Source organism: Culicoides brevitarsis, chromosome 3 (assembly GCF_036172545.1).
Source record: "Culicoides brevitarsis isolate CSIRO-B50_1 chromosome 3, AGI_CSIRO_Cbre_v1, whole genome shotgun sequence".
Lineage (NCBI taxonomy): Eukaryota > Metazoa > Arthropoda > Insecta > Diptera > Ceratopogonidae > Culicoides > Culicoides brevitarsis.
The window spans coordinates 6,217,461-6,503,153 of record NC_087087.1 but is presented as its reverse complement, the minus strand read 5'-3'; the positions used below and the strand labels follow the sequence as shown (position 1 = coordinate 6,503,153).

General features: G+C 24.4%; 24 protein-coding genes and 2 long non-coding RNA genes across 28 annotated transcripts; 15 read left to right on the top strand and 11 right to left on the bottom strand.

Annotated features, from left to right (window-relative positions):
- Positions 1–16,689: 16,689 nt before the first annotated feature.
- On the top strand, positions 16,690–35,618 carry LOC134833839 (kinesin-like protein KIF19). The gene is made up of 9 exons (XM_063848304.1): positions 16,690–16,780; positions 20,903–21,052; positions 21,110–21,364; positions 32,035–32,692; positions 33,519–33,815; positions 33,871–34,016; positions 34,078–34,291; positions 34,368–34,518; positions 35,399–35,618. The coding sequence occupies exons 1-9, from the start codon at positions 16,691–16,693 to the stop codon at positions 35,616–35,618; spliced, it is 2,181 nt and encodes a 726-aa protein (XP_063704374.1). The 5' UTR covers position 16,690.
- Positions 35,619–50,917: 15,299 nt separating this feature from the next.
- On the top strand, positions 50,918–54,056 carry LOC134833838 (glucose dehydrogenase [FAD, quinone]-like). The gene is made up of 2 exons (XM_063848303.1): positions 50,918–51,973; positions 53,226–54,056. Exons 1-2 carry the CDS (start codon positions 50,918–50,920, stop codon positions 54,054–54,056), a joined length of 1,887 nt encoding a protein of 628 aa, XP_063704373.1.
- Positions 54,057–77,478: 23,422 nt separating this feature from the next.
- LOC134833139 (organic cation transporter protein) lies at positions 77,479–81,120 on the top strand. The gene is made up of 2 exons (XM_063847365.1): positions 77,479–78,882; positions 80,198–81,120. The coding sequence occupies exons 1-2, from the start codon at positions 77,833–77,835 to the stop codon at positions 80,837–80,839; spliced, it is 1,692 nt and encodes a 563-aa protein (XP_063703435.1). The 5' UTR covers positions 77,479–77,832; the 3' UTR covers positions 80,840–81,120.
- Positions 81,121–81,950: 830 nt separating this feature from the next.
- Positions 81,951–86,667, bottom strand: LOC134834081 (RNA exonuclease 1 homolog). 2 transcript variants are annotated; one of them, XM_063848618.1, is made up of 8 exons: positions 86,522–86,667; positions 86,376–86,458; positions 84,760–86,317; positions 83,705–83,782; positions 83,045–83,641; positions 82,261–82,520; positions 82,078–82,194; positions 81,951–82,043 (listed from the first exon to the last, which is right to left on the bottom strand). In XM_063848618.1, exons 1-7 carry the CDS (start codon positions 86,536–86,538, stop codon positions 82,115–82,117), a joined length of 2,673 nt encoding a protein of 890 aa, XP_063704688.1. In that variant the 5' UTR covers positions 86,539–86,667; the 3' UTR covers positions 81,951–82,043; positions 82,078–82,114. The 2 variants fall into 2 exon arrangements, with proteins under 2 accessions (XP_063704688.1, XP_063704687.1); XM_063848617.1 differs by having other exon boundaries at positions 81,963–82,194.
- Positions 86,668–90,243: 3,576 nt separating this feature from the next.
- LOC134834694 (zinc finger protein 98-like) lies at positions 90,244–91,987 on the top strand. Its single transcript, XM_063849440.1, has one exon. It carries the CDS (start codon positions 90,312–90,314, stop codon positions 91,968–91,970), a length of 1,659 nt encoding a protein of 552 aa, XP_063705510.1. The 5' UTR covers positions 90,244–90,311; the 3' UTR covers positions 91,971–91,987.
- Positions 91,988–93,659: 1,672 nt separating this feature from the next.
- LOC134833832 (uncharacterized) lies at positions 93,660–101,076 on the bottom strand. Its single transcript, XM_063848290.1, has 6 exons — positions 100,544–101,076; positions 98,451–98,780; positions 94,246–94,321; positions 93,983–94,187; positions 93,885–93,929; positions 93,660–93,781 (listed from the first exon to the last, which is right to left on the bottom strand). Exons 1-6 carry the CDS (start codon positions 101,074–101,076, stop codon positions 93,660–93,662), a joined length of 1,311 nt encoding a protein of 436 aa, XP_063704360.1.
- A 2,759-nt stretch (positions 101,077–103,835) lies between these two features.
- On the bottom strand, positions 103,836–104,734 carry LOC134835118 (uncharacterized). The gene is made up of 2 exons (XM_063849983.1): positions 104,616–104,734; positions 103,836–104,233 (listed from the first exon to the last, which is right to left on the bottom strand). Exons 1-2 carry the CDS (start codon positions 104,712–104,714, stop codon positions 103,973–103,975), a joined length of 360 nt encoding a protein of 119 aa, XP_063706053.1. The 5' UTR covers positions 104,715–104,734; the 3' UTR covers positions 103,836–103,972.
- A 312-nt stretch (positions 104,735–105,046) lies between these two features.
- LOC134835740 (uncharacterized) lies at positions 105,047–106,106 on the top strand. The gene is made up of 3 exons (XR_010162222.1): positions 105,047–105,145; positions 105,212–105,355; positions 105,820–106,106. It is a non-coding gene; the product is annotated as an uncharacterized LOC134835740 (long non-coding RNA).
- A 924-nt stretch (positions 106,107–107,030) lies between these two features.
- Positions 107,031–129,844, bottom strand: LOC134834169 (mothers against decapentaplegic homolog 7). The gene is made up of 6 exons (XM_063848738.1): positions 128,537–129,844; positions 122,119–122,169; positions 121,079–121,126; positions 108,678–108,890; positions 107,871–108,030; positions 107,031–107,516 (listed from the first exon to the last, which is right to left on the bottom strand). Exons 1-6 carry the CDS (start codon positions 129,123–129,125, stop codon positions 107,327–107,329), a joined length of 1,251 nt encoding a protein of 416 aa, XP_063704808.1. The 5' UTR covers positions 129,126–129,844; the 3' UTR covers positions 107,031–107,326.
- A 2,208-nt stretch (positions 129,845–132,052) lies between these two features.
- Positions 132,053–133,943, bottom strand: LOC134833751 (vitellogenin-3-like). The gene is made up of 4 exons (XM_063848183.1): positions 133,605–133,943; positions 132,728–133,126; positions 132,438–132,672; positions 132,053–132,374 (listed from the first exon to the last, which is right to left on the bottom strand). The coding sequence occupies exons 1-4, from the start codon at positions 133,852–133,854 to the stop codon at positions 132,122–132,124; spliced, it is 1,137 nt and encodes a 378-aa protein (XP_063704253.1). The 5' UTR covers positions 133,855–133,943; the 3' UTR covers positions 132,053–132,121.
- Positions 133,944–140,010: 6,067 nt separating this feature from the next.
- On the top strand, positions 140,011–142,290 carry LOC134835695 (gustatory and odorant receptor 22). Its single transcript, XM_063850618.1, has 3 exons — positions 140,011–140,155; positions 140,225–141,102; positions 141,988–142,290. Exons 1-3 carry the CDS (start codon positions 140,026–140,028, stop codon positions 142,132–142,134), a joined length of 1,155 nt encoding a protein of 384 aa, XP_063706688.1. The 5' UTR covers positions 140,011–140,025; the 3' UTR covers positions 142,135–142,290.
- Positions 142,291–157,268: 14,978 nt separating this feature from the next.
- On the top strand, positions 157,269–158,162 carry LOC134833828 (collagenase-like). Its single transcript, XM_063848285.1, has 2 exons — positions 157,269–157,677; positions 157,735–158,162. The coding sequence occupies exons 1-2, from the start codon at positions 157,269–157,271 to the stop codon at positions 158,157–158,159; spliced, it is 834 nt and encodes a 277-aa protein (XP_063704355.1). The 3' UTR covers positions 158,160–158,162.
- Positions 158,163–163,001: 4,839 nt separating this feature from the next.
- Positions 163,002–168,668, bottom strand: LOC134834880 (protein PAT1 homolog 1). The gene is made up of 5 exons (XM_063849682.1): positions 168,571–168,668; positions 166,509–168,203; positions 164,569–165,003; positions 164,265–164,507; positions 163,002–163,624 (listed from the first exon to the last, which is right to left on the bottom strand). The coding sequence occupies exons 1-5, from the start codon at positions 168,607–168,609 to the stop codon at positions 163,334–163,336; spliced, it is 2,703 nt and encodes a 900-aa protein (XP_063705752.1). The 5' UTR covers positions 168,610–168,668; the 3' UTR covers positions 163,002–163,333.
- A 3,031-nt stretch (positions 168,669–171,699) lies between these two features.
- Positions 171,700–174,350, top strand: LOC134834267 (xylulose kinase). The gene is made up of 2 exons (XM_063848860.1): positions 171,700–172,093; positions 172,266–174,350. Exons 1-2 carry the CDS (start codon positions 172,040–172,042, stop codon positions 173,898–173,900), a joined length of 1,689 nt encoding a protein of 562 aa, XP_063704930.1. The 5' UTR covers positions 171,700–172,039; the 3' UTR covers positions 173,901–174,350.
- Positions 174,351–175,161: 811 nt separating this feature from the next.
- Positions 175,162–179,265, bottom strand: LOC134834946 (splicing factor 3A subunit 1). The gene is made up of 4 exons (XM_063849778.1): positions 178,714–179,265; positions 176,600–178,005; positions 175,729–175,922; positions 175,162–175,664 (listed from the first exon to the last, which is right to left on the bottom strand). Exons 1-4 carry the CDS (start codon positions 179,154–179,156, stop codon positions 175,383–175,385), a joined length of 2,325 nt encoding a protein of 774 aa, XP_063705848.1. The 5' UTR covers positions 179,157–179,265; the 3' UTR covers positions 175,162–175,382.
- Positions 179,266–180,166: 901 nt separating this feature from the next.
- Positions 180,167–188,168, top strand: LOC134833328 (adenylosuccinate synthetase). The gene is made up of 8 exons (XM_063847617.1): positions 180,167–180,415; positions 180,581–180,676; positions 184,955–185,057; positions 185,114–185,399; positions 186,053–186,127; positions 186,242–186,372; positions 186,442–186,596; positions 187,325–188,168. The coding sequence occupies exons 1-8, from the start codon at positions 180,353–180,355 to the stop codon at positions 187,748–187,750; spliced, it is 1,335 nt and encodes a 444-aa protein (XP_063703687.1). The 5' UTR covers positions 180,167–180,352; the 3' UTR covers positions 187,751–188,168.
- Positions 188,169–188,202: 34 nt separating this feature from the next.
- Positions 188,203–190,658, bottom strand: LOC134833329 (1,5-anhydro-D-fructose reductase). The gene is made up of 5 exons (XM_063847618.1): positions 190,116–190,658; positions 189,948–190,064; positions 189,764–189,894; positions 189,004–189,255; positions 188,203–188,401 (listed from the first exon to the last, which is right to left on the bottom strand). Exons 1-5 carry the CDS (start codon positions 190,542–190,544, stop codon positions 188,371–188,373), a joined length of 960 nt encoding a protein of 319 aa, XP_063703688.1. The 5' UTR covers positions 190,545–190,658; the 3' UTR covers positions 188,203–188,370.
- A 4,812-nt stretch (positions 190,659–195,470) lies between these two features.
- Positions 195,471–195,992, top strand: LOC134833825 (homeobox protein MSH-D). Its single transcript, XM_063848282.1, has one exon. The coding sequence runs from the start codon at positions 195,471–195,473 to the stop codon at positions 195,990–195,992; it is 522 nt and encodes a 173-aa protein (XP_063704352.1).
- Positions 195,993–196,096: 104 nt separating this feature from the next.
- LOC134835694 (transmembrane protein 245) lies at positions 196,097–201,386 on the bottom strand. Its single transcript, XM_063850617.1, has 5 exons — positions 201,200–201,386; positions 201,061–201,137; positions 197,913–199,843; positions 197,040–197,210; positions 196,097–196,328 (listed from the first exon to the last, which is right to left on the bottom strand). The coding sequence occupies exons 1-5, from the start codon at positions 201,330–201,332 to the stop codon at positions 196,271–196,273; spliced, it is 2,370 nt and encodes a 789-aa protein (XP_063706687.1). The 5' UTR covers positions 201,333–201,386; the 3' UTR covers positions 196,097–196,270.
- Positions 201,387–201,484: 98 nt separating this feature from the next.
- Positions 201,485–203,240, top strand: LOC134835019 (uncharacterized). The gene is made up of 4 exons (XM_063849864.1): positions 201,485–201,807; positions 201,866–201,993; positions 202,054–202,131; positions 202,882–203,240. The coding sequence occupies exons 1-4, from the start codon at positions 201,537–201,539 to the stop codon at positions 202,945–202,947; spliced, it is 543 nt and encodes a 180-aa protein (XP_063705934.1). The 5' UTR covers positions 201,485–201,536; the 3' UTR covers positions 202,948–203,240.
- A 305-nt stretch (positions 203,241–203,545) lies between these two features.
- On the top strand, positions 203,546–204,208 carry LOC134834093 (trafficking protein particle complex subunit 6b). Its single transcript, XM_063848636.1, has 2 exons — positions 203,546–203,682; positions 203,748–204,208. The coding sequence occupies exons 1-2, from the start codon at positions 203,617–203,619 to the stop codon at positions 204,135–204,137; spliced, it is 456 nt and encodes a 151-aa protein (XP_063704706.1). The 5' UTR covers positions 203,546–203,616; the 3' UTR covers positions 204,138–204,208.
- Positions 204,194–207,178, bottom strand: LOC134834092 (prostatic acid phosphatase). 2 transcript variants are annotated; one of them, XR_010162145.1, is made up of 4 exons: positions 206,781–207,178; positions 206,625–206,723; positions 205,330–206,498; positions 204,194–204,260 (listed from the first exon to the last, which is right to left on the bottom strand). XR_010162145.1 is itself a non-coding variant. In XM_063848635.1 (3 exons), the coding sequence occupies exons 1-3, from the start codon at positions 206,883–206,885 to the stop codon at positions 205,401–205,403; spliced, it is 1,302 nt and encodes a 433-aa protein (XP_063704705.1). In that variant the 5' UTR covers positions 206,886–207,178; the 3' UTR covers positions 205,177–205,400. The 2 variants fall into 2 exon arrangements, 1 of the variants encoding a protein (XP_063704705.1); XM_063848635.1 differs by lacking the exon at positions 204,194–204,260 and having other exon boundaries at positions 205,177–206,498.
- Positions 207,179–212,899: 5,721 nt separating this feature from the next.
- On the top strand, positions 212,900–214,918 carry LOC134834471 (uncharacterized). The gene is made up of 3 exons (XM_063849167.1): positions 212,900–213,060; positions 213,666–213,701; positions 214,037–214,918. The coding sequence occupies exons 1-3, from the start codon at positions 213,002–213,004 to the stop codon at positions 214,362–214,364; spliced, it is 423 nt and encodes a 140-aa protein (XP_063705237.1). The 5' UTR covers positions 212,900–213,001; the 3' UTR covers positions 214,365–214,918.
- A 4,064-nt stretch (positions 214,919–218,982) lies between these two features.
- On the top strand, positions 218,983–219,910 carry LOC134835029 (uncharacterized). The gene is made up of 3 exons (XM_063849880.1): positions 218,983–219,190; positions 219,253–219,329; positions 219,601–219,910. Exons 1-3 carry the CDS (start codon positions 219,055–219,057, stop codon positions 219,841–219,843), a joined length of 456 nt encoding a protein of 151 aa, XP_063705950.1. The 5' UTR covers positions 218,983–219,054; the 3' UTR covers positions 219,844–219,910.
- A 28,230-nt stretch (positions 219,911–248,140) lies between these two features.
- LOC134833819 (putative pre-mRNA-splicing factor ATP-dependent RNA helicase DHX16) lies at positions 248,141–281,539 on the top strand. The gene is made up of 4 exons (XM_063848275.1): positions 248,141–248,250; positions 274,320–274,354; positions 278,203–278,563; positions 280,407–281,539. The coding sequence occupies exons 1-4, from the start codon at positions 248,166–248,168 to the stop codon at positions 281,537–281,539; spliced, it is 1,614 nt and encodes a 537-aa protein (XP_063704345.1). The 5' UTR covers positions 248,141–248,165.
- LOC134835594 (uncharacterized) lies at positions 273,514–274,002 on the bottom strand. The gene is made up of 2 exons (XR_010162201.1): positions 273,752–274,002; positions 273,514–273,685 (listed from the first exon to the last, which is right to left on the bottom strand). It is a non-coding gene; the product is annotated as an uncharacterized LOC134835594 (long non-coding RNA).
- Positions 281,540–285,693: the final 4,154 nt, after the last annotated feature.

Sequence of the window (285,693 nt, the reverse complement as noted above, 5' to 3'; positions counted from 1 at the left end):
TCGAACATTGAAACTATTTCAAATTTGTGTCGTTTTATGGAGACGCCCGGTACTTCATTCAAAAGCAATAACTAACCTAATCCAAATAGTTCCTCATTTGTTTGTATGTGTTTCCAAAACCATGGTTTCCGTGCCCAAACAAACCAAAGGAATGTAAAAAAGTTTTCCTTTCATTACGTACCGACTCGGGGCACAGACCTACGAGACTTTTCTAAACAAAAGCCGGCAATAATGAGTCTCCTGCACTAATACCAACAAAAGTTCCTGATTACTTTGTGCCTAATATAAAACTGGTAGCAATCGTTTTGGATATTTAGTTGGTGTTGAGAACGACAAAGAGTTACAATTCCCAAGAACTACGAACCAATTTAAAAAAATTACCATAAACAATAAATTCAAGTGAAAAAAAGAGGAAAAAGGGTACAATGTACTCGAATAAAAATAAAATATAAGCAAATATCCTTCCGAGCTATTATTAAAAAAATTTTCCTTGGAAGTCATTCAAAGTGAATTTATATAAATAAGTATAATTATAAATAAAGAGAACAAATAATAATTACAAATAATGAACAAAGTTGCATCTGACAAATAAAATGTAAATAAACTTAATTTAATGAAGATAGAAAAATGTCTCGAGAGTTGTTGTGACATGATGAAAAGTTAATATTTTTTCATGGAAATTTATTCTTATAATTTTATCGAATTATGTTTGTATCAACTGGAGGACTTTTGAAATTTTCTTTACAATAAAAAAAAGTTGATAAAAACAGATTTAACAAGTTCCAAGAAGTGCACTTTGAGAAAATGTATTTGTCGTAAATTGAACAAGTGAGCTTTTAAGAAGTTGATGAGAATTTATGAACAGTATTTCGATTGGAGAAATATAAATACGATACATATTTGGGTCAAGGGGATCTCGCTGAAGACCTGTGTATATAAAAAATGTTTAGAAGAAAAAAATAAAAGAATTTTAAAGAAAAAAAAAAAAAATTAAAATTTAGTCAAAAATTGAATATTGTAATTTAATATTAAAAATTAATGAAAAATATTTCTTAGAAAATTAAATAAAAAAAAAAATAAATAAAAAAATTAAAAAAATTCAATAAAAACAATAAATAAAAAAATTAATAAAAATTTAATTCTTTTAAAAAAATTATTTAAAATTAATTTTTAAAATTAATCAAATTTAAAAATTATTCAAGAAGTTTTTCGAGGAATTTCTTTGATTGAAAAATTATTTAATTTTCTGAAAATTAAGGATCTAAACTAAAAAAAATCACATTAAAATTTTTAAATTATAATTAAATTAATAATTTTTGTTTTTATTTTAAATTATTATTTTTTTATTAATTATTTTAATAAAATAAAATAAAAAATAAAATAAAATTTATTTATTTAAACAAAATTTTATTAATTTTTTTTTTATTGAATATTTAATTAAAATTAAATTAAATTTTAATTAAAGGAATTCCTCGAAAAGCTTCTTGAATAATTTTTATTTTATGATTCTTAAAAAAAAATAATTCTTATAAAAAATTGCAATTTAAATTCAAATAAAATTTTTACAATTTTTGGATTTTTTTTTTAATTTTCTATGAAACTTAGATGACATTATAAATTTTTGTTTAAAAATAAAAAATATTTTTTTTTTTAAATTTTATTATAAAATTTTAGAAAATATTTTCACGTAAATTGATAAATACACTTCAAGAATAACAATTTCAAGCTCTACTTCCTTAATATGAAGATAATAAAATAACAAAAGAAAAATAAATAAATCGAAACGAACTCTATTGATCTATGAAATTTGATTCACTTCTTGGAATCTTTTGTATTCGTCAACTGTTGATTGTTGTTTACATCTTCCTTAAACCCTTCTACTTGTCAGATTTTTTTTTATTTTCATTTTTTCAATTGAAACGCACTTTCAAGTATAATAGGAAAAAAAGGAATTTAAGGAAGAAAAACATGTTTTTCTTCTTTTCTTTCCCTTTTTAAAAGCAGAATGAAAAATGATCCCCTTTTTTATTTTATTTTTTTTTTCAAGAAAAGTGAATTAACAAAAAATGGTGAAACTTTAAAATAACTGAAAAATTACTCAAAAAATAAATTTTGGATAAAAATCATCAACAAAAAAAAAAAAATGCATCGGTAAGTACCTTTTTTCCAATATTTCACTCAATTTGCACCAATTTTAAAGAGAAAGCTGTGTCATTTTATGAAATGCTAATCAATCAATGATACGCAAAAAAAAAAGTTGTATCGAATTTCTATCAAATAAACGTAACACAAATGCCCTTGACTCGATATTCAGGCAGGCACTTTTCCATCGATCATAAAATGAAAATATAACAGTAACAATAAATGTTTTCTCCTCCGCATTCGTACGAAATGTACTGAATTGCTGATTACTACCACTCACAATTGACATGACATGCAATTATAGTTGATCAAAGGAATTTTGTGTTTCGGGTGTAACGAGAGTGAGTGATTTTGCGTTAAAGTCTGCTGGCATGTTGATCCGGATGAGGTGTCAAATAACTAAAAAAGTAAAGGGATTTTCACTTTTTTGACGTTTCATTTCCGTTTTTTCTGCTGGAAAAAAAAATTCTGAAAAATTAAATGTCATTTTAAATAATTGAACTTGACCAATTTTATCATTAAAATTCCATTTATTTATTTATTTTTTTAAATTATTTATTTTTGAATAATAGTAAAAAAAATTATAAAATTTAATTTTGTCAAGGTAAAAAAATTATTTATTTTTATTTATTTATTTTTTACATTAATTAATTAATAAATTAAAAATTAAAAAATATTTAAAATATTTTTTTTTAAAAAAATAATTTTAAAATTTTAAATTTTTTAATTAAAAAATAAAAAAAAAAATTATTTAAAATATTTATTGAAAAAAATAATTTTTAAATAAATTAATTAATTAATTTTATTTATTATTTTTTTTTAAATAAAATAAAAAAATAAATAAAAATATTTTTTTTAATAAATAAATAAATAAATAAAATAAAATAAAAATTAAAAAATTTGCTAAAAAAAAATACCTTGATAAAATTCGAATTTTCAACAATTTTTTTTCTCTAAATAAAAAATTATCGAGTTGTTTACAAATATTGACATGACTCAACGCCTCGGTTGACAGCAATAAAATTTAATGGTGTTAGTGTTTATTGACTTTTGTTTGTGGCTCTCATTAAAGCTATACCGCGTGCATATATTATGAAGTAGCGAACGTGGTTGCATTAATTAAGACAGACAATCGGATTTATTGAACGAATTTTCCTCCAAAAATGTTCTTTTTCGGTTAACGAGACTCCAATATTCGGTTGATTTATGTCAAAAGATTGTTCATTAATTTGGAAAAAGTCATAAATTACGGTATTTAGAGGAAATGATATACTTAGACAGTATTGGCAAGGTCATGACACAAATGCTAACTATAAGTTAGAAGAAAGAAGCCTTGGAAAAGTCTCGAAGGAGTATTAGTTGCATTTAGGTATTCAATTATAGTTGATCATGAACTTTTCTGACCTGTTGTATATGAAAAAGAAAATTTAGGTCTTTTTGTGCATAAATATAGAAGTAAATTATTTGAGCAAGAATGAAAAAGATGAAAAATTACCTAAAATATTTTTAAATAAATTTTTTTTCCAAATCTTTTAAAATAATAAATTAAGATAAAAATTTGTGTCGAAAAAATAAAAATTTAATTTTTTTTTTATAATTTATAATATTAATGATCAGAAAGCAAAACAAAGCCACTAATTTTGTCGTTTTCTATGGTACAGTTTTTTTTATTTATTTTTATTAATTATTTATTATTTGCTTAAAAAAAAAATTAAATTGTTCATTAATTATTATTTTAAAAATTTATTAATAATTATTTTAATAATTAATTAGTTTCTGAAAGAAATTATTTAATTTTTTTGATTTTTATTGAAAAATAATTTTAATTTTCTAAATAAATAATAGTTTAAAATAATTTTTAAATAATTAATTTTTAATTTTACTGAACTTCATTTTTTAATAAAAAATTTAATTATTAATTTTTAATTAATTAAATTAATGAAATAAAAAATAAAAAAATTAAATGAGTAAATTTATAATTAATTAATTTTTTAATAAATTTTAAATTTTTAATTAATAATTAACTAATTAATTTTTTGAATTATTTTGTTTAAATTTTTGCTAAACAATTCTTGGAACAATTAATTCTGAGTAAAAATGTGAGTTTACCTTAAACTTCTTAAACAGATTTTAAAAATATTATAAAAATTAAATTAATTAATTAAAAAAGTAATTAAAATTATTAATATTAAAAATAATTTAATTAATTAAAAAAAAATAAATTAAATAAAAAAATAACCTTTGTGTAAAAAAATAAATAAATAAATCAAAAATTTAAATTAAAGCTAAATTAAAATTAATTTTTTTTTAAATTAAATTTTTGTAATTTTTTTTTATTTTAATATTTTTTTATTCACTTTACTATCACTGACCTTATTTATTTTTTTAATTTTTTTTTTATTTCACTAAAATAAATAGCTTTTATGTTGAGGCATTAAACAAACAAGGAAATTACGTGTAAAAATCCCAAAGGACTCATTTGTCATCCTTAAGGTCCTTGCACTACTTTTTATTATTCGAACTTGAACTGCATTTCATTGTCATAAAAACTGAACTTTTATAAAACTTTTATTTTTAATTAAATTCTCATCCAATATTCTCTTTATTTCCAACTAAATGCCCATGGAGACTAACAACAAAAAAATGCAAAAACCATGAAACTGCGTCACTTTCACATGTTTTATGCATTACATGAGCTTCCGTTTTTTCCCTTTGTTCAAATAGCAGAACATAGATTTGATTCAATTTATTAGTCGTCCCTTTATCACACGTACACTTCCGGCAACAATACATCTCAATTAAAACGCAAAAAACTTCCTTTCAACATCGAATGTTACAACATGCGTGCTACTAATTGTTTTACTGCCGACACATCTGAGCTGATTTCTGTCAGACGCACACTCGTTCGACAGAAAAAAAAACTTTTGAATGTCCCAGTTTCACATTCTCACTCTCGATATCGCTCGTTCGCCACTTTTTAGGTCACTTCCGCAAGTGATTTTGACACGAACACGTTAATAAATTGAGGGTTGAAGTTTTTTTTTTAACTCGACGTCGAATGCGTAGCCGGAAAAAATCGAAAATTATCCATATTCATATTTTTTTTCTAAGAAAATTTTTTGTTCGATATGGAAATGAACAAGTTCGCTGACCTGATTGAATTTCATTGAAAAAAAAGGAAAAAAAATATTTCAAACGAATGAATGAAATATCAATCAAGCTTATCTTGTAATCGATTTCTGATGCTTGTAGATTGTTTTGTTAAGCAATTTCCTCGTAAAGCTTGAAATGTAAAATGTTGTCCCGTTAGGGATTCGGGAAATGATGTTGTCACAATGGAAAAAAAAGGGTGAAAAAATATACGTAAAAAAGTCAGATCATCATTTTTTATCTTTTTTATGAATATTTCATGTGAATGAGTAACATGTTGTGTGCGTTATTTTTTTTTTTTTTTATTGATTTTCATATTTTTTTTATCGATGATTCTTCATTATTCAAAATAAATGGGCATGTGGGTTTTGGTAAATTGGTCTGAATGATTTTTTTCTGAATGAATAATTTGAGGAAATTTTGAAATAATTAATTATTTAATTATTAAATAAAAAAATAATTTATTTAAATAAATTTCATTAATTAATTAATTTAATTAAATTAAAATATAAATAATGTTGAAAAGTTTAAATTAATAAAAATAATTATTTTAAAATTATTTTATTTTTATTTATTTTTTTAATGCAAATTATTATTTAATTTTTTTTCTTAAATTTTCTTAAATTAATAAATTTTCTCAATTGAATTTTTAATAATAAAAATAATTTTTTATTTAAAAAAAAAATCATAATTAAAAATTAAATTTTATTATTTTTTTTAAAGAAAAATTTTTATTGTAAATATTTTTATTAAAAAATTTAATTTTAAATTAAATTAATTAAAAATTAATTTTAAAAAAATTGAAGCAACATATTATTTCAAAAATTTTTCTAAAATTGTTCAATTTTTCTAAAAAAAAGTTTTTTTTAAATTAAATAATTATCTTAAATTTTTAATTTATTTTTAAAATCATTAATTAATAAAAACGTGTCAATAATTCAATTTAAAAAAAATAATTATTTTTTAATTATTTAAAATTTTTAAATTATTTTTAGATAAAAAAAATTTAAAAAAAATATAATATTATTCAATTAAATTTTCAATTTATTATTTAACTTTATTTAATAATTTTAGTAACAGAAAAATGTATTTTTTTTAATTCTTAAAATTTTAAAAATTGATTTCAATTCAATTTTTTTTAATAATTAATTAAATTTAATTATTTCATAAAATTTTAAAAAAATAATTAAAAAAAAGAATTAATTAATTAATTAAATTTTTTTTAAACTAATCCATTAATTTTTTTTAAATAATTTTTTATTTATTTTTTTTAAAGAGTTTATTTAATTTTTAAGAATTTATTTAATTTTTTTTTAAAAAACGCTCAAGTTTTTCTTCTGAAACAAAAGTTCTTTTAAATTTTAAATTAATCTACAAAAAATAAATTAATGGACATCAATTTATCATGATTTAAAACTCTTTTACATTTTTGATCCTTTCCAACAAAAAAAAAAATTGATTGATTGAACATGACCCATTTTTACCTATATTTTTTTAAATCCTCTTGCAAATTGCATACTTTGGGACTAACTTTTAGCAAAAACAACATTTGATATGTTTTTACTCCTCTCAAATTAATCCTTTAAAAATATTTATCTTTTTAAAACTGGGTAACCTGACACTGAGAAAAATTTCCTCGAAAAACAAACAAATCGACTTTTTAATCGCAAAATGTTCGTTCAACTCACGTTTAAGAGCGAAGGCAGCGGAAAAAGGCGTCGTATAATAATAATATAATTATATTCAATCATATTTACTTATCGGCACTTAAAATTCTGTCGTCGTCTTTTCGTCTCGTCTGTTCCGCGAAAAACGAAAGGAACGTTAATGCGATTACAACTTTTCATTTATTTTCGTCAGGAAGCGACAAAATCAATGTTTGAAATGAGCAGCTCGAAATATTTTATAAATCTTAAATTTTTCACTTGATTGCTACTCATGTTTTGCCATATTTATTCATGAATTTGAAAAATGACTACAATAAATTCAGTGAGATGATGAATGTTTCGTTGGTAGAACAATAACAATAAATATCACGAGTAAATGAAGTTTGAAAGGGTTACGATGTCACATTGACTGAGCAAAAAGTGCTTATTTAACAAAGTGCGTCGTTTTAATTCCTTTCGAAGAAATTGTGATTTATGGGAATGAATAAGTGTCTTCTTAGAAAGCGAAAGAAAATTCTCATTGACCTTCATTCATAAATTGATGAGTGCTTACAACCCGTAAAATTGGTTAAATTTCAAAAGGTAAGACCGATAATAATAATTTTAAGGAGATTTAAAGTATGTCAAGCCAAAAGATGGGTACATAATTCTGATACTTTTTAACGTTTCATGGTCAAGAAAGTAATTTGACTAAAAATTGGAGATTATTCAAAGCGAAAAAACAAGAAATATTTTATTAATAGAAATAAAAATTTATCTTCCCGGAATCGAAGTTTACCTTTTTTTTTATAAAAAAAATATTTTTTTTAGATTAATTTTAATTATCATAATTAGATTATTATCTATCTAAATATTATGATTTTTAAAGAAACCTTCGCAGAAGACTCAGATATAATTGCAATTATTTTTTTTTTAATATTTAATTAATAATTTCGTATTAATTTTTTTACAATTTCTTATGTTATATTTTTTAATTAATTAATTTTTAATTAATTAATTTTTTAATTTAATTCAGGTTTTTTATAAATAATTTTTATAAAAATATATAAAATTAATTTTTAAATTATTAAAAAAATTAAATAAAATTTTAATTATTAAATTTTTTTGAGTAATATTAATTTTTTTTTTAATTTTTTTTCTCAAAAATACCTAAAAAAATATTACTGAAGATTTTAATTAAATTAGGTACATAAACTAAAAGATTGAAAAAAAATATTTTTTTTATCTATAGAAATTCGCCCTAAATTTAATTAAAATAATAAAAAAAATTTTATAAAAAATGTAAAATTTTAATCCAAGAAGATTATTTTTATTATTTTAAAAATATATTTAAAATTGCAAATTTTAAAAAAATTAATGATTTGGTAGAAAAATACCTATTTGTAGCTAAAATTTTGAAAATCTTATTATTTTTTTTTTGTTCGTCTTGTACGTTGTTTGTATTTTAGAATTTAGGCTGTTTTCGGTATTTTAATTAATTTTTATAATTTAACTTATTTTTTTTCCAAAATTCAAACAATAATTATAAAATTTATGTTAAATTAATTAATTTTTTTTTTAAAAATTGTTAAAAAAAATTCAACGAAAAATTTTTAAGTTTAAATTTATATTTTTAAAATTAATTTTCAAAAATTAAATAATTTTAAATAATTTTAAAAAATCAAAAAAATCTTTTAAAAAAAAATTACAAAATTAAAAAAAAAAAAATAATGAAAAAATATTTGAAAAAAAAAAATTAAAAGCATTATAATAATTTTTAATAAAATTTTAAAATGTTATTAAAATTAATTTAATTTAATTAATTAATTTTATTTTATTTTAATAAAATTTTTAATTAAATTAAAAAAAAAAATCTTAATAAATTCTTTTTAAAAACGAACTGCTTCAATTTAGTGATCAGAAAATGTTTTAAATTTCCAAAAAAAAAAATATTTTTTTTAAATTCATTTTACTTCTTTCTTCTGGTTATATATTTTTTTCTCATAATCTGGTTATTTTTTCCATTCTTCTTTGTTTGTTTTGAAAGCATAAACTAAATAAATGCATTAAATCTGCCGTGAAAATCACCATTTGAAAATACTTAACATCACAATGAGGTTTGGCTTGCCTCCAAAAGCGATATCAGTAACACTTTCACACCGTTTTCAAACAAAAATAAACATTTTCTCTCGCTCTTTTACCTTCTTTCCTGTTGCAATCTCTCACTTAGCAACAAAGTCCTTTGCCGTTTTTTTTCAACTTTGCTCCAATGATCCTTGAAGCACACTTCATTTCATTCTTTGTTCAGTTTAGCCAGCTCAACGTTGCATTTATTAGATGTCTCAACGAACAAGAGTGTGACACTGTAATCCGCCTGGCACGTTTCAGCTCAAAATGAAAGAAAAAGGAAAAAAAGCAATTACAAATCCTCCTTTTGCGACGTTGCGTTGTTACTCCGAGTGAATGGGGGGGATTAGAGCGTTACTTTGTTGCATAAATGTCCCTGTCTCGCTTCCATTGTATTTGCGGATCAGTTTTTTGAAAAGCAGGATGGAATCAATGTTTGCTTTTAGTTTAGCTTTCGCACACAAACAGGTCGCACAAAGGAAAAAGTAGGTCTAGTTTAGTCCACAGAAACCACGCCATAAAAATCAGAGCATTTTTTTCTGTGTTAATGGTCGTTGCTGGACAAATTAACGTCTCTTTCACTCCGTTCTCGACATTTATTCGTTGTTTGGTAAATACACGAAATTAAGTTGGTTGTTTTTGGTAGTTGTAGCAAAGGGAAAATTAACACGTTTAGTGTTGTTGCGTTGCTAGAATGAATGTCCTACTTCCATAAATTAAGTGGTACAACACTCTTGTAGTTGTAAACGGATTTTTCTTTCGACTTTTTTTTTACGTATTTGGAAAAATGAGGGGATTTTGAACGTGATTTCTTCTTTCTGTTTTCGAAAAAAATTATTTAAAAAAAAATGTTAAGGAAAATAATTTAATTATAATTTAATAATTTTAAAATGTTTTAATTATTAAATTTTAAATGAACTAAAAGTCTCAAATTAAATAAAATATTTTTTATATATTTTATTTAAATTTTAATTATTTTTTATCTTTAATTTTTTTTTTTAATTTTTTTACTTAAATAGTAAAATGTTCTTCAAAAATTAAAAAATTAATTTAAATAAATTAAATATCTTAAATTTTCTGAAAGTATTTTGAGTTAAAGTTAAATATTTTATTTAATAAAATAATTAATAAAAAATAAATATTACAAAAATAGTAAAAAATATATAAGTTTAAAAAAAAATAAATTTCAATTAAATAATAATTTTTTAATTTAATAAAAAAATATTAATAAATAATTTGAAAAAAATAATTAAAATATCTTATTTTAAAATTTTTTATTTAATTACCAAATTTATATTGTATTTTTTTAATATTTATTTTTTTAAATTTATAAATAATTTAAAAAAATATTTCAAAAACTTAAGCTTAAACTTAATTAAATAAATAAAAAAAATAAAATTATTAAAATTAAATTAAAAAAATAAATTAATTATTAATTAAAATTAATTAATAAAATTACAATTTATTAATTAATAAAAAAACTTTAAAATGATAAAAAAATATCTGAAATTAAATTATTTTTTAATAGAATTTTATTATTTTTTTTAATTCAGTTAAATTAATTATTCAAATAAAAGCATTAATTTTTAATAAGAATAAATAACATTAAAAGTTTTGAAAAAAAAATAATTTATTATTAATTGAAATTAAAAATTACCCAAAATGTGCTTTAGTTTCTCATTTAACGGAAATTTTTTGTTCATAAAACATTTTTTTCGTACTTTCGTAAGTCCACTGTTTAGGTCCTAACTCACTTACAAGAAACAACAAGTTTTATGGGATCTTAATTCCCCAAAAAACGTCGCATAAATTACACAGTAGATGAATATTTTTCATGTTTATGATTATGATGATTTATGCAAATTGATAAATAAATGTATATAGCCCTCTATTCCGTTGCTCAATCAAAATAAACAAAATAAAAAAAAAGTGGGACAAAAATGTTGTTGATGTGAATAATTATTGCCCGCTTTTCAGAGCGTATCCTATATAAAAGCGAGCTATTTTGGAAAATTACACCGAATTCAGCATGATCAAACGAGCATCCGGCTGTAAATGTTGCCAGTAATACAAACGTAGAAGGAAAAAGGCGTTGAATGATGAATAAATAATCACGATGTAACACGAGGCAGTTGGTAAGCCGAGTAGCTACGACGCGTTTTTTGATCCATTGTTTGTTGTTATGAGACGAAAACGTACAATTAAATTGTATTTGTCATTTATTCATCGTCTTTTCGATATTTTTGTGTGTGTGCTTATGATGGGTGTTGTTTGTTTAATGCAGGCAGTGATGGAGCTTGGTTGATAATTATTTTTTTTTTTGATAAAATTTCAAATTTAGGCTGTTTTCGGTATTTTTATTAATTTTTATTATTTTTTTTTAATTAAGAAAAAAAAATAATTCAAAAAAAAATATTTTAAATAAAAAAAAATAATTTAAAATTTAAAAAATAAATAAAATTATCAAAATAATTATTTATCAATTTTAATTAAATTAAAAAAATAAAATAATTAAAATTAATAATTATTTTAAAAGAATTTGAATTCATTTTTTTTAAATTAAAAATTAATTAAAATGAAAAAAAAATTATTAAAAAAATTCAAAGAAATAATTTTTATTTTTTTTTTGTTTGAAATTAATTTTTTAAGTCAATAATATTTAATAAAAAAAATTTTTAAAATAAAATCAAATATTATTTTTAAAAAATTAATTAAAATTTAAATAATAAAAAATATAAATAAAAATATAATAAATACAAAAATTATAAATTTTTTATTTAAATAAATATTTATTTTTATTATTATTAATTAATTAATTTTTTTTAAAATTATTTTTTTAATTTATTTTCCATTATTTTTTTTTTAATTATTTATTTTTTAATTATTTTCCATTACCTAAATTATTTTTTTTATTGAAAAAAAATATTTTCCAATTTTTTCAAATAATTTTATGTTCCGCCTCTGAATGTAATTTAGCTGACAAGAATAGTAATTGTCAATTAGAGACGGATACGTATTATGGAGTGAGGAAAAATAAAACAATTATTGCGATACTCCGTCAGGCTATAAAACGATATTTTCTGCGCGCGCCATAAACCACACACAACAGCGAAATTTAAGTGCTTTATTTGCTCAAAGTGCTTCAGAAGTACCGTGATTGGCATTTCTTTTGTTAAAAATTAACTTTTCCACGGAAAATCCATTGTTATCTTCTCCCTCACGACGACAAACGAAAATTTCCCCGAATGTTCTTTTATATTTTCAAACAAAACACGATCTGCATGACGGCACAAAATGCAAAATTGGAAACAAGACAAAACGGGAAACGCGATAGATGCTTGACTGCACATTCCTTGCAAAACCGGAAATTTTAATTAAACAACATTTGGAATGCATCGCGAATCCAATCGAAATTCAAACCTAGAAAGAGAAGTAAAATTAATTGCCACGACTCTAAAATATTATTTTTTCCATTTTAAATAATCACGTTTTTCGCATCCCACATGCGTTTATTTGCTCATCGGGCGAAGGCGAGTTTTGCACTTTGAAGCCACCGTGATGCGGTTCGTCGACTACAAATTGCAAAACTCACCCCGATGGGCAAAATGTACAACAAAATAACCGCTCTCGTGCCGAATAATGAAGTAACATGCGTTGATGTCGCACTCCGTGTCTGGGCTATTTAGATAAAATATGGGTTTTGTCGGAGAATTTATGTCACAGCGGAAATATTTCATGAAAATAAATTACATATCACAAGCGTTGGTCTTTGCATAAATTTAACCGCAACCTACGCCACGCGCGCAATTGTCGAGTGAGACAAGGACTGTAAGGAGAGTAAATGGAAATATGGAAATTGAGAGTGTTGGATAGTTTTTCAATGAATTTTCTCATTTGACAAGTTGAATTGAATAAATTGATGAATTTTCATGTTTTTATTGAAATGCGATTCAGTTCATTAAGAATTAATTATTTTTTTATTTTTAAATTTTTAATTTAATTTAATTTATTAAAAATTTAAATAAAATTTATTTTTTAATTTGAACTTTCGTTACTTTTGAAAATTTTAAATTTAAAAAAAAAATAAATTTTTTATTATTTTTATTTAATTTTTTAAAGTTTTAAAAAAAAATCAATATAATATTTTGAAGGATTTTAAAAAATTTTGTATTTTTCTTTAAAATTTTAAACTTTTTGAGATTTTGTTGAACTAACGTCCGAAGTTTTCAAAAAAGAGTCGACTAACTCCGTGCTAAACTCCAATTTTTTGGGAGTCTACTCCGAGTCGACTCTTTCAAAACTCCAAATTTAAAATATTTTTATAATTGAATTTATATGATTTTTAACACAAATGGGCAAAAATTATTTAGAATCCATAATTTTATGATGTTATCTTAAAGCTAGGCAAATTTTAAAGACATTTCATTGATAAAAATTTTCTAATACTTCTGTTTGTAACTTTGAAATAAAGAAACTCTATCAAATATATGCTTTCTTTGCAGCCCTGAAAAATTAAAAAACTTTTTTATGTATTTAAAATATTTTTTTCAATTTAAAATTAATTTTTAAATTTTTTTAAATTTGGAGTTCGACTCGAGCAGACTCGACTCTACTCTAATAATTATTAGAGTCGACTCGGAGCAAACTATCAAAACTCCGGACGTTATGTTGAACAGTTTTGAAATTTATTTTTTGAAGAAAAAAATTAGGTTTAAAAAAATTTCTTTTAGTTCAAAAAGTTAAATATCAAAACTGTTCAAAAAAACTAAAAGAAAAAATTATACAAAAATACGAAATTTTTGAAAATCCTTCAAAATAAATATTAATTTTTTTTTCGAAGAAAGTAAAAATTAAAAAATAAATTTTATTTAAATTTTTTATAAATGAAATATTAAATTTTTAAAATAAAAAAATAATTTTTAAAAATAAATTAAAAAAAATATAAAAAAAAATTTAAAAAAAATTTTAAAAAAACTTAACCTAAAAAAATTACTTAAAAAATTTAACAAAATTAGATGTCTAAAATATTTTAAAAAAATTAACATTTATTTATAAAATTTTTCAGGAATTTTAATTGTTAATAAAAATTGTCAAATTATTTAATTTAAAAATTTTTGAAAAAACAAAAAAATTATTTAAATTTAGAGAGATTTTTTTTATGATTTTTAAAACATTTTTTTTTAAATTATTTTTTTTTTAATTAAATAATTTAATTAAATTAAATTTTTTTCTCAGTTTATCAATATTTTTTTTTAATAATTTTTTATTTAATTATTTATTTTAAATGCTTAATTTAATTTATTTTATAATTATAATAATTATTTTTTTTATTAATTTAAAAAATTTATATATTTTTTTTTAATTTAAATTTTTTTTTTTGAATTTATTTTTTTTATTATTATATTAAAGAAGAATTTTCTTCATATTTTTCAATAAATTCTCTATAAAGATACATTTAATTAATTGAGGTTAAAAAACTTTCTTGAACTTAATTTCACAACCTTAAAGACGATTAAGTTGAAAGACCTAAAAATTAATTAATGTCTCTTCTGAGACTTTCTCAAGACTTTTCTCTTTATTTCACGATTAATTTCAATTGTTCAATACTCTCAAGAGCCCAAAATCTAATTTATTAAAATTATTCAGACTTAATTTCCTCGAAAATTATTAAACAAAAAAATTCTTTGTTTCAAAAAATTTTTCAGACGCCTAATTTTCGGGCACGTTTTTTTTTTCGTAACAAAGCAGACTAATTGATGACAATTTTTTCCATCGGTATCCTTTTCTAAAGCAGCAGGACAACACAAAAAAACTGCAAATAATGAAAGTTAATAAATACTTACCATCAATTATTGTCACGCAATCATTCTGTCGCTCTCTCTCCATGTTTTGTTTATTGAGTCATCAGCGATGAACTGAAATTGGATAGGACGTGAAAAAAAGTAACATGTGGCGAAGTCCATGCACTTCATTGCAAGGTCATGGAAATTTCCATAGCGGAAATACTTGTAATAATAATCATCATTAAATTTCTTTTTCAACCATTTCAGCTCGATTAAATATGGGTCAAATCGATTTTTTTTTTCCTTTTCGAAAATTAACAAGAACAAAATGATTGATTCGAAAATTCTAAAAGGGGAAGGAACTAATTCTAATTTTAGTTCATCGATCAAATTATCACACATTCATCATCTCAGTAGGAGTTGAATCGTCAAATCAATCAAATATTGTTCCTTTCATTAATTAACTAAAAGTACCTTTTGTATGCTTTCTTGTTCTTTAAATAGATTTCTAGATAATAATTAGGAGATGATGATGATGATGATGAGGTTTCTGATGGCGCGTGATTGTTTTTTGCCAAAATAATGAGCTTTAATTATTCAGACAGTGATTGGGGGAATTCACGAGAATCGATTCAATTAATTTTGTTTGTCTTGCGCCTTTTTTAATGGCTTCCTCGTTCTCTCTGGAGGAATTCTAAATTAATTTAGCTTAAGTTAATTAATTAATGTTGGAATGTCAATTAATTGATTTTTTTAACATTTCTTTTATTTGTTAATTAAATGTTTTAATTTAAAGAAAATTTTACAAAAATAAAAAATAAAAATTATTTTTTGATAATATAAATTAAATTTTTAAATTATTAATAATTAATTAAAAAATCAAATATTAAATTAATTATTAAAAAAAATTAAATTAAATTATTTTAATTTTTTTTAAATTTAATTAATTTTTTTTTTATTAATATTTAATTAATTCAGAAGAAATCAAATTAAAAAAATAATTATTTATTGATTTAATTTCATTAATTATTGATAAATTAAATAAAATTATTTTTTTTTTTATTTTTAATTTTATTTATTGAATTTTTTTAAATTAATTAAGATTTAAAAAAATTAATAAATTATTTTAATTAATTGAATTTATTTTTTTTAATTTAATTTTTTATTATTTTTTTAATTTATTTTAAATTAAATTATATTAAATTGAATTAAAATAATTTATTATTTTATTTTAATAAATTATTAAAAATTAAATTAAATAAAAAAAATTTTTTTAATTAATTTTAAAAAATTTAATTAATTTGATCTTTTTTATTTTTTTTATTTTTTTATTTTTTATTTAATTAAGATTAAATTATATTTAAAATAAAATTAATTAAATAATTCAAATAAAATAAATATCAAAAATTTTAAAAATATAATAATTTTAAGTTTAATTTAAATAAATAAATAAAAATTAAAAAGTTGACAAAAAAATTAAATATAAAAAAAAACTTGACTAAAATTTATTTTTTTGACACATTTCACTCCAAATCTGTGCAAAAAGTGTCAAGCCAAAAAAAAAATGCAAATTCAATTGAAAGCATAGAAAAACTAGAAAATTGAATTTGTGATGCATCATTCTGCAATATTCGCCATACCGACAACGTGGGCTTGTAACAATTTAATAGATTGCTATCAGTTTTCAATTTTGCACGTGACACACATTGTTAAATTCGTAATAAAATTTGATTTTGAACACATAAAAATTTCCATCAATTTTTTGTTTGTCTCTCTTACAGATCATAAGCCGGGCGAAAGTAACAACGAGACATCGGAGAAGCACCAACGGAAGCGATAAAGATGACGCAAAACGGCGTCAATACACCCGTGAGCAGTGGCAGCAGTGCGGGTAGCATTCCGATGCCGACATCCGGGGAGGTTAGATTAATGGTAAGAAAACGTGTCGAGTGTCAGTCATTCATGGATTGGCATTGTTACGATTATTATTACTGTTATTTTTCGCATTGTGTTTATGATGATGACGATGACGACGACGATGGCTTATCTGAGTCTTTCATCGGCAACAACAACATTGTAGCCTGACATCATGACACACATGGCAAAGGAAAATCGATTTTTTTTCCTGTGTGAATGCATCGTCGAAAAAAAAAATTGAATGTAAAATGGGACAATTTTGTTCCTTCTTTCATGCATTTGCATAACAATGGTCTTATTTTTCTGCAATTTTACGTGAAAATAGTGCAAGTTGGAAAGTTTTATGCGCTTCCGGTGATTATATTTACGACTCGAATGTCCTTAAACAATGTATGGAGGATCGGTTAAGGCTTGCGGATCAAAAATGAATTGATTTAACATTATTAGAGGTTAATTTAGGACCTCAAAAGTTTGATTTAAGACCTTAAGATTGAAATTAATCTCTTGAGGTCTTAAATTTATATTTTTAAGGTTCAAAGTAAAGTTCTTGGGGGTTCAAATGAATCCATTGGGGTCTCAAATGAACATCTTAAGGTCTCAAGTGAACATCTTGAGGTCTCAAATGAACATCTTGAGGTCTCAAATGAACATCTTGAAGTTTCAAATGAACATCTTGAGGTCTCAAATGAACATCTTGAAGTTTCAAATGAACATCTTGAGGTCTCAAGTGAACATCTTGAGGTCTCAAATGAACATCTTGAGGTCTCAAATGAACATCTTGAGGTCTCAAATGAACATCTTGAGGTCTCAAATGAACATCTTGAAGTTTCAAATGAACATGTTGAGGTCTCAAATGAACATCTTGAGGTCTCAAATGAACCCCTTGAGGTCTCAAATGAACCTTCTAAGGTCTCAAATGAACCTTCTAAGGTCTCAAATGAACCTTCTGAGGTTTCAAATTAACCTTCTGAGGTTTCAAATGAACATCTTGAGGTCTCAAATGAACATCTTGAGGTCTCAAATGAACATCTTGAAGTTTCAAATGAACATCTTGAGGTCTCAAGTGAACATCTTGAGGTCTCAAATGAACATCTTGAGGTCTCAAATGAACATCTTGAGGTCTCAAATGAACATCTTGAGGTCTCAAATGAACATCTTGAAGTTTCAAATGAACATGTTGAGGTCTCAAGTGAACATCTTGAGGTCTCAAATGAACATCTTGAGGTCTCAAATGAACATCTTGAGGTCTCAAATGAACATCTTGAGGTCTCAAATGAACATCTTGAAGTTTCAAATGAACATGTTGAGGTCTCAAATGAACATCTTGAGGTCTCAAATGAACCCCTTGAGGTCTCAAATGAACCTTCTAAGGTCTCAAATGAACCTTCTAAGGTCTCAAATGAACCTTCTGAGGTTTCAAATTAACCTTCTGAGGTTTCAAATGAACATCTTGAGGTCTCAAATGAACATCTTGAGGTCTCAAATGAACATCTTGAAGTTTCAAATGAACATCTTGAGGTCTCAAATGAACATCTTGAAGTTTCAAATGAACATGTTGAGGTCTCAAATGAACATATTGAGGTCTCAAATGAACCCCTTGAGGTCTCAAATGAACCTTCTAAGGTCTCAAATGAACCTTCTAAGGTCTCAAATGAACCTTCTGAGGTTTCAAATTAACCTTCTGAGGTTTCAAATGAACATCTTGAGGTCTCAAATGAACATCTTGAAGTTTCAAATGAACATCTTGAAGTTTCAAATGAACATCTTGAAGTTTCAAATGAACATCTTGAGCTCAAGTGAACATCTTGAAAATGAACATCTTGAGGTCTCAAATGAACATCTTGAGGTCTCAAATGAACATCTTGAGGTCTCAAATGAACATCTTGAGGTCTCAAATGAACCCCTTGAGGTCTCAAATGAACCTTCTAAGGTCTCAAAGAACCTTCTGAGGTTTCAAATTAACCTTCTGAGGTTTCAAATGAACATCTTGAGGTCTCAAATGAACATCTTGAGGTCTCAAATGAACATCTTGAAGTTTCAAATGAACATCTTGAGGTCTCAAATGAACATCTTGAAGTTTCAAATGAACATGTTGAGGTCTCAAATTCTTGAGGTCTCAAATGATTGAGGTCTCAAATGAACCTTCTAAGGTCTCAAATGAACCTTCTAAGGTCTCAAATGAACCTTCTGAGGTTTCAAAATCTGAGGTTTCAAATGGGAAGAACACTTGAAAATGACATGTATTGAGGATAATGACTCAAATTATGCAGCTTTGTGCCTCAATTTGTGTTGAATTCATGTCTTCCTTGTCGGCGTGCGTGTCGAAGAAGGACACAATCATTTCCCAATGACAAAAACAACAAATTTTAAGTGAACTTTATTGCTACGTTGTGAACATTTTACGATAATAATGTCATTGTCCGTTTAATAAGTCCTTAATTTTCCGCCTTTCAAGAGTCTTCGAGTAATCATAAATAAACACAAAATAACAAAAAGTCAATAATTTATTCAATGTATGTTACTCGCAAGTAATCCTTCGCATTCAAACTACATTTTGCCGTCAAACAAGGCGGTGAATGGAGAAAGGAAAATATTTGTTTGAATAAGCACTTGAAACCTTTCAAAAGGGCATTCTGTTACAACATTAGCTGAGCTTTATTGGGAAAAATGTGCGTTTGTGCGAAATGAAAGGAAGTTGTTGAATTCCTCGATGAAAGAATTGTGTTCTTTTATGAAATGTTTATTAAAATTCTTTGAGTACATAAATTTTCTTTGTTAACATTCTTCTTTTGTAGGCGGAAATGCTTGTGAATCACATGGAAATTGATTTTTCTTTGAATGAATTGGCACTTGAACGAAAACATTTGTGAGAAAAGTATCTCCTGTTCGACTATGAGTTTTAATAGGATGAAATTTGTTTGAATAAAAATTTCTTTTTTTTTAAATATTTATTTACTTTTTTAATAGAATTATTTTAAATATTATTCATCAAAAAATTTAAAAAAAAATTATTTTATGAATTAAAAAATAAAAAAAATTTTAAGTGAACTTTATTGCTAATTTAAAATTATTTTATTCCTTAATTTTCCGCCTTTCAAGAGTTTAAACTATTTAATTTTTATTAAAAAAATTTCGCATTTTTTTGCCGTCAAACAAGGCGGAGAAAGGAAAATATTTGTTTGAATAAGCACTTGAAACCTTTCAAAAGGGCATTTATTTATTTATTTGTGCGTTTTGCGAAATTTGTTGAATTCCTCGAAAAAAATCTTTTATAAAAAATAAAAAATCTTAAAATATATTTTTTTAATTTATAATAATTCTTAAAAATTTTATTTTTTTTATGAATAATTTTTCAAAAAATTAATTAATTATTTAAATTATTTTAAATTAAAAAAAAAAAAAAAATTTTTTTCAACAAAAAATAATAATAATTAATCTTCAAATTATTTTTAAAAAATAATTATTAAAAAATTATATAAAAAATAAAAAAATTTATAATTAATTCAAAAATTTTAATTAATTCAATTTGAAATTATTTTTTAAAAAAAATTATTAATTATTATTTTTAAAATTAAAAAAAATCTCGAAAATGCTTAATTAAAAAAAATATAAAAAAAATAAAAAAAAAATAAAAAATTTTTTTTAAAAGCAAATAAAATATTTTTATTTTATTTTATTTTTTTTTTAAATAAAAAAATAGAGAAAAAATTCAATTTTTTCATAAAATGACTTTCTAAAAATATTCATGAAAGAATATTTGGAGACAAAACATTTTATTAGCTTTGAGTAAAATTTTAATTTTAGTCAAGCTCTCCATAGAAAATAAAATTTTATGGCAATAAATAATTATTCAGATGGAAAAACATGCAAATATAAATATTTTTTGCTGATTTTGGTGTGGGATCCCATAAAAAGGCTTTCAATATAATTCATATATGGAGATAACCTTTTATTTGCATTTTTTCATGAAATTTCCTGTAATAAAAATATTTTCATAGACTTTCGTTAGAATTGCTCACAGAGAAACATGCGTCTTTTAACATTCTTCCTTTTTTCTTTTTGTTGTTCTTTAATGTTAAATAAGCAAAAAAAAATTTTTTATCTATTTCTCACAAAATTTTCATTATTTTTTTACAGGTTGCTGTTCGCATTCGTCCCTTAATCGACAAGAAAGACGACAAATGTATTCGAGTGCTGTCAAAACGAAGTCTCTTGTTTGACGAGGGAAACAAAACAAAGCCAAAAAAATACATTTACGATCATGTTTTTGATGAAACAACCACTCAGGTATGAAATGAAAGGTGAGAGACAATAAATCCAATGTGACATGTTTTGTTCTTTCAGGACGAAGTTTATCAAATCACAACAGCGAATTTAGTGAAGGATGTGTTGGAAGGTTACAATGCGGCAGTGTTTGCGTATGGAGCAACAGGTTCGGGAAAAACACACACAATGTTGGGACCTAATCCGAAAAAAGCAGCTACTCCTGTCGCGGAACAACCTCCGCATACAACTGCGGGCGGCGATGGATTGATGGTTAAAGCCATCGCTGACATTTATAAGCATATTGAAGAGGCGGAAAATCCTGAAGCGTACAAGGTAAGTCCATCAGAGACAATTACTTAATGAAAATTGAAATACTTTGGCGTTTACTGACCTACTTCTACGTGAAAAGACTTATCGCATGCCGCCTTAAAGTTGTGTGAACGTGATAATTTGTCTGTTAATGAAATTATCCCTCGTTCGTTATTTTCTCATTCTGAGATCCATTAACTGTCTTATAAGTACTGTTGGCTATAGATCGACGACGATATGAATGTCTTATTTATCGTTCGTTTGTCCTTTGAGTAGATATTACTTTTGTAGCAAAGTCACATTGAATTTGTCGTAAACGATTCTCGTAAAAGCCATTGAAAGGACTTGTATTGCGTGCCACTTTTAATTGACTGCGATTTTTCATTGCTCATTCATTCGTTTTGTTAAGGCGTTTCCATTTTATGAAATATGCTTCTGACTGACAAATGTTGTCTGTCTGTCAGTGTGACAAATTGGCTTAATTTTTAAAAAATATCTTTTGTTGATCCTTTTGTGTATCATCCTTCTCTTTTGCTTGCAATACAAAATAAAATAGAGAGAACTTAGTTTCCCATTTTTTGCTGACTCTTGGTTTTTATAACAATCGTAATCTATATGGCTCGAATTTTGCTTATTTGTATTTTTGTTTGTATATTCGTTCTAAATGTCGCATAAGTCTTCTTGCTTGTTTTTAGTTGATGAATTCTAGCTTGATAGCAAAGTTAAATTTATTACTTCAGGCTCCGGGAACCTTTTCGAATTAATGTAAGGAGTAGCAGTGATGAAGAGTAGTATTAAGGTAGAGACACAATAGTCTCATTGAGAAGTCAATGTGTCCTTTTGACGAATTCGCTAATAGTATAACAAGTTGTCGTTCTTGGATATGAGTTTAAGTACTTCGAAGGCAAACCTTTACAGACAATTCAATACAACTGGTTCATAATGACGTTAATTGTAATTTAAAGGAATTTGAATAATAATTCGCTTCCATTATTGATAGTTTTCAACAAGATCTACTTGATTTTGGTTCATTGAGTTTTCAATGCAGTTTTCTGTTCTATAAAAAAATTGTTAAAAAAATATAAAATTATAAAAATTTCATAAAATTTAAGATATACAAACCATACTGATAATTTGACCTGAAAACTTAAGTAATTTAAAAAAAATGCGCTCAAGTCTATTCAATTCAAAAATTAAAAAAAATTCTTACCAACATTTTTTAAAAGCATTCTATCGATGTACGTGCCAATTAACCATCATGACCATCCTTCATTCTTTTTTTATTTGCTCTTTTGTTAGCATTAATAGCAACATGTTTTTATTTATTCTGTGTTCCAAATACTTTAATACTCTCTGAAATGAAAAAATATGAAAACATATCAAATTAAAAAAGAAGTCCCAAAGAAGAATAAACTGACCCATGGCTTCCTCTTCTTTATGCTTCCTTCACATTTCGCTTTATCGGCAATAATTAATTGTATAAACTTCCTTCTACAAGGTCGCACATGTAATATTTGATAACAATGCTTTTCTATCGACCACGAAGCAATGACGTAAAATTTTAAAACCTTCTCGGAATTTCTTTTTGTTACTCGACTGACAAGCGAACAGGCGCCGTTTTAATTTACTTTTCAATCAAAAAGTGTAATTGTCTGTTGATAGGCTCCTATTTGAACTTTGACAAATGATAAGTGAAGCAACCTTGAACATGACCCATCCACACACACAGCGAAGTAACATGAGTCATAAAACGAATTTCGATTTTCTTCGTTTTGTCTCTTTTACTCAATTATTTCACGCGCGCGGCATCTTCTTTCATGTAATGCAATTAAATGAAAAACATCAATCAGAGTCACTGTACTGAAGATAAAATCTTATCGCTTGATAGAAAAGCGGAATAAAGTAGGGGAGAAAATAATCCGACAATGTAATAATAATTAATAGTTTCTTAACATTGGATTTACAACATTTTTCTTTCGACTTACATTGTGATTGTTATTATTCAGAAGGAACAGTTCATTTTTCAACAAAAGAAAGATTTTCGAATAATAATGAGCAAGAGATTTCTACGTGAAACCTTATTTCAAAACGTCATACAGTTGGAAATGAGAGACGGAGTAAAATGGAATTGTGTGATCAATCAAAAGTTTTCCGAAAACTATCGGCTTGATGGAGCTCACGTGTCGCAGTATAATGTAACTGTAGGTAATCCAATAATAAAGTTTGATCTCTGTAACAAACTTTTCTGCAATGAGAAATAATTTTATGATGAAAAGTTACACGCGCGGAAATAATGACAACTGGAAAAAACGCAATGAATCAACATTTTTCCAATTTGTGTAATAATTTCAATTAAATTTATGGATTTGGGATTTTGTGGTTATTTTTGGTGAACATTGATTCGCTGTTTAGAATTTTGTGGTTTGAATACTTAATTGATATTTATATGTTTAATTGCTATTTCATGTGGTGCAAATTATAATTTGTAAATGATACATTTGAAATTTTTGTTTTAAGTAAAGTACCTGACGTCTCCATTTTTAATAAATTTCAAAAATTGACATATTCTAAAATTTTTACATTCGATAAAAGGAATTTACAGTCTAATAAAATAAATAAATAGTAAATTAAATATAAAAAAAATAAAATAAAAAAATAACTAATTTAAATAATAAAATCAAATTTAAAAAAAAAAAAAAACAAAATAAAAAAAAAATTTAAAAATTTAATTAGATTAAAATTAAAAAAAAAAAATTAAATTAAAATTTTAAATAAAAAAATTAAATAAAAAAAATTAAATAAAAAAATTAAATTAAAAAATATTTTTAGATAAAAAAATTTTAAATAAAAAAATTTTAATAAAAAAAAAAATTAAATAAAATTTTTAAATAAAAAAATTAAATAAAAATTTTAAACCAAAAAATTAAATTAAATTTTAAATAAAAAAAAATTAAATAAAAATTTTAAATAAAAAAAATAAAATAAAATTTATTTTAAAAAAATAATTAAAAAATTTATCAAGAATATTTTTTTAAACTTTGAACTAAAAAATTATAAAAACTTAGAGCCAAAAAAAGAAAAATTTCAGTAAATTTAGAAATCAAACTCGTTAACCTAATTTTTTTAAACTAAAAGAATTCAAAAGAAATTCATAAAGAATTTATCGAAAACCAACAAAAGTGAAACTAACGAGCGACCTCCAAACAAAAAAAAAACTTGAAACTGCACTTGACTGTCATTGCATTTTTTATATCAAAAAACACGCTATATCACGTTCAACGATTTCCTCGAGGGACCCAACTCTACTTCATTAATTTTTAATTCGTTGATGGTTTTGTTGATCCATCGCGTCTAATTTTTAATCGAAATCCATTAAGCTCGGTTTCTCTCCTTCTATCGATTTTGCGAAATAAAAAAAAAGAAGCCCGAAAGCCCACACAAATTAACTAATCAATCAGTCGTTAATTCCGCCGTGATTGGAATCCGGGCGTACGTGACTTGAATCGCAGACTCGATGTTTTTCGCTTGTGTAAAAACGAAAGTTAAAGGTGTCAATTAATCAATAAAATAACGCAATGACTTTATCAGCAAATGTTTCGTGTTTATTGGAATTTGATGACGGAAAATAAAATAAAAAAAAAATAGAACACTTAGCACGTGAAAGAAGCAAAAAACCCATTTTTGAATTTTTGATTGTTGTTGCCATCAATTTTTCAACGTCGATAATGTCTTTGTCAATTATGAGGGAACCAGTTAGCAGTCTTCTTCTTAATATTTAATTGAAAGCCATTGTCGTTGGTTGTTGACCGAGTAAGGGGGAATGCTTTAATAGTTTTTCCATTAATTTTTTATGATTTTTTTTTTATTCCATTGTAACATCACATTTTACTTTATTTGATTAAAAAACTGACACGTTTCTTCAAAAATCATAATTTTCAGTGAAATTATGAACTTCTTAATTACTGCTATTAGTTCCACAATGAGAACAATTGAAGAAGTGTCGTCTGTCAAAGCGATAATTGATCACATAAATTTTACTTTGAACGACTTTTTCATCAAGTAATTATCTCTTCATAAAATTTTTCGCTGAAATTATAAAATCCCGAGAATCAATTAGTTTTCATTTTATCACTTGATGAGACTCGTTCTGACGTAAGGAATTTCTCACACTCGTGTAATTACGAAAAGTTTAAAATAATTTGTTTTATCAGTTAATTGCGAATGTCATGTTTGCGATACCTCTCAAGTGGTTGTCTAATAATGAGTTACGATACAATTGAGGCAAACGTGATAATAGAAAATAATGGAGAATAATTATGTAAATTTGTCATTACGACAAGCTGTGACAAACAGTGATAACATCATTACGTATTTACGTGGGTAGTTTTGTGGTGTTGTAATTGAAGAAAATGAGAAATTTGAGTTTAAAAGAGAAATTGAAATGATTGACAATTAAAATCAATGCGAAATCAGAAAAGCTATGAATGAATTTGAAGAAAATGAAGTCAAAAGGAATCCTTGGAAATTAATCAAAGGATCTCACGAAGGTAGGAAAGAAACATCTTTTGTGAATATATGAAAATGAAAAAAAAAATCAGGAATGTCCTTCAACTGAGTTGAAAACTTTTTAGGCGATAAGATTTTAATTCAGTTGAACTACGTTTCTGAGAAATTTCAGAAAAAAAAAATTAATTCATATATTCAAAAGATGCTCTTTAAATATCTTCGTAGAAATTTTTTGATTTATTTTTTTCATTTTTTCAAATTTCTTAAAAATTCATTTAATTTTGAAAAAATATTTTTTGAGGGATAAAATACATTTTTTCTTCTTAAATTATTTCAACCAATTTACTTTTATAAAAATTAAAAAAAATAAAAATTATTTAATAAATTATTAAATTAATTAATTTAATTAAATAATTTATTTTTTAATTAATTATTTTAAATAAATATTTTATTGAATAAAATAAAATTTAAAAATAATTTTTTAAATATTTTTTTTTAATATGAGAAAATTTGTAAGGAATTTTTAACAATTTGTTATTAAAAAAAAAAATAGAAGGAAAAAATATTTTTTTTTTATTTCAATAAAATTAATTCTCATGAAAATCATTATTTCAAAAATGTCAAAAATTTTCATGAGAAATAACTTTTCTGAAATAAATAAAAAATTAATATTTTCCTTTTATTTTTTTCAAATAATAAATTTCTCACATATTTTCTCATACTATTAATTAAATATACAGGGTGTCTATAATTAATTTTTAATATTTTAAAAAAAAATTTATAAAGTTAAATAATTAAAATTATTTAAGAAAAAAAAAATATTTTCCTTTCATTCTTCAAATTTTTTTCCTTCCTTTTCATTTTTTTCTTAATTTCCTCATCAAAAATTATTTTTTTCAAAAATTACTTTTTCCAACAATTTCTCTTTAAACTTAATTGTACAAAAATCAACTTTTCCTGAAGAACATAAAAAAATAATTTATTCTCTTTCCTATCAACTGGTCATATCGTAATAATGAACTTTGCCTCCTAAAATAGAAAAATGAAATACTTACCGTCTACGTGATGAAACAGTAAAGTCAATAAACTCCTTAATTCATGCCGCCAGTAATCTAAAACAGCAACCTTGAATGCTTTTAGTTCAATTCGAGTTCATGTTGCTTTTTGATGTTTAATTTTGTCACTAAAACACGTTTTCGAGCAGAAGTAATTTAGCTGTTTCAAGGAGTATCGAAAATTAATTTGACGTCAGCAAATTATTTTATCGCCTTCTTATTCTTTAAAAAAATATTTTTCCTTAGAATGAAATATTTTTTTTTCTGAAGAATGTTTAAATCTTTTAATACTTTTAAATGAAAAGATTACAAAGTAACAAATCTTTTGTCTTTTGTAATTCACTGTAAGAAGGTTTGTAAATTAAATTTTACTGCAGTTTTTTCGAATCAAATTAATTCTTGTAGAATTATTTTAAATGCCATCTTTCAATACTTTCTCTTAAATTAAATATTGAACAGAAATTGCTTCAAAAATTCCTCTTTTTAATTAATTTCACAATAAAGTTCATTTAATTTAACTTTACCTTGTTCATTTTTGCTGTCTTTTTTTGGGCAAACGATTTATTGCCTTAGTAACTTGTTATTTACGTTTTAGATTTGACCAAGTTCAAAAGTTCTTTAATAATTTGAACTACCTACAAATTTTGCTGGCAAAGTAAATAAATTCAATAAATGACTTTTGCTCTGTTTATTTATGACTACAGCAACAATTTCCTGCTTGGGTATGAATGACCTGTCCGGAAGAAGTAGAAGAAGAAGAAAGCCAGAGATATAGAAAGATAATTGAATCAAAACTGTTCCGTAAACAACTTTTACTCTTCTTTCTCTTGTCTTAGCTAATAAAGACATTTCCTTGTAAATTTCTGAGGGAGTGAATTATATCGAGACAATTTCCTGTGGTATTGGAGTATTTATATTTTTTTCTGTTTTGTCTCAGCTGGTTGTCTTTTGAAGCAAAGGAAAGCAATTTTTCATTCAGTAAATTTTCTTTTTATCCAATAATATTTATATGAAAATTTATTTGCTTTACCTTTTTTTTGCTTCCGCTTAATTATTATTAAAGTATCTCATATAGATAAAAAAAATTAGATAATTTAAACAGCGGAAGATTTTTTTCCAAGAAGCTCTTTTTTGAGATATTAAAATTATCGCCCACAAAAAATGTCAGAAAAAGTAATTTAGCTGAAGTGACAAATTTTGACCTTGATTTTTTTTTTTGCTTTTAAATATAGCTCGAAAATGTCAATTTAATAATTTGCCAAAATTTGATAAAAATTATTTTCCATCAAATTAATTTTTTTTTTATATTTTTTTACATCCTTGAATGCTTAAAAAGCTATTAATAAATTTTCATCCTTTTTTTGTACAAAATAAAAATTAATTTAAACATAAAAAAAATACTTGAAAAAAAATGTTTTCTAAATTGAGCAATTATTCCAACAATTATGTCGAGTTTATTGTCGATTTGTAACTTTTAATTGTTCAAAACAATTCTCAAAGTAAAAAAAAATGTTTCGTGTTTAGTTTTATTTCTTTATTGCTCATAATATGAACAAAGTGAAACACAAAAAAAAAATTCAATAAAACAAAAATTATTTTTTTTTACGATTCTACCCAGATTTGGGACATCATCAACCATCGAAGGATATCAAATATCAAATAAACATTTTGCTTTTGTATTTATTTATTGAATTTTGTAACGATATGCCATCACCAATGCTCGATGCACGAGACATAAACTTTTAATGTCGTCTGTATGTTTCGAACACTCTAGAAAATTCAATTAAGGCTAATCACTTTTTGTGGGTCGAACAGCAGTTAAAAAAGGGACATTCGATTTTTTTTTTTTGAATTTGTTCCGTTTTTCATTTGAGCGCTTTCTTTAACTAAATCACGACGTAATTTATGAATATCATGATGTCTAAAATATTATAAGCTTTTACTCTTCCCAAAGTTGGAAGACGGAAAATTACTTTCGAGGAAAACGTTAAAAAGTCTGATGAATGGCGATATGCTGAGAGAAAAATGTTGTAACTTTATATGGCATGAAATTCAGCTGAAAATGCCCATTAAGTATAATTCCGTGGAAAAAAAAATCACGAAATACCAGACTCAGCTTGTTTGGGGAAAAAACTTGACGATTTATGTCATTATGTAACTGTTGAGATTCGTAAAAGACTCGAAATTGGCAAATTATTTATATTAATGATGCTTGGTTGGTGACAAAGGACAAGCCTGGTTTTGACGTTATTTATTTATTTATGAAATTATTTTTTTTTATGAAAAGAAGCGAATAATATGGAGTTGAATGGTTGAATAAGAAGCTTAAGATGAAACAAAAATTTCTTAATCTAAAAATCTGGATTTTTTTTACATGTTTTTGTTCTTAAAAGAGTCAAGGTCATTTCAAGGTTAATGTAGAATATCTCTTAGTTGTTTTGAAAACAGAAGAGATAGAAGGATAAGACTCAATAAAAAAATTATTAGGCTTTCAAAAGTTCTAAAAGATCTTTTTCGAAATACTTTAGGTCTTTTAAAACTTTTGAAGGCATTCTTAAAAGCCTAATTATCTTTTTATTGAGTCTATTTCTATTCCTTCTATCTCTTCTGTTTTCAAATCAAAAGTTCTTTAAGACCTTTTTTTAAGAACTAATAAATAAAAAAATTTTAGGTAATTTTTAAATTTAAAATAAAAATTTTGAAGGCATTTTAATTTAATTTATTAAAAAAATTAAAGCCTTATATTATTTAATAAAATTTTTAATTTGCATTTTTGTTCAAAATTATTAATTAATATTTTTATTTTAATTTTTCAAAATTATTTTTTTTTTAATTAAAAATTTTTTTTTCTTTTAAAAATTGAATTAATGGATTAAATAAAAATTTTAGAAAAAAAATTATTCTTTAAATTAACCTTGAAATGACCTTTAAAATTAATTTTTTTAAATTAGCTAAAAATACTTTCTAAAATCCTTCAAAATTTTAAAATTAAGAAAATTTTGTTTCATCCTTAAAACTCAGAAAGACATTCAACCATTAAACTTCAAATTTTTCCTCTTGAACGTTCCCATTCAGAGACCAATGGCAACATTTTTATTTCACGACAAATACATTTTAATAGCATGCATCACCTTTTACGACAATTATTAAATCAATATAAATAAGTGAAAATGAATGTAGAGCCATCTCCATTTAACGACATTGTGCGTTGTAACATTTTGATTTTTATTTATTTTTTTTTTTCATTTTAAAACGTGACAAGAAAAAATGATGATGATGATGCCAATTTATTGTACATCTGGCATGTCATCGTCCATCAGCATCATCATCATCTGCCTTTTCATAAAAAATAAAAAATGAAACCACCGAACTATTTCAAGGTTACCGAAGAATTTTATTGGGCAAAGTTAAAATATAACCGCACTGTTTAACTATTTGCCAAGCAGTGGTTTTGCTTTATGAAGTCCGTATCTCTTTATTAACAAACAACAGAGACCAATTGGAGAAAAACAAAAACATTTTTCGTAACTTTGACAAACCATAAACCCTTGTCTTTCGGTTTCTAAACAAACATGTTTTTTTGCGTAGTAATAGTTCTGGGAGATTTCTCGTGGGAGATTTGTTACAAGTTTAAACGCAGGAGAATGACACAAACAAGATATTTGTGTAATAATAATATAATCAAAGTTAAACTTGTTATTAGTTTATTTTTTTGAAGGAAAAATTTTTGTTTACCTACTTTTGTTTTCGTAGGTACCGGTTTCATAGAAGGTACAAAGACAGATGATGCGGAAATTTTGTTTATTCAATTTGACACGAGTTTCCTTCGGTGCTGTTTTTTTTTTGAGGAAATAATGATAATGTTGATAGAAAAATATCCCGAGAGATTATTCCTTTGACGTATTTGTCAATTGTATCAAAAAAAAAAAAAGAATGCTTCTCAAGGTTGTTGTCAGTTAAATAAATAACAAAAAAATTAAATAAATAGCAACGTAAAATTTTCCATAATTTTTTTTTTGTTTTAAAATTTTATTTTAACTTTTAATTTTTATTTTAATTAATATTTTTATTTTAATAATTTTTAATTAATTAAAAAATATAAAAAAAAAAAATTATTTTAAATAAAAAAAATTTTTTGATTTAAATTAATTTTAAAAAAATAATTAATTCAAATTAATTTAAATTTTTATAAATTATTATTTTAATTATTAATTAATTATTTTTATTTTATTTAATAAAATTTTTTATTTTTTTTTTATTTTATGTCTCAATTACATAATTATTTATTAAAAATCCATTATTTAAATTAATTTTAAATATTATTGAATTTTTAAAAAAATTATTTATTTAATTAATTATTTACAATTATTTTTTTATTTTTAGTTGTAATTAAATTTTTTTTTTTATTTTTATTTTAATATAAAAAAGTTTAGATTTTCAAAAATTATTTTTATTTCAAATTAAAATTAATTATTTTTTGATTTTTATTATTTTTGAATAATAGGATTAAAAGAAAAAATTTAAATTAATTCAAATTATTTTTATTTAAAATTAATTTTTTTAAATTAAAAAAAAAAAAAATAAAAAAAAAAATAAAATAAAATGAATAAAAAAAATAAAAATAAATAATTTTTAAATATTTTTTTAATTAATTAAAAATTATTAAAATTTCGATTAAAATTAAAATTTTATTTAAATTAATAAAAAATATTATTTTAAATTAATTAATTAAATATCAAAATTAATTATTTTTATTTTTTAAATTATTTTTTTATTAAAAGAAATATTTTTATATCGAGTTATTAGGAAATTTCGAGTAATTTTTTCTGAATAAATTTCTATTCGTTGTTAATCTAAAACATCAAAATTGATAGAATTATGATAAAATAAACAACTCCGTGACTGTTTTTCCGCTTCGTTATTATTTATTCTCTATCTTTCTCATCATCTCCCACAGAATATATTGATTTTTCATTTGTTTGGTTTTTTTTTCGATACGCGCCATATTTCAATCAAACCAAAAAGACAAGAGAACGGGAATGTTTCGCACATTCTTGTACACTGATCACGACAAAAGAAAAGCAAAAAATAATCACAACACCTTTCCGGTATTCTTTTGATTTATTTATTCAGGTCTCGATTTCCTATCTGGAGATATACAATGAATTAATCAAGGATCTCCTTAATCCGGGCGCCCCATTGGAATTGCGTGAGGATAATCGTGGCAACCAACTTGTGAGCGGTTTATCGGAAATCACGACAGCCTCAAAATATGAAATGATTTCCCTCATTTTGCGTGGCAACAAGGCTCGTACAGTCGAGCCAACGGAAGCCAATCAAACATCGTCAAGGTCGCATGCTTTGCTGAGCATTACGATTCTGAACAAGACGCCGCTTGGCACGAAGCAAAGTCGTCTCTTTTTAACGGATTTGGCGGGATCTGAACGAGCAAAAAGAACCAAGAATAAAGGCAAGAGATTGCAAGAAGGAGCTGCTATTAATCGAAGTTTGCTGGCTTTGGGAAATTGTATAAATGCATTGGCAGCTGGAGCGAGATATGTCAACTATCGAGATTCAAAACTCACGAGATTGTTGAAAGAAGCTTTGAGTGGCAATTGTAAGACTGTGATGATATCGCATGTATCGCCGGAGATGAAATCTCATGATGAGACCAAAAATACGTTGGTTTATGCTGATCGAGCGAATCATATAACGACCAGATTACAAGCTCCTGAACTTTTGGAAGAAGCGAAAGAGTTTCCAATGTCACATTATCAGAATTTGGTTTCAGGTAAATATGCAAAAATTTGTTAAGTCATTTTCACTTAACCTTAAGTTGACTTTAGTTTGACTTAAGTCAAATTAAATAAATAAATTTAATTTTTTAATTAAAATTTTATTTTAAATTTTTTTAAATTTAATTTTATTTTTTAATTTTCGAAAAAACAATAATTTTAATAAAAAATTTTTTTTTAAAATTAAAATTTAATTTAATTTAAAATTAAAAGTAATTAAAATTAAATTGAAATTAATTTTAAATTAAATAATTAATTAATTAAAATTAAATTAAATTAAAAATAAATTTTAATTTAATTAAAATAAAACAAATTAAAATTTTATTTAATTTTGACTTATCCTTATTTACTTAATTTTTAGTTGAAATTAAGCCAAAAATTTTTTTAAAAATGAATTTAAAAAATTATTTTATTTGAAATTTTATTTATTTATTTTATTTGAAAAATTATTTTTAAATTTTTATTTTATTTAAAAAATTTAAAAAATAATTTTAATTAAAATAAAAATAAAATAATTTAAAATTTGATTTATTTTTATTTAATAAATTTTTGAATTAATTTTAAATTGAAAAATAATTCAAAAATTAATTAAAAATTAATTAATAAAAATTTAAAAATTAATTTTAAAAATTTTAAAATTTAAAAAAATTTTTAAATTTTAAATAAAATTAATTTAAAATTAAATTTTCATTAATTTAAAATTAAAAAAAATAAAATTAATTAAAATAAAATAAATTTAGCTAATTAATAAATTATTTTTTTTTACTCTTAATTAAAATAAAATTTAAAAAATTAAATTTTAAAATTTAAAAAATTTTTCAGAACTCAAATCTGAAGTTGATCGCTTGAAGGGAAAACTTCAAGGCGCTCCAAGACCACGAAGCGGAATCGCAGCTCAACAAAATGTCGACAATGCGAAACGCAAACAAGAACTTAAAAATATCCGGGAACAAATTGTCCAAACTTTCAAGCAACAAATGAAACTCCGAAGAAGACTTTTGGAAGCCGACAGTCACTTATTAGGCTTGGAGCTGGATGCCGAACGTCAAAACATGGTAATTTCCCATTGGCAGGGAAAATCAGGAAAACTCTACGACAAAAATTTAATGGATGACGATGGTAAATTTCCACATTTTCCTTTCGCTTCTGAGAATTGAATTTATTTTTTTGGTAGGAGATTCCATTGGTAACAACGCCCTGAAAACAGCTTTCAGCGAACTCCAAGGCATCGAAAAAGAAACGCGTCGCTACAAGGAAATACGTGAACAAACAGAACGAGAATTGGAAGAGACACGACAACGCGGCATTGCTTTAGAAGATGTAATTTTCCTTCGCATGAAAAATTAAACAAAAAAGATATTTTTAACTTTTTTTTTGACAGGAACTTCCGGAGCGCATCAGTAGCGACGAAGAACGCGAATTGCTTGGACTCTTGTGCCGTGTACATGAGTTAGAAGCAGACAAGGTATCGTTGCAAGCGGAGCGTTTGGCACGTCAAGCGGAGTTGCGTCGCAGAGACTTGCAGCTGCTACGTGCCGAGAGACAAAGACGCCTTTGCGAAGATATCATAAGTTCACAACGAAAGTTAATCGAAGGTTTGTAAAGCTCATCAATCAACTTAATCTTTAAATAATTGCGGGTTTTTCGTTTGTAATTTATTACATTATCTAGACAAGAAGGTTGACTTGCCCGAGGAACTGAGGGAATTGTATTCGATGTATCAGCAGGAAATACATGCGAGCATTTATAATCCTCGTTCGTCTTCGTCGTACCGCGAAGTGTATTTGAGCAAGTTGCCGCCTATTTATGCACGTGGCGGAGGGTAAGTTGTTTGAAATGGGTTCGCCCAATTTATGAACTGATAAGGTTACTTCTTCAAAATCAAATACTGAAATATTGAAAAGTTGAGAAGAATTTTTCATCCTATGGGCTCAAAAGAGGTTAAATTAACATCTCAAGGTATTAAATTAACCTCTTAAGGTTTTAAATTAATATCTCAAGGTATTAAATTAACATCTCAAGGTATTAAATTAACCTCTTAAGGTTTCAAATTAACATCTCAAGGTATTAAATTAACCTCTTAAGGAATTAAATTAACATCTCAAGGGATTAAATTAACCTCTCAAGGAATTAAATTAACCTCTCAAGGGATTAAATTAACATCTCAAGGAATTAAATTAACATCTCAAAGAATTAATTTAACATCTAAAGGTTTTAAATTAACATCTCAAGGAATTAATTTACCAAATTAACCTCTTGAGGTTTAAATTAACATCTCAAAGAATTAATTTAACATCTAAAGGTTTTAAATTAACCTATCAAGGAATTAATTTACCATCTCAATGGATTAAATTAACCTCTCAAGGAATTAATTTAACATCTCAATGAATTAAATTAACCTCTCAAGGAATTAAATTAACATCTCAAGGAATTAAATTAACATCTCAAGGAATTAAATTAACATCTCAAGGGATTAAATTAACCTCTTAAGGGATTAAATTAACCTCTTAAGGTTTTTAATTAACATCTCAAGGTATTAAATTAACCTCTCAAGGAATTAATTTAACATCTCAAGGTTTTAAATTAACCTCTCAAGGAATTAATTTAACATCTCAAGGTTTTAAATTAACCTCAAAAAACTTTAAAAAAACTTCTTAAAAGCAAAATCAGTTTTTAAGCAATTTCTTCTAATTTTTCTTCAGAACTGAAACTCCCGAAAGCTCTGGCTCCAGCTCCGATTGGTCTCCGCCATCTCCCCTTCCTCCCGTCGTTCCCGATACTCCAACTTCCACAATACCGGCATCCGATGTCATTCCCACTCCCGATCGTTTCATGGGTCCCGCAGTTGTTCCAGCAACGCGTTTGCCGCCCTTGAGACGCCTCGCGACGCAACAACAGCAACACCGTCTTAACAATAGGTAACAAGAGACATTAATTTAGTTGTAGAGTAGTGCAAATAGGATAGAGAGTGTGGAAGGAAGATCATCGAAAAACGAAAAAAAAAATTGCTAATGGACTCGTATTTTTTGTGTTTGTCTGTGTTCGTTTGTGTCATGTCTCTTTAACTGTTTCTCTCCTTCTACGCACCACGCTGATGATGATGTTGATGATAATGATGATGGAAGCAACAGTGAGTCAACAGAAACGGACGACTGAGTGAATTAAGTGAAAAAAATTTTCCATGTCATTATTTATTTACTTATAAAAAAAAGTAGTGAAACGGACCAACAAGTTGGAAGGCAGCTGATAAATTGTAACAGAAGAAATATGAGGGAAACGAGATAAGGATGTTTCTCTTTTTAAGTTTGTGCTACTTTATTAAAATATCTCTCTAGTTTGTTAAAAGTTAGGCGATATTTCATTTTATTTTCTAACGTTCAGAGACGGATCTTGAATTTTTTTCAAATTTTATAAAATTATTTTTTTTTCTTTAAAGTTAAAAATTTTTAAAAATTAAAAAGACCAAATTCCGTCTCTGATTTTTACATCATGGAAAAAAGGCACCTGTTTGTGAATTTCAGTATCATTTTCTTTTGGACATAGTTTTCTTTCATTGGAGACAAATGGCGAAAAGTTATAAAAGTTTCTCACAATCAAAAACATTGTTAGAGTAGGAAAAAAAATAAACATTAAAATGTAATTGTTTGCGCACAAAAACAATAGAAAGTAGATTTTATGACTTTTACTACATATAGAAGTTTTGAGAAAAATAAAAGAGAATAATTTAAAATAAAAAATAAAATGTTTTGTCATTGCATTTCTTGTGTTTTTAGAGGCTCTTAAAACTTGAAGGCATGAACTCTTTACGAGAGTGATTTCAATTAAATATTGAAGGCTTCATATTTTCTTGTTTTTACAACTTAAAAAAAATGAAAGATAATTTTAAAAAAATTACGGAGTAAAAAAATTATAATAAATAATGCAAAAAAAAAAAATAAAAATTTTATAAAAAATTCATTAATTAATTTAATTAATAAATAAAAATTAATTAAAATAACATTTTAATTTTTTTTTAATTTATAATAATTATTTTAAAAAAAATTAAATAAAACACAATAAATATTTATATATTTTCAAATTAATTATTCAGAAATTAATTTTAAATTAATAAATGGTAATTAAAAAATTAATGAAAATCTTTGTTAGGTATATTTAAATAAATTTCACTAAATTAATTAATTCTTAATTTATTTATTTTTAATAAATTTAATTATTTAATTAAAATAAAAATTATTAAAAATAATTAATTAAAAATAAAAATTATTTATAATAATTATTAAAAATAAAAATTAAAAAATCATAATTTATTTTTTATTTAATTTTTCAAAAAATTAAAAAAATATTTTCTATTTTATTTTTTTTTAATTAATTTTAAAATTTTTAATTTAAAAAAAAATTAAAATTCAAAATATTAAATATTTTTTTTTTTTTTACTTTTTTATAAATACATAAATATTTTCTATCTTTTTTAATTTTAATAGGTGAATTTTAAATATTTTTAATTTAAAAAAAAAATAATAAATTTCAATAAATTTTATTAAATTAATTACTATTTTTTTAAATTAATTTACTTTATTTTTTTTAATTTTTTTGATAAAATTTAAAAAAAAATTATAAGTTTTATGAATTAAAAAATTAAAATTTAAATTTTGTTTTTTAAATTTAATTTAATAATTTTATTTAAAAATTTTAATTAAACAATAAAAAATTACATTTCCAATTTTATCTCATTAAAAATTAATTTCTATTCTCTCAAACGAAATTTTCATTCACAAAATTTCATCAAGCAAAAACCTCTTGAGACATAATTCCCTTTCTATCTCAGCAACAAGTCACAAAGACATTTGCCAAGCTCTCATAAATTGAAAACCAAAACTATACAAAACGCTTCTTCGCGAAAATTAGAAACAAATATTTGAACGTTACGCAATCCAAGGAAACGAATACAGACAGAGCTATCATGAAATTTTCCTTTGAGATCTTTGATCACTTTGATGTAAAAATTTATCGTTTATAAAGCGTTCACACGTTCGCGGTATAAAAAATTTCGCATTCCTTAAAAGACAACAAGTAGAAGGAAGGTAGAGGAAAATGTAAATAAAAACAAAATGTGGCGCGTAACAAAACTGGAATTTCCATGAGAGAGAGAAAAAGAGAGTGAGAGAGACGAGAAGTGAGGGAGAAGAATTTCATTCATCGTTTTACCGGCAAGGAAGTCACTCATTTCGCGTTAAGGGGGAAAAATTGGACGAAAAATTGTACAAGTCGCTTTAAAAGGTCCTTGAACAAGTTTTTTGTACAAGAAAAATGGAAAATTTGTACAAGATTTCGACTTTTTGTCAAAATTGGAAGGAAAATCTTGAATTAGGCGATTTTCTTTGTTCATTTTGACTTCATTTTAGTTCATTAACGGACAAAAAATGAAAATTTTGGAAAGTTGATTTTTCCCCTTTTTTCATTGGAAAGCTTCGGCGCGAAAGGTGTTTGGAAAAAAATGTGAATTTATTAAAAAAATCAACAATTTTTGCATTTTTTTTTTGAATCGACATTGACATTGACTGAAACCGGTTTTACTTCTGTTGACAAGCGAAAATTTGTTAAAAAAGAAAATTGCTTTCAGTTTTTTCTCTTCTAAAATATCACTTCCTTTTAATATCCTTTTAATGGTTTGAAGTAGCAATATTTGAACTACAAAGTCGCCTTAAGGGAGTTTCTAGTTACATAAAATCTCGTTAAAAATTGTCATCAGCTCGTAATAAAATTCCTCTGTGAATTGTCCAGTTTTAAGCTTTAAATCTTTTTCTCGAATTGATGCATTTTTACAAAGAACTCAAAATGTAATTTTTGATGAATAAGCTTTTGATGAGGATTTTGGTAGATTTTAATTTAATTCATGGAATTCATTCTTTGAAAAATTCCTTTGTGGAAAGAGAGAAATTTCGCACAAAAGTATTCGGCAAATAAATTAAATGCATTTTTTGATTGTTCAATAAAATAGACCGAGGTTTGGTTTTAAATCCCACGTTGTTGAAATTCAGTTTAAACCACAAATTGCAAACATATCATTTGTTTGTAAATTGAAAAATATATAATTTGGTTGGCGAATCGAATTTTTTTTGTTTTTGGTACACCGATCAGTTCAAGAGTTACTGAATTTATTTAAAAAAAAAAATTAAAAATGAAAAAAATTCCAAAAGATGAATAAAAATTATTTAAATTAGAGAAAATGTCTAAAAAAATCTACTAAAAATATTTTTAAAAATTTTGTTTCGAAATTAAAAAAATAATTAAATTATTAATAAAAAATAAATATTTTTTTTTTAATTATAAAAAAAAATAAATAAAAAAATATTTGAAAAATTTTATTAGTATTTTTTTCGTAATAGAATTTAATAAAAATTGAATAAATTATTTTTTTTATTAATTAATTTTTACTATATTTTTATTTATTTTAATTATAATTAATTTTAATTATTTTTTTTATTAAATTTAATTATATTTTTTTTATTTTATTTTAATTTTATAATTTTTTCATAATTTTAATTATTTTTTTTATTAAAATTAATTATTTTTTTAAATAATTTTGATTAATTTTAATTTTTTTTTAAATCAATTCAATGAAAAAATTAAATTATCAAGAACTATTAACATTTTTACATTGCGCCTCTGATTCCCAAAAAATACCATTAATTCACTCATTTTTCCACGAAGGATGTTATTTAACAAAATCCACGCACCAAAACCTGAAACAGAGAAAAAAAATATTAAAACAAACATTTACTTTTATGAAATGATAAAACAAACATTTTCCATCCTCTCAAAAAAAAATATAATAACCAACCATTAAACACGGAATTAATAAATTAATGGATTACCGAGAAGGAACACTTTAACAACAAATTTATCTATTAAAAAATATTTCCTCCAAAAAAAAATAAAATAAAATTAATTAAATGTTCCTTTAAAATCACATAATCCCCGAAATTAATTGAAAAATATTTTCTTTCCGTGATATTTCCACAAATTATCGCATTATTTGCAGATACTTACGAGAGCAATAATTAAAGTCGTCTTTAATATATCTTTTACACTCAATAGAGAAAAATTAAATTCCAAGTCCAAGCCATGAATAAAGATGGGAAATAATAACATTATAAATTGCGGGGATAAATTGCAAGGAAAAAAATATTCGCATTACCGCAAGCGAAAAAATACGATATATCAGAAAAGAGTGAAAAACCATGTTCTGCGGTGAAAAATAAATAAATCTTCATAAGAGCGCATTTTTTTTTTAAAATATTATTTAAAAAAAAAACTTTTTCCTCAAAAATACAAAATAAAAAGGAAAAACCACAAAAACGTGCGAATTCACGTAGGTACATTAAAGCTTAAAATTTATGTTTAATTATCAGGAGAAAACTTGAAGGAATCTGTTGAACATGAAGAAAAAATAAATTCTAAATATATGTCTCACTAAAAGGAATGTTCTCTCATCATGAAAATTTTCAAGGTTAATTTACATTTTCTTTTTTTTTATGTATTTTATTATAATTTTCTAGAAAAAAAGAAATTTTTTAACAAAAAAACGTTTGGAATGGCGATGATAACAATAATTGAATGGAGAAAAAAAGCGACGACGGTCTGGAATTGTTTGAAGCGAAACCACATCAATGAATGGCACTAAAAAAGAAAGAAAAATAGCATTCGACGCGTTTTTATAAAGAAATTTTAAATTGCGTTTGACAAAATGGACAAATCCTTACAAAGCAAAATTACCAAGAAATTTAAGAAAATTTGTAAAGCTTTAATTTATTGCAATATTTTGACCTTTCATGTTCAAGAATATGCAAAAACATGCAAATATCTGCCAATGAAGTAAAATTGACCATCGTTCGAAAGACATTTTGGCAATAAATAACAAGGAAATGTAGTTCAAAGGATCAAATCTGGTCTTTTTGCTTCAAAATACAAAATTTTTTAATTAAAGGATGTTAATATTCATGTCATTGCCAATCGAAGTATATCAGTTGAATATTAATTTTAAATAACGGTCTCTTTATTTAAAATTGAAAAAATTCCATACAAAGTTTGAAATGCTTTAACTTGAATTTTTGTCTAATGAATTACTGAATGGTTCACATAAAATTATTCTCATGAGCTGTAAGAAGGTTTTTGTACAAAAAAATTTGGGAAAAAACATGTGAAAATTGATAAAAAATGCAAATTTGTTATGTAAGGTTCATTGCATACTTTTATAAGATGAAAAAAATTCATTGCATATTTTAAGGAGTAATTTTTTTTAACAAAAAAGAAAAAAATTAAAATAAAAAATATTAAAAAAAATTTAAATTAATTTAAAAAAAAAAAAAAATAAAAAAATAAAAAAAAATAAAAAAAAAAATTTAAATAAAAATTTAAAAAAAATTTAAAAAATTAAAAAACTACTAAATTTGAAAGAATTTTTTTGTATTTTTATCAAAAAAAAAAAATTCAATAAAAAAAAAATTTAAATAAAAATAAAAAAAAAATAATAATAAAAAAAATAAATAAATTTAAATTAAATTGATAAATTAATTAAAAAATATAAAAAAAAATTAAATAAAATTTTAATAAAAATATATAAAAAATTAAAAACTATTTAAAAAAACTAAAAAAAATAAATAAAAATTAAATAAAAAAATATTTTCAACTTAATATTCAAAATTTTACAGAATCGCTCCTTAAAGATCATCTACAAAAAAAAAATAATTTGAATATAAATTGAATTTCGTTAAGTAATCAACATCCACGACAACCAATTATTTGTTATCAAAACACGCCAAAAAATCTCTTTCCAATAAAATTTAAGTTGTTACGAAACAACTTTTGTCCTTTTTTTTCTCTTGAATTATTGAGCGACGAAATTTGTTTTGATTGTCCAAAATCTACGCGTGTCAAAAATATTTCCTTCAAAAAATTTTCCATAGACAACAAAAAAATATTTAAAAAATAAATAGGTCGAGAACAATAAAAAATAAACAAAAAAAAGTTACGCAAATTCTCAAGAGTTTTTTTTTATCACACAAATTTTTTTTTTACTATTAGGTTAAAATAAATGTTATAATAACAACACAATTTGTTCTTTTTTTTATCGTACCCTAATGCAAAAAAAAAATATTTTTCTTGTTTTTTGTTATCAAAAGAAACCAAAATTTTATTATTTTTCTTGGTTTGCATGGGGAAGCAAATTTAGCATGAAAAAGAAATTTCGTCTGGCGTTATTCAATAAAATAAAAAAAAATGGAAAAGCGATGAATTTTAAAAAGTGACATAATTTATTAGAATCGAGTCAGGTGGCATTTTCACACGAAAAATACCGAAGATTTATCTAGAAGAAGAAAAATTGTAAAAAAAAATTTTTTTCAATTTAATTTCAATTAAAATATTTTTTTTAACAAAAAGATATTTTTTTTTCTCAATAAAAATTACTTAATTAAAAATTTAATTGCAATTTAAGTGTGCAATAATCCGGTAAACTTATAACAAGTTGCATTCAATTTTTTATTGCAGTTACGCACGAGCGGAGATAAATATTTTTTAGTTGCGAAAAAATTTTTCCAACAGAAAATTCAACGAAACGTTGACAACGACAATTTATTTAGGTTTTATTATGGTGATCTTTGCTCTGCTTCTCTATTATTACCGGATGTAAACATTATTTTATTAAATTGTTGTTGGAAGAGGAACAACAAACAGACAAGTTTACAAAAAAAAAAGAGGAAAACATAAATAAATAAGTAACTTTATTATTTAAAGAAATGCCAATTTAAAACTTTGTATCTCAATTATATTTCTGCTTGCCTGCGATTTAGTTGAGTCAAACTTTGGTAATTTCTGAACATTTTAAGAAATTTTTTTTTGCAAAGAAATCGGCATGGAAACAATTTTACCCTGATCTACCCTTGAATGGGGTTTAGTAAATAATTATAAAAAATTTCTATCAGAAAAAAATTCCACGAAGGACAGTCTAGATTTTTATTGTCTTTTCACGAAGAAGATATTTTGAAAAGAATTTATGCCAAGAGTCAGTCACCCCATAACCTGTCAGCATGACAGAAAATAATTTAAAAGTTTATTTTTTCTTATCTTTCGTTCTCATATTTATGCCGTTATGCAATAATGTTAATAAAAATAAAATTGTTGTGACTGTTTTATTGTTTGTTGGAAAAATCATGTCAGGCAAAGCAAAAAAAAATACAGGAGATTATTTTAAAAATAAATACATATATGGAAATAAACGGAAACTGGTTTGTGGATTGTCGGAAAGTAAGATTTATGATGACAAAACACAAGCATTTTTTTGTTGTTTGGCTTATTAAAAAGTCGAAATGGTTGTGACGTTGAAAGAGAATTGCACGCAATTTTTGTGCGCGATATGTTTTTGTCATATTTTGTCTGAAAAATTTTTAAATGGATTTTTATTTTTTTTTAATATACATTTAATAATGGATTATTTATTAATTAATTAATTAAAAAATTAAAAATAAATTAATTTAAAAAATTTTAATAAAATTAATTTAATTAATTATTAATTTAATTGATTAAATTATTTAAATATTTTTCTTAAAATTTATTTAATTATTTGAATATTTAAAAAAAATAATTATTATAATTTAAAACTAATTAAATTATATTAATTAAATTTGAATTTTTTTTAATTAAATTTAATTTTTTTTTAACAATTTAAAAATTATTTTTTAATTAAAAATTTTTTAAATATTAATTATTAATTAATTAAATCAATTAAATTAATTAATAAATTAATTAATTTTTAAAATAAATAATTAAAAAAAAAATATTTCATAATTTTTTATTTTTAAAAAATTTATAAAAATTTAATTTTTAAATTAATTAATTTATATTCAATTTAAAAAAATTAAAATTAAAAAATTTTAAAAAACAAGTTAAAAATTTTAAACAAATATTTTTTTACTTATCATGTAAAATTAAACATATAAATAAATTATTAATTAAAAAAAATCGATTAAATAAATAATTTTTGATTTAAATAATTTTAATGTTAATAATTAAAAAAAATAAATAATTAAAAAACATATTATTAAAATTTAATTAATTTAATTTTAAAAAATTATTAAAATGACAAAAAAATTTAATATCAAAGAAAATTAAATGTCAAGAGTCATTCTAAAAAATTTTCTTCACGAAATTTCTTTAAAAAAAAATTTTTTGCTGTTGCTACAAAATAACTTGACTGCTGTGAGTGACTTCTGACTTATTTTCATTTGTGTAACAAAACAAAAAATAACATACTGTGAACTTAATAACATTCCACTTTTTTCGATGTTATTTAAATTAAGAAGTGCAAAAATTGAAACACTGCAAAAAGTCTCTACTTTGTAATTGAAATGAAAATTTCCTCCCTCGCATGACAACAAGAGGAACCACAAATACTGAAAAAAAGTACATTTTCAATTGTCTCGGTCTGTGTTTCATTTAATGAAAAGGCAAATTGTTTGGGTTTTATTGTTTGTGTTTTTTAAATGCCAACAACTTTATAACCTAAAAATAAAAAAAAAAATGTTCAGTGCAAGAAATTTTACAATATAAGCTGTTTGTAACTTACCTCTTTCACTCTTTTGACCGAACGAACAATATTTTTTCCGGTCTTACAATGTAAATAGTCGCTCGTTTTTGCAATGTGATGACTTTAACAAGCTGTACAAGAAGGGGAACTTGATTTCTTGTAATCTGATGCAATTTTCTTTTGTTTGCCACATGGCAATGTTCGAGTACTTGTTAAATGTTCGTCTTTTCATCTATAAATAAACAATACACGTGCTTTGTTCATTTTCTTGTTTTTTCAGGGAAAAAGACAAAATGAGATAAGCACATAAAAAGCTTTGAAAATAAATAAAGTTAAAATGGAGAGGATGGAGAAATATTAAATTTCTTTGAATTTTCGTTTTTTTGTTAAAGAAGAGGAGATTTTGTTACAGTATCTCCTTCAAATTTTATTTATTGCTTGATACTTGAGTTAAAAATTTGATATTTAATATAAAATGATTTTTAAAAATTGTTGAAAATTTACATTTATTGATTTTTCTGTGTGTTTAAACATTTAATATTTTTTTTTTAATTTTATTAATTTTTTTCTTGAAAATTGTCACACAAAATGTTAATTGATTGAGAAAAAAAGATTTATTTAAAAAAAAAAAATTAAAATAATTGTAAAATTTTATTAATTTAAATTAAATTTTTTTTAAAGTGAAAAAAATAAATTTTGAATAATAAATATTTAAATATTAAATTAAAGTCAATTTTATAAATTAATTAAATAATTTAAAATTTTGAAAAAATAAATAAATTAAATTAAAATATTAAAATGATAAATTTTGCTAAATTAAATTAATTTATTTAAATTATTTTTTTTTATTCATAAATTTTTTTTATTAATTAATTTTTTGAATTTTTATTTTTTATTAATTTTTTTTTTAATTATTTTAAGTTTTTTTAAATTAAAATTAAAAAATATTTCAATAAAAATAAAAAAAAATCAAATAAACACTCTTTTTAAAGATTTATTTAAAAAATTGAGCAATTCATGTATAAATTAATTCTACGAATTTTAAAATCAAACGATTTCTACAAACTCCTTTTTATCTATGAACTCCTAAATTCATCTTTACAAATAGTTTTTGATTTCAAGCATATCGAACACACAACCACTCAATCAACAAAAAAAGAAAAATCCAATAAAATTTGATCATGAACTCGATTCTTTTTTATTTTTTGGTCTTTTATGCACTTTTTTTTAAATCTCGTACATATTCCTGACTTTTTTTATTTTTACAAAAAAAACGAATTAATTAAATTTTTGCATAGCAAATTTCCAACAAATTTTTGTTTAGTTTGGCTACGTCCTTTTATCATCCCCTAACTTAATTACCATTCTATGCAGATTACATTCCTTGCAGCATACGAAAAATTTACACGCTGAATTGCTTTCGAATTTAAAAAGTTTTTGTGAACTCAGCAAAAATTCAATAGAAGTCCAATGAACTGATCGTGTTGCAGAAAAAAATCACTGTAATTATCTCAATACTGAGTTTACCGTTTGTAGGCAAATTTTCATTGGAGAAAAATAGTAGAAAGCAATGAAAGGAGTAAAGTGAGCTGTAGACATTAAGTTCAAAAATAAATAGAAATAAATAAATTTTAGAATGCAGTTGTGCAATTGAAGTTTGCTTAATGGCAAGAAAATAAAATACGATTTTTTTTATTTAAAATTAAGAAAATTACCAAATCGTATTTTTATAAAAATTTTATATTATAAAATTATATAATATAAAATATTATATTATAAACTTTTTATAATTATTTTATAAAAAAAAATTGTAAAAAATTAAAATTAATGAAAAAAATTTTAAAATTAAATTTAAATTAAATTAATTCAAATACCTAATTAAACAATTAATTAAATTAAAAATAAAATACATAAGAAATAACTTAAAAAAAAATTAATTTATAAAAAATAATATTATTTTTTATGTAAAACGAAAATATTGTTAAAAATATTATTTACAAAAAAAAAAATAATTAATTTAAATTAATATTTACTAAAAATTTTTTTTTTAAATTTAATTAAAATTTTGAGTTTAATTAAGTTTTTAATTTAAAATTTCAATTAAATTTAATTTATTAAAAAAAAATATTTTTTATTTAAAAGTAAAATAATTTTAGAAAATATAATTTTTTTATTATTTAAAATTAAATAAAATATTAAATTTTTAAAAATCATATTTAAAATCATTTTACTTTTTAATTTTATTTGTTTTAAAAATTAAAAATTTTATTTTTTAAATTTTTTTTTCCTTTTAAAAGTAAAGCTTATTGCATTTTTCAAATTACAATTTGAAAGAAAATGCGGAAAATAGCAGCAAATAGCGAAAGAAAGGTAGAAACAATAAATGAATCGGATTTAACAAATGTTTTCTGCGAGGAAAATATTTATTGTTTTCCCCAGCTTTTCATCTCTCTCCCTCTTCGTGAGTGCAACTTTTATATTTATTCAATTGCCATTCAATTGGCATCCCATAAATTTATATCTCAAGTAAGTTGTTTCCGCTTTAAATAATGTTTGTTTTTCTCCCGTTATCGGTATAAATTTTATTGTTTATGCACCTGTGCATAAATTTTCTTTGTCTAAAATCAAGGATTTCATGAACTTTTATGACTTTCATTTCGCAAATGGAGACGTCTGGTATTTAAAAAAACTTTTTGTCAGTTAAAAAAACTTTTTTAAAAAATAATTCACATGCCATTCACAGAAAATGCATAAATTCCAAAAAATATGAACAGAAAATTGGGAAAGTGAAAAGATGATAAGATCATCCCATGTTACATAATCCTACACGAACCGGCAAAAAAAATTGCTTAACATGCATTCCAAAAAGTACAGACACAAAAAAGTCGGCGTGGAATGTTGATAAAAATTTTGTTATTTATGAATACATAACGGGAAAAATTTTAGAGAGACAATAAAAAATATATAAACTGCCCGAGAAACTGCATTTTAATGACATTTTTGCACAAAAACTCGCTGTACGTGCTTGGAATGCGATACTGCTGATGAAGGAGTGGAAACAAAATTGAAGAAAAAGAAATAAAAAGGAAATGAGAGAGAGAGAGATTTTTCTTTATCTGTGATTATGAAATATTTTAAAATTTGCTCGAGTGCAAGTTGAGTGGATTTGAAAACAAAAAAAAAATTATTACATAAACAGTTCGAGAGCAATTTTTAATTTAAAAAGTTTTGATGCAAACAAAAAAAATGTGGTAGTTGGAATTATCAACGTGAATTTTTTGATGGAAAAAATTCATGCAGAAAGTTTAGTGTAACTCATCGTAATTTTTTGTGTTCTTTTTATGAGATGCGATTTTTATTTTTTTATTTATTTAATTTTTTCTCCTTAAAAAATATTTAAAAAAAAATAAATTAAATTAAATAATTTTTTAATGAAAATAAAAAATATTAAATTAATTTTTAATTTCAAAAAAATAAAAAAAATGTATAAAAAAATAATTTAGGTAAATAAAAAATTGTGAAATAAATAAATAATTTAAAAAAAATAAAAACAATTAAATGTTAAATTAATTTTAATTAATTATTTTAATAATTTAATCATTATTTTTTTTTATAATTTTTCAATTAAATTTAATTTTAATTAATATTTATTTATTTATTTTTAATTTATTAAATTCACATAAAAATTTTAAAAAAATAATTTTAAGATTTTTTTAAAATTAACTGAAGAAAATATTTTTAATATGAAATTAAAATTAATTAAAATATTAATATTTTTTTTAAATTTAAATAAATAAATTGAATTATATTTAATTATTAATTAAATTAAATTTAATTAATTTTAATTTAATTAATTTAATTTTTTTTTAATTAAAAAATTATTTAATTTAATTTTAAATAAAAAAACAAAAAAAAAATGTTTGCCTCTTAAAATGAAATTTTAAAGCACAATCTAATAATAAAAAGCACTCGACAACGTTCTGTTAAATAAATATCATTAAAAGCGCAAAACCAACTTAATAAGTTTCATTATAATAATTTTCATTGTAATTCTCCGTAATTTAGTATATTAGTTTATTCCCTTTTACTGTGCTTTCCTATTTTTACTTTACGGAAAACTTTAAGCAGTCATAAATTGACGAAACAGGGTGAAAACATCTTTTTCAGACATTTCAACTTGAAAAAAATCAAAACTTCTCAATCGAAGAAAAAAGGTTTAAAAGTCAAGGGAGGTCAATTTGTGACAAAAAATGTGTCTTTTAAAAAAAAACTTGAAGAGCAACCCTATCTCAAACTGTACAAAAGATTATTTAGAACAATAAGCTCGACAATGTGTTCCCAAAATCGGTTTGTTCGACATAAAATTGAATGTGGAAGAAGTTTAAATTACTTTCAAAAGTTACAATTACTTTGCTAAGCTTCTGGATGTGCTTTGTTAAGATTTCTAATAAATAGAACAATAATCACACACATAAGCATTACAATAATTTAGATACAGTTTAATAAAAAAATTTTACTAACCTTAAAGATTTCTTTAAAAAAAAAGAAAATTTTCCATAAAAAATATTTTTTTCTAATTCTCCGTTGAAAAAGTCGGTTGTTAACGAAAAACGAGCTGATGATGTTATGATCCCCGATTATGATAGATACTCAGTGAAATGTAATACGTTGTTAACATAAGCAGTATATAAATTTTTTATCGGCATAACGTGAGTTTTTTTCCTTTTTTGTAAATTTATTATTTTTTTCCCACGTGAAGGTTATCCGTCAATTGTTTTCGTGGGAGGAAAGGAGAAAGTTATCTGTTTTGTTTACATTTGCTTGGCAGACGAACCTTATCAATAGATTCAGTGTGCTTCACTTATTTTGTTGAATAACATGGAAAACGGGTTTTTAAGGTTTCATGTTATTTTTCGTTACGAAAATAAGGAGGAAAAAATTTTTTGTGCCAAATAATTTTTCTTGACGGAGAAAGGGTTTTATTTACTTAGAAATATTTTTTTATTTATAAAAAAAAATTAATAAACAAAATAAATTTAAATAAGAAAAAAATATAATTAAAAATTATTAAATAAAAATTAATTAATTTAATTTATTTAATTTAATTTAATATTATTAAATTATTTTTTTTATTGTTATTTTTAAAATTAAAATAAAAAATTATTAAAATTTAAATAATATTTTATTTTATTTTTCTTAAATAAAATTTTAAATAATTAATTTTTTTATAATTTATTTAATTTTAATTATTTAAAAATTTAGATAATTTTTTATTTTTTTTAATAATTTTTTATAATAAAAATTTTAAAATAAATAAAAATTTTTAAAAAATTATTTTTTTATGTAAAATTGTATCAATACTCGTTTCATCATAAAATCGCCTCAGTACGAAAATAATGGAAATAAAATTCTAAATAAAAAATTTTAATAGATTGAAAAATGGAACTGGTCTGAAATCTCTTCTAAGTGTTCTTCCGCGAATTTTATAACTATTGCGCCAACTTGAATCGAAGTTTGTTTGTTTTTTTGTTCATTTCACATTTTACAAAACAATATTGTTGGTATTTTTATTTTTTATACCAAGTTGCTTTTATTAAACACCGACACAATGATAACAATCAACAAAAGTGATAACAACAAAGTGTTTGTGAAAATAACAATTACTTCACAGCGAAAAATTGTCGGAAATGTCAGAAGATTAATTGTTTAGAATTTTATTTATTAAAAAAATAAAATAAAAAAAATATGAATGAAACAAGAAAATAAAAATAATTTAAATTTAAGGCAAAAAAAAAAATAATAATTAAATTTGAAAAAATAAACAAATAAAATAAAAATATTAATTAAAAAAATTAAATGAAGCTCAATAATAAAAATTTAATGAAATATAAAAATATTTTAAATAAAAAATGAAAATTGAAAATAAAAACAAATTAAATTAAATGAAATAATATTTAAATTTAAAAATTAATTTAAAAAAATATGAAAAAAATCATATAAACTAAAAAATTACCTCTTTGGAGGTTAAAGTTTTTTTTAATGAGAAATTTATTTTTAGTTAATTTAAATATATTTTTTTAAATTAAATTTAATTTTTAAAATATTTTTTATTATTTCTATTTTATTTTTTTTTTTATTTTCTATTTTTTTATTTATTTAATTAATTAATAAAGATTTATAAAATAATAATTAAATAAATAAAAAAATTATAAATTAATAAATTTAAAAAAAAAATTATAATGAATAATAAAAAATAATTTTTATAAAAAATTAAATTTATTTAAAAAAAAATATTAAATTAAATAAAAAAAATTCTCATTAAAAAAATACTTTTAACTTCAAAACATTGAGAAAAAATTTCCGAAAATTTTCTACTGAAAGTGCATTTCTTATGCATTTACTGTTATTTTTCCTGTTGTTACTGCAACTGTACATTTTTCGCCAGTAATAAGGTAGACTCGATTCGCAACACATTGCAGAATTACATAAGCTCATTCTGCACGGAAACACGTGCCGTTCGTTTTTTTTTTTGCACCTTCGCTCAATTCGCGCTTCGTGTTATTTTTTTTTCTCCCTTATGATGCCATAAAATTGAACAATCGATTGAACGTGCGACAAAAAAAAAATTATATGAAAAATGGTTACTTTGAGCGGAGTTTTCACCTCAATCCGTATCGCGTGTTCGTATGGCACGGGACTCGTGCTACTCATTCTGCTGGATTCTGCGATCTGGATGCAACGACCCGACATTGTCGATTGGAATAATCGGGTGCAAGATATGCCGTCGCATTTACTTTACGACATTTATGACTTTGTGATAGTTGGCGGGGGGAGTTCAGGCGCCGCATTGGCTGCGAGATTGTCTGAAGTCGAAAGTTGGAATGTTTTGTTGTTGGAAGCGGGTCCGGATGAGTCGTATTTGTCGGAAGTCCCGATGATTTTCGCGACTTTGCAACAATCGAAGTTTGATTGGAAATTTCGCACGGAAAAAAGTGAAAGATTTTGCTTGGCGATGAACGATGGGCAGTGCAATTGGCCACGAGGAAAAGTTTTGGGGGGAAGTTCAGTTTTGAACGCGATGCTTTATATTCGAGGCAACAAGAAAGATTACGATCAATGGGAAAAATTCGGAAATCCGGGATGGGGATGGAGACATGTCTTGCATTATTTCAAAAAACTCGAAAATATGCGAGATCCCGAATTTGTGAACGACGACATGCACGGCACCGAAGGTCCCCTCAGCGTCGAACGCTTCAAATTCAACAGTCCCTTGATGCAATTTTTCCTCGATGCAGCGGCGGAAATGCGTTATTTGAATCCCTTCAACGAACTCAATGGGAAGCAACAAACGGGCTTTGCTCGACCTCATGGCACGATTCGCGATGGTTTGCGTTGCAGCACAGCCAAAGCTTATCTTCGTCCGGCAGTTCATCGGAAAAATTTACATGTCGCCTTGAATTCGCAAGTTGAAAAAGTTTTAATTGATAAAGACACGAAACGAGCATTTGGAGTGGTTTTCAAAAAAGATTCCCAAAAATTTGTCGTTTTTGCGTCGCGCGAAGTTATTTTGTCGTCGGGAGCGATTCAGTCGCCGCAATTACTGAAATTATCGGGAGTTGGGCCGGAAGAAGAGCTGAAGGAACATGATATTGATGTCATTTTTAACAGTCCAGGCGTTGGCGAGAATTTACAGGTTAGTAAATGGAATTTATGAAGGTATTAAAGTGCTTGTTATGGGGAAAAAATGTAGGAAAAGGTGTAATGTTAAGTTATTTTGTCGTTTTTATGGAATTTATTGTCAAGTTAAAACGGAAAATGAGGTTGAACGTCGTAAATTTGAGTGTTGAAAGTTTTTATGGAATTAAGTAAATTAGGTTTTTAAATAATTATTTTGAAATTTTTAATTAATTTTATTTAAATTAAATTGAATTAATTTTTAAAAAAATTATAAAATAAGAAAAAAAAAACTAAAATGATTTTTTTGTCTATTTAATTTTTTTTTAATTAAATTTTTTTTTAAATCAAAACATTATAATTTAATTAATTAATTTATTTTTTAAATAATTTAATTAAATTTATTAATAAAAAAATTTTAAATAATATTTTTAAATTTAATTTTTTAAATTTAAATAATTTTTAAAATTTAAAAATTATATTGAGTTTAAATAAAAACATTAAATTTATTCTTTATTTAATAAAAATTTTTAAAAATTTTTTTAATCGATTTTAAATATATTTATTTTTTTAAAAATTATATTATTTCAAATTAAATGAATATTTAAAATTTCGTTTCATAATATTTTTATTTTTAATTTTTTTAATTTTAAAATTAAATTAATTATTTTAAAAAAATTAAAATTAATTAAAAAAAATTTTGCAATTAATTTTATTTTTTTAATTTTAATTTAATTTTTTATACTTATTATTTTTTTTTTTTTTTTAATTAAAAAAAAAATTTGAAAAATTTTAATTGTTTGTAGAATAAAAATTTAGATAAAATATTTTTAGAGGAGATTTAAGCTACTTAAAAAAAGGTGTAAAAATTTTATTTTTTTTGTTGTTTAATTTTTTAACTAAATTATATATTTTTTTTTTGTTAAAGATTTCGAAATTTGAGTATGTTTTTTTTTTAATTTTATTTTTCAAGTTCTCATATAAATAATTTTTTTTTAACAAGAAAAAATATATTTTTTTTGGATATTTATAAAAAAGAAAACAAATTAAAGTAAAATTTTTAAATAAAAAAAATCTATATGAGTAACCAAATTTAAAAAAATAAAATTATTAATTAAAAAATATATGATTTTAATCAAATTAATAATAATTTAAATTTAATTTAATATTTTTTTTTATTTTAATTTGTCGAAATTTCAAATTTTCAACTCCATGCTTGGTTCGGATTAATAAAAAAATAAAATTTTATTTTTTTTTTTATTTTTTTTCAGGATCACGTCGCAGCTGGAGGAAGTTTATATTTGGTACAAAACCCCTACAATTATTCGCTGAGTTTTATCGCACCCAAAGTCCTTCAAGTCGAATCTGTTCGTGAATTCGTGTTCAACAAAACGGGTCCCTTATATGCCTTGCCATTTTGCGAAGTAATGGCTTTCATTTCGACCAAATACATCGATTACCGCGAAGACTGGCCCGACATTCAGATCTTTTTCGCCTCTGTCAGTGACAACTCCGACGGCGGAATGTTCGGAAGACGCGCTGCTGGCATGTCAGTCGATTATTACAGCGAAACGTACGAACAAATTTTGTACAAAGACAGTTTCATGGCAATTCCCCTCCTGATGCGCCCGAAAAGTCGCGGTCGAATTTTGCTCAGCTCCAAAGATGCCGACGATCATCCGATAATTAAACCGAATTACTTCGAAGACAGACTCGATATCGCGACACTCGTCGAAGGCTCGAAATTCATTCACGAATTCACAAAAACGAAAGTCATGCAAAAGTTGAAGCCAGTTTTTAATCCGAACGTTCCGCCGAAATGTCGGCAATTTGAGATGCTGAGTGACGATTTCTTCGAATGCCTCGCCCGACATTACAGCCAAACGATTTATCATCCGGTTGGGACGTGCAAAATGGGACCGAAACACGATCCGATGGCAGTTGTCGATGCTCGACTTCGCGTTTATGGCATCTCGAATTTGAGAGTTGTGGATGCGAGTATTATGCCGACGATTGTTTCGGGCAATACTAATGTGCCGTGCATTATGATTGCGGAAAAGGCAGCTGATATGATAAAAGAGGACCATTCATTCGGTTTGTAGTAATAAAAGTTTTAACGAGCAAAAAATGGGATAGAGCATAAAAAATTAGGTTAATATGGAATAAAGTTTAATGTTTTGTACGAAATTAAATTTCCAGTTATTTAATTAATAATTTTTTTTTCTATGCTTTTATTATTTTTTTTTGCACAATGGGCGAATATTTTATTATTTAATTTTTTTTTATATTTTTTTACGTTTAAAAATTATCTAATTAATTAATTAATTTTTTGAATTTTAATTAAAATAATAATTTTTTATTTTTTTTTTTTAATAATAATTAATGCACGGTGTTTCAAAAATTCACAAAAAAAAAAATGATCAAAATAAAATAAAAATTATTTAAATGAAATTAATTATTTTTTTAATTTAATTTTTTTTTTTAAATGATGTAAAAATTTTTTATTATTTTTAATTATAATCGAATCAACTTTAATTTAAAAAATTTTAATATTTAATTTAATTTAATTTTTTTTTATTATTTTAAGTCAAAGCATTTAATTGTTTTTTAAATTAATTGTTAAACTTAATTAATTATTTTATGTAAAAAATTGTATAAAATATTTTAGAGAAAAAAACTTATTAAATGGCTTTAAAAAAAAAATTAAAAATTTTCTTTTAAAATTTTTTTTTAATTTCAAATCAATTTTTCTATTTTTTTTATATTAATTGAAGAAAAATTATTGAAAACAAAAATTAAAAAACATTTAAAAGAAAAATTTATTCAATTTAATTTAAATATAGATTTTCAATTTTTTTTTTTGTTTATTTTTTTTCATTTTTGCCTTTAATTTGCATTTTGCATTTTAATAATTAATTATTAATTTAATTATTTATTTAAAAAAAAAATATTAAAAAATTTAATTAAATTATTTTTTTTATTAAAAAATTAAATTATTAAAAAAATTAAAAGTTAAATTTTTATTAATTTTTTTTTATTTTTTTAAAAAATTTTTATTTATGAGAAAAAAAAATTAGAAAAATATTTTAAGCCCATTGTGCTTCAACTTTTCCAACCCATCAATCCCTTTAAAATAAACAAACCAGTTGTTAATACAGTAAAAATACCTCCGATTACCATGCAAGCCCAAAAATGCCTTAAATAACGAGCAAATAATAGCAATGAAGGTAATGTTCATTTATACCGCGCAATTTAATAACCATTGAATAAAATGTTCATAAAACACGAAATGTGAATTTAGTGCGAGTGTGAGTGTGTGTTCAATCGAGAGAGCAACAATTCGCGTCTAATTAATGGACAAATAAATTCCATTAAATGTTTAAAATGGGAAACACTTTAGCGGTCATTTGACCAAGAATTATGCGAAATAATGAGCATGTGGCCAATAAAAAGCAGCAGGAGATTCCCTCTTTTTATTATTAGAGGAATTTTAATTAATTGCATGGGCACGGAAAATGGGATTTTTGGAGAAATTTTTGCAATGGGTAAAAAGGGATGCATTCGATTTAATTTTTGTACAATTTTTTAAAGCTTAAAGTACGTTTTAAAGTTAAAATGAATTTGTTTGTATTGAAAGAGAATTTAATTTAAATTGTGAAAGGAGGCGCCTGGTTTTTTTTATTGAAAGCATCTGAATCGAAGTTGCGAAAATTTTAACTCGAATAAATTTTTTCCTAAAATTTTCAGGTTTTAGTTTTAATATTTTGTTTATAATAATTTTTAATTTTAAAATTTTTTAATTTAAAAAAAAATTATTTTTAAAATATTTTAAATAAAATAATTTAAAAATTAATTTTAAAACATTTTTAATTTGATTTTAATTTTTTATAAATTTTTTTAAATGTTCAATAATTTAAAAATTAATTTAAATAAATTTTATTAAAAAAAAATAAATTAAAAAAATATTAAAATTAAATTAAATTTTAAAAATTAATTAAATTTAAAAAAAATAAATCAAGAGAAAAATAATTTGATTTTAAATTTTTAAATTAAATTAAAATTATTAAAATAATAAATTAAATTAAATTATTGAATTTTATCGAAAAAAAATCATATAAAATAAATATATTCTGAAATATCTCTTAAATTTAATAATTCGTAATAAAATAAGTTCTGTGAGAAGATTTTAAATTTTTTTTTTATATTTTATTGTCTTTTATCAAATTCTTCATTCAACATCTCATTTGAGAAAATCATCTAAAAATTCTATTAAAAAAATTCAATTTGTAAAATAAACCAAATTGACTCAAAATAACTTCTTTACCTTACCATATGTCACATTTCCAATCACACTTTCATTTTTCTTATTATCCGAAAGTGTTACACAATTGAAATTCGAAACCCAAGAAAATTGCAAATACTCCGGAATTTTGCACTTCATCTAAAAAAATCATTCTCGTCTACAATTTCTATCTCGCGGCATTCAATTTCCTCATTTCGAGCGAAAATCATTGAACTTGATATTCAATCGCCAAGTATCAAAAATCATTAGTAATCTTGTAGGATGATATTTTATTGATTTCTTTCCAGTCATTACCACTTCCACGGTTCTTCGAGATGATGATCTTAGGCAAAAATAAAACGAAATAGACATTTATTAATATTTATTTCCCGGAAGCTATTTGTAAGAAGATACGGCGTTGAACAATGCTGCCCACACCTCATCATTTCCGCCGGAAAATATTTTTCCTCGTGATTCAAGGTTGAAGCACCCAAAAAAATACAATTACGATACGAATTTTAATTATGAAGAATTTTGTTGGGTATAATTGATGCTTCCTTGGAAGCCAATGAAAATTTAATTACAAACGTGATTCTCGATATTTTGATCTTTTTTTTTGGATTGCGAATGAAAATTGATATGTGAAATGATATGTTTGTGTAAAAATCAGAAGAAGTGATTGTTTCTCGTGTTTCATTACATGAGAGATTTATTTTTTGTTTTACTTTTGAAGACATTGTAGGTAGAATTATTTTTTTTAAAATTATTTTAAATTTATTTTTTAAATAAATATAGAAATATTTATTTTAAAAAATTATTTTAAATTAAATTTAATCATTTATTTTAATTATTTATTTTATTTATTTATTTATTTATTTATATTTATTTATTTTGCAATTTTTTAATTAAATTAAATAATAAATAAAATTTAATCTTTTATATTTTTTTCTTCATTAATTATTGGGTACTAATTTTTTTTATTATTTTTAAAAATTATTTTTGAAATTATGTTTTTTTATTTAAATATTTATTTTAAATCAAAGTTGTCAATTAATTTTTATATTAAAAAAAAATATTTATTTTTACAAAAATTTTAAATTAAAAAAATTATATTTAAATGTTGATAATTATTTATTTATTTTATTTTATTTTATTTTATTTTTTAATTTAATTTAATTTACTTATAAATTTTAATTTGTTTGATTTATTTACTTTTTAATTTAAAAATTCTGAATCTTGTTTGAAAAATTTATTTTAAATTTTTTTTTTTAATTAATTTTTAATAAAATTTAATTTAATTATTTATTTTTTAAAGATTTATTTATTTTTTAAATACTTTTAATTTTTTTAAATTTTATTTAAATATAATTTTAGTTCAAAGTTTTAAATTAACTTTAAAATTAAAAAATATTCATTTATTCTTATAAAAAATTTAAATTAAAAATAAAATAAAATATTAATAATTATTGATAAATTTTAATTTTTTCTAATTTTATTTTATTTAATATATTAATTTAAGTCCATTTATTTTTTAATTTTAAATAATATATTTTTTTCATTATTTTATTGTTTTTTATTAAATTTTTAATAAATTTAATGTACCTGTGGGTTTTAAATCGAACATTAACTTTTCAATTGTTTACCCAGACATTTTTCCAAAGAAAAAAAAATTAAAAACAATTTAAAGATTACAGAATTTCTGTTTCGTCATCGAATTTTCCTCATTGGAAGAAATTTTTTTATCAATTCCAATATTTTACTTACCCATCATTGACCGATTTTTTCAAGATGAATTCAATTTACAGTCCAAACACCCTCAGGGACGCTCGTAACTTGGTTAACTGACAATTTCTTGCGTCTTGCCATCCTTAAAAATTGACACACATATCGCGTCTTTCAATTTATTTTCCCTTTATTTTTCGCTCTTGACAGTTATCTAAGTGCCCTTTTTCTTTAAAAAAAATGTTTTCTCATGGGACTTCTTTTTAATTTTAAAGGCAATCACATTTTCTCCTTTTTATTTTCCTCATGACGTTCAACATATTTTATTTATAAAAAAAAAATATTACTCGATGTCTGTTGCACAATGCAGGAATTTCTTGAAAGTACCTAACTAGGATGGAAAATATTTCTCAATTGGCTCACTTCAAGGGTTAACAATTGATGAAATATGATCGCATGCCTTGTCAGTTTATTTTTTTTCTATACAACTTTAGATTATGAGAATATTATTGTTGTTATAGCGTTCGTAGAAGCGGAAAGTTTTTTTTTTTAAAGTTACATAAAATATTTTTTGCCACTTAAAACTTTTTTTTTTAAATGTTGAACTTATAATGTTGACACCTTTGAAAAAATTGCATTTTTTATACTTTTTATGATTTTTTTAAATTTAAATGTAGGAGTAGGATAATTAACCCAACCACTTAGAGAGTTTAGCTAAGGCTTGAATTGCATTTAAAACTTTCTCTCGGGACTTTTCTTTTATTTGAATTACGTTTTTTCGTTTGAATTTTAAACAATTTAATTTTTTTTTTCAAGGAAAAGGACAACTACTTCCTCCTACGATTTATATTGACATCAGGTAAGGAAATGGTTTGTAAGAGAAATCGCCAGAGAGTTTTATTTGCTCAGGTAAATTTTAATCTGTATTATTTTTAAACCTACGATAAATAAATTTAATTAAAAGTACCCTTTTGGAAGGAATTAATTTTTATGAATTTCTTGAAGGAAATAATTTTTTTTCTCAATAAGATCCATGAATTCTTGAATTTTTCTCAAAAGTCTTAATAGGTACAACCATCAAGTAATTTTTTTTCAAATAAAAAAAATAAAACTTAAAATAAATTTTTTTTCAATTGATTTTTTTTTTTCATAAATTTTTATTTAAAAATTAACTAATTTTCAACAATTTTTTTTAACAATTTTTTATATTTAAATTTTTGGCGTAGTTTTAGTTTTTAAATTTATTTTTTATAAATTAAATTATTAATAAAGATTTTAATAATTAAAAATTTTTATAATTTTTTTTTTAAATATTTTAATAGCTAAAAAATAATAAATAATTAAATAAATATTAAAATAAAAATATTAAATAATTAATAAAAATTTTAATAATTTTTTCCCATAAATTTTTTGGCTAAAAATCTGATTTTAAAATAATCTAGATGAAAAGTTAAATGGAAAAGTTAAAAGTTAAATATTTTTTTTATTTTATAAAAACTTTACACATTTTTATTTTTTTAAATCATTTGTTACAAAAATTTGTTTAAATAATTAATTATTTTTTAAATTTTTAACGGTCATTTTTTGAATTGACATTTACAATTTTTTACTTTTAAATATTTATTTTTGTCTCATTTGAATTTTGGGCTATCGTGAAAAAAATTAGTCAAGACCTGAACCTGTTTTCATTAATTTTAAATTAAAAAAAAAAAATTTACGATTTTTTCAAGTATTTAATAGAAACTAAAATTTCACTTTCAAATTCTTTCAATGTAGGCAAGAATATTTATTAATTATAACTTTATTGAATGAAAATCTAAAATTCAATAGAATCAAAGTTCAACATTCTTATCAATGTAAGGAATCAATTCCCAATTAAATGTAAATAAATTGAGTTTTAAGAACAAAATATCTCATTTAATTACGGGTTTGAATTAATTAAAGGTTCTCAAATTTATTCGAAATTTTCTGAATATTCATTAATTAATGTGACTTTTCATTAAATATTCGAATTTAAGTCTTTTTCAGTCTAAAAGAAAAAAGTGTTCTAAAAATAATCGCTAATCTTAATCATTATTTTTTCGTCGTAATGCTTTCTCCAACTTCCAAAGAAGGTCATTGAAACCACTTTTTTTGCCGCCTTTATTGCCATGCACAATCACGGTAATTGATTTGCGTCATCGCAACGCTTCCTTGCGGCAACAGAATTATTGCTTTTGCCTCCTCAACGTGTAGGTTCGATATCTAATTTAGCTGACAAGAAACAAATATTGACGTGATATGGACAAACAAGGAAAAATAGAGCAAGTCATGTAACACGATGAGACGTCAACACTTTCGAAATTATTTTATTGATTGTATAAATTACATGTGTGTGTCAATATTTGCATGTGTGAAAGTTTTAATGGAAAAAATTTTTAATTAAAATTGATGATTATTGTAATTACAAAAATAAGGCAGGTAAATCTAATTAAGATTTTTTCTGACAAAATTATTTTAAATTTTTATGTTGGTTGATTTAATGAGGAAAAATATTTTGTTTTTCAAGGGTTAATTTTTTTTTAATTTAATTTTTTTTATTAAAAATTTAAAAAAAAATTTGGAAAAAAAAATTTAATTAAATTTAAAAATAATTTAAAATATTTTATTAAAAATAATAAAATATAAAAAATAATATTTAATATTTTTTTAAAATAATTAATTTAAAATGAAATATTTAATTAAATTAATATTTTTAATCAATTTTAAAATAATAAAAAATTTAATTTAAAAAATTAAAATTAATTTAAAAATTTTTAGTTTAATTTAATTTTAAATTTAAAAAATTTTAAAAACATTTTAATTTAACATTTTTGTTTTTAAATAATTTTTTTAAATTTATTTTAATTTATATTAAATTAATTAAAGTAAAAAAAAATTAAAAATATATATTTTTTCCGAAATCTTTAAACCAATTCCTATAAATAAAATTATATAAATTTAATTTAATTCAAATTCTATTTATTCGCATCCAAATTCAAATTATCATCATTGAAAATTCCCTGAAACCAAACTAATATCTAATGTGAATATAAATTAAAATTAATCGCAAGTAAATTTCATGTGGCTTCAACCAAAATTGAAGCTCATGAAAATAAATCGCCAACATCTGAAATTACAAATACGACGAATAATTATTTTTAAAAATCCCACGAGAATCCTGAGGATACAATTACGGCCTACGATAAGTCTATCATAAATCCGTTTGTTAATTTTTTTTTATCAATTTCTGATGTTCAATACAAAATAATCAACAATTTTTTTTTAACTATGCAACAAGTCTATTTTTTCTACATATTTTTTGCTTGTTATTGAAGAAAAAATAAACAAATATTTTTTGCTACCTACTTTTATGGCAATTTGTCAGTTCGTACCACGCAAAAAAAAAAAATTATCCTGAAGATTTGTTTAATTTTTTGTTGAATTTGTTTACCTTTTTTTCTTTTTTATTTTTTGGGGAGGAGGATTTTTTCTACGTTTTATCATTTTTCTTGAACTTCAATATCTCATTCAAAATTCTTTTAATAAAATCATAATAAAAAATTTATGAATGGATGGATAAACATCGTAATTCTGGGAAGAATGGAAAAAGATGAGTTCATGCATGGACAATTTTCAACAACAGATTTTAGATTTGATGGCTTTTTGTGTAAGATTATAATGTTTATTTTTGTTCTACTATTAAAGAAATGAATAATTAAAAAGCTTGAGCGTATTTTTTATTAAAAAAAATAAATAAAAAATACAAAAAAATTAAAATTATTTTTTTTTTAATTTAAAAATCAAATTTATCATTAAATTAATATTTAATTTTTTTTTTAATAAAAAAAATTATTAAGAATTTAAAATAATTTGTTAAAAAAATTATTTAAAAATTTTTTTTAATAAATTTAATATTTTTTTGTATATAATTATTTAATTAATTTTTTAATAAATTTTTATTATTTTTTATTAATTAATTAAATATTTTGAAATAAATAAAAAATTAAATTAAAAATTAAGGATAATTCCTTTTATAAATTATTGGATAAAAAAAATTAAAATATTAATTATTAATAAATTTTACAATTTTTTTAAATAATTTTAATATTTTAAATTTAATAATAATTTTAATTAAATTTTTGTTTTTATTTATTTGAAATTTTTTAAAATAATAATTATTTAAATAAAAAAAATAAAATTTCGAATAATTTTTTTTTATTTTTATTTTTCTGAATAATTTCCAGACATAAAAACTACAATTCACTTCAACAAAGGCCGATTTGAATTTTATGCAAATGCAACCTTAATTTATACTAAAAATGTAATAAACAAATTTGTTACGAGACACGAGCCGAAGATGAGAATTTTCATTAAAATAACGACGCAAAGTGCGACAATGTGTCGTCTCAAGTCAGCAACATTCGATGTTTTAAGGGTTTCTTAATTGCCATAAAAAACTTGTGGAAGTAAGTAAATTCAAAGGGGAAAAATTTCTTTATGGTGAAAAACTTTTGCTCGGTAAGAATTTTTGATTGTTGGGTTTTGAAAACTTTGTTGTTTTTTTGATTTGAGATAACTTGCAAAACAATAAATACATACCTCATTCCGCAAAAGTTTATTTTTTGTGGGAAAAATACTTTACTTGCACGAAAATCAAGAATTATGATTGAAAAGTTTCTTTTGATGGTTTTTGGTTGAAAGAGAAAAAAAAATATAAAAATTCTTTCCCTAAAGTTTTAAATATTTAAAGTGAGTTTGGTTTGGTTCGTGGCTAAGAATTTTTACTTCAAAGTAAATGGAAAGAGATTTTATTTAAAAATTTATGAAAGGGACATTCATCCCATGATGGCGGTATGAAGAGTTTATCTAAGCTACTTTTATCAATGGAGATAAAATAAAAAGGAAAGCTTTCAAAGATTTTTTTTATCTTTTTTTATAAAAATAGAAAACCACAAAAGTAGGTCATTGTTCAATAAAGCGATTGGTATTTTAAGAGTTCGACCATAAAAAAAGATAAAAACTAAAAAATATCTGCATATCTTTTAAAGATAAATATTTTTCTTCTTCCTACTTCTGCATCAATTTTGTTAAGAAAGTGCAAAAAAAGAAAATATAATTTAAAATTTAAATTTTTTTTTTAATTTTATTAAAATCATTTCAAATTAATTCAGATTAATTAATTTTATTAATTTAATTTTAAGTTTTTATTAATTTAATTTAAATTTAATTAAAACTTAATTTAATTTTTATTTGATTTTTTATTTTATTTATTAATAATTTTTTTTTTATTTTTTGTGATATTAATTGCATACTTTTAGGGTTTCAAAATCTTTTTTGGGTAGAACGAAGTTCACGGGTCCATTAAAAATAATTCAAATTCATTTTTTTTTAGTTTTTCGAAACATAAAATTTTTACATAGTCAAGAAATTCGTAGACTTTGAACATTTTCACATCACTTATGACACCCGATTATTCACACATAATTGCCCATTTACGGTAAATAAATATGTCCTTCACTCACATTCCATCTTTTGTCTCTTTTCGAAGATCTTTGATTGAAATTATTGAAAATAAAAGGAACTGTCATTGACAAAATTTGAGACAAACAGGAATTTAAATTAAATATTTTGATAAAAAGTTGTAACCTTATCAAAAATTTCACAAAAAAAAATCAAATAATTTTTTCACTTTCATTAATATTGATTTGGAGATGAAAAATGAATGAAAATTCCAACATTAATTATGGGAGAAATTGTGCAAAATTTAATATGGGAAAATTTTGCATTTGATAACGATAAAGTTTGGTGTTTTGTTGTATATATCATAGTTAATTGACATCGTTTGTTATAGTTTATCGTTGTACTTTTCACGTGCAGCTGCAGAACGGAAGATAGGTTAATTATTGTCTATTGTGTATGAAATTTCAATTAAGCTCAATTTTGTTAATGAAAATTAAAGCTTTTCCTCTCGAGGAATATTTAAAGGTAACTTTAATCTACTGAATTCGAAAATTTTTAAGTTATCTTTGAATCTAAACTAAGCTATATGAATTAAATTTAAAAAAACCACGTGGTTAAAAATTTTAAATTGTGCATCGGGATAAAATTTTTAAATGTGAAATGGGTCAAAATTTAAATTATTTCCAATAGAAGAAAATTTAGAATGTTCATTGGAATAATTTAAAAAAAAAAATGATTGAAATTTCAAAATTTGCATTGGGTAAAGTCACGTGGTTTAAGTTAAATTTAATTTAAAATAAAATTTAAAAAATATATTAATTTAGCTAAAATTAAAATTAAATTAAAATTAAATTAAAATTAAATTAAAATTAATTTAAAATTAAATTAAAATTAAAATTAAATTAAAATTAAATTAAATTAAAATTAAATTAAAATTAAATTAAAATTAAATTAAAATTAAATTAAAATTAAATTAAAATTAAATTAAAATTAAATTAAAATTAAATTAAAATTAAATTAAAATTAAATTAAAATTAAATTGAAATTAAATTAAAATTAAATTGAAATTAAATTAAAATTAAATTAAAATTAAATTAAAGTTAAATTAAAATTCAATAAAAATTATATTAAAATTAAATCAAATATTATTTAAAATAAATTTTTAAAAAATTAATATAAGTTTTAAAGATAAAAAATTTGGTAATTTGATAATTAGAAAATGCCTTCAGTAATTAGTTCTACAAAACTCGAAAATTATTTTTTTCCTTGAAATAATTAATTAGAAAAAATTAAATATTCAAGCTGCGTTCAAAACATGCCTCGAGAGTTAGTCACAAAAGAAAAATCTTTGCAAATAAAAGAACGATAAAAATGATAAAAATTCACTTTTTGTCTTGATAATGAATACAAATTATTAAAATAATTTTTTTCACGGAATTCCAGCGCAAATATTTGTTTGTGACATTTTTGACGTGAATTCGTCACTTTTTTTTTATCGCATTGTCTCTAAACCAAAAATTTTTTGTTTGTTTTTTATTATTACTTTTTTACACACGAAATGACACGCCGCTGCGAATCACACACCTGGGGTTTGGCAAAAATTTATGATTTATTTTGTGGCTGTACTTATTCTTCCATTTTATTCCGTGCGACAAATCCGAGGAGATGAAAATTAAATTTGATGAGATTTTTATTGTTTTTCAGTTTTTACGACAGATTATTATTACGGTGCAACAGGTGGCTTGTTATTTAGGTGCAAGTCAGAAAATAAATAGAAAGTTTAGCAAAATGTCACAACAAGAAACTTTTTTTTTATTTACTTTGCGAAACATCAACTAATAAAATGTCTCGGAAAAATACAGGAAAAGGGCTGAACGTGTCATAAAGTCAAAAGTTGCTTCGTTTTTAATGGAGAATAACGAGAAACATTACATTTTGTTTCATCTATTTTCTTTTCTGAAAAACATTCTTCTAATCGGTTCACACTTACTTGGGAAACTATTCAAACTTTTCACAAAGTATACAAACACTTACAAAGTTTTCAATGCATTTCTAAGATTTTCATGGAAAAATGGGGTTCTATGAAGGATTTACGTCTAAAAATTATTTTGAGGAAATTTGTGAAAATTCAGGTAAGATTTATTAATTTTAAATTAAAATTTAACAATATTTTTTTCTTAAAAATTTTTAATAAATATTTTTAAAATTTTTTTTAAAATTAAAATTTTTTGCTTTTTTAATTTTTAAAATTTTTTTAACTAATTCAACGAAAAATAAAAATAAAAATAAAAATAAAAAAAAAATAAAATAAAAAATAAAATAAAAAATAAAATAAAAGAATTTCAATTGTTTCTTTTATTTTATTTTTTATTTTATTCTTTATAATTTAAATAAAAATGAATCAATTAAAATTAATTGTCAAAAATAAAAATTTATTATTAATTTTATTATTTAATTTAAATTTATTCATTAAAACTTAATAATTTAAAATTTTCTTTAAATTAAATTTAAAATTTAATAAAAATCTGAGAATAAAAAAAATGAATAAATAAAATATAATTATTTTTTTATTTAAAAAATTAAATTAAATTAAACTAAATAGTAAATAAATTAATTTTTAATTAAATATAAAATTTAATTTTAAACTAAATTTAAATTAAAAAATTCAAAATTTCATAAAAATCTAAAAATAAAAAAATACCCACAAATTAATAAAAATACAGTTAAGTAATAAATTTATTTTTAATTCAATTTACCTTCCTTACAAACTTTAGTCATGAAACTTAGATTACAAAAAAACTTTCAAAACCTCTTTAAAACATTCCAAAAGATATAAAATTGAAAACTTTCGTGACTTTTGCCTGTATTGGCTTCATTAGCTCTTGTTTTAAAACTTAAAGTGCCTGCCTCATGCAACATGCCATCAGAGCAAAAATCGCACTTCGGGAGAAAATTTTTTAATCAAACTAAAATTGAAAAAGTTTATCGGTAAAACGTGAAGCGAAAAACTTTCACCGGAAGGGGTTTCTCCGTGCAACAATTATCTTTATCGCATTAAATCTTATTTTGTTTACAAATTGCTCTTTTGCACGAAGGCAACCTGTCATCCAAGTTGCCAACATCACGAGGCATCGCTTACATCTTTATCCTTTATTGAGTGAATTTAGACGAAGAAAGAAAAAGATAATCTCCGAAGAAAAATGTTTTTGATGTGTAACTGTTATGCTTTTCATAACTTATCCGCATTATTTTTTTTTTTCATCCTTTTTTTCTTCAGATATAAATAATAATATTCCCATTCCTGCGTTTTTTCATCTTTTTATAGCTTATCTCACACCGCTTGACTTGCGATCGGAAAAATAAACAACATCGAGATTTTTTTTTTGCAACATGTTGCCTCGGATCAAAGCACGGTGAGTATTATTTTACACTTTTCTTTTGCGTTTTGCGAGCTGTCTCGTTACATTTTCCGTCTTATTGAGCAAAATTATTAAAATGAAACAAAAAATCATCAGCGACGACGTCAATTAGTACAAAACGGGGCATCTGTTTTGGTTACAGCTAAGTAAATATTTAATTTGTAAATATAATAAATGTATTTTTGTTTTTTTTACTCGTTTAAAAAAAATACGAAGGTAGCTGATTCAGTGCAAAAATAAAATTTGATTTTTTTTAAATTTAGTAGGAATTTAAAAGTTTTGCAGATATTTTTTTTTTTTTAATTAAAAGTTTTTGTAAATTTTTTTTTGTCATGGTCAATTAATGATCAAAAAACGAAAGGGGACTAATTGTGGTTGGTGAAAAGTTACATATTTTGTTAATTAATGAAAATGAAGCATAAATTCGGGGAATTTGTCAAAAGTTTTACGTTAAAGGATTAGAGTGAAACGTGCATCAAAGCGGATGAAGTACATTAAAACATTATGTAAGTGAATAAAAAAGTAAGTTTTTATTAAAGAAAAAGTTTGCTTCTGTTCAGATTGGGACACAAAGTAGCAACATAGGATAAACTTTTGAGACGGTAAGTAAATTTATTGAAGTTGGAGAAAAATCTTGAATAGGAAGTAGAAAATATTCATTCTAAAGATGATTTTTTAAATTCAAACGCTGATAAATTTAACAAGCCACTATTCGATCACTTTTAAGCCTAAAATTGAATAAATATTCATTCTACAGATGATTTCTGATCATTTTGGGTCGATATTTGACGAAACAAAAAAATCAGAGTTTGGAGGTTCAAACTCTGATTTTTTTGCAAGTCATTTTTTGATCACTTTTAAGCCTAAAATTGAATAAATATTCATTCTAAAGATGATTTCTGTTCATATTGGGTCGATATTTGATGAAACAAAAAAATCAGCGTTTGGAAGTAAAAACGCTGATTTTTTTACATGTCATTTTTTGATCACTTTTAAGCCTAAAATTGAATAAATATTCATTCTACAGATGATTTCTGATCATATTGGGTCGATATTTGATGAAACAAAAAAATCAGCGTTTGGAAGTAAAAACGCTGATTTTTTTACATGTCATTTTTTGATCACTTTTAAGCCTAAAATTGAATAAATATTCATTCTAAAGGTGATTTCTGTTCATATTGGGTCGATATTTGACGAAACAAAAAAATCAGCGTTTGGAAGTAAAAACGCTGATTTTTTTACATGTCATTTTTTGATCACTTTTAAGCCTAAAATTGAATAAATATTCATTCTACAGATGATTTCTGATCATATTGGGTCGATATTTGATGAAACAAAAAAATCAGCGTTTGGAAGTAAAAACGCTGATTTTTTTACATGTCATTTTTTGATCACTTTTAAGCCTAAAATTGAATAAATATTCATTCTACAGATGATTTCTGATCATATTGGGTCGATATTTGACGAAACAAAAAAATCAGAGTTTGGAGGTTCAAACTCTGATTTTTTTGCAAGTCATTTTTTGATCACTTTTAAGCCTAAAATTGAATAAATATTCATTCTAAAGTTGATTTCTGATCATATTGGGTCGATATTTGATGAAACAAAAAAATCAGCGTTTGGAAGTAAAAACGCTGATTTTTTTACATGTCAATTTTTTGATCACTTTTAAGCCTAAAATTGAATAAATATTCATTCTACAGATGATTTCTGATCATATTGGGTCGATATTTGATGAAACAAAAAAATCAGCGTTTGGAAGTAAAAACGCTGATTTTTTTACATGTCATTTTTTGATCACTTTTAAGCCTAAAATTGAATAAATATTCATTCTAAAGATGATTTCTGTGCATATTGGGTCGATATTTGACAAAACAAAAAAATCAGCGTTTGGAAGTAAAAACGCTGATTTTTTTACATGTCATTTTTTGATCACTTTTAAGCCTAAAATTGAATAAATATTCATTCTAAAGTTGATTTCTGATCATATTGGGTCGATATTTGATGAAACAAAAAAATCAGCGTTTGGAAGTAAAAACGCTGATTTTTTTACATGTCATTTTTTGATCACTTTTAAGCCTAAAATTGAATTCATTCTACAGATGATTTCTGATTATATTGGGTCGATATTTGATGAAACAAAAAAATCAGCGTTTGGAAGTAAAAACGCTGATTTTTTTACATGTCATTTTTTGATCACTTTTAAGCCTAAAATTGAATAAATATTCATTCTAAAGATGATTTCTGATCATATTGGGTCGATATTTGACGAAACAAAAAAATCAGAGTTTGGAGGTTCAAACACTGATTTTTTTTAACAAGTCAATTTTTGATAAGTTTTATGCCTTAAATTGAATAAATATTCATTCTAATGATTTCTGATCATATTTGATTTTTTTACATGTCATTTTTTGATCACTTTTAAGCCTAAAATTGAATAAATATTTATTCTACAGATGATTTCTGATCATATTGGGTCGATATTTGACGAAACAAAAAAATCAGAGTTTGGAGGATCAAACTCTGATTTTTTTGCAAGTCAATTTTTGATCACTTTTAAGCCTAAAATTGAATAAATATTCATTCTAAAGATGATTTCTGTTCATATTGGGTCGATATTTGATGAAACAAAAAAATCAGCGTTTGGAAGTAAAAACGCTGATTTTTTTACATGTCATTTTTTGATCACTTTTAAGCCTAAAATTGAATAAATATTCATTCTAAAGATGATTTCGGATCATATTGGGTCGATATTTGATGAAACAAAAAAATCAGCGTTTGGAAGTAAAAACGCTGATTTTTTTGCAAGTCAATTTTTGATCACTTTTAAGCCTAAAATTGAATAAATATTCATTCTAAAGATGATTTCTGATCATATTGGGTCGATATTTGATGAAACAAAAAAATCAGCGTTTGGAAGTAAAAACGCTGATTTTTTTACAAATCATTTTTTGATCGTTTTTAAGCCTAAAATTGAATAAATATTCATTCTAAAGATGATTTCTGATCATATTGGGTCGATATTTGATGAAACAAAAAAATCAGAGTTTGGAGTTTAAAACTCTGATTTTTTTGCAAGTCATTTTTTGATCACTTTTAAGCCTAAAATTGAATAAATATTCATTCTAAAGTTGATTTCTGTTCATATTGGGTCGATATTTGATGAAACAAAAAAATCAGCGTTTGGAAGTAAAAACGCTGATTTTTTTACATGTCATTTTTTGATCACTTTTAAGCCTAAAATTGAATAAATATTCATTCTACAGATGATTTCTGTTCATATTGGGTCGATATTTGATGAAACAAAAAAATCAGCGTTTGGAAGTAAAAACGCTGATTTTTTTACATGTCATTTTTTGATCACTTTTAAGCCTAAAATTGAATAAATATTCATCCTAAAGTTTATTTCTGTTCATATTGGGTCGATATTTGATGAAACAAAAAAATCAGCGTTTGGAAGTAAAAACGCTGATTTTTTTACATGTCATTTTTTGATCACTTTTAAGCCTAAAATTGAATAAATATTCATTCTACAGATGATTTCTGATCATATTGGGTCGATATTTGATGAAACAAAAAAATCAGCGTTTGGAAGTAAAAACGCTGATTTTTTTACATGTCATTTTTTGATCACTTTTAAGCCTAAAATTGAATAAATATTCATTCTACAGATGATTTCTGATCATATTGGGTCGATATTTGATGAAACAAAAAAATCAGCGTTTGGAAGTAAAAACGCTGATTTTTTTACATGTCATTTTTTGATCACTTTTAAGCCTAAAATTGAATAAATATTCATTCTACAGTTGATTTCTGTTCATATTGGGTCGATATTTGATGAAACAAAAAAATCAGCGTTTGGAAGTAAAAACGCTGATTTTTTTACATGTCATTTTTTGATCACTTTTAAGCCTAAAATTGAATAAATATTCATTCTAAAGTTGATTTCTGTTCATATTGGGTCGATATTTGATGAAACAAAAAAATCAGCGTTTGGAAGTAAAAACGCTGATTTTTTTACATGTCATTTTTTGATCACTTTTAAGCCTAAAATTGAATAAATATTCATTCTAAGATGATTTCTTCTGTTCATATTGGGTCGATATTTGATGAAACAAAAAAATCAGCGTTTGGAAGTAAAAACGCTGATTTTTTTACATGTCAATTTTTGATCACTTTTAAGCCTAAAATTGAATAAATATTCATTCTACAGATGATTTCTGATCATATTGGGTCGATATTTGACGAAACAAAAAAATCAGAGTTTGGAGGTTCAAACTCTGATTTTTTTGCAAGTCATTTTTTGATCACTTTTAAGCCTAAAATTGAATAAATATTCATTCTAAAGATGATTTCTGTTCATATTGGGTCGATATTTGATGAAACAAAAAAATCAGCGTTTGGAAGTAAAAACGCTGATTTTTTTACATGTCATTTTTTGATCACTTTTAAGCCTAAAATTGAATAAATATTCATTGTACAGATGATTTCTGATCATATTGGGTCGATATTTGATGAAACAAAAAAATCAGCGTTTGGAAGTAAAAACGCTGATTTTTTTACATGTCATTTTTTGATCACTTTTAAGCCTAAAATTGAATAAATATTCATTCTACAGATGATTTCTGATCATATTGGGTCGATATTTGATGAAACAAAAAAATCAGCGTTTGGAAGTAAAAACGCTGATTTTTTTACATGTCATTTTTTGATCACTTTTAAGCCTAAAATTGAATAAATATTCATTCTAAAGTTGATTTCTGTTCATATTGGGTCGATATTTGATGAAACAAAAAAATCAGCGTTTGGAAGTAAAAACGCTGATTTTTTTACATGTCATTTTTTGATCACTTTTAAGCCTAAAATTGAATAAATATTCATTCTACAGATGATTTCTGATCATATTGGGTCGATATTTGACGAAACAAAAAAATCAGAGTTTGGAGGTTCAAACTCTGATTTTTTTGCAAGTCATTTTTTGATCACTTTTAAGCCTAAAATTGAATAAATATTCATTCTACAGATGATTTCTGATCATATTGGGTCGATATTTGATGAAACAAAAAAATCAGCGTTTGGAAGTAAAAACGCTGATTTTTTTACATGTCATTTTTTGATCACTTTTAAGCCTAAAATTGAATAAATATTCATTCTACAGATGATTTCTGATCATATTGGGTCGATATTTGATGAAACAAAAAAATCAGAGTTTGGAGGTAAAAACTCTGATTTTTTTGCAAGTCAATTTTTGATCACTTTTAAGCCTAAAATTGAATAAATATTCATTCTAAAGATGATTTCTGATCATTTTGGGTCGATATTTGACGAAACAAAAAAATCAGAGTTTGGAGGATCAAACTCTGATTTTTTTGCAAATCAATTTTTGATCATTTTTAAGCCTAAAATTGAATAAATATTCATTCTAAAGTTGATTTCTGTTCATATTGGGTCGATATTTGATGAAACAAAAAAATCAGCGTTTGGAAGTAAAAACGCTGATTTTTTTACATGTCATTTTTTGATCACTTTTAAGCCTAAAATTGAATAAATATTCATTCTACAGATGATTTCTGATCATATTGGGTCGATATTTGATGAAACAAAAAAATCAGCGTTTGGAAGTAAAAACGCTGATTTTTTTGCAAGTCAATTTTTGATCACTTTTAAGCCTAAAATTGAATAAATATTCATTCTAAAGATGATTTCTGATCATATTGGGTCGATATTTGATGAAACAAAAAAAATCAGAGTTTGGAGGATCAAACTCTGATTTTTTTGCAAATCAATTTTTGATCATTTTTAAGCCTAAAATTGAATAAATATTCATTCTAAAGTTGATTTCTGTTCATATTGGGTCGATATTTGATGAAACAAAAAAATCAGCGTTTGGAAGTAAAAACGCTGATTTTTTTACATGTCATTTTTTGATCACTTTTAAGCCTAAAATTGAATAAATATTCATTCTAAAGATGATTTCTGTTCATATTGGGTCGATATTTGATGAAACAAAAAAATCAGCGTTTGGAAGTAAAAACGCTGATTTTTTTACATGTCATTTTTTGATCACTTTTAAACCTAAAATTGAATAAATATTCATTCTAAAGTTGATTTCTGATCATATTGGGTCGATATTTGATGAAACAAAAAAATCAGCGTTTGGAAGTAAAAACGCTGATTTTTTTACATGTCATTTTTTGATCACTTTTAAGCCTAAAATTGAATAAATATTCATTCTAAAGTTGATTTCTGTTCATATTGGGTCGATATTTGATGAAACAAAAAAATCAGCGTTTGGAAGTAAAAACGCTGATTTTTTTACATGTCATTTTTTGATCACTTTTAAGCCTAAAATTGAATAAATATTCATTCTAAAGTTGATTTCTGATCATATTGGGTCGATATTTGATGAAACAAAAAAATCAGCGTTTGGAAGTAAAAACGCTGATTTTTTTACATGTCATTTTTTGATCACTTTTAAGCCTAAAATTGAATAAATATTCATTCTAAAGTTGATTTCTGTTCATATTGGGTCGATATTTGATGAAACAAAAAAATCAGCGTTTGGAAGTAAAAACGCTGATTTTTTTACATGTCATTTTTTGATCACTTTTAAGCCTAAAATTGAATAAATATTCATTCTAAAGTTGATTTCTGTTCATATTGGGTCGATATTTGATGAAACAAAAAAATCAGCGTTTGGAAGTAAAAACGCTGATTTTTTTACATGTCATTTTTTGATCACTTTTAAGCCTAAAATTGAATAAATATTCATTCTAAATATGATTTCTGATCATATTGGGTCGATATTTGATGAAACAAAAAAAATCAGCGTTTGGAAGTAAAAACGCTGATTTTTTTACATGTCATTTTTTGATCACTTTTAAGCCTAAAATTGAATAAATATTCATTCTAAAGTTGATTTCTGTTCATATTGGGTCGATATTTGATGAAACAAAAAAATCAGCGTTTGGAAGTAAAAACGCTGATTTTTTTACATGTCATTTTTTGATCACTTTTAAGCCTAAAATTGAATAAATATTCATTCTAAAGTTGATTTCTGTTCATATTGGGTCGATATTTGATGAAACAAAAAAATCAGCGTTTGGAAGTAAAAACGCTGATTTTTTTACATGTCATTTTTTGATCACTTTTAAGCCTAAAATTGAATAAATATTCATTCTAAAGTTGATTTCTGTTCATATTGGGTCGATATTTGATGAAACAAAAAAATCAGCGTTTGGAAGTAAAAACGCTGATTTTTTTACATGTCATTTTTTGATCACTTTTAAGCCTAAAATTGAATAAATATTCATTCTACAGATGATTTCTGATCATATTGGGTCGATATTTGACGAAACAAAAAAATCAGCGTTTGGAAGTAAAAACGCTGATTTTTTTACATGTCATTTTTTGATCACTTTTAAGCCTAAAATTGAATAAATATTCATTCTACAGATGATTTCTGATCATATTGGGTCGATATTTGATGAAACAAAAAAATCAGCGTTTGGAAGTAAAAACGCTGATTTTTTTACATGTCATTTTTTGATCACTTTTAAGCCTAAAATTGAATAAATATTCATTCTACAGATGATTTCTGATCATATTGGGTCGATATTTGACGAAACAAAAAAATCAGAGTTTGGAAGTAAAAACGCTGATTTTTTTACATGTCAATTTTTGATCATTTTTAAGCCTAAAATTGAATAAATATTCATTCTAAAGTTGATTTCTGTTCATATTGGGTCGATATTTGATGAAACAAAAAAATCAGCGTTTGGAAGTAAAAACGCTGATTTTTTTACATGTCATTTTTTGATCACTTTTAAGCCTAAAATTGAAAAAATATTCATTCTAAAGTTGATTTCTGTTCATATTGGGTCGATATTTGATGAAACAAAAAAATCAGCGTTTGGAAGTAAAAACGCTGATTTTTTTACATGTCATTTTTTGATCACTTTTAAGCCTAAAATTGAAAAAATATTCATTCTAAAGTTGATTTCTGTTCATATTGGGTCGATATTTGATGAAACAGAAAAATCAGCGTTTGGAAGTAAAAACGCTGATTTTTTTACATGTCATTTTTTGATCACTTTTAAGCCTAAAATTGAATAAATATTCATTCTAAAGTTGATTTCTGTTCATATTGGGTCGATATTTGATGAAACAAAAAATCAGCGTTTGGAAGTAAAAACGCTGATTTTTTTACATGTCATTTTTTGATCACTTTTAAGCCTAAAATTAATAAATCAAGGCAAATGTAACCATTATAACCATAATAAACTTTAAAGGAATGAAAACCATCACACGAAATATCTTACGAAGTATCGCATTGTTTCAAGCTTTCATGGGAATAATACTTACTTTGAAGTTTTGAACAAGAACGATAAATATTTCGTTATCATCAGCAAATTTTGGAATTTCATAATAATCTCTAATGAAATGTTCCTTGAATATTAGAGAAATTCATCCTAATATGATAGCTTTTGATACTTGATTAAAGTTCAACATTTACTTGCAGAAAGTATCAAATTCTGTTTTCTCGTATTGATAACAAATATTTGAACAAAATTAATGAGGTTTAATTTTTATCTTTTTTTTTTTTGCTAAAAGATAATAAATTTTTCAACCATTTATTTTTGCCTAACTTATAATCTAAAAAAAATTTTTTAAATAAATTGTCAATCAATCTTACTGATTAGATTTTTCTCAAAATTTGACAAAAAATAAAAAAAAATTAAGACAAAATTATTTGAATTACAGACAGATTTGAATTGACTTAAAATATTAATTGAGTAAATTTAAAATATTTTAATAAAATTTCAAAAAAAATATTTTTATCAAAAAAATATCCGAAAATATAGGTATTGACTTAATTTACATTTTTTTTCTTTTTAAATTCTTACAAAAATATTTTTTTTTAAAGAATTTAAGTTGAAATTCAAAAAAAAAAATTTTTTTTTTCTCTTTTAACATACTTTATATTTTACTCAATTTTAATTTAATTTTAATTTATATGTTTTTTTTTACTTAAACTTAATAGTTAAGTTACGAAAGTTTTTGTAAGCTTGAGTTCAAGTCATAAGTTTATGCAGCCCTTTTTTTAGAACAAAAAAATTAGAAAAAGGGCAGGGCTGCAAAAACTAATGACTTGAATTTAAGCTTACAAAACTTATCTGACTTAAAATTTAACTTTTACTAAAGTTTAGGCGAAAAAGAAATTTAATCGACTTTTAACAAAGCTTAAGTTGAAGTAAAAGTTAAAAGTACCTTGAATTAGCAAAGCAAATTCGAATTGTAGTATATGTTTGTTATAAACCCGTTTGTGTACCGAGTCGATGTTAAATTCATGTGAAATTTAAAAAACAAAAATTTGGAAAAAAAAATTTAAAAAAAAAAATTTTTTCGAAAATTTATTTTTATTTTATTTTTTTAATTTTTTTAATTTTATTTAATTTATTTTTTGAAAAAAAAAATAAAAAAAAATATGAAACGTATACTACAAAAATATGTCAAAAGTTTAATATTATTTTTGAATTCCCAACCAAAGTTTGTAAAAGAAATATTTTTGTGAAAATTTTTTAAGAATTTTTTAATTCAACTAAAGTCAAAATTTTTGTGACTTTTATTTAAGCTTAAGTTACTTTAAGACATTAACTTAAAAATGTTTAATTTTTAATAAACAACAAAATATCTTCTCAGTAAACACACGTTTAAAACTTTTAACCGAACCATTTAAAAAATTACCAAAAATTTCAACAATTTTAACTTTTCATTACCCAAAAAAACCACAAATTCTTAACGTTCACCCATCAAAAAAATAATTCAATTAAATTTAACATGAAAATGAACCTTTCAACAAATCCTTGATGAAAACGAATCATGGAAAGTGCGAAAAGTGTTCGAAAAGTGCGCTGGAAACCAGGATAACCGGTAAAGAATCCTTCAAACCGATTCGTGGTAAATGTCTCTACTATCCGAAAAATTGTATAAAAATCCTTTTCTTATACAAAAAAAAAATGTTTCAATTTCAGTTTTCCCCATTTTCCATCATTTTAATTCAGTCAACGTAAAATCTTAAAAAATCTTTAAAATTCATTAAAAATTCAAAAAACTCGGTCTTTCACCTTTTTGTATTGTTGTCACAATCCTCTCATGCATAAAATTTAAAAAAAAATTATTTACTACAAAAATTTTTGTTTACAATTTTTTTCTTCAACATGCCTCTTCATGTCGGAACAGGAATCACGTTTCTTGATAATTTCTACGGAGAAACACATTTACACAAAATCCCGTTTGTTTGTCGTTCTTTATGGATTTCAGTGCAGTCAACTGAGCAAAAGAGAGGTTCTTCTTGCGTGAATGAGACAACCCGATAAACTTCTTTGAACATCTGCGCGTTCTCTCATTCAAAAATTACTAAAATATAAAAGTCACATCTCACTTCATATTGGAAGGAGATATGCCCTTTATAATTTTCGAACGTTCCATTGACAAAATCGCATGATATTTGTTGAGCATACGTGTTCGTGTCTGGATGGAAAGAGACGACAAACGAAGTAAATTTAAACTCTGCTTCAAGAAACGAAAAAAAAACAGCATGTTTCAGTAATGAAAATCAACTCGCAACGACAGTCTGATAAAAAATTAAAAAAAAAATAGTTAAATAATTAAATCTAATTTGAATGCAAGACTTGTTGCTTTGCCAATTTAGAATAAAAATAGCAAATCTGCAGTGAAACGTAACAGAGCAAAAAAAAATGATCGATTGCAACTTTGTTTGTTGAACCGAAACTAGGCCCGGTCTTATCTTTGCGTTGCAGTTGACATCAATCTCGGCATGTTAATGACCGAAAACATGGACTAATTGACCTTTGAACAGTGTAAATTGAAGAAACTTGAATCAATAGTGCTCAATTTGTGATAATTTACGAAAAAAATCAATAAAAAAATTTTAACAGCTCCGAAATTAGGATGGGTTACGACGCTGTTATTCCGTATCTCGGCGAATTCGGGCGTTATCAGAAGCGAATTTACTTCCTGTTATGCCTGCCGGCGATTTTGTGTGCCTTTCACAAGTTGGCGGGACCATTTTTGTTGGCCGTCCCCGAACACCGATGCCAACTTCCCTTCGAGCATTCCAATGCGACGTACAATATCAGCAAACATATCATGGATTTAGCCTATCCGATCAACGTTTTGAAGCAAAAACACGAAACTTGCGAATATTTCGACGCAACGTATGACGAAGAGTATCTCAATGGCAATGAAACTGCCGCGAAATCGATCACGTGCGATAAATGGGTTTACGACAAAAGCGTTTATCTGTCGAGTACGGTGACGGAATGGGATATGGTTTGTTCGAAAAATTGGCTCAAAGCGACTGCCGATGCGATTTTCATGGTTGGCGTGATGCTCGGAAGTATTATTTTCGGCGATTTGGCAGATCGCTTCGGGCGACTTCCCATTTTTTTCGCTTCTTTGGTCATTCAAGTGGTTTTTGGCATCGCCGTGGCAATTTCGCCCGAATATATCACTTATTCCATTTCGCGGTTGATTGTTGGCGCGACAACTTCTGGCGTTTTTTTGGTTGCTTATGTAATTGGGATGGAAATGGTTGGGCCGAGTTATAGGACTTTTGCGGGGATTTGTTGCATGATGTTTTTCTCCGTTGGGTACATGATGACAGCCGGGTTTGCGTATTTTTTCCGCGATTGGAGAACGTTGCAGATTGCCTTGACGCTGCCCGGATTGGCTTTTATGTGTTATTGGTGGTTCATTCCGGAGAGTGTAAGATGGTTGCTGTCGAGGAATCGGAAGCAGGAGGCAATTGAAATTATTCAGAAGGCGGCGAAGGAGAATAAGGTGACAGTGCCGCAAGATGTGCTGGATAACTTGATCGAGCCGCAGGAGAAAAAGCAGGAGGATGAAAGTAAACCTTCGTTGCTGGATTTGTTTAAATATCCCAATTTGAGGAAGAAGTCGCTGCTGATTTTTTTTAATTGGTTCGTCAATTCTGGAACGGTAAGAATTTTTTTAAATTATAATTTTGCCTTTAAAAAATTTTCAAATTAAAAAAAACTAAAATTTAATTTAAATTATTTTTTTTAATTTTTTTTTTATAATTTTGATAATTAAAAAATAAATCAAAAAAATTTTAAATCAATTTTTTAAAAATATTTATTTAATTAAAAAAAATCAATTTAAAATAATAATTTTGCATAAAAAAAATCAAATTATAAATTTTTTTTAAATTATTTTTTTTATAAAAAAAATAATTTAAAAAAAAATTTTAAATAAAAAAAAATAATTAAAAAAAAATTTAAATAAAAAAATTGATTTAAAAAAATTTTCAAATAAAAAAAATAATTTAAAAAAAATTATAAAATTAATTAAAAAAAATATCTAATGTAAAAAATATAATTTAAAAAAAAATTGAAAACATTACAAAATTCTAAAATTATTTTAATTAAACTCAAATTTTTACTTATTTTATTAAAAAATAAAAAAAATTAAAAAACCATCAAAAGTTGAAAAAAATGCAATGAAAGAATTAAAAAGAAATTTTTAAATAAATTTTAAATATTTTAGAAAATTGAATTAAAATTTAAAATAAATGAGTAACTAAATTATAATTTAATTTTGGTGAAAATATTCAAATAATGATATCAAATTTTAATTAATTTTATTTATTAAATATTAAAAAAATTAAATTATTTATAATTTATTTGTAATTTTTTTAATTTATTTCAATATCTAAATTATTTAAAAAATTTAAAAAAAATAATTTAATTTATTTTCAAATATTAATTTTATTTTAAAAAATTAAATTGAAAAAAAATCTTAAAATTCAATTTTTAATATTTAATTATAATTGTTTTAATATTCTCAAATGTCTTTAATTTTTTCTTAATTTTTTCATTGCATTTTTTTGAATTTTTTTTATTTTTTTTTTTTTTTTTTTTTTTTTTTTTTTTTTTTTCAATTTTTTTAAAAATTATTTTCAATTTTAATTTAATTTAATATTTGAAAAAAAAAAAATAAATCTAAAAATTTTTTAAAATTCATTATTTTTTTTTTTAATTTGAAAAAAATATTTAAAAATAATTTTATAATCAAGCAAAAATAATTAATTAAAATTAACAAATGAAATTAAATATTTTCTTGAATTTTTAATAGGTTTAAAATTTTAAATTATATTCAGATTTATTTTTAATTTTTAATTAAATTAAAAAATAATAAAAATTATTTAAATTTTATTTTTTTTTAATTAAAAAAAAATAATTAATTAATTTTGAAATTAAATTAAATTAAATAAATTTTTTAAAATTTCTTACAGTACTATGGTCTCTCTTGGAACACAGGCTCTCTCGGCGGGCATTATCTCATCTCCTTCGTCATTTCTGGATTTGTTGAAATTCCCGCCTACACTTTTATCATCCTCACTCTCGATCGATGGGGACGTCGCAATATTCTCTCAGGTTGCATGATAACAGCTGGCGTCGTGCTTTTACTCACCGGAGTCGTTCCCGAGTCTCACAATTGGCTTCTTATCGCACTAACGATGTTCGGCAAGCTCGCAATCACCTCCAGCTACGGTTGCATTTACGTTTTTAGTGCCGAGCAATTCCCAACTGTCGTCCGAAATGTTGGGCTTGGAGCAGCTTCGACCGCAGCTCGCATCGGAGGCATCATGGCGCCATATTTTATCCTTCTTTCAGACGTTTGGAAACCACTTCCGTTGATTATTTTTGGAGCTCTTGCATTTTTGGGGGGATTTTTGTCACTTTCGTTGCCGGAAACGCTCAACAAAAGACTTCCCGAGACAATTGCGGATGGCGAGCAGTTTGGCAAGAAGGGAAATGTTGACGTCGAAGCAACCACAAATGCTGAGGAGCTAAAAGTATTAAATGTTAAGAAAGAAACGGAAGCCAAAACGAACGGACTGTTAGCTGAAGAGAAGAAAAATGAAGAGGAATAATTTTAAATTTCCTCGAAAAATTATTTTTTTTAAATATTTATGGAAAAAAGCTTAGATAGGAAACTTTTTTACACGCATTTATAGTTAGGTTGCTTAGATATTTTTTTACGACACCGAAATATTTGAATGGAATGAACCAAAGTTAGTTCAATTATTACCCAAAATATTATTTTTCGATAAGATTTTATTTTTTTAAATCGTAATCGCTTAATCATTGTATCAGTGACACATGTGTAAGATTTTATATTTGAATGTATACCTTCAAAAATTTTTTTTGACAAAAGACAAAAAAAAAATGATTTGAAATAAAATTTATCTCTAATTTAAATATTTGTTTTTTTTTCATTAATTCTTCGAAGAAAGAATTTCAGGAAAAATTGAAAACTCTGTAAAATTTATTTTTTTTTTATCAAGGAAGAAAAAATAAAAAAGGCTTTTTTTAAATGGTAAATAAATAAAAAAAAAAATTTTGAATTTTTTTTTTACTAAAATCTTTGCGTTTAAATTTCCAAATTTTAAAAAAATAAAAAAATTATGAAAATTTTTAATTCATTTAAAGTTAAAATTTGAACCGAAAAAATTTTTTAAAAACATTTTTGACTAAAATTATAATTTTTTTAAAATACTTTTTCAATTTAAAATTTTTCAATTTTATTTATTTTAAATTTATTTAATTTAATTTATTAATTATAAATTTATTTAATTTAATTAAATTAATTATTTTTTTTATATTAAAAAAATAAACACAAGGAAAAAAAAAAGATTTTTTTAATTTGGATCAAAATTATTTTTTATAAAATTAAATATGTAGATTAAAAAATTGTTTGAAATTTAATTTAAAAAAAAATATTTTTTTTTGTCAAAATATTAAAATAATTTAATAAAAAAAATAAATAAATTAGAAAATATAATAATTAAATTAATTTGACAAATTAATGAAAATTAAAACTTAATTTTAACTAAAAATTAAATTAAAATTGAGCAATTTCTTAAAATTTGATAAAATTTAAAAAATTTAAAATAATTTAAAAAATTTAAAAAAAATTATTTTGGTCAAAAATTTTAAATCTTTAGTAAAGTTTGATAAAATTTTTCAATTAAAAACTTTTTTTTTCTGAAGTATTTTAACAAAAAAATTTATTATCTCCCTTTTTTCTTTGTCGAAAGTTCGAGCACCTATCAAATAATTTAGAATAATTTAAGATTTTAAATTTAATTTCAATTTAATTTTAATGAAAAAAAATGTGATCCTCTTAGAAACAAAACAAAATTGCTTCAAACAATTCGATTTCGAAGGTAATGTTTGATCAACTGGATACAGACGACAGCGTCTTCTGACGAGTCGTGTCCCGCATCTGAAAAAACACAAAAAATATAAATAAATATTTTCGCAAACAGACGAGACAATTTTGGAATTTTACCGTTTTCTTGAATAATTTTCTTCAAATTTTCGATGCAAAGAGTCTTTAATGCCCTGCGTTTGGGGAAACCCATTTTGTGTGGATAGAGTATTGAGGTGTCGACGACTTTGTCATGCAGTAGTTTGACGGCTTTCATGTCGCTATCGAGACTGTGTCCGATGAGAATTGTGTCGGCGTGGAACATGGAGAGCAAAACTGCTTGCACTTCGCGAATACTGGTTTTGACATTGGCTAATGTTTCTTCTGTGATGCCCGAATATCTGAAAAAAAAATTATTTTTTTTTAATTTTAATTTAAATTTTTTAAATTCACGAATTTTTTCAAAAAAAATAATTTTCACACAATTTGAAGTTAAAATTTTTAAGCATTTTCAAACCCTCAAAAAAAATTTGTTTAATCAAAAAGAACTAAAAATAATTAAATAAATAATATAATTAATTTTAATTTAATTTAAATTTTTGACAGCTGTCAGATTTTTAATTATATTTGAATTTTTCTGAAATTTTTTTTATTTTTTTTTTTAGTTTAATTGAAATTTTTTTTATATGAAAAATATGCTCAAAAAATTTAATTTTTATTAAAAAAGTGACAGCTGTCAAAAGTGTATCTGTCAATTTTTTTATTTTAAAAAAATTTTAAACGAAAAATTTTTTTTTATTTCAAAATTTTTTTTGCAAATTTGAAAATTTAAAATTTTTATATAAAATTTTGATATTTTTAATTTTTTGAACTGTTAAAAAATTTTTCAACTACTTTAAATGTCAAAATTGAAAAAAAAACTCACGTGGTATTATAGTCGACAATCTCACTATCTGGCTTCACAAACGAGTCATAAACGACTTTTTCATCGAAATTCACGACAGTTATCCGCGTCAACTCCAACCCGGTTCTCGTGTAACACATTTCACAATCAAATGCAAAAATATCCCGTTTCGTGGGCACATAACTTTCATCCTTCTTCATTGTCCGCACAAATCCCGTGAGATTGTCGTAGTCAACGTAGTCCGTAACGTGCGAATTGGCGTATTTACATCCGGGAGATCCCGCCGGTAACTGACAACAATAATGAAAATTATCCGCAGAACCGCGACGAAATCCCGCCGACTTTGGATGATAATTGCACTCGTCGATGCAAATTTCCTCAAACTTGTCGAGACTGAAAACTTTGGAGCAACGCGCGCAATAACGCTCGTTTTCGCGATTTGGCGGCAGAAGAGGCTTCGCTGTGTACATTTTAGCTTTGCCGGGCTTTGAGGAAGGACGAGGATAGCCATAGGTGCGAAGTTGCTCTTCTGTGGCAATGCAATCAAGCACAAGGTTGTAGGCTTTTTCGCCTGGCATGATGTCAAAGTTGCCGATTACTTGGCTGGAATCTTTTTTACTGAAAGAAATTTTGAAATTTTATTTTTTTTAAGGGGTTTAGAGTGAAAGAAAAGTTACTTACAGTTTTTTATTGACACACCAAGAGGTGTTTTGTCCATGTTTTCCTGCTAATATCACATCGTGAGATACTGTTTTGTTTCTGAAAATTAAAAAATACAAAATTAATTAATTTAAAAATTCTTTCAAAAAATTTATGAAAAATTCTAAGAAAATATTTTTTTCATATTTTAAATTTTTTTTTCAATTTTAAAATTAAATAAAATACAAAAAAAATTTAAAGAATATTAATAAAAATTAATAAAAAATTGAATTACTTTTATTTAATTAATTTTTTTTTTAATTTAAAAATTTAATTATTTTAAATAAAATAAAAAATAATTTTGTAAGAATTTTAATAAATAAAAAAAAAGTAAAATAAAATTAATTAAAAATTCCTTTAAAAATTAAACGAAAAAAAAATCTCAGAAAATATTTTTATTGTATAAAATTATTTTCAATAGTTTTCGATTTTTAAAATTAAAAAAAAAAAATTAAAAAAAAATAAAAAAAAACAATTTTTAAAGAAAATGAAAATAAATTATTAAAAAATTAATTAAAATAAAATATAATTTTGTAAGAAAAGTAAAAAAAAACAAAATTATTATAAATTTTTTAATTAAAAAAAATAAATAAAAATGATTAAAATTTCTTCTAAATATTAAAAAAATCTCAGAAAATTTTTTAAAATAATTTTTAAACATTAAGAATTTTTTTAAAATTTAAATTCAGTTAAATTTCAAGTCATTGAATTTTTTTTTTTTAATTTTATTGAATTAATTTAAAAGTTAATTAATTTAATTGATGCAAAACAAAAATATGAAAAATAAATAAAATAAAAAAAATTCTCAAAACATAAATCATGATAACTTCTTTAAAAACATTAAAAAAAAATTTTAAAATTATAAAAAAAATAATAAAATTCAAATTAAAAAAAAAATAAAAAAATTTTTTTGACCCAATGCACATTTTAAAATTTCATCCCAATGCAAATTCTAAAAATTTTCTAACAACATTTTAAAATTTTTTCTTCAAAAATCCAACAAAACTTTAAATTTCAAACATTTTCAAGCAACTTACTTATCGGTAGCATTTTCATTTCCTGCCGAAATCGCCTCCTTCCTCAACTTATTAACCGCCAACAACGCACTACTCTTATAAATATTCGGCGTATTGCATTTTTTCTGCACCGCAAGTTCCTCAGTTTGCGCCCTGGCCCACGCATCTTCGACACTCGGATAAATCACGAGGCAATGTTTCACCATCATGTTATAATACTGCATCCGGAGGTTATAAGAAATTTTCGTGGAAGTCGGTTCAAGCACTGGCGGCGCTGCTCTCGCTTCCGGATCAATTTTACTCACGTGAGCTTGTCTCCCGTAAAATTTACTCGCGGTTTGAGCAACAGTCGTCGTCGAGGTTGAAGTTGAAGGTTTTGCGATTTCCGGTACTTTTAGTTGTCGCATCGCCTCGATTTTCTCCTTGGCGTATTTGAAGGCGAGCATATTTGACACGGGCGTGATACTCGGACGAGCTTTAATTGGAGGCAGTGACGTTGGAGTTGCGGCTTTTTTCTCTTCGATCATTTTTCGGATCGTTTCCTGACGTTGGTAGATTTGTTGCATCGTGTTAAGTCCCTTATTGCGGGCAGGAACTTTCAAGAGAGGTGTAACTGCGCCTTCGTAAGCGACGCGTTTCTTCGCCAAAGAATCAATTTCAGGCTCGGAAGAAGGATTTTGAGCCATTGGAGCTTCATTTCCGCTGTCGCCATTGACTTCCGGTTGATAATTCTCGAAAATTGCTTTGCATTGTTCCATTACGGCATCTTCGTCGCTACTAACTTCAACGTCGGTCAATAGCGAAATATCAATTTCGGGCGATTTTTCCTTGTTTTCGACTTTTGCTTCGGATTTTCGATCGCGATTTTTGTCTTTGTGCTTCGATTTGCGCGAATTTGAGCTCGAACTTGAGTGAGATTTTGATTTTGAGGACGAAGATGATGAATGATGACGATCTTTGCTGCTGCTACTGGACTTGTGACGTGAAGATTTGCTCGAACTTGAGCTACTTTTGTGTTCTTTGTCTCGATTTTTGTCTTTTGACGAGCTTTTGTGACTACTACTGCTGCTTTTCTTCTCGGATCGGGAACTTTTGTGACTTGAACTCTTCTTGTGTTTGCTGCTGTGAGACGATTTCGAAGATTTTTCCTTTTCTAACTCGGTTTTTTCTTCAGTGACGCCATTTGAGAGCTTTTGATTGTCATCTTCAGTGCTTTCAACTTGTTGCGCGGGAAGATTTTCCACATTTTCTTTGTTTTGGGAGTCAGTTTCCTTCGGGATTTCACTTTTTTCTCCCTCTGAAGGCGGAATTTCTTGTGAAATTTCGGAAATTTCGTCATCCGGCTTTACAGGTTCATCTTCCTCAATCGGAGACATTGGCGGGTCTTCCCCTTCGTCACTTTCTTCCTCATTTTCTGCGACTTTTGGCTTGTATTCGGCCTGTGTTCGCAACGTTGGAAGCGGAATATACTCCAATTTTGGCTTTTTTGGTTTATTTTCTCCTTCATCGCTCGGTTGGTACGTCAACGGAGTCGGGCAATACGAAGGTTTTTGTTGAACTGCAACAGGCTCGATTTTATCTACAAAGAAAAAAATATTTTTAAAAAATTTTTTGTATGAAATTTTAACATTTTTTACCCTTTCTCGCATGTTTGAAGTGACAAAACGGACGAGGACATTGCTCATCTTGAAAGAAGGGACACAAAATCTCGCGAAATAATCTGAAAAAAAAATATTCGTGAGAATTTTTGAAATATAGAGAACAATAGGATGAAGTTACGAACCCCGTTGAAGGCAACATGAGTGATTTTTAGCTAAATTTTGGTAGTTTTAGTATTTGGCATGTAATGCGAACGACATTTTTTGCGGGTTTGACAATTTTCCGGCAGTAATTGGCTACTTTGATCGGTAATTCAGGGAAATAAATAAGAAACAAATGATTTTTTTTTGGTAAATATTCCGAATTTGATCCCAGTAGGTAGAAAATTTGACGTTGTTAGGGATGTCAAGTACGAATTTTTAATAAATGGTATTTCGTAAAATTTTGAAAATGAATTTAATTTATGAATTTTAACCTTTTAGATAAAATAAAATAAAAAAAAATTATAAAAATCAAATAAAAAGTATTTTTTTTTATTTTTTTTTCATTTGACATAGTTTTGTTTTGAAAACTAAATCAAGAACAAAAAAAAATTAAAACTAAAAAATCAAATGGATAAAAATTTATCAGAGGGCTCTAATTTATCATTTTTAATCATTTTATAACTCAAAACTGCCAAAAAATTGAAACTGAAAAAAATTTTTTCCTTTGACATAGTTTTGTTTTGAAAACTAAATCAAGAGCAAAAAAAACTGTGTCAAAAACTGTGTCAAAAACTATGTCAAAACATTTTTTGTCAAATTTTGCTCCAAATGGATAAAAATTTATCAGAGGGCTCTAATTTATCATTTTTAATCATTTTATAACTCAAAACTGCCAAAAAATTGAAACTGAAAAAAATTTTTTCCTTTGACATAGTTTTGTTTTGAAAACTAAATCAAGAGCAAAAAAAACTGTGTCAAAAACTGTGTCAAAGCAATTTTTGTCAAATCTTGCTCCAAATGGATAAAAATTTATCAGGGGGCTCAAATTTATCATTTTTAATCATTTTATAACTCAAAACTGTCAAAGCAAAAACTATGTCAAAAACTTTTTGTCAAATCTTGCTCCAAATGGATAAAAATTTGTCAGGGGCTCTAATTTATCATTTTTAATCATTTTATAACTCAAAACTGCCAAAAAATTGAAACTGAAAAAAAAAAACTGTGTCAAAGCAATTTTTTTCATTTTTAATCTTTGACATAGTTTTGTTTTGAAAACTAAATCAAGAGCAAAACTGTGTCAAAAACTATGTCAAAAACTGTGTCAAAGCAATTTTTGTCAAATCTTGCTCCAAATGGATAAAAATTTGTCAGGGGGCTCTAATTTATCATTTTTAATCATTTTATAACTCAAAACTGCAAAAAAATTGAAACTGAAAAAAATTTTTTTCTTTGACACAGTTTTGTTTTGAAAACTAAATCAAGAGCAAAACTGTGTCAAAAACTATGTCAAAAACTGTGTCAAAGCAATTTTTGTCAAATCTTGCTCCAAATGGATAAAAATTTGTCAGGGGGCTCTAATTTATCATTTTTAATCATTTTTTAACTCAAAACTGCCAAAAAATTGAAACTGAAAAAAAAAAAATTTCTTTGACACAGTTTTTATTTGAAAACTAAATCAAGAGCAAAACTGTGTCAAAAACTATGTCAAAAACTGTGTCAAAGCAATTTTTGTCAAATCTTGCTCCAAATGGATAAAAATTTGTCAGGGGGCTCTAATTTATCATTTTTAATCATTTTATAACTCAAAACTGCCAAAAAATTGAAACTGAAAAAAATTTTTTTCTTTGACACAGTTTTTATTTGAAAACTAAATCAAGAGCAAAACTGTGTCAAAAACTATGTCAAAAACTGTGTCAAAGCAATTTTTGTCAAATCTTGCTCCAAATGGATAAAAATTTGTCAGGGGGCTCTAATTTATCATTTTTAATCATTTTATAACTCAAAACTGCTAAAAAATTGAAACTGAAAAAATTTTTTTCTTTGACACAGTTTTGATTTGAAAACTAAATCAAGAGCAAAACTGTGTCAAAAACTATGTCAAAAACTGTGTCAAAGCAATTTTTGTCAAATCTTGCTCCAAATGGATAAAAATTTGTCAGAGGGCTCTAATTTATCATTTTTAATCATTTTATAACTCAAAACTGCCAAAAAATTGAAACTGAAAAAAAAAATTTTTTTGACTTTGACACAAGTTTTGTCATTTGCAATTTTTGTCAACTAAATCAAAAAATTTGTCAGCAAATCATTTTTAATCTGTTATAACTCAAAACTGCCAAAAAATTGAAACTGAAAAAAAAAATTTTCTTTGACACAGTTTTGATTTGTCAAAAACTGTGTCTATGTCAAAAACTGTGTCAAAGCAATTTTTGTCAAATCTTGCTCCAAATGGATAAAAATTTGTCAGAAGGCTCTAATTTATCATTTTTAATCATTTTATAACTCAAAACTGCCAAAAAATTGAAACTGAAAAAAAAAATTTTTCTTTGACACAGTTTTGATTTGAAAACTAAATCAAGAGCAAAACTGTGTCAAAAACTATGTCAAAAACTGTGTCAAAGCAATTTTTGTCAAATCTTGCTCCAAATGGATAAAAATTTGTCAGAGGGCTCTAATTTATCATTTTTAATCATTTTATAACTCAAAACTGCCAAAAAATTGAAACTGAAAAAAAATTTTTTCTTTGACACAGTTTTGATTTGAAAACTAAATCAAGAGCAAAACTGTGTCAAAAACTATGTCAAAAACTGTGTCAAAGCAATTTTTGTCAAATCTTGCTCCAAATGGATAAAAATTTATCAGAGGGCTCTAATTTATCATTTTTAATCATTTTATAACTCAAAACTGCCAAAAAATTGAAACTGAAAAAAAAAAATTTCTTTGACACAGTTTTGATTTGAAAACTAAATCAAGAGCAAAACTGTGTCAAAAACTATGTCAAAAACTGTGTCAAAGCAATTTTTGTCAAATCTTGCTCCAAATGGATAAAAATTTGTCAGGGGGCTCTAATTTATCATTTTTAATCATTTTATAACTCAAAACGGCCAAAAAATTGAAACTGAAAAAAAAACTGTGTCAAAGCAATTTTTGTCAAATCTTGCTCCAAATGGATAAAAATTTATCAGAGGGCTCTAATTTATCATTTTTAATCATTTTATAACTAAAACTGCAAAAAATTGAAACTGAAAACTGTGTCAAAAAAACTAAATCAAGAGCAAAACTGTGTCAAAAACTATGTCAAAAACTGTGTCAAAGCAATTTTTGTCAAATCTTGCTCCAAATGGATAAAAATTTGTCAGAAGGCTCTAATTTATCATTTTTAATCATTTTATAACTCAAAACTGCCAAAAAATTGAAACTGAAAAAAAATTTTTTTTTTGACACAGTTTTGATTTGAAAACTAAATCAAGAGCAAAACTGTGTCAAAAACTATGTCAAAAACTGTGTCAAAGCAATTTTTGTCAAATCTTGCTCCAAATGGATAAAAATTTGTCAGAGGGCTCTAATTTATCATTTTTAATCATTTTATAACTCAAAACTGCTAAAAAATTGAAACTGAAAAAAAATTTTTTTCTTTGACACAGTTTTGATTTGAAAACTAAATCTAGAGCAAAACTAAATAAAAAACTATGTCAAAAACTGTGTCAAAGCCATTTTTGTCAAATCTTGCTAATTATTTTTTTTTTATTTTTAAAATATTTCTAAAAAAATGAGAAATTAGTTCAAAATTTCTTTGAAAACAAATTTCGAATCGAATATTCAAAAATTTTTGACATCATTACTCTTTGACATTTTCAATAATTTTTCTCATTGGGCCAAATTCATATCAACACTACACAACATACATCACACACCTCATCGTACAGCAAAAAAGGTAAACATTCCAAATGAAAAAAGGCTCCAAATGAAGTAACTTTACCTTATCCCAAAAAAATGGATCTCTTATCCGCCCGTAACTGCCGCATCTGCCTCAGTCAATGCGAAACCCGTGACCTTGACATTTCGGAATTTGCCACAAAATACATCAACTGCACCGGATTCCAAATCACCGAAAAAGACATTCCAAAGAAAATTTGCAGCACTTGCACGAGCGAATTGATCCAAGCGTCGAATTTCCAAGCAAAATGCCAAGAAACCGAAAAAATTCTCGTAAATTTGGAGACAAAAAAATTCCAAAATCTTGTTTCATCAACTTCGGACTTTGAAAATCCCGAAACTTTGGATATCATCGAGGAGCTTATCAACAACGACACCGAAGAATACGAAAATCCGGTGAAACTTGAATGTGACTTTTGCGATTTTGAGGTCAACTGTTACAAGGACATCCATAAATTGAAGGATCATGTCACAAAAAGTCATCAGGATCTCATGAAAGGCGAAAAATGCATCGACTGTCCTTTAATTTTTCCCGTAAAATCGTTGTTGAAGCTTCATGTGACGGATTCGCACACGCCAAATAACGTCAAGGATCATTTTTCCTGTACTTTTTGCTTGACCCGCTCTCTGAGGCAAGAAACAATTTTGACTCATACCAATTCTCATCACAAATCGGCACAAAAATTCAGTTGCTGCATATGTCGCAAGGAAGCTCGTTCAATGGATCACCTCCGATGGCATCTAAAACACTCAAAATGTGCCAACGAACTTCTCCAAAAGTCCGAAATTAACTTTGAAAGTACCTTAAATTGCGATTTTTGTGGATTTAGTTGCGTTTTGGAGGCAAATATGGAGCATCATGTCCTGAAAATGCACGAAAATGAGGAAATTAGAAAATGTTTTTGCGGAAAACACAAAATTTTCTGCCGCGATCTCGTCCCGGAGTACGAAAAGTTCAAATGTAACGCCGAAAAAACCTGCAAATCGCGAGTCGGGGAGAAAATTTCGGCAAAATTGAAGCGAAAACCGAAATTAACGAAGGAAATTGACGGATTAACAGCTGCCGAACGTAAAAAAATGCGTCAAAACGAGCTGGTTGAGTGCGAAACGTGTCATGAAAAGTTAAAACGAGCTTCTCTGGCGCGTCACATGAACAACATTCATCACGGGGTTAAATTCACATGCCCTCATTGCGAGAAACCTTATACTTTGCTGCAAAATTTGAAGCTGCACATTGCCAAACATCACATGAACCTAAAAACGGAGTATCCCTGTCAGTATTGCGATCGTAAATTTATGGCATGGGCTTCGAGGTATTACCATCAAATTCGCGTTCACACGAAAAATTTCAAATTTTTCTGCGAAATGTGCAATAAACATTTTATGCATCAATCGGAGTTCGATGACCATAATTCCATCCATACGGGAGTCAAGGCACGCGAATGCGACGAATGCGGCGAGAAATTTCACACGAGAAACTGGTTAAGGACGCACAAGGAAACGATGCATCGAAAGGAGCCGCCGATTAAATGTAACTTTTGTGGAAAAGCTTTTTTGCGGAACAAGATGATTCAGAAGCATTTGCGACAAGTTCATGGCACGACCGAAAATACCGGATATTTGGAGAAATTTGAGGAAATGGAGGATGAGTTGGATGAATATGAAGAAGCAGAGAGATTTTTAGTAGAGTTTATTGCGAATCAAGAACGTACTTGAAGAAAAAAATTGAATAAATTACCAAAAATACGTAAAGGAAATTAAAAATTTGTTTTTTTTTTAATTTATTAATATGAGCTTCACTAACTTTTTTTTTAAATTAAAAAAAAATAATTTAAAACTAATATTGAGAAAAAAAATTTATTTAAATAAAATAATATTTTTTGATAATTTAATTTTATTAAAAAAAAAATTTTTTATAATTCAGTAAGTTATCATGATTTTTTCAAAATTAAAAAAAAATAATGATAATTTAATATTTAAAGATTTTTTTATTATTTATTTTCATTGATTAGAAAATAAAATTTATTATTAGATTTAAATTTATTTTAATTATTTATTAATTTAGAAGAAAAATATTTATTTCATCAATTGAATTTTAATTAAAAAACTTAAAAAAATCTATTGTTCAAAATATTTAATTTTATTAAAAAAATATTTCATAAAAGAAAAAATAACATTTTTTATTTCATTTTTTTTTCTAAAAATATACCTAATTATTATTAATATTTATGTAATAAATTTTAGTAAATCATTTGTTTTTTTTTTTAAAGGAATAATTTATTTTAAAAAATTATAAATTATATTTTTTTAAACTAAATGAATATTGAATAAAAAAATAATTTCAAATAAAAAATTATATTATTAATTTTTTTTAAATCTTAATTAAACTTAACAATTGTTAATTTTAATTAAAAAACATAAATTTTTATTAACACAAATTTACAAAAAAATATTTTTATAATAAATTAAAAAAAAAACTTTTTAATTAAAAGAATTAAATTCATTAAAAAATATTTTTGAGCTAAATTTAAAAAATTAAAATATAATATTTATTCGACAAAAAAAAATGTATATGAAAATAACGGGAGCAAATATTTACAAATCACGTTTTGTATTTAACATTTTCGGTTACAAATAAATAAATAAATAAAAATATTCACAACTAAATACACACAAATACAAAACAGACATAGCACAGAGCGCATGCTACAGTTGCACATCTGTGCGATACTCAAAAAGAGCACAAATGTGTGTATTTGTTTAACTCCAGCGTGCGTTTTGTGCTGTAAACAAACAGGATCTTAAGGACTTTAAAGTCCTTAAAGGGATATCATGCTTTTAAATGTTTTGATGAAGAAACTTTTTTTACGTTTAAAAGCAATTTAATTAAAAAATGTTAAACATGAACATGTTTTTTAAAATTTTCTTTAAAAAAAACAAAAAAAATGAGAATTAATTAATTTTATTATATTTTTTATATTTTACAATTTTTTTTTTGTTATTTAAAATAAAAGTAAAAACTAAATTAAAAATAATAATATTTTTTTTTATTAATTATTCATTAAATAATTTATGTGAAAAAATATTTATTAATTAATTAAATTTATTTTAAAAAATTAAAATATTTACCTATATGTGAAAATATTATTTTTTTATATTTAAAATAAAACCAAAATTTTAAGAAATATTACAATTTAAAAATTTATTTATTTTATTATTTAATGATTTTTTTTTCATTATATCTTACTCTAATTAATTATCTTAAACTTAAAAAATTGGCCAAAGTTTCAATTTTATGGTAACTATTATTTTTTTTTGTCATTTTTTACAAATATCACTTCCTACTTTTCCGTGCAAATTTTTAAAATTTACAAACTATCGTACATTTATGGCTCGCATATTAAATTAAAAGACCATCGCCAAGTTCTGGATGAGCCTCAGTGGGTTAGAAACGCAAACATTCCTCTTATGAGGGCAATAATATCGTCTCAAGCATTGAGCTAAGATGAGATCGCATTCACATAAGCCTTTAAATAAAAAAAAGATTAAATTAATTAAAATTAAATTAAAAAAAAATTAATTAAATTAATTAAAATTTTAATTTTTAAACTTTTTTTTAAAGAAACTTACGAGCTGCACAAGAATTTGGTCCTCCATATTCTCCATGATCGTAAGCTAAAAAAAATATTTTTTTAAAAAAATAAATTTTTTATAATTTTTTCTATTACCACAAACAGGTTTTCCTCGGTAACATTTCCACAAATAAGGCACAAAATACTCCAAAAACGAAGGACATTGAGCAGTTTCGTAGCAATAATCGTGCATTTTGCAACAACGATCGATCCCGTCGAGAGCATATCCCGAGCCTAAAAAGCCACAGTAACATCCGTAACCTTTGAAAACGAGCGGATCGCATCCAGTAGCGCATTTAATCTAAAAAAAATTAGAAAAAAAAATTAACAAAAATCTGTTTAAAAAATTAAATTTTTACCATTGAATACAAATGAACTGCTCCTCGTTTTGAACGACTGCCTGAAGTTGAATTTTCATCATGCGCCGTTGAATTGCTGAAAGAAAAACAAATTTTAACTCCTCGTGCAACAAAGTTGCAATAAATTCAAACACTTAACGCCCTTCTTTCACTCAGCAACTTTGCAACACTCTCCGTACTTTTTCTTTAGATGCTTATCAAAAAAACAAGAGAAAAAACATGAACATTAATCGATTTTTTCGGTCGATAAATCAATTCACAGATTAGGTCAGACTAAGGAAGTAATTTAATGACAAATCAGCAGCACTTGTCAAATCAATTTAGATTAGCAGCAATTTTTTTTTCTTGTACAACATAAATTGAATTAATGTGAAATATGTTGGACAGGCAAAAAAGTGAGAAGAAAATTTGGCGGGAAATGCTGTTGGAGGTAAATATTTAATTGAATTATTTTTTTTAAATTTAATTTAGTTTAAAAATTTCAAAAAAATTATTTATTAAAAAATTGAATTAAAAAAAATTATTTAAAAAAATTTATTAATTATTTAAAAAGAAAAAAAATTGCAAAAATCTTAAATATGAAACAATTATTAAAATTAATTCAAATCAAGCCAATATAATTAAGTTAATTCATATCAAAATTTTTTAATTCAATTTTTATTAAAAAAAATTAATTTATTTAAAATTAAAAAAAATGCTAAAAATTATTTACAGATTAAAAATATAAAATTTATGAAATTTTATTTAGTAAAAAAAGTTTTTTTCACTTAATGTTTTGCTTTTTCTTAATTTTTTTAAAATTAAAAATTTTTAAAATAAAAAATAAAATAAAATAAATTAATAAAATTTTTAAAAATGATTTAAAATATATTCAAAACTTTTTGTTTTTTTTAGATAAATTAAGTTAAAAATTAATTGTTTTTTTTTAAATTCAATTTCAAAAAAAAAAAATAAATTATTTTAAATAAATAAATAAAATAATTAATTAATTAATTAAATTAATAAATAAAAATTGAATTAAATAATTTTGTAAAATTAAATTAAATTAATTAAATTTTAAAATACAAAAAAATATTAAATAATTTGTAAATAATATACAAAAAAAATTTAATTTAAAATTTAATTTAATAAAAACTCATAAAAATTAAAATTTTATTTTAAAAATTAAAAATGATGTAAATTTTTACGAAATTTTACATAAGACAAAAATTCGCATTGAATTTAAAGCTTTGAAGTGAAATTACGAATTGTCTCCCTCTAAATTTACTTTAGAATCAGTGACTTGAAAATTAGCTCAATTCTTCAAAAAATTTGCTCATCATTTTTTTTAAACATAAAATTATTTTTTTTAATATAAAAATTAACGAAGTGAAAAAAAATTGAAGATTTTGCACTGAAAATAAAAAAAAAAATTTTTTTTTTTGCAAAATTCCATGAAAAAAAACCTTCTTTCAGTGCATTAAAAAAACATTTCACTCAACAAAATTGACACTGCATTTTTCTCTCTCTTTTTCTCTTATTTTTTTATTCACATTTCTACATCTTTATCAAAAAAACAAGAAAAATATTAATTTAGTATTACTTACTTCGATATTATTACATAACACAATAAATAAAGAAAAATTGTGTTATGATACAATTTAATATTATCGCAAGCAACAACATTTTTTACAGTTATTTGCGTTCCGTTTTCTATGCGTTGGCAATGACAGTGAGAGTTTCTTTAACTTGTGTAATGGAAATGCTTCGTGAGACCGTTTTCGTTAATTAAGTTCAAAAAATTATTGTTTTGCTAATTGTTTTCTGTCCATTTAACAAATGAATGCGGTAAAGGGAAAAAAATGTTTTTTTTTTTGAAGGTCAGAAGTGCAATGTTACAAACAAAAATAATAAAAAAAATAATTTTTTGTGCAATTTTGACAGCGGTCATTATTTTTTTCATGAATTTCGACATTTTTGATGATATGCTATTTTTTGTGGGAATTTCTTGGGCAAAATTATGAATTGAATAAAACTTTTTATTAACTAAACTACTAAAAGGGGCTCGTTCATGAGAAAGCAAAATGCGAGTCGAAACATAAATTTTTGATAAAAATCTCGAAAAAGTTCATGAAATTTATTGCCAGTCGGAAAAGTTAAAAAAGTTGCATAAGCGCAATTTCCCGCCTTTGCGAATATGTGACCGAGTCACCTACTAATCTAAAGCATGAAAAATTATTATTATTTAATTATGTTACATCGCAAATCATCGTCATTATGTGTTGTCTGAGACTCTGAAATGAGTTTTTTTTTGTGTTACACGATCTTGATATTTGCTTGGAGTTAATGTTGTTTTGTTTGTTTTTTGCAGTAATTTACACCGCATGATCGTAGCAGAAAATTAAGTGAGGAAATGAACTTTTAGGTTGACCTATTTTGTTCAAAGAAATATTAAAATTTATTTTGTTTAAAAATTTTAATATCAAAATTTTATTTAAAAATAAATTTAAATATATTTAATTGAAAAATAATTAATTTAAAAAAAATATTTTTTTAAAAAATATAATTTTAAAATAATATTTATATTATTATTAATAAAATAATTTTTAAAATTATATTTAAAAAAAAATAAAAAAAATATTTTTTTTAATTATAAATTTTAAATAAATTTTAAAAAATATTTTTGATACATTTTTTTTAAATTAAATAAAAATAATTTTTAATTTATTATTTCAATTAAAAATATTTTTAAAAATAATTAATTAATTAAAACAAAATAAATAAAAAATATTTAAAATAAAAAAATTATTTCATTAAATTAAATTAAAATTTTTATTTAAAAAATAATTAAATTTTATTTTAGTTAAAAATGTTTTTTTGAATTAAAACTAATAAAAATTAAATAAAAAAAATAAATAAATAAATAATTAATATAAAATTTAATTTAAAAAAAATAAATTTTTATTTAAAAAAATAATTAATAACTAAAAAAAATATTTAATTTCTATTGTATTTTAATTAAATTGAAATATTTTTCATTATGTATATATTTTAATTCAAACTAATTAAAATATGATTTTGGTTAAAATTACATAAAAAACAAAATTAAAAGCAAAAATTTGTAACAGAAAAATCACGTTCACGCGTGCCATTATCTTCTTACATATATCTTTTTTGTGATGTGAAAATGTGGGTAATGTTTGTCTTGTTATTAATATTATCTAATATGATATAATAATCATTATACTAAATAATTGTTGGTTGATTCGCACGACGACACACAATTTCTTTCATTCTTTTTCTTCATGTTGTGATTGAGAAACTTGTTGAGCAACTTTGTGACAGATTAACTTAATTGATGTGACGAGAGCGCATTTTTTGGTAAGTTTTAAATTTGATTTTTTTTAAGTAGAAAAATTTTTTAAAATTAAAAAGTTTAAAAAAAATTAAAAATTACCTAATAATTAAAAAAAAAATAAATAAAAAAAAATAAAAAAAAATAAAATTTTTAATAATAAAAAAAAAATATTAAAAAAAAAATTAATTAAAAAAAATAAAATTATTTAAATTTTAATTAAAAATTTTAATTAATTTAAATTTTATTAAAAATTAATAAAAAAAAATATTTTTAAAAAAAAAAATTAAAATTGAAATAAAAAATTTTTAAGTTAATTTAAAAGTTTGAAATAAAAATAAAAATTTATTTTAAAAATTAAATACTGCAAAAAAGACAGACATGAAACTTGCTAAATTTTTTTTTAGCGAATACATTTTAAATTTTATCAATAAATGTGGGTACAAAAAAGCGCAGTTACAACGAAAAATATAATAAATCTTTAAAAAAAACTTTAATGACAGAAATTACACACCTGACTTCCATTCATCTGTCTCTCGTTCTCTCATACCTCCGTACAGAGAGAAATTTGTGCAATTTTTCTCCATTTTCATCCACACAAAAGTGCAAACCTACCAACGCACGCTTCGTCTATTAATCGTATCAATTGCTACTTTTTTTTGTTTCTCTTAATGTTTTTATTATTTCGCATTACTTTTACTCTCGCAGCAAGCAACACGTTAGATAATCATCAAATATAAACATTTATTATCACAAACCCGAGGTACACTCACGCACAATATGACACAAATGCTCATGCATCCAGCAATCGAGGAAGTCACGATCTCTCTTCATTTCGTTTTTTATTTCTCGATGCAATTGCACTACTCACCTATATTTCCATTTTGTAGAGTGCCCAAACGGGTTATTGGCGCGCGCAATAAATACATCTTCGTCTTTGTGCGCATCGCGACTACTTGTGATGGGCCATTGCGGATGATCGTCGGGCGTTCGCCCATGTTTGAGTTCGAATAGTTCACGTTCCTCTTGGATGAGCAATTGGAGCTCTTTGGGCAAGTCTTCGGTGATTTCCTGCGAACCTGGAGGCAAGAGACGTTTTTTGGTTGGCTTGGAGCTCGGCGTTGAAGAAGGTAAGTGATGTTGATAGGGAGGGGGAATGTTTTCTTTATCTGTGTAAATTTCGATTTCGTACGATGTTTGACTGCAAAGAAATCGAAGGTTAAGTTAGGCAAATGTCAGTCAACAATTGATCCATTAGCGGTTAAACGAAAAAGTGAAGAAATCTTGACATTGTTCCCAAACTAAAAAAATTGCTGATGCATTTCCTTCAAATCACAAGAAAAGCACAGAAAAACTTTATCGGATATTACATAAGCCAAAGCAGCAAGTCATTTATGCAAAAAGATCATTAAAAAAATCATCAACCTGTTAATCAACTTTTTTTTCACTTAACTGCTTGATGGATAGCTTTTCTTTAAACGAACTTCAATTCATTTTCGTGAGATATTATTTTTTATTTTTTTTTTCATTACAACTTCAATTCAAGGTTACTCCAAAAGAAATAATTAATCATGCAAATATTTCGTCTTTTGTGAAAGAAGAAGATGTTAGTGACCTTCAGTGCATTGATCTATTTTGATTGCAAAATGTTACGACAAATACATATTTGATTGAGAGCCATTCAGTTTTTAACACAAAAGAAATGTACGTTGAATAGCCCTTAAAATAATGACATTGACTGAAGTTGAATTTGTGTCACTTTAATCTTGATAGATATGTGATGTGATGATTAGCATGCCTTTGTATTTAATGTTGGAGGTATATGACTTTTTTTTTATTGTTATTTGCTAACTGGTTTCGTTTAAAGAGATATTTTTTCAGAAATGAAAGACTCATCATGGGAAGGAAGGTGAATTAACCTGAGCGCATTTTATGAACTTATAAGGGAAAGTAAGGTAAGTAGATGAAATAATAAAAAGGTAAGTTAAATTTTATTTTTGAAAAGTGTTTTAAAATAATTTTTGATTTTTTTCAGTGAAATTGAAAACATAGAAGAATATTGAATTGCTTTGTATAGAAACTTGAGTTCAAAAAGAAACATTTTTTGAAGCAGAATAAGATGATATGACAATGGATTGAACTTTCTTCGAAGTCTAAATCGCAAAAGAAACGAAATTGGAAGAACAATAATACCAGAGCCTAATAATCGAATATCAGATATAATTAAAGAACTTAAAGAATTATTTTTTCTGTAAATTATGGCGAATTTATGAGAGAAAAATCTATGGAATACATTTAAAGTAATATCAAACGATAACGTTTGACGAAACTATAGAACCATGATCTGCAAAGGAACCTTTAAAACCGAATCATCTTCTTTCTGCCAACTTTATAAAAGGACACCGTTCATTTAACCTCTCATGTCTTTATTATATCAGCCCAAGAAACCCCGATCTTGCAATACAATTAATGACAAAGTTAAAACCTATGAACCAACAAACCTTCAAATCAAATTATATCGAATTTTAAACTTGCATTCATAAAATTTGCCTTTTTCCTTCTATATAGAAGACTTTGATATACTCATTCTTTAAACCACATTAAAGTAGTCTGAAGAAAAATTTTCACGAACATCAAATTCGAAAAAATATCAACTGTTTAAATGAAATTTGCTTTTAAATGAGCACTTTGAATGCTTAAACTTGTAAAAAAATTATAATGCCTTTTAACTCCTTATAACAGACAGACACAACAAATCTTCAAAAAACGCCATAAAACTTCTTAAACCAAAACTGCCCTACAAATCTTCAAAATTAATCATTTAAAGTTTATACTAAAGTTCAAGTGCATTAACTTGCTCGTTGAAGGTTTCTCGACTACTACTACTGAATTTGAATACCAAACAATTTTTTTAACACATTCGTCAAGTCACTGTGTCATCGTCGCAGTAGGCGCGTCACTTACTCATGTTTCGTATTGTTATTCTTCCTTTTCTCTTCCGCAATCGCGCCTTCCCATCCATCCAATCCAAGATCATCCCATTCGTTCCTCTTTGTTTCACTTTTTTTCTTAAACTCTTTTCTGCTCTTTTTGTGCTTCGCTTTTACCTCTTCCGAGTTTAAATCTTGATTCATTTCCTCGATAAAATTCACAAAATTCCGTTCTGTTTGGATATTTTGCTTGACAATATTTTCGAGTTCTTCTTCACTGTTGTCATAGAAATCTTTTTTAGCACTTTCCGAATGTTCCAAGTCTTTAACAATTTTCTTATTTTTCACAAATTTATTCACATTTGTCACATTCGGATATATCACATGATCAAAGTCACTTTTTCTTAACACTACAGTTTTATTTTCTGGCAGGATGAAGACGTAGTTTGGTTCATTTGTTCGCGGGCGATTTAAGGTTTGTCCGAAATTTCTTCTCTTATGGCGTGATTGGGCGTGTATTGTAATGACGAACGTTACAAAGAGGATAGTTGTCCGGAAATTTAACATTTTTTTATTAATTTTATTTAAATTTATTCACGAAAATTCATATTTTCACGTGAGTCTTGTTCGATAGCTGGCTCGTGGTTAACTAAACTCAGTTCTGCACATTTATGATTTGCCTACACAAATTATTGGATATTACAACAACAACAAAAAAAATCGCAACAACACTTTTACATAATAATCATCATGATCAATTTGTACTTTCCGTCGTCGTCTCTCGTCGTCGTCGTATCACAGTCACCGTTGAAATTCTAATGTTTCGATACAAAAAAAAAAAATTGAAAAAAAAAATATCAAGAGCACTTTTGCTTTCAAGACTAACTTTGTGTGCAGATAAAACCGTAATAAAAATATTTTTCGAATGGTAAGTACCAGTCAGTCACATAATAACAGACATTTTCAATGAAAATGATAGTAAAATGCACGGTAACTCAACTCAATGTACAACAAAAGCGTACATGGAGGGGAAATTGCACGTTTCGAACAAAGTATGGGAGGTAACTCAGTTACCGGCAAATTGTCGAAACATCATGGGTGACTTTGAATTCGTAATTTTTTCAGTAAATGACAATAAATGAGCGAAAAGACTGCAATAATTAAAAAAAAATACAAAAAAAAACAACTAGACCATTAACTGCCGAAAAACAAAGCAAATAATTTTAATAACAAAAGAATTAATAATTTGGCACATGCTGGTTGCAATATTTTTACCGTTAATGAGATGACGATAAGTTTTGATGACTTTTTACGCAAGCCCTGATTTTTCGGGTTCTATTGAAGGTTGTCTGTTGAAAATCTGATGGAATTTTCCATTAACGAAGCTATTGAACATTCAATAGAAATTAATTCCATAAAAAAGTGAAACCGGTCTTTCGTTATATAAAATAAAATTAAATAAAAAATTGAATGAATGCAATTTTCAATGAGCATAGGGAAATGCTTTGAATTTTACATGCTCCGATGGAAACATGTTACTTATTGGATGTTGTGACATCTGTGTTTATCAATAGAGTGTTGTTGAAATATTTTTCTGTGAGAACTGTGATTGAATGAATTGAGAGATTAGATAATTTTTTGATTATAAAAGATTATTTTTTTTTACATTAAAAAAAATGTTTGTTGCTAAGAAGATATTTAAAAAAGGCGATATTCAAATTATGAATTAAATTTTGAAGTATTTTTGATGAAAAAAAAAAATTAAATTTTTCATTATAGAAGGCTTTGGTTAATTTATAGGTAATTTAATTCATGAAGTAGGCTTTGAAAATATTTCAGTTTTTTAAGGAGAATTTGTTGAAAATTTGATATTTTTTTAATTAAATAATTTTTTATTAAGAATTTTAAATAAAATTTATTTTTAATTAATTTTTTTAATAAATATTAAATATTTTAAAAAAATTTTTATTTTAAAAATTTTAAAAAAATTTTTAATTTTTTTAAAAAAAGATTGAATTTTCCATATACTATTTTTATTTGTCAATTTAATTTTTTTTGTAAAAATTTTAATATATTCTCGAAGTCAACCATGATTTCTCTGAAGTAACCATAACCCATAACCTTTTAATTTAAAGTTTTATTAAAGAATAAATATAATTATGAATTATCGATAAATATTATAGCAGCCTATTGCGTTTGTGTTTGATTTTAAATTTAATATTTTATTTTATAATTTTCGAAATTTACAATTATTTATTTAATTTTAGATATGATCAATTTGCCGACCTTTGAACGACTAAATTTAAAAATGATTTTTTTTTGATTAATTAGATTTTTTAATAGTTGCTACGACCAACCAGCAACGTGTCGTTAAACACGTGCAGGTTGGCCGTTATAAGCCTACTAAAATTTTTTGCCAATAGTTTCTTTGCATTCAATTGTTTGGTCATCAGTTTTTGGAACTAAATTTAGTATCTCGGTTGAAAAAGTTCAGCGTATGTCCAATCAAAGTATTCTGTTTTTTTTAAATTTTTCTAATTTTTAATTATGATTTGAATGTGAATCAATATAATTTTTATGATTTCTTTAATGTTTTTGGCAAAAATTAAAATAATTTTTTATAAGTAAAAATAAATTTTTTATGAAAAATAAAATTATTGCAAAAAAATATTTTTTTGTGAAAATTCTTGTCTTTATTTTTTATTCGTAAAATTTTCCTTTATTTTGATTTTTAGTTACAAATTTCACGCTCTATACATCGCCAATAAATTCAAGTTTTTGAGCGATTTGAAAGATTTTTTTTATTTTTCACTTCTAATGTAAAAATTAATTAATTTTGATCGGACTTTTGGGCAATTGATAAAACATATTTGGTACAATTTTAAAAGTATAAGAAATCATTCATGACTTCTTAAGTTTAATAAGCATGGCTTACTGCTCATTCCTGCTCACATTCCTGCTCACATCTGTTGAAACTCTTAAGAAAACTTCTTGCTTTAAAAAAAAAATTCTCAGCAATTGAAAATTATTCTTAGATCAATTCAAACATTTCAAATCCTCTATTGAATTGAATTTGAATGCGAATGAGAGTTATTTTTTTGTTTGAAATTCTTTTAAATCCAATTTTGCCATTGTAATCAACACGTATCGAAATTTATCGCTTGTGAATTAAATCAAATCGAATCCAATTAATTATTCGACATTGTTGCACGGAGGCAATTTCTGTCGTGTTATTTCAACAAAAACATTTGCAAACAAACATTTTTTGTGTCTCTTTCAACATTCAAACAAACTACTGCATATCGTTTCGCCCCAATAACCGTTAATTAATCATTTCACGATCATTTATTTTGCATGGTAATTAATAAACAATTGCGGGTTCTTTTGTCGATTTCCCTTTCGTTCTCAACATTTTTTTAATTAATTTTTAAAAAAAGAATTTCACATGGAGACGGATGGTTCTTTATTCATTACTTTCGTTACTTCCAATTTCGCCATTTCCCATATTTGCTAAGTCTACGTTCACATTTGGTCGTTTGCCATCCGGATCGTATTCTTCGACAAGGACTCCTATGATGTCACGAATATTGGTGACTTCGTGTTCAAATAAGAGTTGCCCGAGTTTCTGCATTCGAGCTGTGAGCTCCATTGGATTTTGGAAAATGGCGATGACTCGTTTGACACTATCGGAGAGAAGGTCTTGGGCGAGGTTTAAATCTATGGGCTAAAAAAAAAATATTAAAATTTAAATATTTTTTTTAAAATTTTATTTTTAAAAAATTAATTAATTTAAATTCGATGAAAAAAAATAAAATAAAATAAAAAAGAATAAATTGGCTTAAAAAATATTTTTTAATTTTTTATTAAAAGTTTTACAAATAAATAAATCATTTAATTTAATTAAATAAAAATAAGTTCGTATTAAAAAAAATAATTTTATTTTTTTAAAAAATATTTTAATCAAATTTTATTAAAAAAAAAATAAAAAAATAAATTTTAAATTATTTTAATTTTTAAATTTGCTAAAAAAAATTAAATTAATTGACTTAATTTTTATTTAAAAAAAAATATAATTTTTTTTTTTATAATTAAAAAAAAATACTTACAATTCCATTTGAAGGCAACGGCGCAGGAGCTCCTTGAACCGAATTAATCCACAAAAGCACCGCAATTACGCAGAAAATTGTTCTCAACTTAAAATCCATTCTCGTCAGTCCGGGAGAACTTTTCGTTGTGAAAATTGACGCGAGTTAAGACAAGATTTTATATAAAAATCGACGATTGTTTAGGAAATTGTTTCGCGGTAATTTTATGCAAACACGTGAAGCCTGCAGTAATGACCTTCGTTTAACTCCGATTTGATATCAACTTTGTCTGAAGAGAAATGCAAAGACGATCGCGTGTGTCGAACTTATTTTGTGCCATTTTGTTGACTTTAAAAGAGGGTCAATTTGGAATAATTTTTGTTTGTATTTCCTTGTAAACTGTTGATTTTTTTATTCGCAGAATTTGATGACATCAAATCAACTTCAGCTGTGGAACGATGAAGACACAAACTTTGATTGCTTTTTTCGTTTTTACAATTTTTTGTGGTTTTCCCGAAGTGAAGGCATTTCCTCATGAACACGAAGGAACTGTAAGTTATTTTTTTATTTAAAAAATTTAAAAAAATATTTTTTTTTTAATTTTTGATTAATTTTAGTTGAATATTGATGTTGCTTCGGAATTCTTTTATACAGAGCTGAAACGATTTTTTAAAGTAATTCAAGATCCGATTTTTAAGAGACTTGGGGATTTGTTGTATCATCATGAAGTTGACAATGTCAGAGATATTTTGACAGTTTTTGTAAGTAAATTTAAAAAAAAAATTTTAACAGGATTTTTTTTTTGTAAATTTTTCATTAGAAATTAAAAACTATTTATTTTCATATTAAAAGAAAAAATAAAAAACATATTATTTGTTTAAATCTTATAAATTTCAATAAGAAAAATTTGTTTATTTTTTTTAGTTTTAAAATATTTAAATAATAAAAATTATTTTTTTATTTTAACAAAAAAAAATCTATTTAAAAAAATTAAAAATAAAATGAAATTAAAATTAAAAAAAATTTATTAAAAAAAAAAATTAAAAAAATTATAAAGAATAAAATAAAAATAAATAAATTATTTTTAAAAAAATTATAATTTAAATTAAAAACTTTTTTTTATAGCTTTAATATTTTTTTAAGATACAAAATTAAAAAAAAAATTAACCTAAAAATTCAAATAAAATTAATTTCGCTTATTTTATTTAATTGAATTTAATTTAAGGCTGCTCCAATGACAACTAAAAATCCAGATACCGAACAAAAAGTAACAACAACAGCAAATCCAATAACCAAACCTTCCATAGTCGACAATGGTGAAAACGAAAAAAATGATGGCGGAGAAGAATCTGAAAAATCATCCGAAGAGCAAGAAGAAAAAAGTAGCGAAGAAAATTAGTAAATTTAATTATTTAGTCGAAATATAGAAAAAATTTAATTAAAAATTAAAAAAGGGCAAGAAAAAACATTTTTTTTATATTTTGCAATTTTTGACTCATTTGCTTTTCATTTTTTATTTATATAAATTTTTTCGGCATATTATTTTGTTTTACCAATTTATTTTGTAATCAAAATATCTTCATTTGTTTTTTACTAAATTTAAAAATTATTTCATATTCTATTTTGGTCTTAATACATTTATTTATTATTTATTAAATTTCTTGTGTTCTTGTGTATTAAATTACGGCCTATTTTTGATTTTTATTATTTAAAAAATAATTATTTAAAAATTTCAGATTTTTTTGAGAAATATTTACAGATTTTTTTATGTCTATTAAATTCTAGTTACATGAAAATTTACAAAAAATAATATTTAATAAATTATACAAGGAAATATTTTTTAATTATTTTTACATAAAAATGTTTTTGAACTGACTTGAAGTTTATTTTTAAAAAATTATTTTATTTAATTAAAAAAATTAACAAAAAAAAATATATAATTCATTGACTTTTATTTTGTTGTGTATTCAAAGGCACTGCAATTATTTTGAATTTATTAAAAAAAAAATAATAAAGAATAAATCGGAGGACTATTTTTTTTGAAAAATTATTTTTTATGTGTTTTTCGCTTTTTTAGTACGGAAAAAATTTAAATACTGAATATTTTTTTCTAAATTTTTTATTTATTTAATTTTTTTCATTCAAGATCGATTAAAATTTTTTTATGAAAATGTGAAAAAAAATTATAAGTGTCCAATATTTATTTTATTCCAATTAAATAAATTAAATATTGGGACGTTATAATTAAAAATGATAATCTGCATGACTTACTAAGTGACAGTTGGATACATAAAATATCGCTAAATTAACACTTTAATCAACGGTTAAAGCTGGAAAATTTAATGAATTTTATGTGTTTGACTTCCAACTCTACTATTGCTTTTATATGGAGTCGATCTTTAAATGAAAAAAAAATCTAATTATTTTTTGGGGCCTAAAATTTGTTTTTTTTTTAATTTATTTTTTTTTTATTTATAAGAAAGGCAGTACGCAAAAATTTTTGTTTTATCTTAAGTAACATTTTTTTTTCAAAATTTAAATTTCATGGCAAAAAAAAATATTTTGTTTTATAAATTAACGGATTTTTTTTAAATAATAAATAAAATTATCTCTCAAAATTTTTGATTTTTTTTTTACAAGAAATTGACTGTTGTTGCTGTTTTTTTGCTGTCATCGTCGTTGTCGTTCCCTTTTTGTGGAGAATGTTGCTTCGTTGTTGACGTTGCTAACTGTCACCGTGATGGACTTAGCATTACTTGTAACCAACATGGGCATCGGGTCACATCTTGTCGTGAGTAATTTTGACCCCAACCTTTGGCAAAGCTAATTCTAAAACTATAAACGTCGATGGGACCGACTTGCATGCCGCCCGCTAACACATTTCCTGGCTGTAATTCCTGCAGCGTTTGTTGTTCAGAAGCCCTAAAAATAAATATTTTTATTAAAATTTGATTTAATGGATTTATATTTAAAAAAAATAATTTTAAAAATATTTTTTTTATTTAATTTTAATTAAATTAATTTTTTTAAATTTAAATGAAATTTTATTTAATAGACAAATTTTATTCAATTTTTAAATTAATTTAATTTTTAAATAAATTTAAATTTAAAAATTAAATTAATTTCTAATTTTTTTTTTAAATTAAATAAAAAAAAATATTTAAAATTTTAAAATAAAAAATTTAATTAATTAAATTAATTAAATTTAATTTTTTTAAAATTTTATTTTTTTTAAATATTTAATTATTAATTTTTTAGAATTAAAAAAATAATTACCTATATGGATCAAAGGCCCTGAGACAATGACCAGGAGGTACTTTTAATACGTTTAACTGCCTAAAATCAATTTCATTAAGCGTTGGTGAATGTACAAAAACGGGAGATGTTGAACGATTATACAGCCAAACACCATCTGATTCGCGACTTAAAATAATGCCTGAAATTAGAAAAAATTAAAAAAAAAATTAGTTAAACTATTTAAAAAAAAATTAAATTTTAAAAATTTTTAAAAAAATAAAATTATTTTATTCTTTAATTAATAAATTTATTAATTTTTTTTTTATTAATTTTTAAATTTATTAAATTTTAATTTTTTTTAATTTTTAATATATTTTTTTAAAAATATTTTTTTTTCATTTTATTAATTAATTATATTTTTGTATTAAATTAAAATTAAATTAAAGTAGTTAGAAAAATTAATTTTAATTAAATAAAATTAATTATAAAAATAATTAAATAAAAAACTTTAATAAAAAAAATCAAAATAAAATTAAAAAAAAAATTAAAATTAAATAGATTTTTTTTACATAAAAACAATTTGGCGTAACGTTTGAAAAAAAAAACCAAATAGCTTTCAAGTAAACAAAATCTCCTGCCAACAACAAGCGAGCCACTTGTCTCTGTAAAAATATTTAATTAATCCATTTTTAGATAAGATGAGATGTTGTTGATGAGCGCCATCAATATTGGCGCCATATTATTATCACACGAAAAAAAATTCTTATCTTGTTCGTTCGTTCTTTATCAGGATAGAGGCTCGACAAGTGCTCGGTATTTATTTTTAACACGGGGATTTTTTCTTACCTAATCCAATTTTTCGTCTAGTTTTCAATACTGATTCACTTGGTTGCGTACAATGTCCCTGATGATGATGATTCGCCAATGCCGTTAGACACAAGCCGTCACCATGCAGTACTTGTTCCGAAAAAATATTTATTGTTGGCTCAACGATTGGGTATTGGCGACCAACACGTTTGTCAAACTCCCAATAAGCCAGTTTCGCCCATCCGAGGGATCCTGAAAAAAATAAAAAAAATTAAATTTCATGAGAAAATGACTCAAAAAATATTTTTCATTAGAAGTGAAGAAGTTGTAGGTCAAGTACTTTGATTCTCGGAAAAAAATTTAAATTTATGACAATTTTTTTTCTTGCGGTGACAATTTTTCCTCATCTTACTTGAATGGAACTTTTTTCTTGGCACCATTCAAAAAGCGTTTCTTAGAAGAGTTTTTTCTTCACTTTTTTTCTCGTTAAAAAAATCTTGCGTGTTGTAATTTTTTTTCGCTTTAATTTAATTCGTAACTTTTTCATTGTTGAAGAAAAGGTTGATGAATGAAAAGTATTTTTAACTCTTGAGACGCGTCTTTTGATCTATAAATTTATACATTTCATTTTCTTAATTAATTGGACAACACAGGATTAACGAAAAAGCAAAACAACAAAGTCGTTTGTTTCGTTTTTTTTTTTGAGAAAAGGAGATAAATGGATGACGTAAATGAGACGTTAATCATAGGCACGGAAAAAAATTAGATTTGATGATTAATTTTTATCTTTGGCTTTTGAAATTTAATTTAATAAAAAATAACAAAAATAATAAATAAAAATGAATAATTAAATAATTAAATTACAAATTTTATTTTTTTTTTAAATTTACAAATTAAATTTTTTATTAATTATTTTTTTTAATTATTTATTTTTTTAATAAATAATTTAATTAATTTTTTTTAGTTTTAATTATTATTAATTTTTAAAAAAATTAATATTAATTTTTTCTGACTTAAAAAAAATTATTTTAAAAATTAAAAAAAAAATTATATTTAATATTGTTTAAATTTTTATTTATTAATTTTTATATAAAAATTTGAAAAAAAATTATTTTAAAAATTAAAAAAAAATTGATATTTTATAAAATTTTTTAAAATTATTATTTTTTTAAAATTTTAAAAAATAATTAATAATATTAAACTGTTTAAAGAAATCAAAATTCTAAAAAAGTAAATAAAATCTTTAAAAATATTTTTTTTTAAATTTTATTTTTTTTTTTTTATAAAATAAAATTTAAAAAAATTAATCAGGCGTTTCCTCAAAACTAAAAAAAAATAAATAAATAGCAAAAAGTAAAATAATTTATTTTTTTTTTCTATAGAGAAACAATAAAATTCTCAGAGGCATGCCCGTCAGACGCTAAAATTTATTATTATAAAATTAAAATTACAACAATTTTTTTTTACACAGATATTATTTTTATCAGCAGCTCGTAAACGACTGGCGCCTAAGCAAAATTGTTTTTTTTTCTCGCTACACAGCAACTCAAACGTAGCGATAAATTATTTGCCTGCCGTTCTATTGTTTTTTTTTTCTGCCGTAATGCTTTTGGGTGTGAAATCGCGCTAATCGTGTCCAGATTTAAAAGGTATCCAAAGGTCAGAAATGCGCTGATCCGCAAACAGCTCTCGACCATTGATCAATGTCAAGTTGTTTATTATTTCAAAATGACATAACTATTTTAATATTTTTCTCATGCAACGGGCGACGGGGGGAGAACAGCGACGCATCAACAGCGAGACGACGAGACATTTGCGTCTAATCTAACGACTTGTTGTCGCGGCGCGCGCGATTCCTATCGATCGAAACTGTGTGAGAGGAGGGCAAAAATGCGCAGAGTAAATATGTGCCTTGCATCGTTATTGACTACTTACTTAAAAAGACATAATAAATAATGTGAGGCGCCTCTCGAAATTACATTCTTAACATTTTTTTGCTGTCTATTTTATTTTTGTTTCATTTAAATTAAAAAAATGTCGTCACTGCTGGTAGTTCATTAACGAGGACTTTTCTTGCGCCAAAGATTTCATTATAATATTTTAAGTTGAGTTGGAGAAGCGAACAAAAAAATATGGATCCAGTAAATATGTAACAGATGTTGTTTTGACTGCAATAAATTACTGCGATGCATACAAAATTACTCGACGCGACAGAAAAAAATACGATAATTTATTTTAATCAAACAATACATTTTTTATCATCATTTCAAACAATTTTGCTCTGTAAATTAATTTTTTTCCGTATTTATTTTTTTTTATTTATTCCAGATTTTTAAATCCATTTTTTAAAAATCATTTTTTTTTTGTTGTGAGAAAAATAGAGTGAAAATGGCGAGAATTTGATAATATTATAAAAATGCGGGGGTGTCATTATAAAAGTAACATTTAATAGATTATAAAGGTGATGTTAATTGGCTTGCAGCAAATTATTTATATAGATATATATTTTGTTTCTTTTGAAATGAATATAATAAACAAATCGTGAAATATAATAAATTTTCTTTATCATCGTGTCATTTGGAAATGTGTTTGCTAATGAGTAACAATTTTTTAAACATTTTATTTGTTATAAAAAAATATTTTTGTTTATTTTAAAAAAGATAATAAAAATTAAATTAATTAAATAAATTTATTATTTAAATTATTTTTATTGAAATATTTTTTATTTTGAATTATATAAAAAAAATTAATTAATTTTTAAATTGAATTCATTAATATTTTAATTTATTTATAATTTATTATTTTAATTTTTTTTTAATAAAAAATAATTTTTTAATTATTGAATTTTATTTGGTAGAAAATTTTATTTAAAATTAATAAATAAATTTTTATGTAATTTTATTTTATTTATTTTTTAAATAAATTCATTAAATTAATTAAACAAATTTAAAAAAAAAATAATTTAAATTAAAAAATTATGGTAATAATAAAAAAATATTTTTGAAATATTTAAATAAAATTTAAAAAAAAAGTAAAAATTTACATTAAATTAAAATTAAAATTAAAATTTTGAAAATTAAAAATTTAATTTGAATAAAATATTTTAATTAATTTTTTTTATTATGTTAAATTATTTTTTTTTTAAATTTTTTTAAATTAAATAAAATTTAAATAATTAAAAAAGTTAAATTAACATAATAAAAAAAAAAATAATTTAATTTAATTAAAAAAAATTAAATGTTTAAAAATATTTATTATAATTATTGTTTTATTAATTTTGGTTCATTTAAAAAAAAAATAATTAATTAAATTTTAATTTATAATTTTTATATAAAAAAAATTTCGAAAAAAATTAAAAAAAAAAAATATTACATAAGAATATTAATTTCACAAACAGCCTTGAAAATTTCTAAAATCAATCAGTTTCTTGACCTCTTCTTCATTTTTTATTTAGAATTTCTAGATCATTTCAAATCTTCTTACAAAATAATATTTTCTTGGCAATATTTTATTATTTATTAATAATTTTCTGTCAAAAATTGCACTCAAAAAAATTATTAATAACTTTCTTGCATACAAATTGATTTGTTTCTATATCGAATGAAAAACAAAATAAATAAATATTAAAACACGTCCCAATCATGTTTACATCGATAATAATCCATCATTCAATTCATTTAAACCCATCGAGTAATAAAAATAAAATAAAAGTGTCTTTTCCGAAATTTTCACAGATGTTTAGTTTCTGGCAATTTGGTATCATTCATATCTCTTTCTCTCTTTATTTTTTAGAAAAATTAAAAAAAAAACAGAAATGAGTGTATAATAAAATTTTCACAGAAAATCGTAGAGTAAATCAACAACAGTTTTTTTTTTGCTGTTCATTTTCTTTGGGAAATACCATTTTCATGCCAAATAACCCGCTGGTGCCGCCGCTCGCCGGTATGTCATGTAAATTTACCGTAAAGTAAATTGTGGGAGGTAAACAGATAAATTTTCGTTCTTTTTTTCTTTTGAATCGCCGCATAAAGATGCTAAGTATGCTAAGCTCGATTTTTTTTCTTGTATTTTTTTGATTCATCATAAGGAACTGACCTTGCACAAAATTTTGTCGACAATTAATTAATTCGTGCGAATTTAAATTTTGAGAATTTTTTTTTTAATGAAAATCATTACAAGGTTGAGTAAATATTTTGGCCAGGCAAGTCGCGAGGTACGAGAGCGAATAATGATGATAAATGGGCATTTCTTGCTTGAACAGGTTGTTGTCGTTTGTCTCTCCTGTACAGGTGTGTGACTCCTTCTTTAGTCTTTTTTTCTTGTTCGAAGAAAATAAAAATGTAAAAAGAGACAGAAGAGAGGAGACTGACACTTATCTTGTATGTTTTATAAAGCTGATTAATTTTTTTTTCTTTCACAGTAATCAACCTACACATAAAATGATGTCTTGTAACTAATACAAGTTTATTTGGATGATGATAGTTTGTTAGATAGTGATATTTAGTAATTTTTAATGCATTTTTAAAGAATTTTATTAAAATTATGATGTATTATCTGAAACATTTCAATGAGGAGTACGAAAATGTAAAAATATATTTTTTTTAAATAAAAATTTCCATGAATTCTTAAAATTGAATTTTTACAAAATAAAAATTTTTCGAATGTTTTTTGTTCAATTTAAATTTTTTTAATGAAAAAAACTAAAAATTTTATAAAAAAAATAAATGAGGAGTATAAAAATGTGAAAATATATTTTTTTTAATTAAAAAAAACAATTTATTCTTTAAAAAATTTTTTCTTGAGCTTCAAAATATTTTATAGAAGAATTTTTACAAAAATGGAAATTTTTTGTATGTATGTTTTCTTTAAATATTTTTTTTTTTTTTTAAATATAGAGACTAATTAATAAATTAAAATGAGGTGTATAAAAATGTAAAAATATTTTTTTTTATTAAAAACTTAAATTAATTCTTAAATTTTTTTTTAAATTTAAATCAGTTAAGATTTTCTCAATAAATATTTTTTTAAATTTTAAAAGAATAATAAAAAAAATTAAAATGAGGAGTACAAAAATGTGAAAAAAAAATTTTTTTTTTTTAATAAAATAGTTAAGAAATTTTTTAAACAATTTTTTTAAAATAATTATTTATTTATTAACTTAATTGCATTTTAAAGGAAATTAAAAAAAATACAAATTTGTGAAAAAAAAATACTGACAATTTAATATTTTTGAAAATAACTTTAAAAATGAATTTAATTTTTTTTTAATTAAAATTTTATCAGTCGAAATCTTGAGGTAAAAAATTATAAAAATTTAGCAAAAAAAAAAATTTCTAATATGTATCTGAAAATTATGATTATGTAATGGTCCACAAAAAAAAAACAAAAAGATATTACAATCAGTGTCTGGAGATTGTCGTATATACAGTAGGAAACACACCTTCCTTCCTAACAAGAAGCTACATAGACATTTATCAATTCACACACGGCTAAAAAAAGTTAATAATATGTATAAATATATATTTATACAGACACTCACAAAAAAAATATCTTTAGCTCATTATAAACATGTGTATATATTTGTATTTGTTCGATAGGCGCCAAACAATCGCTAGTCGTCTAGTCATCAGCCGCCCGTAAACACACAACTTATACACCGTGAATCGCTTCGTTGCGAGGTATAAATATAAAAAAAAATATATAAATACAACAACGTACACACAGGCGCTTACTTATTAATATAATGTATATATAAATTGTATATAAAAATGTACATTAAATTTGCTAACTGGCTGCTACTAACGACAACGACGACGACGACGACTGTCGGCTTTATAATAATAAAATTATATGATGATCCTACTTGCCTATAAATTATTATATGTATGCAGAGGAGCTATTAAAAAATTATCGAAAGAACTGGCGAGTGTAATAATCTTGCAAATTGCAATTATTATAATAATAAAAATTGTAATAAAATATCGATGCAACTCATTATCATAATAATATAAAATATGTTTTAAAAATATTTAATAAATGGTTAATTTATGTTAATGCGAAACAATCAAGTGCTCATCAGACCAGAGATTTCCTTTTAATGCATTTTGTGAATTCTTTTTTTTTCTTCATACATTTAAAGGTTGGCTTAACACATCTATTTATAGAAAGACACAAAAAAAGCCATATAAAAAGGTACATATTTTTATAATATAATAAAAACGAATTAAATACAAAAAAGTGGTCTAGGTGCTTGCTTACAACAAGTAGAGATGCCGCCGCCATCGAACCGTGTGTGTGAGTGAGGGCATCAGGCGAAAAAAAAAATGTACAAAGTAATATGCAAATAATGTGGCGCCACATAAAATTCTACTTCCGATCCATTTAAGGTCGCACCGTATGCATGTTTTCTACATGTTGGCTATATAGTGAACGGGTGTCTCTGTATTTTTTTTAAATACACGCTTGTTATAGTTTTGTTTTTATTATTGTAATTACTTATTATTTTATTGGTGAATTTTGTGTTTTATTTTTTGTTTTTATACGGTTGTGATTTTTTTATTTTTTCTTTTATGGTACAGGGCGTTTCATTTTTTATGCGATTTTTATCATTAAAGAAATATTGTTTGAAAGTTGAAATTTTTTGTATGAAATTGATTGAATTTTTTACAGCTTTGAAATAGGGTTTCAAGCATTAAGCTTTAAAATTGATTCTATAAAAGATTTTCAAAAAATTTTGCATTTCTTGATCAAAGCTTTTTTTTCAAATTTTAAGGTTAAGTGATATTCACAAAGTCCTTTCAGTTCAAATATTTATTTGTTACTTTTGAGTTTGTTACTTTAATTTTTGAAAATCCATCTGTCGTTTTTAGACAATACATCATCATATATGAGACTTTGATTGTTAGAGTTCTTTTTATCCTATGCCTTCCATTTATTTCTTCCATCTCGTACATGCTGTCTTTTTCGAGGTTGTCTTTAATGCTTTGAATATATGTTCTTAATCCATACAGAAGATTTAATATGGTCTGCATCGATATACTTTGAAAAAATATTTGAACAGTTGTCTCTTCTTGGCTTACATCGAGTACATTCCAATCCATCTCTCAGGAAAACTAGTATTTGAGTCCTTTTTTGAAGTCAGTTTTCTTTCAGTTGACCTTTTAGGATCTTGAAACAAATATTGTTTATACGTAATTCGTATTTTAGATTTATTAAGAATACTTAAGATTTCCTTGAATAATTATGAATATACTTCAACCCTTCTCTTTTCCATTAGGCTTTTAAAATTTGAGTTTAAAGTCGACTTTAAACATTTTCATTAAAATAAAAGTTTTATGCTCATTTAACCAAATAATGCTTATTTTTTTTTTATACTTTTACTTGAAAAAATTTGTTCCTTAAAATTTCGTGAAAAAAAATTTGCAATTTAGTTAAAAAATTTTTAAAATAATTTTTAATATAAAAATTGAACCTCACTGTATATTATAAGGATGATTTACAACACTAATGATAACATATATTTAACAAATACTAAAACGATAATTTTATTCAAAAAGAATTCCCTAATTTCTTGTTCTGCATATATTAACTTTGACTTCCAGCTGCGTTTTCCTCTTAATTCCTGTTGTTTCTCCAGAAAATTACCAAAAAAATAACTAACAATAAAATTAAACATAATAAAATTAATATTAAATATTCTTTGAACATCATTAATAAAATACAAAAGAATTCTAATAAAAAAAATAAATGAATTAGAACATTAAAGTAAAGGAAGCGCCTGCCACATGCAACTTCCATTTTAGAATAACAAAAAATTTGAATTTCTTCTTTTAAACATATCAAAAGTCGCGCGTTCGATTTTAACAATTGTAAATTAATACGTTAAAGACAAACATTTACATAATAATATTTATTAATTCTGATACAAAATACGCGTAAATAATAATTAATTTTACATCAAATAGTAATCAATATTTAGTCTCGATGAGGAAATCGTTCGTTTTGTTTACAAGTTGTTTATTTATTGTAATGGAATATTTTGAGAAATTTTAATTTTATGTTGACACTTTTTTTGAATGGGTTTCCGTTTGAAAGTTAGAGTCACATTGTCTACCAAAAATTATGTTACGAGACTTTTTGGGACTTATAAAAAATTAGATTTTCGTTACTTTCGACTTTTTTAGTCACTCGTGTTCGATAAAATTCTTCTATATATAAATATTTTTTTTAATAATAATCGCATTTTTTAGCTCTGACAATGTTGCGACAAGTATTAGAAATATTCATTGACAAAGTTGTCGCAAGAACAAAGCACGCCTTTAAATTTTAAAATGACAGCAAAGGTATTTGTAATATATGAAAGTAATTTATCACGATGACAATTAACTGTCCCTGTTCGAAGCAAAAAAAGAGTATAAAATAGAAAATATTGAATAATTAGATGAAATAGAACTGTAATAAATAATTGTCAAGAATATTTTCTTTCTTACAATGTTGCTAATTTAATGGCGCTACAACTACTTTACTATTTTATGGCGACAGATTGTTGTCTGAGAATCGCGTCGACTCTTGTTGTTATCAATCACCGAATGTAAAATTATCATACGATATGTGAGTCATGTACATATGTGTGAGAGAACGGCGCGTTTGATACCTCGTGTCGGGTGACATAGGGACAAAAGCATGGACTTTATCATTGAACAAATATGTAGGAAGTTGTCGGAGTCTGACTTCTGATCTCGTGATTATATACGGGAATTGTTTGTTGAGTTACGAGATTTATGTTGAAATGTTTGTTTGATTTTTTAATGAATTTTCATACTACATTTTTATAAAAATTTAATTAAAAAAAATTATTAAAATTATTTATTTTATTAAATAAACATTCAAAAAAATTATTTTTGAAATATTTATAATTTTGAAAAATTTTGTATTAATTATTGAATTAATTTTAAATAATTTTTTTATTTTCAAAATAAATTATTAATTTTTTAATAAAAATAAAATAATAATGTATTTAAAAATCTAATAAAATAATATTTTTTAAAAATAATTTTATCAAATTAAATTTAATTTTTAAAATAACTTTTAAAATTTATTATTTATTTTTTAATTAATAATTTTAAATTTTTTTTTATTAATATTAATAATTAAATATTTTGTAAATTAATAGTAAAAAATTAAAATATTAATAAAATTAAATAATTTTTATAATTTATTATAAAAATTTTAAATAAACATTAATTTTTAAAAATAATTCTTAATAATTTTTAATTAAAATTAAATAATACTTATCATGTATTTAAAAATCTAAAAAAAATATTATTTTTGAAAAATAATTACTAATAAAATTTTTATTTAAATAAAAATTTAATAAAAAATTAATAAAAATTAATTAAAAATTATTAATTAATTAAAAAATATTATTTAATGAAATTTTTTTTTAAATTTAATTAATTTTTTTTAATAAAATTAAATTTAAACAAATCATTAATTTGATTATTTAAATAAAAAAAAATATTTATTTTATATTATTTAAAAAAAATAAAACGTCAAAACAAACAAAACAAATAAATATCACAAATTTATTGAAATGCGGCAAAAATCCTTTTACATAAGAGACAGACATTGACATAATGTTTCAATAAATCGCCAACATTTGCATGGAAAACTTTCCACACGCAAACAAAATCAGGTCAAACGAGCCCATATTAGAACACTTTTTCATAAAAAAAATATTTCATTCACTTTTTAATAGTTTTTTTTTGTATTTCCTCCATTTCGGAAATAAAACTTTTATCATTACTTCACTTCCAATAGTTACAAATTTTTTGTGTCGTGTTTATTTTTGCATTTAATTTACCGGAGGAGAGTCGTCAACTGCACACAAAACGCGCGCGCATATATTAAAATATATACATTTAATAATAATAATAAAAAATGTAAAAATTTTCAAGTGTTTGCTAATATATTTAAGCGACCGATAGGCGCCAAGCGTCATCGTCATCATCGTCGTCGTCGCATCAACTCGAGTATTATTAAGTAGCGTAAAAAAAGTGAAAAAAAAAACACATTTTCTGTATGAAGGTTGTTCGCGCGAGTTCGAATGTGTGACAAACAGACGACGATTGTTATCTGTAAATTTTTTTTTCTGGAATTCAGACGACAATTGTTCAAATATATTGCTCGCGGTATCCGGATTAATTTGCGATCCTTTTTTGAGTCACCCTTCAATGTCGCATTCTCTCGCAAGTTGTTGACTGACTCACACGCGACACATTCATTTGGTGCCATTCTGCCGGCACAATTGCCTAATTTTTCGTATACGAGAAATTTTACGAGTCGCAACCATTTAAAATTTTTAATATTTATTGTTAGTGCGCAAAGTAATAATAATAACAATAATGAATAAAATTACGTGCAAAAATCGGACATGGATTTATTTATTTTCTTTTTCGGCTCCGGTTTGGGCCACACGAATTTTGCGCATGTAATTATTTGAAAAACGTTCAAATATTGTAAATTTATTATTTTTTTTTTGTTTTTTCAAGTATTTATTAGAAAAAGAGGAATAGATTCACACCACGTCTGCTTATTTTCACGACGAAGACGACGACGAATGGATGGCGCCAACTTGCAGTACTTGAAGCTCGTTACAAAAACAGGTAAACAGATTATTATTATTTAAACGTGTGCGCACACCGGTAACTATGTCTTATTGTAAGAATATTTGTATCAAGGTCAGGCGTGAAGTAATAAAAAATAGACACAAAAATGTCAAGAGTTGAGCGATGGTTGTTTGACAATTTTTTTAAAAGAATTTTATTTAAATTTTTAATTTTTTTGATTTTTTTTTTTAATAAATTAATGTTAAAAAAATAATTAATTAAAAAAATTAAATTTTATTTTGAATTAAACTTAAAAATATATTTTTTTTATTATTTCAATTAATTAATTTTAAAAAAATCTTATTTTTATGTGTTGTAAATTTTTTCATTTTAATTTATTTTTTTATAAAAATTTCAAATAATTTTTAAGGGTTAGTTAAAAAATAATTTATCATTTTTTTATTTAAATAAAATTTAAAATATTTTTTAATAAATTTTAATGAAATAATTATTATTAATTTTTTTATTATTTATTAAAACTTTAATATTTATTTAAAACATTTTTTTTATATTTTTTTAATATTTTTAATTTTTAATAAATTAAGGTTAAAAAATTTAAATAAAAGAATTAATTTTAATTTAAATTAAATTTTGAAAAATTATTTTTATGTTTTTATGTGTTTTAAATTTCATTTTTATTTATTTTTTTTAAATAAAAATTTTATACTATTTTTAATAGTTGGATCAAAATATTTTATCAGTTTTTTTTATATTTTTTTATTTGAACAAAAATATTTTTTTAAATAATTTTTAATTAAATAATTATAATTAAAATTTTTAAATTAAATTAAATTAATTAAATTAAAAATTATTTAATTTTAAAATTATTAATTTATTTTAAAAAAATATTTATTTTTAAATAAGAATTTATTATTTATTAAAAATTAAATAAATTCAATTATTTATTTTTTTAACCTTAATTTATAAAAAAAAAATAAATTAAAAATATAAAAAAAAATAATTTCATTTCATTAATTTTTAAAGGTATAAGTTAATTTATTTTTTTAATTTTTAAATAATTAAAATAATAATTTTTATTTATTTATTTTTATTTTTTTTAATTTTTATGTTATTTTAATTTTTTATTAAAATAAAATTTATTTTTTTACTAAAATAATAAAAAATTAAAATTTAATATAATTTTATTATTTTTATTTTTCTCATAACTTAACCCTCAAAACATGCCAAAACATCAAAAAACAAAACAAATCTTAAAGTTATTTTCGGAAGAGATCAACAAATTAATCACTCTCATCAAAAAATGTGTTTAAAATCCTCGTCACAAATTAAATATATAAGTAAGTATAATAAAAAATCACATATCACACACGCACACGCATAAATACTGACATCAAACTGACCGCATGTTGTGATAACTCGTGGCCTACGTGATCGACTATCATAATTTCCTAATAAATTAAAAAATAAAAGGCTATCACGACAAAATTTAACTCTTTGCGGATCGTCACGAAGAAAAAAAAATTATTAAAAATTTAAAAAATGAAAGAAAATACTTTTTGAACTATATCTCTCGATAATATTTATAATAATAATAAATAACAACAAAAAAATATAAAACTGGTCAATTTATGCAAACGAAAAGATTGAAATTAAAAATTCAAAAATGTCGCGTACAGCATAAAAAGTGACACGCGTAACGTTTATTATTTTATTATTATTAATGTGATTGAGGAAAAATTGCGCAGCAGATATTTTTTTACTTCTGGTTTTTTAGATTTTTTTTTTTGATGTTTAAAAAATTACAATTCTTACCTTCATTTCCATCGTAAGTGAGTGATCCGGGATATCTTTGAACGTGTTCTAAAAAGAAAAAAAAAATAAAAAAAATTAGAAATTTTTTTCAAATTCATTAAATTAACGCATTTTTAACGTGTCAAAATGTGAAAAAGTTGTTTATTCGCGCGCGCCGCAAATCCGTATACGCAAGCCAAGTACCGGATTATATTATAATATTATTTGCTTAAACTTGATTCCTAGTTGTTTTGCTATTTTTATATGTCATTTTTGTGTTATAATGGACTTATAAAAGTTTTTTTTTAATATCAAAAAAATTAATATGAACATACGAGGAATGTGAACTGTGTGACTCATCGAGCGGCAATTTTTTCTCTATTTTGTTTCGTCTTCTCTTTTGTCTTTATTTGCATATTTTTTTTTGCTTTTAGTGTGGAATGTTGGTCCTTAGTCGGGCTTTAAACTTCGCGATTGGAAGCCAAAACAAGCGATGTGACGAATTGTAATAAAAATTGTTTATACAAGTGTCCAATTACATGCTCACTTTAAATTAAATAGATAGCTATTATACAATAACAAGATAAATTTCTGTACATTATTATTATTTTATTAAAATTGCAAAGTAGAACATGCTTTTTTGTGTTTCAGCAACATTGTGCTACTTTGTAGTTTCATTGTATCAAGTTTTTCGAAGTTATGAGGAATTTTCTTTATACTTAATTATTATTGTATGAAATTATTTAATTGAACTAAAAAAATTCTAAGAAATTATTAAAAATTCTTATCATCAACTTAGAAAAAAATTAAAATTATTTTTAGCATCTTCATTTTGCGTCACAAAAAATTATTCCATTAGAATTTTATTTTTATACACGAAAAAAAATCGTTCACGGCCTCGACAGGTTATCTAAGTAAATACGTCAAATTCTTATCAATTCTCAAAAAAAATAAAAAAAAATTGTTCGCTGAATCCGATTAGCTTATTATCGATAACAACATGTGTTTCCCTAAACTTAATTTTTTTAACTCTTTTTCTTAGAAATAAAATTTGAACTTACCGTCTATCAGTCTCTCCATCGGAATTTGATCATAGGGAGGCGGAGGAGTCTCTGAAAAAAATAAAAACACAGAAAAAAAAGAAAGTAAATAAATTTGTTATAATAAAATATCAATTTATGAATGAACCAGACAGTCGCCTTCCTAGACATCATCATCATCAAACATCATTGATCGTCAATAATAATAAAGTTCAAATTCAATAAAATCAAAAATGATGTTGGCTGGATTTCATTCAATAAACAAACAAAACTTGATTCACCTCGCGGACCAAAGTCAGTCGATATATCAAAGGAGAGGATTTGGAAGTGCATTTTTTTAGTTAAGGAAAAATTATTGCTATTGATTGGTTTGTTGTCTGTCATTTAATTTTATTTTTGGATGGAAATTAAGTTTTAATTTTTTTTAAAGTTTTAAAGAAAATTAAGGTAAGAAATTAATTTTTGAAAATAATTCATTTTACTAAAAAAAATTCTTTTTCAGGTTCAGAATCCTTAAGAAGATATAAAATTTAAAACTAAAGAATATATTTTGTATATTTTAGCAAAAGTCAATTTCAATCAATTCATAGCCGACTTAAGACTACCTATATAAATAACAATCGCTCATATTATTGTTAGAAATTCATGTTTCAGATTTAGAGAACACAAGGAAAACATAAGTTGTTCTTGAAGAATTTTGTTCTACCCTCAATATATTGTTTGAGCTGCCATAGAAGACCAACATTGAAAGTTAAATATTTTGTAAAGAGCAACTAGATCAGAAGCTTTCGAAAAAAAATCAAGGCAAGCCAACGAATTCAAAGCCAAGCAGAAAAAATTAATTTTCCATCGAGCCAATCATAATACAAAAACATGAACGCCAAATATTGCTCATACAAGTTCAATCTAAGTAATGTTGACCATTGAAAAGATTCAAGAGCTATCACCATATTACCATGTTACCATGGAAAACATTTTTAGGAATTCAAATCTTGAATACAACTTTTGCTTATTTTATAAGAAATAAGTTAAATATTATTAACGCATTTAAGTAAAAGAAATTTTTAAAATTAAATATTAATTTCTTTTTATTTTTTAATTCATTAAAATTCAAAAAGCGCTCTTGTCAAAAACCATTCGACAAGTTTCAAATTTTAGTTTGTTTGTTTGAATTCAAAAATAAAACGTTATAATAATATAATAAAAATTAAAATATTTTTTTAAAAAATTTAATTTAAATAAAACGGACCCATGTCACTCAAGTTTAGCTCAAAATTTGTATAAATATCAATAAAATATATTAATATCGCACAAAGAAACTGTGACACCTATAACTTTGATCTTTTTTATTCATTCATAAACTTTTTTTTTTTCGAACAATACCGGGTTTCTTTCACACAAACAACCTGTTAGCTAATTTGATTCTTTTTGGACAATAAGCGTACATCAGTTACCCTTGTCATCATCATGTATTGTTTGTATTTTGGTACCTTATTGAGCTGAACATTCTCTCATGATATTAAGTTACAATATATTTTAATAATTTTTTTTATTATTATTATGATAATACCCAAAATAAAAAGAGAATACAAAGTTGCTAAGCCAATAATTGAATAAAATACTGACGCCGCCGACGTTATTGATACTTTTTTTCATCATCGTCGTCGTCGACGTCGCCCATTCATGGGTCATAAAATAAATTTTAACATAAATTTGCATGGCGTCTCGTTTGATGGAAACGGGATCACTTACAACAATTTTTTTGATGTTTTTTATATAAAGTAATCAAAATAATAATCTAATAATATTTTGATAATAATTTTATTATTTTTTTCAAAAATAAACAAGAGATTATAGAGGTCCGAAAATTAATCAATCAAAGAAATGATTAAAAAAAATTTGTATAATCTTAAAAAAAAATTTGTGTGTATAAAAATAAATAAATATATATTTTGTATAAATTTATTATATTAATCAGGCAGGCGACACATTTGCAAAAACAAACGAGAAAAAAAAATAAAATCTTTAATTGTGTCATAAATATTGGATTATTAGCAAATATCTTTTCTCTCTCTGTTTTAAAGCAAAAAATTGTATATTTATCTCACTTTGTCAATTTTTGAGACTCATATTTTTATAATGTTTCAAAAAAAAAAATCTTTATTTATACAGATATAATATTTATTAATACTGTTTGTATATCTTCTTCCTTTTAGTCGTTCGTCGTACGAATTCCATTCTACCGAGAATCAACATGCATATTTATAAGATATGGCAGTGAGTGAACGAAAAAAAATTTTTTCGTTATGAATTCGCATATTAAAGTAAAATGTGTTTTGTTAACTGGTTCTTCTGTTACATTTGTATATAAATACTTAGCATGTACAAGTTGTTGTTTCTTGTATAGACACAAGGAGAGAACAGAACAGATAGATGTTGTTGTTGTTGTTATTTTGGAGAACCTGCTTTAGTAAGAATTTTTATTTATATAGATATTCGGAATGTTGTACAGTTTTATTTTGATGGATGATTATAATGCTGCGGTTGTTGCGTGTATTTATTTGTGTGTCTGTTTTAAAAAAGGCAGTCGGAGATTTTTGCTTGATTTTATGTAGTTTGTGAGGTTTTTTTGTTTGTTCAAGTAATTGCGGGAGACTTATTGGCTGAGTGGATTGTTTGTTGAATGTGATTTTTTTTATTTTTTAGTATAAATTGGAAAGAAAGTTTTGTCATAATAAGTTATATAATTTTTATTTTTTTCTTTAAATTAGTAAAAATTTTGATTTTAAATGTTTTTCTTTAATTTTCTTTTCATTCAAATTTTTTTATTAAATATTTTTTAATATTAAATTTTAATATTTTTTATATTTAACATTTTATAAATTTTAATAATTTTTATATTTAAGATTTTATAAATTGTAATAATTTTTGAAAATGTTAAAAATTTCTCCAAATAAAATTTATAATTCAAAAATTTTTATTTTAATTTTTTTTTCAAAAATTTTTAATTATTTTTTGTTCAATTTTTTATATGATAAAAATTTGAAAATCGCTTTTCGTTAATTCAAACAAATTTAAATTAATCTTAAAACTGTTTTTTCACATTTTAAATTATTTTAATTCTTAATTACCAAATTTATTTTATTAACTTTAAAATTATTAATAAAATCTAATAAAAAATTTAAAAAATCATAAAAAAGTAAAAAAAAACATAAAAAATTTAAAATAAAATCATAAACAATTATTGAATATGAATTTTAAAAATTAAAAAAATATTTTTTATTTAAGCTTTTTCTTATTATTTTTTTTTATTTAAATTAATTATTTTTTTTTTGTTTTTAAATTAATTTGAGTTAAAATTTTATTATAAATTAATTTAAAAAAATATTATTATTTAAATATTAATAATTAAGATTAAAATTTGAAATATTTGAGACTTGAACTAAAATTTTCAAAATTATTAAAAAAAATATTTTTAATTATTTTATTTTTATTTTCTTAATTTTTAACAAATTTTTAAAATAGGTATATTTAAACCTATAAAGAATTATTAAATTCTCTATAGGAAAAAAATTATTTTTTTTGTTCAAAAAAATCATACAAAAGGTCAATTCCATTCTTTATACAAAAAATCACCCATTAAATAGTAGTTTTTTCCATGCCATTCACCCAACCCAAATTCGACTTCTGTTTACAAAAATAATAACACTAAAAAACAATGCCAGACCCCATATAAAAATTTTCATTCTCCAGCACACAACTTTCTCACGAAATCACTTCCACGCGTAAGTTTTTTTTTATTTTTTTTTTATATTTTTTCGGTTTGGTGTAAAACAGTTAGACATAAAAATGGCACATCAATACTTTTATTTTTCATATAAACATATAAATTTTCTACGATCGCGGCGCGCGATTACAGATCATTATTATTTCTTCTCCGCATATGATTTCTTTTTACTCTCCCAAATATATATTATCAGTCTTATGTCTCTATATGACATCATCTTTTCATTTTTTTTTCGGTTGTCTGTTTTTTTATATTTTTTTGGTTAGTTGATAGTTTTTTTATTTAATAAAAATTTAAAAAAAAATCGAAATTATTTTTTTTTTTGGTATCCAAGCAATTATCAAGGAATAAAAAATAACAAAGGATATGACAAAAAAAAAGGAAATGTGATTAGATTTCGATTTCTAAAAGTAAAGGAAAAAAAATAAATTTAATAACAGGGGAAACAGTCCAAGAACGTCGTTTTCTATCATCATCAGTCGTCGTCGTCGTCGCAGTCGGCGTGTAAGTATAATAGTAGAGGCTCCAAAAATCCTAGACAATTTTAACATGTGTGTGCGTTGTTGTCGTCGTCGCCGTACTATGTCTATGCCATACGTACCCATACTGCCGTAGCTCTGTACTGTACGTGTATGTATACCACATCTCTCTTAATGAATTGTTATTTCGTTGTTTAGAAAGTTCCTGTCTCGCTGCCTTGACGCAATAAGCAGCTTGCATGGAGGATTATTAATGATGAAAGGACACGCGTTTTGGGCATTATTACAGAAAACAAAACAAAAACGGGGCATGAATGCATTAGAGAGAAAAAAAAACAAACCAACCGCATGTAGCTGTGAAGGGAAACGGAGCCATATCACTGTGTTAGTGGCAAACATGTTCTTAATAAATACTCTCAGGGCGCTTCATACATTCTTTCCCGTTTGCTCGTTCGTTCATACAAAAAAATATTTCAAGTGTATATGAAATATAAAACAAAAAAAAATATTGAAAAAAACTCGAATGTATCTTATTATAATGAATAATAAGTGACAAAACCTGCTTGTTTGCTCTTTCGTTTCTTATGAATACGGCGGCGGTGTCTCTCTGCACTGTGTGCATTTCATACATATACCCCTACACATACATACACAGAGCTACGTACGAAAAAAACTGGTAAATCGTGGCTTTGTAATTTTTTTTCTTTTTCTTTTGCAAAATAACTCGAGAAGAGCCGGGTTCGTTCACTCACGCGATAACTCTTCTTCTTCTCCTCGAGTCCTTACGCAAAAGAAAAAGAAAAAAAGCAAAAAATTCCATCTTTTACCGAGAAATCAAGTGTATATGAAACGTTTCATATACACTTGATTTCTTGGTAAATACACAAAAAAAAATTATATACCGGATAGGTCGTTGTGTTAGTTCGTCTTACAGACTAGGCGCCACAAATACATCGTTGAAAATATATTTATTGCCTTATTTTATGGTCGTACACACGCCAAAGAGAGCCACGTGTGTGTGTGTATGTGTATATGATGTACTGACCATCATCATCATCATCCATGCAACAACAACAACAACAACACAACGTAAATGAATAATATTGCATTTGATGTCAAGATTTCTATCTTGGTATCTTTTAAAATACAATAAATGGACTAATGGAACGTAATGTGCGGTAAGAAGAATTTCTACGGTTTTTGAGATTCTCTCGCGCGTTGTTCGTTGATGGGGTTATTTATTTTTTAATGAACATTTTTAAGAGAATTTTTTTGTTTTCGAAAATTTAAAAGTTTTTGGAATTTTACGAAAAAATATTTTTTTTAAGTTAAAAAATTATTCAAAATAAATTTCGAAAATATTTACTTAAAAAATTGCGAAAATTTGAATTTTTTTAGACTGATTTTCGAAAATTTAAAAAATTTCTTTGACATTTTTTTGTTAAAATTAATTTTTTATGTAAATTTTTCAATTTCAAACTTAAGTGTCATAAATCCAAATTTAGTATGTTTTTCGAAAATAAAATAATTTAATAAAATAAAAGAATTTTCGAAAATAAAAGAAATTTTAAATAAAAAAAAAAAAATTTCGAAAATAATTTTTTTTTTCAAAATTTAAAAAATATAAATAAAGTCTTCAAATATCTTTAAGAACAATTTTCGAAAATGATAAAATTAATTTAAAAAAAAAATAAAATTAATGAACTTTAAAGCTAAAGAAATAATTTAAATTTTTTTTCGAAAACGTCAGAGTTCGAAAAACAAATTTTCGAAAATTTCAAGACCAATCTTTATTTAAAATATTTGAATAAATTCTTTAAAAAAGACTTCTGTAACTTTAATAAGTTTTTAAGTATGAATTTCGAAAATGTGAAAAAATGTAAGAATTCGAAAAAAAATTTTTTCGAACATTTGAAAAACTTTAAGAATAATTTTCGAAAACATCTTAGTTCTTAAAAAAAAATGATTTTTTTAAAAGTTTAAAGAACTATCTTCAAAATTGTAAAAAAAACTATAAGAAATTCAAAAATTTGAAATATTTTTTCGAAAACATGAAATTTTATTCGATAATTTTAATTTTTTTTTCGAAAATGTAAAATTTTTCGAAGTAAAATTAATTCACGATGACTTTAAGTCAATTTCAACCCAAAATATAAAGGAAAGAAAAATTCACCTGTTTCACAGACACGACTCCAATGCGCCGGATTGCAACAAACATAAATGGGATCCTGCCGACTCGAGCACGATGGAATTCTTTTGAGTTCTTCGAATGATCGTAAGTCGGGCCATCGCCATACTTGGCATGCAATAAAATGCGCTTCGGCTGTGCGACAAACCCCTTTCGGTATCAGCACACAGTCTGACGTAATTTTGACGTTTGAGGTCGCTGTCAAATCGTCGCCATTCGACGACGTCGCACACTCGACACTGATGGCATGATTTAGCGTTTCTAGCTGCTTGTCCTTGAGATTTCCGATGAGCTCCAAGAACATTTGGTAGCGTGCGTATTCCTCGGGCGCCACGTTTCGATTTGGCGATGGAACGCGCGTAGATGGCGCTGTCGTCGTCGTTGCGTTTGAGCAACAATCGCGGAAGACATTTCGTGCGCCGCCGCCTCCTTCGCCGCCGGTACCGATGAAGGAATACGTGATCTCCATCGGTTGTTGATGAAATTGCTGATGATGATGATTGTTTGATGCGGAGGGCAAACGAGCCCGCCACAGTCTCTTCGAAAGACTCTTGCGTTTGTTCTGGAATAACATTTGGGAACATGTGTAAAATAATAGACATTGGTAACATCGATTTATAATGGATTTCGGCTTTTGATCATTATCTTCGTGATCGGCGAAGAGGTACGTTTTGGGGGAGGCGGCGACGTTCGCTTCGTGGCAAGCCAAGCTCTGCTTCTTCGACGGTCCTTTTCCTCCGATGTAGCTTGGAAAGGAATCGGGTTGCTGTTTGATCCCAACCACTTTCAAGCTTTCTCTCACTTAATTTACAAAATAAAACTTTTTTCGCTGGATTTTTTTCTGCTTCTTGATATGTTGTTGTTACTTTGATATTTGACGTTACTATCATGTTATGATAATATTAGGAATTGCACCAACATTTGATTTAATTTTTTTTGATTTGATTTTTAATGCACTTTTTTTTCATTAATTGCTTTTTTTTATAATTTTTCAAAAAAATCATTGATATGGATTTTTCTTATTTTTTTATTTTAAATTATTTTTTATTCATTTCAGCACAAGTGTATGTAACAATGTGTATCTACGGGAGCACGCACACATGTGTAAAAAGACGTGGCTGTCGAGTAAAATGTTTCTTATAAGTATGAAATTTTATTTTTTTTCGAATAATATTTTTTCCCGACTTTTTTTCAGCACTTTTTCGCTCGATTTCACTATTTTCGTGATTTTTCTTACAGAATTTCTTTATTTTTCTGCTTTTTCTTGACACTCTTCAAGTATTTTTTTTTCTTCTGACGTTTCTCAGATATGTTGTAATTATATATATGATATTTTTTATTTTATTACGACGATATGTATTTGAATTATTAGAATATACACCACTCTTCTTCTTTTAAATTAAAATTTACTACATGTACGACACGAGAGAGTATATTGATATATGTGTATATATTTTGTGAAGAGTAGAAAAAAAAATAAAATTAAAAAAATTTGTATCAGCGATCTCGAATGATATGTTAACGCGATGAATTTTAGATTAGAACTGCCAGACTCGACGAAATATGTGTGTACGGTTCATCCTGTATGTCAAAGCCGAGGCACAAACACATGCAAAGGGACGTATTTCATTCATATACGTACACAGTGACAGTTGATGTTCATTGAAGCACACGCCATTTCATTCAACTTTGTGCGATGATATACACAGTGGGCTGTTTGTTTTTTCAGTTGGGCAGTGTTGAAGTGAAGAAAAGGTTTTGACAGCATTTGAAAATTTCGTTACGGAAATGAATTTTGTTCATTAATAGATTTTTTTGTGGTTTTAAATTTTGTTTTGTATTCTTATCGAGAAATGGTAAATATTTTGAATTAAATATGCAAAAGTTGTTTCTAAGATTTAAAAAATGAATTTTGTTAAAATTCAATGATTTTTTTATTAACATTTTGTGATAAAATGCAAAATGAATTTTTTCTAACATACTCGTGTGATTTTTTTTTGCATTTATTTTCATAACAGAAAATGAATTGAAAGAAAAAAATTTTATTTTTTATATTTTTTTTAAATTTTTATTTATTTCATTTTTTTCCTTAATATTAGGAAAAAAATAAAAAATTTAAATATAAAAAAATTAAAATTAAATTTAAATATTTTTAAATATGTTTTTTTAAAGAGAAGATTAAGAATTTATTTTTTATAAAAAAAATATTTTTTATTTTATTATTTTTTTTTAGTTTTAATTAATTTTATTTAATTTTTTATTTAATTTAATTTATTTAATTTTTTTTAAATAAAAAATTTTTATTTTTAAATATTTTTTTTAATTTCTTTTATTTATTTTTTTAAAATTTTATTTAATGAATTTATTTAAATTTTTTAATTTATATATTTTATATTTTTATTAATATTCAATGTTCGTAAAAATTCAAATTATTTCTGTCGAAAACTCTTTAAAAAAATATATTTTAAAAAAGTTAGTGAAAAAAGTTAACGGTATTAAAAAATAATTGATACAGTAGCTGTTAAATTCACCCCAATTTTTTTAAATATATATTTTTTTAAATTGAATTTTGTTTAACAAAATGTTATAAAAACAACACTAACTTTTATTATGTGTTTTATAATAATGAGTTTTTAATAAATATTTACAAAGCACCAAAATTCCTGTTAAAAAAATCATGAAAACCGTAAATAAATAAAAAATGCACCTGCCAAAAATAATTGAAGTGCATCTTCATGTATGAAAAAAAAACATCAAATAAAAGGAAGCTCTTGTCACAACACCTTGCTAATGATTTACAACCTCGTCACATTATTTAAAGTCATTAAAATCTATTTATTACAACGTTACAATGTAATACAAAAAATTAGAAAAAAATTTAATATTTTTAAGAATTAAATATTTATTTATTTTTTTTTTAAATAATTAAAATATTTAAAATTAAATAAAAATCATAATAATTTTTAAATTAAATTATTTTTTTTTAATTAAAAATTAAAAATAAAAAAATTATTAAATAAACTAAAATTAATTGAAATTAAAAAAATAAAAATTTTAAAAATAAAAATTTTTAAATAATTAAAATATTTTAATTAATTATTTGAAATTAAAAAAATTAAACAAAAATAAATATTCAAAATAATTTTTAATTAAAAATAAATTTTATTTTTTTATTTATTTGAATTAAAAATAATTTATAAATTAAAATAAATAATTTAAAACTAAAAATAAAAATAAAAATTTGAGTAAATATTTATTTAAAATTTTAAAAAAATAAAATATTTTATTTAAATAATAAGATAATTTTTATTCAATTAATTTTTAAATTTTAATTAAAAAATAATTTATTTAAAAATAAAAAATAATTTATTTATTTTAATTAAAAAAATAATTAATTAATTATAATTTTTTTAATTAATTAAAAAAAATTAAATTTATTTTAAGTAATTAATTTTTTAATTAATCTTAAAAATTATATTTTTAGTGATATTTTAAAATTAAAAAACTTGTTAAAAATTGTATAAAAATATTTATTGTAAATATTTATTATATATAATATTTTTTAAAATTTTATTTAACTTTATTATATGGCTTTTCAGAGTTGGTTTTAAAGAAATAATTTCCTTTTGTATTGTGAGGACAAGCGAATCCCACAGGAATTGCTTTGCCTTTGCAAATTCCATTATCAAGACTTGATATCGAGTTACATTTCTTCGCTAACAGAGATTGTTCCTTGCCTGGATGAACTGTTTCTGCAAACAATTCATATGCTCGAGCATGTGAACAAGTAATCGACAAACAGCCTGGTTGTAATGGAACAACCCTAAAGAACAAGATTTCATTCAGAAAAAAAGTTTTTCGTATTAAATGAAGTTCAAAATTTTACCCATTTGGATAAAAATCACTATCTCCAATAGGATCCCGTTTCCCTAAAACTCCACAATTGGTATGAATAATATCAACAAATTCCGCATCGCCTCGCATTAAACCTTGCAAAGTTTCGCCTTCCTTAAAGCAAGGATTAGCTGGATCCAAACCTGTTATTCTCGGAAGTAATTTTCCTGCTCTATTTTGGTAGGATTGACCTGCTGCTCCGCTGATGTGAGCTCCAAGGCTGTGACCTTTTTTTTTGAAATAATCAAAACTTGTTCAAACTTCAATGAAAATTTTTCTCACCAATCACGTGAATCTTTTCATCCGGAAGAAAATCTGAAAGTTGAGCTAATCCTTCGCCAATGGCTTCTCCTAACTCTTGAGTATTGAAAGCTGACCAAGCATAAAGAGTATCGACGTACCGAGCTGTATCGATGAACACAAAGTTCGTATCGCCTCGTGCCAGGTAAGCTTCTGAGAGGAGATCGACAGCCGTATTTGTTTCGTTAATGTCAGTTGTCCAACCGGTAATTAGAACAACTGTATTTTTCTTTGGATTGAACGAAGGATGACGCCAGAGCTCGATTGAATTAGTTAAGGGAATTGTGACGTTCTCATCGCCAGTTAATAAGACGTAGTTAAGCTCTGACGCATTTGGCGTTCGGAATGGTTTCGTTGCATTTGCAGCTATGGCAATTGAACCTATAGAGTTGTCAATTAGCATGGAATTAATTTCCTCTTAAACTTCTCTGTGGGTGAGAAACGGATCAGATTTACTCCTCGGGAGTAAATTGACCTCTTAAGTGATTTTTTTAACTCATTAAGGAATCATTTTGACCTCTTAACAAGTTAATTTGATACCTTTAAGAGGTCAAATTGATTCCTTCATAAGAAAATCCTCAAGGGAGCAAAATTACTCCTCAAGGGATGAACTTAAACTCTTAAGACTTACTCTTCAGAGTTAAGAGTTTGAGATCATCCCTTAAGAGCTTACTTTAATCCCTTAAGGAAATAAATTAGTCCCTTAATATGATAGAAAATTCACTTAAGAGGTTACTCTCCCGAGAGTAAAATTTACTCCCGAGATTAAAATTTACTCCCGAGAGTAAAATTTACTCCCGAGAGTAAAAGCTGATCCGTTTATTGCCCATTGAGTATTAGCTCCAAGTCAAATGCTTACAAATCTTGTTAATTATACTCGCAGCTGCTTCAAAGGGTAATCCAGCAATTGACTGCTTCGTAAAATCCAGCAACTCATCAAAAGTTGGAACATAGTTGGGAGCATTTTTAGCTAAAGCTTTGCTCGTTTCAACCGTCAAGTTCGAAATTTCTTTCGTTTTATTGAGAAACGATTCTCCAAAGATGCCAGCTTCAACATTCAAGTAAAAACTGGCAAATAATATCACGGCACAAAATGCAACCAACTTCATTTTTTTTATTCAAAATTTTTCACTGATTCACAAAATTTTAAAACATACTTCCGGATTGATAAAAAAAATAACTTTATTCCGATCAAGTTCAAAACTCAAACTGCTAAAAAACGTATAAAAGTACTGCAATTATATATTACTTCGCGTGCCCTTGACTGAAAAAGCAGCTATAATAAATTAAATGTGCAAAGCAGACTATATCAGTCAGAAGATACGATTGCTTTATGTAGATATGATTTGTTGTTGTATCTGGAAATTATTTTTTTCTCAAGCAAAACAACTCGTGTAATTTTATTCTAATACATGCCTAAAACAGGAAAAACTAAAATAGCGTTATTGTTTAGTGGAAAAAAACTGAAATTTATTTGTTCCGATTGACAATGTATGATTTTAGTAGATTTCGAGAAATTGATAAGAAATTATTAAATTGAATTTTTTTTAATGAATTTGTAAGGAAAAAAGTTACATCATCAAAGATGTTTGCGAATCTTTTACTTTAAGTAACTCACAAATCTGTAACTTTCGAGAATTTAAAAGAAATTCTTTGAAATAAGGTTTTTTTTATTATAAATAGCTTAAAAATTTAATTTTTAAAAGATATATCTAATTTTGTGTATAAACTTTAAAAGTATGTAAAAAAGAAAAAAAGGAATTAGACATAATAAATTTTAATGGTTTTATACATGGTTATATACATGATTTTGTCTGGATGATTTTTTGGGCTCCTTTTGCAGGTTTCTTAGGTTTTCATGCAATTTAAATTCGTTTTTACTTTACTCTAGTTCATTTATTTATAAAAAATTAATTTTTGTACATTTTTTATATAATTTTTAAATCACTTGTTGCTTAAAATCCTCTTTTTCGTCAAAGTACATATGCCTCCTAAATGCTGCTTGTATTCTGATCGTCCGAAATACCTAAATTAAAAAAAAAATAAAATAAAATAATAATTTAGAAAAAAATATAAATTTTCACTTACCATACGAGAGCTGGAAGCGATAAATTTGTCCTATGTAAAAATAATTTTTCCATCTCAAGTTTCTACATAAAATATTTTGAATCAAACGAAAATATTATAGTTTTTATAAATTCTTACCTTTACAAGACAATTTCCATGATCAGGAACAATTTTTAATAAAAATATTTTCTTAAATTGTCTTAATTTTTTTTTAACTTTTTTCTTTTTTTAATTAATTTAAAAAAGTACATATTTTAATTTTTTATTTTTTTATTTTTTTTTGAATCTCAGCATTTTTAAACCTTTGTCTCTAAAAAAAGCTTGTCTCCCTTTGAAGGTTTCCGAAAGACTGCCGGCAGTTTGAAGTTGGTTGAAGCTGTGTATATAACAATGTATATTACTATAGTAATATACATGGTTATATTATACACATTGTTGCAGTTTTCTAAGTTTAAATATCCCCGTGTATAAAACTATATCTAAAATATGTATTTATACTGAAACAATTTTTTCAAAATTACCATGTATTTTATTTTTTAATACATATATACAATTTATAGATATAAATTAATATTAATTTTTTTAACATGTATTTATACATAGTCCATATTTCCGATAGGGTTACTATTTTATATTATTTTTTGTATCTTAAATTATTTTTTTTTAAAATTCTTAAGTATAAAAAAAAATGAAACAAAATTTAAATAAAAATATTTTTAAACTTTAAAAAATATTTTTTTTTATATTGTTTTTTTTTTAATTTTTAATTCCAAAAACTTTTTATTTATTTTTTTTAATTGAAAAATTTTCATTGTATTACCTCGAAAATTTATTTTTAGAACAGAACACGGATTTTAAATTTAAATAAAAATATTTTTAAACTTCAAAAAATATTTCTTGTTATCACAACGTTTTTTTATTTTTATTTTTGATTTTAATTTTTTTTTTTAATTGAAAAATTATTGTAAAATTTATTGTTAGAACTTTTAAATTCTTAATTTAAAAACTTTCATTTTAAAGAATTAAAAAATTCTTCTTTTAATTTCATGGTTGAACCAAGCGTAAATTTTTGTAACTTTTTATATTTATTTTTTTTAAAATAAAGTTTGCATAACAAAAAAATTAAGAAAAAAAACACATAATAAAATTTGTTTTTAATACCTAATAATAATACCTTTACAAAGTAAGAAAATTCCTGTTAAAAAAATCATGAAAACTGTAAATAAATAAAAAACGCACCTGCCAAAAAAATAATTGAATGAATGAAAAAAAGTTTTAATAAAAGGAAGCACTTGTCACAACACCTTGCTAATGATTTACAACTTCGTCACAATATTTTCATTAAAATCTAAAAAATTCTGTAAAAATATTTTTAAAAAAAATTTCTAAATTATCCCGTCAAGTTACATCATCATTATTATTTTTAAAAAAATGTTCCGGATATCCCTTCCATTAACAGATAAGGGCGTGCAGATGTCGAGTCTTTTTATTGTCTGCTATCCCGATTAAGTGACAAAAGAACTCACATTTGTCTCAATTATAACAACAAAGAAATTTTTTTTGTTACTTTTGTACGCGAATTCTCGATCGCTTCAGTAAAGTGCAGCGTATTGGATGGCGCCATCATACCAAAAAATTCATTCTCCTTCTGTGTATTAATTCGTTTTTTTTTTTTTGTTAATTCTCTTGCTGCCGTTTCGTACGAACGTTAAATTATTAGCAACACACCTATGTCTACATGTCGAAGTATAAAGCAAAGTAACAACATAATAAAACTAATAAAATAAACGGCGATCTGATCACGAATGAAGTAACAAGGCTCCCTGTTCGCGTTCCGAGAATCTTGAACGTAACTTGATATGTTTTTACTCCTGTCTATATCGTTTTGGTTATCAAAATTCACCTTACGAAAAAGACGAAGACGACACACTGACGACTTTGTCACAATAAAATGACAATAAAATCGTTTTAATAGCGGAGTGTGTGGTGTATTTTTAATCGGCAATTAGGGAAGCGAACGTGTTAATTTGTACTATTGACTTTCGAATTTAACGTGAATTTTAAACATAATTTTTTTTAATAGTAAAATTTTATTTTTAATTAATAGAAAAAAATCAAAAATTACGAACAAAAAATTTTAATTTAATTTAATTAATTAAAAAATTATGAAAATTAATTTTTTATATTTTTATTAATTTAAAATATATTTTTAAATAATCATAAAAAATTTAAAACTAAAAAAAATATTAAAAATTCTCATGAAAAAAAAAGTTAAAAATTTTGAAATATTTTTTTTTCTTTTTCTTAATTTTTTTATTTTATTTTAATTTATTTTTAATTGATAAAAAATATTTTATTTTAATTTAATTAAATTTTAATTTATTTTATTTTTATATAAATAATATTTTTAATTAATAAATTAAATAAATTTTATTAAAATAATTGATAAAAAAATTTAATTAATATTAATTAAATGAATTTAAATTAAAATGTAAAAATAAAAAATTTAAAAAAATTTAAAAAAAATTAATATTTTATATAACAAAAAATTTCAAAAAATAATATTTTTTATAAATTTAATTAAAAATATAAATAAATTAAATACCTAAATAAATAAATAATAAAAATAATATTGAAAGAAAAATATTTTTTTTTATTATTTATTTATTTAATTTATTTATTTATTTTTAATTAAATTTATTAAAAATATTATTTTCTAAAATTTTTTGTTATTTGAATTATTATTTTTTTTTTTAATTTTTTAATTTTTACTTTTTAATTTAAATTCATTTAATTAATATTAATTAAAATTTTTTTATCAATTATTTTAATAAATTTTATTTAATTTATTAATTAAAAATATTATTTATATAAAATAATTTTTTTTCAAATTAAATAAAAGTAAAAAATCACACGTTTTCCCATACGAAATTCTTTTTACTTGAAATTTATATTAAAAATACATTAAAAATTTGTCGTGAAGTTGTCAGATTATCGCTTATCATGGAACGCAAAAAAACTATTGATACACATTTTATTCAGATTTTTTTCCTAATAAGAAAAAAAAGTATAAAATAAAGTAGAGTAGACTCCTATGTCAATATACCTGAATATTGGTATGAATATTAATTTGTCTCTAAATGCTCTCGTCGTCGTCGTCATCGTCGATGATGATGTTGATGTCTATAAATGCTCTACACACGAGAGAGACAACGACACGACGGATATTTATAAATAAAAGTATAATCTATAGTACAACAAAGTCAAGTATGTGCGTAATTTTGTGGCGCCTCATACGATTTTTTTTTATTTTTATTATATTATTACCTCTTCTTTTTCAATTTACACACAGCGAGACGCGATTACTTTGCGTTGTTTCCTTTAAAAATATATAAATTTTACAAATGGAGAGGAGACAGCACTTGATATTTTAATCAGTCCCATTTGTTTATTTATTTATTATGTTTTAGAGTTTTATGTTGGGATAAAGCAATAACGAATAATGTTTCAATTTAACGGTCATTTATTTTATGTTAAGAAGTTTGAATTAGCGGAAAATCGATTTTCAAATTTTTAACGGTAATTTTTTTTAAATTGACATGAAATTTTTTTTTAATTTTTATCGATTTTAATAAATTATTTAATTAAAAAAATAAAATTAATTAAATAAAAATATTTTAATTAAAAAATTAAATTAATAAAATATTTAATTAAAAATAAATTTAATTAAATAATTAATTAAATTAAATTAAATTAATTTAAATTAATTTATTAATAAATAATTTTTTAAATTAATATTTTTTTTTATTATTTTTTTAATAAAAAAAAATAAAAAATAATTAATTAATAAAAATAAATTTAAAAAAAATTATGTTTGAATTAGCATAAAGGAAAATTTCAAATTTTTAAGGTTTGTTTTTTAATTGACATTAACAAATTTTTCAATATTTTTTTTGTAATTTTTTTATTCAAAATTTTTTCACGAAAAAGTTCAAAAAACTTCTTAAGTGAAACTCTTTCAATAATTGCACCTGCCTTAAATGACTTAATTTAGCGCAAATTACAATTTATTTGTTTAAACTTTTGTTTGTTTGTTTTCCCTTCCCAGAAAAGACAAGACAAAGTAAAATGATCTTTTGCTCTCGCGCCATGCGACGAATTAACGTTGCAAGTTAGCCATTGTATTAATATCGTTCATATTAAATTTAATAGAGTGATGATGACAAATATCTTGGCGCCATGCAATTGCCTTGATTTACACGTCGCATCGCGACACGCGTTGTTTATACTCTGTCAAAGTTCTGTCTAGTTATTTCTGATATTTTGTCTCTTGTTCATTATTTTTTTTTTAAAGAAAGAAAAAAAACAAATAAACAAAACTGACCTTTGGCGATGAGTCACTTGCGAAGATTTGTTTAAAATAAAAAATGAACAAGGTTGATCAATGAATCGATTTTTAACTTTTTTAAAGTAAATAAAAAAGTTTTTGAATTTTAAAATAGAGTTTTGAGTATAAAAGAAAATGTAAGTTGAAGAAAAAGTTCAGTTTGAATAATTTTTTTGTTAAAAAGTGAAAAAATAAAAAAAAAGTGAAAATGAGGAATAGAATTACTCCATTAGCTAACATGGAAGACCCTCATGTCTTAAACAAGATTTTGAATCCGAATCAGAGACAATTGTTGGATGATACTAAGAGGACCGAAGAGAAATTATCTCAACTGAGAAATGGTACTTACGATCAAAAAAATATTTTTAAAAAAAATCTTCAATTGTTGAAAATCGATAAAATGAAATAATTCAAAATTGAAAAAATTATTTCAATGAATATCACGAAATTTTAGCTGAAAATCAATTTTATGAATAAATTTTAACCTAAATTTAAATTTTCAAGTAAAAAAGAATAGCTCAAATTTTAAATATCGTTCAAAACACTTCAAGGTTATTTGAAGGTCAAATGTTCAAGTAATCAGAATCCGAAATTTTAAAGTTCAATTTTGTTCTAAATACTTTTGTTTCACTTTTGAGACAAAAAATTTTCATATTGAGCCAATACAATGAACACTTTTTCAATTCTTTTAACATTTTTAGATGACTTGGAATCTCCTACCCATTTCTACATTCGTCAAAAGAAAGAAGAATCCAATTACGAGCTCTTGGATCATCATGACTCGTTCTATGACACAACAAAAAGTCTCTTGGTTCTCTTTCAAATCATGGGAGTCATGCCCATTATGCGAACTCCCAAAGATCAAGCAGGACCTCGAACGACTTTCAATTGGTTCTCAAACGCCTTCTATTGGGCCTTCTTCATTTACGCTTGCGAAACTGTCATCGTCATATGGGGTAAGAGCGAAACGTAAAAATTAACACGAATGACTCACTAATTTATGTTTTATTGATTTTACAATCAAGTGGCACGTGCTCGTGTCATTACTTTCCTTACCGATTCCGATCGCCGCTTCGACGAAGTTATCTACAATATTATATTTATGAGTTTATTGATTCCGCATTTCCTGTTACCGGTAGCATCATGGCGTTACGGGCCTCAAGTAGCGATCTTCAAGAACATGTGGACCGAGTATCAGTTGAAATTTTATCAAGTAACGGGAATTTCGATCGCTTTTCCGCATCATTATGCTGTCACGTGGTTTCTGTGCGTTTTCTCGTGGGTCCTTGGAGCAATTGTCATTTTGTCGCAGCATTTTTTGCAAAATGACTTTTTGTTTCGCGATACCTTGGCATATTATCACATCTTGGCGATGCTTAATGGCTTTTGCAGTTTGTGGTATGTTAATTGTACGGCGTTCAAGTATACGAGCAAACTTTTTATCCGCCATTTGCAAGAAACTCTGAGTTCGGATAGACCAGCGAAGCAAATTACCGAGCTGAGACACTTGTGGATGGATTTGAGCCATATGATGCAACAACTTGGGAAAGCGTATGCGAAAATGTACGGCATTTATTGCTTGGTTATTTTTATCACGACAATTATCGCGACATATGGCGCGTTATCTGAAATTGTCGATCATGGCGCCACACTGAAGGAACTCGGACTTTTTATCATTGTCTTTTACTGCATGAGCTTGTTGTTTATCATCTGTAATGAGGCGCATCATGCGTCACGGAATGTGCTTTATTTGGTGCAAGATAGACTGCTGAACGTTAATTTGACGGCAATCGATGTCGAGACACGCAAGGAAGTCGAAATGTTTCTCGTTGCGATCGACAAGAATCCGCCAACCATGAACTTGGATGGATATGTTGATATTAATCGGGGACTAATTACCTCGGTAATTATGAGCAATTTATTTTCTTTTACATATTTTTTGAAGTTTATGTTTCTTTTACTGAATATTTATTTAATTCAAATATTTTTTTTTTCAACATTTTTTAAAAATAGGTAATATTAAAATTTTTTATTTATTTTCGAATAAATAAAATAAATATTTATTTTCATATAAAGTAATTAATGAAAATTACTTAAAATAATAAAAAAAAATTTAAAATTTTTTAATTTAAAATAAATTTTTTTTTTTAAATTCTTTATTCGAAAATAAATAAAAAAAATTTAATATTAAATATTTTTAAAAAATGTTGAAAAAAAATTTTTGAATATTTTTTTTACATATTTTTGTAATTTTTTGTGTTAGGTATATATTTTTATTTATTTAATTTTTTTTTAAAAAAAAAAAAATGAAGTTTGTCAATATTTATTTTAAAATTAATTGAACTCTAAATTAAATAATTTTGTTTTTGTTTTAAAAATTTTTTCTTTTAAATTTAGGTATTAAAAAATTTTTATTATTTTTTATTAATCTTAAAAAAATAATTAAAATTTTATAAATAATTAGAATTTAGAATTTTTTAATTTTTTTCTGATTTTTTTAAATAAAAAAATTATTAATTTTATTTTTTTTACTTTATTTTTTTTTTCTTATCTAATATACCAAAAAAATTTTTTTTTCTTTTCTAAAACATTTTATTATTTTTAATAAATTTTAATAATTTTTTATATTTTATTTTTGTTTTTCAAATTTTTTTTTTCACGCTTTTTGTTTTTTTTTTTTTAATTTTTCAATATTTTTTTTATTTAACTTTTTTTATAAAAATTATTTTTTTATATAAATTAAATTTTTTCTTATTCAAGATAATTTTAAAAATTATTTTTTTCTCAGAACATCACATTCATGGCAACATATCTCGTCGTATTGATGCAATTCAAAATGACTTTATTGCGTCAAGCTGCCAAACAGGCTGCAATTGATTCCATGTTGAATGCTACAATTCTTCGAGGACTCCGTCAGCAAAATGCCACGCACTAAATATGGACAGGCGCCATGCATCACAAGAATTCTCAAATAAAGGCGAAACGGAGGAACACACACATTACGCCAACAAAGGCACTTCAATCATTTAATTAACAATTTTTACAATGTTTGAAATTGCAGTCTATATCAGCACGATACGTCGACATATCACTTCACAATCAACATCAGCAGCAGCAACAAAAAAAAATGTTAAATAAAAAAGCAAAAGTATAATAATCAATGATAAAATCAAACTGGGGACCACCCATTTTTATACTGTTCACTATAATATAATTATCATTCCAACCCAGATAAAATATTTACTCATCGTACGAGTAACGAGATGTAATATAAGCTGCTGTTTACTGCAACTTGACGTCGTCGTTTTCGTCGTCAGCATCAAAAACACGACAGAATGTTCAAGCAAATTTACACAGAAAAATATTGCTTCACTTTTTGTACCTCTTTTTTTATTTTTGCTGAAACGCTACTTTAAAAATTAAGACAAATTTTTTTTTCGCAAAACGATGTTTGTTATGTCTTGTAAATACTTAAATATACCAGAAGTAATTATGACATGACAATGTCTGGAAATGTGTTTTCTGGAGAGAGACTCTTATTGAGTTATTTTCATGTACGTGAGAAAACACGAACTTGTCGCAACAAATTCCCTTGATGCAGAGTTACAAGGAAATTTTTCGACGTTATTATAATTAAATATTATAATGATAAATCTGTGGTAAGTATAAGGTTTCATGTTTTGCTTGAAAATTGTAATAATTAATGAAATTTTATCTTTTTTTACAGGTTTTATGTTTTTCTGAGGAAATTACTCACGAGGAGTCAGGTAAGTAAATTTTTTTTAGCGGTATCCTTACCACTAGACAATATGGGAAAATTTATTTGTTACACGAAGAGGCTTCAGTTTTAAAATTTTCAGGCATTCGAGACTCTATTAAGAGGAATTTTGAGAAGAGTAAAGAGCAAAAATGAGTAAAGAGCAAAGACAAGTAAAGAGCAAAAATGAGTAAAGAGCAAAAATGAGTAAAGAGCAAAAATTAGTAAAGAGCAAAAATTAACAAAGAGCAAAATTGAATAAAGAGCAAAAATTAAAAAGGAGCAAAAATGAGTAAAGGGCAAAAATTAGAAAGGAGCAAAAATGAGTAAAGGGCAAAAATTAGAAAGAGCAAAAATAAGTAAAGAGCAAAAATGAGTAAAGAGTAAAGATTTGTAAAGAGCAAAATTTACTAAAGAGCAAAGATTTGTAAAGAGCAAAAATGAGTAAAAGTCAATTTTAAAGCTTTTGACTCAGATATCCTTACCATTAGACAATATGGGAAAAAATCATCTTTTAAAGCAGAGAAACTTCAGATACAAAATTTATCAAACTCCTTTGAAATATGTTCCAAAACCTGACAAATTCCCTTAATTCCATGTCATTTTTAATTAATTTCAGTCAAACTTCCAACCAACTTTCCTTATGTTCCCTTAAAAAAAATTCTCATTGCCATTATTTACTCAAGACATCAAAGTCTTGACCTACCACTGATGTAAACTTTTAATTTAATTCCATTTGTTGCATTTTTTCTCGTCTGCATGTTTTAAATCTTCATTTCATCACAAAAGACGAAGAAAAAAATCAAACCAATTGATGTCAATATAATATAAGGTACTGCTGATACCTACAATGTTAAAGCAAAAACAAATACTGACAATTAATGTTATACAACTTCTGTTGCCCTTTTATTATTATTTCATCTCTTTTACTCCCAATATCTCTCTGTGCTTAGCTGCTGGCGATTCTGTGTAAAAACTTGAAAATTAAATCTCTTGAAACAGAATTTGAAGGTAGAAACAAACAAAAGTTTTTTTCAATTGCATCTTAAGTCATATCTCTTTGTATCTCGCTTGTCTTTGTAGTATGTTTTTGTGATTAAATTAATTCTTCAGAATATCCACGAAGCAAACTGGAAAATGTGCTTTAAGAGGTTCTCTGCGTTGTTATTTGTTTATGTATTTAATGTTCATCGACTTACGAGGTAAAGTGGGTAATAAAAAGGTAAATGCTAAAGAAGAGCACATCGTTTGATCGGTTGATGAGCCACGAAAAGGTGCTTTCATGCTCCTTCCAGCAGCTGTAAAAAATTTTTTTCTACCATGAAATTCACTTGATGCAAGATGTGAGTTAATAAAACATCAATATATGGACCAACGAGTTGTTGTTGATTTTTTCCTGCGACTTCTTATAAGAAAACGAAGAAGGAGAAGAAGAAGGAATAAAAGTTTTATAGGCATCGAGAATGTTACAATAAAAGAGAGTACGAAAAAAAAGTTAAGTTACGAAGAAGTAGAAGAAATGCATTCTTCATGTCTTGTTAAATAATCGTTTTTATGGTTTTTGTTAAAAGAGCTCTTTGGTATATATATATGTATTTATAAACAATTAGCTGTAGGTACGTAGGCATGATGATGCATCCCATACATGTAGAAACTTTTATGTGAATGCTCTTGTTTTGCTTCTCCTTTTCCATTCGTTTTCGTCTTGCTTCTTATTGCTGTAAAACGACGATTTCATGCTTAATCATCTAACATATTCACGGAATTATATACGATTGTTAAAAAAAATGTAAAGAATGTTACGAGAGTTTATATTTCATTATGTTAGCTCTCTTGCACAAATGTTTAAAAGGTGAAGGCAGGCAGAAAAAGGAAATGAATGAAGCGCCATTCCAAAGCGCCTCTCTCATGATAATCAAATTGAATTTAAATTTTATTTACTAGATTGTAATTCAATTCTCTCAGACTTTTTTAAATGGATACTTGAGACATTTTGGAGCTTGGATTGAGTAATAATGATAAATCATAACTCTGGAAGAGAATCGTGTGTGGTACTTTTGGGATTATTTTTAGTGGTTTGGTTTTAATGAGAAATTATCGTTCGAGGTAATCTGAATAACAAACATTGTTTCTATGGGGTTTTAGAATAATTTTGGAATTTTAGAAAGACTTTTGTGAATCTAAGTAAAGTATGAAAAGTTAGTTTTTAAGAGAATTTTTAACTCTCAAAATTTTAAGACTTCTAAAATTTTTTTATTGGACTTTAGTAAACATAAAAGCCAGTTTAGTCTTTATAAGAAATTTTTTTATAAATCTTCGAATCTTTTAATTTTTCCTTCGTAGTTTTTATAAATCATTTCAGAGCCTTTGATGTTCTCTTAAAAAAATCTTAAAAGCTCTAAAAATCTTCTCTAAACGATCTTTAGAAAAAATTTATACAATTTGAAAAGAATACTTTTTAAAAAGTGAAAAAATTAATTTAAAAAAAAAATAAATTTTTAAATAGTTTAAAAAAAAAATAATAATTAATTAAAATAAAAATAAATAATTTTTTTTTGTTTAATTCAGAAGAAAATATGAAAAAAATAATAGAGAAAATAATGAAAAAATTATTTAAAAATCAAAAAAATAAAAAAAAAATTAAAATTAATTTTAAAATATAATTTTATAAATTAAATTAATTAAATATTTTTTTTTAATAAAAGAAATTAAATTTAGAAAAAAATAATTCTAATCAATTAATTTTATTAAAAAATATATAGAAAAAGTAATTAATTAATTAATAATTAAAAAAAATAAATAAATAATATAAATAAATAATATTTTCAAAAATTATTTTTTTTAAAATTAAGTTTATTTTTTATTTGTTTTAGACCTATTCTTAAGACACTTTTCAATCTTAAGGGAAACATCTGAAGTTTTTAAAATATTTTTTTTAGTATAAAACATTAAGAAACTGATTTAAAAAGCTTTTTAAAAAATGTCACGTTGATAAAAACTATCACATCATAAAAGAAAAAAAAATGTACTTGAATTAACAACATCTACCTTCAGATATTGAGAGTAAAAGAATGCATTTTAAACAATATCATTATTATTTTATTTCTGTACACAGACAAAACAACGACAAGTCACTGCTATGACCATGCTTTACTTCAACAACTTTTTTTTTCGTGCCCCGAGGATGCACATTATTGCCTTAATGACAGAGTAGTCGCTCATTTTTTAAGCTGTTTTCAGACATTGCATTACATTCCATCGTCGTCGTTACATTTTCCCTCTTCTCTCTTGTTATTATGTATTTATATATTTGTTTAAAAAACGGCGTCCTCAAGAGGCTTGAAAGTTACTTTTTTTTTGGTTAAAAGTACTTTACAATATTTAAATAAAAATCAAGAGATAATGAAAAAAAGTGCATGATTCATCGTTTGTCATCAAAAATTGGCGCCATCCATTAATTAATTGCGAGAAGCTATGAATATTTAATTTGTGTTGTTTTTAGCTAATTCTAAGGTAAATTGTAACAAAAGACAACCGACAAATTTTTGTGATGAATCTTAAGTCTTAAGATGCTGATCGACAGACATTTTGTTTAATCGTGCTTCGTATGTCGATTTATTTATAAAACTTCATGGAAATTATAGTTTCGTATGTTTGTTTTTCACTATAATTATCGCTCAATTTTGTTTTTTCCTCCGTCTTTTGTTATGCATTCGTTTTGTTCATCATCAATATTAACTGCAACGGCATGGAGAAAAGCAGCAACAACAAACATCAAAGTTAATGCTTTTTAATTTGTTTTGTTTAAAAAATATTTTTTTAAGGTCTGTCTGTTAAAAATTTTTATCAAAAAAAAAATAAAATAAAATTAATTTAAAAAAATTTTTATTAAATTTAATAAATTTAGTTAAATTTTTATTTATTAAATTTTTTATTTAAATAATTAAATTTATTTTTTTTTTTAAATTTCGAAAGACAATTAAGGTCAGTTTAGATTTTTTTTTAAAAATCAATAAATGAGCAATTCAAGACTTTAAGAGATTCATTGGGTCTCAAAAAACTTAAATTTTAGATTTTTGAGACTCACTGAATTTTTTGAAATCCTTTTTTTGTACTTGATATTAATTGAAACTTTTTTAGAAGTAAATTTTAACCTCTGAATGGTAACAAAACCTTAAGAGACGTATTTTTGGGGTTTCTAAAGACAATTTTCAATTAGGCATCTACAGAAAGTCAATTTGTCATTGAAATGACCTTGAATGACTTTGAAGTCCTTAATATTGGCATTTCAAAGTCATTCAAGGTCATTTCAATGACTTTTCTATAGATGCCTCATTTAAATGTCTTTAGAAAGCTTCCGAAGAACCAAAATTACGTCTTTTGAGGTTTTGTGATCATTCATAGGTTAAAATTTGCTTCTAAAAAAATTTCAATTAATTTCAGTACAGAAAAAGAACTTCAAAAAATTCATTGAATCTCAAAAATCCAAAATTTAAGTTTGAGAAAAAATTAATCCTTTGATACCGAAAAAGCACTTTCATCAACCAACTCTTTCAAAATTTTTTTCGTTGCCTTATTTAAGTTCACTTTGTCTGTATAAGATAAAAAAAACGAAAAGAAACCAGACCGACATTAAATTACAGGTAATTTGCCTGTGTGTGATGTGAGACGACGAAAGAAACTGAAATTCTACTTAAATCGCGGAAAACGACAACAATAACGTTGTTTTGCCAGCAACATGTTATTTGTCGATCCGATCATGATATGCACGATGAAAGGAATCGATCAACATCGTTTTTTCTTATTTTTTTCGTTAACTTGCCAAATAAATGAGTTTTTATATAAAATTAGAACCAAACATTGAAATTTATTAAACCGCTCTCTTTTTTTATTATTTTTTAAAAAATTAATTTCAATCTCAAACTCATGCTTGAGTTAATTAAGCTTTGTGTAAACATACCGAAAGTTTCGAATATTTAACAATAATTGTTTAATAAGGTATGTAATAAGGTATGTTTACTCTTTTAATACTGAAAAAAAAATCGTTTGGTTGATAAATTGTTCGTTATAATGATGATGTATTGTACCAGCATTAATTTTTTTTACAACTTGTATCGAAAGAAAGGAAAAAAAATAATTTATAAAGGAAAATGCCGTTCATTTCACTTCTCTTTCTTAATTTTTTAAGCGCCATGCTGGTATTGTTTGTTGTTTTTTTTTTACTACTGCTGCCACTAATGAAGAGCAAGAAAAATTAAGACAGGAGTTTTGTTTGCTTTCTTATAAAATAAAAGAAAGAACAAAAAGAAACAACAAACAAACAAAAAAAAGAACTTTAAAGTCAAATAAATACAAAAATTGATTGTTTGCATGGTCGGGTTCTATTTTTTGTATTTTTGACGGCGTCGTCGCCGCTCCCGACAATTAGGTAGGTTATGAGGAATTTTTTTATGATAATTATAAAACAATGAGAATTTTTTTAATTTTTAGCGGCATGAGGGTTTCTCGCTTATGCCAGAGTTGAGTTTTATTGAAGATATATCAAAAGACAACAAGACCGCCCACTATTGTTAATAAGTTGAAGTTTGAGTTTTGTGAACATGGTTTTAAAAGGATGTAATTATGTTGGTAATTGTGGTTTTGGGGGTTTTAAATTGAATGCAGTTAAGGTAAATTTATTTTTAAAATAAAATAAAAAAAAAAATTTTTTATATAAAATTTAATATTTTTTTTAATTTAAAATTTTAATTAAAAAAATAAAAATTTATGTATTTTTTTTAAATTCATGAATTAAAAATGTAAATTTTTAAATAAAATAATGAAAAATAAATTAAGTAAAAAATATTTTTATTTTAATAATTTAATTTGAAAATCGAAAATTAAAAATTTAGTGAATAAAATAATTAAAAGAAAAATTAATTTTAATAATTTATTTAATTGTTTTTATTATGTATATTTTAAAATTTAACAAGAAGATTTCAGTAAAATTGAAACCAAAAATCACAAAAATTATTTTCAATTTTAATTAAATTATTTTAATTTATTATTTGGTTAATTTTGTCACTTTTCACATATTAAAAATTTCTAATTTGACTATTTAAAATATGAAAACAAAATTTTTTTGAAAAAAAATTTAAAAATTAAAAAAAATAAGAAAATTAATTTGAAAAATATTTAGTAAAAAAATATATGAGATTTAATTAAACAATTTAATTAATCTAACAAAACAAATATTTTTTCATTTAATTTTTTTTAGATTAAAAGATTTTTTTTAGATTTTTTTAAAAAATAATTTTTAAAATTTACATTGAAATTTACATTTAAATTGACAATTTTTAGAAAAATACAAAAATTTTTATTTTTTTAATTATTTAAAAAATTATTCAATTAATTACAAAATTTATATTTTTATTCATTTAATTTAATTAATTTTTATTTAATTAATTATTTAATTAAAAAATATTTTTATTTTATTTTAAAAATAAATTTACCTTTATTTTCTTTTTCAATTTCGATTTTTTAAAATTTAATATAAATTCAAAAATTATAGTAAAAAAAAATTATTATTTTTTTTAAATTTTAAATTAATTATAATTTTTTAACATTTATTAATTTTTACTTGTTTATTTAATAAAAATAATGTAAAAAATACTCACTTTTCTTATTGCCCTTCTTCATCTTTTTGCACACTTTATCACAAATTTTCTTCACAATTTTGAAAAGTTTTTCTTTAATTTTTTTATTGTTTGTAATTACACACATTTGGACATTATTTATGCATTATTAAAAATAAAAATATTTTTTTAAATGTTTTTAAATTTATTTTCATAGAAAAATTATTTTTTACGTATAAATTTTTTTCACTTTTCCCAAAAATTTTTCATCTTCACATCATAACGGCTTATCAGACACTAAAAACAATTCATTGTAAAGGACCTTCTTTTATATTCCCGCAGTTACGCGTCTCATTCAGTGTCACTATTATCAATGAAACTATCGCATCTCCCCTCGTTCACGAATCTCTTTTCCGAAAATATCCGAGAAAATTCATTGAGAAATTTTCCAAGTTCACACGATAGTAAATGCCAATGCGCATGCCTACTATTGTCAAAAATTCTTCCCTTTTACGTTTTCTTGCTCGATGAATCATTTTTTTAATGTGTCGCCGTCTGTACGTTGCGTTTGCGAGTTACTTAACACCCTGACGACAAAAACAACAAAGACGACTGGCAACAACGTGTGGATGCAGTTATTTATCACTCTGTAAATGGGGTTAATTAATAATAATAAGACGGAGCTAATCAGACATCATCCGCGCCGCCATCCAAGCAAAGTAAACAAAAAGGTTGAAGAAAAATGAACATTGTTGTCCTGATTTGAAACGTATCATTAAAAATGTTGTTTGTGTAGACTTCGACGTCGTCGTCGTTGTCGTTGGCGCAGACAAAGATGCACTTTATTGATGCATCAAACATTTAACATCATCATCTCTCGTAAAAATAACAAATAATGATATATGATGAGATGAAGACGACGACGTCCGTTGTTGATGTCGACAAAGATGAATTAAAAAATCATCCTCTTCTAATAACAATATAATAATCATAAAATGTATAGATCAAGATGCGCGCCAATATTCTCTCTCTCTTTCGAACACACATAATACGTAGAGCTTCCCATATACCGAAATTATTTTTGTGTTCAAAAAAAAGGTTATAGTAACTGGATTTCTCGTCCCAGTGCATATCTTAAATTTTTAAATAATTAAAAAGTCAAAATTGGCCCCAGTTGACATTTTAAAGTATTTGCCCTAATGTACACTCAAGATTTTTAACCCAATACATATTTTAAAAAATTAACCCAAAACACATTTTAAAATTTCTTCCCAGCTGACATTTTGAAATTTTTAAAAATTGTTCCCAGGTCATATTTAAGACCTTCGTCCCAATGTACATTTCGATTTTTGACCCAATGCACATTTTAAAAAATTTGACCCAATGTACATTTAATTTTAACCTAATGAACATGTAAAATTTTTAACCCAATGCATATTTTAATTTTTTAAATTATTAAAAAGACAAAATTTGTCCCAGTTGACAATATGAAGTATTTGCCCCAATACTTATTTAAGATTTTGAACCCAATGCACATTTGAAAAATTGACCCAATGAACATTTAAAAAATTTTGACCCAATGCATATGTTTAAAGATTTTTACCCAAAACACATTTAAAATTTCTTCTCAGATGACATTTTGAAATTCTTACCCCAAGTCACATAAGATCTTCGTCCCAATGCACATTTTAATTTCTGCCCCTATTCAAATTTTTGTATGGGGATTCTAAGCAACTTCCCTAAATTTCGCTAAGTTTCATTAAATAGGAATTTGTACGTAACGGCGGCGTCAACGACAACGACGACAATATACTTTGCACGATGTGATAGAGGAAATTACAAAATCAAAATTTGCGCCTCAATGTCGCGTCGGATATTATGAGAATTGGGTTGTGACTTGTGAATATCGAATAATTTTGGCGTCTAAAAATATACAAAAAAAAGAAAAATTACAAAAAAAGCAAAACGGATGAGTATCGTATGTCGTCTCCAGCTAGCCAACGTTTTTTTCTTATTTTATTTTAATTTCTTTATAATGATAATAATTTGATCTAAAAATGATTTGATGCTTAAAATTTCATTTCCTTTTGAAGAAATGTTTGGAAGAAAATAATCGTCTTCCTCATGAAGAAATAATAATAAGCATTTGTTTATCATTCGTTTTTCTGCTTTTTTGTTGTTTTTGGCGGCGAACAGGGAAATCTTGCATACGCACACGACGTTTTGTGTGTAAAAAATTTGGTAAAAGGAAAAAAGTTCAATTGAAAAATATTTTTTGATGATGGAATTTTATCGTAAGCGCATTTTTGGTTCCTTTTCGAACGACAATTTTGTAAATTCTTTTTAAAGATAATTTTTTTAATTTAAAAATTAATTATCAATTTTGATTTAATTTTAATTTACAAAATTTAATTAAATTTAATTAACAAAAAAAATTAATTTTAAATAAAAAAATTAAATTAATTAATTTATTTATTAAATTATTTTTTTTTTATTTTTCAAATACCTAAATATTTTAATATTAAAAAATTTAAATTAATTAATTAATTTAAAAAAATTATTTTTTTTTTTAATTTTTCAAATAAATATTTTAATTTTAATTTAAAAAATTTGAAAATAAAATTTTCGAGCGTTTTTTTATATTAAATTTTTTTATTATTTTTTTTGTTAGTTTTAATTTTAATCAATTTATTAATTAATTATTATATTGATTAATTGAATTTTGTAATTAATTTTTTTAATTTTAATTTTTTTTAAAAAGAGCTTCAAGTTTTAAAATATAAATTTTGAACATTTTCTTAATAATAAAAAATGTTTTTATTTATTTTTTTTAAATATTTTTTTTTGAATCAATTCATATTTTTTTTTATTTAAAATAATTAAAATTTTTAAATATTTTTTTTTTAATTTTAAAATTTATTTTATTTAAACTTATTTCGGAATTTTTTGAAAGTTTATTCATAATTATCATGAAAATTAAAATATTTTTTCAAAAAAATTTTTACTTAAAATTTTGATTTGAACTATAATTTAAATTAATTTAAAAACATTTTTTTTAAAACAATTTAATTTTTAATTTAAAATATTTAATTAAAATAATTTTTATTAATTAAATATATTAATTAAAATAAATTATTTAAAAAATTTTTTTTTATTAAACAGACAGACCTTCAACATCGAATTTTTCCTTTACGAAACGCCTTTTAAAAAAATTATTATTTGCGACCAACTGGTATTTAGACAATAACAATAGTAGAACCCGAGTTGGTAACAAAAATATATAAATAAAAAAAATTCCTACAAGGATCAGCGTCTGTTCGATGCTCGATTAGTTCTTGTGCGAGACGAAAATTGCGCGCTGTAAAGAACGACAACAACTGCTTACCAAACACGAAAACACAAGAAGCCAAGTATTCTAGACTTGTTGGAAGTAGACACGCCGGCATTTTTACTGGATGGAGTCACTTTTATGCTTGACTTTTTTTTTGCCTTCGTCTTTTCTTAATGCTAATAATAAAAATAATCCATTTGTGCATTTGATGTGTGCGCGTCGTAGTAAGCGTAACGACTCGGTTTATTTGTTTATTGATGATATAATTATGTTATGACTATTATCGTTCGTAAAAAGTAATAATTTGAATTCCAGGATTTCTTCTTTTGAATGGATTTCCGCTTGTTTCAATCTTAATCAATTATTTTTAAAAAAAAATCTCGAAGAATTTTTTTATGATTAATTTTAATAAGAGGAAGTTTCATGTTGCTTGTCAACAAAATTCATTAAATTCCTCACATGATTGGATTTAAATGCAAATTTATGGTCAACTAATTTTTTTTTTGCAAAAAATTTTTTTTTCTAATGACAGAAAAGGGAAATTTCAATAAGATTTATGACTTTATCTGATTTTGCATATTTTGCAATAAATAATTGTCTTACATTATTTTTGATTTTTATACAAATTTAATTTTATTTATTGAAAAATATTCAATAACAAGAAAATTGAACAAAAAATAAATATTTTTCTTTGTTTTGTGTGTCTCGGTAGAGAAATAAATATCGCGGCTCCCCTCTTTTTATGCAATATTTATTATTAGTATAAATGCTGGAAAATCTCCATTTAGGGTACAATTGTATGAAAGTTTAGTGCTCAGTACAGTTGACGTAATATTGGCATGTTATCCCGAAAGAAAACCAAATTTTTTGTCATTTCAAGGAAAAACTATCGTTGCGTGTATGAAAATATTGGAATCTTATACCGAACGTATAGCAGAAAGTGTTTTTCTGTATGAAAGAATGGATTTTTAATAATAATGACAAAAACAAAAATGAAGTTTTGAGGGAAAGTTGGTTGAAGGAAAATTTAATTGAGCGTTTTTTTTTAATTAAAAAAATTATTAAAATTTCTTGAATTTAAAAAAAAAATTAAGGCATCCAAAAAAATTAATTTAATTTTAAAAAATTTTTAATTAAAAATAAATGCATAAATTTAAAAAATATTAAATTAAAAAAATTTTGTGTTAAAAAAAATTTTTAAAAAAAAAATTTATATAATTATAAAAAAAAATTTTAAAACATATTTTCTAAAAAAAATAATTAAATGAAAAAAAATTAATTAAAAATTATTTTAATTATATTAAAAATAAATATTAAAATTTTTCAAAAAAATAATTAAAAAATAAAGTTTTTAAAAAAAATTAAAAAAAATAAATTTAAAAAAAAAAAATTAATTTAATTTTGAAAATTGAAATTTAAATTTTAATTAACTAATTTTTTTTAAAAAATTAAATTAAAAAAATAATAATTTTAATAAATTTTAAATATTTCTAAAAAAAAAAAAATAATTAAAAAATATTATTAATAAAAAATATTTCAAAAATAAATTTTTAAAAATAACCAAAGTTAAAAAAATAATTAAAAAAAATAAATTTTTCAAAAAATAATTATAAAAAAATTAAAAATATTTAATTTAAAAAATAATTTCTAAAGTATTTAATTAATTTGTTTTTAATATTAAAAAATTTTCATAAAATTTATTTTAATTTTTTTAATCAAAAAATTCAATATTTAAAAATTATTAAAAAATAAATTTTAATTTATTTTATTATTAAATTTTAAATTATTTTTTTTTTAATTAAAAAAAATAATTTATAAAAATTAAACTATAATATTTTTGGGAAAATTTTTAATGGAGCAATTTTTTAAATTTCCTCCCAAAATGCACTTTGCCCGAATTGTCGTTCGAAAAGGAAACAAAGATCGCCAACAAACTATCATTTTGCATGCATCGATAAAGAGTCTGCCAAACTGACTGGCGACCAGTTATTATTATTTTTTTTATATATTTTTCTCTCAATCTATTTTAACACACAGAGATTTTATGCTTTTTTATCTTTTTCAGCATCTGTGCCACATTGTATCGTGTGACATGAATTTTTTTTGATGATTTATCGAAATTCCATGAAAATAATATCCCGCAAGTCAAACAGTTTCCAAGATGATAATTTCTCGCATAACATGCCACAGGTGGTCGACATTCGGTCAAACGAGCGCGGTAACAGGTCTCCTCCGTCTTGAACGAGTATACGCGACGACGACACTCGTGCATGGGGGAGCCACATAATCATGCGTATGTCTCGCAAAGTTGGCGCACATTCGACGGACTGACTGTCGCTATCGCATGCTAATGATAAAGCGGCGCTCTCCTTTTGTGCGAGAGAATAACAAAATTTGTGTACACACAAAAAAAAAAGTCGTACGAAGATACACAAAAGGATGATATTTAGTTCCAGGATATAAAACACGAACGAAATGCAGGCGCCTTGTTACTTTTGGCGACAACTATCATAAAAGCGTGCCGCCAAATACACAGCGCGCCTGTACACATCGATACACGGACAATAAAATAAGGGATGTAATTTCGGTCGAATGGGAAAGGATAATCGGTGATGTGACGACACGATGACAATTGCGTTAACAAGACGAATAAAAGAAAGGAGGTTGAAGGACATTGTCAATCAAAATATTTTTCAATCGAACGGAGAAGGAGAAAAAAGAGGCAGCGAGAATGTTTGTCAGTTGCTAAGTTATTACATTGTTTTGGTAAACAGACATACAAAGTGTCTAAAAGCATCGGCGCCACGTGTTTAAATGCCGGAAGTTACATACTTTTTTTTGTCTTCGAATATTTCGTTGGAATTTTGGATTAAAAGTGAGTCAATATTTGCTCATTTGCGGCATTTAAATGTTCTCAACTCACACTTTCGTTTCAATTTATGAGGGCAATAAATGATTCATGTGAAATATTTTCGAGTACAAAGTAATTCAGGTCGTAAGATTCACTATTTAAACATTTGCGATAAATGAAAGTCTTCGAAATGGAGGTAAGTGACTAAAGTGCATTTTAAAATTTTTTAGCTTTTAATTTAAATTTATTTTTTGACGTAATTACGAATATACTAAAAGGTAAGTTTTAATTCTTTATTTTAAACAAAAAAAAAATAAATTTTAAATTATATCGATTTTAGGTATTCACAAAAAAAAAATGGAGAAGAATATTTTTGAAGGGTTATCAATACAAGAGCGTCAAGATGTAGATCGCAAAAGCTAAAAAGCAGCAAAAAATAACAATCATTACGAAAAAGTAATCCTGATTAAACGTACGAATTCATGTACTTACGATCAAAATATATAAAAAGCTGTAACGTCCTGAATTCAGCCTAACTTGCATAAATCCTTTACCTGTCAAAATGTTTTACGCTAAAGAGCGGCGGCTATCTTTCTACCAATTAAAAAACACTTGTTACCATAAAAATCAGGAGGAAGAAATATCAGAGTCCAGCTTAAAAATGTTTGAATTAAATGCACCCATTTTAAAATGAAAAGTAGCAGATTAACGAAAGAAAAAAAGGTTGGGCAGAAGTACACTGGCCAATGTTTGATATTTGCGAGGAATACTTCGAATTCACATCGAACATTGAAATTATGATAAAATGCAATCTTTCTCGAAAACATAACTAGGCAACAAGGAAATCATTTCTGAAAAATACCATTTGAGTTATTTCTACTTTTATGAATTTGAAAAGATGAGGTTTATTAGTCTGAGACAATTTCCTTCGAATAAACAAAATTTTAGTTTTGTTATTAGACAGAATAGATTTACTTAAAATTTTATAACAAAAGCGCTCTTTTGTAAATCTAACGATGACTTTTAACTCAGACAGATTAAACGCTCAAAAACGCATTTTTCATTATTTTTCTTCATAAAATGTCTTTCATTAAAAAATTATTTATTTTATAACTTTTAATTTATGATCAAATCCTGAATGAATTTAATTTATTTTTCATTAATTTAATCTTTGAAAAAATTTTCCTCGTTTTCGAAAATTCTTCAAACCTTAACTTAACCTTCAAATTTGCAAATTCATCAAAACAAAGTTTAAACTTTTCCGTGACGCTTATCACTTTTAATTTTATGTAGATAAAAAATTCTAGACTTTTCTATGATGTCAACTTATTATCTAAATTTTTTGGAATGTTTATTCAATTTTTTTTATATGATATTTGACACAATAAACGAATAATTTTCGTCATTAATTGCCACAATTTAGTTCTAATTCCCCAAAAAATGAGTCTCATTGGTATAAAAGCAACGACATTGCCCATGAAAAAATCAGTTTCTTTGCAAAATTTTAACTTGAATCATGAAACTGTTACTTACTTTCGGCCTAATTTGTACTTTTGCCTTGTGCCAAGCGGATCTCTTGACACCTGTCAATCCGCAAGATGGCATCTATCAGGCACCCCGTATTTTTTACGGTTACGTTGCTCAGGCACGCCAATTTCCGCACATGTGTAGCTTACTTAACCGCAAAACAACCGGATCGTATACCCTTTGCGGTGGCTCATTAATTTCGCAAAAGCATATTTTGACGGCGGCTCATTGTGTGAACAGTGTTGTTTCGACGACAGTTGGATGCGGCACCGTTGAACGGAATAAGCCTTATTTGCAAGTCGTTTCGTCGAAATTTATCGCGCATCCACAATACAATCCAACGACTTTAAATAATGACATTGCAATTTGGACCCTGCCTATTACAATTACTTATGATGGTAAGAAGCAATTTTTCGTGAAGAATCCTTAAAATTAAGTTGAATTGAATTTTGCAGCTTATGTCAAGGCAATTCGTTTACCAACTGTGGCTCAAGCAACTGTCAGTTTTAATGGGGTAATGACAACTGTTTCTGGATTTGGTCGTTACAGTGTTTCAGTGTCTTCTTCTTCGCAAATTCTTCGTTATGTCAATCTTCGAGTCATTTCCAATGCGGATTGTGCAGTAAACTACGGATCGCATGTAATTGTGGATTCGTCAATTTGCGCTCTCGGCTATGAATTTGATGAGCAAAGTACATGCAGCGGAGATTCGGGATCCCCGATGATCATTCAAGAAGGTTCAGAAAATACCCAAATCGGGGTAACTTCGTTTGTATCGTCGAAGGGATGCGGATCCGATCGTCCTACAGGATTTGTTCGTACAGCATCTTTCTTGTTCTGGATCAATGAAGTTACGGGTATTCCAGTTCGTTATTCTTAATTTTTTGTGGAAAATTGAAATTTGTGGAAATTTCGGAGTTTTAATAAAGAAAATGTTGTAAAAATATTTTTTTTCATATGAAAGATTTTTCTTGAAAATATAAAAAAATAATTAGAGAAAAAAAAATTTAATTAAATTTTAAAATTTTTAATTAATTAATTTAAAATTAAATATTAATAATATTTTAAAGTTTTTAAAGATTTTTCATAAATTTAAAAATTTTAATTAATTTTTAGAAATTAAATAAATTTCAATTTGAATTCGTAAAAAATATAAATTCCATAAATCCATAAAAATTAATTTTTATTTTAAATATCAAGAACTATTTATTTAAGATTTAAAGAATATAAAAAATTAAAAATTTGTTAAAATTAATTAATTAAAATTTAAATCCCAAAATTTAATTAAAATAAATTTTATTTTTTTTTTTTTAAACGGTCATGAATTTTTTTTTATTTTTTCAAAAATCAAGGAGATTTTGATGAAAATCATCTTTAGAATGAATATTTATTCAATTTTAGGTTTGAAATCCAACAAAAGTTGATTAAAACTTGACTTGAAAAATTTCATGACCGTTTTTCTTCTTTTTCGAAAAAAAAAATACTAAATTATTAAAACTTTTCAACATATTCCTTAATTTATTTAAACAAAAAAAACTATAATTGGAGGCAGTTGTTATTTTATTTTATTTTTTTTTTATTTTGCAAAATTTGAATGAATTCAAACTAATGACCAACAAGAATGCTCATGTTTTCTGCTCTTTTTTTCCAATTCCTTTTTCTTTCGTTTTGTTTGTCAATTACGCCAAGTTTGACATCTTTTCTTGTTTTCTCATAAAATCAATTTAAATAAATTTATTTATGAACACAATTAGAGGAGAAGCTTCCTTTTCAACATTTATGACGATGCAAAAAAAAATCATCGTGCATCAATTTATTTAGACATCAAAATAGGCAATTAAATGACCAACCAGCTTATTTAAATTTTTGCTGGAAAAACGTAAATGATACAGTAAGAGAGTCAATTTAAATCGAGTGGCGCCCATCAATTTGCATTAATTTAATCTCTTTATTCCGTTCAGGCATGATAATAATAATATTAAGGGAACAACGAGGAGAAGATATATGTTATTATTTGTTTTAAACGAGGATGCAAAACGAAGAGATGAAATTCTTTCTCAATAGACAAAAAAATGATGAAGAAAGAAAAAAAAAGTTTGAAACAAATAAAAAAGTTTTTTTATCAAGTTAGGGTTGAACAAAGAGGAAAATTGTTTCAAGTTTCTTTTTAAAAAATTAATAAAAGAAAATTTTAAGATTAAATTTTATTTTAAAAATTTATTTAATTAATTAATTTTGAATTAAAATAATTTTTAGTTTAAATTTGAAAAATTTAAATTTGAATTTTTAAACTTAAATTTTTTTAATGAAAATTTTAAATTTAATCGTTTTAATTCGTAAAAAAAATATAAATTATAATTTATTTTAATAAATATAATAAAAAAATAATTAAATAATAATTAAAAAAAATAATTAATTTTTTTTTAAATAAATAGGTAGAAATAAAATAATTATTAAAAATTAAAAAAAAATATTATTTATATAATTTTTAGATTGAATTAACAATGAAGCGATTTTCAAATTTTTCTAACTGTCATTTTTATTTAAATTTGACATTTGAAAATTTTTCTTTGAAATTTGTAAAATATGCAAATTATAAAATTTTTAATAATAAGAAATAATAAATATAATTTAATAAAAAATAGAAATAATTCAATAAAAAGAAAATTTAAAAAAAAGCAAATAATTTAAATAAATTTTTAGTTTGAATTAGCAAAGAAGCAACTTTCAAATTTTTAAACTTAATATATATTTTTTTTAAATAAAATGGCATTTAAAATTTGTTTAAAAACTAATTAACCAATTTTTTTTATAAACTGCCAACTATTAAATTTTTAGATATTTTTCATGAAATATGTTTAAATTTTAAGTTTTTTTTTCGAAAACACATAAAGATTTATAATTTTTTTATTTATTATTTTTAATTTATTTTAAAAAAATTTTTTTTTATAATTTTTAAAATTTTATAATTTTTTTAGCAAAATTTTTAAAAAATTTCAATGAAAAAATTTTAAAATGTCAATTTAAAAAAAATTGACAGTTAAAAAATTTGAAAATCGCTTCTTTGCTAATTCAAATTAAAATTCATAAATAAAAAAAAAATACGAAAATCTGAAACATTTTCAATAATTTCATCATCCTCAAACGATTGTTTTCCCATCATCGTTCGTGGATGGCGGCGCGGCGTCAACATCTACGACGACATGCATGCTGACCACATAATATTGTACAAATTTTCGTCTATCATTCATCCATTTTTCGTTGCATGACTAAAAGTCGCGCCAAATTTTTGTCGTCACATTTGCGTTTATCAAAACATTGTAGTAAAAGAGGGTGTCTTTCGTTCGCCCATTTTCCAATATCATCGAAGATTTCCATTCGCGATTAGCACGTGGTCATCCTAAAAACTCCGATTTTTTTTTGCTATGCGTCGAAGAACGAAGAAAAACATTGTCGTAAAAAGAAAATATTGGCTCCTTCATTCTTGTCTGCGATGCGATGCCGCCACGCGCAAACAGAGAGATGCGCCAGCGCCAGAAGGATATGTCGCCTCGAGAACGCGCCGTCACTCGTCTACGCATAAATCTGAGTCGTGTACGTGGCGAGACGGAGACAGATCAAAGGAGACATATTGGTGAGCGAGCGCGCCGCGTGTTTGTTGCCAAATAATAAATATTTTACTGTTTGTTATTTTTTTCTCCCTTTTTCTCGTTTTTTTTTTCGCAGAAATCAACAACGACGAGAATGCTGATGGAAATAAAGATAAACACATGACAAGACAAGACATCAAGTTATGACAATGGATTATGAGGTAATAATGATAATAATAACGGCTTATCGCATTTCACTTGTGACAACAAAAGGAAATTTCGTGCAGATCTTGTCTTTCTGACTTGACACTCGAAATTGCCCAAATGCAGTGTAAATTACGGAGAAACACCTGTTGCCCGGTTTCGTAAAAGCCATATGTTACGTTTTTATGCAGAAATTCGCAACAAATGGCAAAATTCTCATGTCAAGTCCGATTTTTACTGCTTTTGTGAATTATGTGAATTTTGCAAATTATTTAATTACAATCATTAAAATTGAATTGACAGATAAAATAAACAAATTTAATTCAATTAAAGGATAAAATAAGGGAAAACAAGTCAATTGAAGCAAGAAAAAATTTTTTACGTATTTTTTATTTTTCAATATACAAGCTTAAGAACCATCAGAAAGGCATCCAAAGCACTTTTGTATGATTTTTGATCAATTTCAAGCCTAAAAATTATCAAATGGGCTCTCAAAATGAAAATTACGTATTTTTTACGTAATTTTTTATTTTTCAATATACAAGCTTAAGAACCATCAGAAAGGCATCCAAAGCACTTTTGTATGATTTTTGATCAATTTCAAGCCTAAAAATTATCAAATGGGCTCTCAAAATGAAAATTACGTATTTTTTACGTATTTTTTATTTTTCAATATTCAAGCTTAAGAACCATCAGAAAGGCATCCAAAGCACTTTTGTATGATTTTTGATCAATTTCAAGCCTAAAAATTATCAAATGGGCTCTCAAAATGAAAATTACGTAATTTTTACGTATTTTTTGCGTATTTTTTATTTTTCAATATACAAGCTTAAGAACCATCAGAAAGGCATCCAAATACATTTTTCGTAATTTTTGATCAATTTCAAGCTTAAGAAAAATAATTTTTTGAAAAATTAATAAAAATTGAAAAATTTCTTACCTTCGAAAAAAAAAATTCAGGTGAAAAAAATAAAACTCCACAAAAATTTAAGTTCTAAAGAATTGTTATGTCCAATTTATTTCTCTTTCTGACGATTTGTTTTTTTTAATATTTTTTTTTGCTTTTCTTGTATTTATTCTGTGACAGAACTCTCTGTCATCTACGATTTTCTCATTAAATAGATAGATATAAGATATACAGATTTTATGAACCAAAAACAAAAACATTTTCTTTTTTTTTGTAATTAATATATCAATCAGCTATTACAATAAAATTGTAGTAGAAGCTTAAAAAATTCTATCCTAAAATTTATGATAATGAAAAAATATAATATTTATAAAATAATGTTCTTATCCGTGTCTTTCTATTAAATATTATTATTTTTTATCATTTTAAATAATAAAACAATAATTTTAATTTAATTTTTTTTGCCATTATTTTTTTTGGATCAATTATTTATGCACCATTTAAAAAAAAATTTTTTATATTAAAAAAAAATTAAAATAATAATTAATAAAAAAATAATTAATGAAAATAAAATAAAAAAAAAATAAATATTTTAAGGGCTTATTTGTCCAGTTTTTTTTTAAATATTATTTTTTTATATTTTTTTGTTTTTTTTTGTATTATTTTTTTTTTTAATATTCTGTACAGTAAATACACTACGAACAAAAAATATATGTTTAATTATTATTATTTTAAAACACCCTTAGCACATTATTACAAGTTTTCATTCGTCTACGTACATTTATAAAATAAAAAATAGAAATTTAAGACTAAAATTTGTAACCAATTAATGTTAAAACTTTTAGATTAAAGGACTCGTTTAACTAATATTTATCCTTTAACTCTGAAAGTGAGTAAAATATATTTTTTTTATTATATATTTATGATATTAATATTTTTTTTTATTATTTTTATAGAGAAATATTTGTTAATTTTTAGTTATTATTATTTTTTTTTATTTTTTGTAATTTTTTTTCTGGACAAATTTTTTTTTTGTTTCCTTAAACTTGCCCTTGTTGAGTTATAAATTAAAAAAAAAAATAAATTTAAACATGAGAAAAATTCACTCACACTATTGTTAAACAAATATTACCTAGCACATGAGTGAATTGTCAAACTAAAAATATTTTGTATAAATTTTCAAACATTGAAACGGAAAATTAAAAAAAAAATGTGGAAAAAATTTGAATAATTCTACGGAGGCGCGCGTACATAATTAATTAATTAATAATCTTTGAGTTACAAAGCCTATTCTATCGTTTTTTGAATTATTTTTTTTTGTTTTATCGATAGCGATTTTTTTTTATTTTTTTTTTATTTTGAATCCACTTGCGTCAAGATGTTAAGAAGGGGCTTCGTTTGTAGCGTCGCGAATCGCGTCAAATGTTGAATGATATTTTTGAGGACTTGACTGTCCATCGTTTGTTGTCCCGCTTTTTGGGCTGCAGCGTCATTTGCGGATTTGAGGTCGGCGGCATGCTGCGTGAGAATTGACAAAAATTGCTCCCATTGCTTTTCGTCAGACTCGGATCGACTGTAGTCCGTGTTGGAGTAAAGTGTCTCGGCGTGTAGAATGAGACTTACAATTGTGGAAAGACCGATGCTCTGTGAAATATAAAAAAAATTTAATTTTTTATTCGCGATTGATTTTTTTTTTATTTAATTTTTTTAATAAAATTTATTTTTTTTTAATAAAATTTTAATCTTTTATTTTTTTAATTAAAAAAATTAAAAAATAATATTTTTTTTTATTTTTTTTTTTTATTAAAAAATAATTTTTTTAAATTTAATAATTAATTTTTTAATTCATAAGATTTTTTAAAATTTAATAATATTTTTAATTATTAAAAATTTTTAATTTGCTTTTCTTTATTTTTTCTACATGAGAAATAAATTTTCAAATTTTGAGAAACTTTAAGAAATTTCGTTAAAATTTAAAAATTATTTAATTGAATATTATTTCAAATATTTTTAAAATTAAAAAAAAAATAATTAATTTTAAATGTTTAAAAAAAAATCATTTTTTTAAAAATATTTGAATTTTTTTTTAATTTAAAAAAAATTTATTTTATATTTTTTTTATTTAAATTTTTTAATATATATTTTTTTTAATTTTGAATTTTTATTTATTTATTTTTTTTTATTTATTTTTTTTTTAATTTTTAAAAATATTTTCAAAAAATTTGAAAATTGCTCTTTCGCTAATTCAATTTTTTTTAAATTTTTCTTAAATTTTTAGTCTTACCTTGTTGTTAAAGAGGAAATTCATCTTTTTATCTTGCGTTATGAAAGATCGTGAAACTTGAACGACATTTTCTAGTTTGGCGAATTGCAAATGTCTTTGGAACTCTTCGTGCAACAAAATGACATTTGGATCAACTTCCTTCTCCTTCTTCAGAATAATGTTCAAAGATGCAAAAATTGCGCACCAAACAGTCCAACGATGCGGTTGATTTTTGATCAACGGCATTGAACGACGAAGTAAGGCCTAAAAAATAATTTTTTAATTAAAATTCGATTTTTTTAAATTTTTTCTTTCAAAAACTCACTTTTCCTTTACGAACTGTCATCATCGCAGTAACCTTTTCGGGCGTCAATCCAGCAAGTAATTTCGGAATTAGCTCATCGTGTGTTTGTGGCTGCGGATATTTATCACTCGGCAGTGCGAACGTTGGATTTTCGCTCAACTCGGGTACATCTTCGCCGTTTGCGATGGCGATCGCTCGTGCAATTGCCGCTTGTTCGAGTGCTTGTTGATGTTCTTTTTCGCGTTTTTGCTTCAGAATTTGCGCCGCCGCGATCGCAACGGGATTTTCTAGATCTTCGAGCAAAAGAAGGACTTTGTAGAGCGTTTCAATGTGCAGCAAGAGAGTTCGCGAGGACTTTCTTTGTGTATTTAACTCGATAATTGCGGCAGTGTTGATTGGTTCAGCCGACACAACTTCCATATCGATGATTTTTCGGGGCGCTGTGACAGATCCACACTGAAAAAGAAATAAAAGGATTGAGGTTAGAATGAAATTTTTCTTTCGAAATTACATTTTTTCTTTCGAAATAAACATTTTTTAGTTTTCGAAATAAAAATTTTAGTTTTCGAAATAAAAATTTTTTAGTTTTCGAAATAAAATTTTTAGTTTTCGAAATAAAATTTTGTAGACTTCGAAATAAAATTTTTAGCTTTCGAAATAAAAAATTTTAGCTTTCGAAATTAAACTTTTAGCTTTCGAAATAAAAATTTTAGCTTTCGAAATAAAATTTTTATCTTTCGAAATAAAATTTTTAGCTTTCGAAATAAAAAATTTTAGCTTTCGAAATTAAACTTTTAGCTTTCGAAATAAAAATTTTAGCTTTCGAAATAAAAAATTTTAGCTTTCGAAATAAAAATTTTAGCTTTCGAAAAAAAAACTTTAGCTTTCGAAATAAAAATTTTAGCTTTCGAAATAAAATTTTTAAAATTTTTTAGCTTTCGAAATAAAATTTTTTAGCTTTCGAAATAAATTTTATCTTTCGAAATAAAAATTTTAGCTTTCGAAATTAAACTCTTAGCTTTCGAAAAAAAATTTCAGCTTTCGAAAAAAAATTTTAGCTTTCGAAATAAAATTTTTTACTTTCGAATTAAAAATTTTAGCTTTCGAAATTAAACTTTTAGCTTTCGAAATAAAAATTTTAGCTTTCGAAATAAAAATTTTAGCTTTCGAAATAAAAATTTTAGCTTTCGAAATAAAAATTTTAGATTTCGAAATAAAAATTTTAGCTTTCGAAATTAAACTTTTAGCTTTCGAAATAAAAATTTTAGCTTTCGAAATAAAATTTTTAGCTTTCGAAATAAAAATTTTAGCTTTCGGAAAAAATTTTTATCTTTCGAAATGAAATTTTTAGCTTTCGAAATTAAACTTTTAGCTTTCGAAATAAAAATTTTAGCTTTCGAAATTAAATTTTTAGCTTTCGAAATAAAAATTTTAGCTTTCGAAATAAAATTTTTAGCTTTCGAAATTAAATTTCGAAATAAAATTTTTAGCTTTCGAAATAAAATTTTTAGCTTTCGAAATAAAATTTTTATCTTTCGAAATAAAAATTTTAGCTTTCGAAATAAAATTTTTAGCTTTCGAAATAAAAATTTTAGCTTTCGAAATAAAAGATTTTAGCTTTCGAAATAAAAATTTTAGCTTTCGAAATAAAAATTTTAGCTTTCGAAATAAAAAATTTTAGCTTTCGAGCTTTCGAAATAAAAAAATTTTTTAGCTTTCGAAATTAAACTTTTAGCTTTCGAAATAAAAATTTAAGCTTTCGAAATTAAACTTTTAGCTTTCAAAATAAGAATTTTAGCTTTCGAAATAATAATTTTAGCTTTCGAAATAAAATTTTTATCTTTCGAAAAAAAATTGAGCTTTCTAAAATAAAATTTTTCGATTTCGAAAGTTTCGAAATAAAATTTTTCGATCTAAAAATGATTAAAATAAGAAATTAATAAAAAATGGGGCACACTTACTCCTACCTGCAATTTGCCCAACGAGTTTTCAAATTGCAGCGGTGTATAATTCCTTCCGCCTTGCTCCTTGTTCCCCTCACTCTTTTGCGACTCCGAATTCTTCCGCTCCCGATTATGCATTCCATTCCTATTATTGTTATTCATGCCATTTTTATTCGCTACCGCTTGCATCAACATATTATGAGCATGTCCCTTAGGCCCCTGATTAAACGGATGATTCAACTGATTATTATTATAAGCCCGATTCTCGCCCTTCGCCTTCTTCTCCTTGTAAACCGTGAAATAAAAGTCATCAAAATACGGCGTCTCGGTGTTCAGTTGCATCAGCTGGATCGAAATTAGCCACTGCTTGTCGCGATTACTCATCAAATTCGCATACGGATCCTGCGGTTCTTGCCGAAAATTGCCATTCATGCCGTGATGTTGCTTATTGTTGCCATTATTTCCGTTCGGATGCTGCGAATGATGCATCATTTGCCTGTTTTGCGTGTTCTGATGATGATGCGGATGTCCGTTTTGCTGATTTCCGGCTGGCATGTTGTTGTGATGATGTCCGCCATGCATCCGATTCAATTGCTGCAGCATCGGGTGATTTTGTTGGATCTCTTCCATGAGTTTCATGTTGAATTGTTTCACCGAATTTTGCATATTTTGCGGATTTTGATTGTAAAATTGGGATAAGGGGTGTCCTGGGGGCGGAACAGGTCCTCGCATGCCCGGAGGCATTCCGCCGGGAGGAAATCCACGCATTTGCCCGAAGGGAGGAGGTCCGAAATTGTTCATGGGATGCGGCGGCGGCATGTTCATCGGCATATTAGGGGGTCGTTGCATATTTGGGGGCATATTTGGCGGTCTTGGAGATCCCATCATGGGTGGCATTTGCGGAAAATTGTTTCCCCGAGTGTTATTATTGCCTCCCTGAGACATCATTTGCTTCTGTTGTTGCTGCTGAACGACTTGACTGTACATCGGGTGTTGTCGGGGCGATCCCATGCCGGGCGGCGGTTGAATTCCCGCCATTTTTGACGGAGATCCGGGTACTTTTTGCGGCGCCGATGGCATTTTTGGAGCCGAAACTTGCTTATTTTGCTGTTGTTGCATCAAAATATTCCGTTCCAACTCGTCGACCGAGACAATTTTCAGCGGAGCCTGCGGTTTCGGGGCTTGTTTCATCAAAGTTGCCAAAATGTCGATCGTGCCTTCTTGTTGTTGTTGTCTCTGTTGTTGCACTTGCATGAGTCTATTGTGCTGCGCGATCATTTGTTGCTGTTCGTTCAGCTGTTGTTGCTGCAAAAGCGTTTGCGGTTGCGAAAAATGTTGCCGCAAAAAGGTATTCGGGTCGAAATTGGCGAAATTTCCTGCCAAATTCGCCTTTTGCTGATGCAACAACGACGGCGCCGCCCAAACACTCGGATCCAATTGCACTTTGATGTCATTGTCTTCGGTGCCGATATCCAAATCGTCGAAATTAAAACGACTGAAATCCAAGTCGTCGTCATCTTCGGACCGAATTGACCCGTTTTGCGTGTTTTTCTTCGAATTCGAGGACGAGGGAAACTCTTTGCTGCTCATCCGCACGAGATTTTCGTGCAAATCCTCCCAATCGCCTTCCCGGGCATCCCCGAAAGTTTCGTCATTAAGAGCGTCATAATCTTCCTCGGGTGGTTCTAGCTCTCCGCCGCCATCGTCATCCATCTAAAACGAAAAAATAAAAAAAATTCAATTAAAAAATTGGATGAAACCATTTTACGTCGCCTCAGTGCAAATACAACAACATCCGACGACAATGCGTTCTCAATTGCGAAATTAACCCGAGCGAATTAATTGATGCGCATTTTCATTTAAACCCGATTTTAGTGACAAATTTTTTCCTTTTTTTCTCAAATCGGGTCCCGATCGAGCCCAAAACTTTCACAAATGCCGATTGACCGCTAATAAACGTGTAATTCACCATTTTTTTGATGGGTGAAAATTTGGAGGAATTTTTTATCGATTTTTCGGCAAAAATATCAAAGTTTTTGGGTGATTTTTGTGTTGAGCAAAGCGACGGAGGGCAACTTACCGGCAATGTGGTATTAAATCCAAAAAATGAATCTGCCATTTAGTAAAAATCTTGGTTTTTTTGCTGACAAGAATATCATCATCGATGAGGCAAAATTGATCCTGAGGATAGGCCAAAGTAAAGGTATTTATTTGCCCGTGAAATTTGAGGAATTTATTAAATTCCGAGTGAATTTTTTTTTACACGTGAAGGGTTTTCTGTGAATTTAACTCGAGAATCGAATGTCCGCTTTTCTGATTTTTTTGTTTCATCAAATATCGACCCAATATGAACAGAAATGAACTTTAGAATGAATATTTATTCAATTTTTGGCTAAAACTATGTCAAAGCAATTTTTTCAAATCTTGCTCCAAATGGATAAAAATTTGTCAGAGGGCTCTAATTTATCATTTTTAATTATTTTACTCAAAACTGCTAAAAAATTGAAACTGAAAAAAATTTTTTTCTTTGACACAGTTTTGATTTGAAAACTAAACGAAAAAATTGATAAAAATTTAACTGATTTTTTTGTTTCTTGCTCCAAATCAAAATATGAAAAAAAAATGACCCATTTTAGAAAAAATTTAAACAATTTTGATTTGAAAACTAAATCTGTGTCAAAAACTATGCAAAAACTGTGTCATTTTTGTCAAATCTTGCTCCAAATCTTAATTTATCATTTTTAATCATTTTATAACTCAAAACTTCCAAAAAATTGCTCCAAATGGATAAAATCATTTTTAATCATTTTATAACTCAAAACTGCCAAAAAATTGAAACTGAAAAAAAATTTTTTCTTTGACACAGTTTTGAAAACTTTGTGAAAACTAAATCAAGAGCAAAACTGTGTCAAAAACTATGTCAAAAACTGTGTCAAAGCAATTTTTGTCAAATCTTGCTACAAATGGATAAAAATTTGTCAGAGGGCTCTAATTTATCATTTTTAATCATTTTATAACTCAAAACTGCCAAAAATTGAAACTGAAAAAAAATTTTTTCTTTGACACAGTTTTGATTTGAAAACTAAATCAAGAGCAAAACTGTGTCAAAAACTATGTCAAAAACTGTGTCAAAGCAATTTTTGTCAAATCTTGCTCCAAATGGATAAAAATTTGTCAGAGGGCTCTAATTTATCATTTTTAATCATTTTATAACTCAAAACTGCCAAAAAATTGAAACTGAAAAAAAATTTTTTCTTTGACACAGTTTTAATTTGAAAACTAAATCAAGAGCAAAACTGTGTCAAAAACTATGTCAAAAACTGTGTCAAAGCAATTTTTGTCAAATCTTGCTCCAAATGGATAAAAATTTGTCAGGGGGCTCTAATTTATCATTTTTAATCATTTTATAACTCAAAACTGCCAAAAAATTGAAACTGAAAAAAAATTTTTTCTTGACACAGTTTTAATTTGAAAACTAAATCAAGAGCAAAACTGTGTCAAAAACTTTTGATTTGAAAACTAAATCAATAGCAAAACTGTGTCAAAAACTATGTCAATAACTGTGTCAAAGCAATTTTTGTCAAATCTTGCTCCAAATGGATAAAAATTTGTCAGAGGGCTCTAATTTATCATTTTTAATCATTTTATAACTCAAAACTGCCAAAAAATTGAAACTGAAAAAAAATTTTTTTCTTTGACACAGTTTTAATTTGAAAACTAAATCAAGAGCAAAACTGTGTCAAAAACTATGTCAAAAACTGTGTCAAAGCAATTTTTGTCAAATCTTGCTCCAAATGGATAAAAATTTGTCAGGGGGCTCTAATTTATCATTTTTAATCATTTTATAACTCAAAACTGCCAAAAAATTGAAACTGAAAAAAATTTTTTCTTTGACACAGTTTTAATTTGAAAACTAAATCAAGAGCAAAACTGTGTCAAAAACTATGTCAAAAACTGTGTCAAAGCAATTTTTGTCAAATCTTGCTCCAAATGGATAAAAATTTGTCAGAGGGCTCTAATTTATCATTTTTAATCATTTTATAACTCAAAACTGCCAAAAAATTGAAACTGAAAAAAAAATTTTTTCTTTGACACAGTTTTAATTTGAAAACTAAATCAAGAGCAAAACTGTGTCAAAAACTATGTCAAAAACTGTGTCAAAGCAATTTTTGTCAAATCTTGCTCCAAATGGATAAAAATTTGTCAGGGGGCTCTAATTTATCATTTTTAATCATTTTATAACTCAAAACTGCCAAAAAATTGAAACTGAAAAAAAATTTTTTCTTTGACACAGTTTTGATTTGAAAACTAAATCAAGAGCAAAACTGTGTCAAAAACTATGTCAAAAACTGTGTCAAAGCAATTTTTGTCAAATCTTGCTCCAAATGGATAAAAATTTGTCAGAGGGCTCTAATTTATCATTTTTAATCATTTTATAACTCAAAACTGCCAAAAAATTGAAACTGAAAAAAAAAATTTTTTCTTTGACACAGTTTTGATTTGAAAACTAAATCAAGAGCAAAACTGTGTCAAAAACTATGTCAAAAACTGTGTCAAAGCAATTTTTGTCAAATCTTGCTCCAAATGGATAAAAATTTGTCAGAGGGCTCTAATTTATCATTTTTAATCATTTTATAACTCAAAACTGCCAAAAAATTGAAACTGAAAAAAATTTTTTTCTTTGACACAGTTTTGATTTGAAAACTAAATGAAGAACAAAACTGTGTCAAAAACTATGTCAAAAACTGTGTCAAAGCAATTTTTGTCAAATCTTGCTCCAAATGGATAAAAATTTGTCAGAGGGCTCTAATTTATCATTTTTAATCATTTTATAACTCAAAACTGCCAAAAAATTGAAACTGAAAAAAAAATTTTCTTTGACATTTTGGATTTGAATTTTTAAGCTTGAAATTGATCAAAAAAAACGTAAAAAATACGTAATTTTTATTTTGAAAATGGAAAATTTTTAAAAAAAAAATTTTTAAAAAAATTAAAAAAAATTCTTTAAAAATTTAAAAAAAAAAAAAATAAAAAAAAACAAAAATTTAAAAATAAAAAAAAAATTCTTTAAAAATTGAAAATTTAACAAAATTCTTACTTTCAGGTGCCATGTAGTCCTCTAAACCACACTGTCTCTCGCAAATTCAACTCACAATTCACGAAACGTCAAATACATGTGATTTTATCGTTGTGTGCGTGCATGTGAACTTCATTCATAGAAACGAGCCAAATAGAAAGCAACAACAACAACAAGACAGAGTTCACGAAAATCGTCCAAGCAAAATCAAAATCACGTCAAAATATCAGTCTCGACAATGAATGGGAAAAAATAACGGTAAATGTTGTGCTCGAAGTAAATTAAGTCATTCGAAGTTCAGCCAGCATTCGGTGTGGGAGTGCAAATGTGCAATAAAAAAAGCTTTTTAAGGAGAATTTTTTTGACGACGTCGTCGATGAGTAATAAAAGCGAGTTTTTCTGTGATTCGTCGAGCAACCTGTAAAAAAAATTTTTTTTTTTTTTTAATTTTTTGTGAAATAATTTTTAAGCAATGATACCTGAAGAGCGTCAAACGTTCCTTGGATTCGACTTATCAACGCAAAAGGTGAGATTTATTTTTATTTCTTTACTGCCAATAAAATAATTTTTCCTCTTATCTCTTATCACACACTCGACTATGACACGATTACATGACGATTTCGAGGTCATTTCGCGAGCGATATTAATTTTTTACGTCATCGGATGTTTATTTATTTTCAATTTTTTTTTTATTTCAGTTGAAGGCGATCCAGCTAAACGCGCAATTGGAGGTCCTGGTGCATGCCGAAGTGAAATTCGACACAGATTTGCCGGAATTTCGCACAACGGGCGGCGTCAATCATGTGGGCCTCGACAAAAAACAGGAATTTTTCGTGCAACCCGTGATGTGGGTAAAAGCCTTGGACATGGTATTGGACCGTCTTGTTGTTCAGGGGGCGGATTTGGGTACTGTCGTTGCTGTTTCAGGCAGTGCCCAGCAACATGGGTCACTTTATTGGACCCGACATGGCATTGAAACGCTAAAAAAACTCGATCCCGATAAATTTCTGCACTGCCAGATCGACGATTCGGCCTTTGCGACAACTCGAACGCCCATTTGGATGGACAACAGCACCCAAAAGCAATGCATCGAGATGGAAGAAGCGATCGGGGGACGTCATGTGATGGTAGAAGTGACAGGTTCAAAGTGTTATGCGCGTTTTACGGGACCCCAGATACGAAAAATGTACCAAATGAGAGACGAGGCATACAAACATACCGAACGAATATCGCTCGTAAGCAGTTTTTTGGCTTCCATGTTCCTCGGGGATGTCGCGCCAATCGATTTTAGTGATGCAAGTGGCATGAATCTCTTTGACATTAACGAAAGGCGATGGTCTGATTTGTGTTTGAATGCTTGTGCGCCGGATTTGGGCGAAAAATTGGGAGATCCAGTACCAACTTCGACGGTTATTGGCAATATTGGGACTTTTTTTGTGCAGAGATATGGTTTTCCGAGCGATTGTCGGGTCATTGCATGTACGGGCGACAATCCAAGTGCCTTAGCGGGAATGGTAATTGGCACAGATTGGCTTGCCATGTCACTCGGGACGTCAGATACCATCATGATGGGTCTCCAAAAGCCGCCGCATCTCGACGAAGGACATGTTTTGGTGCATCCGACAGCCGAAGGGTTCATGGGACTTTTATGTTTTCGCAATGGATCACTTGTACGTGACATTTTCAAGCGTTCCGAGGCAAATAACAACTGGGAATACTTCAGTGAGTTCCTGGATTCGACGCCACGCGGCAATTTTGGCAATATGGCGTTGCATTTTCAGACAAAAGAAATTATCCCGGCATGTAAAGGCGTTCTGCGATGGAATAAACTCAGTTCAAGTGACTCGGAAATTTCCATGAAAGGCGTTACAAAGTTCGGAAGTCCTCAAACCGAAGTCAGGGCCTTGATTGAAGGACAAATGTTGCATCGAAAAGCCGTTGCGTCAGACATGGGCTTCAGTTTTGGTGAAACTACAAAGATTTTAGCGACGGGCGGTGCCTCTAACAACAAATCCATCCTTCAAGTCGTCTCGGATGTCTTTAATGCGCCGGTTTATACGCAAAAAACGGCAGAAGCGGCGTTACATGGCGCCGCCTTTCGTGCCGCATATGGACATTATATGATGACGAAGGCAGCAACGATTAGCAAAGCGGGCGATGAAAACGCAAAAATTCTCACGTACCATGATTTTATACTCAATTTCGTGATTAAGAACACGCAAAAAGTCTGTGAGCCGAGCAAAGATGCCTTTGACGTTTATGAGCCGATGATCGCACGATATCGCGAAATGGTGAATGTTCTGATGAAGATACAGGATCAAGATGGACATTAATTTAAAACATTCCATTAACTTAAAAAAAAAAACACAAAGTAGCAACTCTCAGGTCACAAAAAAAAATTTAAAAAAAAAAGTTAACAAATATCTGATGATCATAACCTCAAATTGACCCACATTGCGACTCGTGACTCCTTATCAGTTCGTTAAACACGTGCGCGGTGCACTTTTTGACAGCTAAGAGCTTTTATACTTACTTAATGTTAATTAATTAGGTTGAGGCGATAAGGAAAAATGTTTCATAATACTTCAGAGATTTTAAAATTTTACGAAATTTTTGCATAATTTTTTAGTTTGAATTAGCTTAAAAGCGATTTTCAAATTTTTTAACTGTCATATTTTGAATTGACATTTACGAATTTTTCTCGAATTTTAATTAAAATTATTCAATCTACAAAAAAATGTTAAAAATTTTTAATTTAAATTTAAATTTTTCCGAAATTTTTCATTTTTGAAATTTTTTAATCAAAATTAAAAGTTAATTAATTTTAATTTTTTTTTTTATGTTTTTAATTAAAATTTTTAATTTTTGAAAATGAAAATTTAATTAATTAAATAAATAAAAAATTAATTAATTTTAATTTCATAATTCAAAATTTTTTATCAATTCAAAAAATATTTAAAATTCTTCAAAAAAATAAATTGTTGTTTTATTTAATATTTGTGCAAATCAATTTTAATTAAATTATTATTTAGAATTTTTTTTTTAAATTAATTTAAAATTTTTGTTATGAGAAAATTAATAAAAAAAAAATATAAAAAATTAAAAAAGATTATACAGAAAAAAAATTTAAAAAAAAAAATTTATATTGAACAACGAAAAAATTTTAAAAAATAATTAAAATTAATTAATAATTTTCAAAAGTTAAAATTCTTTTCATTAAAACTTTAAATTAAATTTTTAAAAAGTTATTAAAAAATTTTTAACGAATATTTTTTTTTTTGAATTAATTAAAAATTTTATGAAAAAAAGATTTAATTTTTTTTTAACTTTTTAAAAATTTCTCGAATGTTTTTTTCGAATAATTTTTAATTTTTTCTTCAAAATTTCTCTTTAAAAAATTTTTAATTTTTATTAAAATTTCACAAAAAAGTAATTTGTTAATTTTTTTAAATTTAAAAAAGAAAATAAATAAACTTCAAAAAATTTTTTACAATTTTTTATCGAAATTTCGCAAAAAAAAAACTAAATTGCTAATTTTTTCGAAATTATTTCAAAAACATTTTTTTAAAAATTAAAATATGAAACATTTTTGCTCATTGCATCAACCTTAATAACCATGAATGAATAAAATTCAACCAGACTCAAGTTAATAATTTTATGTATAGTGCAATTTTATTAGTTTTTAAATTTTAATTTCAAGTCAAGTCGTCAAGAGAAATTTTAAAACTTTTATACTCTAAGTCTCTAATCCGTTGATATTAAATGATTTTAAAATAAAATTAAAAATTTTCACAATTATTCTCCTTGTTTTTTTTTTACTTTTTCCTTCCTCCACGCTCTTTGACTTGCAAATTAATCGTCGCTCCGGACAACAAATTGTAGAAAGCGCACGAATTGTTATCCTTGAAGAACATTCCTTCGTAAATGAGTTTCTGCTTGGCGGGTGGCATGCCAATTTCGTCTTGCAATTTCGATTTTAGAGCGGCAATTGTGTCTGTGAGTGCGAGCGAGACAGAAATTAGTTGTCCATTCAACTTCCATTCGTTCGACGCCTTTTCCGTTTGTTGAGGAACTTGTACTTGGATCGTTATGTTGCCCTAAAAATTTGATTTTTTTATGAGTTTTTATGATTTTTTGAGAAATTTAAATTTTTTAGCTTACATTGTGTCGTTGCAAGAATTCCGCTTCGGGAACTAAATTGTCTTCAGTTCGGGCGCGTTTATTTGGCGGCTCAGATTCGTCGAATTGAGGAGCTTCCATGGGAACAGGAGGCATTCCGGGTATCATGACGGGTCTTGGGCCTCCGGGCATGTTTGGAGGAGCGCCGCCGGGGAATCCCATCGGGAAGGGAGGAGCTGAAAATGTTTTTTTTGATGAATTTTATATTTTTAAATGAAATTTCAACTTCTTGAAATAAAATTTCAACTTCTTGAAATAAAATTTTTACTTCTTGAAATAAAATTTCAACTTCTTGAAATAAAATTTTTATTCTTGAAATAAAATTTCAACTTCTTGAAATAAAATTTCAACTTCTTGAAATAAAATTTTTACTTCTTGAAATAAAATTTCAATTTCTTGAAACAAAATTTTTATTTCTTGAAAATAAATTTCAACTTCTTGAAATAAAATTTTTACTTCTTGAAATAAAATTTCAACTTCTTGAAATGAAATTTTTACTTCTTGAAATGAAATTTTTACTTCTTGAAATAAAATTTCAACTTCTTGAAATAAAATTTCAACTTCTTGAAATAAAATTTTAACTTCTTGAAATAAAATTTCAAATTCTTGAAATAAAATTTTTACTTCTTGAAATAAAATTTCAACTTCTTGAAATAAAATTTCAACTTCTTGAAATGAAATTTCAACTTCTTGAAATAAAATTTCAACTTCTTGAAATAAAATTTCAACTTCTTGAAATAAAATTTCAACTTCTTGAAATGAAATTTCAACTTCTTGAAATAAAATTTTTACTTCTTGAAATCAAATTTCAACTTCTTGAAATTTTTTGAAATTTTCTGAGTAAAAAACTTACGAATCATTGGTCTCATTGGCATAACAGGCATCATAACGGGTACCGGAGGAGCAATTTGCGGCGCTGTATGATGCACCAAATCTCGTTGAATGGGCGCCGCATTGCCCGGAATCGGTTTTTGCATAACAGGCGCTACATGCCCGGGAATCGGCATCTGAGGTCTCGGCGGAGGTTGTCTTTGTTGTTGCTGCTGCTGTTGATGCTGCGGCGGTTGATATTGTTGCTGATGCTGAATTTGCACAGGTTTCGGTCCAATTTTCTCCTTTTCCTCATCCGGAATCAATCCCTTGACTTTGTGAATTTGATGAATTTGATCCTCGATCGAAATATTCGCACGCGCTGCTCTCGTTGCTGCTTCAACACTCGAAGTGTGTCCATCCCACGTGACACGATCATCCTTTTTGACTTCTTCTTCGCCCAATTTCTTACCGATCGCAGCTTCTTCGTCGCCAACACCGAAAATATCCGTACGACGTTCGGCAAGTTGCTTCAAACTCGCCTCGATTGCAGCGCCGGGCGCATAAACATTTTCCTGCGCGACTTTTTCAATGTGTTTGTCGCGTTGTTCGACCCAACGGGGATCCAGCAAGCCAATTCGCATGTGCTCGGCAACTTTTGACGCCGGGATGCGTTCTCCCGTGATCGGCGAAATGAGATATTCGTCCGTGACGGGAGGTTTGGCGATTTTTGCGCTTTGTTTCGGGTCGTATTTCTTCACGACGACGTTATCCAAGCGCGGAGGCATGATTGGAGCAGCTTGTTTTGGGACCTCATCACCGCTTGAAGCTTCATCCATGTCCTGAACTTGCGTATTGTCCTTTTGCCCGACGCGATTTTCCATTTGCGACAATTTCACGTTCGCATGACGAGCATTTTCGTTCGCGCCATCATCCTCCGAATCCGATTCCAGTTGCATTTCGACTTCAGCAGGTCCTCCTTCGGCAATTCGCTCTTCCATCAAGACACGAGCACCAACTTCTTTCGGTGTCGTGGGCGGCGGAAAGTTTCCATGCTCGAACGGTTGATAATCCACGACTTCGACAACGACAAAGTCATGCCAGTCGATTTGGGCGTACGCAACTCGTTCCCGTTCGACTTTTTCTTCTTCCAAACGGCGTGTGGCTTCTTGGAATTTTTGCCAATTGGCGCGATATTTCACGTTATCCAAGATGATGTTGCGACTTTCGGGTCCGTCGATGCATTCTTGACGTAATTTGGGCAACAAACTCATGGGAGGAGCAAGAATTTTCGTATATTGCTCCAAAAGTTTCGTGAAATATTGGAAAAGTGAGTGTTGAGGACGCAAAAAGTCGAATTGGTAGTTGCGTTGTTCGCGATTCATTAAGTCCGTGAGGAATTTTCTGCCGTTACGAGCGACGAATTGAGCTGTTAGCTTTACAATGTCCCTAAAAATAAAAAAAAAATCATTTAATTATTAATTTTAAAATAAAAAAAAAATAAATTTAATATAATTTTTAAAAAATTATTTAAAAATTTATTTTATTAACTTTATTCTGAAAAAAATTATTAAATTAACTAATTTAATAAATTGTAATTTTTTTTTTAATAAATTAAATTAATTATTAACTCAAATTTAGTTTAATAAATTTAATTTTAAATAATAAAATAAACATTTAAAAATTAGAAAATTTTTTATTAATTAAAAAATTAAACGATAATTAATGTAATAATAAAATATTAAATTACCTAATTTAATTTAAATTTAATTTAAAAAAATTTTAATTTTTTTGTTAAAATTAATGATTAACTTTTTATTTAAAAAAAATTAAATTTAAAAAAAATAATATAAAAAATTATTTAAATTAATTTTAATTTTTTATTTAAAAAAATTCCAATTAAAAAAAAAATAAAAAAATTATTAATTAAATTTTTAAAACTAAAATTGAATCAATTAAATTAAAATTTTAAAATTAAAAATTATTAATTAAAATAATTATTTTAATTTTTTATTTAATTTAATTTTTTATTTTAAAAAAAATTTATTATTGCAAAAAAATATTTGTCTTGCTTTTAATTTCATTTAAATAAAATTTTCAAAGAAAATAAATTTTTTATAAAAAATAAAAAAAAAAAAAAAAATCGAAAAAACTCACAAATCAAGCGCCGAAATCGACGGCGGATCAGCAACAAATTCAAAATCTGGCGGAGGCTCCTTGGGCACAAATTGCTGTTCCGTCGCCTGCTTCAAAAGTTCTTGTTGCTTCTGCTGCGATTGCACCGACAACTTTTGAATGCCCGACGGCAACGAAAGCGTGTCAGCGACTTTTCCTTCGCGGATTTCCTTGACTTTGTGCTGATAGTACGCGTGATACGGATCGCCGGCACTCAAAAAATTGAATTTCGGATTGCCAAGTTCGTTTTGACGGATGCGAGCCTCAAAATCGGGCCCGTTTCGAGCGACGAAACTTGCCGTTTTATCGACAATGTTCCGAACTTCGGGCGGCGGATAAATTAAGCCGAATTTGACGGGTCCCGACATCGTTGGTTCGTTATTTTGATCCGCATTCGGGTCGTTTGCCATCTCAACTCCGGGCATTTTGGGATTTTATGAGGTTTTGAGAGGTATTTTACAGTTAAATTCGATTTTAGAGGAGATTTTTCGCACAATTCAATTGAAAACGTAAATATTGATGTCTCCTTTGATGGAACAACTTGACATTTGACAGTTTTGACATTTGGTGAGTTTTTGTAATAGCGACCCTTTTTAACTTTTTCTTTATTTTTTGCTTTTTTTAATTTGTTTTTTTTTTTTTGATTTTTTTGTCTTTCAAATTTCTAAATTTCCTGAAAATAAATTAAAAAATTTATTTCTTTTAAAAATTTAAATTAAATAATTTATTTTTAATTTAAAAATTTAAAATTTAATTTAATTTAATTTTAATTTAATTTTAATTTAATTTTAATTTAATTTTAATTTAATTTTAATTTAATTTTAATTTAATTTTAATTTAATTTTAATTTAATTTTAATTTAATTTTAATTTAATTTTAATTTCAATTTTAATTTTCATTTAATTTAAAAATTTAATTTTAATTAAATTTTAATTTTAATTCAATTTAATTTAATTTTATTCAATTTAATTTTAATTTAATTTTATTTAATTTTAATTTAATTTTAATTTTAATTTAATTTTAATTTGATTTTAATTTTAATTGAATTTTAATTTAATTTTAATTTATTTTTAATTTAATTTTAATTTAATTTTAATTATAATTTTAATTTTAATTTTAATTTTAATTTTAATTTTAATTTTAATTTTAATTTTAATTTAATTTTAATTTAATTTTAATTTTAATTTAATTTTAATTTAATTTTAATTTAATTTTAATTTAAAATTTTAATTTTAAAATTTTAATTTAATTAAAAAAAACTTCTTAAATTCTTCAAATTTTAATTTTATTTTCAGATTTTTTTCTTAAAAATTTTCAAACCCGAAAAAAAATTTCGGGTCCACTTTACAAAATTTCGCCATTTAACGTCGTTACGGAATCCCATAATTCCGAAACGGCCCCAAGCATCTGCTCAAAGTGTCATTCCGTCGCGAACACTCGGTGCGAAAACCAAAATTTTTATCCGTCTTCACGAAATTCGGTCGTGTCGCTTCTTTGATTCAGCGGAACGAACGCGCTAATCTCTCTCTTGCCACAGATAAACTCGTGCATCTTAGTCGATAACTAACTAACCTTTCAAAACACGCAAAAAAACGTAGCAAAAAGACAGACAGAGACAAAAATGGCAAGCAGCACGTTAACAAATGGTGAAAAAAATCATGCCAGAGCCCAAACAGCAGGAAAGGTTAGATAATAATTTTTTTGTGTGTTTTTCATTGTTTTTGTTGTTGTTTCGACGGAACGTTGCCAAATTTCAGAAAAAAAAATCGTGTCGAAAAAAAAATTTTTTTTTCTTGCCCAATCAATCAGAAATTTTTTAAAAAAATATTTTTTTTTTATTTTTTTTTAGGTGACTGTCGTTTTGGGCGCCCAATGGGGTGACGAAGGCAAGGGAAAAGTCGTTGATATGTTGGCAACAAATGTCGATGTCGTTTGTCGGTGTCAGGTGAGTTTGCGGCGCTGCGAGAAAAAAAAAAAAAAATTTCATAACCTCATCGCTCATCGCTGTGAAAAAAAAGCGAGACAAACAAAGTGAATGAATGAAGAGACAAACATCACCACGTGACAATTTCAAGTAGAAAATAATTCAAAAAATATTTTTTTCAACTTGTTATCGTGAAGAAATGCGTCATTTTGAGATTTTTATCACGTTTCCTTAATTGACGCCTCTTCAGTTGACACTTTTTCGCTGAATTGCATTTTTGTGATAATTGCTTGAAGGTCAAGGCAAATCATTTCCCGCGTGTCGCTAATTCATGCGAAAAGAGCACTTTGTTGTTCGTTCCACGAAATTAAAGAAAGAAAATTATTTTTGGCGCCCAAATCGATCGTGCAGGTCTATTTTTAGCACAAGCGGGAATTTTTTTTCTCAGTGTTTACGAATCGTTAAATTCGTCGATCAGCTGGATTTTTTGAACCACTTTGCGTTTGAAAAAAAAAATAGAAAAATCACTTCCGTAATAAAAATAATCTTTAATTAAAATATCAGCAGAGAATTGATAGAACTATAAATTTATTTACGGTAATTTTATGAATGAACGACGTCGTTCGAGTGTCGTAAAAAATATTATTTAACGTTGTTGCGTATGAAAAGTTATCAAGAAGTGATCGTGGCATTGGAATGTTATTTAAAAGAGCTGATTTTGCGTCATTTTGAGGCTTGTTTGATTAAATAGAAAAAAAATGTTTGAAAATTTAAAACAAAAATTTAAAATAAATTAAAAAAACATTATTTTAAATTAATTTTTTAAACTAAAATTTAAAAAAAATTGAGTTTAGAAGTAAATTCTTCTAAAAATTTTTTTTAAATTAAATATTAAATAATTATTTTTTTAAATTTTTTGTATCTTAAATTTTTTTTTTTAATTTAATTTTAAATTAATTTTGAATTTTTTAAATATTTAATTTAAATTAAATTAAATTTTTGAGTGTATTTTTAAGAAAAATCTTATTTGCTTAAGAATATTTCTTTTTCTGCATTTTGAAAAATTATAAATTAATAAATTATTTTAATTAAAAAAAAAATTAAAAATATTTTTTTCAAAAATTATTAAGTTTTTATTATTATTTTTTATTTACATTTTTTTTTTAAATGTTAAACTAAATAATTAATTTATATTAAAAATAATTATTTAATTTTTTTTATTTTTAAATTTAATTTTTAATAAATTATTATAATTTTAATTATTTTTTAAATTGAAATTAATTTTAAAATTTTTTTAAAAATTATTTAATGATATTTTTTTTTTATTTTCTTAAAAAAAATATTTTTTTACAATTTTTTACATTTTAACAAAAGAAACTTAACGCAAAATAATTCCAGCTCAAATGTCAACAATTTCATAAGTACTTCAAAATTTCTTGGAATCACAATTCGTACACAAACAAACACTTTGTCGTCGATTATCAGTTTTGAAAGCGCGCGCGATATCATTCTTTATTTAGATTAACCAGCTTTACTCATTAAAAATTCTCTTGATAACGAATTTCGGTCTCTTGCTCAATATTTCATCATTCTTGATTATTTTTTCGTCAAACTTTATTCAAATTTCGTGTTTTATTTTATTTTTTATTGATAAAACTTTTATTGATTGCGTTGCTCCTTGATTGTTTTTTCTACAGTTCATGTTCAAGGTTTGAATTTTATTCGATGGAGACGCCTGCTTTCACTTTTATCATTCCTCCGTAGAAGAAAAAAAGTCAATTAAAACGCGTTTCAACATTGTTTCAATATCAATCGTTTAACGAAGCAACCGTCGTTTGAAAATTTTCTTTTTGTTCTTCGACTGACCCTGGCCAAATTTCTTTTAAAAATTGGCAATTTGCCAAAGCCACGTTTCGTTTTTTTTCATACGTGATCTAAGACGTTGTTTATTTTTTTGCGATATCTGCTTAGCTATTCTTTCTCGTTAATAATAAAAAAAAAAATTTTTTTTTCGATGAACTTTAAATTTTTTGTATTTATTTTTATGATAATGTAAACAAAAACACGCAAGTGTCGCATAACGGATTCTCGAGAAATTTCAATCGATAATTGTTGAAGATCTTCAAGGTTTTTGTCAAAAGAAAACGAAATTGAGCAACAAATAAAAGTAATTTAACGTTTAAATGAGTTATGAAGAAAATTGTCGTCGTACCATTACGATTTTCGTACCAATTACGAGTTTTATTGTAATAAAATAGGTTTTTTTATGAAGAGTTTGAAAATTGCCTTGAAAATTATTTATTTTCTTAATTTTTTACTCTCGGTTGATAAAATAAAAAGTTATGAAATTTTAATTTAAATTAATTTTTATTTTATTTTTTATTAATTGTAATTCATGAAAAAAGTGAAAATTTAAGCTTTAAATTTTTTTTTATTTTATTTATGTTTTTTTTTTGTTAATTTTTTTTTTTAATTTGAATAAAATCGATCTTAATTGATCTTTTCAAGTTCTTACAAGAAAAAAAATGTGAGAACTATGAAAAATTCATTTGACATTTACTTAAGCTTTCCATAAATTCAAAATTCCAGTCCTTTATCTTCCAAAGCTCCTCCAATCTCATTAACTCCTCCAACTACTGTTCCAACATATTGATCAACTCCTCGAACAATTTTTTCAATTTGTCCAAGATTTCTTCTCTCATTATGAGGATTAAAATTGAGGAAATCAAGCACACTTTCTCTTTTAGTTCTTATATTAGCAGCTACAGATGTCTCAAAAGCTACACTTGTTAAGACAATAATAACAAGAAAGAATACAATTTTTTTGTTGAGGCTCATCGTTGAAGCTTTAAAAAAGACTAATGATGGTCTTGTGAATCTTTTTTGACTTTATATACGATTCTTTGTATCTTTTCCTTATTCAATTTTGTTTACAATAACTGCACGAGTTAGTATCAAAATTCGTGATTATCATAAAAATATGCAATCAAAACTTTTAGAAACGGTACGATACTCTGTGAAAGATCGTTAATTAAGAAAAATAAACATACCGTAACTTTATATTCAATTAAATTTTATATAATTTGAAATTTTTTCAAGTTAATTTTTTTTAATAAAAAAAGCTAAAAATTAATTTTTAAACCAATTTACTTAAAAATTCTAAAATTCTAAAAATTTTATTTTTCAAAAATGTTAATTGTTTCTAAAAAAAATAAAAAAAAAAACAATTTAATGTAACAAAAAAAAATATTATAAATTATAAAATATTTTAGGTATAATTTCTTGCCTTAATAATAAAAATTAAAAAAAAAATATTTCAATTAAAAAAAATTTAACGAAAAAGTGAAAAAGTTAAAATTTTCTTACTAATTTAAATTTAAAAATCATCAAAAATTTGAAAAAAAAATTCTACATTAAAAGTTAGATTTTTTTAAACATTAATCTATTTCTATATGATTCTATATGATTTTGTTGATTTTCTTTCAAATCGATTTTTATTTATTATAAGTAAAAATTTTATTGTTTTTTTTTATAAATTTGTAATTTAAAGTTGTCCGGAAAGGATGTCAAAAAATTTCATAACAAATAATTTATTTAAAAATTTTGATTTTCTGAATTATTTTAAAAAGATCAAATTTTATTTGTTTTATTTTATTTTTTTTCCTATTTTGATTTTTTTCCTATTTTTTAATTATTTAAAATAAATAAAAAATTTCAATACAAAAATTTTATTTAAAATAAATTTAAATTTTCTTTTTTAATTAATTTAATTTGATTCAAATTATTTTTTAAATTTTTTAGATTTATTTTTAAATTTAATTTAATTAATTAATTAATTTAATTTTTAAAAAAAAAAAATTTCCAAAAATTTTACTCAAAATAATTATTTTTATTTTATTTTATTTTTTTAAATAATTTTTTTCTTAATTTTATTAAAATATTTTTCTTTAATTTTAATAAAAAAAATTAAAAATAATTTTTAATCATTTAATAAATAAATAACATTTCGTCATCGTAAATCTCTCTTCAATTATAAAACAAAAATAATTTAAACCCTAATTGACCCGCAATTAGTTCATCCCACGATATTGTCAATTTCAAACAATTTTTTGTCATAACGCCAAATTGTGCTACTATTGTTACCTCCCGTATCAGCTACGAATGTTATTTATTATTTATTTACCGACAAACACATGTCACGCGACATTGATGAGAAACTTGTGTCTTCACTGTTGTTTGCTCGTCGCTCGTCGTTGGCTCAAAAAAAAATTTTTTTTTAAACAATTTTTATCGTTTTAGGGAGGAAACAACGCCGGGCACACTGTCGTAACTGGCGGCAAGGAATTCGATTTTCATTTGTTGCCAAGTGGCATCATCAATGAGAAGGCTGTGTCATTGATCGGTAAGTTTTTTTTTGTTCGTAATTGGTACGAAAATTAAAAAAAAATTTTTTTTTAGGTAACGGCGTCGTTGTTCACTTGCCGGGACTTTTCGAGGAATTGGAGAAAAACGAAGCCAAAGGATTGACGGGATGGAAGGAGCGTTTGATCATTTCGGATCGAGCTCATTTGGTCTTTGATTTCCATCAGCAAGTCGATGGCTTGCAGGAAGCTGAAAAAGCTGCCGGCGGAAAATCATTGGGAACGACAAAGAAGGGAATTGGTCCATGTTACTCGAGCAAAGCCACGCGAAATGGCATTCGAGTGGGAGATTTGCTCGGAGATTTTAACATGTTCAGTGAAAAGTGAGTTTTTTTTATATTTTGAGCTGATTCAAATTTATTTTTGTGCTTTGTTAGAAAAATTTTAAAATTCATCAGAATAATAAATTTTCATTAAAAATTTTAATTTTGAACAATTTTTTCCCTAAATTAAAAAAAAAATAAAAATTTAATTTTAAATAAAAATTTTAATTTTTAAAATAAAAATTAAATCTAAATTTTCCCAAAAAAACAAAAATTAAATAATTTTTGAATTATTTTTATAATTTAATTTTTTTTTTGTTTGAACTTTAATTAATCTGAAATCAATTTCAAATGATTTATAATTTTTAAAAATTTTTTTTATTATTTTTTTTAAAAATTTTTAACTTTTTTGAAATAAAAAAAATTTTTAAAAAATTTAAGATTCGAATTAAATTTTTTTTAAAAATTTAATTTTTAAAAATAATAAATTTAAAAATTTTTTAAAAATTAAAAAAAAAAATTAAAAAATTAACTAATTTAATTTAATTAAATAAATTAAATAATAAATAATTTAATTAAATAAATTAAATAAAATAATTAAAAAAAATTTTAAAAATTAAAAAAAATATGTGGCAAAAAATTTGACTTAAAAATGGATCCAACCTCATTAAATGAAAAAGAAACAATAAATAATTTTTTTTACATTTTTTCAGATTCCGCACGATTTGCACGTTCTACCAACGATTGTTCCCGGGACTCGTTGTCAACGTTGACGAGGAATTGAAAAGGTAAGCATCTCTTTGAAACAAATTTTTTCGCCGTCAGATGAGAAGAAAAGGAGAAAATTCACTTTTTCTTCGAGTCTGTAACGAAAAAGTACACTGACAACTTCACAACTTCAGATACAAGGAGTATGCGGAAAAATTGCGTCCATTAGTAAAAGACACAATCTTGTTTTTGCACAAAGCCTTAGAACAGGGAAATACGGTTTTGGTCGAAGGAGCCAACGCAGCAATGTTGGACATTGATTTCGGTGCTTGCCTCTAACAACTTGACACGTTGTCCAAGAAACCCCTAAAATTTTGCCGTTTTTCTCTTGCAGGTACTTACCCCTACGTTACGAGCAGTAATTGCAGTATTGGCGGCGTACTTACGGGCTTGGGATTGCCTCCGCAGACAATTGGCAACGTCATTGGCGTGGTTAAGGCATACACGACGCGTGTAGGTGATGGACCATTCCCCACAGAGTTGCATGATGTAAGATTTTTTTTTTTTTGCATTTTTTTGAGGAATTTTAATTTAATTTTTAAAAATTGCTTCGATTTCATAAATTTATAAAAAAAAATTGAAGAAAATTCAGAAAAAAAAATTCTGAAAATAATTTTTTTATTTTTAAAAATGAAAAAAAAAATAAATTTTTAATAAAAAATAAAAATTTAAAATTAAAATTTTAATAAAAATAATAATAAATTAAAAAAAATATTTTTTTTAACCATGAAAATATTCAAAAAATTTTTTAAAAATGAAATTTTTTATTTTAAAAATAAAAAATATATTTTTTTTTAGTTTTAAAAATTAAAAAAATAATTTTTTTACTTCTGAAAATGATTTTTTAATTTTTAAAAATAAAAAAAAAATATTTTAACTTCTAAAAATAATTTTTTAATTTAAAAAATTAAAAAATATATTTTTTTCTTCTGAAAATAAATTTTTTCATTTTTAAATTATTTTAAAAAAAATTTAGATTTTTTCTGAAAATTAATTTTCTTTATTTTTAAAAATAAAAAATCTGAAAATTAGTTTTTTAATTTAAAAAAATATTTTTTTACTTATGAAAAATAAATTTTTAGAAAAAAAATAATTTTTTATATTTTTAATTTAAATTCTAAATATTTTTTGATCAATTTATCTCAAAATTTAATTTTTAGAGAAAAATAAAAAATAAATAAAAATCTAATTTTATTAAAAAAAATTTTTTCTTGTAGGAAGTCGGCTCCCTTTTGCAAACGAAAGGCGGCGAAATTGGCGTCACGACAAAGCGGTTACGTCGTTGCGGTTGGCTCGATCTCGTGCTGCTAAAATACACCGCAATGGTCAACGGTTACACGTCAATTTGCCTCACAAAGTTGGATATTTTGGATACGCTTCCGGAAATTAAGATCGGTGTCGCGTACAAAATCAACGAAACGACGTTGGAACACTTCCCCGGCTCGATTACGGATTTGGGCGCCGTTCAGGTCGAGTACAAAACGTTGCCTGGCTGGCAAACCTCGACGGCAGATGTTCGCGAATTCACACAATTACCTGAAAAAGCACAAGCCTACGTGCACTTTATCGAAGACTACCTCGGAATTCCAATTAAATGGATCGGCGTTGGCAAGGGACGTGAATCGATCATCAATGTCAATTAAAAAAAGTGAAAGCTTTAAGCACTTTTTATCGCAAAAACACACAAAAAACCGATAAACACAATAGAACAACAATATCACTCATACAGCAGCAGGCCACTGATAACTTTCTTGATTCCTATTAAAAAAAATAAATAATCGCGCATAAATCAAATAAAATAAAAAAATCCTCGACGCTTATTAAATGTAGAAAAATTTTCTGTTAAAAAAAATAAATTTTAAGCAACTTAAAACTTTTTTTTTTGCCAAAATCGGATGTGACTTAATAATTAAAGAAATTTATTCCGGCTTTAAAAATTAAAATTTTTGTTTTATCATTTTTTTGTCATGCAGGAGAATTTAAAAAATAAATAAAAAAATGTGTCTAAACTTAAAAAAATATTCAAAAACCAAACTTTTTCTGTTGAAAAGAAAAAAAATAAATCTATTAAAAATAAAAGTATTTTAACATTCAACAAAAAGTGTTTTTATTTTTTTTTTTTTTGTATTTTTGATTGACAACAACGATTTTTAATAAGATAAAATAACATTTTTACTACACTTGCGGTTTTTCTTACATTGAAACTTTTTTACGACATGACATTTAATTTGATGACCAAACCACTGAATGGAGTTAGATGAACTTAGAATGGGAATTCTGGATGCTTGTCGAGGCTGAAAAATAAATTTTTAATTATTATTTAGAGTCAAGTCTTTAATTTTCAATTAAAAAATTAAAAAAAAAAAATAAAAATTATTCATTGGAAAAAGTTTTTTGGTATTTTTATTATTGTGAAAATTTTTAAAAATCAAAAAAAAAAATTATAAAATTTAAAAAAAAATAAATAATTAAAAAATTTTAAATTAAAAGTCATTCAAAAAATTTTAATTTTATTTATTTTTTTATTGAAGAATTTTTCTCAAAAATAAAAAAAATTAAAAAATTTTTATTAAATGTCAAAAATTAATAAGTTATAATTAAATATTTTTTTAATTTTAAAAAATTAATTTAATTTAATTTTAATTAAAATCGAAATTAGATAAAATTCGCCAAAAATTTTATCAACTAAAAAAAATATTTTTGATTTTTTTTTTATTTTAATTTTTTTTATTAAAAATATAGGATTTAAAACGAATTTTCATAAAATTCTGTTTAAAAGAAATAATTTTATATTTTTTTCAAGTCTATTTTTCATGAAAAATTTTCCGAAAATTCACGAAAAAATTAAATCTTTCTATTTTTTCATATTTTTAATAAAAATGAAATTAAAACTCACCCGGGGAAAAATTTAAAGTCACAAACACGAATATTTCTATCCTCCTCTCGTAACGTTCCCATTTCCTTATCCGTCAAAGCAAAATCAAAGACATCCAAATTCTCCCTCAACCTTTGAGGATTTGTACTTTTCGGAATTGGTGCAACGTTATTTTGAACCAAAAATCTCAACAACACTTGAGCTGGCGTCTTTCCATATTTTTCGGCAATTTTAACAACTTGAGGATTTTCCATCAGTTTTGGGGGAATTTTTCTGTTAATATTAAGAAAGAAAAAAATATAATTAAAAAAATTAATAAAAATTTAAAAATAAAAAAAAATATTTTTTTAAATAAATAATTTAATTAATTAAAAAAAAATAATTTTTATGTTAATTTTTTTATATGTATTTTAATTATATAATTTTTTTTTAAATAATTAATTAAAATTTAATTAAATTAATATTTAATCAATAAAATTAAGTAATTAATTTAAAATTAATTATTTTTTTTTATTAAATTTTAATTAAAAATAATATTTTAAAAAATTTAAAATATTTAAAAAACATTTGATTTTGTTTTAAATTTTTTAATTATTTTTTAAAATAAAATTATTTAATTATAAATAAAATAAAATTCATTTAAATTTTATTTTATTTAATTTTTTGTTTAAAATTAAAAATTTAAAATTTTTTTTATTTTTTTAATTTTTTGAAAAAAATTTAATTTTTTATAAAAAAAAAATTAAAAAAAATAAAATAAAATAATTAAAAGGCAACTTACTCAATTCCTGTTCCTTGATACAATTTTTCAATGCCAGCTGATCCCAATGGCGAGTAAGCCGTCACTGTGATGTCATTCTCGTAACAAAACTTGAGCAATTCTCTTTGTTGCAGATAAAGATGCATCTCAATCTGTTCAAAGCGTGCCGTTTTACAAGAATTTCTGACAAAAAAGGATTATTTACCTGCAAATTTGCCGGCTTAATGGTGCAATTATCGATTATACGCTGAATTTGCTTCTCATTGAAATTCGATAAGCCAATATGTTTCGTCAATCCTTTCTCGACCATTTCTTCCATTGCCTTAAAATCCCCAAATTAGATAAAATTTCCAATTTTCGGCACGTGACTCACCTTCCAAGTCTTCAAATGACTCGTTTCCGTATCGAGGAGCAAATTTCCGTCGTCGCCAACCAAAAAGGCGCCATCAGTTTCGGGCATCGCAAAGGGAACGTGGATCAAATACAAGTCAACGTAGTCCAGTTGAAGTGCCGCCAACGAATTTCGCAGGAATTTCTCGACACTCGAGGCACGATTCGCATGCGGCGGCAATTTTGTCGTAATAAAAAGTTCTTCTCGAGTCAGGCGCCCGGAATCAAACCAAGATTTCAAGGTTTTTCCGATAACGGGTTCGTTCATGTAAACCGGAGCGCAGTCGATGTGACGATATCCCGCTTCGAGAGCTTCATTGAGGGCACTTTCGACCTCCGAATCGGGAGCGCGCCACGTTCCAATGCCCAAAACCGGCATTTTAAAGCCATTTTCTGTCGTTAAATAATTCATCTTAATTTTTTTTTAATATTTTCTCAGAAAAATCAATTAAATGTAAATTATTTTAATTTTTTTTAGACAACACGCGACTTAATCCAAGGAAGTTCCGATACAAACTGATATTTACAAGTTTCTGTTTGTCATTATTTCTGTTGTTTGGTCACTTTACGACACACAATGAGGCGAAAACGACATAAATGTGTCGGAAAGATTGATTGCAGTCATTAATGTACTCCGTGAACTTTCTATAAGAATGAAAAAAAAAAGTTCATGAACGATTAAAAAAGATTAAAAAAGTGACAATGATAACCTTGAAACCTTCAGAATGCAAAAATATTTGATTTTTTCTTTAAAACGAGTTTCGTTTGATTTTTGATTAATTTTACAAAATTTTTAAATAACTTTCTATTTATGGATTTTAGCAATTTTTGGTAAAAACCGGTTTAGTGACGATTCAAAAGAAAACGAAAAAAAAATAGAACAACAAAATATTTTTTTTTTAACTTTTTTTTAATTAAAAAAATAATATATGATATTAATAATTCTATTAATTTGAATATTAATTATTTTTTTTATTTTGTTTTATAAATAAATTATTTTAAAATTCATTATTAAATTAATTATTTTAAAAAAAATTATTATTTTAATTTAAAATATTTAATTAAATTAAAAATAATTAATTAAAAAATAAAAAATTTAAAATTTTAATAATTTTATTCATTAATTTTTTTAATGATTAAATTTAATTTAAAATTATTTTTAAGTTATAATTATTGGTTCGTTTTATTTTTGTTTTTTTTTTTGTATGATAAGATGATAAGTAGAGTTCATACCTGAGGTTAATACTCAAGGTTACAAATTTATTTTTTATAATAATGGATTTTTAATGTTTTTTTCCTCATTTTTAGGACATCTTTAATTTTTTATCATGGGAATTAGAACATCCTTCATCAATTATGGAATTTTACTAAAAATTTTCTATTTTAAGTTCATGAACTCTATTTAATTAAATATTGATGAAAAATTGAGGTAGGGCATTTAATATCCTAAATTATTGGTTGAGTGTTGTTATGCATATATTGGAAAAATTTTAATCATAGATTAATAATTAATTAATAAAAAAAGTTATTTTCAAATTCTTTCAATGAAAAAAAAAAAATTAAAAATTAAAATTTATTTTAAAAAAAATTGTTGAAATTATTTAAATTTTATTTTCAAATCATTTTTTCAATTAAATTTTAATTTTTAATTTATAATTAATTTAATTTAATTTTTTAATTTTTTTAAACTATTTTTTATTAAGATTTAATTATTAAAAAAATAAATTTAATTATTTTTTATTTTGAATGAAAAAATTTAAATTAATACAAAAATTTCTTAAAAAGCGGAAATTCTTTTCTCGATTTTTTTTTTGTTGAAGTTAATATCAATTTCACAAAATTTTTTTCATAAAACTTATAAGAATTTAGAATTTACTCCCACATTTAGTGATGAGAAAATTTCGCCGCAGATCAAAGAGCAAATATTTCTTCGCCTACTATCACATTACATAATTTGCTTAAAAACCAAAAATCGGCACAAAAGACCAGTAGCATAAAAAAAGAACAACAAATAAAACCGAAAATCAATTCATTTGTAAGCCCCTAAAAGAAACATTTGAATTATTTATACATTGGTCGACTTACCGATGTAACAATAAAAATTAAAGAGGAACAACCTCAGTTATTAGTTATTATATTAGGATCATCATCATATCTCATAAGTTGATGGATATTAACAAATTATTTTTTTTTTCGTTTTATTTATAGGTTCAAACGTATTATGTTACCTTTTTGTGGGAAAGGAAAGTTTTTTAAAAGTCGTAGTGAAATTTATAAGAGTGCATTTTTTTCATAAAAAATATTTTGTAAGAATTTAATTTTACTTTTAAATTAATTAAAATAATAAAATAAAATAATTAAAAAAAAAAATAAAAAAAAAAATAATTAAATAAAAATAAATTAATTTAAAATTAAGTTAATCAAATTATTTAAATTTAATTTTTAGAATTATTTTAAATTTTAAATTAAGTTAAAATTATTTAAAAAATTAAATTAATTTTATTTTTAATTATATTATTTGATTTTATTTAAATAATTTTGATTTTATTTTATATGTTTTTAAGAAATAATAAAAAAATTATATTAAATAAAGTAAAATATTTTTTAAATTTTTTTTTCAAATTTTTTGTCAAATTTTAGATTAAGAAATTTATTTTTTTTTAATTATTTAATTATTAAATATTTTTTTTATTAATTAATTTAATTTTTATTTTTATTAATTTATATTTTTAAAATTAAATTTATAAAAAAAATTAGACAGACACAAAAACACACTTTTGCCTTTTTTTCTATTAAATTCATCCAAAATAGCAAAGGGCGTGTTTTCATCGCAAACAAATAGAAATAAATTGCAAATTGTTATTAAACAAGGTAATTTAATACATCTCAAAAACTAACTGAATCTTCACAATAATATTTTGCTTTTTTTGTTATAAATTATTAATTTGCTCATTTCTTATGAGAAAACAGCAAGATTATCCCGGAAACTGATTTTTTTTTCTATTTTGCCGCAACGTTGACTCGAAATGCATTCGGGACTCGCACAAAAAAATGAACAATTGCAATTTAAATTATCGAGAGCCGCTTAAAAGACGCAAAAAAGAGAAAAGAGAAGAAGTAGGAGGTCAAATAAAGATGAAAAAGAGGATTAAAAGCGGTGAATGACCATCAGGACCTGTTTCGAAATTTTTTCTTTTGTTGCGAATTTTTTGGAGAGCTACAGTGTATCATTTGCTTAGAGAGATTATCCGTTGATCGCATTTTGCTTAGCTTTTAGTGTCGGTTGCATGTAAACTTACGAAAGATTACAGAAATTCCAAAAGGCGCCAATTTCTGAGACTTTTTTGAAGAATCTTTAAATAATTTCTTCGGTTAACCAAAAATTTTATCAAAAATCGATTGAAATAAAAATTTAAAAAAAAAAATAGGAAGAAATTCCCCCTTAACTCAATTTTTGTGTTTTGACAATTTTTTTGCCACTTGAGGTTAATTCAAGAACAATTTAGAAACATTTCTTCAAAAAAAAAAAGATCTTATCTTGTACTTGCTTGAGTTGCATTGAAAAGGAAGAATTGAAATTGTTTGAGTTTCTAATTATTTTGTTAAATACTAAATAAAGGATAAGTCCTCCTTGTTGACAAAATATTTGTGTTCTTTAAAGATTTTTAATGCCAAACATTGTTAAGAACGGAATTTTATTTTGTTTTGCTTCTTCTTCCGTCTTAGCCGGATTTGTCCACAAGCCTTCGAGCGAAAATCCTTTTCTTCGATTCTTTATTGGATTTTAACAATCGATTTGTGAATTTATTGAAAATCTCTTTAAAGGGGAAATATATATAATTTTTTTTAGTAAAATGTAAGTAAAACTAAAATTTCTAAATAAAATTATATTTTCTCATTAATATTATTAAAGAAATTTTAATTTAATTTAATTTTTTTTTTATTTTTTAATATGAATTTTTAGAACCAAAGATCGAGTTTTACGAAAATAAAAAAATTAAAATATATAAAAAAAAATTAAATCAAATTCTTTCAAATAGAGAATAAACTTCTAAAATTAAAAAATAGCATTTCAAATAAATTCTTGGTAAATTTTTATTTATTTTAATTTTAAAAATTTATTTGAACCAAAAATTATTACTTGGAAATAATTTCAAATAAAATTTAATTATTTATAAAGTTAAAAAATTAAAATAATTAAATAAAAATATTAAAAAAAAAAATTAAATTAAAAAAAAAAATAAAAAAATAAATATTTAAAATAAAAAAATAATAAAAAAAATTTAAAAAAAATATTAATTAAATAAATTAAAATTAATTAATTAATTAAAAATAATATTTATTTTAATAATATTTTTTTTAAATAAAAAAACCTTTAATTTTTTTTTTTGTTCTTATAAAAATCTTTAAAATTTAATATTAAATATCCAATATATAAAATTATTAAAAAAAAATTAAAAATAAATAAAAATATTTAAAAAAAAAAAATAATAAAACTTTTTTTTTTACATCCAATAATAAAAATTTTATAAATTTAATAGAATTTAAATAAAATTTAAAAAAAAGTTTAAAAATTAAAATTAATGAATTTTAATAAATTTTATTAAGTAAATAAAATAATTTAAATTAAATTAAATTTTGGTTAAAATTTTATTTTATTTTATTTTAATTTTTTTAATTATTATTTTTTAAATTTAATTAAATAAATAAATAAATAAGTTAAAAATAAATTAAATTAATTTTAAAAAATCCAATACCTCATTAAAAATTAATTCCAAAAATCCAACGACGACGACATCAAATCATCATCTCATCACACAATTTTACAATTTTCCCATACACAAAAAAAACTTCAAAATCCACTCGAGAACGCATTTAAATGAAAATTGTGGTCTCTGTACTCCACTCATTGTCTTATCACGTCATTTAATCTTCCATTTCAGCTGCCTTTCCTTCATTTTGTGCCTCGACCCATCATTTCAACAATTACCGGTTCCGACAATTTATCATGTAATTGATACATTTTCGTCTATTGTTCGTGAATTACCGCCACTAATTGAAATGATCAAAACATTGAACGTAATTTTTTTTTTGTGGTAAAACGGTCCTTTTTGGTACAGTAGCAAAAATAAGCTCCGCCTCTCGAAAATTTTCCGCATCAATGATCTTTGCCGTACTTTGCTTTGGAAATTTGATCTTAAAAGGATAAAGTGATCTATTTGTTTACATTTTGCCTTGTGGGTAGGGATTTAAAAAAAATAAACTATAAATCCGAGTTCTTCGCCAAAAGTTCAGTCAGTCTCTCGTGTGATGCAAAAGTGCAAGGATGACAAAAAAAATGAGTGAAGAGAAAAATTTTGCAAAAAAATCTGAAAATTCAGAAAAAAATTTAGAAAAACAAAAAATCAGTGACTTTAGTATTGATCACATTTTGAATCGTGCGGGAAAAAGTGACAATTTTCTCGAAAAATTAGAGCAAAAAAGTCAAAATTTCGAACAAACGCCGGTTTTTGATTGGCTTTATTACACGCGTTACCATCCGCCGCGCCTTCCACGAGCAAATCCCTTGAAACAACCCGTGAAACGCACCCCAGGACGTCTTCCGCGAGTGCCTTTTACGCCGGAACAGCTAAAAGCCCTCGAAAATGCCTACAAGAAATCCATGTACTTGAGCTCGGAAGAGGCAAATGTGCTTGCGGATCAGTTGGAATTGTCGAGTATTCGGGTGAAAATTTGGTTTCAAAATCGACGAGCGCGGGATCGACGAGAAAATCGGCAAGACATGCATTTTCCCGAACCACAAAATTTCGCGCTGGATCGCAGTTGGAGTGATGAGGAACGAATTTTTAGATTTTCCTAAAATTAATTTAAATTTTAATTTAATTTTATTTAAATTTTAAGAAAAATTGTAAATAATTGTAAAAATAAATCAAAAAATTTTTAAATTAAAGCAATTTTTATTTTTTTTTGTGATTGTCAGTAATTAAAAAAAATCATTCTGTAAAAAAAGTACATAAAAAATTAAATTCTTTGTTGTTCGTTTGTTATAAGTCACACGAAACAGGTAACACAATTCCATTAAATTTACATTTCCAAGTAAATTTCTTTTGAATCCATCGGGAGATCAAGCATTAGGTACTACGAGGTCAGAGATTGTGAATAAAGTTCAGCGCCAGTTGCATCAAGACTGGATTGTCTGAAAAAAATAAATTTTATTTAATAAAGGTTTGTTTAAAGATAATTTTAATTTTTAAAGTCAATTTATTTAAATAATTTACAGAAAAAAAAAAAAATAATTTAAAAATTTTAATTCAAAATAAAATTTTTAAAATTATAAAAAATTTATGAATATTTAAAAAAAAAATAAAAAAATAAAATAATTATTAAAAATTGTTTAATAATCAAAATTTGCAAATATTAAATATTCTAAATTATTTATATTATTATTTTTTTATAATTTTCAAAAATATTTTTATATTTATTTCTTAATTTACTTTTTAATTTTTTTTATTTAATTTTAAATAAAAATTGTTTAAAAGCAACTTTAAAAAAAAAAACAAAAATAAATTTTAAAATTTAAATTAATTCGATTTGTATTTAATGAATATTTTTGCAAATAAAAGAAATAAAAAAATAACTAATTTAATTGAAATGTTTTAAAATTATTTTTTTTTTTTTTGACAAAAATTCGCACATTTAAGAAATAAAAAATTAAGATAAAATTAAAAATAAAATTTTCAAAGAAAAAAAATAAAATTGAATTTTTAAATACTTTGAAAAAAAATTTATTTAATTTTTTTTTATTTTTAATTTTAAAAAATATTCATTAAACACAAATCAAATTAATTTAAATTTTAAAATTTTAATTTTTATTTGTTAAAAATTAAATTTTAATAAAAATTCTTACCTTGTAATTCCAGCATGAGGTGTTTGAGGAGATTCCTTCAATGCAGTTTTTGTGATGTCAAATAGTACGACAAGCAAGCACAAGAGAAGAGGACCGACAACGGCACCTTCTAAGCCAAGGAGATAAATACCGCCAGCGATTGAGAGACCTGTTAGATAGGGATGACCTCCTCTGAAAAAAATAATATTAAAAATTAAATTTTCATATTTTTTTTAATTTCATGAAAAATTTTCATGAGTTTTTTTTCTAATTTTTAAATTCATACAATTTTATAAAATAATTTCTGATTAAAATTAAAACAAAAAATAAAAATAAAAAAAATGAAACAAATTTAAAAAAAAATCATGGAAATAATTAATTAATTAAATTGAATTCTATTTTTTTTTGGTTTTAAATTTCTAATTAATTATTTTTGAATTTAATTATTTTATTTTTTTTTTATATTTTGTTTTTTTACCATTTTATTTTAGAACTTTTTTTGATCTTTTTAAAAATTTTTAAATATTTTATGATTTTTTATATTTTTTTTTAAAATACTATTTCCTATTTTTTTTTACAAGTTTTCTAAAGATTAAAATTTTTTTAATCAAATCAAAAGTTTTATAGAATGATTTTTTTAAAATAAATTTTGAAGATAACTCAAATAAATAAAATAAAAAAAATAATTAATTTAAATTATGAAAAAAAATAATAAATAAATCAATAATAAATAATTTAAAATAATTAATTAAATAAATAAATTAATTAAGAAAATAATAAATAATTAATTTAATTTAATTAAAAAAATCCCAAACATTATTTGATATTTTTTTTCAAAAAAAAAAAATTTCATAAATAAATTCTTTAAATAAAATTTCCAAAATAATTACTCACCCTTTAATTTCCGAGTGAATAATCGGATTAAAATTCGACGGCACAATATAATGAATTATCACCAACAAACAAGCAAGCCAAAATTTATCCTGCGACAACCACAAATCCAAAAACGCCGGAATCGAGCACCAATACGTCTCCAAAAAGGGCGCCGCTGCAAAAAGTGATGCCAAAACCGAAGGCAAATAAACAATATGCGCTCCAAAAATCGTGTGAGTCAACCACGTAAAGACCCCATGAAACACTGCCAGCTTCAAAGTCGCCACTAAAACACTCGAAATCGACGCTTCGATCGAACAAGCGAACCTTGAGGTCCATTGCCCCTGCGCATTTACAGCAATCGGCGCATATTTCTCCTTACTATTTTGCAGCAAATAATAAAGACAGGTGAAAAAAATTATCGAGTTCAGGAGAAATTTAACCACGGCATGTCCGCCGCCCAAAACGATCGAAAATAACGTTCCAAAGGCCGAAAGTAGCAAAGTGAGGTTCGTTCGAACGATTAACCACACCGAATCGCCAACTTCCATAATCATCCCAAAGTTACTTTTGGCCCATTCGATAATCCCGGCTTTTGTCGAGGGATTTGTGACAATTTCGCCCAACGAGTCGTACAGCGATTGCGTTCCCACACGCGGTCCAACGAGATTTTCTCCGTTATTTCGATCCAAATAGCTCTGAATGAGTCGATCCCAAACGGTTAAAATTTGATTTTTTAATTTTTTCGCCTGATTCGGGTCCGTATCGTTAAAAATGTTGTCGACATATGTCGAAATGGTCGTTCTACCGTATTTGTGAGCATTATCGATGATGTCATCCATGTTCTGAATGTCCAACGGGAGCATTTCGACGAGTTCCGGGCGATATGTCATCGTTCGATTGATTAAATTGCCTCCCAATTGCGCTACGGCGATCGTTTCCGAGTAAATTTGCACAAAACTGAAGATACTGATGAACAAAATCGAGAAAACCAAGCCAAAAATCACCAAAATCGACGATAAATCGTCAATGTAGCTCTTTGCTTTGGCCAACAAAAATTTGTGAGTCTTCAGATTTAGTTCTAAAACCGCCGGAAGCCACACGGGGAAGATCACGTGACGCCTTTCCGCCATAAATGCCCCCAAATTGTTGCGATAATTCTCGTACATGGCAGAAATATGCGATGAAACGCCTATCGATTGTGCCAGCCACTTGACGAGATACAAAGAAGTCGAAATTAGACCCAAAAATACGATCCACGAGTACTTCCAAAGAACCGTCGCGACACATGCATAGAACAAAATCTTGAAATATTGATCGCTTTCGAGCTCGTCGTCCTTCGTTGGTGTCATAGGCCGTTTAAAAACGTTTTCTGTCTTTGCCGGAGTCGCTTCTTCGGTAATTTCCTCACTTGGAGTCGTCAAATTTTCATTTCGCACATGAAGAATGTACGCCACGATGCAATACGTGAAGAGGCAAATGAAGGCAGGTACTTGAAACGCTCCCAAAAAGCTGCAAAAGTACCCGAGAAGCACGATCCAGATGACGTTTGAGGCGATTTGGAAGGAATTTGAGGGCATCTGAGGCTTCCACAGAACGCAAATGGAGATTAAATACACAAAAACGAGTAAAAGTACCATCCATGTTGACAAAGCGCTGGTTAATCTGCCGAAAAGGCAATGACTGAATGTCACAAATTTGAGTAGGATGAGGTAAAATTCCGCCGGAAGGATGTTCACGAGGAGTTTGATGCCGAATAAGGATGCGCCGCAAATGAGAATTATTTTCAGATGAGAAATGAACCAGTCGACGATGTATTTTCCGTAACAATCGATCGTTTCGAAGGGAATTATGACGAGGGTCATGAGTAAGGGACGATCTTCTTGCTCCATGCGATCCAGCCAGGAGTTCATTGTGTTGCTGATGTTGCGTTTGGCGGGAAAGAGAACGGCCTGTAAGTAAAAATTGAGATATTTTATTAAATTTTTAATATTTTTTTATTTTTTAAATTTTTTAATTATTTAATTAGGTAAAATTAAATTATTAAAATTTTAAAAATATCATAATCAAAATTTTATTTTTCTCTAAAAACTTTTTTATTTAAAAATATTTTATTTTGCAATTTTTTTTTTAATTTTCAAAACATTTTCAAAAAAAAAATTAAAATAAATAAATAAATAATCTAAAATAAATTTGAAAAAAAATATTAAAAAGATTTAAAAAAAAAATTAAATAAATAATTAATTTTAATGAAAATTAGAATACAAGGCATAATTAAAATTTTTAATAAAAAAAAAATAAATTAAATTTTTTTAAAAATAATTATTTTATTTAAAAATTTTTAAAAAATTATTATTTTTAATTTTTTCTTAATTTATTTAAAAATTAAAAATGTTCTGAAAATTTAAAAAATTTAAAAAAATATTAGAAAAAAAATAATTAAAATTTAATACGTTAAATAAATTTCAAAAAATTAAAATTCTCCATTTTTATTTTTAAAATTTTAAATTTTTTTTATTTTTTTAATTTATTTTTTTAATTTGCTTGTAATTTTAATTTTTTTTGTAAATTTAAAAATTAAAAAAAATTAAAATTAAATTTAAAAAAATTTTTTTTTATTTTTTAATTTTTTTAAACATTTTTTTTTTTATTTTTTTTTTTATATTTTAATTTAATATTTTTTTTATTTATTTCAATTTTTATTTTTTTTTATTTTTAAACAAAATTTAATTAATTTTTAATTTGAAAAATATTTTTAAAATATATAAAAAATTTTCAAAAATAATTTTTTAATTTAATTTTTTTTTTCAAATATTATTTTTGATTTTTTTATTTAAATAAAATTAATTAAATTTAATTTAATTAATTAATCAAAAAAATAAATTTGGCATTTAATTTGAATTTAATTAATTTAAAATTATTTTTTTTAATTAAATTTTTTATCATTTAAATTTTAATAAATTTTTCATTTTTTTTCTTCAAAAATTAAAAAATATCGACAAAAAATTGATTAAAAAGTGAATAAAATTATTTAAATAAATTTTTCAATAAAATACAGCTTTAAATGATTTCTGATAATTCAAAGCCTTGAACTTGCATGAGCTTGAAAAATTAATTTTTTTCACCAAATCATAAAAATTCTCCAAAAATTAACAACAAATAAACTTACGCCAAATAGAAAAGCCCATAACATCGGTTTCAAAAAAGGCCAAAGCACAAGAGTCACGGAAACAATCAAGCCAACGCCTAAAAAAAATCAAAAATTCATTATCAAAATTCGATTTTCACGAAAACAAAAAAATTCTTACCCATAATAACGCCAACGTTATAGAGCGCATTTCTGAGCGGTTTTTCGTGCGTTTGCGACTTCAAAAAGGTCGAAATCGAGAAAATCCCATCCAAGGGACGTTTAAATGCTGTCGGTGTGGGTCGAGCGCTCATTTTTTCACATGTTTTGCCTTGTTTTCACTCAAATTTGCTCGAAACTACGCACTTTTGACCTTGTACGGAACAAAATGATATCATCGTTCTCGAGCACGGAGCATAAACAGAAATCAGCTGTTCTCAAAAAAATCCCAGTGAGCAAGTCAAAAATCTTGTAAATTATTCAAAACAAATGAATTCGGAGAAATTCTGCGGAAAAAAATGAAACAGCGTTACACAAAAGTCTTTCAATCGAGCAGCGGCACACAACTCCGAGTCAAATTCACACAAAATTTGGAAAATACGCTGGAAATCGAGATCGAGAATGGGGAATTTATTGCCGTGAAACGTTCCCGCATCAAATGGATCGCAGTGTCGTCGGTGCTTTATTTGCTTTATATCATGATGGCAAAGCACTTTTTCATCGCGAACATCATTTTTGGCAGCACGATGTTGATTCTGGTTTACACGTTTGCGGGTCTCGTGAAGTCAGGTAAGAATTTTTCGAGAATTTTATGATTTTTTAACTTTTTAAGATTTTTTTTTTGAAGAAAAAGTTACGTTGGTGAGAAATTTTGGACTGCAAACGTGCACGAGTTTTGCCTTCGGGAAGGTTTCCAATCTGCTGATTCCCGAAAAATGTCTTCAAGACGTCGTTATTAATGAAGTTATTTACAACGTGAGTTTTTTTTCGATTAATTTTCTGAAAAAGTGATGAAAATTATTATTTTTATTTTAGTTAAAAGTCATTTACGTACTTGACGTGCTTACAAAAGGGTCGATTTGTAAGGAGAAGCCGATTATCACACTTTTCAGTGTAAGAATTTTAATTTTTTAGGCAAAAATTCAACGTTAAAGGGGAAAATTTGCTCGTTTTTTCTTCAAAACTTGGTTTTTAGTTAAATTTTTTTTAAAAACAAATTTTATTGAAAGTAAAGTTTAAAATTTTTTCTCAAAAATCAAAATATTTGTGAAGAAAACAATTAAAATTCCCATTTTTATCTAATGAAAAATTACTTAAAAATAATTTTTTTAGTGAATCATTGAATATTAATATTTTAAAATTTTATTCTATTAAATTTAATTATTTTTTTTCATAAAATGTTAAAAAATTTTTCTAAAATATTAAAATTTTGAAGATAAAAAAATTTAACAAGAATTATAATTTTAATTAAAATTAAAGAAATAATTAATATTTAATTTCTTTTCATTTTAAATATTTTTTTTTGAATTTTTTTTTAGTTTAAATTTTTTAGAATAAAATACCTTTAAGATTTTTTTTCCTTTTTGTTCTAAAATTTTTATTTTTTTAATTTCTAAATATTTTGAATGAACAAAATTTTTGTGAAATCAAAAAATTCCCTAAAAAGTTTTTTTTTAGAGAATTATATTTTTAAAAATTTTTTTTTCCATCCCAAAATTCAGATGCCTAATTTACTAATATTTTTTTCTAAATTAATTTAATTCAATTAAATTATTTTTAATTTTTTTTTTATTTGAAATTAAATTTTTGAGAATTTTTAACCTCAAAAAAATATTTTAATAACAATTTTTTTTTTATTTTTAGAATTTATTACCGAACCTCGAATGTCTTGAATTATGTTACAAATTAATGCACGGCGTGCTGAGATAGCAAAAGGATCGCGAGAGACGCAGACTTGCCATCAATAAATTTAAAGAAAATTTCTTCTTCTAAAGAAAAACAAAAAAACTTAAAGAAAAAAGTTAACAGCTCAGCTTCATTCGCTCCATGAATAAAAATAAATAAAAAATGAACTTATGGTAGATTTAAGATTTTTTGTAAAGTGTTTTAGCTTTAAAAACACGAAAATTAATCCAAAAAGAAGTTTATTGTAACTTCCTTCGTCGCAAACGCAGAATTTGTTCAATTAAAAATAAAAATAAAAATTTTGACTGTTATATTAGAATTAAATAAATAAATAATTAAAGATAAAAAAAAATCAAATTAATTTATTTATTTAAAGTTGATTTTTTTTTAAAAATTAAAATTTTTTTTTATTTAAAATTTCAAAAATATTTTTTTAATTTAATTAATTTTTTTAAATTTAAATTTTTTTTTAAAAATTTTAATTTAAATTAAATTATTTTTTTTTTAATTAAATTTTTATTAAATTAAATTATTTTTTTAATTTAAATTTTAATTAATTTATTTTATCATTTTTTTCGAATTTTTGTGCATTGGGACTCTCGCTCATTGGGATTATTTACATTTGTTTTGATAAATTTTCGGTGCAATTAAATTAAAATCTTCAAAAAATCGTAAATTAATTAACAAAAAATCATGTCCGAGGAGATTCTCTTCGATTATTTACATTCCGAGCTCGTCAATTATTGCGTGAAGGACAAGGTAACTCCAAATTTCATCAAAAAATCCCTCAAAAATTAATTTAAAATTTATTTTAATTCTTTCAGGATAATGATCTCGCTGAACTCGAATACATCGGCTATACCACTGGATATCGCATAATTGAGCGTCTCACACGAGATTATCCCCGTTTCAAGGACGAACTCGACACAATGAAGTTCATTTGCACGGATTTCTGGTCGTCGATCTACAAGAAACAAATTGACAACTTGCGAACGAATCATCAGGGCGTTTATGTGTTGCAAGATAATTCATTCCGATTTTTGAATAAGCTTTCGACGGGTTCGCAGTATTTGGAACACGCGCCGAAATATGTGGCGTTTACGTGTGGCATGCTGCGAGGAAGTTTAGCGAATTTGGGAATTACTTCAATTGTGACAGCGGAAGTTTCGGCATTGCCAGCGTGTAAATTTCACATTCAAGTGTCAAGGGGATAAAAAAATATTTTTATTTTTTAATATTAAAAAATTAATTAAAGTTCATCAAAAAAGTATTTTTATTTAGATTTTCATAGAAATTTTTAACAGTCTCACAATTTTTTTTTTTAGTTTAATTTTTGGCTTCAACAATGAGGAAAAATGTTTCATGTTACAAAATAAAATATTTCGTAAAATTATGATTTTTGAAAATTAATTAAAAAATTTTTAAAATTTTACAGTTGAAAATTATACAAAATAATTTTAACTATAAAAATATTATTTTTTTTATGAAAATTATGAATTTTTGTCAAAAAAAATATTTGAAAAGTTAAAATTTATTACTTTTTTCTTCATAATTAAATTTTTTTAACTGTATTTTATTTAAATTTATGAATTTCAAATTTTAACGGAAATTTTTTAAATTGACATTTCGAATTTTATTAACAAATTTTGTTAAAATATGGCACAATTTTGACTTTTAAAATTTTCTTCTAATTTTTTACATTTTTTTTGTGATATTTAAATCAAAATTATATTTTTTTCATTATTTTATTTCTTTTTTTTTTTTGAATTCTTGAAGAATTTATTTTAATTTTTTTTAACAAAAATCTAAAAATTTTGAACAAGTTTAAAAATTTTCTTCTTAAAATCTTCTTAAAATTTTCTTCTTAAAAACAATTTCATTTTGGTTTCTTAAAAATTAATTAATTTTGAATTTTTAACGATCATTAAAATTTGAACTGACATTTAAGAATTTTAAAAAAAAAATTTTTAATAATTTTATATTTATGAAAAAAAAAATTAATTATTATTATTATTAAGAATTTTTTTAAATTTTCAATTTTTTTTTTAATATGAAAACTATTCAAATTTTTATAAAATTTTAATTTCAAACGATTTTTCTGATATTTTCGATTAAAAAAAAACTTATTAAAATTTCATGGGAATTGCTTAAATTTTTTAATTAAAAAAAAATATTTTATTTCAACTTCATTTTTAATTAAAAAAAATACAAATAAAATTTTAATTTTTTTTTAATATCAAAATTTTTATTAAAAAAAAAATAATTTAATTTAATTAAATTTTTAATTAAAAAAAATAAATTTAAATTTTTTATCATCAAAAATATTTATTTAATTAAAAAAAAATTAAAAATTTGCAAAAAAAAAAAAAAATTCTAACTTGAAACACTTTTCCTCATCGCATCTACCTTAACAATAATAAAATGTCCTGAATTTCTGAGATCTCATTTTAAACATTCAACAAATCCCTTTCCGCTTGTCATCCATCGATGCGATAATACCACTTATCCTCGTCATGATATCCGCGACGACGATACAGTATCATGGCACCCAAAATGAGTAAAACCACACACATAATTACCACAGCCGATACAATCACAATCAACGTCGTTTGCAATCCGCCTGCCATTGCCGGATCAAAATGCAACGAATCAACCAAAAATTGCGTGCCTTCAACGGGAACATTATTACACTCGGCTTCCCAATTTTCCGGCAGAACATCCGCATAAAGTTTGTACATTTTTTCCAAGGGACAAGCGACACCGCATCCCGGGAGATCCATGAGTTGGGGTTCGGCTGAAGTATTTTTATAAAAAACCGAGACAAATGCTTCATTCTGGTACTCGCGAAGTTCCAACATGACACATGCTCGATAGGGGGGACTGTGATACTCGAAAACTTTCAACGTGTTGAGGATATTTCCGACTGTCGTGTCATGGGCGCTGTACATCCAAACTTTCCGATCGGGCGAAAGTCGTTTGTGGGTCTTGTTCGTGAAACGTTCGAGCATTTCTTTGAGCAGCGGACCGGATTTGAGTCTCGCCAAGGGTCTTGTGTAAGTATACGTGGCAAAAGATCGTCCGGAAATGGGTTTCATCTTATCCGGGAAGACAGCTTTGGTCCATTCAGGTAAGGTTTTGTTGTAAATTTGTTCGATATTTAGCACGCTGTACATAAATTGGATGCCTTCCATATTGACGATGCGACGCCCGCTTTTTTCCGTCACATAATCATACAGCGCCTTGTTTTTTTCATTAATTTTACGATATTCGTCGGAATCTCGCAATTTTCTTAATCCATAATCGTAAGCGGGACAAGATTTCTTCGCAGCGAGAACCTTATCGTGCTTTTCTTGGACTGTATGAACGGGAATTGGTTGCCATGCGACTTCATCGTTCCAGATATCCTTTCCTTTGGGCGGATAAAGACCCGCTAAATTGGCTTGAGCACTCATTAGTGTTCGATCTACATCCGTGGAACGCACATAAATCTCATTTTTCGAATAAGTCTCGTTCAGCAAGGAGTTATAACGTTGCCGCAACCATTTCCCCAACTCGTAATGTTGCTGCTTGCCCAACTACGAAGCAGGAAAAGACACGAAAAACATGACAGATAAGAATGAAGGTCAAGGTACAGCGAAAAAAAGATAAGAAAAATGCAATTTTATCGCAAACGTGTTAGATAACAACACAAAATGACTCACATTTGTTAATTGCCCCCATCCAGTAGGCCATTCGGATGCATCGCGATACGGGTCGTTTGGATATGGCTCGATAGGGGTTCGATCGCCATGTCGATAAATCTAAAAAAAAAAATAATTAATTCTAAAATTTGCCGAAAATGACGTAATTTAACTCACAATATGGCTAAAAACCAGTTTTCCTTTGTCCAAGACCTCATTGCCGGCGGAAATTTGAATGCAAATGAGCAGCAAAAGGACTCCTTTTAAACACATCAGAGCCATTTCTCTTGGTTTTCAGTACTTTTCTTGCAAAATTAATTACAATTACAAAATGCCATGAAGTCAAAGTCAAGCTCAGCAACGTTCAATGATGAAAGACAAACAGAAACTGCACTCACAAATTTGATGGATTTGGAAAGTAAGTTATTTACGGCTTGGTATTTGCGTGTGTGTCTCTTTTTATTTACAGAAATCAAACAAAAGAAGTCGAGATAAGATGTTTTGTCGTTTATCAGTTACTATTTATAATTTTTTTGTTTAATTTTGGACCGAAACTGTGTGTTAACTCGATTCGAAACAAGTCGATGTCGAAATGGGGTTCGAGTTTTGCGGGTGTTTGGATGCTCGAGTATCGGGTATTTTTCATATTTTTATTTATTTACTTTATTTTTATATCTATTTATTTTAATATAATTTTTATATTTAATATTTTTTTTAATTATTTTTTTTTATAAAATTTGTTTAATTTTTATTTTTTTCAAATTTTTATTTTTTGCAATAATTTATTTTATTGAATTTTAAATTTTGAAAAATTATTTTAATTTTAAAATTCAATTTTTAATTTATTTTTTTTTAATTTTTTAATAATTTTTATATTTTTTTTTGCATTTATTTTAAATTTAATTTTTTGTTTTATATTTATTTTAATTTTTTTTTATAATTTAATTTTTAATTTATTTTTTATTTCATTAATTAATTTTTATATTTTTTTGTTTTCAATATTTTTTATTCATAGATTAACAACAAATATAAAAAATACCAAAAATACCATACCAATATCTGAAAACAAATTCTACTTAAGCTTACAGAATACTTTGTTTGGAAATACGCTGAACTTATTCATGGAATGGAATCTTCGTGAAATAGCAACATCATTTAAAAGAAGACTCAAAGAAGCAAAATCCGCTAAACTTATAATAGAGCACTATTTTGCTCAGTTTCCTGCCCACAATATCATATAAAATTGAAACTCTTCATAAGCATATGCCTCTAAAACAATGGCAAACGAAAATATAGTATAAGGAAGGAGAAAGGCAAAATACAAATGAAAAACTATTTTGAATGAACAGTCCTTTACATTTTAGCATATAAAGATCAAAAATAGCTTTGGCTCTTCAAATTTATCATGTCTTTTGATAATTCCTTTATCTTTAACCGGATCAACTGAAAATTAGCTGAAATATCGAAAATTATATAAAAACGTAGGAAAACAAAATGAGCTAAGCTTCTAACTTGAATATTTAAAAATCAATTTTAAATTTTAACAAGACTTGTTTTAAATTTTGAAAACTATTCAAGTATCAGATCTAAAAACTAAAAAAAAAGTAGAAACCGTAATATGTTCAGAGATTCCTGAATTCGAACTCCGAAACTCGGGAAAAATAAATCGAGAAGTCCTTAATTTTAAAATACCTACACACAAAAGAATTGTTTAACTTTTATGGTTTCTTCTTTCTCGTTTTTTAATGTTCTTTCTTGTTCATTCATAACTTTTCTCACATTGATAAAAAAAATCTTAATTCTATTTTTATGTTATCCTATGTAATCAAAAGAAGGTTCGAAATTTTCACAAACTCCATTACCTGACCACCAATCTTCAAAATTCACATCACTTAAACTATATTTACTTGGATCCTTTTCGGGAATATGTAACATGGCACATACTCGACACCAATATTGAGTATCAATAAATTCACCTGTTCCTTTCCATTTGAAGTAGGAATTGTACAGGACATCGTCCTTATCGAGAAGATTCAAATAAGCTGCGAGACTTTCGACTGAACTAAAGTCATCGACGTGAATATAAGACTTTTCTGGCAGTATCTTTCGATAATCTTCCGGAAAACCTCCCATTACAATTGGCAGAACGTTGTTTTGCAAAGCGTTGAGAAAAACTTTTTCCGTGAGGTAATCACGACAATTTGAGTTTTCGAAAGCCAGATAAAATTTGTAATCGGTTTGAAGCATTTTTAAACATTCCGCTTCTTTATCGCGAGGACATTTCAAGGTTAAATCTCCGCAAGCTCCGTAAATATCGGTTTGGATGTACTTTGAGAGTTTTTTCGCAAATTTTAAGCGTTTATTTCGGGCTCTACAATTAGAAACAAACCACGCAACTTTTTTCGTCTTTCCTTCGGCGAAATTTCTATTTTGCACCATTTGTGTGATCTTTTTGTCGTAATACTCCCATTGACCATATGGAATGACAATGTCGCTATCACGTCGATAAGTTGATGTCCAATCGAAATTTCCTTTAATTGGAGCATGAAAAGGACTTTCTAAGGCGTAAACCATGAGAAGTTGTCCCGAATTCAATCTTTTTGGAGCTGATCCAAAGGTATAAATTACCAAATCAGCTGCTGAATGATTATTGATAACAGAACAAGTAGAAACACTGCAATTTTCAAAATTTCTTTCTCCGAACTCCGTTTTCCAAATTGCTCTTATTCCATCGAGAATAAATATTTTTTTGTAATCATCAATTGTCACATTTTTAATGTAATTGTTATAATTTGGGGGTTTGTAAAGTAGTTGGTTAACTAATCGATCACTTGAATTGTCTTCTTTGTAAAAAAGAGGTAAACTACTGACATCTACTTCTATTTCGAGATCCTTATTTTTGAAATAATTTAATTTTTGAAGACTTTTTACTGAATTTTCTTTACTTTTGTTTAAGCATATTGCTATATTTTTGTTTGAATATGGCTTAATTAACATCTCTTGAGGAACTGTATTAATTCTGAAAGAAATTTTTGAATTATTATTTTTTTGTAGATTAAAAATTATCAAAATTTACTCGTAAATGATGATAAAAATCATAATAGGAACTAATGAGATGATACCATAAGCAAGAAATACAGATCGAAATATTTTATTTCTCATTTTTTACGTATTTATTAAACCAAAATATGTTCTATTTATTAGAAATTTTAACTATGAATGAGAAAAAATACTAAAAAAATTAATATAAATTTGTATTGTTTGCACAAATGTATTTAAAAAATACATGTAAAATTAACACATAGAGAAAAATGTTGACATTTTGACAAAAATCATATGGCAAAATCTGAATGAAAAATATAAATAAAAAAATAAAAATTTTAATTTAATTAAAAAAATTAATTTAAAGTAAATTTAATGCAAAAAAAAGTTTATTATATGTAATTTTTGTCTTATTTTTATTTTTTATTTATTATATTATTTATTCTATTTTTATTTTATTTCATTTTCAGAAAGTCCAAAATGAAGGAACTCAGGATGTAAACGGAACTAAAGTCAAATTGATCACAAATATGAAAAGGATACGCCATACCAAATTCTGAAAACAAATCTAATGGAAGAAAAACTTATAGTATACTTTATTTGGAAATACGCTAACCTTATTCATCGAATGGATTTTTTTGACTCAAAGAAGCATAATTTGCTAAACTTATAAAAGAGCACTGTTCTGCTCACTGTCATGTCCTACCTATCATATAAAATTGAAACTCCTCATAAGCACACACCCCTAAAACAATGGCAAACGAAAATATAGTATAAGGAAGGAGAAAGGCAAAACACGAACGAAATACTTTTTTGAATGAAGAACTTTTTACTTTTTCAATTCTTGTTCCTTCATAACTTTTTTAACACTGATAAAAAAAATCTTAATTCTAACTTTATGCTATCCCATATAATCAAGAAAAGGAACAAGAGGTTCACAAACTCCTTTACCTGCCCACCATTCATGGAAACTCGTGTTACTTAAACTATATTTACTTGGATCCTTTTCGGGAATATGTAACATGGCACATACTCGACACCAATATTGAGTATCAATAAATTCTCCTGTTCCTTTCCATTTGAAGTAGGAATTGTACAGGACATCGTCCTTATCGAGAAGATTCAAATAAGCTGCGAGGTTTTCGACTGAACTAAAGTCATCGACGTGAATATAAGACTTTTCTGGCAGGATTTTTCGATAATCTTCCGGAAAACCTCCCATTACAATTGGCAGAACGTTGTTTTGCAAAGCATTGAGAAAAACTTTTTCCGTAAGATAATCACGACAATTTGAGTTTTCGAAAGCCAAGTAAAATTTGTAATCGGTTTGAAGCATTTTTAAACATTCTTCTGCATTGTAGCGAGGACATTTTAAATTTGGATCTCCACAAAGTCCGTAAATATCGGTTTGGATAAACTGTGAGAGGTTTTTCGCAAATTCTAAGCGTTTATTGGTAGCTACACAATTAGAAACGAACCACGCAACTTTTTTCGTCTTGCCTTCGGCGTAATTTCTATTTTGCGCCATTTGTGTGATCTTTTTGTCGTAATACTCCCATTGACCATAGGGGGCGACAATGTCGCTGTCACGTCGATAAGTTGAAGTCCAATCGAAATTTCCTTTGAACGGAAAATGATAAGGACTTTCTAAGGCGTAAACCATGAGAAGTTGTTCGGGATGAGTTTTGTTTGGAGTTCCTCCGGAAGTGAAAATTACCAAATCAGCTTCAGAATGATCATTAATAACAGAACAAGTAGAAACACTGCAATTTTCAAAATTTCTTTCTCCGAGCTCTGTTCCATAAATTGCTCTTATTCCATCGAGAAGAAATATTTTTTTATAATCTTCAATTGTCACATTTCTAATGTAATTGTCGTAATCTGGGGGTTTGTAAAGTAGTTGATTAACTAATCGATCACTTGAATTGTCTTCTTTGTAAAAAAGAGGTAAACTACTGACATCTACTTCTATTTCGAGATCCTTATTTTTGAAATAATTTAATTTTTGAACACTTTTCACTGAACTTTTGTTTAAGAATTGCGGTTTTTCTGTGCTTTTGTTGACATGGTTTGGTTTCTTCAACATTTCTTGAGGAACGACATTAGTTCTGAAAGAAAAATTGAATTAATAAAATTTAAAATATTAAAAAAAAATAATTATTTACTCGTAAATAATTACAAAAATCATAATGGTAACTAAGGTAATATATCCGTAAGCAAGAAATGCTGATCGAGATAATTTATTTCTCATTTTTATCCAAAATATGTTCTATTTCTTAAAATCTTCAACTTAAAATGAGAATAATACTAAAAAAATTTTATATAAATTTGTGATGTTTGCACAAATGTATTTAAAAAAATACATGCAAAATTAACACAGATGGAGAAAAAATGTTGACATTGTGATAAAAATCCTAATTTTGTCTGATAAGAGAAGAAATAAAAATAGAAGATAAAAATTATAGAAAAATAAATAAATAATAAAAATAAAATAATTAAATAATAAAATTAATTTTATTAAAACTTTAATTTTTTCTGAAAAAAAAAAACTTGAAAAAAATTTTAAAATGCTTAAAAAATATTTTTTTAATAAAAAAAAATCATCAACAAAAAAATAATTTAATTTTTAAATAATTTTAGAGGAATTTTTAGAAAAATTTTAATCTTAATAAAATAAATAATTAACGAAATTTCTTCCATCAAATGAATCAAAATGTCGCATTTTCTCGTGATTTATTGTTCGCAATAATTTATTAAGACTCTTCATTAGCTTGTCAAAATTATGAGCGACAAACATTTTTTTTCTAAAAAACAAAAAATAAAAAAATTAACAACTGTGAAAAATCCCACTTCAAAAAATTAATGACAACCATTAACTTTTGTAACGATTATTACCCAAAAAAAAAATGCATCCACAAAGCATTCAAAATCATTTACATCACCTTGAAGTCTTCAATCATCCAACGACGACGCCAAAAAATGCGTAGAAACGCGTCGCACGCATGAACAACTCGAACTCGAACAATTGTAAAAACTTACATGGGCGGCATTCACACAAAAAAATACCTTTAACATCTGAAAAAAATGAAAACAAAAACAAAACAGCGTAAAAATTTTTCCATGTAGTAAGCGTTGAAATCGAAAGGCACTCACGAATATACGACGACGACGACAACTCGTTCTGTGTGTTAGTGCAATGACTTCATCGTGCAACAGCGTCAAAATTTTATTTTCTGTCAAGCGTCTGACAAAAAAGTTGTTTATTACTCAACGGAACGCGATATCGACAACATCGTCGTCGTAGAATCTCAGTGAAATTAATAAAATTAAATAATAAAAAAAAGTATTTATAGAACATGGGTTTACTCGGAATTTTTCCAAGATTTCCAAACTGTTGCTTCTGCATTGAGCTCAGGTAATTTTTTTATATCAAAAATTGAATTAATTAAAATAAAATAATTTTTTAAATATTTTTCTATAATTTCATTGTAAATAATTAAAAAAGTTTTATTGAATTATTTTTTTTTAATTAAATTAATTTATTTTATTTTAAGTAATTTCTAATTAAATAAAAATTAAATTTGATAAAAAATCAAAATATTATTTTTTTAATAAATATTTTTTTACTTAAAAGAAAAATTTTAAAATAAATAAATTTTTATATTTTAAATTAAATAAAATAAAAAATTTTTTATTATTTAAATAAAATTATTTTAAATAAATTTTATTAAATCAATATTTTCTTCATTTTTATTTAAAATTAAAAAAAATATTTTTAAAAAAATTTTTTTTTTATTTAATAAGAAATTATTCATTATAAAATAAAAAAAAAAAAAATTAATAGAAAAATAAGAATTTTTTGTTTTAAAATATTTTATTAAATTTATTTTAAATAATTTTCAATGAAAAAAAATTTATTTTTTTAAATTTTATTTTTTTTTTTAATTTTAATTTAATTTTAATTAATTAATTTTTTTTTAAAATAATTTATTAAAAATAATTTTTATTAATTTTTTTCAGAATTGGATGCGTCGTCATCGCAGTACTCGGATTATTGTAAGTATTAAAGTGTAAAAAAAAATTTATCATTATTAAAAAAAACAAATAAAAAATTAAGCGCAAATAGTTAAATGTGAAATAAGTGACCTTCAATAACTGAAGCTAAAAAATATTAAACAAACATTTAATATCAGGTTTCTCGCAAAAAATAAAAAATTCAAAAGTGGGACAGTGTCATAAAATTAGCTTCATGATGTCATGAGTTAGAAGCTGTTCAGCGCAAAAAATTAATTGCGCTTCGTTAATTTGCATTCCGCGCATTTGCTTTTAATGATTCATTAAAATTTTAAAAAATCTTATCTCAAAAAAAATTTTTCTTAATTTTCATAAAGAAACTTCGGCGCCCAATTATGGGAGAACATTCGTGCCATCGATACGTACGGAACGCGCAATGAACTCGTGACAAATGCCATCATTTTCGCCATCGGCGTCTTGATCAACTTGCTCTTGTTGTTCGGAGCGATGCAACGTCGCGCCAACTGGATCGCCATCTACTTGTACGCCAAAATTGTCTTCATCGTGCTCGTTTGCTTGGGCACCATCAACAACTTCTACCACAAAAACAACCAAAATGGCACCACGCAAGCCATCACGCTCATCCTGGAAATCTATTTCTGGTTATGCGTCAACAGCTACTACCAAGAATTGGGCGGATCATAAATTTTCGTTCCGCAGCTAACAAGTGTTCAAAGCATTTATCACACACAAAAAACTAAAATAAGTATTTTTTCACACACATTTCGCAAAAAAAAAAATTTTTTTTCTATTAAATAAATTAATTAGACACACACACACCTCAAAAAGGGGCCCAGACACAATCAATAAAAAAAAGAAAAACATTTTTATTTTTTTATTTCGGCGATAGAACATTAACAAATACTCAAAAGACGGACGATGATGTCATAAAAACAAAAATCTACCCAAAAAATAAAATAGAACCGACTACTTTTGCGACCATGACAAACACAAAAACTCACGCAAAACATTCGAAACAGAAAAAAATAAAAAAAAAGTTGAAAGTTGATGTTCTTTGAGCCGCAATAAAAAGGTCAGAATGAGGAATTTCCAAGAGATATTTTTTTTTATTTAATTACAGAAACAGATATTATCGCGAATTTCTTACTAAGTTTAATTTTTTTTATACTTTTGTTTGAAAAATTAAAAGAAGAAGCAGTAGAGAAAGGAAATATAAATAAATAAAAACCTACATGAATTAATTTGTAAACAAAACAAAAATAACATGCGTTTTATTTTCTTGGTGAAGCGGAAAGTTTCTGGATAAAAGGCAAGTACGGGAAGGGAAAGGCATGGCAGTGACAATGTTAATTTAATGCTCTGATTAATGGCGTCATATTTAATTAAAGAGTCAAGGGAATAAGAGTGTAAATGACCGGCAGGTGATTTTAACGATTTTTTTTGGGTTACGTAATTTTTGAGTTCAAAAATTTTTTTTTTGGGTTGAGTTCAAAGTTGAATATTTTTGTATATTTTTTTTCAATTCATTTTTATAAATAAATAAATTTTATTTTTATTTTATTTATAAAAATTATTTAAATTTTTTATAAATTTTATTTAATTTTTTATTAAATTTTTTTTAAATAATTTTTTTTAAATTAATTAAATTTTTTAATTAAATTTTTAATTAAAAAAAAATATTTTATGAAGATTTTTGTAAAATTTTTGATTTTTTTAAATTTTAAGAATTTTTTAAGCTCGAATTTTGTCAATTAAGGCAATTAAGTTCAATAAAGATGATAAATAAATTAATATTTTTTTGAGACATTTCTTTTAAGATTTTTTTTATTAAGTACTTAAAATTTTTTAATTTTTGATGAAATTTACAGAAACGAAATTTTTATAGCTTTCATGTTATAAATTTAATAAAAAACCTCAATAAAATTAAATTTTGCTTCAATTTAATAAAATATTTTAAAATTTATTTTTTTAGTATTTAAAAAAATTTTTGTTTATTTTTTTATTAATTTTTTAAAATAATAATTAATTTTTTATTTAATTTAAATAATAAAACTAATTTGAATAATTATTAGTTTAAAAAAATAAATGAAAAATTAAATAAAAATAAAAAATAAATAAATAATAAAAGAGTAAAATAAAAAAAATATTTCAAAATATATAAATATTTAAAATTTAAATAAATTTAGGTATTATTAAAAAAAAATAAATTTTATTAAAAATTAAATATTATTAAAAATTCTTATTTTTATTTAATTTTTTTATTCAAAATTATGTTTTGTTAATATAATGTTTATGATGGATCAAAAAAAAAATTTTTTTTGTTTTACCTCTTATAAAATTTTAAAAATTTGAGCGAAACGACAAGAAATTCAAAAGAATTTAAAATTTTCTGCATTTTTGTTTAAGATGAAAAATTGTAAGTAAGCTAAATCTCGAAAATCCATTCTTTGAAGTTAGATAAAAACCTTAAAGCCTTTTGTTAAGTTACGTCATTAAGCTTTTGTACAGATAAGATACGATATTTCGTGAAAAGATCGCTCGTATGGATACCGATAATTTCTAAAAAAGTAATAAAACGCCTCGTTTTCTCTCTAAAACTATTCAGAAGCTTCAGTTTTTTTATAGAAGTTGATTTTTATGCTGAAAAAAAAAATTATTAAGTCATGAAATTTCATACTTACCTTAATTTATTTGTTCAAACAAAACTATTCAAATAACTTTTTTACCCTTTTTCAAATTCTTCCATTTTTAATTCTTTTATTCCATCATTTTTTTATTCAAAGACTTTTTTGGTAAAAAATCATCAGAGTCGTGCCTCTTCTCAATTTCATTGAAAATATCACAAACTTCAAGCAATGAACTGATAACCTTGCCTTGGCTACGAGCGACATTCCGCAACAAACACTTAGATAATACAGATTTTGCATAAACAATGAGATACCGCAGATCCGATGACATCAGAGCCGAGTCAGTTTGAGTCGTTCGTGAAGTAATCGACAAAAATTGTGTGTGAGATAATGTGTGTTCTATTCGCGAGGCAAACAATAACGGAGGTTGATTAATACTTTAATCATCATCAGAATGACCAAATAAACAATCTTCAATGACTCAAAATTATAGTTTATAAGCTGATACGGGAGATCGATTGTTAGTCATAGTTTAGAAAAATTTTGTTTTTTTTATAGAAATTTATAGAAACTTGTGAAAATTTACATTATAATGTTTATTTTAATTGCTTTGACTTCCGTTCTGTGGTTTGTCTTGTTTACTACCGAAAATTCTTTTGGAGCTATTTTTAAAATGTTACTTTTATTGTAGACAAATGTTTTCAATCTGCAGTATTTATAATGCAGTTTGATTTACAAGTTGTTAGATTTTTTTCGTTTCATATGAAAATTTATATCAAAATTTCTTGAAAAATAAATTATTGTTAAATATTTTTTTTTCTATCAATTTTATCAAATTTAAGATTTTTTTTAAATAATTTTTTAAACAAAATAAAAATTATTTTTATATTTATATTTTTTTATTTAAAAATTTTTTAATTAAAATAAAAAATAAAATTAATTTAAAAAAATAAAATAAAAAAATAAATAATTTAAATTATTAATTTTTAATGAATTTAAGAAACTTAATTTATTAATTTTAATTTAATGAATTTTATTAATTTAATTTTTTAATTAATTCTATTTAAATTTTATTATATTAAGTTAATTAAAATATTTAATTTATTAATTTTTATTAATTTAATTTTTTCTATTATTTCTATTTAATTTTTTTTAATAAATAAAATCAACTTAAATCTTTAATTTTAATATATCATTATAAAAAGAGTTTTGAAAATAAAGAAATTTTTTTTTTAATTAAATTTAAATTAATTTTTATTTTATAAACAAAAAATCTTCACTTTTTAAAAAGACCTGAAATTTGAAAAAATTTTTTTAAATTTAATTTTTATTTGTCAGTTTTTTTTTGAACTCAATTAAAATAATATGTGCAAAATTAAAATTTATTTTTTTAATGTTAAATTGTTATTGTATAAAAAATAATTTTATAATTAAAAAAAAATAAATCCAATAAAGTTACAAAAAATAATAAAAAAAAATTTCTCAAAACATAATTTAAAAAAAAAATAATTAAAAATTAATTAATTTATTATTTTTTTTTATTTTTAATATAATTTAATTAAGTTAATAAACTATTAAAAAAATTAAGTATTTGAATTAAATAAAATTTTCAAATTAAAAAAAAAATAAATTTTATTTAATTTAATTAAATTTAATTTATTTTTTTTTATTTTTAACTTTAGCTAAATAATTATAGAAGAATAAAAAAAAATAAAAAATTAATATTTTTTTTACTTCTGTTTGTTTTGACACATAATACTCCGATATCTCCATTTATTTACCTTCTTCATGTTAACATTGTTTACTATAATACTACCGCTGTAACACGAAACTAAAAATATGCGATCGACAAATAAGACTTGCCAAGTGTTAGTACGCATCAAACGTTACTTGAATTTGTAAAACTTCTCCAATTGAAATAATAATTCAATTTTAACATCTTGAATACTAATTTTTCTATTTTTTAAATTTCTTCTTTGATTTCACTTTCTTTCCTTATTTAAAAAATTTATTTTAAATTAAATTAAAAAAATTAAACAAAACAATTAATTTCCATTAAAATATGGAACCGCTGTAAAAATTTTTTGACAAAAAAAATCATAACTTCAAGGTTACTTCTTAAGCATTTTGCCAAACATATCTCCAGTTATACAACAATAATGACGCAATTCCCCGAAAACCCTCAAAAAATATTTTTCTTCAAGAACTGGTTTTTAATTCCCACATAATTTTGTATTCTTTTCAGAAAAAAATCTTCCATACAAAAAAATGTTCCCTTTTTCTTAAAAAATAATATTTTTTTATCATAAAAATATACGATTACACAATCGATTCGCTTGACCGCTTTTTGGACATTGCTTTAGAACCGGCTCGGAAATAAATAAAAAATAAATAAAATGAACAGATTCATTTTGAAATAAATAAAAAAACGAAGAAGAAGAATAAGAAATCACAACAACACACGGTTTTATAATCAAAATAAAAATTCACCGGTTTTTTTTAAATAAATAATTTTTTTTTGTACATGTGTGAAAGTAATACCTATGCATGTGTGGTTGAACGTCGTTCATTCCATTTACTTCGAGACATAGTCAGTCAGACCCATACTACAACAACTTGAATGCATTACTACGCGCCACGCAGTGTCTTGGTTTATTTTTAAGTTAATCGTGGTCCGGTTGAGTTTAGAAATTGACAAGTTGTGTGTTTATTTTATCGTTCATTGTTTAGACTAAAAAACTTTAAAAATGACGTTCTTTGAGAAATTTCCACAATTTCAATTTTGCTGCTTCATTTTTGACTTGCGACTTGGATCTATCGCGATCGGTGTTTGGTTGGTAATTAACAATTTGGGAGCTTTATTGACAAATCTCGGAGCTGGACGTGAGTTAAAAAAAATTTTTTTTTTGAAAAAAATGATGTCATCTTTTGAATTTTTTGTGTAGATGGATCATTCTTCGCTTATGTCTTCTTCATTGTTGGCATCATTTTGGGCATTTATCTTACGTTAGGAGCTTACAGGGTAAGAAAAAGTGATAAAGTGCGAGAAAAAAAGAAGAAAGTAGTGACAATTTATATGCAAAAGAGTACAAAAAGTGGAACAAACGTTCTTTTGTGATGTGTGCGAAACATGCGTTAAACGATAAATATTAAAAAAAAAATTTTGTGTAAAAAATTCCAACACAATGTGTGTCTAAAATTAACTTTTGAACCGCTTTTTGTACATCATGATTCTTTCGTTTTTTTTAACGACTTGTTTCTCTTCCTTGTTTTCATTTGTAAAAAAAAATCAGGAAAAACAAAAATGGGTTGAATACTATTTGTGGGGAAAATTCATTTTCCTCATTATCGAATTAATTGGCATCATTGGATTGTTCTTCCAAACACCCGCCAATGCCATCTGGCTCTTCCTCACATGGATGTTGGATGTCTATTTCTGGCTTTGCGTGAACTCCTACTACCTCCAAATGTCGGGCGTTATTCCAGCAACGACGAGAACAACAACTGTCGTTACAAGAACCGTCACAACTGCTTAAAAATCATTGACCATCTTTACGTGTACAAAAAAAAAAATAATTTGAGTCTTTTAATTAAAGAAAATTTATTATTTAACAAAAAAAAATATTAAAAAGTGATTTTATTGAAAATTAACATCTGGTATGAAAAATTTGAGAGAAATTTCAATCAAAAAACAAATTTAGACAAATATGAGATGAAAATGATGTCATCGATGAATTAATTTTTGATATTTTATTGAGAAGACGAAGATAACGTTCATCTCTAATAAAAATGTAGTAAGTTTATATAGAGTTCATGGTAAGTAACGTCATCATAAAACACGCAAAGAAAAATTATTACTAATTTGTTTAGAATTTTCAAGAATTTTTCAAATCGATTTCAATTTGCTCGTTTTGGCATTTAAGGCTCTTGATTTTCTCAAAAAACTTTAAATGAAAGTCTTTTGTCTTTTTAAAAGAAAAATGAAATTAAAAGAAATTTTAAAGATTATTTACTCCAAGGGAGCACTTTTTATGTCGTGAGACATAGATTTCGTCTTAAAAGTAAAAATTTTACAAAAGTTTTCAATTTCGTTCATATTTTTTAAAATTTAACAATTCTTAAATAAAAAATTTTCGAGAGCCTCGATTTAAACTTCGCTTTCATTTTTAAACAAAAGAAGAAAAGTAAGTCAAACTTGTAAAAATTCTCATTGAGTTTGTATCCAAGTCTTGAGAGTTTCTTGTGCCGTTGAATTTGATTTGCAATTGATGCCACAAAGAATACTATAGTATCATCTTTTCTTGGAGAATATATTGAATCGTTTCAATTGTATAACCAACGATTTTTAGAAAAATGTGTCTTATAGCCCACTTTTCCTCATTTCATTTAAAATCCTACATTCAAAAAAAATTTGAAGAAATTACGCCGAAAAAAACAGGCACAGGAGAGGAGAGTAATAATAGCAAACATAATTACATCACAATTATCGGTGCTGTAACTTTTAAGTCATGGTTTGATCGATAACCTCGTCTTATTTCTCGGCTTATTGTGTTCTTTCTCCTGTAATTGTTAGCGTAGATTTTCTCTCTTTCATCTCTTTAATTTTTGGTACTTGTTGATCATAAGACATCATTTTCAAATCATATCATATCTGAAATTAAAAAAATATATTATAATTATTTATAAAATAAAAATAATAAATAAATAATAAAATATTGAACAAAAAATTTTTTTTATTTTTAGAAATAAATTTATAATCTAATTTTACTTTAAATATTTTTTAACTTCAAAAAATTTTTAAAAATATTTTAAATTAAAAAAAATATCAAAAATTCAAGTAAACAAATTTCTTTGCGTGTAAAAAAATCTTTTGAAGTTAATAAATTTTTTAAAATAATATTTTTATAATTATGTGACGGAATAATAAAAAAGTGTCAAAAGAAAAATATAATTTCTTCTGAACTCAGCAATAAAGACTTTTTTCAAATTTATGACAATCTTAGACAAGTTTTGAAGCAACATCTGCATTTAAAATAAAAACATAAACACAAACGAGTTATAGAAGAATTTTTCAAAATGTCTGAAATAGACAAAACATGCATATATTAACAATAAATTTTAGATATAAAAAAAGAAAAAAAAGTTATTTGAATAATTTTTTAATAGAAATGAACTTTTGATCTTTTTCATTCATTCCAAAAAAAAATTTTTTAAATGATATGAGAGAAAATTAAATTAATAGAAATTATCTAAATAATCAAATTATTTAATAATTAAATTTTGTTCAATTGAATTCAATTTCGTTTATGTCTCTCTTAACAACAGATTTTTGTTTAGAACAGATGCAGATAAATTACGTGCTCGATTATGTCATGCGAAGTCTGTAAGTCAAGGTTGGTTGTGTTTGTATCGCGATGCTGCGTTGCTTTGAAGTTATTTAATTTTTGCCGTACAGCAAGTGCTGCAGTTTTGTTTGTAAATAAATATCGATGACTATTTATAGTTCGTTGAGTTCACTCTCCCCCCTTTTTGTCATTAAAAAATAAGTTTTTTTCCGAACAAATTGGAACCATATGTTTTGCTGTGTATGTATTTTGATTCTAAATTAACCAATTTTTATTGTTAGTAATGTATGTTTATTTATTTTGTCTCGTTCGCTGATCAACCACGACGATGACATGCGGTTTTGTGTGGGAGAGCGAAGGCGGACTGATCACTCAAATTTATTGATTTTAATCAATTCATGAGGAAATAGATGTCGTGGCGTCAGAAATGTCAAGAACTGAAAAAAGAAGGAATTAAAAATAATACTTTTAAAATAATTTTTTTTAAATTTTTTTAATTTTTAAATTATTTAATTTAATTTCAATTTTAAAAGTAAATTTTTTAATTAATTTAATTATTTTTAATAATATTTATTATTTGTAATTAAAAAAATTTTACTCAAAATATAAGAATTAGTTTTTTATTATTTTTTTTCAACGATGTTTGATATTTGAATGAAAAATAATCAAAAAATGAGGAGTACTGAAATGTAAAACTGTCCTACTCTGCATTCAAAATGCGTTTCTAACGTTTGAAATAAAAGTCCGTTAAATAAATTAATTTAGATTTGGAGCTTAAAACTGTCTTAAAATAGAAAAATCAAAAAAATAATTATAAAAAGTAATTAATTAATTTAAAAATTAATTTTAAATTATTAATAAAAAATAAATAAAAAAATTTAAAATTTGAAAAAAAAGAAAATAATTCGAAAATTATTAATAAAATAAATAAATTAATAAAAATAATTTTTATTATTAAAAAAATAATTAAATTTATTTTAAAAAATTAATTAAACTTAATACTGAAAATATTTAATAAATAAAAAATAATTTAAAATGAATAAAATTTATAAAAATATTTTAATTAATTAAATAATGAATTTAATTTATATTATTATATTAAATTTCAATATTATTTTCATTATTAATTAATTTTAAAATTAAAAAAAAAATATATCATCATATATCATAAAATACCTTAAAATCTTTAAAAATTAACATTGAAGAGATTTTTACCTTTAACCATTAGCGTAGGTGTCAAAAGGTAAAAATTTCATACTAAAATAATTTTTACATAGTAGACTTGTCCTTCTAAGAAAATAAAATGCTAAAGTTTAATACCCTTCGGATTTCTAATTCTTGAGTATTTTTATCCTATTTATTCAACCATAAAACATATTTTATAAGCATAAAATATTTTTTCAATCATAATTTGTATAAAACAGATTTTTTCTCATAATTCCTTCTATTATTTTAATAAAAAAATTAAATTAAAAGCAATTGACACAAATATTAACAATAACAAAAAATTACAATTCATTATTTTTTTTTAAACAAATTATTAAACCAAAATGACACCAAAACAAAAGTTTAATTAAAATTTATGAAAATTAATTAAAATTCATGATTTTTTTCCCATTATAATCCGTAACGATAATAACATGACCACAATATTAAACACATTTCCATATTATCTGCACTCGACATCACATCCAAGCTTAGATCGGAAATTAAACCGCTAAATAGGGCATTATCCCTCTTCTAGTCCTTTACCTCACATCATCTACATTCGTGGCTTGACGCACACATGTCAATCAATCCGCACAACAATTAACTCTTTTTCATGTAAAAAATGACCATTTAATTATGTATTCATCATTATTTTAATCTGCACCCCACGTCGATGCTCGGTAAACAGTAATTTCCGTTAATCAACACTTTTTTAATAATTTGAATTTTAATGACAAATTTAATATTAATAACAACTCGAAATGTTTTTCAAAAACATTTTCCTCGAAATATAATTTAATTTTTGTTACTCAACCGTTTCGCGTAATATAATTGTGTTCATCCATTCGGTTATTGTTCAAAGTTAATTGATGCGGATTTCGCGTTTATCTTTTCGGTTATTGTTTAGTTGGAAATTGGAAAGTCAGGCGAATTTAATTAAATGGCATGACAAATGTTGGAAAAATTATTTGTGGTTGAATTTTTCCTAAAAAGATTAAATAAAAAATTAAATAAAAATAAAAAGATAATTTAAAAAATTTTTTAATAAAAAAAAAATAAAATTAAAACAAATTATTAAAATTAATTTTTAATTATTATTTTTTTTATTTTTAAAAATATTAAAATTATTAAAAAATAATTATTAAAATTATTCAATTATTTTAAAATTATTTTATTATTTTTTTATTTATTTATTATTTTTTAAATTATTTAAAATTAATTTTAAAATTAATAAATAAATAAAAAAAATAAAAAAAATAATTTTAATTAAATTAATTTTTAATTATTATTTTAATTTAAATCATTTTAAAATTAAAACATTTTTTTAATCATAAAAAAATTATAAATAAAAAAATTAAGCAAATAAGTAATAAATAAAAAATTAATTAATTAAAAAACTAATTGAAAATTAAATTTTAAAAATAATAAAAAAAAAATTTAAATTAAAAATTTTTCTTAAAATAATTAAAAATAAAATTTTGCAGATTAATAAACTTATTTTTAAATTTTATTTTCAATTATAATTTAAAAAAATAAGATTTTAAGATAAGTTTTATTTTTAATAAATTTTAAGAAAAATTTAAAAATTTTTAATTTAAATAAAAAATTATTTATTATTTTTTTAAATTTAATTTTATTAATTAATTAATTAATATTTATTTGATAATTTTTTTTTATTTATTTTTTTTCTGATGAACAAAATTATTTTATTTTTAAATGATTTTAAAATAATTAAAATATTAATAAAAAATTAATTTAATTAAATTTTTTTTAATTCTCAATTTTTTTAAAAATATTTTTCATTTTTTAGACAAAAAGTAGTTAATTAAAAACTTTTTCGAAAAAAAATTTTTTTTTTGTAAATTGACGAAACCTTATGCTAAATTTTTAAGCAACTCCTGCATAAAACCAAAAAAAAAAAAATAATAATAATAATGAAAAAGGCAAATACAAAAAAAAGAAATCTTAATTTACCATGAAATCCTCCTCAAACGACAGCAACAAGAAGTACTCAACATAAAACATAACTTTCGTATTTTCCGCTATATTCAAATTTTCCATAAATACATTTTTTTATTAAATTTTTCCATTTCCTAATGAAATGACGACAAATTTTGGGCCAAGTAACCGCTCGATTTATAATGAAAAATGACACAAAAATATCCTCTTCACTCGAAAAATGTTAAAAAGCTTGGTTTGGATTATTAGAAAAGTTTTTTTTTGTCAAAATCAATCTAACACGAAAAATGTACAAAATTATTCTCATGAAAATATTTTATTTTTTTATCCTTCTGAGAATAAAACGAGGAATTTTCGCTGAACAACTTTTATGCATATTTTGCCATTTTTACAGGAAAAATGCACTTTATTTTTATTGCATTTACACGAAAAATTTTTCATTGAAATGCAAATTTTCGTATTTCGGGCGCGCATTATTTTTTTTTTCGAGAGTTTATTTTTTGGTTCAGGTAACAAAAGTGTCTTGTATGTAAATAAAGGTTAAAATAAAATTATAATAAAAAAAAAATAATGAACTCCGTTACTAAGCTTGAAAAATAAAAAAAGGAACACGAGCGAGAACACTTTTGGTTATTTATCCGCTTCAAGCGATTTTTTGAAGCGAATAAATAATGAGATAAGGTAAAAAGGTGACATACTCACTTTTCGAGTGAATTTCGTAAAAGATGACAAAAAATCATCAACCTGTTGTTCCATAAAGCTCTTTTTTCATTTTTTGGGGTAAATTTCAATCTCGTGAAAGTCGATTAAGTAATTTTTAATTGCGACTCGTTTTTCTCCCAAAAAAATTTTTTTTTAAATAAGCGCTTGTAATCCATTTATGCAAATGAGAGACGAACACGAAAGGAAAAAAAAGCAATTTGAAATGTAATCACAAACCGCTAAATTAACACCGTACTAAAAAAAAAAAAAGAACGTCGTGCGTGTATTTCTGCGCCGTTTAATTTAAATCTCGTTATAGACATCTAAATTTTTCGGGTTGGAAACGGATTTGCATATTGCCGAGTTGAGATGAGATGAGACAAAATGAAGGATAATGACAACAAGCACTCTAATTTCAGCATGAGACGACATTGATTGACATCGTTCTAAATTCGGCGTGTCTAAATTATTGTCATTACTGATACTTTTCTAATTATCCCATCGAATGAATTCACGAGCGGTGCAGAAAAACAGAAAAAAACACAGGAAATTTATCTGATAAAACCTTATTTTGGGAAAATAGTTTGGCACAATAATAATTAGTTAAAATGTTCATGCGGAAGTTTTATCATTAGAAACTTTGTCATTCGATTGGAAATTTCGTTGGATTTTTGCACTGATTTTATGCAACACATTTGCTTATCTATGGGACCATTAGCAGGTGTAAATTTTTTTTCGTAAGAGGATTTACTTTTTTTTATTCGTCTGTCTGGATGATTTACATGAGGGATTTTCGTGGCGTTTTGGACAGTCAAGTATCAATATCCATCAATTTTTTGTTCAGTGTTGAGATTTTTTTTTTAACAATTGAATTTTTGAAACGTTTTTATTTATTGAATATTTTTTTAATGCAATTTAAAAAAAAAATTAAAAAGAAGAATTTTAATAAATAAAGCGCCATCTATTGGGGAATTTTTATTAAATTGATTTAAAAAGTGCCATCTAGCGACAATTTTTGATTTGTTGAAATTCTTAAATTAAAAAAATAAACATCTAATGTTAAATTTATAAAAAAAAAAAATATTCAAAAGAAACATTCTGAGGAGATTTATAAAGATTTAACTTTTTTGTAAAGTGCCCTCTACAGGTGAATTTATAAAAATTGTTAAAACCAAAAATTAAAATAAAAAAAAATTAATAAGGAGAATTTCGTATTTTTTTTAGAATCAAAAAAAAGAATTAGAAATTTTTTAATAAAACTGATGATTCCAAAAAAAAAATTTTTTTAACGCGACATCTATTGGGAAAAAATTAATTATATAGATCTAAAAAGTGCCATTAAAAGTGCTCAAATTTTACATTTGTTGAAATTTTAAAACTAAAAACAGAAAGAAACAAAAATGAAAAATTAATAAAAATTTTTTGACTCAAATTCTGATGAGTTAAAAAATAATTACTTTTTAAAGCGACATCTCTTGGTAATTTTTTTTATTTTATTTTTAATTATTTTAATATTTTATTTTTTAAAAAAAACATTAAAAACTTTTGATGTCATTTTCTTTTGAAAATTGAAAAATTAATTTGATATAAAATCTTTAAAAGAAAATTTAAATTATTTATTTTTCTAAAGCGACATCTATTGGTGAGAATTTAAATATATTGATTTGAGAAGTGCCATCTAGCCTCAAGTTTATCATTTGTTGAAACTCGAAAACTAAAAAAATAGAATAAAAAAAAATATGAAAAATTAATTGAAAATTTTTGAATTTGAAATTTTTACTTTAAACAGCGACATCTCTTGATAGTTTTTTTAAAATTTAATTATTTTCATTTTTTTATTTAAAAAATTTCTTAAAAAAAATTTAAGTAATTTTATTTTGAAAATTGAATATAAATTTTATATAAAACCTTAAAAAAAATTAATTAATTTTTTTTTATTTATATAAAGCGACATCTATTGTTGAATTTTAATTTAATGAAGTTATTTCCCATAAATTTTAAATCGATAAATCGACATCTAATAGTTTTGTCTCAAATTTTAATTAAATTTTAACTTTTTGAACTAAAACTCAAATTTATAAAAAAATATCAAATAATTCATAAAGCGCCATCTGTTGATGAGAATCTAAACCACAAATCAACAAAAAAAGCAAAAAATAAAAATTTTTATCTCACAAATTCTTCAACTCTTTAATTATTTTAATTAATATCCACTCTCTTTGACTGTAACCCGTAATCCACAAACCGCAAACAAAACTCATAATTCATAAAGCAACTTTTAATATTAAAAATGTTCTTCTCTTTGAAGCAATTGACCGTAAACAACAAACCAAAACATAAACAATGTAATTTAATTTCATTCAGCATAAGTAGTTAAGGATGCTGACTATTCAATATAAATAACGAACGAAAAAAAATGCAGTATGGAGAAACGAAATCCTGACTTGTAAGTGCACATAATACCACAATAAATATATATTTCTGTCTGCCCCTTTTTTGTTCTGTGTTTTGCTGCCGATGGTCTGTTTTCCTCCTCTTCCTCGCCAAACTTGTTATTCTCTGTTTTGTATTTCTCGTATTTGCACAAAGTAAGTCGTCTCCTTGGATATTATGCTGAATGGAAATTTTATTACATAAAATGCACTTGTGACTTGCCTCTTCTCTACTTTGTTGTAATGTTATGCAAAATACAGAAAAAAACTCTTGTTTGTTGTTTGTTTGTTTGTTCCCGAGCTGCGGAGAGAGAGAAAATCTCTGTGTCTCTAAATAAGCACTTGAGGGATTGTTATTGTAAACTTTTTGCTGATACCATTACTCGGGGACTTACGAACTGACCGAAAAGTTTAATAGAAAACTTTTTTCGTGTTAAAAAGTACCATGCGTCTCCATTGAATTCTGAAAAACCTGAATTTTTGTTCGTCGAATGGGAAAACTATCAAAATGTATTTAATTTTAGTTTTATTTTACGGTTTCCAAATATTTTTTGGGGATTATATTTCTCTTCTCGCATTTTCCATATTCCATACGAGAAAAAGAGAAACGTTGTTTGAATCTAATTTGCATACACTCGAAAAATATCCAACATAACTGCAAACTGTCAATTTCACTTTTTAAAGGTAGCATTAAACTGCATTTAAATGTTTTTGCTTCAGAGAAGAGTTTTGTCAGAAATGTGTGACTCGGAATAAATTTGTGTGGGTAAATATTTGGAAATAATAGACATTTTGCGGACTACGATAGGAAGTAATAAAATTGCAGTGATTTTGTGAAATTATATTTAGAGGTTTGAATTTTTTTCCAAGAGAGTAAAAATTTTTTTTCGATTTTTTAAAAAATATTTTTTTCAAGAGTCCGAGAAGAAAAGAATTAATAGTTAAACTCTTAAATTCTTTTTCTATTGTTTAAAATATTTCCGGCTTTTGTCTGAAGTAATGCGAAAGAAATGAACGTTACTTCAACTGGAAAAAATGAAAAAAAAAAATTTTACTGAAATAACTTGAGCGCATTTTTAAAAAAATATTTTTTTTTATTTTAAAATTTTTATTTTTTTGCATTTTAAAAAATTTTGCAAAAAATTTTAATTTTTTAATTTAATTGAGTTAATTAATTTATATAAATTTTTTAGTTTTTAATTTATTTTAATTTTGTTTTATTTTATAATTTATTTTTTTTTATTTTTAACTTAATTTTATTTTTTTCTATTTTATAAACTAATTTTTTTTTATCAATTTTATTTTTTTTAATTTTATAAATTAATTATTTTTTTATTTAATTTTAATTTTTTTTAATTTTAATTTAATTTATTTTTAACTTAATTTTTTTTATTTTTGTTTTATAAAATATTTTTTTTTAATTTTATAATTTAATTTATTTTTTATTTTTTAAATTAATTTTATTTTTTTTTATTTTATAATTTTTAATTTTATAAATTAATTATTTTTTTATTTAATTTGAATTATTTTTTTATTTTTTAATTTAATTAATTTTTTATTTAATTTGAATTATTTTTTTATTTTTTAATTTAATTTATTTTTTAAATTAATTTTAATTTTTTTTTATTTTATAATTTTTATTTTTTAGCAAAACAAACAAAAAAAATTAAAATAAAAAATCTCTTTGAAAAAAAAATACTTTTTACTTTTTTTGTGCGGATTGACACATCATTTTTTTCAAACTTTGCATTTTATAGAATTTTTTTCGTATTACTTCACAAAAAATAGAAAAAAAGTGAATTCCGGTACTAAAATGATTTCTTATTGCAAAAATCTTTAACAATTTTCTTTCATTTCATTTTTCTCATATTTTTTGCAGTTTCATTCTGCATAATAAATGACCATTTCTTATTACTTTAATTCTTCTATTTTTTGCAGCTTTCTGACTGAAACAAAGAAGAAAATCTCTCGAATATTTGCATATGAATGAAAAATGAGCTAAACTCGAATATTGGATAAATTTAAAGAAAAAACTTTTATTTTTTGTTCCAATTCTTCATGCATTGCTAATAAACTAAAACTATTCCCTCAGCCAGCAGCCAAGAAATTGATAAGTTTGTTTTCTTTCGTGTTTATTAAAGAAAATATTTCTGAAAATAACTCCGGAACAACAAAAAAATCTAGTTTGCCAAAGTTTGACAAATAACTTTTTTTTTGTCTTCTTCCTCTTTTCTTTCTCTCTTCATTATTTGACGATGTGTTGAATTCACTAAATGCAACTCTTTGCTATGAATGGATTAGTACAATCAGTCACTTTTGTACGCGAGTGACAAAGTGTTGAATTATTTAAGAAAAGTTCGTTCGGGGAATTTATAAGTTTTTAAGTCGTCTAAAAAGTTTTTTTTCACACGTCTTATGAGATGACGACGAACGGAGAAGTTTGAGGGGATTTAGGAAAATGATGAACTTCAATCCTCAATTAATCCGCAACAAATCCAATCTCATTAAAATTGTAAATATTGATAATAAAGCCACTGTTGCGGAGATGTCAAGGCAGTAAAACAAACAAACAAAGTGAAGCGCATAATTTGTGACAATAGTAATTACTTTGATTGACCTGCTAGATAAATAATCGAGTGACAAACAAATTAACGGGGAAGTTGAGTTAAGGTAAATAAATCCGAATAGAGGCGTAGAAGTCATTAATTTATGATAATGGAAACATCTTGAATTAAAAAGTACTTTAAAAGTAAGAAAAATGGATAAAAAGTAACCACGTGACCTATTATTACTGAATTTAACCTTATCTCGTTGTTCCAAAATCTCAAAATAAAACGAAAGTACAAAATTTTAAAGGTTATTTAATACGCTGTTGGATAAGACTCAAAATGAATTTGAAAAAATTCGAGAAATAAGTTTTGAAAAAATCGTTAACCACGTGGTTTGAAATTTGTTTTTAAAATTTTAAAAGGAATTTTTTTTTTGAAAATTAAAAAATTATAATAAATTTTATTTATTTTTAAATGGTAAAATATTTTAAATTTTTATTAATTTAAGATAATTTTTAATAATTTTTTTTAAATTAATTCTTTTAAAATTAGTCTTTATAAAAATTATTTTAAATTAAAAAAAAATATTAAAATTAAAATTAAAATATTTTAAAATATTAAATTAAAAAAAAATAAATTTTAAAATTTTATTGAAAGATTTTTAATAAAATTCAATTAAAAAAATAATATTTTGAATATATTTAAGAATAATTAATTGAATTTATTTAATTTTTTTTATTTAAAAAATTTTTTATAAAAAAAATAATAAAATTAATTTTATTGAAAAGTTTATAATTTTTATTTAAAAAAATAATTCTTTATTTAAAATATTTTCAATTAATATAAAATTAAAATAAAATAAATAAATAAATAAAAATAAAAATAAAAAATAAATTAAATTAAAAAATAAATAAATAAATAAATGAAATAAATAAAAATAATAAAAAAATAAGAAAAATCGTTCAAAATTTAAAAAAAAATTTAACATAATGTAAGCTTCAAAACTAAAAAAATTAATATTTTTTTATTTCTATTGAAAAACCTTAAAAAATGTTTGACAATGATTTATTAAGTTCTCCTCTATAATTTGGCAAAGAGTTTCCTTTTACTATTTTTTTTTATTTTCCAAAAAAGTAGGTCAGAGAAAATGATGATTAATTCCGTTGATTGCAATCATCCTTCCTTTCACCTGATTCTCTTTGTGTGGCGTGCAGCGAAAATGTCATAATGCAAAACATCCAACAAGAAGATGAATAATAACATAATTTATCATAATTTACCTCGCCACAGTCATTGCCACTGAAGCAGGTACCCTTCGTGATGCAAAAAAAATAATAATCGCAAAAAAATGAGAAAAAGAGGAGAGAGAAAATACATGCAAATAAATATCTATTACATTTTTCCATGTCCAAGCCTTCCATTTGCGGTTTCTATTGAATTGCATGCCGTCCCGTGTTGGCAAAGCTGACGAACGAAAAAAATTTTTTTTTGCTACTCAGTACTTTTGGCTGTTATTGTTGTTATCCTCCTATTTTTCATCTTCTCTCTCACACACACACACAAAATTCCCTGTTATTTTAAATTTAAATTTATTACAGCAGATAATTTAATTTTATGCTGTGTTTGTTAACAAGTGTGTGAATGCATTGCCCCATGCTGTGTGAAGATCCTCTCTATGGTATTTTTATTTGTGCTTTTTTTCTTTTCAATTTTTTAGTGTCTCTCGTGCTGCGCGACTCTTGAATGTCCGAACAGAATTTTTTTTACGATTTCCAACGAAAAAACGAGAAAAAGGGAGATAAAAAGAAAAATGCATCGTAAAAATAGCTGTCTCATGCGGGTTTTCATACCTGTCTACCTCTGTGATAACTTAAGCTTTGGTTACGATTTTTTTTATTATTTCTTTACATATTTTTTTTTGTTGTCTCGTCGATTTGTAGAAGGAATAAAATTCAATTTTTTTTGATAAATTGCTAAGTTACCAATAAAAAAAAAGTTTATTGAACAAAATCCGAGACAATCAATCTTTTGAGGCAACCCGAAAAAAAAGGAGAAGCACTTTTTTATTATTTTTTTTATTCTTAAACAAAATATGAAGAAAGTACTCGTTAAAAGAATTTCATAAGCGAATTTTATAATGACCCAATGCACATTTTTAAAACAATCCCAAGACAAATTCTATTTTTCTTGCTCCAATTAATATTCAGAATTAGTCAAGCAAGAGCAAATTTTAATTTTATTTCTATTTAAATTGAAAAATTTCTACCCAGTGCACATTTTAAATTCATCCCAATGCACATTTTTATTTTCATTACAAAATTTTTGATTGCTCTTGACATTCAGAATTAGTCAAATAGAACAAATTTTGTATTAATTTCTATTTAAATTGACAAATTTTTACCCAAAGCACATTTTGAGTTTATCCCATTCGACATTTATTTTTTGGCCCAATGCACATATTAAAATTTTTGCCTTTTAAGTTTTAGATTTGATCCCAATGCATTTTAAAATATTTTACATTAATTAATATTTTGAAAAATTTAGACCCAAATTACATTCTAAAGTTTTTATCCCAGCTTACAAAATTTTTTTTGCCCAATGCACATTTTGGAATTTTATCTTTCCAATTTTTTGATATAATATGAATAAAAATTTAAATTTTGCATCTTAATTTATATTTTACAAATTTTAGCCCCAGTATACATTTTAAATTTTTATCCCAGCTCATATTAATTTTTTGGCCCAATGCACATTTTAAAATTGCAGCATTTAAAAATTTGCATATAATCCCAATGCAAATTTAAAATTTTTACCCAAAATTCACATTTTACAAATTTTTGCCCCAATTTACATTTTAAAATTTCATCCCAGTTAACATTTAAATGTTTTATCCCAATGGACATTTTAAAAATTTTATTTCCGATTTTTTTCGTTCGAAATGTGATAAAAATGTAAAAATAAAATAATAACAGTCAACATGTTGCCATGAAGCGAATTACATTTTTATCTCAATTCCTTTCGAGCATAGAAAAAAAATGACACTCGTTCCATATGGCGACAAGCTATAAAAATATCGGACTAATACCTTCCATGATATCTGCATAGAAAGTGTAATAATCATAAAAAGTAATATCAATTTCAGTTCGATCGAACAAAACGGACAAAAATAATATAATAATAAAGTCACAGACACACAGAAAAAAAAGGTTGTCACAAAAATATTATTTCTTTTTTTTCTGAATAATATTTCATGAAATTGCTACCAAATTGTTCATTTTTCGTGTGTTATGAATGCTTTATTGCACACATTTCGCCAGATAACTTCTGTGTGCAGAAAACGAGACATATGCCGAGATTTTATTGGAATTGTCGACGACAAAGTGCGTGTTCATTTTGACATAAATTCCGATCCATAAAGGCGCGTTAGTGGGATTTTTGTGCGAAATGAGGACATTTGGCACAGATAAAGGGGTGAAAATATGGAGAAATGATTGTTATGAAAAATTTATGATGATAAAAAAAAGTAACGTTGCAACAATGACGTGTGATGGACAGTAAAATAAATATTGTTGAGCTGACATTTAAATGTCGCGTGATCTGTCTGTTATTTATCAATTTGACAAATTTTTTTCATGTTTAATTTTTGTGTTCATGTTTTTATGAAGGAAATGGCGAATTATTATAAAATTAATTTTACAAAATATTTTTTTTTTAAATTTACAAATAGTATTTAATTATTTTTTATAAAAAAAAGTTAAAACATGAATTTTTACAAGATTTTTTAATATTTAATTTTTTCTATAATAAATTTTTGAAAATAAAATTATTTTTAAAAATTTTGATGAAATTAAAAGAAATAAAAATTAATAAAAAAATTATTTAAAAAAAAAAATAAAATATTTTTTTAAAAAAAAAAAAAAAATTTAAAATAATTTTTTTTAACTTGAATAAAAAAAATATTTTTTTTAATTTAAAAAAATAAATGATTTAAATTGAATAAATAATTAAATAAAAGGATTTTTATTTTTTACCTTTTAAAAAAAATACAAAAAATTTAAATTTTTGTTTAATTAAAATTGAAAAAAAAATAATAATATTTTTAATTTTTTACCTTTTAAAAAAATTTTAAAAAATTTTTTTAAAAATTTTTTTTTTAAACAAATGAAAAAGATAAATTGAATAATTGATTAAAATTAAAAAAAATTATAAAAATTTTTCAGAAACGAAAAATTTAAGCACTTATATTTTTTTTGACTTTTTAAAATAATAAAAAATTTAATTTTTGTATTTAAATTAATTAATAAATTTTTTCAAAAAATTTATTTTTTAGAATTTTATTTTTATTAAATTTTTATTTTTTATTTTATTTTATTTTAATAAATTTTATTTTTTTATTTTATTTAAATTTTCTTTAATTATTTAAATTTTATTTAAATTTTATGATTTATAAATCATAATTTTCGATGAATTTTCAATCGATTTTAAGCCACATTTCATGAACAAACCTATATTTAGCTAATGACACTTTTTATTAATTGACAACTGAAAAAGTTATAGACAGGAAATTATTTATTGTTTTTACTAAAAAGGCTTTTCTTGTTTGAATTTGTGTAGGTTTGAATTTTTCACTCAGTCACTTAATTCAGAGTTCCTCGAATTTATTTATTTTAATGGAAACAAAAGATAAATAAAAACCCTTAAAATACGATTTATTACAAAAATTTTATTAAAATTAATTTTTATTTGAATTTCATTTTTTCTGCTTCAATTTTAATAAATATTAAAATATTCAAACGATTCAAATCCAAAAATCTTCTTTATTAAAACGAGAGAGAAAAAAAAGAAATTACAAAAAATAACAAGGACAAATTAAATATTCTCGATTGCCTTTACTTCATTTCCATTTCATCTGCGTCTTTTTCATGTCAAATCAAATAATAATATTAAAATTTTTCCTCCATATCGTTTCACGATGTCATCTTGGTTGGCGTCCTGATGAGACTGATGAAAAGAGACATAAAGAGAGAGAAAAAGAAGAAACAAAGCAATTACTTTATTCAGATTTTGTCATTATTGCAAACACTAGTTGTCGTCGTTACCGGCGTTGTCGATTGCCAAGAAAGAAGAAAAAACCTGAAAAGTGCGCATCTGAACATCAGAACACTCTCACATATTAATTCTTCTTCTTGTATATTCAAATGACGGCATTTCATATTTAAATTACAGCATTCTTCTGTCTCATCGTTGTCATCGTCATCGCCTCGTTGTAAAAATTTACATGACACGAACGTCGTACAATTTTATGTGTTAAACAATGGGATGAATGGATGAGAACGTGTCAATTACCATGAAAATTGAGAATATAGAAAAAATATTTTGAATTAGAATGTGAAGTTTTTTTTAGTATTTTTTTATATAAGATTTTTTTTAAATTAAATATTTATTTTTTTAATTTGTTTTTAAATTTAAAAATTTATTAAATTAATTTTTTAAAAATTAATTAAAAATTTATTTAATAATTTTTTTTAAATTAATTTTCAGTTTATTAATTTAATTAATTAATTAATTTAATTTTTTTTAAATAAAAAATATATTTTTAATTGAATAATAATTTTTAAACTAAATATTTTTTAAATTTTATTTTTTAAATTAAAACAGGTATAATAACTTTTTAGAATAAATTTAAATCAATTAAATTAAAAAAACAAAATCAAAATATTTTTAAATAAATCATATTTTTAAAATTAAATATTTTTAAAAATTTTTTAAAAGTAGATTTTTAAATTAATAATTTAAAAAATATTATTTTTATTTAAATTTTATTATTTATTTATTTAAATTTTTTTTTTTACTTAATAAAAACATTAATTTAAATTTTTTTTAAATAAATAATTAATTAATAAATTACAAAATAAAAAATAAACAAAATTAAACATAAAAAAACTCTAAATAGATAAAATAAAATTTTAAAAAAATTTAAATTAAATTAAATAATTAAATTAATTTTTAAAAATTAAGACAAAATTCAAAAAATAATTAAAAAAAGATAAATTAAGTTTAATGAATCAATTTTAATTTTTATTAATTATTAAAAAAATAAAAATATTTTTATGATAAAAATTTATTTATTTGGAATTTTTAAATTAATTAATTTTTAAAAATTTAAATCCTTAATAAAATAAAATTTAATTAATTTATATAAATAAACTAAGTTAAATAAATAAATTAATTAAAAAAATTTAGTTTTTAATAATTTTTTTTTAAATTTTATCAATCAATTTAATTAATAAAAAAATTCACGAGCAAATAAAAAATTGAACCAAAAACAAATTAGAATAAAACAGAAAAATAAAAAGACAAAAAGATGCATCGTGTTGTCTTTAAAAGTAGATTTCTCCTTTTATTTGCGAGAACGAAAAGTGATCGAAACGAAGGAAAATTGACATCTCAAAGAAGCAGCACAAATTGCTCAAAAAGATAATGTTGTGTTCAAGATGCAGTCATGCATGCGAGAGTAGCAAAGTAGTAACGAAATTGTTATAAAATTGTAATATGCAGTTAAACAACTACTTTAACATGAGACAATTTCTCCTTTGTATGCGAAACGGAATATCTTTACGTCATTTTCCGTTTTTTTTTATTTTTTGCATATGTGACTACCGAGACGCCGATGGATGTGAGGAAAACCACTTGTGATTTGTTATCGTCAGCAAAGACGTGACTTTTTCCACAAAATTTATTAATATAATTTTTTGATGTGATACGAGTGACATGTTACACTTTTTTTTTTTTTTTTGATTAATATGATGTCTTGTCTGGAAAGTTTGCTGTTGGCATGAAGTTCGTGGTTTGATGAACTTCGTTCGATAGTAACGCACAATTCACGCGACGAAAAATATAACGAAAAGTTGGAAGGAAAAGTTTTTTGATAATTTTTTTTATTCGTGCGAATGGAGAAAAAGTTTTAACCATTCTACCGGAATTCAGAAAAATAGGAAATTCTACACGAAAAAAAAAATTTAGTTTCCGTCGTTTTTTTTCTTCTTGTTAAATTTATTGAAGTTATTAAAGCTGAATTTAAGGAAAAATTTTTTTTATGAAATATCTCAAGTCACGTGGTTGAATTAATAAAATATTTTAAAATGTCACGTGTTTGAATTAAATAAATATTTTTAAAAGTCACGTGGTTTAGTTAATAAAACTATTTAAAAAAAAGTCACGTGGTTAAATAATTAAATAATTTAAATAATAAAACTATTTATAAAGTCACGTGGTTCAGTTGAAAAAATTATTCAAAAAGTCACGTGGTTTAATTGATAAAATTCTTTAAAAAATTATTTTTCTTTTAAGAATTTTAAAACTAAACCACGTGACTTTTTGAATAATTTTATTAACTAAACCACGTGATTTTTTTTAAATTTTATTAACTAAACCACGTGATTTTTTTAAATAATTTTATTAACTAAACCACGTGACTTTTTTTTAATAATTTTATAAATTTAAATTAAAAATTAAAAAAAAATTTTTTTTAACTTTTTAAAGTCAACTTTAATATTCAATGAAAAAAATTAGAAATTCCTCTTAAATTCACGAATTTGAATTATCTACCAGAAACATTTGAAACAAAAAAAAATTCCCTTCTATAGAAAAATAATTCAATTTCCAATCATTGCATTCCGAATATTATTATTTTATTTTTTATTTACAACTCAATTTTTTCGTTATTTTTTTTGTATTTGCTCAATCGATACAAATTTTTCGTATGTAAATTTTATTTTTATTACTTTGTCCATATATTATGACGCTCGCCAGTCAGATGTTTCGCTCCTCTTGTGGTTGATCATTGAAAAATATTTTTTTAAAAAAATATAAATGTTGCATTCCGGAAAATAAATAAAATTTCACGGCCTTTCATTTCATCACAAAATTTACTTGACTCCTTTTTGTGTCTGTTTCATGTTAAAATTAAAAAAAAAATAAAAAAATTATTTTTATTTAAAAAAAATGTCGAAAAATATGCCATCAATAAATTCAGGCAAGCAGAAAAAAAAAATATTGGTCACATTTAAAATTTATTGACACCCGATTGTAATGACAATCGTTCACAAAACCAATTTGAGTAAAAAAATATTGCAAAATAATTGAAAATGATTCAATGAGTATGAAGTTTTAATTAATTTGATGGTTGTGTGGCTCGGACTGTTACACCAATAGAACCCTATCCGAAAAAAGAAAAAATTGTGTGATAAATTTGCCGCAAATTTTAATAGGTGAGAAAATTGTTTTATTATTATTATTCATTTGCTCGTAACCCATAAATTTCCATCATCGAGAGGAAACTTTTCTGTCACACTCGAACAATTTTGCCACAAAACCAATCTAATATTGTGTGTTTGACACATTTTCTGTTACAAAAGTGATATGTCACTTATCTTGTTTAGATTTTGCGGTGCACAACTAGAAATTTCGCAAAAAACAAGAGACACTTTTTTTTTCGTTATGAAATATGAGGCAATAAAATTCTCTTTCTTAATATCTTTCGTGTTTAAAGTTTTTAGTTGTTGTTTTTTGTTTGCTGCTGAGCTTTTAGTTGATAATAATAGTGAGTGTAACATGACATTCTATTATAGATGACTTTGGCAAATAAAATAAAATGAAACAATAATGCCATCAGAACACTTTTTGTAATGGAAGGGGGAAAACATTTGTTCCAATTTATGTTTATGACAATTTTCTTGTCGAAGCTTAATTTTGTTTTAATGATCATTTTTATTTAGAATTTTAATTTTTTATTTTATTTTAGCTTTGAAACCCATCAAAAATGGGTTGAAACTTGACTTAAGAAAAAACAACGGTTTTTGCTCCTCATATGAAAAAATCGTTGTTTTTTTTCTTTCTTCAAAAATCGAGCAGAAATGCATGGGAATTATCTTTAGAATGAATATTTATTAAATTTTAGCTTTGAAACCCATCAAAAGTTGGTTGAAAATTGACTTGAGAAAAAAGTACGATTTTTGCTCCTCATATGAAAAAATCGTTGTTTTTTTTATTTCATCAAAAATCGATCAGATAGCAATGGAAATCAACTTTAGAATGAATATTTATTAACTTTTAGCTTTGAAACCCATCAAAAGTTGGTTGAAAATTGACTTGAGAAAAAAAGTACGATTTTTGCTCCTCATATGAAAAATCGTACTTTTTTTTTTATTTCATACAGATAGCAATAAATCAACTTTAGAATTATTTATTAACTTTTAGCTTTGAAACCCATCAAAAGTTGGTTGAAAATTGACTTGAGAAAAAAAGTACGATTTTTGCTCCTCATATGAAAAAATCGTTGTTTTTTTTATTTCTTCAAAAATCGATCAGATAGCAATGGAAATCAACTTTAGAATGAATATTTATTTAATTTTAGCTTTGAAACCCATCAAAAGTTGGTTGAAAATTGACTGATTTTTGCTCCTCATATGATAAAATCGTACTTTTTTTTTATTTCATCAAAAATCGAGCAGAAATGCATGGAAATTATCTTTAGAATGCATACTTATTTAATTTTAGCTTTGAAACCCATCAAAAATGGGTTGAAACTTGACTTAAGAAAAAACAACGGTTTTTGCTCCTCATATGAAAAAATCGTTGTTTTTTTTATTTCTTCAAAAATCGAGCAGAAATGCATGGAAATTATCTTTAGAATGCATACTTATTTAATTTTAGCTTTGAAACCCATCAAAAGTTGGTTGAAACTTGACTTAAGAAAAAACAACGGTTTTTGCTCCTCATATGAAAAAATCGTTGTTTTTTTTATTTCTTCAAAAATCGAGCAGAAATGCATGGAAATTATCTTTAGAATGCATACTTATTTAATTTTAGCTTTGAAACCCATCAAAAGTTGGTTGAAAATTGACTTAAGAAAAAACAACGGTTTTTGCTCCTCATATGAAAAAATCGTTGTTTTTTTTATTTCTTCAAAAATCGAGCAGAAATGCATGGAAATTATCTTTAGAATGCATACTTATTTAATTTTAGCTTTGAAACCCATCAAAAATGGGTTGAAACTTGACTTAAGAAAAAAAACAACGATTTTTGCTCCTTATATGATAAAATCGTTGTTTTTTTTATTTCTTCAAAAATCGAGCAGAAATGCATGGAAATTATCTTTAGAATGCATACTTATTTAATTTTAGCTTTGAAACCCATCAAAAATGGGTTGAAACTTGACTTAAGAAAAAACAACGGTTTTTGCTCCTCATATGAAAAAATCGTTGTTTTTTTTATTTCTTCAAAAATCGAGCAGAAATGCATGGAAATTATCTTTAGAATGCATACTTATTTAATTTTAGCTTTGAAACGCATCAAAAATGGGTTGAAACTTGACTTAAGAAAATACAACGATTTTTGCTCCTCATATGAAAAAATCGTACTTTTTTTTATTTCATCAAAAATCGATCAACGGTTTTTGCTCTTATTTAATTTTAGCTCATATGAAAAAATCGTTGTTTTTTTTATTTCTTCAAAAATCGAGCAGAAATGCATGGAAATTATCTTTAGAATGCATACTTATTTAATTTTAGCTTTGAAACCCATCAAAAATGGGTTGAAACTTGACTTAAGAAAAAACAACGGTTTTTGCTCCTCATATGAAAAAATCGTTGTTTTTTTTATTTCTTCAAAAATCGAGCAGAAATGCATGGAAATTATCTTTAGAATGCATACTTATTTAATTTTAGCTTTGAAACCCATCAAAAATGGGTTGAAACTTGACTTAAGAAAAAACAACGGTTTTTGCTCCTCATATGAAAAAATCGTTGTTTTTTTTATTTCTTCAAAAATCGAGCAGAAATGCATGGAAATTATCTTTAGAATGCATACTTATTTAATTTTAGCTTTGAAACCCATCAAAAATGGGTTGAAACTTGACTTAAGAAAAAACAACGGTTTTTGCTCCTCATATGAAAAAATCGTTGTTTTTTTTATTTCTTCAAAAATCGAGCAGAAATGCATGGAAATTATCTTTAGAATGCATACTTATTTAATTTTAGCTTTGAAACCCATCAAAAATGGGTTGAAACTTGACTTAAGAAAAAACAACGGTTTTTGCTCCTCATATGAAAAAATCGTTGTTTTTTTTATTTCTTCAAAAATCGAGCAGAAATGCATGGAAATTATCTTTAGAATGCATACTTATTTAATTTTAGCTTTGAAACCCATCAAAAATGGTTGAAACTTGACTTAAGAAAAAACAACGGTTTTTGCTCCTCATATGAAAAAATCGTTGTTTTTTTTATTTCTTCAAAAATCGAGCAGAAATGCATGGAAATTATCTTTAGAATGCATACTTATTTAATTTTAGCTTTGAAACCCATCAAAAATGGGTTGAAACTTAACTTAAGAAAAAAACAACGGTTTTCGCTCCTCATATGAAAAAATCGTTGTTTTTTTTATTTCTTCAAAAATCGAGCAGAAATGCATGGAAATTATCTTTAGAATGCATACTTATTTAATTTTAGCTTTGAAACCCATCAAAAATGGGTTGAAACTTGACTTAAGAAAAAACAACGGTTTTTGCTCCTCATATGAAAAAATCGTTTTTTTTTTATTTCTTCAAAAATCGAGCAGAAATGCATGGAAATTATCTTTAGAATGCATACTTATTTAATTTTAGCTTTGAAACCCATCAAAAATGGGTTGAAACTTGACTTAAGAAAAAACAACGGTTTTTGCTCCTCATATGAAAAAATCGTTGTTTTTTTTTATTTCTTCAAAAATCGAGCAGAAATGCATGGAAATTATCTTTAGAATGCATACTTATTTAATTTTAGCTTTGAAACCCATCAAAAATGGGTTGAAACTTGACTTAAGAAAAAACAACGGTTTTTGCTCCTCATATGAAAAAATCGTTGTTTTTTTTATTTCTTCAAAAATCGAGCAGAAATGCATGGAAATTATCTTTAGAATGCATACTTATTTAATTTTAGCTTTGAAACCCATCAAAAATGGAAATTTTTGCTCCTCATGCTTTGAAACCCATCAAAAATGGGTTGAAACTTGAATGAAAAAATCGTTTTTTTTTTATTTCTTCAAAAATCGAGCAGAAATGCATGGAAATTATCTTTAGAATGCATACTTATTTAATTTTAGCTTTGAAACCCATCAAAAATGGGTTGAAAATTGACTTGAGAAAAAAGTACGATTTTTGCTCCTCATATGAAAAAATCGTTTTTTTTTTTATTTCTTCAAAAATCGAGCAGAAATGCATGGAAATTATCTTTAGAATGCATACTTATTTAATTTTAGCTTTGAAACCCATCAAAAATGGGTTGAAACTTGACTTAAGAAAAAACAACGGTTTTTGCTCCTCATATGAAAAAATCGTTGTTTTTTTTTATTTCTTCAAAAATCGAGCAGAAATGCATGGAAATTATCTTTAGAATGCATACTTATTTAATTTTAGCTTTGAAACCCATCAAAAATGGGTTGAAACTTGACTTAAGAAAAAACAACGGTTTTTGCTCCTCATATGAAAAAATCGTTGTTTTTTTTTATTTCTTCAAAAATCGAGCAGAAATGCATGGAAATTATCTTTAGAATGCATACTTATTTAATTTTAGCTTTGAAACCCATCAAAAATGGGTTGAAACTTGACTTAAGAAAAAACAACGGTTTTTGCTCCTCATATGAAAAAATCGTTGTTTTTTTTATTTCTTCAAAAATCGAGCAGAAATGCATGGAAATTATCTTTAGAATGCATACTTATTTAATTTTAGCTTTGAAACCCATCAAAAATGGGTTGAAACTTGACTTAAGAAAAAAACAACGGTTTTTGCTCCTCATATGAAAAAATCGTTGTTTTTTTATTTCTTCAAAAATCGAGCAGAAATGCATGGAAATTATCTTTAGAATGCATACTTATTTAATTTTAGCTTTGAAACCCATCAAAAATGGGTTGAAACTTGACTTAAGAAAAAACAACGGTTTTTGCTCCTCATATGAAAAAATCGTTTTTTTTTTATTTCTTCAAAAATCGAGCAGAAATGCATGGAAATTATCTTTAGAATGCATACTTATTTAATTTTAGCTTTGAAACCCATCAAAAATGGGTTGAAACTTGACTTAAGAAAAAAACAACGGTTTTTGCTCCTCATATGAAAAAATCGTTGTTTTTTTATTTCTTCAAAAATCGAGCAGAAATGCATGGAAATTATCTTTAGAATGCATACTTATTTAATTTTAGCTTTGAAACCCATCAAAAATGGGTTGAAACTTGACTTAAGAAAAAAACAACGGTTTTTGCTCCTCATATGAAAAAATCGTTGTTTTTTTTATTTCTTCAAAAATCGAGCAGAAATGCATGGAAATTATCTTTAGAATGCATACTTATTTAATTTTAGCTTTGAAACCCATCAAAAATGGGTTGAAACTTGACTTAAGAAAAAAACAACGGTTTTTGCTCCTCATATGAAAAAATCGTTTTTTTTTTATTTCTTCAAAAATCGAGCAGAAATGCATGGAAATTATCTTTAGAATGCATACTTATTTAATTTTAGCTTTGAAACCCATCAAAAATGGGTTGAAACTTGACTTAAGAAAAAACAACGGTTTTTGCTCCTCATATGAAAAAATCGTTTTTTTTTTATTTCTTCAAAAATCGAGCAGAAATGCATGGAAATTATCTTTAGAATGCATACTTATTTAATTTTAGCTTTGAAACCCATCAAAAATGGGTTGAAACTTGACTTAAGAAAAAACAACGGTTTTTGCTCCTCATATGAAAAAATCGTTTTTTTTTTATTTCTTCAAAAATCGAGCAGAAATGCATGGAAATTATCTTTAGAATGCATACTTATTTAATTTTAGCTTTGAAACCCATCAAAAATGGGTTGAAACTTGACTTAAGAAAAAAACAACGGTTTTTGCTCCTCATATGAAAAAATCGTTTTTTTTTTATTTCTTCAAAAATCGAGCAGAAATGCATGGAAATTATCTTTAGAATGCATACTTATTTAATTTTAGCTTTGAAACCCATCAAAAATGTGTTGAAACTTGACTTAAGAAAAAAACAACGGTTTTTGCTCCTCATATGAAAAAATCGTTGTTTTTTTATTTCTTCAAAAATCGAGCAGAAATGCATGGAAATTATCTTTAGAATGAATATTGTTCCTTCATATATTTTTATAAATAATAAATTAAACAAAGTAAAAGATCAAATAATCCTTTTACAAAATTACTCCTTTTGTCAAAATCCTTAATAATTATTTTATTAATAAAAATTGAAAATTAATAAATCAATTAATAAAAATTAGAAAAATTAAATAATAAAAAAATAAATCAAAATTTAATTTAAATTTTTATAATTAAGAAGTCAATTCAAACTTTGAAGTACTTTCGACTCCCCACAAAATCTCAAAATCAAACAAATTGATAAAAAATTACTGAAAACAATTAAAATTTATTGCCAAGTTACGTTCAATACTACTAACTAGCTAACTAAATACAAAAATTGGTCCCTGCAGAACATTTCATTATTATTTATTTCCCGTTGCTTTCGGGCGTTGTTTAAACAAAAACTTACAAATTAGTCTAACGAAAACTTTGTTACGTGATTCCGATCCGAAAAACGTTTGTTTAAAGAATAATAATTGTATTAGGCTGTGTGTATTTGTCGTTGCGAGCTGAACTGAACCGAGAACATAACATCGCCACAGCGCACGAAAAATGCAGCAGCAGCAGCAGCGTGCCTGTTTCTCTCTCTCGTTTTTCCCCAAATTCAATAATAACAAACAACTAAAATGAAATGGCACAATTTTATCATCAATCAAATATTTAGAAATGTTATTAGAGCGTGTACATTTACCGCTGCTGTTTGGGAGAATGGTAATAAAATGCAGGCGTTTAGTAATCGTCGTCGTCGTTCGTCGCATGAATTTGGGCAATATCAGATTTAAAAGTTTTTCGGATAAAATGTTTAAGAATTGTGGACAATTTTGCTATACGACCATTTATCATCCGAACGAAATTTGGAGCAGTTTTCCATGTTTGGGATTTTCTTGTGGTTTTTTGGCTGCTTATGTCACAGGCAAAACTTTAAAGCTGCTCTCTTCGTGGTAATATCTCTCCATAAATCATGTGTTCTTGTTGCATCCTTGGAGTTTGGGAGTTGCAAGGGAAAACACGAAGCAGAAATAAATAAATAGATAGATAGATAGACAAACAAGTCATATATTAGAATTTAAATGATTCCATGGAAAACTGGGCTATAGTCACGTATTCGATAAAAAAGTGACATTAATTTATTTTACACTTTAATTTTATGAATTTGTTCATCTTGTTCTCGTTTTCAGCTGGAAGAGTGGAAACAGATTCAAAAACAAGTCTTAAACACTACATTCAATTCTGCTTTCTTTTAAACGTATTTATCTCTCTTTCAGTTTCTTCATCGTCGTCGTCGTCGTCATAGAGCTTTGTGAAAAATAATAGACAACAGCATAAAATGAAATGAAATGCATTTTTCTCGTTCACTTCGTATCATCTCGCATGACAAAGGAGACTCGAGTTTGTTTCGGAAAATTTTATACATGTGAGAAAGGGGATTCCAAATTGCTCGGGTAGATGAAGTCTCGGAAGATGGGATTTTTTCTTATGAGAAAAAAAATATCTAAGAGGAGAATTGGTTTTAGATGAATTGAAACTTGCAAAACTGGAGGATCAATTTTGAAGTAAAGAACTTGATTGACAACGAATTTCAAAAGGTAAGTTTTTTTTTTGATTGGTCTTTAGAGCTATTTAAAAAATCTTTTATCTTCTTTTGTCATTTCAGCCAAAGGACAGATTTTGTTTCCTTTAGATCCGTTGGCACAGACTTATAAAGCAATTAGCCGAAGAGGTAAGTATTTTTTTTAAATTTGATCTGTTTAAAGTTTTTCAATTCAATAATTTTCTATTTAATAGGAAGACTTGAGAAAGACAGAAAAAAATTGATAAAACCATTAGACTTGTTAAATTATTATTAAAGGATCTGGAAGTTACAATTTTCGACTCATAACATACCTTCTTAATAAAAATGTTCCGCGAGAATTCTACTAAAAGACAAAGCAGATCCGTCGACAAATCATGCAAGGAAAACTTTACTTTTTATATTTACATCGATTTTCATGCAGCTATATAGATCAGGAAAGTCTTACGAAAAGCTAATGAAAGTAACGTTCTATGTACAAAAAAGGTAGAGAAAGTTGAAGATGTTGATATCACGGATTCATGTTCGAAGAGAGCAACATCTGTAATTTTCTTCTCAGCCACAACTTTTAATAATTTTTTCTAAGCGGTATTTATCATTGAAATTTTATAAATTAATTCAGAGCAATTCAAGAAAGAATTCGATTAAAAATTATATTCTTTCAAGCAGGGTCACATAAGTTTAAAGTCAGTTTCAATTAGACTTAAGTGAAAACGGTAAACTTACCTAATTTTGAAAATTTTTCAATTTGTTCAAAAAAAAATTTTTTTCATTAATTGACTTTTTACTTATTTTAAAACTTAAGCTTAAGTCAAAACATTTTTCTACTTTTGCTCAAGTCAAAAGTTAAGCCTTAAAAAATCAAAAGTAACAGTCGAAAGTTTTTTAGATCCAGTTTCAAAAACTTTTCCGAAACCCGAGATTAGCAATCTACCGAAAATTTGAACTCTCCAATAAAACAGACAAACAGAAAAATAATGATGTGAATAACTGAAATTTTCTACAAGGCAAACGTAAGAAAGTGCCATCACACATAATAAATGGGTGCATTGTCTCTCACTTTCTGTGCACCGAATCTTTCGCAACTCCTTTTGAATGACTTTAAATAAAATTACTTCGTTTGTTTGCCTCCGATAAACTTTATAGAAATTCCCTTCTAATCAACATTTGAACATTTTGAATTGGAAATGCAAATAACGAATTACTTTAATTGCTTTCAGTTTGACTTGCAAATGTTTATTTTTACTTTCAATTAAAATATATTGAATTTACTCAAAAGTCATAAAAGGATTACTTTTGAAAAATTGAATTAATGGAATTAGAAAAAAAATGTTTAAAAGCTTTAGTAATTTTCATGCCGGTAAAAAAAATAATTCTTCTAAAACACAAAAAGAGAGAAAATTCAAATCCTCTCTCTGCGCATCCTTCTGAAAAATTGAGCGAACTTCGAGAGAATTTCCACAGAAATTTTCTCTGTTTTCCCTTTTCGCTCGTACAAGTCGTACGAAGCATTTTCACCTTTCCCTTTGCTATAACAAAGTGCATACAAATCTGTGCCCATATATCAGTCGCTCGTTTACTCTGGACTCGTGTACGAATGAAAAGCGAAATCACTCACTCATTAAAAACAACAATTTTCCCTATATTTTGAGTTGTATTTAATAAACCGTACCAAAAGTTTATGAAAACAGTTTATTTTGAGAAGTTGAGCGATGAACACGGGCTACGGTTATTCTGTAAAAAAATAAAAATAAATAAATATGAGAAAAATTCGTGAGTGTTAAAAATTAAAAAAAAAATAAAATAAAAAATTTAAGTGTTAAAAAAATTATTTAAAAAAAAAATTAAAAAAAAATTTAAATTGAAACAAAAAAAAATAATTAAAAAATAAAAAAAATCAAAATAAAATAAAATTGATCAACAAGGTGAAAAATGTCAAAATATAAAAAGCATCGGCCCATGTGCCACATGATAGTACTTACGCTAATGATGATCGTGTTGTTTTCCACAGCATTAGGTAATTGACTGTTTTCCTTCTCCTCATTTCTCCCTGTTTTATTTTTCCCATCGAGTACTTCTCCGGTCATTATCATGCGATATATTTGAATCGAAATCTGTGCGTGTCCAACAAATTACAAAATAAGTGTGTCTACCTGACGAGACGATGCGACACGAGTGCACATGAAGAGTAAACAATATCATCATCATTATAATAACAATCACATTCACTCATAAAATACACTATTTCCGTTTTTCGTGCCGTTTTCCAGTTTGTTCAGGAATTTGCGACGTAAAAATATGAGAAATGATGTCGAGAAACCGCCATCTCCGCCTCATTTTTTTTCGGGTCAAATACGATGATCCACATGATTACGATGGTAGTTTATGATATTATCTCGTCTTCGTCCTACCTTCTTTCCCTTACACACATTACACGTTACACATTCGCTCGTCTCATGAAATCGTAATCATTCAAGACGTGACTTTTTTATTCAGCAGCAGAAAAATGTCAGATTGCAATTTCCATTCATTTTTAGTTATTTCATTCTAATTTTTTTGAGACGCATTTTGTGGGTTTTATACAAAAAAAATTGGTTTATTTGAGTCCGTAACGAAAATTTTTTAGGAACTGAAAAAAATTTTTTTTTTTTTAATTTAAAAAAAAAAATTTTTGAAGAAAATTAAGAAAATCATAAAATTTTGAAAAACTTAAAATTTTTAGTGTTAAAAAAACAAAAAAAAATAAAATAAGAGTTAAATAAAATTTAAAGAAAATTATGAAAAATACGTGAAAATAAAAAAAATTAAATTTAAATTAATTAAATGCAATGTCAAGTAAATTAAATTAAAAATAAATATTTAAAAAAAAAATATTTAAAAAAAATATTTAAAAAAAAAAAAAAATATAAAAAAAAAATAATGAAGTTTTCAACTTCTAAAACAAATTTATATTGAAAAAATAAATATTTAAACTAACGAAAATAATAATAAAAATATTTGGAAAATTATGAAAAACTAAAATACCTACTGAAAATTTTTACAAAATGATAAATTAATTTTTATAGATCCTTTATTAATTAATAATTATTTTTTTTGTCAAGCAAAAATTTAATTTTATGAAAAAAAATAATTAAAAAATTAAAATTAAATTTAAAAAATAAAAAAATTAGAAATAATTTCGCGAAAATTAAAAAATTTGGTAAATTTAATATAATTTATAAAAATAATTGAAATTTTTAAAGAGCTTTAAAAATTATCAAAATAGAAAAAAATTAAAAAAAATCATAAAATAAAAATTTTTAAATTAAAATTTATTTTTTGAATTTTTTTTAGTTTTTTTTTTTATTTTTTTTTTTTTTAAAAAAAAATAAAAATACGATCAAAACATTCGTTCCTTTAAATATTTCTCATATTTTACTTTTCTACCACGATATGTTTTGTGGATGAGACAAGACTTTATGAAAAGGGCATATCTCTCAGCCAAACCATGAGATAAAAAAAATGAGAAAAATTTTTGTGTAAAGAACGGAGATGAATGGGATAAAAAAAAACTTTCATGCACTTCCCTTTAGAAATGCATGAAAAAAATTTTTTATGCTTGCTCATGTGTGCGTTCACATGCAGCAAAGTCAGTCTAGGTAGCTATCTGAGCCTGATACTGCTTTGTTTGTGTGCAAGTCTATTCAAATTTAAATAACTGTGAAATAATTTCTCGAATAATGGGCGGGCAGGCGTGTGTGTTATTCATTTCAATATTTTTTTTTTTATTTTTTCTTTTTCTAACATTTTGCGAATAAAACAATTTAATTCCACGTTACGCTAATTGCCGTCATTTTATTATTCATAAGGAAACTTGCAGTTGTTATTTTAATACAAAATAAAAGGAAAAAAAATCCGCTGCTCCAAAAAGCTCAACTGTGACATAAATAATGCAAAAACTTAATTGACAAACTGGGAAATTAAGCTCGTTGTTGCTGTATGGAAGTTAATTAAGAAACATTGTAAGCAGGCAGCACACGACTGAATTTTGCATGAGCGCGATATAATCCTTCCGAATACGAAAGTAACTATGAATAAATGATGTGACGGGAAAGTATTTTTTTTTTTGCAAGCGGATTAATGTCATATTCACGGCATCCTTACTTGACTCTCGCGTATGAATGGAGAGAAAAAAATAATAAATTGTGAGAGTGTGCGGCTTTTGTGGGTCGGTTGGATGGTTTTCTCGTGTCGGATATTTTTGTTGAGCGTGTTACGGATTAAAAAAATAATATTTTATATGGAAAAAAGTGTCAAAAGGTCGTTTTAGTGTCGTTTCTTGGAGAAAGGGAATTCTAAAACTGAAAAATGATTTTTCATGATTTTAAAATTCTTTTCTCGACGAATTTAATTTTAAATTTTGTATTTTTTAATCTAATATTTTTTTTAATTTATTACAAAATTAAAAAAAAATTAAAAAAAGTTTTGAAATATTTCATTAATATTTTATGAAATCGGGATATTTTTTGTAAATAAAAAAATTTCAAAAAATAATATTTAAATTAAAAAACTTTTAAAAATTTAAGTAAAAAAAAGTATTTTTTATATAATAATTTAATTTAAAAAAAAAAAAAATTGAAGATATTTTTTTTAATATTTTTTTGGTTATAAGAAAAAAAATATTTTTGCTTTTTAACAAATTTTTATTCTTTAATTTGGAAAATTAAAAAAAATATTTTTTTAAATTTTAAAATAAATAAATTAATTAATTAAAATTTTAAATTTTTAATTTAATAAATTAAATTTAATTTTAATAAATTTAATTTTAATTTAGTAAAATTAAATTTAAAAAATAAATTATTATTAATAAAATGTAAAAAATAATATTTTATATTTCAAATCAATTTAAACTTATTTTTAATAAAATTGTAAAAAAAATATTTCAATTTTTTTTAATTTTAAGAAATATATTTGTAATATTTTTGTATTATTTTGAAAATTTTCCAATAAATACAAGTTTAAGTTTAAAATTAATTAAATTCGATTCAGGAATTTTTAAAACATTTTTTTTAATAAAATATTTTTCTAAATTTAACTATATAAATAAAAAAAAATAAATTAATTTAAATTTAAACTAATTAAAATTTATTTAAATTCAAATAAATAAAAAATTCAAAAAATTTAAATTTTTTATATTTCGAATTAAATTTCAAAAAAAATCATTTTTTAAACTCTGAAAATCGTATTTTCCTTCAAATCCAACCTAACTTGATAAAAATAAAAGCATTTGGCTCTGATCCGGATTTAACATCCTCTTAAAGAACCCTTCATGGCAAACAAAAAAGCGAAAACATTAACATTAACACATCCCGTTGTTATCGCCAGCATTCCGACAAATAATCCATCGTGTGACATATTTTCACTTTCACACACAGAGCTATCTCTTTATCAGATCAGACATAAATTATAGCGGCGGCGTGCTGTTCAAACATTTCTCTCGACGAATAATATAATATTATTAGCATTATTTCACCGAAAAAAAAAACTACGAAGAAAAATCAAAAAATTGCTGCTTTTGTAGACATTGTGCAGACAAATATTTGCCCAAACAAAGCTATTTAAATATATTTTCTTGCTCACTCACTCTGATGATCACATTATTATTATCAATTTTCATGTTTTTCCTCTCGTTCGACGGTAAATGTCTAAATTTGGCGAGAGAACGAAAGAAAAAGTAATTTTGAGTAACAAATTGCTGCAAAACACGTTCTTCGTCAAAAAATGTTTTCTTTCAGAAATTCTCAACATTTTTGCGCTATTGACATGTAAAAACTAATTATTTTCATATCTTTCCCTTTTTCTTGTTTGTTTACGAGAAATTTTAAGAGGGAGAAAAAGATGTGAACCGTGAATGCCACAAAAGTCATCAAATCATTAAAGAAAAGTAAAAGGATGAACCATTAAGGGACCCAGTTACGGAAGATAAAACATTTTTGCTCGGCAAGAAACTTTTCTAACACATTCTCCCCGAACTTAACCTCTGGCAGTCTCGCATCATCTTCATCATCGCCATCGAGATCCTTTTAAAAAGAGGAGTAAATTAGACGTAAAACCAACATTTTAAATGTTAGTACTCGAGTGGGGTGCTTTTGAAAGGGAAATAATCACGAAAATGATAATGACGTGAAACTTGATGCTTTTTGTGTAATTTACCGCCGCCGCATGTTGTTGTTGTTGTTGTAACGGGTAGTAATGGCAGTACAAAGAAAGGAAAGACGAGCGTAATGACAGCGATGCTTGAGAAGTGAATGGATGTGTGTGGCGCGGTCTGATTTGAATAACAATAACAAAGATTTTGTAACGACTACGAGAGACATCACATGAGAATTTCGCATTAAAAGAGTTTATCGTCGGAGTTTTTTTTTATTTTTTATGATGTTATGTTGGATTTTTACGAAAAAATCCATTTTGAGAGACTAAATGTTTGTCTGAAAAAGGAAAAATTCAGAAAAAAATAATTTTTTAATGATTTGATTTTTCTAAAATATTTTTTAAAATTTTATTTAAATAATTTAAATTAAATTAAACAAAAAAAAAATATTTAAATATTTAAAAAAAAAATTATTAATTTTTTAAATAGTTTAATAATATTTTTTAAATATTTATATTTTGTTTATTTAATATTTAATAATTTTTTTTTTGATTTAAAAAATTAAAAGAAAAATATTTAAAAATATTAGATTTAACATAAAAATCGTAAAATCAATCTAAATTTAATTTTTATACAGCATTTTAAAGAATATTTTAAATAATTAATTTTTAATAAGATTTTTATTAAAATAAATTTTAAATAAATAAAATTAATTTTATTTTAGGCTTTAAAAAATGGACAAAAATTTAATTTAGATTTATTACACGATTTTAATGTTTTATCTAATTTTTTAAAATATTTTTCTTTTAATTTTTAAATAAAAAAATAATTAAACAAAATCAAAATATTTAAAAAATATTATAAAACATTAAAAAAAAAATAATAAAAAAAATTGATATTTCCAAACTGACTCTCAAAATATTAAAAAAATTTTAAACTAAAAATTTAAAAAAATTTAATGAATGAAAATACGAAAAAAATTATTTAAAAAATATTTCAAAAAATTCTATAATTTTTTTTTAATTTTATTTTATTGGAAAAATGAGCTTTCGTTACTCGTTTCTTGTTTTTCAGATTATTTTTCCTTTTAAAACTTTGTGTCTGATAAAATCTTCAAAAGCTTTAAATAAAAGCCTGATAACAGTAGAAAGCACTTGTCATCTTCTCATATAGTAAAAATCTAGATGCTAAAGAGAAACATGAATCGTTATTTTTATGACAATAAGCGCTTTGAATGTAGTATATTAACAAAGGTGTGATTTAACGCAAGAGAAGCACAATGCCAACACATTGTTTTCATAGTTCTGTTCAAAAATCCCTCCGGATTAAAATGTCGTTGAACCAAAGCCTTCTCTCAAAGCTCTCAAACCAAAAAATCCATCTGAATTAAAATAAAAAAAAGTTGTTAAGCCATTATCCATTAATTATGTTTCCATTCCAGTTTATGTGTGAAAAATTACATCAGAAATTACTGTCGGTACTTTACCCTTTTTTTGTTGTTTTTTTTTTGTATTTGACGAAAATCATAAAAATAATAAAAAAAAGGGAAATAAACGTTTTTGTGTCATGTTGTGATTTTTTATGACATTTGAAGTAATTTGTCATTTTTTTTTATTAGACACAAAAGGGTACAAAGCTAATTATTTATCTTGAGAGCGGAAAAAAAAGTTTTGTGGCTATCAAATTTACACCATCTTGTTTACCCCCGACAGATTTTTTTTCTGTGTTGTCAAATGGCTTTCGGGCTGTATAATAAATTAGATGGTGTGAATAATATTAAACCCGAAAATTATTTAAGCTGCGGTATTTGTGGGATTTTTTTTATCATTAATTATTTTGATTATGAAAAAAATCGAGAAAATTTTTAATAAATATTTTGTTTTTAATTTATTACAAAAAAAAAAATACTTTATGTGATTTGAGGTAAGGAGCGAATCAAGTCAGGCGTGAAAATCAATAAAACCAAATTATTTAAGTGGTATCGATTTGTCGAGGCAAGTGCAAGTTGAATTTGAAATTATGTCATGTTCGAGTTGTTTTTTGTTTGTTCGTAATCTAAAAATTTATTTTCAATTATTTATTGGTACGTAATGAATTTTTGGCAACAATATGACCTTCTTACCTCATAATTTTGTTTCAATATTTTGCTATAATTTTCCAGATAGAGTAATCATGATGATTCGTAATAAAAAGTTGTCGTGAAATTTTTTTTTGACATAAGCGAGAATTTTAGGTTAATTTTTAAAATATATTTTCTATTTATTTTTACCTATATTTATTAATTTTTGTTTTATGAAAATAATTTATTAAACTGTTAAGAAATTTAAAAAATCCAAGTAACAAAAGTTGTCTTAGAATAAGGTGACTAACTGTCATTTTTTCAGAATTTTGAACGAGTAAGGGGACAAACTGTTCAAATTCACGAAGCATAGGAGGAAACGAGTTTATCCTTCTTTTGCTTGATCTCAAAACATTTTTAAAGAAAAAAATAATTGTTTAAAATAAAACTTTAGCTTTACTTCCGAATTAACATTATGACGCTAAAACGAACTTACTTTTGTATTCGAAGCCGAATTTTTGCAAGATACTTTTTCATGATCGTTTGGGTTTGTACTAAAATTTAAAATTTTCGTTTAGAGAACATAGGACACTTTCAAATCATCCCTTGTCTTGATCATTCTTGAAATTTTCAAAATGTTTATGTGTTCATGAGGCTCTTTGTAGATTCGTCTTGTTAATAGCGATTATAACTTTTGATAATACCGATATTGTACTTTCTTTATAATTCTTTATTTGCGGATACTCTTCGAAATATGGGTTACTTTTTGAAAAGCTCTTTACGAGGTTCCCTAAGTATCGTAAGGCTATGCTCAAGCTCAGTTCAGTATTCAAACACTTTTAAGAATATGCCATTATTGAATTGTTCATGGGTAGAAGGAAGCCAAAGGGTATAAGTTAGTTTTAAACTAAAAGCTGCTGCTCTAAAAAGAAACAATTTTAAGTCATATAAAAACTTTGACAGACGTACTTACCGCTGTATCGCATTTTTTTCCAATCCAAACGCATTCTGCATACATAAAATTTCGCATCTGGTCTCCATTCGCTGTTAGTCAGCTGCCAACCACGGAATCAATAAAATATTAAATAGGCGCGCGGAAAAATTGGCAGCTACCGACAATCCATTTTTCGTATTATTTCATTCTTGTTTATGCCATTAAATTTATTTATTGTTATTTTTGGATCAAATCTAAAATAAATTCGTTCTACATTTCACAGTAGAAACACAAAAAAAAAATACTCACGATAAAACATGATGGAACGTTGTTTGAGTTTAAGCTAAAATGTCGACTGCCAATCAATTAATTCACTTTTAGATCATACTGCTGATGATGTTGTTCTTTTCTAAATACTGCGACGACCAAAAAAAGGTCAAATCAATAAAAAACACACAGATGAATGATGTCCTTTTTTTAGTTCGTGTCCCCCATGAATGTCCCCGGGGAATTCACATTTATTATTAAAGACAAATTACTTGTTTGATAAATTTTTAGATTTGTCGCTCTATAAAAACATCATCGAGTCAAAATATTTTCGTTGTTTTTTTTTTGAGGGAGTTACGTAAAATTTCTTACCTGTTCAGAGAGAGTTATAATATCTATAGAACTAAATTGGGCGTAAAGGAATTTACGTTCGCCGTCCTTTTTTTTCGTGCAACGACAACCAAAGCAGCAAAAACCAAACTTGCAAGAAGAAGGAAAGGAGATTTTTTATGTTCCATCGTAAATTTACCGGAATTTGAACAGGAGATGGACTGTTAATAATGGAACGACTCGAAGTTTCTTCTGCTTTTTGGGATTTATTGCAAAAATCATTATCGGAGATAATTCAAAATGTGCTCCTGTAACGAGAATGAGAAAAAAAGGCACAAAAAATATATAATCAACAACAAATATCCTGTCTCGTCCGGTGTTTTTCAAATCAATTTGTACCTTTAATACAGTACTTTGCTCTCGGTACTTGCTCTCTTCTCTCGTGCTTTGCCCGTACAAATATATACTTTTCCTCGGTAATTTCATATAATGACCATTTTCATTTATGTCATCCATTTAATGTGAAACATATTTTTTCGTTACCTTCGTTGTAGAATGTTGAGTAGTCATCATCTGATGAAATAAAAAAAAAAGTTTTTCATGAAAAATGAAATGATGGAAAAAGATGGAAATATTGTTCTGTTTTGAGAGCAATTTTAGGGTTGAAGCGCTTTCTTAGATTTTATGATATTTTGAGAAATTTATTAAATTTTTTAAAATATATTTAAAATATATTTTTTAAAAAAATTATGAGTTAAAGTTTTTTTTTTTATAAATACTTTTAAATTTTTTTAGAATTTTTCGCAAACTTCAGATTTTTAAAATTTAATTTAATTTAATTTAATTTTTCAAAATTATATTAATTATAAAATATTTTATTTTTGTTTTATTTTACATATTCATAAAAAAAAACTTTGTAGAGTTAAATTATGTAAAAAATTGAAAAATTTTAGAGTTTCTAACAAAAAAAAAATAAATAATTAAAATAAAAATAATAAAAAATTTAAAAAAAATAAATAAATAAATAAAAATTAATTAAAAATATAAATGAATAAAAATATTAAAAATTTAATTAATTATTTTTTTTTAAAATTAAATTAAATTCTTTAATTATATAAAAAATAAAAATGAAATAAATAAAAAATAAAATAAAATTTATTAATTTTTAAATTAAAAAAATAGTTAATAATTTTTTTTTTAATTTTATTTATTTATTTATTTTTTTTTTTTATTTTATTTTAAATATTTTATTTTTTTTTTATTTTTTATATAATAAAAGAATTTAATTTAAATTTTTAAAAAATAATTAATTAAATTTTTAATATTTTTATTTAATAAAATTATTTTAATAATTTTTATTTTTTTTTTTTAAAATTTTCAAAACTTGACAGACAGACTGAACTAAAATTGACATTTTATTTAAAATCAAAAAACAGAACATGAACTTACAGAAAATCCAATTTCCTCCGAGAAACGTTCTCGATGCATTTACTTTTATGTGACAGGATACAACTTTTCATGGCTCTCCCCTTTTATTGACTTGTTCAAAATGAAACAAATTTGGACAAAATACCATTAATCATGACATCTGCTGCCACGATATCCCTCGAGACTTACTCCTTTGTGTGTTTTTGACATTAAACCGACACGATTGTCATTATAATTCATATCGTTTCCGTCGCTTCCTCCGCAAACTTTTTTCCAACATCTTCATTTCATCGCATTTTCATCGGAAAATGCAAAAGAAGCGAACGAAGACGTGAAAGTGACAGGATTTACCTTCTTCCGGACTCATATCATGCATGCATAATGCAATAAGAGCGTGTGTGAAGTGATACAAAATGCACGACGATCGCATCCTGTTGCGAGAATATTAACAATGCACTACTTTTTTGCCTCTTTCTCGATGAAAAAGTAAACGATGATGGTGTTTTGTTTTATTCGGAAAATATTTATGTGCATAAGCTCTCAACAACAAGCTTTATTGCTATTTTATGGGTTAGTGTCAAGTACACGCTGCTCTTGGTTAAGATTTTCGGATTTCGTTCTTGTGTAAAATTTTAATTAAAGCGTTGATATGAGCTTGACAAAACATTCAAAGAGAGGGGATACTTGACCTAATTTTTGCTTGCTCAAAGTTTGCTAATAAACGGTTTCAGGGAGAAAGAAAAATTATTTTGTTACGTTTTGGCATTTCGTGCAGCAGTAATGTCCTTGTTGACAAAACTTTTTAACGGAACACGAAATTTATAGTTGAGACTGTCGGGTATTTGCTGAAATTATAACAATGCTGAGGCGGATGCAATTCGAAAAAATATTTAATTTTTTTTCTTTCAATATTTTTTAATTTTAAGATTTTTTAAGAAATTTTTAAATTTTTTTAACTTCAAATTAATTTTTTTCAAATTTTTTTTCTTTCATTTTTTTTTAATTTTAAGATTTTTTGAGAAAGTTTTTAAATTTTTTCAACTTCAAATTAATTTTTTCAAATTTTTATTCTTTAAATTTTTTAAACATAATTTAAAAATATCAAATAAAAAAGATAAAAATTTAATCAAAATTCATTTGGATGTCAATTCAAAAAGAAACCGTTAAAAATTTGAAGATTGCCTTTTGCTAATTCAAACTTGTTTTTAAATTCAAAAAAATAAATTAAATTGTAAAAATTGAAAAAAATTTAAGAAATTTTAATAAAAGTTCAATATTTATAAAAATATTTAAATTAATTAAATATTTATTTAAAAATATTTGAAAAAATTTTTTTTTATAATTATATCAAAAAAATTATAAAAGAAAAATTAAATTTTAATTTAATTCATTGAAAAATTAAAATTGAGCTGTACCTAATTAATTTTGCTGAAAATTAAATTTATTTTTTTAATTATATTTAATTCAATTTTTTTTACAAAATTTATTTAATTTACATAAAAATTTCATTAAAATTATTAAGTTGAATTTGTAAAATATGTAAGGCTGGTTTGAATTAGCAAAAAGCGATTTTCAAATTTTTCAAGGAAATATTTTTATTTTTATTAAAATTTATGAATTTTTTGTTAAAATTTTGTAAAAATTTAATTTAAAAAAAAGCAATAAATTTAAAAAAAAATTAATTTTTTAAGAAAGAATTTTAAGAAAATTAAAAAAAAAAATAATTTTAAAGAAAAAATAAATTGAAACATTTTTCCTCATTGCTCCATCCTAACTACAAACCGCATGAACTTTGTTGATGTCATTGTTAAATATTCTTATAAAATGCCTCAAGGCATTCATCATTCCATACAGAAGATAAAGGAAGGATGGTGTTTGATGGCAATAGTTAAGAGAGTCTTTTAACTCATCTTTTTGCTTTTTTAACAATAAAAATTCAACAAAGACTTCCATAGTCATCAAAAAGCGCTTAAGATAACTTTGTAGCTGCAGATTTTCATTTGTTCAGTCCATGATTGCATTTATGATGGAGTAATCGCGTTATGCAGTTGACATTTTGTGTGATTACAGTTTGTTATAATTACTCTTGCGATTCAGTTGGGTGTTTATTATTATTTTATTGTACGAACGTTGGCGGCGACTTTGATGCGGTGAATTGCTTTTTAAGAGGATTAAAGTATGTGAAGATGACGTTTGATGATGGAAATGCCGCTGACGAGGGTAAACACTTGAAAAATTCTTTCAGCGGAAAATCAGGCAATTAAAAGCAGGAAGGATAAGCTTTATTACATCTTTTAATCTGATTTTTTTTGCACGGATTGAAGAAGTGAAATTTTATTTTATTTAAAAATTAAAAAAAATTATTAAAAAAAAATTAATTAAAATTTTTAAGTTTATTTATTTTAATTTTTTAATTAAAAAAAATATTTTTCTTTTAAATAATTAATTGAATAATTTATTTATTTAAAATTTAATTAATTAAATTTTATTTATTTAATTAATTATTTTTTGAAAAAATATTTTTTTAGTGATTTTTTAATTTTATTTTTTTACTTAAAGGTTTTGAATAATTTTTTTAAAATTTTTTTGTATTTTGATTAAAATTTTTAAATAAAATATAATTTCATTTTTTCAATCAATTTAATAAATTTAATTAATTTTTTAATTTTAAAGTATTGATTTATTAAATTATAATAATTAAAAAAAATTAAATATTTTTTCTAATTTTTTTATTTTTTTTTAAATAATTTAAATTTTATATGAAATTTAATTATTTATTGAATAAATAAAAATCTCAATGAAAAATAAAAAAATTCACATAAAAAAGTTTAAAAAATATTTTCTCAACTAATTTATTATTTATCAATAATTCTAATAAAAACTTTTTTCTTCAAATCCGTGCCAAGTAAATATTTTTAGAAAAACATCTTACAAAGTGATTTTTTAAGCCAATGAGATTTTCCTTTCAAAATACCGAAAAACTTTCCAAGTAAATAATTCGTAATTCGTTAAAACGTGCGCGCGATTTAAAAAAGTTCTTCAAAAGTGATTTAAAAATTAAAAGGTTTGTTTATTTAAAGTTTGCTGTAACAACAACAACAACAGTATCGAAGAAAATGCTGGACAAACTTTTCGTTGTTGTGTCATTTCCATCTTCCATCGTTCTAACGTACTTTAAGAGCAAAGAAAAAAAAAGTCTAAAGGCAGTTTGTTTTTACTTTTGTCGTTGTCTTTCGTCTTCTGTCTTTGCTCTTCCATTAATTTTTCGTTCATGTATTTTTCATCAAAGGAAAAATTGAAAATTGGACATTAAAGGAAAATTTTAAAGCAAAAAAGATTTTTTAATCGTTCAAAAACTCAAAAAATTGTTCAAAACTTCCGTTTGTTTAAGTTTTCGTAAAAAAATTAGAGATAAAGGTGAAATGAAAACCGGACATGAAATAAGCAAGCTGCATTTCCTTGTATTTTCCTGTAATTTTTTTCTTTCAAAAGCTCTTCTGCAAGAAGTTGTTTATTCAACAGCAGAAGCACCGAAGATGACGATGAAGTAAGTAGATGCTCAAGGCATGCATAATTTATCTTGCAAAACAGGATTTTACAGTCTCTTCTTCGTTTTTTTGCTCCTTTTTCCGAAACGTGTATGCGAAATTTTATTTCAGTTTCTTTTAAAAATGAAGAAAAAAAAATAAAAGAAGATGAAATAAAGAATAAAATGAAAGGAGGCACAAACACACAATGGAAAATGTTTTGAGCATTCGTGTATTTTTTGGATAGGTAATGGCTTTGTACATTCGAAATAAAACGGAAAAACATGTACTGTTACAAAGTTTTTATATTGTAGCGCGTTTTGAAAGAAAAATATAGTCTGTTGGATTTTCTGTCTTACCTAAAAAAAAAATATTTTTAAGAAAAAATTTAAAATTATTCAATTTATTTTATTTTTTAATTAATTTTAAATAAATTTATTTTTAACTTTTTAATTAATTACTTTTTATTTAAAAATTTTTTTAATTAATTTATTTATTGATAACAATTTTTATTATTTAATTTTTAATTTTTTAATAATTAAGAATATTTATTTTTATATTTAAAAATTATTTTTTTTATCGTTTTATAATATTTTTAGTTTTAAAAAACTTTTTTAAAAATCAAAAAATTTGTCAAATTTTAAAAAATTTATTTGTGAGACATTTAATAAAAAAATATTTTTTTTACAAATTTTAATATTTTAAAATTATTTAATTTATTTAAATTTTTTTAAATTTAATTATTTTTTCTTTAAATTAAATGTAAATTAATTAAATTTTATTTTATTTTATTTAATTTATTTTTTTAAAAATTGCAGAAAAAATATAAATTAATTATTTTTTTTTAAACTTTATTTACCTAATTTAATTTTTCGTAATAATTTTAAAAATTAAAGAAAATTAAAAAAAAAATTAAAAAATAGAAAAATTTTCACATTTTAAAATACGCTCAAGCTTCTAACAAAAAAAAAGCCAAAAAAATATCTTTTATTCAAGTTCTTTAAAATTTTCTTCTTTATTTGTGCAAAAAAAAGATTCTCCTCTATTTTAAATTTCGAGTAGCAGACTACTCAATGACGATGATGATGATACTTCAATATTTATGAAAACCAAATAAAACAAGAAACAAGTAAAAAAGGTTGTCAGCCTTTTTTTCCTCCTTTTACAGCAAAATCCTTCAAACACTCTTGACTTGTCTCGAGAAAAAAACAAAAGGAAACAAAAACAAACACACAACAAGTCAGACAGAAGTTCATAAAAAGCTCCCTTGCGAACAATTTGACATTGATTTTTCGTGCAATATGTGAACCCGAAAGTTCATTTAATCCTTTATTGCCTTTTATTTGGTTATCGCAGACACGTACCGGCAACACCTTTTGCCACATACATGACGACGATGAGCGACGACGCATTGCTACGAGCTACATGATTTTTATTAGGACCGAGTTCGAGTATAGATAACACATTTGCACACATTTTGCGTGCTGGCAAGTCATAATAAAAGTTTGTTTGGATGGTGTAACAAAACATTCGCTGCGGGTTGAAAAGCGGTTGATTTTATTACCGGTTTTCGAGGAAAAAATGCGGTTATAAAAAAAATTAATTTTAATATTTTTTTTAATTTTAATAATTTTATTAATTTTAATAATTTTATTAATTTTAATAATTTTAATAATTTTAATAATTTTAATAATTTTAATAATTTTAAATAATTTTAATAATTTTAATAATTTAATTAATTTTATTAAATTTTAATAATTTTATTAATTTTAATAATTTTTAAATAATTTTAAAAATTTTAATTTTTAAAAATTTTAATAATTTTTAATAATTTCAATAATTTTTTAATTTTAATAATTTCAAATTTTAATAATTTATTAATTTTATTAATTTTATTAATTTTATTAATTTTAATAATTTTAATAATTTTATTAATTTTTTATTAATTTTCATAATTTTATTAATTTTCATAATTTTATTAATTTTATTTATTTTAATAATTTTAATTTAAATTTTTAGAGCTAAATTTAATTCCCTTTCAATCCATAGAATATATCGTTTTTCCTCGAATGTTATTTTACTTGGGCATACTCTTCATTCTTCCACATCTGCTGCGGTTGTAACGTTACCTCGCACAAAATAAATCGTGTACGAGAGACAAACAAACAAAATGCAGAGAGAGGATGAAGAGAGCCGAGTCATCGTTGGGAGGCAATAATAATTTATTCATAGCTTAGTTTGTTGTTGCGGTAGCATGATGTCTTCCGTCTCTTCGGTCCTCATCGCAAAAAGTTACATATTTCAGCCGAATATGATGATGAAAATAACATGACACCACATCGTCCGGCAAAACCTTCGATTTTCTCCGTAAAATACCTCAATAATTGAATGACCGAGTGAATAATTTAATGGAATCGATTTATTTACTTTTCAATAGAAAATTTTTCGTTACGACGCCGAGTGATTGTGCGAACAACGTGCTCGCCTCGAACGAGGAATTTTCTGATTTTGTCGTAATGATGAACAGATTGCATTCACCTGCATTGCCGCCGTGTTCGTGCTATGATTGTGTTAAAAACCCCATAAAACGACGTCGTTTAATATATTATCTCATCGTATCGCTTCTTTTGCTTCGCTTTCTTCGAACAATTGCAAGTTTTTTTTTCAGTGTTGTGAAATTGAGACCAATAAATTTATCTGTCAGCGAAAACTAAAGTTTAACTCGATTGCGAAAGTTTTTTAAACGATATTGCATGGAGAGTTCTTGTCATTGTATTCGGGAGTTGTTCTGAAAAAAAAATAAACGAAAAAAAAGACTTAATTGCATTTTAATTTTTTTAAGAAAAAAAATAAATAAATATTTAATAAAAAAATTTTAAATAAAAAATTATTTTAATATTTTCTAAAATTTATTTAAAGAAAAAAATTAAAAAAAAAATTTTAAATAAAATTTTAAAAATGTTTAAAATAATTTTTTATTTAAAAAAATGTTTTTAAAAAATATTTTATTTATTTATTTTATTTTATAACATTTTATTTATTATTTTTTCTAACAACATAAATATTTAAAGCGCTAAAAAAAATTTTTTCTAATTTTATATTTTCTATTTTATTTATTAAAATTATTAATTAAAATATTTTTTTTGGTTTCAAAAATTTTTAAATTTTGTTTTTTGTAAAATTTCTAAAACTCAAGAAAGATTTTTTTTTTAATTTTTTATTATTTAGAAAAAAAAATCTAAATAATTTAACAACTTCAAGAAAATAAAAAAAAATGTTTTTAAAAAATTTAAACAAATTAAAAAAAAAAATAAAAAAAAAATTTAAATAATTCAAAAATTTAAAAAAAAATAAAATTTGGATTTAAAAAAATTTTCTATTAAAAAAATAAAAATTAAAAAAAAAATAATTTTTTTTAAATATATAAAAAGTTAGAACTCATAGAAGCAAGTAAAAAATTATTTTTTTTTATTCTGAATATTGAAAAAAATTAAATAATTAAATTATTAAAATAATAATTAAATTAATAATTTAAAAATTTAAAAAATTTTTAATTTAATTTATTTTTAAATACTTTTTAAAATTTTAACCTCTTAATAACACGACAGACCTTCTATAGAATTTCACACAATTTTGAGAAAAAATGCGGGAAATGCACTAAAAAACGAAAAAAATACGGGAATAATCCAGGAACTTTGTTCATCGTCGTCGTCGTTGTCATCCCCCGTCGTCGTATCTTAATTGGATCAAAGACAACGTTGAATGTTGCCATGTCATCAAACACACATACGACACACAAGGGACCCCTGTTCACGTAATCTTTTAATTCAATCTAACGAGAGCGACAGAGAACGAGAGCAAAAAAGCAACAAAGTCATCGTTTGATGTTCTGTGTAACTTTTTTTCCCATCATTTTCCGTCATTTCTTTGATAAAAATTTTAACCGGGCGTCTCCATTCAAGTTCCCACGATGGGCGCCAGAAGCACTTTTTGTTTGCTTTTTTAATGAAATGAGCATCAAGAGAGACTTAGAGAGACGTGACAGGACCTTTTTTAACACTTAAAATTCCATTTTGGTGTCTGTCACCTTTTGAAAGCTGCCCAAAAGCCAAAAAGAAGAAAAAAGTAAATTTGTGCAAATTGTTATTGACCATTCAATAGTAACGTGTTGACCTTTTTTCGTCGATAAGAATCTTAAATAACAGCGTGCTAACAAATTTTTTGCGTATTTTCTTCGTTTTTCCTTTTGAAGATAAACTTGAAAGATGTTCAAAAGGATCAAAAAGTGTAAATATGTTTATAAATATTTTTTTTTGTTTTCTCATAAAAAAGCGATAAACAAGCAAATCTCCTGTCTTTAGTCTCTCGTCGTCGTTGAAACATTTTCGATCATTATCATAAAGAAAATATTGTTCTTTTGACTTTTTTCTTTTTTTTTGCGCTCGCTTTAGCCTCTTCTGATGCCATTCAAAGAAAACACATCCGCATTAATATCATCGGCTGCTCACGTAGCAGTCGCCCGCCCAAAAGCCAGCGTCTTTGTTTGTTCAAGTTTTCTATAAGTGGATTGAATAAACATTTTGACACTGCCTCTTTCGGTTTTTTTTCTTTTTTTTTCTCTTCCTTCGAGGATGATATGTGAGTAAAAATAAAAGACAAGACGTTAAAAGATGAAGAAAAAAAGGTTTTCAATATAATAATAATAATATTCAGTGTTTGTTGTATATTTTATCTATTTATGAAAAAGGGACCTAAAATAAAAAAAAACTAAAAGCAGGGTTGTGAAAGATTTTTTAAAATTTGAAGAAAATTCGTCATTAAATTTTTTTAATTTTTGGAGAAAAATAAATATTTCAATGGAAAAAAATTATTTTAATAAATTTTTAGAGATAAATAAAATTTTAATTTAATTAAAAAATTAAATTAAAAAAAAAAAAAAAATAAATTTAATTAAAAAAATAATTTAATAAAATAATTTAATTTTAAATCAAAATAATTAATTTAATTAAAAAAAAAATTTTTTAAATTATTTAATTAAATTAAATTTAAATAAATAATTTTATATTTAATAAAATTTGAATTATATTTATTTAAATTTAATTAAAATTTAAATTAATAAAAAAATTTAAATTTTTTTAATAAATATTTAATCAAATATTAAAATTTAATTATTAAAAAATTTTAAATTTAATTGATTCAAATAAAAATTTTTTTAAAAATTAAATTTAAAAAAATAAAACTAAAATTTAAAACTTAAAATTTAAAAAAAAATTAAAAATTAAATATTTAAAAAAAAAAATTTTTTAAATTAATTTTTAAATTATTTTATTTTTTGTTTAGAATAAAATGTCTTAAAAAAAAGAAATTAATTAATTAAGATTTGAAAGATTTTAAAAAATATCATCAAACATTTAAATTAGGATTTTAAATTATTTGAATTAATTAAATAATTTTTGTTTATTTAAGAGTTCTCAAAATAAAAGAATATTATTAAGTAAATTAAAAAAATATTTTATGATTAAAAAATAAAAAATATTTTTTTCAAATATTTTTTTTTTATTTTAGAATAAATTTAATCATTTTTGAAAATTAAAAAAAAAGAAAATTAAAAAATATTTTAATTTTTTTAATTAATTATATTTTTTTATGTTTTATTTTTTTTTTAAATTTAATTTTTAAACTAATTTTTATTTTTTTTATTCTAAAAATTAAAATTTTTATTGTTAAAAAAATAATAAAAGATTTTCTTGAATAATTTCGCTTTTTTTTTCTTAAGTAAAAGTAAAATTTTCTTATTTTCAAGAAAAGACTTTTGTCTAAACTTAACTTTCAACCCTTATAAAAACATCCCTAAAAATGTCGTGACTCGGATTTACGATCCCTGAGCAAGATTTTGTGACTATTTTGAGGGATATGGCTTATAAATAAATAACAAATGTATCACTGTATTTATTTTTTTTTGTGATGCCCCTTTTTTCTCTCTCCGTGATCAAATATGGATGAAGTGTCTGAAATGGTTATCTGTATGAATAAGTTATTGGAGAATTTATTGGACTGGAAGTGTTTTGCTTGTAGGTGAACAAACAGACATTTATTGGTATAAACGGGACATTGATACAGTCCCATCAGATGTCGAACTGTCAACTTTTAAAGAGATTTTCCGAAGTTTTTTCATTTAATGATGATTAGTTTAACCTTTGAGATTAAATTTTAATAATAGAGCCATTTAAAAAAAAAATTTCTCGTGATTGAAGAAACTTACGCCCTCATTTCTCGCCAACTTTACATTCTTTCACGCTCTTATTTACATTAATATTTTACTTTTCAAAGAGAAAAAATTACACGCGATTAATTTTGTATTAAAACAAGAAAATTATATAACAACGACAAGAAACATGAACATTTAAACGAAAACAGGTGTTTTGGTATTTGGAACGGAAAATTATGATTTTAGTCACGCTTTTTTTCTGAGTTTTTCAAAACAATGAGAGGGAGACACAATTTTTAGTACTTAATTCAGTTCTCATTATTATTATTTAAGAATAATAATAAAAAGTTTTTTTTTCTGCGTGATACGAGTCGAGCTCATTTGTGGCATAATATTGAAACGATATGTGAAAAAGTTTTATTTTTTTGCTGTGTCCTGCAAAAAGTAATATAATGATAATAAAAATATATAATGTTGCCCAAGTAGAAAATTTTTATGAAAAAATTATTTAAAAAAGTTAAAGAAATTATTTTAAAATTTTTATTGGGGAAATATTTTTAAATTTGCATTGGGTCAAACTTTCAAAATGTGCATTTGGGCAAAAATTTAAAATTTTCACAGAAGGGAAAAATTTTAGAATGTATTGGGTTAAAAATTTTAAATATTAAATTAAATAAAATTTTAAAAATTTGCATTTGGTTAACAAAATTTAAATATGAAAAAGGAAAAAAAATATAATGTGCATTGGGTCAGAATTAATTTTTTATAAAAAAAATTGAAATTTTTACGTTAAAGTATAATATAAAAAATACATAAAAATTCAGGTTCTGAAAGTGCAAAAAAGTTAAAACAAATTTATTTTTGAAAATAAAATTTATTTTTGAAGTCAATGAATAATTAAAAAAAAATCTAAAATAAATAAAATTAAAAAAAAAAATTAAATTTTCACAGTTTCTCGTAACAATGAATTTTCAAAAAAATAAAAAAAAATTATTAATTATTATTTTAAATAAAATTAAAATTTTTAATATATTTTTTTATAATTTTGTTTAGAAAAATTAATTAAAATAAGAAAAAACCATGAAGCTAACATAAAATTTTTTTTCTGTAGAAATTTTGATTTTTTTTATTGAAAACAAAATTATAAAAAAAATATATTAAAAATTTTAATTTTATTTAAAATAAATTTTAATTATTTTTTTTCTATTTTTTTTTTTGGAAATTCATTGTTACAGAAAAATTGTGACAAATTTATTTTTTTATTAATTAATTTTATTTTAATTTTTTTTTAACTTTCAAAATTTTTAATTTTCTTTGACTTAAATTTCAACCAAAAATTTCATTTTTTTTAATTTTTTTTATAAAGAAATTCTATTTCAAATATATTTTATAATTTTTTTTTTTTATTTTATTTTTTTAATTTTAGAGTAGAGTTTTCGAGTTTTCAAAAAATTTGAAAAATTTTAAATTGAAAAAAATATTAAAAAGTTTTTTATTTTTTTATTTTTTTGACTCAGGGCTTCAAAAAAAGCATATATTTGATAGATTTTCTTTATTTTAAAGTTACAAACAGAAGTATTAGAAAATTTTTATCAATGAAATGTCTTTAAAATTTGCCTAGCTTTAAGAAAACTTCATAAAAACACGGATTCTAAATAATTTTTGCCCATTTGTGTTAAAAATCATATAAATTCAATTATAAAAATATTTTAAATTTGGAGTTTTGAAAGAGTCGACTCGGAGTAGACTCCCGAAAAATTGGAGTTTAGCACGGAGTTAGTCAACTCTTTTTTGAAAACCTCGGACGTTAGTGAAAATTTCAAATATTTTCAAAAAATATTATTTCTGACCCAATGCACACTTATAATTTTTTCCTTTTATTTAAAAGATTAAAAATTTAAATATTTAATAATAACTGAAATTTTTCGCAATTTTTTAAAATTTATTATTTTTATGTGATTTTTACAAAGAAATTGTGAAAAATTAATTTTTAATTTTATTGAATTTTTATAAAATAATTACAAAAGAAAAATAATTTTAAAAAATTACCTCAAAATTTCTACCTGAGTCTCCTTGTATTTAGCCAGACAAGTAATAGAACCACACAATATACCAACGAGAAGGAAAAATAATGGGCCATATAATAATATTAATATATGTCGAGGTGTGTTATTCAGAGTATGTAAGTAACAATAACAACTTCCATATGTGAGTGTGCGAACGATACTCGAGAGTCGTAAAAAGCTTTGCGAGTGTAATTTTGTAGTTTAATGTCGAGTAATTATCGCAGCGGATGGAAGCGGGATAATTAGAGAGGTAAATGAGGTCATCGCGCGTTCCACACATAAATAAAGTCTCCTTTTATGTGCGTCGCCCATATAAAAGGAATTTAATTATGAGTGTCTTTGATGCTTGGTATGCCCATAAAAAACGGCAAAGAAAACAAAGAAACAAACTTTCAGGATCAGCTTCTTCTTTGTATCGCTTTCTTTTTATAATTTTTTTCTTATTTTTTTTTTCATCAAAAGACAACAAACAAAAAAGTTAAAAAACATAAATTAATTTTTCCGGCCAGATCGTTCGTTCGTCGGTTCGTGTTTTGCTGCGTTGATATTATTAAAAGACAATTATTTCACTTTTGCTACGCGACGTGCACGTGGCACTGCACACGGATGAGAACGAAAAAAAAAATTAAATAGAAAAAGTTTTGCTGTTGTTTTTTTTCTCGTCCTCATCATCATTGTTATTTTTTTTTTGTTCATTCCGGTACGAGGACGACGACGACGAGAGACAAAAATAAAACAATAGGTACACAAAAAAGTTTCAAGCATATTTATTGTCCGACTTTAGACACTAATGCTGTTCCCCCGCTGCTGTTGTTTAAAAATTATTCACAAAAAAAAGTGGATGGCAAGCAAATAAATGAAGTTGCATTTCATTCATTTGTGCACCGAGTGAGATATTTTTTTTTTTAGTTTTAATTTATGCCAAGTTGACTTCAGTTCAGCTCAGTTGGTTGTCAAGGAAAACTTTTTAGTATTTTTTTTTTGTTTCGCTATAAATGAGCAAAAATGTACAAGCTCTTGTTGATCATAGTTTATACGTGCGATGAAATTTTAAATATGGTTTTAACAAACTTTTTAATTTCTCTCGCACACACACACACAAACTCACCGGATAATTCCTCGCTTGGCATATTTACCTTCCTTCATTACGGTCCTTGTTTCAGTCAAGCGAAAGGAATTTTTTTATTTATTTGGTTAGTGTTAAAATATTTTTTCAATAATTTTTTTGTTGAGGTCATTTTTTAAAAAATTTTAGTTTTTTTTTAAATTCTGACTTTATATGACATTTTTTTCACTCAAAATTATTTAAAAAAAAAAAAAAATTTTAATTATTATTTATTTTTATTTAATTTTAAATAATTAATTTATTTAATTTACCTAATATTTTATTTAACTAATAAAAATTATTCTTATTTATTTATTTAAAAAAAATAATAAAAATAATTTTAATTAATTAAATAAAATAATTAATAAATTAAATAAATAAATTATATATGTTATTATTTAATCAATTTAATGAATTATTTATTTATTTTTTTAAAATCATTTTTTGATTAATTTTTTAATTTAATATTTTAATTTTCTTCTTCAAATTCAGTCATTTCTTCAGTAAAGCCATCACAAGTGACCTTATCGAGGACATTATCTTCCCAATCGCATATCTGAAAATAAAAAAATTAAAAATTCATAATATTTTCACAAGATTTTAAAATCATACCTTAAACTCTTTGTCAAAAAGAGTACCTTCTGGACAATCAAATTTATATGGAACTCTTCCGCTGCAAATGTAAAAAACAGAACAATTTTTTACATCAGCCAAAATAGTTGCATTTCCGTCTAGATCATCTTTAGGACATTTTCCAACAGGCTCTGATCCAATTTCTAAGAAAGTAATTGCTAAAAGAGCAAAAATAGTCGCGAAAATGGTTTTTAAGAACATTTTTTTTTTTTGATATTCTAATAGAAGGTTTAAAGAATACTTAAAATTATTTCGAACGATCAGTTTATTTATACTAAATTTTTAAAAATATAAAAAAAAAAATTGTCACGAAATTTTTTATGGCTTTGTTTATAACAAAATTTTACTATTTTTATTTCAAAAAAAAAATGTCACGAAAATTGAGCTATAAAAATTTGAAGAGTAACAAAGAAAAATTACTTTAAAATATGATTTTTGAGCTTTTTTCGATTTTAGGGCTGATTAAAAAATTCAAAATAATTATTTTTGAAATTTTAAAGTCTACCATAAAGATTATTTACATCAAAATATTAAAAATATTTTTTTTAAATTTAAAACGTTTCGACAGAATAAAAAATTTTTTAAAATTAATTTTTAAAATTTATAAATTTAAATTAAATTAAATTATTTATTTTTAATATTTTTTTTATTTATTTTTATTTTTTCTTTAATTTATTTTTAATTTTTATAATTAAAAAATATATAGAAACATTTAAATTGAACTTTAAAATTAAAAAAAAAAATATAAAAATTGATGTAATTTAAATAATTTAATTTATGTGAAAATTCTTCAATTTTAAAACAATTTAAAAATTTTTCTTTAATTTTTTTTTCAAACTTTCACTTTTTTTACTTATTTTTTCTTTTTTTTTTATTATTTCCAACAGTCTCTACATAAAAACTGTACAAAATAATAACATTTTGTTACAATTTGCTCAAATTCTGACATTTTTTCTTTTGCAACTAGTGCGATATGGTAAACCACAAATCGCATTACGGCAACCAATGTTCCCAACGATGCCAAAGTGTCACACAAACAAACGCCAAAAAACGCACTTCACGTTGTTACCTCAAACATTTTTCACCAAATTTTATATGTCTGTTTGGCAAACGCGTACAACGACATCATTTTGTGGGCAAACAAAAATTTCAAAAGACGACCACAGATGTTCAAGGGAATTTTGTGCTCAAATTTTTCACATTATTACGTTTTTTTCTACTTCTTCATAAAGTTTTTTAAAAATAATGGAGACGGTTGGTATTTTTTTCAGGTCTCATTCAAGCAATTACCTATGATCGACAACAACTTTGAACAATCGTGACCCAGATTTTTGTAAAAATGTAATAAAAACACAATCGAATTCACATAAATTACAAAAGACCTTTTACAGAGCGGGCGGGTGGTTGTCGTTGCGTTACATCGTTGTTGTTCTCGTGCAATGAAATTGTTATAAAACATAAAAAAAATAAACGGAAACTCGTGCTCCGTACGCGAATAAAGAGTAACTAAACTCTATAATGAAAAAAAAATTGCTGATACGATCAAAGGGAGTCATAAAAGGGGTTTTCCATGCATGTAAAATAAATTTTCATATGTTTGTTGCCTTTCCTGCTTGCTCGCATGCATCGCAGAGCATCAGTTACGAGCACACAATTTTTTTTTTTGCCTCTTTATGTTGCATAAGTTTTAATAGGTTTTTTATTGCAATAACATTGAGAACGCGATCTATCTGCTGCCAACGACGACGACGAAAAAAATTTTAAAGTCTATTTTTCATTCGTTCAGAGAAGTTTATAATAAAGTTCTCGTATGTTCTCGTCCCAAGCGTGGCTTTGAAATATTGAACGTTTTGTGTGTGTGTGTGAGAGAGAGATAAGCGGGAGATTGGCAAGACATTTCTTCATACATGGTTGATCTGATCAAATGACTCTGTAGGTTGGAAGGGGATGAGTTTAAGTGACTTTTTTTTTAAATTAATTTTCGTTAATTTTTAATTAATTTAGAATATTTCATTAATTTAAATTTTTTCGACCTAACTTAAATTTATATTTAAATTTTTTTTTAATTCAACAGAAGTAATAAAATTTAAAAAATAATTAATTTAATTTAATTTAATAATTTAAAAAAAAATAAAATAAATAATTTTTAATAAAAAAGATTAATAATTTTAATTAACTTTATTTTTAATAAAAAAGATTAATAATTTTATTTAAAAAAAAAAATTAAATAAAAAAAATTAATTTAAATTTTTTTGATAATTTTTCATGAATATTATGGCTTTGAATAATTCATTAAAATTTGGAGAAAAAATATTTTTACTGAATTTCCAATTAATTCATTTAAACATTCAAAATAATTGAAATATAGATTTACATATTTTTTAAAAAATTTTTTAATCATTAATTTTATTTTTTACTTTTAAATTTTTTAAAATTAATATAAATTATAAAAAAATAAAAATAAAATAAAAAATAATAAATAATTTTAACTAAAAAATTATTTGAAAATATTTTTCAAAAATTAAAACATTTTATTTTTTATTTTTTCATCTATACTTATTGATATTAAAATAAATATAAAACAAAAAAAAAATTTGGATCCAATCAGATTTTATTGATTTGATTTGAATTGAATAACTTGAAAACATTTTTTTTTTCAATCAAAATTATTTTTTGAACTAAAAACTAGTTCAAGATGTACTTCAAATTCAATTTTCACTAACATCATCATCTACACAATCTACATATTCTGGAAAATCACAAAGCTAAAAAAAAACAAATTAAAAAAATAAAAAAAAAATTAATAAAATTAAATTATTCTTAAAAATTACCTTTGTCTCAACATTGAACATTAAACCTGCTGGACAAATGAGTTTATAATGAGTTCCATGCAAACATTGCCAAAAAGTATCACAATAGGTGTCATCAGGAAGAAAAGTAAAACTTAATGGATTGTCTCGTTTGGGACATTCACCTTCAGGATCCGATTTTACGAAAGAAATTGCCAAAAGAGCGAAATAAATCGCGAATAAAGTTTTTAAAAACATTTTTTTAAATTAAAAGTTGATTCTTAACAAAGGTTTTTCGAACACTGAATTAATTTTTAACTAAAAGCAAATTTATACTAAATTTTTTTTTTTATCAAGTATCACGAACTTTTTTTATAGATTTAAATTTAAAAAAAATTGCACGAAAAAAATGTCACGAATTTAAAAAAATCTTTTTCGTGTAAAATTCATCATTTTTCAACCCATAGAATTTTTCAAATCGATTCAAAGAGAGATATCGTAATTATTTCCAAATACATTCCAAGCAAAGAAAAATTAAATCCGAACTAAAGAGCTTTACTAATGTAGCTATTTTACTCACTTCTTTCTCTTTTTTTTTCTTTCATTCCAGGACTCGATACAACAAATTCACAAGAACAAGTTAAAGTAAGTATCTCTCCAACGATATTTTGTACGTGATTAATAAACTTCTTGTTACATTTATGTTATGTTATGTGTGTTGTTGCAAAATGCATTTTAATTGTATTTTATCATTTCATTTTTCATTAAGAGAGAGACAGAGAGAAATATTTTCATGTTGCATCTTTTATCGGGCACAAATCGGCTGGATAACAAGATGCCTACAAACAATTGTTAACATCAGGAAACTAAGCCATTAGTTGAAGTTGATTGCATTTTAAAAGATATTAAATTGGAGAAATTGCCTTCCTTATAGCGTTTTGTATTATTTTTTATCATAGAGAAAGAGACAAGCTGGAAAAGGCACGAGTACGGAAATGGCAGAATTTATAGTAAAATATAACAGTTAAAATTATTTTTTTTGATAAAAAGGGAATTTTTGTGAAATTCTGTGAGCGCATTTCGTATTAATATTTTACAATTTATAAGCTAAGAAGTTAAATTTTTAAAGACTCTCAAAAGAGTTTCAAAAAGTGAAAAAATGTTTTGGGAAATTTTTGGAAATTTTGTATAATTTTCATATTGAAGAAAATATTTTCTTTGAAAATTTTGAAAATTTGTAAAAAACTTAAGAAACGAATAATTTTTTTACAAATATTAAGAATTTTTTAAAATATTTCAATTTTTAATTTAAAAATGTTTACTTTCCAATTTTTGAAAAATAATTTTTAAAATTTCCAAATAATTTTTTCAAATAAAAAAAAATATGCTGATTTAATGGACCCATAACCTATTAAAAAAATATTTTACAATTTTTAATTTTTTAAATAAAAAAATGAAAAAAAAAATTTCTTTTTACAAGAAAAATGTTTAGAAAATTTTTAGAGAATTTTAGTTTAGTTTATAAAAATAAAAAAATATAAATAAAAATTTGAGTTGAGTTAAATTATTTATTTAAATAAAATTATCAAAAATTTTAAAATTGCTTTTTTGCAATTAAAAAATTTAAATTATTAAAAAATATTAATTAAATTAATAAAATTTAAATAAAAACTTTAATTTCAAGTTTTATTTATTTTTTTTAAATAAATAATTTTTTAAGAAATTAATTAATAAATTTAAATAATTTTTTTTATTTAATTTATTTTGTGTATTTAATAATTTTATTTTTAATTGTAAGTTTAATTAACAAAATTTTTTAAAATTAAAAAACAACCGAAAGGATTTTAATTTTTTTTCAAATTGAATTATTTTTAAAATTAATTTTATTATTTTTATTTAATTATATTTTAATTATCTTTTTAAATTTATTTATTATTTTAATTAATTATTTTTATGATTAAATTAAAATTGAACTATTCAACTTTTCATAAAAATAATTAATTAAAAAATAAATTAAATAAAAAAATTAATAATTAAATTAATTAAAAAAAAAATAATTTTTTTATTAACCTTAATTTTATTTAATTTTTTTAATAAGAAATTTCATAACAGACAGACCAAAAATTCCCGTAAGGATAGAATCACGAATTTCATAAAATTTCGCAAACTCCCTCCGAAAAATATTCGCATTTCATTTATTTGTTTCCGTTTTGTGTGTGTTAGTTGGAGCATGCATTTCATGTTATGACAACGCCAAACGAACAACCCAAACGTCGAAAACGAAAGGTTGCTTTGGAAGCTAAAAATTTTTCATAATCTAGGTCAAATGATTGATGGCAGATAAGAGTCTTTGAACGCTTAACAACGACGACCAGCTTTTATTATTCGAATGCACTCCTTCTTGCCTTGTTTTCCATAAATTCTGACATTGAACGAGCAATTTTCCTCTGTGTCGTAAGTAAAAATGCATTTCGAGCAAACGGAACACCGGTTGTTAAATTAATTCGCTCCAATGAAGCAAAAACTTTTTTTTTCGACGACGACGATCATTCTCGAAGGTAAATTGCTGCAGATATTTCTTACTTTTTACTCGTTTTCTTTTTGAGCAAAAAAAAAATAAAAATAATAATTGAAAGAAATATATTATTATTGGAGCATTTTCTCCCGTTTTTTAATGGCAAAATCAATAACTCGTCTATTTAATGGAAGATTGATGAAAATTTTTCTCTTTCTTCGTTTTCTTTTAACTTGTGATTTACTTCGAAATTTTTTTCTTCCGCTGAATCGAATTCGATGAAAAGCTATTGAATTTTTCTCTCGGGCGGATTTTTTTTTTATTTTTTCTACAAAATCCCGAAGGATAGATTAAATTTTGCCAATCGATAAAAAAAGGAAAGAAGGTCACGTGGTTTCTTCTGAAAATGCAGACAAACTTTTAATTTGAAAATCAACTAATTATTGAACGTCTGTTGGAATTTTGCTCACGTTTACTTCAGTAGATTAGTTACATCAATCAAAATGTCACTTAACTTTTTCCTATCGATGTGTTTGCGAAAATAAATACAAATTTAAGGAAATGTCGAAACAACTCGCTAGTTAACGTGTCAATCCTATCGGTATACTTAAAAATAGATAACGGCAAAAAAAAATCCCTCATCTCTCTCTTTCTAAATCGTTTCGTAGAAAAATCGTTTGAGTTTTGTGTGTAACTGAGGCGACATGTGTCATTTCTCATTATTTTTGCGTTGGTAGATGTGATTTTGTGAGAAAAAAAAGGGTATTTTTGTAGTGTCATGGTTTTGTTTTGATTTGTTAAAAAATTTCTTATTTTTTTTATTTTATTTTTTTTGTTTTCATTCATAAAATATTAATTTAATAAAAATTAATAAAATAAATTAATATAAATAAATAATTTTAAAAAAAAATTATTAATTAATATTAAGTTGAAAAATGAAAAAAAAAAATTAAATATTAAAAAAATTATTGAAAAATAAATCAAAATAAATTTATTATGAAATTTTTTAATTAATTATTTAAAATTTTATTTTTTATAAATTTAAATTTTTTTAATAACTTCAAATTCATTAATTTTTTTCATTTTACTTTAGATGAAATTTTATTTTTATGAATTTTTTTTATTTACGATTTTTTTTTAAATTATAAAAATTTTTAACATAAAAATTATTAATTTTTTGTTAATTTTACAGAATTAATTAAACTTAAATTTTATTTATTTATTTATGTTTTTATTAATATTATATAAAATTAATTAGCCGCATAATTAAATATTTTATTTTTTGTTTGCTTTAACTTTAATTTTTAAATTAATTTAATTAAATATTTTTTTTATTAAATTTTTAATTTAATTAAAATTAAATTATAATTAAGAATATAAAATAAACTAAAGAATAAATTAAAATGAAAAAAAATATTAATAAAATTATAATTTCAGGAAAATGAAAAAATTAGCAAATATAATTAAAATTTGAAAATCGCTTTCTTGTTAATTCAAAAAAAAAATAAAATTAAATAAACAGTAATAATAAATTTTTCTATTTTAATTTATTTAATTTTTTATTTAAATAAATTAGATTTTATAATTAAATATTATTAAAAAAATTAATTGAATTTTTCAAAATACATTATTAAATTAATAGAATTTTTTTAATAAAAAAAAATAAAAATTTATAGCCAAATTTATTAAATTAATTTAATGATTTAATTTAAAAAATAATTTAATTTAATTTTAAAATTAATTTTATTTATTATTAATTTAATTTTTTTTAAATTAAATTTAATTAATTAATTTTTAAAAAAAATGAAAATTTTTCTCACAAAATAATTCTCGCTACCTTTTTTATGTACTTCTTGATAGATAATTTGCTGTTTTCTTGTTTCTCAATCAATTCTCTTTTTTCTCTCCCGTTTTTTCTTTCATTTCAATCATCTTGGCACGTCTCCTGATTGATATTGTTGTCACTCACACAAAGCAGGTTAAATACCGACATCGACGCGAAAATGATGAAGATGAGAATTTTATTGCACTGGCACCAGCTGACGGCGACGAGTTTAATCTGGAAAGTGTTCTCGACAAAGACAAACAGATGCCGGCAATTGTGCGTCTCGATCCCGTGCTCGATAGCAGCGAAGAGACCGAAGACGATTTTATCGAGTTGTCGGCAAAGAAGAACGACGATAATGATAATGGAAGCAATAACGATTACAAAAATTATGATGCAGATAAATATAATAGGTTTTTCGACAGTGTCGACATCAATGAGGAGCAACGACGCATTCTCAACGATAGCACACCCGTTTTTGGCAGAATTGACTCCGATGCCGACGATTACTTGGGTAAGTGATTTTTTCTATATTTTTTGCTAAAAAAAATAATAAAATATGCGCATATCTAAAATTTAGAAAAAAAAATATTTAAATCAAGCATGATGGAATGAATTTATGAATAAATAATGAAAAAGAAAAAAACGAAAAAAATATTGAATTGTCGCGGAATTTGCATGACAAAGTGTGTAATGAGGTCTTTTTTGTTGGGTGCGACTCGCGTTTAAAAATCAAAAACGCCTTTTCCGGGGTGAAAATCCGACGATGTCGACGACAGGCGTACTTAAAATGACGAATATGTCATCGTTTTTTGCATGTTTTTTTCTTTTTTTACGTTTTTCTCATCACGTTAACAACATGCCATGCCACCCGTTACCAATTCACACTTTTTTATGCTTCACGTGCTATTATTATCAGTGTAAGAAGAGCAACAACAACAAACAACAAAAGACAAGATGATAAAAAAAAGTTTTTTTTGTCATGAAAAATTTTATTTGAGCGTATTTTATATTATTATTTATAAAAGTTTAAGTATTTTTAAAAATTAATTATAAATTTTATTTATTTTAGTTTGAATTTAATAGCAAAAAAATATTTAACAATTTTTTTTAAAGAATTTAAAAAATAAAAAAAATTGTTGCAAATTTTTTGATTTTTTAACATTTTTTTGATGATTTTTTAACATTTTTTTGATGATTTTTTCAACTTTTTTTCATAAAAATAAATTTCTACTTTAGTTCAGGATTTTTTTTCAAATTAATTTTTTCTCAAATATTTAACGGCAATTTTTTCCAATTTTGCTCTTTTTAAACAAAAAGAATTTTTTTTTATGATTTTATTTTTTTTTTTAAATTATTTAAATTTAATAAAAAAAATTAATTTTTTCGATTTTTAAGAAAATTATTTTTTATTTAAATTTTTGTTAAAGTTTGGAAATAAATTTCTTGCAAATTTTTTTTTTTAATATTTTTTAATTTTTTAATTTTTTTTAATAATTTTTTTTTTATTTTTTTTATTTTCAAAGAAATTTTTTTTTCAAATTAAAAGAATTTGTTTATAAATTTATTTATTTACTTCAAATTATTATTTTTTAAATTTTTTTCAAAATTTTAAAATTTTAATTTTTACAGAAAAAGAATTCATTTTTATTTTCTAATTTTTTTTTTTAAAATTTTAACCACAATTTAAAATAAATTATTTTTATTATTTTTTAAATTGATTTTTTTAAAAATATATTAAAAATTAAGAGAAATCATTTTTTTAAATTTTTTTTTTTTTTTTTTTTTTTAATTAAAATTTTATATTTAAAAATAATTAAAATTAATTTAAATTGAAAATATTTTTAGATTATTTTTTAAAATTAAATATTTAAAAAAAAAATATTAATAAATTATTAAAATGAATTAAATTAAATTTAATTTATAAAATAGTTTTTCAATTTTTTAATATTTTTAAAATAAAATTTTTAATTAAATAAAAATAAATTAATTTAATTAATTTTTTAATAAAATAATTTTAAATTAATAAAATTTAATAATTTAATAAAATTTATTTTTTTTTAAATTAAATAAATAATTAAATTAATAATAATTAATATTTTTAAATATTAAATAAATTTTTGAAATTTAAATTTTAAATTTTATTTTTAAATTTATAAATTATTTATTTTAATCTTTAAGTTATTTTTTTTAAATATTTATTATTTTTTTAATTTTTTTTTAACTTCGACTTTTAATTAAAAAAAAATTAAAAAAATATTTTTTTTTAAACAGACAGACATTAAAAAATAATTCCCTCTCTCCCCAAAAAATAAAAAGAAAACGCTCTAAAAAAAATAAAATGATGTCTATTACAGATTCAACAACCGTACTAACGACGACGTCGACAACAACAACAACAACCTCTACTCCATCGCCGTACGTGCGAGAAATTTACAAGACAAGTGCTGAAGTTGATGACGACTTGGAAAACAACAACTACGACGAGGATACCGACGAAGACGACGATGAGCTTCAGTTACGCCGGAATCATCACTCAAAATTCAAAAAGATGCGAAAACACACAAGAAAACATCACAAGTCGTCATCTTATCTTCCAGAATATTACTCGCATTCCTTCTCGCCCGCACACCATCATTTTTCTCGCTTTCATCGCGACGACGAGTTTGGAGAAAATCCTCATTCGCATCGTCGTCGCACCAAACATCGCAATCGGAAGCTTTCGCAGACTTTTGGCACGGAGCAGCGTCAAGTGAAGGACGACGGGCAATTCCGTTCGGGATATCGCGCCAATTACGGAAGTGACCAATATCGCGGACGCATCAGTTTCTACGACAATTCGAACCGTTTGGAGACTCATGATGACGTCACACGGAAAATTAACGGAAAATCCAAGGAAAAATATCCGTATTTTAATAAAGTGAAGTCGCATCTCGAGGAAGAAGACGACGATTTGCCGCCGTACGTGAAAAAATACAATCGCCGGAACAAGCAGTTGATCGATTTGCTCGAAGGAACGCTCCCGCCGCAGTCCGAGAAGCGATTTCACGCGAAAAAAAACCCGCATTGGCTCGAAGATGACTTGTTCGAGGAACAAAAGCCGAGCAAAAATAAATGGAGCACCGAAATTGAGGCAACTGCCCATCCAAATGCCTTACCGGAGGACAATGTTCGCGTCATTTACGACGAAAAATCCCGGAATTTCAGCAAATCGGCAAAATTCAACCTTACCGCATCCAGTATAGCAAGCAATAATCACTCGCCCCCGTTCAAGGTGTCGTCGCGCGCCGGGCAATTCATCTATCACACAGTCACCCAATCTCCCTCGGCGTCGGGTTCGGGCATCTTTGGGGGTGTCAAGAAGAAACGACTCCCATTCGTCGCGATTACTGATCGCAAAGTTGGGAGTCCGACAAGAACGCGACGTCGCACCGACAGCAACAATAGTATTAGCACGAAAAATGAACAAAATCGCCTAACGATGCCTTAAAAAGTCACACAGAAAAAAAAACTCACAAAAATGATGAACAAAAAAAAATAAGTGTAAAAATTATATAAATATAGAGCAAGGTAGTAGGATATAAATGAGACATGTGACAGACATGGAAAAACATTTCGCGCAAGCAAATAGACAAGCGACGCACACAAACACACACACACACATAAATTTAGATTAGACTTTGGGGACACATTTTTCTCGACGACGACGACGACTGACATTGAGATATTATGTTAGAAAAGAAAAAACAACCTCGCTCTTCTTCTGAGTCGATTTTTTTTTCAGTGAAAAAATTACGTTTCGCGTTGAAAATTAAATTTTGTGACTTTTTTTGATATGTTTTATGAAAAAAAAAATTATTTAATTGAGACGAATAACTTTTAAAAAAATTCTAAATAATTTTTAAAAAATTCTGCAATTGCCCAATATCGAAAAAATTGATTTAAGAGCAATTTTAGAAATTTTTAAAAATTATTTCGATTTTTAATTTAAACAAAAAATTAAAATAATTTTTCAAAAATTTCAAAATTGCTCAAATATAAAAATATTAATTTTTGAGCAATTTTTGAATTTTTTTTTAGAAATTTTTAAATTTTTTGGTCTTTTTTTCATGTTTGAAAATAAATTTATTTAACTTAAGATAAAAAAAAATTAAAAAAGTCAAAACTATTCTTCATGAATTAAAAAATTTTCGAAAAATTTTGGGCAATTTTCGAAGAATTATTTGGATTTTTTTTAAATTTTTTATTTAAAAAAATAAAAAAAAAATATTTATTCATAAATTTAAAAATTTGCCCAAATATAAAAAAAATATTTTTGGACAATTTTTAAAAAATTATATTAATTTTTTAAATTATTTTTAATAAAAAAATAAAATAAAAATTCAAAATAATTCATAAAAAAATTTCAAAATTGCTCAAATATCGAAAAATTGATTTTTGAGCAATTTTTAAATGTTTTAATAATTATTTTGAATTTTTCTTAATTTTTTTTTTTCGTCTCATTTAGATAATTTTTCTCCATAAAACATATCGAAAAGCCAAAATATATTTTTTCACGCGAAACGTAATTTTCCCACTGTGCATCTTCAGGTATATTGAGCAGATTCATTTTCTTATCATTCCTGTCTTCGAAACGAGAAGAAACAAGAAAAAAAAATCATTTCAAGGCAATTTCAAGGGAAAATTGAATTCTTGTCCCAAAAATGTCTTCGTTTAGTTTAATATAAGAGGCAAACACATGTACACCGCAAAAATAAGAACAAAGGAAGGGTACAAACCGTTTAAAGCAATTTAATGGATACTACTCGTTCGCATTCGAGGCAAAATATGTGGGGAAAAGTTGCCATGAAAGTCATGATAATAACCAAGGCTGATACAGGGATGGAGAAATGATGGGAAAATTTCGTTTTTATTTGAAATTTTGGATAATTTTTAGATTTTCAGGAAATTTAAAAATAATTTTTACGGCAATTTATGTTCTATATATTGAAATTTCTCTCAAAATTTTGTAAAAATTTGTAAATTTTTTTAGTTCAAGAGAAAAAATTTTTTTAATTTAAAAAAAAAATTTTTTTTAAAAAATAAAAAAAATATTTAAAAAATTAAATTCTTTCTTTAAAAAATAAGAAATTTATTTAAAAAATTTAATTTAAAAATAAAAAATTAATGAAAATTTTTTTATTTAAAATCAAAAAATTAATTAAAAATTTTTTTTTAAATTTAAAATAAAAAAAAAAAATTTATTTAAAAATTTTATAATAAAAAAAATTAAAAAATAGACAAAATCCAAAATTTTTATTGAAAAAAGTGCAAAATTATTTTTAAAATATTTTGCAAGAAATAAAATTATTTTTTTTTAATTTTTAAAATTTTCTCTAAAAGAATTATTTTTTTCCATAAAAAAAATTTTCTCTAAAAAAATTAATTTTTCCATTAAAAAAATAAAAAGTAATTAAAGGAATGAATTACAATTTTTTAAAACTATTTTTTTTTAATTTTTAATTTCAAAAATATAAATTTTTTAAAAAAATATTAATCAAATTAAAAAAATTAATTAAATAAATTGAATATTAAAAAAATATTTAATTTTTTTTTAAATATAAAATTTTTAAAAATATATTAAATTTTTGAAAAATATAAAATTTTATTAAAAATAGGACCCCTTAAGACTCACATCCCTGTCGAAAAATCTGCAAACGCAAGACAAGCAATGAAAACGGCAAGAAAAAGGAAAAACATCGTAATAAACTTTTGCTTCTTCCCTCTTTGAACGTAAATATATTTCTCAGTGTGTTCCTTTGTATGTTCTACCTGTTGACACGCAAAAGGCATGAAAACTTTTTGCTTCTTCGAGGAAAATCCGAAAATTTGTGTTTACCATATAATTTTGCCTCCAAGTTAAATTAAAATTCACTTTTTGATTAATGAAAATTATTTTCAATGAGCAGCAAAGAAAATGTCATTCTTCCAGTTTTCACCGAGAAAATTTATCTGTTCGTGGTTTTTTCGCTTTTTCATTCATTAGAAATGAAAAAAGTTTCTTTTCTTTCTTTTTCGAGACTAAATAAAAAATGACTTGTAAAAGTTTGAATTATAGTCCTTATTATTATGTCTTGTCCTTTTCCGTTTCTTTTCCTGCAGATAAAAAATAAAACTTTTTTTTTACTGAAAATCCTTTTTTTTTTAAAGAAAACGTCTTGATTTACATAAAAAGTACGGAAATAATTTTTCTTAAGTCATTTCTGTGTGGTTTTTATAAAAAAAAAACAATAAAAGGCTTCGTTTTTAAACATCACGTAATAAAATTGTAATAAAAAATTACCTCTTATTTTAATTGCACTCGAGTTTGTTGCAGACAGGGAAGAAAATTGAATCTTTTCATAAAAAAAATTATAAAAAAATGACAAAGAAGAAGAGCGAATTAAGCTTTTAATGCTCAGCTCACCAAAAATGGCTTGTAAATATTTTCGGACAAATAAACTGGAAAAAAATTCGTAGAGAAAAAAAAATTGTAGAAATAAAATAAAATTAAATTTAATAAAAAAAAGTAGAAGTTACAAGTAGAAATTAAAAAAAAAACAAATCTTTGAAAAAAAAAACTTTGTAAATTAGCCGCTTAAAAAACTTTCACTTTCTTTGTTTTCCGAAGTAAACATTTCGTTTTTCACATGACGATAAAATATTTGTTCGAGAAAAATAATAACAACAAAACAAGAAAGAAACACAAAAAAAAGGAAAAGTTGTTGCACGACGACGACTTTGAATAAAAATGAATGAATAAAATAAATAAATGAAAAGTAGAAGAAGGAAAAAAAATGTAAAACTCTCTCATTGACACACAAAACGTAGAGATTTATTTATGTTTAGCTGAGGCAGAGACAAACACACACAAAAAAACACTTAGTTGTATGTTGATTATGATTATTATTCTTATTATTACTGTTATGTATGTTAAACACACACAAAAAAGTAGAAAGATGAGCGAAAAACAGAAAGAAAGAAAAATATTTAGGACAAAAGTGCGCGTGTAAAGTTGTAAAAGCGTAAAATTTAGAACAAAAAAAAATGATAATGATAATAATAAGAAAATTGTTATATTTTTAAAAAGGAGAAAAATAAATAAAAAATTGAAAAGGAATGTGTTTTTTTTCTTGTCGCTTTTGCGTTATTTATGAGTGACAAAAAATAATGAAAAAAAGGTGAATGAGAAGAGATTTAAAGGTAAGTGACATATTTTATTTTCGTGGAATTTTTTCTTTAAATTTTTTGAAGGAAAAATGGAATTTTGGGTCAAATTATTGGTAAGTAATTTTATTTTTTTATTTGGGATTTTATTAATTTAATAAAATTAAATATTTTAAGTAGAATTTTTGCTTGGTTTGGATTAATTGAAATATTTTTTTTATATTAAAAAAATTATTTTTAAATAATTTAATTTAAATCAAAATCATAATTAAAAAAAATTAAGTTAAAATTTAAGTTAAAAAATTAAAATTAAATTGAAAATTTTAATATTAAGTTAAAAATTTATTATTTTAAAAATCTTTAAGTTTTTAATTTTTAAAATTTTTAATTCTATTTGAATTTAATTATTTTTTATTTTTATTTTTATTTTTATTTTATTTTTATTTTTATTTTAGGTAC

Excerpts from the sequence above, each read along its gene's own strand:
- LOC134833839 (XM_063848304.1), top strand. The coding sequence starts at position 16,691 with ATGACGCAAAACGGCGTCAATACACCCGTGAGCAGTGGCAGCAGTGCG. Across the intron at positions 21,053-21,109 it reads TTGATGAAACAACCACTCAG|GACGAAGTTTATCAAATCAC; the intron begins GTATGAAATGAA and ends TTGTTCTTTCAG. Across the intron at positions 34,017-34,077 it reads GCGGCATTGCTTTAGAAGAT|GAACTTCCGGAGCGCATCAG; the intron begins GTAATTTTCCTT and ends TTTTTTTGACAG.
- LOC134833838 (XM_063848303.1), top strand. The coding sequence starts at position 50,918 with ATGGTTACTTTGAGCGGAGTTTTCACCTCAATCCGTATCGCGTGTTCG. Across the intron at positions 51,974-53,225 it reads GCGTTGGCGAGAATTTACAG|GATCACGTCGCAGCTGGAGG; the intron begins GTTAGTAAATGG and ends ATTTTTTTTCAG.
- LOC134833139 (XM_063847365.1), top strand. The coding sequence starts at position 77,833 with ATGGGTTACGACGCTGTTATTCCGTATCTCGGCGAATTCGGGCGTTAT. Across the intron at positions 78,883-80,197 it reads GGTTCGTCAATTCTGGAACG|TACTATGGTCTCTCTTGGAA; the intron begins GTAAGAATTTTT and ends AATTTCTTACAG.
- LOC134834081 (XM_063848618.1), bottom strand. Across the intron at positions 82,521-83,044 it reads ATTGTCGACTATAATACCAC|ATATTCGGGCATCACAGAAG; the intron begins GTGAGTTTTTTT and ends TTTTTTTTTCAG. Across the intron at positions 82,195-82,260 it reads GAAAATTATTCAAGAAAACG|ATGCGGGACACGACTCGTCA; the intron begins GTAAAATTCCAA and ends GTGTTTTTTCAG.
- LOC134834694 (XM_063849440.1), top strand. The coding sequence starts at position 90,312 with ATGGATCTCTTATCCGCCCGTAACTGCCGCATCTGCCTCAGTCAATGC.
- LOC134833832 (XM_063848290.1), bottom strand. The coding sequence starts at position 101,076 with ATGTTAAATTTCCGGACAACTATCCTCTTTGTAACGTTCGTCATTACA. Across the intron at positions 98,781-100,543 it reads AATAACAATACGAAACATGA|TCAAACATCGTACGAAATCG; the intron begins GTAAGTGACGCG and ends ATTTCTTTGCAG. Across the intron at positions 94,188-94,245 it reads CAGTTCATTTGTATTCAATG|ATTAAATGCGCTACTGGATG; the intron begins GTAAAAATTTAA and ends AATTTTTTTTAG.
- LOC134835118 (XM_063849983.1), bottom strand. The coding sequence starts at position 104,714 with ATGGATTTTAAGTTGAGAACAATTTTCTGCGTAATTGCGGTGCTTTTG. Across the intron at positions 104,234-104,615 it reads CGTTGCCTTCAAATGGAATT|CCCATAGATTTAAACCTCGC; the intron begins GTAAGTATTTTT and ends TTTTTTTTTTAG.
- LOC134834169 (XM_063848738.1), bottom strand. The coding sequence starts at position 129,125 with ATGTTATTCCAGAACAAACGCAAGAGTCTTTCGAAGAGACTGTGGCGG. Across the intron at positions 121,127-122,118 it reads GATGGAGAGACTGATAGACG|AACACGTTCAAAGATATCCC; the intron begins GTAAGTTCAAAT and ends TTTTCTTTTTAG. Across the intron at positions 108,891-121,078 it reads CACTTACGATGGAAATGAAG|GATCCCTCGGATGGGCGAAA; the intron begins GTAAGAATTGTA and ends TATTTTTTTCAG.
- LOC134833751 (XM_063848183.1), bottom strand. The coding sequence starts at position 133,854 with ATGAAGTTGGTTGCATTTTGTGCCGTGATATTATTTGCCAGTTTTTAC. Across the intron at positions 133,127-133,604 it reads GAGTATAATTAACAAGATTT|GTTCAATTGCCATAGCTGCA; the intron begins GTAAGCATTTGA and ends ACAACTCTATAG. Across the intron at positions 132,673-132,727 it reads TGAAAAGATTCACGTGATTG|GTCACAGCCTTGGAGCTCAC; the intron begins GTGAGAAAAATT and ends TCAAAAAAAAAG.
- LOC134835695 (XM_063850618.1), top strand. The coding sequence starts at position 140,026 with ATGGGAGTCATGCCCATTATGCGAACTCCCAAAGATCAAGCAGGACCT. Across the intron at positions 140,156-140,224 it reads AACTGTCATCGTCATATGGG|TGGCACGTGCTCGTGTCATT; the intron begins GTAAGAGCGAAA and ends TTTACAATCAAG. Across the intron at positions 141,103-141,987 it reads ATCGGGGACTAATTACCTCG|AACATCACATTCATGGCAAC; the intron begins GTAATTATGAGC and ends TTTTTTTCTCAG.
- LOC134833828 (XM_063848285.1), top strand. The coding sequence starts at position 157,269 with ATGAAACTGTTACTTACTTTCGGCCTAATTTGTACTTTTGCCTTGTGC. Across the intron at positions 157,678-157,734 it reads TATTACAATTACTTATGATG|CTTATGTCAAGGCAATTCGT; the intron begins GTAAGAAGCAAT and ends TGAATTTTGCAG.
- LOC134834880 (XM_063849682.1), bottom strand. The coding sequence starts at position 168,609 with ATGGCAGATTCATTTTTTGGATTTAATACCACATTGCCG. Across the intron at positions 165,004-166,508 it reads TGGGCAAATTGCAGGTAGGA|TGTGGATCTGTCACAGCGCC; the intron begins GTAAGTGTGCCC and ends TTTCTTTTTCAG. Across the intron at positions 163,625-164,264 it reads ATTTCCTCTTTAACAACAAG|AGCATCGGTCTTTCCACAAT; the intron begins GTAAGACTAAAA and ends TATATTTCACAG.
- LOC134834267 (XM_063848860.1), top strand. The coding sequence starts at position 172,040 with ATGATACCTGAAGAGCGTCAAACGTTCCTTGGATTCGACTTATCAACG. Across the intron at positions 172,094-172,265 it reads TCGACTTATCAACGCAAAAG|TTGAAGGCGATCCAGCTAAA; the intron begins GTGAGATTTATT and ends TTTTTATTTCAG.
- LOC134834946 (XM_063849778.1), bottom strand. The coding sequence starts at position 179,156 with ATGCCCGGAGTTGAGATGGCAAACGACCCGAATGCGGATCAAAATAAC. Across the intron at positions 178,006-178,713 it reads TCGATTTCGGCGCTTGATTT|GGACATTGTAAAGCTAACAG; the intron begins GTGAGTTTTTTC and ends TTTTATTTTTAG. Across the intron at positions 175,665-175,728 it reads AATTCTTGCAACGACACAAT|GGCAACATAACGATCCAAGT; the intron begins GTAAGCTAAAAA and ends TCAAATTTTTAG.
- LOC134833328 (XM_063847617.1), top strand. The coding sequence starts at position 180,353 with ATGGCAAGCAGCACGTTAACAAATGGTGAAAAAAATCATGCCAGAGCC. Across the intron at positions 186,373-186,441 it reads AATGTTGGACATTGATTTCG|GTACTTACCCCTACGTTACG; the intron begins GTGCTTGCCTCT and ends TTTCTCTTGCAG. Across the intron at positions 186,597-187,324 it reads TCCCCACAGAGTTGCATGAT|GAAGTCGGCTCCCTTTTGCA; the intron begins GTAAGATTTTTT and ends TTTTTCTTGTAG.
- LOC134833329 (XM_063847618.1), bottom strand. The coding sequence starts at position 190,544 with ATGAATTATTTAACGACAGAAAATGGCTTTAAAATGCCGGTTTTGGGC. Across the intron at positions 189,895-189,947 it reads TTAAGCCGGCAAATTTGCAG|ATTGAGATGCATCTTTATCT; the intron begins GTAAATAATCCT and ends CGCTTTGAACAG. Across the intron at positions 189,256-189,763 it reads TATCAAGGAACAGGAATTGA|AAAAATTCCCCCAAAACTGA; the intron begins GTAAGTTGCCTT and ends TAATATTAACAG.
- LOC134833825 (XM_063848282.1), top strand. The coding sequence starts at position 195,471 with ATGAGTGAAGAGAAAAATTTTGCAAAAAAATCTGAAAATTCAGAAAAA.
- LOC134835694 (XM_063850617.1), bottom strand. The coding sequence starts at position 201,332 with ATGAGCGCTCGACCCACACCGACAGCATTTAAACGTCCCTTGGATGGG. Across the intron at positions 201,138-201,199 it reads TAACGTTGGCGTTATTATGG|GCGTTGGCTTGATTGTTTCC; the intron begins GTAAGAATTTTT and ends GATTTTTTTTAG. Across the intron at positions 197,211-197,912 it reads ATTCACTCGGAAATTAAAGG|AGGAGGTCATCCCTATCTAA; the intron begins GTGAGTAATTAT and ends TATTTTTTTCAG.
- LOC134835019 (XM_063849864.1), top strand. The coding sequence starts at position 201,537 with ATGAAACAGCGTTACACAAAAGTCTTTCAATCGAGCAGCGGCACACAA. Across the intron at positions 201,808-201,865 it reads TGCGGGTCTCGTGAAGTCAG|AAAAAGTTACGTTGGTGAGA; the intron begins GTAAGAATTTTT and ends TTTTTTTTGAAG. Across the intron at positions 201,994-202,053 it reads TTAATGAAGTTATTTACAAC|TTAAAAGTCATTTACGTACT; the intron begins GTGAGTTTTTTT and ends TTTTTATTTTAG.
- LOC134834093 (XM_063848636.1), top strand. The coding sequence starts at position 203,617 with ATGTCCGAGGAGATTCTCTTCGATTATTTACATTCCGAGCTCGTCAAT. Across the intron at positions 203,683-203,747 it reads ATTATTGCGTGAAGGACAAG|GATAATGATCTCGCTGAACT; the intron begins GTAACTCCAAAT and ends TAATTCTTTCAG.
- LOC134834092 (XM_063848635.1), bottom strand. The coding sequence starts at position 206,885 with ATGGCTCTGATGTGTTTAAAAGGAGTCCTTTTGCTGCTCATTTGCATT. Across the intron at positions 206,724-206,780 it reads AACTGGTTTTTAGCCATATT|ATTTATCGACATGGCGATCG; the intron begins GTGAGTTAAATT and ends TTTTTTTTTTAG. Across the intron at positions 206,499-206,624 it reads GATGGGGGCAATTAACAAAT|TTGGGCAAGCAGCAACATTA; the intron begins GTGAGTCATTTT and ends CCTGCTTCGTAG.
- LOC134834471 (XM_063849167.1), top strand. The coding sequence starts at position 213,002 with ATGGGTTTACTCGGAATTTTTCCAAGATTTCCAAACTGTTGCTTCTGC. Across the intron at positions 213,061-213,665 it reads TGCTTCTGCATTGAGCTCAG|AATTGGATGCGTCGTCATCG; the intron begins GTAATTTTTTTA and ends AATTTTTTTCAG. Across the intron at positions 213,702-214,036 it reads ATCGCAGTACTCGGATTATT|AAACTTCGGCGCCCAATTAT; the intron begins GTAAGTATTAAA and ends ATTTTCATAAAG.
- LOC134835029 (XM_063849880.1), top strand. The coding sequence starts at position 219,055 with ATGACGTTCTTTGAGAAATTTCCACAATTTCAATTTTGCTGCTTCATT. Across the intron at positions 219,191-219,252 it reads GACAAATCTCGGAGCTGGAC|ATGGATCATTCTTCGCTTAT; the intron begins GTGAGTTAAAAA and ends TTTTTTGTGTAG. Across the intron at positions 219,330-219,600 it reads TTACGTTAGGAGCTTACAGG|GAAAAACAAAAATGGGTTGA; the intron begins GTAAGAAAAAGT and ends AAAAAAAATCAG.
- LOC134833819 (XM_063848275.1), top strand. The coding sequence starts at position 248,166 with ATGTCAAAATATAAAAAGCATCGGCCCATGTGCCACATGATAGTACTT. Across the intron at positions 248,251-274,319 it reads GTTGTTTTCCACAGCATTAG|GACTCGATACAACAAATTCA; the intron begins GTAATTGACTGT and ends CTTTCATTCCAG. Across the intron at positions 278,564-280,406 it reads CGATGCCGACGATTACTTGG|ATTCAACAACCGTACTAACG; the intron begins GTAAGTGATTTT and ends TGTCTATTACAG.